This window comes from Hyla sarda, chromosome 13 (assembly GCF_029499605.1).
Source record: "Hyla sarda isolate aHylSar1 chromosome 13, aHylSar1.hap1, whole genome shotgun sequence".
NCBI lineage: Eukaryota > Metazoa > Chordata > Amphibia > Anura > Hylidae > Hyla > Hyla sarda.
The window spans coordinates 46,299,504-46,537,279 of NC_079201.1; the positions used below are offsets into that span (position 1 = coordinate 46,299,504).

Below are 237,776 nucleotides of genomic sequence, written 5' to 3' on the forward strand. Positions count from 1 at the left end.
TGGTCATTGTTTTTACAGAGAATTTCAAATTAAAAAAATTATAAATCTTCCAATTTTTTATGAAATGTTGTAATGTCCCACTATTAAAAGAAGAGTATGCCATGAAAAAAAAAATCTCAGAATCAGTATGATACGCAAAAGCATCTAAGCACATCAGTTATTAATGCATAAATTGACACAGGTAGGATTTTTTTTTTTTATTGCTGTTTTCCTAAGGCAAAAACAGGCTGTGTCCTTAAGAGTTTAAAGAATACGACACCCCCCCCACCCACCCACCGACCCCCTCCATGTATCTCTATGGGAGAGCCATAGCTATCGGCTCTCCCATAGAGATACATGAAGGGGGCATGTCGGCTGTCTCTTCATGCCGGGGTCGACACACTCCATTTCAGGGGAGAGCCGGAGTCCAATACAAGAGATCGTGGGTGGTCCCAGTGGTCAGACCCCCTCCAATCTAAAATTGATCCCCTATCCTGGATAAGGGATACGTTTCTCTGCGCGATACTTGTCACTTGTTCCAGATTATTGTTTGTTGTTGTTCCTATAATGAAGTGTGCATATTTAAATGTTTCTTCACAACATTCATTTAATAGCTTTCATATACTTATGATTGACACTATAAATATGAACTTTTCTAATATCTGTCATTTATTTTTAATGAGCACTCTATAAATTCATATCGCAGTTGGTGCAATATCAAATAGTATTCTCATAATGTGAAATGAAAGAGCCTGTTTCTCATAATGGATTTCCTCACTAATTGAACGTTATTATCCAAGGCTTTAAAAATGTATCGCTTATCCTCAGGATAGACCATCAATATTAGATCAGTGGGAGTAGGACTCCTATCACCCCCACTAAGCAACTGATTAAAGACCCTGCTGAGCTTGCGAACATGCTACAGAATCTTCAATGTGTACTTCTACTAAGGTGATTGCGAAAGGTATAGAGTACAAGAAACAGTATAGGGCTGTGGCCTACTGAATCAGCTGATCAATGGGAGTGGCTTTTATAACTTTACAAACCGTGATTGGCAAAACTTAAGTTATGGTTAAAGTGGTTATCCAACTTTAGAAAAACAGAGCTATTTTATTTAAAAAAAAACTGCTTAAGTATGCAGGGTGTGGTTTTGCAGCTCAGTTCCAGTGAATAAAGGAAAGTTGTAATACCACAAACAACCAGAGGACAGGTGTGTCGATTTTTTCCAATTGTGTCCCAGTCCCTAGATCAAAATGATTTTACAGCAAAACATGTTGAGAGGGAGCATTGATTTGGTTGTGCATAATATATTTTTTTTAATAAACTCAGTGGCGGTCAAATGTCTTCAAGGCTGTTGTCATGTCCTCTGCTATATACAGCTGCAGGGCAAGCACAGACTCCCATGTTTTAAGTTTATCAGTCATTCTTCCACTTTATTAGAGCTCTGTTTAGAGGAGACACTGTAAGACTTGAGAATAGGTAATGCCCTCAGCCACATTATTCTACTCTCTGCAGAACAGTGAACTCCACAAACTTCCCCTCTTGGAGTTTTTAAAAAGATTAGTGCAACAATTCCAGATAATATTCTCCCCAGTTCTGTCTTCACCTTCCTTCTAGCAAGTGTTGGATTAACATCTACAGTGGGGATCACAGGGATGTGGATTTCCTATCGCACAACGCCCGAGACAAGCAGTTTTGGGCGCCGGGCAGGTGAATTTGTCCGGCCCTTAGCCCAGCTTCGGGCAAGCAGGGCCGGACCTGACAAGTCGCCCGGACCTCTCCAGTCTGTATGGAGCGGGCTGCCGACTCCTGCCCGCTCCATACTCTGCAGCCCCCGGCTGTAAAAACCTGTGTCCTCCGAAGCAGAGCAGGGGAGATGAGAAGCTGTGTATTTGTCTTCTCTCCCCTGCTCTGCAGACGAGCAGGGGGAGATGAGGGGGCGGGGCTTTTTTCTTCCCGTGCAGACCTGCATCCTCTGCCTTCACTCCCCCCAGCTGTAGCTTCGGAGAGCTGAGGGGAGGAGGCACGTCTGCACGGGAGACTGCATGCGGCGCTCACAGGGGAGTATGGAGCGGGCTCCGGACTCGTGCCCGCTCCATACTCTGCAGCCCCCGGCTGTTTTCAGTAGCCGGGGGCCGCCGCTAATAGCCAGCATGCGGCAATCGCAGCGGCTGGCTCTTAACCCTTTAGATCGCCACTGTCAAAGCTGACAGCGGCGTCTAAAGGGACATGTGAATGCTCCCTGGTGGGCTAGTGGGGTGGATCGCCCCCCTGCAGCGCGATCGCGGGGGGGGCGATCCACTATGGAGGTAGCCGGAGGGCTTACCTCTATTCCCTGCTGTCCCGCTCTGTCATTGATAGAGCCTGGCTGGACTAGGCTCTATCAATGGATCACAGAGCACACAGATTTATAGAGTTCAATAGAACTCTATTCATCTGTATGAGGAATCTAATGATTCCTCATATAAGTGTAATAAAGTGTTAAAAAAAAAAAAAAGTTTTAATAAAAGTTTGAAAGACACACAGTAACCCAGTGGTCTTCAAACTTTGGCACTCCAGATGTTACAAAACTACAATCCTCAGCATGCCAGGACAGCCGTTGGCTGTCCGGGCATGCTGGGAGTTGTAGTTTTGCAACATCTGGAGGGCCACAGTTTGAAGACCGCTGCATTAACCCCTTCCATGTTAAAAGTTCAAATCACCCCCTTTTCCTATATAAAAACATGTAAACATAATAAAAATAAACATATTTGGTATCGCTTTGTGCGTAAGTGTACAACCTATTAAAATATAACATTATGAATCCCGTACGGTAAAAGCAAAATACCAAACCACAGATTTGCAATTTTTATAATATCCCAGAAAAAAAAATTAAAAAGCGATTAAAAAGTCAGATCAATACCAAAATGGTGCCGATACAAAAAACAGATTATGGCGCAAAAAATGAGCCCTCATACAGCCTGGTATGTGGAAAAAAAATAAAGCTACAGGGTTTAAAAAATGGCAATTAAAAAATTTTGAAGAAGTCCAGAATTAGTGAAACATGACGTAAACGATACAAATCTGGTATTGCTGTAATCAGGCGCCTAAAGTATAAAACTAACATGTTACCTCAACCACAAGGTAATTGGCGCAGAAAAGAAAACCACCAAATTTGCAAAATTATCTTTTACTATTTCAATATCACTTCGCTAAATATATATATATTTTTTGGTTCAGAGAATATGTTATTGAAAAATTAAAAGGTATCATTATAGTAGGTAGTTATGGCTATTATAGGGCGAGGAGGAAAAAATTAGAGTGTAAAAGCGAAAATTGGCCCGGACAAGTGGATCGTCATGAGGGACAAGTACATTTTGCTCCATTTTAGTAGTTTTTTAGTCGTTTTTTTATAAAATTTCCACACCCCTGGATCAAAAGTTTGGGCACCCCAGGTAAAAATTTATATTAATGTGCATAAAGAAGCCAAGGAAAGATGGAAAAATCTCCAAAAGGAATCAAATTACAGATTAGACATTCTTATAATATGTCACAAAAGTTTGATTTTATTTCCATCATTTACACTTTCAAAATAACAGAAAACTAAAAAGAAAATGGCATCTGCAAAAGTTTGGGCACCCTGCAGAGTTAATATCTTGTACTGCCTCTTTGGCAAGTATCACAGCTTGTAAACGCTTTTTGTAGCCAGCCAATCAATTCTTGTTTGAGGTATCTTTGCCCATTCTTCCTTACAAAAGTCTTTCAGTTCTTTGAGATTTCTGGGCTGTCTGTCATGCACTGCTCTTTTAAGGTCTATCCATAGATTTTCAATTATGTTGAGGTTAGGAGGTTGTGAAGGCCATGGCAAAACCTTCAGTTTACACCTCTTGATGTAATCCACCGTGGATTTCGAGGTGTGTTTAGGATCATTATCCATTTGTAGAAGCCATCCTCTCTTTAACTTCAGCTTTTTCACAGATGGCATCAAGTTAGCATCCAAAATTTGCTGAAATTTTATTGAATCAATTTTTCCTTCTACTCGTGAGATGTTCCCTGAGCCACTGGCTGCAATACAACCCCAAAGAATGATTGATCCACACCCATGCTTAACAGTTGGACAGAGGTTCTTTTCATTAAATTCTGTTCCCCTTCTCCAAACGTACCTTTGCTCATTCCTGCCAAAAAGTTCAATTTTAACCTCATCGGTCCACAGAACTTGTTTCCAAAATGCATCAGGCTTGTCTATATGTTCATTTGCAAAGTTCAAACACTGATTTTTGTGGTGAGGACGTAGAAGAGGTTTTCTTCTGATGACTCATCCATGAAGACCATATTTGTACAAGTATCTCTTTATAGTGGAATAGTGTACCACAACTCCAGAGGTTATCAACAACATCCCTAGCAACCAATATGCGAATATACATCTATATATTCGCGAAATATCGAATATGGCCAATGCCGTTTATCACTCCCTGTAGCATGACCTCTTAAAGGGCACAAAGCCTGCCAATTCATGTTTATGGGGCAGCTTTAGTCTATTGTTGCCCAAATCCATGGGGATTGCTGTAAAGGATATTTCTAAATGCTGTTAAAACTATTCAAGCAAGATGTTTTCCCCCATAAAATTGTACAAAAAAATTTATAAAAAAAATGACAATTTAAGATTAGAAAAAAAAGAACATGTTAGTATATGGCTCTAATAAGTGATACCTCCCCATATGGTAAAAATGAGCTTGGTCCTTAGGGGGTTAACAACAACAACAGATACAATTCACACAAAAACCTCTATACTTTCAACACCAAATATGCTGTGTCCTTGTGAGACTCCTATTTATCAAAAAATGTTTCAGAACTTCCATAAAAACAATCATTTATTCATAGTATAAGTCTCAAATATATTTTGTTAGCCCGCTGGCTGTGAATACTCCAGTGACAATGTTGAGGAGATTGATGAGCTTGACATTTCCATGTCATCACTCACATTTTCATTTTAAAATCTATCAGACAAGTGTCTAGGACCAGTGAATTGATGAATAGGAGATAATTGGAGCATTGTGTGAGGAGGTTGACGTGAACTATGCAAAAATACCCCACCGCAGAAGTCTATCAGCATTGTTTTTCAGCAATTTTGGGCTCAGAGGTTGGTTTTTCAAAACGCCCAACAAAACCTAGTTTGGCATTTTTTGCACAGAAATCGTGGACTTTTCCTCCAATAGAAGTCTATGGGAGAGCAAAAACGCCAAGAAAAACGCCATGTTGTTTTTAACTTTGGCGTTTTTGCCAGCGTTTTTTATTCTTTTTTGGACTTTAGGGTACCATTAAAAAAAAATAATCAAAAAGATACAGTAGTGATGGAAAAAAATGAATTTAACGAAAACTTTTTAAAAAAAAAATTTTTATGAATTTTTAAACAGGGATCAATTTATGTGGGTGGGCAGGGCAATAAAAATGTAGCTGACAATAATAAAAATGTAGTGTGTGGGTGTGTTTTTCACTTTCCCCCCAACATTTTTAGGTAGTACTACTACTCCCAGCATGGAACACACTGTTCAATGATGGGAGTAGTAGTACCTGTACTAATTGACAGATTGCCCAAGGTCCGTTGCGATCCTTATATATAATTTAGAGATGCGGCCGGACCCTCTACTATGGTCCCCTGCACTGCCGTATATATATATATACCTATTCATATTTCCTGCAGAGAGCTGTGATTGGCCAGATGGTTCCAGCCAATAACAACTCTGTGGGAAATATGAATAGGTGTATATATACGTCAATGCAGGGGACCATAGAAGAGCGGCCAGCTGCATCTATACATTATACAGGAGGATCACAGCGGGTGTCAGTAGTGACACCTGCTGTGATCTGTCCTTAACAGCAAGTACTACTACTCCAAACATGGAGCACACTCTGCTCCATGCTGGGAGCTGTAGTACCTGCATTAATAGCCAGATCGCAGATTGGTGTCAGAAGTTACACTCGCTTCGATCTGTCTATTAATGCAGGTACTACAGCTCCCAGCATGGAGCAGAGTGTGCTCCATGTTGGGAGTAGTAGTACCTGCAGTTAAGGACAGATCACAGCGGATGTCACTCCTGACACCCGTTGTGATCGTCCTATCTATTGCAGAGATGTGGAGCAGCTCTATACAGCGCTCGTATCTCTGCACTATACTCTGGCCAGTGATATGAATAGAACATCACTGATTCATATTTCCCGCTGAAAGCTGTGATTGGATGCAACCATCCGGCCATCACCACTCTGGGCGGAAAATATGAATGAGTGAGGTGAATATCTATTCACATCACTGGCCGGCCAGAGTACAGAGCAGAGATGCGAGCGCTGTATAGAGCAGCTACGCATCTCCGCTATATTATGGACAATCACAGCGGGCGATCTTTCTATTAGTACAGGTACTACTACCCCCATCATGGAACAGTCTTTTCCTTGCTGGGAGTAGTAGTATTACCTAAAAAATAAAATATAAGAAAAAAGTGAAAAACACACACACTATTAAAAATGAATTAGAATTTTGTTAAAAAAAATAAACATTTTGTTGAATACATTTTTCTCCATCCCTACTGCATCCTATTTTAGATTTTTTTTGGTACCCAACAAATAAAAAAAAAACGCCAAAGGGGCCAAAAAAGGCAAATTTCACACAAAGGTAAAAACGCCAAAACGCAGGGAAAAACTCAGTTTTTCTGGCGTTTTTAAGCCTGAAAAAACGCAGAGCAAAAACCTCAGTGGAATTCTAGCCTCACCCTTCTTGAAGACTACCTTATGTTTATGACTAGAGATTAGCAAACTTTTCAAAAGCTCAGTTCAGCAGGTTTGCCAAATTTTGGCAAAAAGTTCAGTTTGGATCGAATAAGATTTAGATGAATCTGGACCTCAGCAATAACCCTAAACTCATGTGTAAGACTGTCTAAGAGCCATGAATCCTGTTTAACACTGTTAGGTCGCCTAGGAGTGTAACCAAGAATTTTTTAATTGTTTTCAAAGCTAGTGTCAAAATTACTGCAACATGTACTAACCCGTAGCAGTTAATACGCACATAGAGGTTTTGGAAGAAGCTATGGCTTTTTTCAAGAGGTCCATAAATTTTCTTTTTTTCAGAGTAGCAACAGGTTTTGCACCTGGCAAGATAAGAAGCACTTGCTTTTTACAAGCCATCCAAAAATTCCCCGATTGTGGAGAGTAGCAGGATTGGCATCCTGGAAAGTGAAGAAAAGGGCTTTCTTGCAAATGAAAAGCCAAAAAATGTATAACTTTTTTGAATCATCTGGTTCTGAAGGCCTGCTACTACATCATCAGGTGGTAAAAGTTGCTGCATCAGTACTGTGTACAATAAATTATTGGACAGTGATCTCTCCTTACTTAGGTCTGGTATTATCAGGTGGCAGCAGTAGTATTTTAGTAATAGCAAGACAACAGCAGGGGTGGTGGACTGGTGGTAGTTGTAGCAGGTTGATAGCAGGGGTGGTGGACTGGTGGTAGTTGTAGTGAGTTGACAACAGGTGTAATGGTAGTACTAGTGAGTCAACAGAAGGGGCGATGGTAGTAGTAGTCAGTCAATCTGGTTCACTTAGGGGTAACACCTGCCATGCTGAATACGGTCTTCAATGCTACACTGGAGTTCAGAAAAGACAGAACTTCTATGACAAAATGAGAGAGTTGTGACGAATGCTCTAATCTGGGCCTGGGCTGATGGTGTCTGCCAGAGAAAGGGCAACGCACACATGGTTGTTCAGGTGCCGGTGTACATCAATTTGGTGATGATTTATATCAGGTTGGTGTACTGGATGTAAAAAAACTAGTTATCAGCCTAGGATCAGCGGTATTACCTTCGGGTGGTTAAGGCTAAACCACGCCCTAGCATCACGACAGAAGGGGTTAAAGGGGTACTCCGGCGCTTAGACATTTTATCCCCCTCCCATTGGCTTGCATTGAGGGGCAGAGCGTGACGTCACACGGGGGCGGAGACGTGACATCACAGGCCGCCGGCCCCGTGGTCGCCGGTAATCAGACCCAGAGCGAACATGCTCCGGGGACTGATTTTTAACTGGGGTGCTGCGTGCAAGATCACAGGGGTCCCCAGGGGCGGGACCCCCGCGATCAGGCATCTTATCCCCTATCCTTTGATCGCTTTTTTTAATTAAATTTGGGAGTTGCAGTTAGTTACTAACTACAACTCCCAGCATGACCTGATACAGCCTGTGGCTCAGCAGCTGCCCCAAACGAAAACTACAGCTCCCTCAATGTTGGACTATATAGTAGTTTATAGTATAGGTCAGTGTTTTCAAACCCGGGATGCCTCCAGCTGTTGCAAAACTACAACACCCAGCATGCCAGGACAGCCTTGGCTGTCCGGGCATGCTGGCCGTTGTAGTTTTGCAACAGCCGGAGGTGCTCTGGTTGGGAAAAACTGATATAGGTTATGGTGCAACATTCCGGGAGTTGGAGAATGGTTGGATAAATACCGGCCATTACATGGCCGGTATTTTTAATATAAAAATCGGTGGCCAAAATACCGGCTGTGATGGTAAAATGCTGGCCAGGTGGCAACCTACATACATTAGACCACCCCTATAGTACGGTGTCCATTTTAGGACATAGTCAGACGTCAGCCGTAACTCCGTCCTCGGTCAGGTGAAATGGCATCCCACCTCCTCCCTCGGGCCAATCTCCATCAGGCGTTAGCGTCAACTCCCTCCTCCCTCCTTTGTCATCCTAAAGTCTCTCATCCAAAACTCAGTCATGCCATTTAGCAGAGCCGAGTCAGTGTCGGCTCTCTACTAAACGGGTTCTGCTGTACACGCTATTCAATTTTGGCTCTGCTATACAGACTGTGTAGCACATGTAGTGTCTGTAGTACACGTGCAAGTTTCACAGTTTCGACTCTGCTATACATGCTGTGCAGCATCGCCTCTGCTATGTGGCAGGAAGTTGCGTCTGAGGGAGAATCGTCTGAAGCATGACGGAGTTTCGGATGAGGGAGGATAGAGTTGTGGCTGAAGGAGGTGATTGGTGGGAGGGAGGAGGCGGGATGCCGTTTCACATGAGAGAGGAGGGAGTTGCGGCTGACAGCGATTGGTCCGAGGGAGGAGGCGGGACGTCGTTTCACCTGAGGGAGGACAGAGTTGCGGCTGACGGCGATTGGTCAGAGGGAGGAGGCGGGACGCCGTTTCACCTGGGGGAGGACGGAGTTGCGGCTGACGACTGACGGAGATTGGTCCGAGGGAGAAGGCGGGACGCCGTTTCACCTGACGGAGGACGGAGTTATGTCTGACGACTGACGATGTCCTAGGATGGACACTGTACAAGCTGCCATCAGCTAGGACCCACCCCTAGGACCCACCCCCAATTTCTGCAAATTGCAAAGACAGTAAAAAGTGAGTCAGACCCTCATCAGTGATTTCAGTGAAGGAATTATTTTTTGACCAAAGAATATGAAGCCTGCCACCACGACAAGGTAGAGTCTTTTGAGCAGAACCCTACACTAACATTAACTACACTACCTTTCCTAACCTGCTTTAGCAATCTTCCCCTAGCACACTTAACCAAAAAACACCTTAAGGGTACGTTCACACCTGCTGGTGAAGGCCCCGGTCTATGCTGGCTGTACATGTGCCTGCTCGTAGCGGCAATACGCCGCTACCAGCAGACATAGTGCAGCGATGTGCGCGGTGTACTCGCACATCGCGGCCACTCTCCCTGCTCTATACTGCGAATCGCACATCGCAGTGTATCTGCTGGTAGCGGCGTATTGCCGCTACCAGCAGGCACATGTAAAGCCAGCATAGACTGGCCCGTCACCAGCGGATCTGCAGCGTAAAACATGCTGTAAATCCGCGCGTGTGAACGTACCCTATGGGTAGGATCACATGTAACGGATCCGCTGGTGACCCAACCCATAGTGTGCCTCCAGCTGTGACAAAAAGCTCTGCCTCCCCAGGCCTGCTCGCAGTTTCAATTTTATCAGTACCATTATCTTGATGGGACTTTGTGATCACTTTTTATACATTTTTTATGGTATACAAAAGGGGCCAAAAATATGCAATTCTGGACATTTACGCACGCAACGATAACTAATGTCTATTTATATAATTTTATTAGAAAAAGGGGATAGGAGGGTGATTCAAACTTTTATTAGGGAAGGGACTTATCACAATTATGCGCCCATGGCCCTGACTTACATAGTAACATAGTTCATAAGGTTGAAAAAAGACCAGAGTCCATCACGTTAAACCTATAACCCTAATAAGTCCCTATTGAGTTGAGTTGATCCAGAGGAAGGCAAAAACCCCTCATACTAGAGGTAAAAATTCCTTCTCGACTCCAAATATGGCAGTCAGAATAAATCCCTGGATCAACCTTCTGTCCCTATAAATCTAGTATACATAACCAGTGATGTTATTACTCTCCAAAAATGCATCCAGACCCTTTTTGAACTCTATCACAGAGTTCACCATGACCACCTCCTCCGGAAGAGAATTCCAGTCTGACTGCTCTTACAGTAAAGAACCCCCGTCTGTGCTGGTGTAGAAACCTTCTTTCCTCTAGACGTAGAGGATGCCGTCTTGTTATAGATACAGTCCTGGGTATAAATAGATCATGGGAGAGATCTCTGTACTGTCCCCTGATATATTTATACATAGTTATTAAGTCTCCCCTAAGCCTTCTTTTTTCTAAACTAAATAACCCTAATTCTGATAATCTTTCTGGGTACTGTAGTCCTCCCATTCCCCGTATTACCCTGGTTACCCGTCTTTGAACCCTCTCCAGCTCCACTATATCTTTCTTGTACACTGGTGCCCAGTACTGTACACAGTATTCTATGTGTGGTCTGACTGGTGATTTGTACAGCGGTAGAATTATTTCCTTATCGTGGGCATCTATGCCTCTATTGATGCACCCCATGATTTTATTTGCCTTGGCAGCAGCTGCCCGACACTGGTCACTACAGCTAAATTTACTGTTAACCAAGACTCCTAAGTCCTTTTCCATATCAGTCGTCCCAAGTGTTCTCCCATTTAATACATAATCTCAGCCCGGATTTTTCTTCCCCATGTGCATTACCTTACATTTATCAGTATTGAACCTCATCTGCCACTTCCCAGCCCAAACCTCCAACCTATCCAGATCCATTTGTAACAGTGCACTGTCCTCTATAGTGTTTACCGCTTTACAGAGTTTAGTGTCTTCTGCAAAGATTGCTACTTTACTATTCAACCCCTCTGTAAGGTCATTAATGAATATATAAAATAGGACAGTACCCAAGATGGACCCCTTTGGTACCCCACTAGTAGTGTTGCTCGCGAATATTCGCAATTCGAATTTTATTCGCGAATATCGCATATTCGCGAATTCGCGAATATAGCGCTATATATTCGTAATTACGAATATTAGTTTTTTTGTTTCTTTTTTTTCACAGTGCACATCACAGTGATCATCCCTCTATGCTTCCAGCTTATGTGGTGTAAGAAGGCTCTAATACTACTGTGTGAGACTGGTGTGCGAATTTTCGCATATGCGAAAATTTGCATATGCTAATTTTCGCATATGCTAATTTTCGCTTATGTTAATTTTTGTATATGCAAATTTTTGCATATGTTAATTTTCGCACAAGCGAATATTCGCATATGCGAAACTAAAACGAGAATATTACGAATATGCGAATATTCGCGAATATGACGAATATTTGTCCATATATTCGCGAATATTCGCGAATTCAAATATGGCCTATGCCGCTCAACACTACCCACTAGTAACAGTCACCCAATCAGAATAAGTACCATTAATAACCACCCTCTGTTTCCTATCATTACACACATTCCCACTTACACACATTCTCTCCCAGCTCAAACCTTCTTATTTTATGCACCAACCTTTTATGTGGAACCGTATCAAATGCTTTGGAAAAATCCAGATATACGACATCCAGCGATTGCCCCTAGTCCAGTCTGGTGCTCACCTCCTCATAAAAGCTGATCAGGTTAGTTTGACAGGATCGATCCCTCATAAATCCATGCTGATATGGGGTCATACATTTATTTTTATCAAGATATTCCAAAATAGCATCTCTTAGGAAACCCTCAAACAATTTACATACAACCAAGGTTAAACTAACACGTCTATAATTCCCAGGGTCACCTATTGAGCCCTTCTTAAATATTGGCACCACATTTGCCATGCGCCAGTCCTGGGGAACAGTCCCTGTCACTATATAGTCCCTGAATATTAAAAATAGGGGTCTGTCTATTACGTTACTTAATTCCTTTAGAACACAGGGGTGAATGCCATCTGGACCTGGTGATTTGTCTATTTTGATTTTTTGTAGGCGGCACTGTACTTCTTCCTGGGTTAGACAGGTGACCTGTACTGTGGACTTTACCTTCTCCCACTGTATTTCACCTGGCATTTCATTTTCCTCAGTGAATACAGTGGAGAAGAATTTGTTTAATATATTTGCTTTTTCCTGATCCCCGTTTATAATTTCTTCCTCATCATTTTTTAAAGGGCCGACACTATCATTTTTGATCTTTTTGCTATTTATATAGTTAAAGAACATTTTGGGGTTAGTTTTACTCTCTTTGGCAACGAGTCTTTCTGTCTCTATTTTTGCGGCTTTTATCATTTTTTTTTTTTTTTACATATTTTACATTTTTCTCTATAGCTTTTTAATGCTTCTTCACTTCTGTCCTGTTTTAGTAATTTAAATGCTTTATTTTAGTCATTTATTGCCCCCTTAACATTTTTATTCATCCATATTGGTTTTCTTTTATTTCTGACCCTTTTATTCCCATAAGGTATAAACATCTTGCAGTGAAAATTTAAGATATTTTTAAAAGTCTCCCATTTAGTGTCAGTATTGTTCTTTTTGAGGACATTATCCCATTTTATATTGTTAAGGGCTTCTCTGAGTTGATCACTTTGCCTTCTTAAAGTTCATTGTTTTTGTGGCCCCTCAAGAGATTCCCTTATTGAAGAACAAGTTATAATGTATTATATTATGATCACTATTTCCTAGGTGTCCATTTAATTGAAGATGAATTACTCTGTCAGGTCTGTTGGTTAATATTAAGTCTAGTAGGGCATCCCCTCTGGTAGGACCCTGCACCATTTGGGACAGATAATTGTCTTTAATTATAGTCAGAAACCTGTTTCCTTTATGAGATTCACAGGTCTCAGTCTCCCAGTTTATATCAGGATAGTTAAAGTCCCCCATTATTATCACATCATTTTGATTTGCTGCCTTGTTTATTTGCCTCAGTAATTGATCTGTCTCCTCCATTATTTTTGGTGGCTTATAACAAACCCCTATCAGAATTTTTTTTCTTTTTATCTCCATATTTTTATCTTCATATATTTCTACCCATAATGACTCCACATTATCGTTTCCCTCCCAAATATCCTCCAGCCTTCAAATTGGACTTTACATAAAGACAAACTCTTCTCCCTTTCCGTTTTGTCCGATCCTTCCTGAATAGACAATAACCCTGTATGTTGACCGCCCAGTCACAGCTATCGTCCAACCAAGTCTCTGTTATACCTACTATGTCATAATCCTCCTCAGAAATTTTCAACTCCAGTTCGTCAGTTTTATTGGACAGACTTATGGCACTTCAATGGTGTATGTTTTTTTTTTTCCTATGATGCCTATCCCTATTAACGATTCTAACCCCTCCCTCCGCTCCACCCCCTTATTGTTTTCAACACAGGGTGCCTCCAGCTGTTTCACTACTACAATTCCCAGCATGCCCTGACAGCCAACAGATGTCAGGGCAAGCTGGGAGTTGTAGTGGTGAAACAGCTGGAGGCACGCTGTGTAGATGAACTAAGGGTGGAAGTCGGCCCCCCCAGCAGGCATCAGTGATGTCGTGCCTGCTGGGGAAGTCTGCCTGGTAGTGAGCACTATACCAGGCAGACAAAAAAGCATTTTTAATATAGTAAAAAAAAAAAAAAATTAAAAGCAGGGAGGGGGTTAGGGATAGATGGGCAATAGGCAGGGACAGAAAAAAAAAAAAAAAAGGATGGTGGGAGCTATACTTTAAAGGAAATATGTGCAGGTGACACCGATGGCAACGGTCCTTACCGTGTCCCGTTCCATGCAGGGGATCTCCGGCCCGGCTTGGGGCATGGGCGGAGCTTAGTGACATCACCGCTGCTGTTCTCCAGCAGTGGGAGCCAGCAGAGAGCAACAGCGGCTTGGGGTATGGGCGGAACGGGACAAGGTGAGTACCGTTTTCATCAGTGTCACTTGCACTACCTGATGGTACCGACAGGTTAGTGCAGACGACACTGGTGAAGAATTTCCTTTAATCTCTTCAGGACACATGTCGTACCAGTACGTCATGGGACCCTGGTACTTAAGGACCCAAGACGAACATGTAGAGCTGGGCGGTATGACCAAATATGTGTATCACGGTATTTTTGTAACTTATGGCGTTTCCACGGTATATAACAGTATTTCTTTCACCCTCCCCCCAAAATCATGTGACCCGCCAGCCCTGTTCTGCTCCCCCCAATTAATTATCAGCCCAGCAGGGTACTACTCACATATGTCAAGCACTGCCCTCCTCCTTTTTGTTGGGGGCTGCTGGCGCTGGAACTCACTGTACGCCAGTGGTCTCCAACCTGCGGACCTCCAGATGTTGCAAAACTACAACTCCCAGCATGCCCGGACAACCAACGGCTGTCTGGGCATGCTGGGAGTTGTAGTTTTGCAACAGCTGGAGGTCTGCAGGTTTGAGACCACTGCTGTATGCTGTATCCCTATGCCCGGGCTGCAAAAGATAAATAAAATAAACTTTAATGGCCTTACGCTGGGGACTGGAACGTCGGACAGCCGTCAGCCTATCACCGGCCAATCAGCCGGCTTCTTACATCACAGTGGGCTCAGCCTATCACTGGCCAGGGCGGGACACCGCTCCGGCCGGTCATAGGCTGACGGCTGTCCGACATTCCAGTCCCCAGCGTAAGGCCGACGTAGGGAAGTTAAAGTTTATTTTCTTTATCTTTTGTAGCCCGGGCATAGGGATACAGCATACAGCAGTGGTCTCTAAACTGTATCCCTCCAGATCTTGCAGAACTACAACTCCTACCATGCCCACACAGCTGTTTGCTGTCTGGGCATGCTGGGATTTGTAGTTTTGCAACATTCGGAGGTCCACAGTTTGGAGATCACTGTTCAGTGGTCTCTAACTGTAGTTACATAGTTACATAGTTAGTAGCCTTCCAGACGTTGCAAAACTGCAAATCCCAGCATGCCCAAACAGCTGTCTCAGCATGCTGGGAGTTGTAGTTGCGTACCTCCAGCTGTTGCATAACTACATCTCCCAGCATGCCCTTCGGGGATCAGTACATGCTGAGAGTTGTAGTTTTGCAACAGCTGGAGGCACACTGGTTGGAAAATACTAACTGAAGGTTTTCCAACCAGTGTGCCTCCAGCTGTTGCAAAACTACAACTTCCAGCATGCATGTTCTGTCAGTTTTGAAACAGCTGGAGGTTTGCCCCCCCCATGTGAATGTACAGGGTACATTCACACGGGCAGGTTTACAGTAAGTTTCCTGCTTCAAGTATGAGCTGTGGCAAATTTTTCGTCGCGGCGCAAATTTCTAGCGGGAAGGTCACTGTAAACCTCCGCCAGTGCGAACATACCCTAAAAACCCTACACGAACACATAATAAAGGGTAAAACACTACATATACACCCCCTTACACTGTCCCCCCCCAATAAAAATGAAAAACTTATTGTACAGCAGTGTTTTCAAAACGGAGCCTCCAGCTGTTGCAAAACAACAACTCCCAGCATTTCCAGACAGCCACTTACTGTCCAGGCATGCTGGGAGTTTAGCAACAGCTAGAGGCACCCTGTTTAGAAATCACTGGCGTAGAATATCCTTATGTCCACAGCTATGCAATCCCTAATTTAGTCCTCAAATGGGCATGGCGCTCTCTCACTTAGGAGCCCCGTCTTATTTCAAGGAAACAGTTTAGGGCCACATATTGGGGATCTCCGTTCTCGGGAGAAATTGCACTACAAATTTCGGGGGGCTTTTTCTCCTTTTACCCCTTATGAAAAGGAAAAGTTGGGGGCTACACCAGCCTGTTAGTGTAAATTTTTTACACTAACATGCTGGTGTCGCCTCATACTTTTTATTTTCACAAGTGCTAAAAGGAAAAAAAAGACCCCCAAAATTTATAACGCAATTTCTCCTGAGTACGGAAATACCCCATATGTGGGCGCATAACAAGGTTCAGGAGTGAGAGCGCACTATGTACATTTGAGGCCTAAATTGGTGATTTGCACAGGGGTGGCTGATTTTACAGCGGTTCTGACATAAACGCAAAAAAAGAAATACACACGTGACCCCGTTTTGGAAACTACACCCCTCACAGAACGTAACAAGGGGTATAGTGCGCCTTAACACCCCACAAGTGTTTAATGAAAATTTTTCAAAGTTGGATAGATGGGGTGTAAATACTCACTGCACCCCTTATTAAATTATGTAAGGGGTGTAGTTTCCAAAATGGGGTCACATGAGGGGGGGTCCACTGTTCTGGCACCATGGGGGGCTTTGTAAATACACATGGCCCCCGACTTCTATTCCAACCAAATTCTGTCTCCAAAAGCTCAATGGCACTCCTCCTCTTCTGAGCATTGTAGTGCGCCAGCAGAGCACTTGACGTCCACACATGGGGTATTTCCATACTCAGAAGAAATGGGGTTACAAATTTTGGGGGTCATTTTCTCCTATTACCCCTTGTAAAAATGTAAAATTTGGGGGAAAAACTGCATTTTAGTGAAAACATTTTTTTTTCATTTATACATCCAACTTTGACGAAAAGTCATCAAACACCTGGAAGGTGTTAAGGCTCACTGTACCCCTTGTTACGTTCCTTGAGGGGTGTAGTTTCCAAAATAGTATGCCATGTGGGTTTTTTTTTTTTGCTGTCCTGGCACCATAGAGGCTTCCTAAATGCGACATGCCCACCAAAAACCATTTCAGCAAAATTTGCTTTTCAAAAGCCAAATGTGACTCCTTCTCTTCTGAGCATTGTAGTGCACCAGCAGAGCAGTTGACGTCCACACATGGGGTATTTTCATGCTCAGCAGAGATGGGGTAACAAATTTTGGGGGGCATTTTGTACTATTATCCCTTGTAAAAAAAAATAAAAAATTTGAGGGAAACCAGCATTTAAGTGAAAATGTGTTTTTTTTTTTTTTTTTTCTGTTCTGGCACCATAGGGGCTTCCTAAATGGGACATGCCCCCCAAAAACCATTTAAAAAAAACTCACTCTCCAAAATCCCACTGTCGCTCTTTCCCTTCTGAGCCCTCTACTGTGCCCGCTGAACACTTGACATAACACGTATTTGGTATTTCCTTACACGAGAGAAATTGGGTTACACATTTTAGGAAGATTTCTCTACTTTTACCCCTTATAAAAATTCAATAACTGGGTCTACAAGAACATGCCAGTGTAAAAAGTGAAGATTTAGAATTTTCTCCTTCAAATTGCTGCTATTCCTGTGAAACACCTAAAGGGTTAACACGCTTACTGAATGTCATTTTGGATACTTTGAGGAGTGCAGTTTTTATAATGAGGTCATTTGTGGGTTATTTCTAATATGAAAGCCCTTCAAATCCACTTCAAAACTGAACTGGTCCCTGAAAAATTTCGATTTCGAAAATTTTGTGAAAAATTGGAAAATTGCTGCTGAACTTTGAAGCCCTCTGATGTCTTTCAAAAGTAAAAACATGTCAACTTTATGATGGAAACATAAAGTAGACATATTGTGTTTGTGGATTAATGTATAATTTATTTGGAATATTCATTTTCCTTATTAGCAGAGAGCTTCAAAGTTAAAGGACATCTATAGCGCAAAATAACATCCCCTATGCGAAGGATAGGGGCTAAGTTATAGATCGCGGGGGGTCCGGTACGGGGCTGCGGCAATATACAGGAAAGGGGGCGTTCCGTTCCCGCATGACGCGGCAGCCGACACGTCCCCTCCATGAATCCCATAGAGATACACGGAGGGGGAGTGTCTGCCGTGGCTTTCTGCTGGGGACGAAACTTCACTTCTAGCAGACTGCCATGGCCCCGTCCAGGAGATCCCAGGGGGCCCCAGCACTCAGACCCCCCGCGATCTATAACTTATTCCCTATCCTTTGGATAGGGGATAATTTATTTTGCGCTGGAGTACTCCTTTAAAAAAATGCAACATTTTCAATTTTTTCATCAAATTTTTTTATTTTTCACCAAGAAATGATACAAGTATCGACAAAATTTTACCACTAACATAAAGTAGAATATGTCACGAAAAAACTCTCTCGGAATCAGAATGAAAGGTAAAAGCATTCCAGAGGTATGAATGCTTAACCCCTTAAGGACTCAGGGTTTTTCCGTTTTTGCACTTTCGTTTTTTCCTCCTTACCTTTTAAAAATCATAACCCTTTCAATTTTCCACCTAAAAATCCATATTATGACCTATTTTTTGCATCGCCAATTCTACTTTGCAGTGACATTAGTCATTTTACCCAAAAATGCACGGCGAAACGGAAAAAAAAATCATTGTGCGACAAAATCGAAGAAAAAACGCCATTTTGTAACTTTTGGGGACTTCCGTTTCTACGCAGTGCATATTTCGGTAAAAATTACACCTTATTATTCTGTAGGTCCATACGGTTAAAATGATACCCTACTTATATAGGTTTGATTTTGTCGCACTTCTGGAAAAAATCATAACTACATGCAGGAAAATTTATATGTTTAAAAATGTAATCTTCTGACCCCCTATAACTTTTTTATTTTTACACGTACAGGGCGGTATGAGGACTAATTTTTTGCGCCGTGATCTGAAGTTTTTATCGGTATGATTTTTGTTTTGATCGGACTTTTTGATCACTTTTTATTCATTTTTTAATGGTATAAAAAGTGACCAAAATATGCTTTTTTGGACTTTGGAATTTTTTTGCGCGTACGCCATTGACCGTGCGGTTTAATTAATTATATATTTTTATAGTTCGGACATTTACGCACGCGGCGATACCACATATGTTTATTTATTTAATTTTTTTACACAGTTTTATTATTTTTATGGGAAAAGGGGGGTGATTCAAACTTTTATTAGGGAAGGGGTTAAATGACCTTTATTAACACTTTTTTTTTAACATTTTTTTTGCAGTGTTATAGGTCCCATAGGGACCTATAACACTTCACACACTGATCTTTTACACAGATCACAGGCGTATATTAACACGCCTGTGATCAGTGTTATCGGCACTTGACTGCTCCTGCCTGGATCTAAGGCACGGAGCAGTCATTCGCCGATCGGACACCGAGGAGGCAGGTAAGGGCCCTCCCGGTGTCCTGTCAGCTGTTCGGGACGACTGAGCAGCCGGGTCACTTTCACTTTCACTTTAGAAGCGGCGGTCAGCTTTGACCGGCGCTTCTAAAAGGTTAATACCGCACATCGCCGCGATCGGCGATGTGTGGTATTAGCCGCAGTTCCCGGCCATTGATGAGCGCCGGGACCGACGCGATATGATGCGGGATCGCGGCGTGATCCCGCTTCATATCGCGGGAGCCGGCGCAGGACGTAAATATACGTCCTGCGTTGTTAAGGGGTTAAAGTGACAGTGGTCAGATGTGCAAAAAATGGCCGGGTCCTACAGTGAAAATTGGCTGGGTCCTTAAGAGGTTAAAGATAAATGCCGGACATCGGCCCCATCAGCAATGCCCAGCATTAGCCATGGGTCCTGGCTGTTGATAGCAGCCGATACCCAATAGGTTTGAAGCACACTCAGCTCCTGAGCGTGCTTAAAACTGTGGAAGCGGTTGCAGGGCGTACATTTGTGTCCTTCAGGGGTTATGCATTATAAGCTATATTTTAGTCACTGGTATTGTTTCATATTGTTTGGGTAGGCCCCTCTGTTAATAGTTGCCCCCATTATGGAGACAAGTATTAACAGAGGGGCCGACCCAAACTATATGGGGCCAACTATTAAAAGGGGGGCCTACCCAAACTTTATGGGGGCCCCATATAGTTTGGGTAGGTTCCCAAGTTCAAGTTACCCCCATATAGCTGTTGTAGGTCCCTCTCAAAGAAGGGGCCTATAACTATATGGGGGCAACTTTTGCCAAAAAAAAAAAAAAAGCCTACAAAAACTATATGGCGGCAACTTGCACCCATATAGTTGTTGTAGGCCCATCCCTGCTGATAATTGTTGCCCCCATATAGTTAGGGTTGCCACCTTTCCCTCAGAAAAATACCGGTCATGGGTGTGGCTATGTGGGGGGGGGAGCTACAAAAGGGGAGGGGCCAGATTGCACAGGGGCTGAGGGATCAGGGGTTTAAGAAATGGCACGGGGGATGGGAGGGGGGTTTAAGAAATGGCATAGGGGATTGGAGGGATACAATATATATGCGGGGGGAATTTTCCTATATCGCACAAAAAATTTACATTTAGAGAATACCTACCAAAACCCTATTTATGCCAGCAGTGGCGGTAGTGGTGGTGCGCGACAGCAACGCTGGCTCTCTCTGATGACGAGTGACGTCCCCCTGCGCAACGTCAGATAAACAGGCTAATCAGACAGTATCACACATGACAGATTTAGATATACAGGCTCAGCTCACAGTATCACACATGACAGGATTAGATACACAGGCTCAGCAGACAGTATCGCACATGACAGGATTAGATACACAGGCTCATCAGGCAGTATCGCACATGACAGGATTAGATACACAGGCTCATATCCCACATGACAGATTTGGATATACAGGCTCAGCAGACAGTATCACACATGACAGGATTAGATACAGAGCGCAGCAGATAGTTTCACACATTAAAACATTAAATCAGTGTTTCCCAACCAGGGTGCCTCCAGCTATTGCAAAACTACAACTCCCATCATGCCCGGACAGCCAAAGGCTGTCTGGGCATGCTGGGAGTAATAGTTTTGCAACAGCTGGAGGCACCCTGGTTGGGAAACACTGCATTAAATACACAATTTTGCAGAGAGGTCTCACCAGTCTCTTGTCTTCACTTTCTCCTTTCCCCGGGCGGCTCCAGGTTAAGGAATGTCCGGGGTTGAGGAGGAATGGGGTGGGTAATTATTTATCCCATGGGGCCACATAAGAAACTAAAAATATTGTGGAGGGCCGGGTAGTTTTTCCCCAGATTAGGCAGCATAGTTGTCCCCCAGATCAGGCAGCACAGTTGTCCCCCAAATTAGGCAGCATAGTTGTCCCCCAGATTAGGCAGCATAGATGTAACCCAGATTAGGCAGCATAGATGTAACCCAGATTAGGCAGCATACATGTCCCCCACATTAGGAGCATAGTTGTCCCCCAGATCACGAGCATAGTTGTCCCCCAGATCAGTATAGTTGTCCCCCAGATCAGTATACTGTAGTTGTCCCCCAGATCAGCATAGTTGTCCCCCAGATCAGCATAGTTGTCCCCCAGATCACTATAGTTGTCCCCCAGATCAGCATAGTTGTCCCCCAGATCAGCATAGTTGTCCCCCAGATCAGCATAGTTGTCCCCCAGATCAGCATAGTTGTCCCCCAGATTAGGCAGCTTCCCCCCCCCCCCCCCACACATATATATATATATATATATATATATATGCATAGTTGTCCCCCAGATCACGAGCATAGTTGTCCCCCAGATCACGAGCATAGTTGTCCCCCAGATCACGAGCATAGTTGTCCCCCAGATCACGAGCATAGTTGTCCCCCAGATCACGAGCATAGTTGTCCCCCAGATTACGAGCATAGTTGTCCCCCAGATTACGAGCATAGTTGTCCCCCAGATTACGAGCATAGTTGTCCCCCAGATTACGAGCATAGTTGTCCCCCAGATTACGAGCATAGTTGTCCCCCAGATTACGAGCATAGTTGTCCCCCAGATTACGAGCATAGTTGTCCCCCAGATTACGAGCATAGTTGTCCCCCAGATCACGAGCATAGTTGTCCCCCAGATCACGAGCATAGTTGTCCCCCAGATTACGAGCATAGTTGTCCCCCAGATTACGAGCATAGTTGTCCCCCAGATTACGAGCATAGTTGTCCCCCAGATTACGAGCATAGTTGTCCCCCAGATTACGAGCATAGTTGTCCCCCAGATTACGAGCATAGTTGTCCCCCAGATTACGAGCATAGTTGTCCCCCAGATTACGAGCATAGTTGTCCCCCAGATTACGAGCATAGTTGTCCCCCAGATTACGAGCATAGTTGTCCCCCAGATTACGAGCATAGTTGTCCCCCAGATCAGCATAGTTGTCCCCCAGATCAGCATAGTTGTCCCCCAGATCAGCATAGTTGTCCCCCAGATCAGCATAGTTGTCCCCCAGATCAGCATAGTTGTCCCCCAGATTACCAGCATAGTTGTCCCCCAGATTACCAGCATAGTTGTCCCCCAGATTACCAGCATAGTTGTCCCCCAGATTACCAGCATAGTTGTCCCCCAGATTACCAGCATAGTTGTCCCCCAGATTACCAGCATAGTTGTCCCCCAGATTACCAGCATAGTTGTCCCCCAGATTACCAGCATAGTTGTCCCCCAGATTACCAGCATAGTTGTCCCCCAGATTACCAGCATAGTTGTCCCCCAGATTACCAGCATAGTTGTCCCCCAGATTACCAGCATAGTTGTCCCCCAGATTACCAGCATAGTTGTCCCCCAGATTACCAGCATAGTTGTCCCCCAGATTACCAGCATAGTTGTCCCCCAGATTACCAGCATAGTTGTCCCCCAGATTACCAGCATAGTTGTCCCCCAGATCAGCATAGTTGTCCCCCAGATTACGAGCATAGTTGTCCCCTAGATAAGGCAGCTCCCCCCCCCGCACACACACACATATATACACAGACACACAGAGACACATGCACAGACACATATATACACAGACACTCACCCGCCCTGTGCTGCAGAGGGAGACAGGATACACGGCCTCTCCTCCTCTCCCCTCCCTGCTCTGCCTATGGAGGGTTGTAAGACTGCACGGCAGAGGGAAGGAGGGAGAGGGGGAGAGAGGAGACAGGAGGTGCACGCCCCCTCCCCAGCACTGTACAATCTCTTCCTGTCATCGCACAGAGCTCTCCCTGTCACAGGCTGGTGGTGTCAGAACTGGGCATTGTACGGCCCGACAGTCAGTGGGCTTTGTGTCGGGGGCTGAAACTGTAGTGCGGCAGCCTGCAGGTCACAGGCAAAATGTAGTTGCCGGTCATGAAAGAAGTGCTCTTCTGGGGATGCTGCTCAGTCCGCCCCTGTCAGGGAATGAAAAATACCGGCCATTGCATGGCCGGTATTTTTCATCCAAACTTACCGACACAGCCCAGAATGTAGATGAAAATACCGGCTGTGCCAGTAAAATACCAGCAGGGTGGCAACCCTACATATAGTTATAGGCCTCAGCCCTTGCCCCCCAGACCCCACCATAACCTCTGTGCCACCATCCGCTGTCCTCCTCAGTGCAGGCTCTTCCGTCCTTCTGCTGCTCCCCGCCGCTGGCCTCCTCATTTGGACCCGGTCACAGCACAACAATGTTCATGCGACCACTGCAGCAGTCTTAAAGTGACAGCGGCCGCCAGCCCTAAAGGTACACGCTGTGCCGCTGCAGTGACTGAATGACTGACTGACTGTTCAGAGTACAGTCAGTCAGTGTGTAATGTGTGGATCTCAGCGGTCAGTGAGTGACAGCCGGAACCTGGGAGGTCCCGGCCCCTTAGGGGTATCGGTTGTAACCCCCTCATGGCGGCCCTGAGTCGTACTACAGAATACTGTACCACTTTTCATTGCAACTTTAAATGGTCTTATCAAATAGGTTTCACTGTATCTTATATGTCTAAGCCTTAAATGCTATATGTTGTATGGCATATGACATACTGCTATACAGTGATTCCTCAACTTACAATGGCCTCAACATACAATAGTTTCAATATACAATGGTCTTTTCTGGACCATTGTAAGTTGAAACCAGACTCAACATACAATGTACAGATAGTCCAGATCTGTGAAATGTGTTAATGGCCGGAAGAATTGACCAATCAGAATGGGCAATTTACTGGTAAAACACCTGTATTACTGAAGTGCATGCACTGACTGGTGTCTGGTAGTGCCCCCTACTGTACAGGGTGGTACAACATGTTCTGTACTCTTTACCTGTGTCAGGGTTACCTGCTCCTTTGGACACCAGGTGAGGACAACTCCATGTTACTTTTTTTTCTAAGACACTGTGTGTTCTGTACAGGACCCAGAAGAAGCTCCTGTCCTCTACATAGAGCACTGTTTCCCAAGCAGGGTGCCCCCAGCTGTTGCAAAACTACAACTCCCAGCATGCCCGGACCGCCTTTGGCTGTCCGGGCATGCTGGGAGTTGTCGTTTTGCAAAAGCTGGAGGCTCCCTGCTTAGGAAACACTGACATAGACAGTGATTTACAGCTCCCAGCAGATCTTTCTTACTTTTATATGTAAGGATTTGCTTTATCTATATTAGTTATCTACTTATATTTCTTTAACTCTTACCTATTTTTGGAGGACATTTTGGTGGCTTCAGAACCAATTACCAGGTTTGCATAGAGTTATAGTTTCAACATACAATGGTTTCAACATACAATGGTCGTCCTGGAACCAATTAATATTGTAACTTGAGGGACCACTGTATACTGTTCATAAAGGCAATCAGTGATTTTACCTTCTGTGGATTTTGGCGCGATTCCAAATGAGGAGACTGTGCACGCTGGTGGTAATACCGCAGCTCTGACACTAGAGGGCGGGGCCGTGACTGACTCATTACTAGAGGACTGCTTCCAACTGTTTCCATGGTAACAGAACGCCGTGCAGTCAAAGTTCAGGACAAGGAGGAGTCTGGGCGGGGCTTCTACCCCAGTCCCTGGCTGTAGTTTACAGTGTGGCCTGGCATTCAGCATGGCTCCTCGGTGTGGTTGGATGTGGCGTCTCCGTCGCTGTCCTCTGCCAGGCAGGAATCTTCCAGTCACTAGAAGTCTTGGTGAGCGATATGACTGTGTGGAGAGCTGCAGAGCAGGGACAGTCCTGTAATGAGAGCTGTGCACAGAACTACAAGTCTCAGCATGTCCTCATACTGTGCAGGGAAGGTGAAGCAGTGCTGACCTGGTGTGCAGGGGATGTACTCATATTTTGTATGTTGTGTATTTACATATATAATACACGTTTAAGCAGTGTTTCCCAACCAGTGTGCCTCCAGCTGTTGTAAAACTACAACCCTCAGCATGCTCAGAGAGGCTGTGGCTGTCTGGGCATGTTGGGAGTTGTATTTTTGCAACAGCTGGAGGCACACTGGTTGGGAAACACTGAGTTAAAGAGTCCATAAATACTTTGAAGCGATCCAGTATATGAAAGCAGTGCAGAATATCCCTGTATCCCCTCCCCCCCATGTGTGTTATAGGAGTAGCACCTTTAGCAGTAGTATGTAGTGCCAGCATATGAATGGGCAGATGTTCTGTGGGCAGTACCAGGTGTATGACCAATGGATTCTAATGATTCTTCTGATCTTATATTAAGGCGCAGAACGAAGACTTTCTTCCAAATCCCAGGCACCCCAGATCTGCATTGTTGGCAGTGGCCCGGCCGGATTTTACACAGCTCAGCACTTGTTGAAGGTAAAAAATAAATAAATAAATGCTCGGACTCTCAATTACTTTACCTGGAGACAAGACGTCTAAGGTAAAGTAATGGAGAGTATGAACAGTTTTTTTTTTATGTGAATAAATTGTGAATTAGTATGGTATACTCGCTGTATGCGTTTTAACCCCTTAAGGGCATACCCCATTTTGACATTAAGAACAAAGCTCATTTTCATTTTTGTTCCCCTCCCCCCGCCTTTTTTTAACCCCTTAAGGACATAGCGCTTTTTTTGTTTTTGCACTTTAGTTTTTTCCTCCTCACCTTTTAAAAATCCTAACCCTTTAAATTTTGCACCTAAAAATCCATATGATGGCTTATTTTTTGCTACTTTGTAATGACGTTAGTCATTTTACCCAAAAATCTACGGTGAAACGGAAAAAAAAATCATTGTGCGACAAAATGGAAGAAAAAATGCAATTTTGTAGATTTTGGGGGCTTCTGTTTCTACGCAGTACATATTTAATTAAAAATGACACCTTATCTTTATTCTGTAGATCCATACGATTAAAATGATACCCTACTTATATAGGTTAAAATTTTTATTACTTTGGAGAAAAAAAATCATATCTACATGCAGGAAAATGTATACGTTTAAAATTGTCTTCTTCTTTTTTTTTTTTTTTTTTTTTTTTTTTATTGGGGAGGGGTTTTACATCATTTTACAGATTTTTTATTTTACACTTTTGAAGTCCCCATAGGGGACTTTTATATGCAATCATTAGATTGAATTTATTGTATAATGCTATGCCTAAGCATGTTCCATGAGAACTGTGAACTTATGGAACAGTCTACCTCAGGAACTGGTCACAGCAGGAACAATTAACAGCTTTAAAACAGGATTAGATACATTCCTGGAACAAAATAAGATTAATGCTTATGAAGAAATATAAAATCTCATCCCTTCCCCAATATCGCGCCACACCCCTACCCCTTAATTCCCTGGTTGAACTTGATGGACATATGTCTTTTTTCGACCGTACTAACTATGTAACTATGTAACTATGACACAGTATGATCAGCCATCCACTGATATAGCCTGGCTAAGCCCAGGCTACGTCATTGGATGGGTGAAAGGAGGCAGGTAAGGGGACCCTCCTCCACCATTTTTACCTGCCACTTACTGCCCTCAAGCGAGTGCAGCTCCTGTGTTCGCTTCAAATCCTTTTGAAGGGGTACTCCACTGGCCAGCGTTTGGAACATTTACGGTGTGCGAGCTGCGTCCCCTCGTGACGTCACACCACGCCTCCTCAATGCAATATTCCGAATGCTGGCAAGTGGAGTTCCCCTTTAAGGATTAAGGGGGTACAGGTACGCTATTTGGCTGACATTTATCATTGTCTTTAGACTTTTTTGTGTCTAGAAAAGGCCCTAAAAAGGTGCAAGCAGGGTTTATTTGAGCCTTTTTTACACCTTTTTGTTTACACATTTCTGCTGATCTTGAGTTGCAATCCACTGAATTTTGGCAATACACATGATATGGAATGGATTTATGAACTGCGCCTTTTTGTGAAAAGGGGCAAAAAAGGTGCAAAGCCACTGAAGTCTCTAAAACTACACCAGCCTAGACTTAGCTTAGATTTTTGGTGTATGTGAAGAGTAAAATTTCAGAAAATTTGACCTGCACTGTAGTCGCCGGGGACTGATTGCAAACGGGGTGCCTGCCGCGTGCAAGATCACGGGGGTCCCCTGCGGCGGGACTCCCGCGATCAGGCATCTTATCCCCTATCCTTTGGATAGGGGAAAAGATGTGTAAGCACCGGTGTACCCCTTTAAAACACACTTAGCTAACTGAGATATGACATAACAAGATCCAAGTCGGAAATTTCTATAAACCGGGCACTCCCATATCCCAGCTGGACCGGCGCTAAATCTCATTCATTTAAATGCACCGACTGGAGTCACATAGGGACTCTGGTCGGCTCATTTTTGCCTCTTATCCGGTCTTTTGGCCGGACTGAAAACTGTGGTATTGCTACACATTTAAATGACTGAGATTTGGCAGCCGGATCTCGGAAACGTGGTGTGAATGCACCCTAACAATCCATTGTTGGCAAACCGGCACTGAACAGAGACTAAGTATCGGCGCCTCGGCTAATGTGCATCTATGTCAATAGTAGCGGCATAACTTAGTTGGGAAAATACAAGACTTTGCAAATCGGATGATGTGCATCTAAGTAATAATCATGGGGCCTTGTCCGGCACTGACTGAAGAACTAAGTTCTTGTGCATCTGGTAGTGCGCAGGTATGTCATGATAGGCGCAACCAATAGCGTTGCGGTGGCGGTGTCCACATTTTCTATTGGTGAGTGGGATGTCATGTGCATTTTCTTATGCCGATCACCTAGTTCTATGTATACAATTGGATGTGGTCAGAATAGTTATTTCTATTCTAAGTAGTATTGCCCCTAATGATTAGGTATCTAGTAAGGTCTTATAAACCTCAGTTACATTGTTGAGTTTGATACTCAGCCCCGCTTCCTCTTGACAAAGCCACGGATCATGGTGAAACATGTTGAGGGGGGCTGTGTTTTCATTTTAATTTATATATGTGTTAGACCTTTATCATTCTGGTGTACTGCTGGCGCATGGTGTCTATTTCCAAACAAGTCAAGTGTGGCTGGCTATGGATTTATGTCATATCTCAGTTAGCTATCTAATTATTAACTAATATAGATTATTCATTTTAGTGGTCTGGGAAAATGGGGTAATTTTTATATCAGTTTATGTCTGTTTGCATCCTTTCCATCTGCAGTTTGCTTTTTGAACAGACACATTTTTATTTCGGTTTTAAAAAAAAAGAACGAAATCGAAAGTCTGTTCAAAATTTTACATTGAAGTCTATAGTGACAGGTGGAAGTGAAAGAACAGATGTGCATTTTGTGTCTTTATTCTTTATAAAAAAAATTTTTTGTAGATGGTCCCTGGGTATCACAGAGGCATGCATGGCCCAGGGCCCACTCTGCCCCAGGGCTGCAATGCATCTCTCCTCCTGTCAGTGGCGGCTCTGTGTAGACTGTCCATGCACTGTCTGTAGGTGCCATCAGCCTCACCACATGTGCGCCCAGTGGCGTCTTTAATGTGGTGCAAAAGGGGCAGCTGCCCTGGGCCCTGTCATTCCTGGGGGCCCAAAGCAGCTAACCCTTTAGCCCCACGCTAAAGCAGCTAGCCGTCGGACTTGGCACAGGCAGGGCTGGCCCTGCCGCTGCGGCTCGCTGTTCTAAAGCAGCGGCTCAGCCTTTAAAACAGTGAGCCTGCGGCCGGGACTGACTGGGGACGTCGCACAAGTGACGTTCCTCCGCAGACCCATGCAGGAGGACGTCGGCGACGTCACATGTCAGTTCCGACGGCCGCAGGAAAGAAGAAACCACAGACGGCCAGGTGAGTGTGTCTGTAGTGTATTTCTGTTAGTGTGTGTCGGTCGGTCAGGCAGGTGGGGGGGTAGTGTGCCCCTTATGTGGGGAACTATCCTGTCTACCTAATGTGGATGAGTACTGCTCTCTACCTAATGTGGGGGATCACTGCTGCATACCTAATGTGGGGGAACACTGCTGTCTACCTAATGTGGGGAATTCACTGAGCATTCTCACTTTAGTGAATAACCCTGTGGGAGTTGTATTACCATGGAGCTCTGTTCTGTGTTACACTGATATGCTGCAGATTTCTGTGATGCATTGATATGCTGCATATTACTGTTGTATTGCTGTGGATCACTGTGATATTAGCAAATAGGTACTAGGTACAGTGATTCCCCCGACATATGATAACTTCAACATACGATGGCCTCTCAGAGGCCATAGCATGTTGAAGGCAGCATCAACATACGTTGCTCTTGTATGTCAGCGCCATTGCATAAACAGGTGCCCAGTGTGCTGTGGTGATTATCACTCACCTGTCCCCGGCGCCACGGACAGTCCTCTTCAGGATCCCCTGCTAGGTCGTCGCTCTCCTTCGTCGTCATCACTTCACCGCGCATGCCGTCCCGTCATCCAATAGGAGCGGCGTGCGCAGCCACGCGATGAAGAGCGACGATCCCTGGCAGCAGTGACGGTCCGGAGCGGCGGGGACACGGTGACAATGATGGAGGGAGACATCCATGGCAGCGGTGATGGTCCGGAGCAGTGGGGAAAGGTGAGTGTAACTTCTTATACTTATCATTGCACGGATCCCTCAACATACGATGGTTTCAACTAACGATGGCTCATTTGGAACTAATTACCATCGTATGTTGAGGGATCACTGTACTATTACCGGTTAAGCTACGGATCTGTTTGTTAACCAGCTGTTTGTGTTTACATTATTAGGGTGCGTTCACACATACAGGATCCTGCGCAGATTTGATGCGCAAGATTTGTAACTGCAGATTAGAAGCTGTGCTCAGTCATTTAGTTTACATGGAAATCTGCAGCAGAAAATCCTGTGCATCAAATCCTGCACATCAAATCTGCGTAAGTGTGAACCCTTAAAGGTTTTTTCAGACAAGTCTAAGATCTGTGTGTTTTTTGTCGGGGGAGGTCGGGTATAGGTATTGAGATTGAGGCTAGGTTTCCACTTTTTTTTATTTTTTTTTATAAAAACGCCCATTCTGCCGCATGGCGTTTCTTTTTGTGAAAAAACGCTGCGGCCAGATGTTAGCTGCAAGTCAATAGTAAACTGCAAAATGCCAAATCCACTTGGCGTTTTTCAGTTTGGTGTTTTTTTAATCCTTTTGGTGTTTTTGGGCCCCTTGGAAGTTTTAAAAAAACAACCTCTTGTGGAGACTTTGGCGTTTTTTCGAGAAAATCTTGGCGTCATGTGGGTTTTAACTTTGGCGTTTTTTCAGGACTTTTTTTGGACTTAACTTTTTTTGGAGATACCTTTTTTATTGAAATTTCGTAGGGTATCATTAAAAAAGATATAGTGATGGAAAAAATTGTATTTAACGAAATGTATCTTTTTTTAGAACAAAATTTTAATACATTTTTAAACAGGGATCAATTTATGTGCGTGGGTGGGGACCTAAAAAATGTAGCCGACAATAATAAAAATGTAGGGTGTGCGTGTTTTAAACTTTTTTTTACACATTTTTTAGGTAGTACGACTACTCAGCATGGAACACACTGTTCCATGATGGGAGTAGTAGTACCTGTACTAATTGACAGATCGCCCCTTTGCGATCCTCGATGCCGCTGCTCTTCTATGGTCCCCTGCACTGCCGTATATATACACATATTCATATTTCCTGCAGAGAGCTGTGATTGGTCAGATGGTTCCAGCCAATCACAACTCTGTGGGATATATGAATATGTGTATATATAAGTCAGTGCAGGGACCATAGAAGAGCGGCCGCATCTATACATTATACAGGAGGATCACAGCGGGTGTCAGAAGTTACACTCGTTGTGATCTATTAATGCAGGTACTACTGTACCCAGCATGGAGCAGTGTGCGCTCCATGTTGGGAGTAGTAATAACTGCAGTAAGGGCCAGATCACAGGGGATGTCACTCCTCCTTACACCCTCTGCGATCATCCTGAAGTGACTGTGGGGATCAGCTGTTCTCACCGCTAGAGAGCCGGGAGATCTCAAGGCTACAGAGCCGGGAGAACAGCTGATCCTGAGCAGTAAGATAAAAATCGTGTACCTACTGCCCAGCAAGAACTTATAGTGAGCTTGCAATGTGTATACAGTATACACATTGCTGGCTCACTTAACACCTTGCTGAGCTGTGCGCTATGCGCAAGCCTGGCAAGGAAAGAGTTAACTTACACTGCTGGACAGTGTAGGTTAACCCTTTGGGTGGTATACACTATATACCGTTATCTATAGATAGCGGTATATAGTGAATACAGAAGATGGAGAAGTCCCCTTACCCCCGTCCAGTCTCCGCGGGTCCATGTAGCTCCACCCCCTAGTGATGATGTGATTAGGGGCGGAGATACAGACGGGAGTCAGGCTAGTAAAGCTCTGTGAAGCTCTGTTCACATTGTCCGTTTTGTATAATGTGAACAGACCCTTCTGGCAGTGTCTTCCCAGATAGGGAGACTCCAGCTGTATCTAAACTACAACTCCCAGGATGCCCAGACAGCCAAAGGCTGTCTGGGCATGCTGGGAGTTGTAGTTTTGCACCAATTGGAGGTTCCCTGTTTGGGAAGACATTGCATAATGGGCGCTCTCCCCTGCGAAGAGCGCAAAAAATGTCAACCCATTTTTTTGTGGGTTTTTTCTTCTCCTTTCAGATCCGTGTATGCAGAGGATTACGACAGATTCGATGGATTACAACGGATGAACTGGATTTTTTTTTCTTTTAATAAAATGGTTAACGAGGGCTGTGGGGAAGTGTTTTTTTAAAATAAAATAATTTTCCCAATGTGTTGTGTGTGTTTTATTTTTATTTTTTTTTTCTTGAATTTTCAGGCTTAGTAGTGGAAGCTGTCTTATTGATGGAATCCATTACTAAGCCACAGCTAGCACTAACCCCCAATTATTACCCCGGTACCCACTGCCACAGGGGTACCGGGAAGAGCCGGTGCCAAAAGGCCCGGAGCGTCAAAAATGGCGCTCCTGGGCCTAGACGGTAACAGGCTGGCATTATTTAGGCTGGGGAGGGCCAGTAGCAATGGTCCTCACCCACCCTGGTAATGTCAGGCTGTTGCTGTTTGGTTGGTATTGTGCTGAGAATGAAAATACGGGGGACCCTATGTGTTTTTTTAAATTAATTAATTTATTTATTTAAAAAAAAAAAACGCATAGGGTCCCCCGTATTTTCATTCTCAGCACAATACCAACCAAACGGCAACAGCCTGACGTTACCAGGGTGGGCGAGTACCATTGATACTGACCCTCCCCAGCCTAAATAACGCCAGCCTGTTACCGCCTAGGCCCAGGAGCGCCATTTTTTTGAAGCTCCGGGCTTGTTGGTACCGGCTCTTTACGGCACCCCTGTGGCGGTGGGTACCGGGGTAATAATTGGGGGTTAGCGCTAGCTGTTTTTTATGCTAACGCTAAGCCCTGGCTTGTAATGGATTCCGTCAATAGGACAGCTTCCACTACTAAGCCTGAAAATTCAATTTAAAAAAAAAAAAAAACACAACACATTGGAAAAATTATTTTATTTTAAACCCCCCCCACAGCCCTCGTTAACCATTTTATTAAAAGAAAAAAAATGTTCATCCGCCATAATCCTCTACATACACTGATCTGAAATGAGAAGGAAAAAAAAAACACAAAATATTGGTTAGTACATTTTTGTCGCTGTCTACTGGGTAGAGTGCCCATATTGCAATGTCTTCCCAAACAGCGAGCCTCCAATTGTTGCAAAACTACAACTCCCAGCATGCCCAGACACCCTATCTGGGAAGACTCTGCCAGAAGGGTCTGTTCACATTATACAAAACGGACAATGTGAACAGAGCTTCTCAGAGCCTTACTAGCCTGACTCCCGTCTGTAGCTCCGCCCCTAATGTCATCACTAAGGGGCGGGGCTACACTGACCCGACGGGGACAGGGAGCGAGGAAGGTAAGTGGACCTCCTGTTCTGTATACACTATATACAGCTATCTATAGATAGCTGTATATTCTGTATACCGCACAAAGGTGCTATAGGAGCAGGGAGTCATGTCAGTCTAGTGACAGGATTCCCGGCTCCTGTATAGTATACACGGGTATACTATGCCCCCCTGTATACTATACAGTGGTCCATCAACATACGATGGTAATTCGTTCCAAACGATCCGTCGTTTGTCGAATCCATCGTATGTTGAGGGATTCGTGCAATGTAAAAAGTGCATTTAATACTCACCTGTCCCCGCCGCTACAGACCACGTCCTCACCGCTCACGATGATGTCTCAGGGGCTCCCGATGCTGTCCCACTGCTCCGGCGTCGTCTTTGGGATCCTCCGGCTTCTTTTGCATCTTCTCCAGTGTCCGGGCCTCGCTTTTTGGTGACGTTATTACTTTGCTGCGCCGGGACGGCATGCGCAGCAACATAATAACGAAGATGAAGACGCCAGAGGATCAGGAAGTGGACCCGGAGCAATGGGGATAGGTAAGTAAACCTGTCTGGGATGCTTAAACTGCTATCCGACAGCAGCTTAAGCATTTTGCGCTGTCGGATAGCAGTTATTGCGATGGCCCCGACATATAAAAGCATCGTATGTCGATGCTGACATCGACATGTGATGGCCTCTGAGAGGCCATTGTATGTCGATTTGATCATATGTCGGGGCCATCGCATGTCGGGGGGTTACTGTATGGCTGGGGGAGGTGAGTAGTGATGCTATACATCCCTCCTCATCTCCTTACACTCTGTGGACCGGGCGCTCGGCATCCGACCCACAGAGTGGTACCCAGAAGACAGTGAGAAAACTTCCGCAGGGGACAAATTTGGCTGTTTCCACACACCAGGGAAAACGCCAGAAAAACTGCCAAAATGCAGGAAAAACCTGTGGCAGTTTTTCTGGCGTTTTTTCTGGCGTTTTTTTAGGTGTACAAAAAAAAACAAAGTGGAAACCTAGCCTGACTGTGCAATTGTGTGTGTGTGTGTGTGTGTGTGTGTGTGTGTGTGAGAGGTGTGTCACTTTATTTACGCGGTTGTAAAAAGATTTCAGTGGGTTTTTTTTGTTGGTTTTTTCGGTTTATAAATATTGTGTGCACAGACAACCACTTTCCTGTAGGCTTACATAGAGCACATTAATGTTAAAAATATAGATACAAAATTTCCACCATTTTATGAAAGCATTCGTTGCAATAAAATGTCTGACAATACACAGTGTTAACCTAGCCTATCCGTACTGCGTTGATTCAGAGGAAGTGGAAAAACATAAACCCTATGAAGCTGATGCTAATTTCCCCATAAGACTTCGTTCACATGTTGGAATTTCCACGGAGAAAACATATGCTGTGGAAATTCCAATTCCAGCCTCCACAGAAAGAATTGACATGTCAGTTCTTCATGCGAAATCCGCTTAGAAATGCATTATCGTCCACAGACAAGGTGCATTTTAGAGTGGTCTTTGCACCGACATGTTCTGTCAGCACCTGCTGTCTGCAAAATGTCTGCCTGGAACATTTGCACTGTGGGAACATACACTTACAGAGGAAAAACTCCTTCCTGGCTCCAATGTAGCAATCGGATCAAAGGTTTATCCCCCATAGATATCTGAACTCATAATGTTATATTCAAAGAGAAAAAAAAATATCAGATATCACAACATCATTTGGCAGAGTGTTCCATAGTCTCACTGCTCTTACAGTAAAGAATCTCTGTCAGTGCTGATGGGGAAACCTTCTTTCCTCTAATGTAGAGGATGCACCCTTGTCATCTTTATTGGTCTAGGTATAAAAAGATCACTAGATCACAAGTACTGTCCATTCATATTTTTGTACATTGAAGAAAAAAAGTCTTAGGGGGGATTTGATCACAAACTAAATAACCCCAAGCTTGATAACCTGTCTTGGTCCTGTAATCCTCCCATACTATCTTTTGCCCTCCTCTGCACCCTCTCCAGTTCTGCCATGTCCTTCTTATATACAGGTGCCCAAAATTGGACACAATACTCCATACGTGGTCTGACTGATTTATACAGGCAGAACTATGTTATTGCCACAAGCCTCTATTCCTCTCTTTATACATCCCATGACTTTGTTAGTCTGGGCAGCTGTTGGCTGGCATTGATCACTAAAGTTGAGTTTACAGTCCACCAGTACCCACAAGTCCTTTTCGGTAAAGGTTTTCCCAAAGTTTTAGTATTTAGCACATAATTGTACGTGTTGTTTTTACAGCCCAAGTTCATCACCTTACATTTATCCTCATTAAACTTTGTTTGCCATGTCTGTGACCAAGCCTCCAGCTTCCCCAGATCCCTCTGTAATATTATGTTGTTATACTCTGTGAAATTCTACTCTGTAATTCTGTCCCTTTACAAGGTCCTTACATATTAACATAATAGGGTACATTCAGATGAGCGGATCCACAGCGTATTTTACACTGGAGATCCGCCGCTGAAGGACCCCTACAGGGTGCCTTTGAATGTGCCTGCTCGGAGTGGCAATATGCCACTACATGCAGACACACTGCTGGGATGTGCGAGTTGCCACGCATGCATGGTGTACTCTTACACATCGCGGCTGCTCCCTGAGCTAGGCACAGAGCAGCCACGATGTGCGAGTAGACTGCGCATGTGTGCAACAACTCTCAGATCACAGTGTGTCTTCTCGTAGCGGCTTATTGCCGCTCCGAGCAGGCACAACTAAAGGCACCCTGTAGTGGTCCTCTGCAGTGTAAAATATGCTGTGGATCTTCTCGTCTGAACGTACCCTAAAAAAAGAAGTGGACCAAGTACTGATCACTGTGGTACCCCACTGAGCCAGTTGCTAACCCATTTACATAGTCCTAGTCCCAAAATCCTAATTTCATGTACCATCCTTTTTTTGTGGCACTGTATTAAACCCTTAAAGAGTACCTCTCATCTTATCTTTATAATCCTCCCAGTTCACTGTCCCCATCATGATAAACCACCCCCTGCCTTTATTTTTATTATTTGTTAGTTTTCTACCTTGATATTGATCTGTATTTTCTGATCAGTCTCTGTCAGATTCACAGACTGGGAAGGGACATTACCCAGCAGGCGTGGCTGAAGCCATACAGGGGAGAATTTCCTCCCTCACTCTGCTACACACAGCCTAGAGCAGTTCAGTGTGTGAGATGAGCTATGATTGGATAAGGCTGTACACACCCACCTCAGCATTTCCTGATTTTGGACTTCTGCCAGGCAGCATGAGTCCAAAGTCTGTGCAAAAGATGGGGGAAAATGTGTTCTGGACAAGTAGGGAGACACCTAGTGGCAGCTTTTTAAAACACAAATAAAACATAGAAAACTTCATATTTTTTTTTTTTTAACAAAGTACATTAGAAAGATTTTATATTTGCCATAAGGAGTGCAATAGCAAAAATTAGTTTTAATGAGAGTGCCCATTTAAAGGAGATGTCTAATCCTAAACCTTGCATAGATCATCCATCCTTAACAAAGGAAGGCACATTCCTTCTGAAACGCATCAGAGGTTTTGACTGGACTGAGCACCCCAATGACATCACTATTCAACATGCTCACTCTATACTCACGGTTAACACGCTGGTAGAGACGCTGCCAGCATGGGCAGTTCACCCAGCTCCGTGTACCTGAATGGGAACTTCGCAAGAGGAGATGATCACAGGCAAGCTACTCTGGACCATCACAGTACAGATTGCTACAAGGAGGTATAGTAAAGTATCATCTACTCCAGATGTTAGCATCTCAGAAATAGTGAGGATCCATCATGTTGCTTCTCATATGTAATGCTCTGATTAATACGCTGCTGCAACGGTCATATAAAAGAAGTGCTCTTTATTACTGGATACAGTATCTCGAACGACTTATATGACTGGGTGACTCTTCAGAGGATGGTCTAGAATGCCATATAGTTAATGTATATATTTCTTGGTCGCTCTTAATTAGGGAACACCTAACTGATGGGTATATGCTCTTGCCACTAGGAGGCGCTGACACTAGGAAAAAGAAAAGTCGGCTCCTCCCAGGCAGGATATACCCGCCCTCCTGCAGTGAGGTAACCAGTTTTATCCAGTGTCAGCTAGGAGGTGGACACGGTCTGGTTCTCTCCAGACCTGTTCTTTTTTTATTATTTTCTAGTAAGGGCTGTTTAGTTAGATTTCTTTACTCCCTTTTATTTCACTTTTTCAGGTGGGGCGACAGGAGCATGGCACTGCCTGTTTCCCCATATGCGGCTAAGGGGCACAGGACATTGATGGATGCACCATCAACCTCTTCCCGCCAACGGCTAGCGCCTGGAGGTTGCACCCTGGGTCTGGGTCCCCCCACTGCCTCTGCTCGCCCCGCTATCTGTAGCCTGGTATGATGCAGCGTGGCCATATGCTGGTTGAAGACGTCTGAGGGTGAGTATAAGAATGCAGGTGAGTATTTTACACCCCCTTCCCCACTCAGGGTGAAGGACGACCACCTTTAAAAAAAAAAAAAAAGGACTCTGTGTGGGGGCTGTGTTATGCTGGGACACTGCACCTGCGCTGCTGGCGGAGTGAGGGGCTCATGGTGGCGCATGGCTCCACCTTTCTTCCCCTGTGCCAGTGCGCGTTCTGGGGGTTAAATGGCGCGAGAGGTCAGGCAGCACGCTTTCCCGCGGCCTCCAGCCGCCTCTCACCTTTTCGGGAGCAGCGCCGCTCGTTCTCTGAGCTTCTCCTCTCCGGGCCGCCATGTCAGTTTTCTGGCGGAGCTTAGCTCCGCCCCTCACACATTCGGGAGCGGCGCCGCTCATTCTCTGAGCGGCGCCGTCGGCTCCCTGATCTGCGGCCCGGAGGGAGCTTCTCCTCTCCGGGCCACCATGCCAGCTTCCGGAGGAGCTTAGCTCCGCCCCTCACATTCGGGAGCGGCGCCGCTCCTTCTCTGAGTGGCGCCGTTGGCTCCCTGCACTGCGGCCCAGAGGGAGCTTCTCCTCTCCGGGCCGCCATGTCATTTTCACCTGGTGGAGCTTAGCTCCGCCCCTCACCCATTCAGGAGCGGCGCCACCGTTTCTCTCAGCTGCGCCATCGGCTCCCTGAACTGCGGCCTGGGGGGAGCTACTCTTCTCCTGGCTGTCCTTTTTCCCTAGCCTCGGAGCTAGGGGGCGGCTTAGCAGGCGCTTCTAAGCGTGCTGCTCGTTGCCGCCGCAGCTCCTGAGGCTGCCACTGTGTCTGTGAGGCTTGGGGGAACTCATGTGGAGTTCAAGTCCCCAGCAGTCTCACAGTGGCAATATTGTAAGGGAGCAGCATTTTAACTATTTACCTACACGGCAGCCAAGTTTAAAAAAACAAAAAAAAAAAACACTTTCCTTTGCGGGGTCCCTGTCCAGGGTGACTCAGGGCCTACTGGTCACTGTCTGGAATGGCTCTAAACAAGTCTTGTATTTGTTGCCCAGCTTCAGTGTACGGGATTCCGGTCCCTCTTGGAGCGCAAGGCGGCTCCTCCAGACAGCGAGGGTTGCCGCTGGAGCCTGGGGGTTTTGTCCACTCAGTCAGCGCCTTGCGCGCTTGCCAACCCCCTTTTTTTTCAGGGCTGCGGGATCAGGGTGCTTGTCGTAGGTCTGTACTTGTGTTGTCGTCTCGCCACCCCTTTTTTCCCTCCTATGGAGGGACTATTTTTTTGTTTTTTGCTGAAGTACATTCACCAGTGATTTTACTGCCTAGGCTTGTATGCTTTCTGTTCACTATCACAGCCTAGGGCTCTCCCTGGAAGGGGTGTGTCCTTCTTCCCCCTTTTGTGTCAGTTGTACTACATTGACACCACAGTCTTCTGGAATAATCCTTCCTATGCCCAGACACTGGGAGCCCAAACTGGGTTCTCATGGGTTCTCTCTCCATTCCCGTTTCTGACGGGATGTTCTTCAGGATGCTCTGGTTTACTGGGACCATTCTGGTCTATCACGGTTGGTTCCCTTGTTGGGACTCTGTCCTACGATGCTGTAGTGTGCCTTCTTTTCAGGCGGCTCTCCGGGCCTTAGTGATGGTTCAGGTCTTGGACATTTGTTGTGGCCCGGCCCCGACTCCTCCGCGATCCCGTTTGTCGGGGTGGTTATTCCTGTTCTGCACTCCTCCTCTTCTTTATGGCAGTCATTTTTCGCCTGGAGAGTTGTTCGTGTACATCTGTTTCCCCCTTGTCCTGTATTTTCTTGTCTCTCTATATGACCCGGGTGCCTTGGGTCTCTACAGAGGATGGCCTTTCCTTTTGGTCCTGGTCCATTTCCTTGGACTGGAGATCTTCCGGGGGCTCTTTTTCTGGGCCTAGAGTGTCTCTGACATGGGGGCTCGTCCGCAGGCCTTGCATGTGAGTTCCGTCTTGGGACTGTCTCTTTTTTGCTGGTGGTTGCTTTTTCCCACCCTAGGGGACTGCTTTGGTACGTCCCATCAGTTAGGTGTACCCCCAATGAAGAGCGACCGAGAAAAGGCGATTTTTTTGGTACTCACCGTAAAATCTCTTTCTCGTAGCCTTTATTGGGGGACACCGCACCCACCCATTTCTTCTTCTTTTCTGGTTCTTGGGTTCTCCGGGATTCCTTCTAAGGTCCTTCGGACATATTTCCTAGTTTGGCTTCTCCTACTGCTTTGTGACACAACTGGTTACCTCACTGCATGAGGGCGGGTATATCCTGCCAGGGAGGAGCCAACCTTTCTTTTTCCTAGTGTCAGCGCCTCCTAGTGGCAAGAGCATGTACCCATCAGTTAGGTGTCCCCCAATGAAGGCTACGAGAGAGAGAGAGAGATTTTACGGTGAGTACAAAAAAATCTCCTTTTTGTTTGATTCAGTCCTTCAGGCCCTTTTGTGGTTTTATTGGATCCCACCATATTAAACAGAAGCTACAGCACAGGCATTATCCATAGCACTGGTGGTTATCATCTTAGCATAATCCTAAACTTTACTAAAAAACTGACCGCTGGGGCCTCCCCCCAAATTCCTGTATGGGGCCCCAGCTCTCCTTGGGAGCGGCACATCACCACCCCCACCTGAAGCAGGGGCCACCTCTCTCCCTCCATATATCTTTATGGGAGATATATATATGCTTCGGATAGAGGATGTTTTTTTTTTTTTTTTTTTGTAATGTTTAGGATGAGACTTCTCCTTTTACTTTATAAACATACAATTTTCCACTTAAGACCCATATAAGGGCTTGTTTTTTGTGCCACCAATTGTACTTTGTAATAACATGATTTATTAAAATAAAAATAAAAACACAATTTTGTAAGTTTTGGGGGCTTCGGTTTCTAGGCAGTGCACTTTTCGGTAAAAATGACACAATGGGCCTCATTTACTAAGAATGTTGGGTTTTTACTAGTGTGAAATGTTGTTTCCGAGGATTCCTTTCTATTTACTATGGGGATTCCCAGATTTACAAGTCAGGAAAATTCACAAGTCGGGAAAAAACTGCTTTTTCTAGGTGAAAATTCCCAGCCATTTATTCACAGGATTATCTGTGAATAGTAAATAGGTCGGGTATTGAAACCACGCCCCTTTCCCAAAGAACCACGCCCCCTTTCCCAGCTTTTTAGAATGCTATGTCTGGTTTATTGGATTTCCTGTCGCACAGTAGCGGTTACATGTCTCAGACTCTCTGCGCCAAAATAACTTGAAAAAATATAACCTGGCAAAAACTTGTCGGTTTTAGCATTGCAAATGAGGGCCATTATATTTATTTTGTAGGCCCATACATGATAACAATACCCAATTTATAGGTTTTGTTTAGTTTTTCTACTTTAGTATGCATAAAATTGTTCTCTTCTGACCCCTCTCACGCTTTATTTTTCTGTATATGGGGCTGTATGAGGGCTCCCACTATTTCACCACCGTTGTCCCGATCAGCTCCGCTCAACTGCCAAGATTTGGTTCTCAGGGTGTGTGTGGTATTACAACTAGGCTCCATTCACTTCAATGGAACTGAGCAGCAATTGTTGGAAGAAATTAGTTCTCTATTTCTAATTCTGGATAACCCCTTTTAAATGGTGTTGTCCCATTTTTAATATTTCTTTTTTTAAATACTCCTAGGAATGATGGCACCAAAACAATAAACCTTGACTTACCTTCAGTGTGATCTTCTTCCTGTGATGTTCTGCCCAGGCTCAATACATCACAATGCCGCTTAGCCTGTGGCCGACATCGTTGTGGCTGTCAATTAGCTGAGCAGCAGTCTATAGTTTTGACCCCCAGAAGCAGGAAGATGACCAAACTTGAGGACAGGATGACGATTGAAGCCGCAATAGGGGATCGACCGTAGGTAACTCAAGGTTTATGGTTTAATGTTTAGCAATTAAAATGTTGTGAAATTTAAGTGCTTAATCAAGTTTTTATTGCACAAACAACAAGCTTAGTTTACTGATTTGTCAGACAATAATTACGTGGATCATTATCAAGAGTGCATTTACACCGCCGATTACTTGATCCGGCAGGGAAATTCCAAAACCCGCTGCTGCCATATCCCTTCCACGTTTCATTCATTTAAATGAGCCGAACGGAGTCAGATAGTGACTCTGGTCGGCTAATTTTTGCACCGCATCAGTTTTATTGCCGGACTTAAGACTGCGGCATACCACTGTTTTTAGTCCGGCAACAAGACCGGATACATTGTAAAAATGAGCTGGACTGAGTCACTATCTGACTCAGGTTGACTCATTTACATGAATAAAATGTGGCACGGTTACGGCGGGGTTATAGCAGCTGCCAGATCTTGCAGCCGTATAAAGAAATCATGGTGTGAATGTAGCCTAAGTGAGGTACAGCACAAGATCAGAAAAAGTAGGTCGGGAAATGTTATAATCTATTATAAATATTATCACATGTGATGCCATGTAGCAATATTAATTTATTTTTTTTTTTATATTTTTTTATGTTCCCAGCACAACAAACATGCAGTAGTTGATATTTATGAGAAGCTGCCAGTACCCTTTGGCTTGGTACGTTTTGGTGTGGCACCAGATCATCCTGAAGTAAAAGTAAGTGTTTTTATAAGAATGCACATTTACTGTATGAATAGTGATCCATTGTTTGCATTCACAAATACAGTGATGCCCCGACAAACGATAAGTTCAACATACGATGGTTTCAACAAATGACGGTTCATTTGGAACAAATTACCATCGTATGTTGAGGGACCACTGTACCTACGTTACTACTGCAATATAAGAACTGTTAGTTCAGGTGGTTTATATCTATTGTTACTTTTTATCACTTTTTTACTGAAAGAAACTGTTCTAGAAACATTTTCTTGGAACAGGGGGCATAAAGTTCGCTCAGTGGCCAAATCATATCACAGGAAAATGGAGATTTTCTATTGTCACCCAGTGCTATGCAACATTCCAGGCATATACCTTATGCATAACATCAGAATGGCAAGTCTGTATTGTAACTGAAGCTCCCTTTTATATTTTACAGTATAACCTTGTATTTCTCAACCAATGTACCTCCAGCTGTAGCTAAACTACAACTCCCAGCACACCTGGACAGCCAAGAAAAAGCTTGCTGCCACTAGAGTAAAAGTAGCAGAATTTGATCTTAGCTTCACAATGATGCTAGAATCATAGTTTTAGGTGCATTTTATGAAAAGCTTGACTTTTTGGTTCTGTGGGTCTGTAGAGGAACGGGATGTAGACATCTCTACCCCTATAATGACTTTATGGAGCCATCTTATGAATTGTTAACACAGTTTGATCACACTGCGCAGGGTGTGTCTGTACTGAGTTACCGTGGAACACACACGTCTATATAAAAGCTCTAAAAAAAAAAAAAAATTTTTTTTGTATATATATGTATGTATGTATGTATATATATATATATGTGTATATATATATATATGTATATGTATATATATATATGTGTATATATATGTGTATATATATATATATATATATATATATATATATATATGTGTATATGTATGTATATATAGGGCTGTGGAAATTTTATTAAAAAACTACTTGTCCACGGGACTAAAATGGAACTTGTCCCTCATGACGATCCACTTGTCCGGGCCAATTTTCACTTGTACGCTCTAATTTTTTCCTCCTCGCCCTATAATAGCCATAACTACCTACTATAATGATACCTTTTTATTTTTCAATAACAGATTCTCTGAACCAAAAAAAATATATATGTATATATTAAGGGAAGTGAAATTGAAATAGTAAAAGATAATTTTTGGTTTGGTGCATTTCTTTTCTGCGCCATTTACCTTGTGGTTGAGGTAACATGTTAGTTTTATACTTTAGGCCGCCTGATTACAGCAATACCAGATTTGTATCGTTTAAGTCATGTTTTACTAATTCTGAACTTTTTCAAATTTTTTTAATTGCCATTTTTTAACCCCTGTAGCTTTATTTTTTTTTCCGCATACCAGGCTGTGTGAGGGCTCATTTTTTGCACCATAATCTGTTTTTTTATATCGGTACCATTTTGATATTGATCTGACTTTTTAATCGCTTTTAACTTTTTTTTCTGGGATATTATAAAAATTGCAAATCTGTGGTTTGGTATATTTTTACATTTACCATACGGGATACATAATGTTATATTTTAATATGTTGTACAATTACGCACGAAGCGATACCAAATATGTTTATTTTTATTATGTTTACGTGTTTCTATATAGGCAGGGGTGTGGAAATTAAAAAAAAAACTACTTGCCCAAGGGACTAAAGTGGAACACAATCTACTTGTCCCTCAAGAAAATCCACTTGTCCTGGCAGATAAAATAATTTCCACCAAAATAGTCTGATCCCCCCCCCCCCACTAGACCACCAGGGATGGATATAAGATTCCTTTAGACACTGCTGACAGCGATGATCTAATGGTTTAATAGGTGATCGCAGCATGCCGGGATATTAGCGGTGGGAGAGCTGTAGATCCTCTTACGCCTGAGCCAAGCCCAGAAAAGTCTAGATGTAACTTTCTGATCACCTTATAAAAAATGTCTCATATGAAGTGACCAAAAATGAGCAATTCTGGACTATTATTTACATTTACACCGTTCACCGTACGGTTTAATTAACATCATATTTTAATAGTCTGGACATTTCCACATGCAGCGATACCACTTATGTTTATTTTTGTACATTATTTTTATTTAAAGAAAATTGGAAACTTTTATTAGGAAAGGGGCTTATTCACATATATACGCACTTTTTAAAATATTTTAATCACTTTTTTTCAGTCTCAATAGGGACTTATGTGTTACTGGGGGGGGGGGGTTCTGCTTCTCCAGTTTATATGGTGCATTTTGTGTCAGAAAATGCATTTAGTTACTAGATAACTACAACTCCCAGCATGCCCTGATACAGCCTATGGTTGTGTGGGTGTTGCAGCATGTTGCACCGTATAGTAGTACAGTTAAGGTTATTGTGTAACATGCTGGGAGTTGTAGTTTTGGTTTGTGTTAGCTGCAGAGCCATAGTCTGTGTCAAGGAATACTGGGAATTACAGTTAGTTACTACAACACCCAGCATGCCCTGATGCAGCCTATAGCTCTGCAGCTGACCCGAACGAAAACTACAACTCCCAGCATGTTGCACTTTATAGTTCTACAGTTTAGGTTATGGTCCAACATGCTGGGAGTTGTAGTTTTGGTTTGGGGGTGTTTGCGTGCATCCGTGGGGCTCTTGGTCGGCGGGCGAGTATGAAGGGGGCGGGATTCTGGGGGTGCAATTTAGTGCAGGGGCCACTAAAAATAAATAAAATTAGATGGCACAACTGCCCTAATGCCCGTCTGCTCCTATACAAAACATTTATGCATCCACATATCATACATGCACCAGCCACTGCCCCCATATACATACACACACACACCCGCCACTGCCCCCCCACATCATACATTACATACACACATACACTCACACCATACATATACACACATCATACATACACCTGCCGCTGCCCACCCCACATCATACATCACATACATACACATCACACTTAGACATTATACACACATCATACATTACATACACATCACACATAGACATCATACACACATTATACATTACATACACATCACACATAGACATCATACACACATTATACATTACATACACATCACACATAGACATCATACACACATCATACATTACATACACATCACACATAGACATCATACACACATCATACATTACATACACATCACACATAGACATCATACACACATTATACATTACATACACATCACACATAGACATCATACACACATTATACATTACATACACATCACACATAGACAGACATCATACACACATTATACATTACATACACATCACACATAGACATCATACACACATTATACATTACATACACATCACACATAGACATCATACACATCACACATAGACATCATACACACATACACTCACACCATACATATCCACCAGTGTTTCCCAACCAGGGTGCCTCCAGCTGTTGCAAAACTACAACTCCCAGCATGCCCAGGGCATGCTGGGAGTTGTAGTTTTGCAACAGCTGGAGGCACCCTGGTTGGGAAACACTGATATACACCATACATATGCACACATCATACATACACCTGCCGCTGCCCCCCCCCCCCCCCCATCATACATTACATACACACATACACTCACACCCTACATATACAACCACCCTTCCTGCCGCCGCCTGCATTCTTGGTCTCCTCACCTGAGCCGCCATGAGTGGACATCAGAGCTGTAGTCACCGCCGGTGTGAGGTGAGATTTCCGACCTCTCCTCTCTCCCCGAGCACCCCCCCCCCCACCCCCGCTCTGTGTTTTCCCCGTGCAAACAAGCAACCTCCCTGTGGTGGATTAGGTCCTGTCTAGACAGAGCAGGGGAGGGGGAGGGATAGAGCTGTGTGTGGGGGATGGAGCTGTGCAGAGCTGTGCACGGAGCTGTCTACATCCTCTCACCCTGCTGTGTCTTCTGAGCTCCGTCCATCCTCCAGGAGGGGAGATAAGGGGACTCTGCAGCGCGCCGGTGTGAGGCACAGACTTCCATCGGCTCCTGCGCCTCACATCGACATTAAAGAAAAATAAGGGGGAAGTCTGTCTGTCCCTGCTAGCCCGATACAGGGCTAAATCTATAAACAATTCACCTGCCCGGCGCCCAAAACTACTTGTCCCGGGCGTCGGGCTATAGGATTTCCACATCCCTGATAGGAAAAGGGGGTGATTTGAACTTTTAACATGGAATGGGTTAATGCAGCGGTCTTCAAACTGTGGCCCTCCAGATGTTGCAAAACTACAACTCCCAGCATGCTGGGAATTGTAGTTTTGTAACATCTGGAGGGGCACAGTTTGAAGACCACTGGGTTAATGTGTGTCTTTTAAACTTTTATTAAAACTTTTTTATTTATTAATTTTTTTACACTTTATTAGACTTATGAGGAATCATTAGATTCCTCATACAGATGAATAGAGATCTATTGAACTCTATTAATCTGTCTGCTCTGTGATCCATTGATAGAGCCTGATCCAGCCAGGATCTATCAATGACAGAGCAGGACAGGAGGAAGCAGAGGTAAGCCCTCCGGCTACTTCCATAGTGGATCGCCCCCCTGCGATCGCGCTGCGGGGGGGCGATCCACCCCACTAGCCCACCAGGGAGCATTCACATGTCCCTTTAGACGCCGCTGTCAGCTTTGACAGCGGCGATCTAAAGGGTTAATAGCCAGCCGCGGCAATCGCCGCATGCTGGCTATTAGCGGCGGCCCCCGGCTACTGAGAACAGCCGGGGGCTGCAGAGTATGGAGCGGGCAGGAATCCCGAGCCCGCTCCATACTCCCCTGTAAGCGCCGCAAGCATCTCCCCGTGCAGACGCGCCTCCTCCCCTCAGCTCTCCGAAGCTACAGCTGGGGGGAGTGAAGGCAGAGGACGCAGGTCTGCACGGGGAGAAATAAGCCACGCCCCTCATCTCCCCCCGCACGTCTACAGAGCAGGGGAGAGAAGACAAATACTGTACACAGCTTCTCATCTCCCCTGCTCTGCTTCGGAGGACACAGGCTGCAGAGTATGGAGCGGGCAGGAGTCGGGAACCCGCTCCATACAGACTGCAGATTGCCGCCGCACTTGTCAGGTCCGGCCCTGCTTGCCCGAAGCCGGGCTAAGGGCCGGACAAATTCCCCTGCCCGGCGCCCAAAACTGCTAGTCCCGGGCATCAGGCGATAGGAATTCCACATCCCTGAGCCCATATTTATCATACACTATACAGAGTTGCTTTGTTCTTATCTTAGGCTATGCTCACATTTAAAAATTTCTCTGTTATAAGTAAATGCAATGTTAGAGTACTTCAGAATTATCATATTATATATGAAATATTTGGATCATTCCTCTTTATAAATAGGATTGATCCAATAATACAGCAGAAGGGAAGTTGTATGATTGTGTTGTTCTTTTTATAAATGCCTTTTATTTAGAATATCAGAAAGCTGTTAAGAATAGTCATAAAGCCCATCTGTCTAATGAACTCTTCCGGTAATATGATTGTGACGTTTGCAGAAGAAGTACATTAATTTTCCAGGAAAACTAGTGCGATGCATCACCTTGAGCTGTCCAGAGATCTGTTTGATTCCTCTTGGGTATGCTTGGAGCTTATGGAGGGTTTGAAGCTGATATGAAAGGCTGCTTGTGTGAGATAAGAAGAGCCCTTGAACGGTCTTTGGAGATAGAGTGGCCTTGCAGATAAGAGACAGACCTTTTGCAAGGACTCGTGTGGGACTGAGGTGTCTCATAACAACACACAGTCCTCTCAGTCTTTTCTCTAAAGGTTGAGCAAATTTCAGGCAGAAATGTCAATGTTAAACATACAACCACTAGGATAAAAATGTTCCAATGTGCAAGATTGCAGTTTTAGTTCTTTCTCAATCTCAGTGTGTTAACCATGCACGAGAAATTGAAACCTTTTACCCAAACCAATATTTCTAATATAGGAAGTTACATACAAAACTACAATCTTTAAAGCATACCTGTTACATAACAGAAACAATAATGCTTATATATGTTACTCACTAGGTCATTCAGATGCATAACCTGTCTTTTTAGGTTTCTAGCTTCTGTATTTGGCTCACCCATCCCTCCGTTCTGCTGCTCAAATCCACTGAAATCCACTGCTAAGGAAGAGGCATGTCTGAGGCAAGCACGGTGTCCGCCCTCACTCGCCATGTATACACATCCGCAGACCACGGTTTTCAGTCTGTGTCAAAAATCTGACATGCTGAGAAAATAACCAGATCGTAGTCACTAGCAGACTATGATCGGGTCCGCAGCCCCACCATAGTTAATGGCTCCGTATCTGTCAGTACCTGTCCATGCAAAGATACAATTTCAGGCGATTTGAGCTTCCGAAATTGTATCTGTGCATGGGAAGGTCAAATAGTGGTGTGAAGCCAGCCTAAAAAGGATGCCAAAACCTTGAAACGGAGTTGCAGCATGGTGGGCAAGACCATACAGTGGTTTTACAGGACAGCTTCCACTCAGAACAGGCCTCCCCATGGTCGACTAAGGAAGCTCAGTGCACATGTCCAGTGTCATATCCAGAGATTGTCTTTGGGAAATAGATGTATGAGTGATTCTAGCATTGCTTTAGAAGTTAAAGGGGTGGGGTCAACCTACCAGTGCTCAAACCATATGCCGTGCACTGCATCAAATTGGTCGTCCCAGAAGGAAGCCGCTTTTAAAGATGATGCAAAAGAATGCTGCAAACAGTGTAATAAAGACAAGCAGACTAAGGACATGAATTACTGGAACGATGTCCTGTCATCCAATGAGATAAAGATAAACTTATTTGGTTTAGATGGTGTCAAGCGAGTGTGCGGATACCAGGTGAGAAGTGCAAAGTTGCGGATACCAGGTGAGAAGTGCAAAGTTGCGGATACCAGGTGAGAAGACCTAAACCCTATTGAGCATCTGTGGGGCATCCTCAAATAGAAGATGGGAGAATGCAAAGTCTCTAACATCCACTAGCTCTGTGATGTTGTCCTGGAGAAGTGGAAGAGGACTCTAGTGGCAGCTTATAAGGCTCTGGTAAACTTCATGCCCAAGGGGCTTAACTTGTGCTGGAAAATAATAGTGGGAACACAAAATATTGACCTTTCCACTCACTTTTGTTGCCTAGGTTAGACATTAACCCCTTAACGACTCAGGTCGTAAATGTACGTCCTGGTGAGGTGGTACTTAACGCACCAGGACGTACATTTATGTCCTATCCTTAACTGCGAGCATCGGAGCGATGCTTGGGTCATGAGCGGCATGTCTCGGCTGCTGATAGCAGCCAGGGACCTGCCGGTAATGGCGGACATCCACGATCGTGTGGATGTCCGCCATTAACCCCTCAGATGCCGTGATCAATTCAGATCGCGGCATCTGCAGAAGTGCGGCACTTAATGTGGATGATCGGATCGCCCGCAGCGCTGCCGTGGTGATCCGGTCATCTGTAATAGCGGTCTACTCACCTGCCTCCGTCCGTCTCCCGGCGTCTTCTGCTCTGGTCTGTGATCGAGCAGACCAGAGCAGAAGATAGACGATAACACTGATATATATATATATATATATATATATATATATATATATATATATATATATATAATATGTGTGTGTATGTGTGTATATATATATATATATATATATATATATATATATAACATAAACATATTTGGTATCCCCGCGTAAATATCCGAACTATTAAAATATAACGTTAATTATCCCATATGGTGAACGTAAAAAAAAAAAAAAGTCCAAAATTGCTGCTTTTTTTTTTTTTTATAACCTTTTATTCCCCCAATTTTTTTTTTTTTTTATGTATTTACAGTTTTATATATGCAAATGTGGTATCAAAACAAATTACAGATCATGGCGCAAAAAAATGAGCCCTCATACCGCCTATATGGAAAAATGAAAATTATAGGTCAGCAAAATATAGGGGTTTTACACGCACCAATTTTCGCTAAAAAGTTAGCAATTATTTTTTTTTAAGCAGTATAATAATAGAAAAGTATGTAATCATAGGTATCATTTTAATCGTATTGACCCACAGAATAAAGAAAACATGTCTATTTTACCGTAAAGTGTACAGCATGATATCGAAACCTTCCAACATTTGCTTAATTGCGGTTTTCTTATCAATTTCCCCACACAAATAGTATTTTTTTTGTTGCGCCATACATTTCATGGTAAAATGAGTGATGACCTTACAAAGGACAAATGGTTGCGCAAAAAACAAGCCCTCATACTAGTCTGTGGATGAAAATATAAAAGTTATGATTTTTTAGAAGGCAAGGAGGAAAAAATGAAAACGTAAAAATAAAATTGTCTGAGTCCTTAAGGCCCAAATGGGCTTGGTGCTTTAGGTGTTGATGTCTGTCCGGTGTTTTTTTTGAACCCAAGATTGCAGGATGTAAATATACTTCCTGTGCCTGCTTCCACAGTTTGAAGCACACTTGGGAGCTTAGTGCACTGTCTGAGGGTGCATTCACACCTCGTTTTGCACATACGGGTGCAAAACGACAGGGGGAGGGGCAAACCCGGCGCTCACACCAAACTCCAAAAATGGGCTGGCCAAAATTGAGGAAAAAGATTGTTTCAAGCATATGATGCTCATTTAAACTCACCTGGGGCAAGTAACAGCTGTGGGCAATATAAAAATCACACCTGAAAGCAGATAAAAAGGAGAGAAGTTCACTAAGTATTTGCATTGTGTATCTGTGTGTGCCACACTAAGCATGGACAACGGAAAGAGAAGAGAACTGTCTGAGGACTTGAGAACCAAAATTGTGGAAAAATATCAACAACCTCAAGGTTAAAAGTCCGTCTCCAGAGATCTAGATTTGCGCAACATTATCAAGAAGTTTGCAACCCATGGTACTGTAGCTAATCTCCCTGGGCGTGGAAGGAACAGAAAAATTGAGGAAAGGTGTCAATGCAGGATAGTCCGGATGGTGGATAAACAGCCCCAAACAAGTTCCAAAGGTAGTTCGCGCTGACACTGATGCTCCCTAAACCTGCAGGACAGCATAAATATCAATGGACATTTAAATGAAATTAAATGGTATGGCAAGAGACCCAGGAGGACCCACTGCTGACACAGAGACATAAAAAAAGCAAGACTACATTTTCGCCAAAATGAACTTAAGCCAAAACCCTTCTGGGAAAACATCTTGTGGAAAGAGGAGACCATGATAGAGCTTTTTGGTAAAGCACATCATTCTACTGTTTACTGAAAAAGGGAAGGAGGCCGACAAAGAAAAGAACACAGTACCTACAGTGAAATATGGTGGAGGTTCAATGATGTTTTGGGGTTGTTTTGCTGCCTCTGGCACTGTGTGCCTTGAATGAATGTGTGCACAGCATCATGAAATCTGAGGATTACCAAAGGATTTTGGGTCGCACTGTACAGCCCAGTGTCAGAAAGCTGGGTTTGCGTCCGAGATCTTGGGTCTTCCAGCAGGACAATGACCCCAAACATACGTCAAAAAGCACCCAGAAATGGATGGCAACAAAGTGCTGGAGAGTTCTGAAGTGGCCAACAATGAGTCCAGATCTAAATCCCATTGAACACCTGGGGAGAGATCTTAAAATTGCTGTTGGGAAAAGGCACCCTTCCAATAAGACAGACCTGGAGCAGTTTGCAAAATACTTCATTTTCTAGAAAAATTTCAGGGGTGCCAACATTTATGGCCATGACTGTATATTCTCATTGTGTGCATCTGTGTATCTGCCTTGTTAACAGCTGCCTGGCACAGCTTGCTAGAGTAAGTTTATTGTCCACTGAATCCCATGGCTCTTTCAGTGCCTGCTTTACCCAGCATGCATCTAACAAATAGTTGTAAATTTAGTTTTTTTGTCTCGTTTGCATAACGTTACATTTAATCACATTAAACTTCAGTTGCCATTTTCTGACTCTGTCTCCAAGCTTCCAGCAAGTCCCTCTGTGATATATTATGTGCTCTTATTTGATTATCCTTTCTGTGTTGAAGACTTTATAGAGTTTAGTATAATATGCTAAGATGAAAATTTACTATGCAACCTGTCCACATTCATAATTAAAGCGTACCTGTCGGATTCAACCAAAAATGTTTTTTTGTGTGTCTAGGACCAGTAGCGGGACACAAGCTGACAGTGGGATATTTCCTCCAGCTGTGAGCCCTGGGCTCACAGCTGTCAATCAAGGAAGTGTGTCCATGACATAGGTGATGACGCATGGACACAAATGGACCAGTATGTGTACAAGCAGGCAGGGGGGGCACTTGTTTGACTGGCTTTTTCAGTATGAAATACTGAAACATTTCTAATGAAAGCAATTGAAGACCAATTGGTTTTGCATGCTTTACAACATATCAAAAGTTTTTGTATCTGACAGCGCCCATTTAATCATAGGACAAGAACAGGGCCGATACGAACCTCCTGTGGTACCCCACTGCTAATGGTGACCCACTCTGCATATTTACTGTAAATAACCACCCTCTGATGGTCATAAATACTTTACTGAAAATTAGAATTAATCTCTGAATAGTTCAATAGATTTACAGTTGGCTGAATGATAGATATCAGAGAGTTTTTGTCATTCTAAGAAGAGACTTGTTACATGAGGTGACCCACAATGTTCTGGTCCTATTCTTTTTAATATGTTTATAAATTACATAGGAGAAGTATTGGTAAGTAAGGTTTGCACGTTAGATAAAAGTATAACCAGTAGAAAGGAATAATTGTGATCCTGCTGTATAGAGCTTTTGCAAAACCACATCTGGCTATGGAGACTTCACCAACAATTGAGTAAATGGGGGGATTTATTATTCCCTTCACTACCACAGAGTGGGGGAAAAAAAAACATCTTTGTAAAAAGAAAAGAAAAAAAAATGCACAAACTTGCCCTGGCACATTCATTTTGCTTTCCCCTGGACACCCATCTATTTCTAAGAAAGGTTAAACTTCAGATGATTGTGTAGCATAACACAATATATTCTTGCATCAGGGAAAAAGCCTGCATGTTTATTACTGTATAAAAAAATCCATTTATACGATCTCACTGCTTTTTATCTCTTTACAGAATGTTATTAACACTTTTACACAGACCGCCCACTCTGACCGCTGCAACTTTTTAGGAAATGTGACAGTCGGGAGAGATGTAACTGTAGAGGAACTGCAGGAAGCCTATCATGCTGTAGTATTGGTAAGTGCTGAGAGTCAATTAACCTTAAAGGGGTGCTCCAGTGGAAATATTTTTATTTTTTATTTTATTTTTTTTATCACTTGATGCCAGAAAGTTAAAAAAATTTGTAGATTACTTCTATTTAAAAATCTTAATCCTTCCACCACTAATCAGATACTGCATGCTCCACAGTAAGTTCTTTTCTGTCTTACCACAGTGTGTCTGCTTACACCTCTGCCCATGTCCGGAATTTTCCAGAGGAGGATCATTTTTCTATGGGGATTTGCTCATGCTCTGGACAGTTCCTAAAATGGACAGAGGTGTCAGCAGAGAGCACTGTGGTCAGACAGAAAGGAAATTCAAAAAGAAAAGAACTTCCTGTGGATTATACAGCAGCTAAGTACTACAAGGATTAAGGTTTATAAATAGAATTTACAAATCTGTTTAACTTTCTGGCACCAGTTGATAAAAAAAAAAAAAAAAAAAAAAAGTTTTGCAGCAGAGTACCCCTTTAAATGATGCTGGGTTTTGTCTACTGCTAGAAGACAGCATAGTACAGGTGACATATCATGTGTGTCTGTAGCCATTAGCTCCACTATATCTTTCTTGTACACTGGTGCCCAGTATTCTATGTGTCAACTCCAATACCCTTTGGAGGGACAAACCCCCCTCAGGGAAAAAGAACCCTATACTAGGGTACCACTAAAAGCTAAACTTTATTGATATGCATTAAAATAATTGTTGCAAATGCATAAACAGAAAGTGTGTGTTTAAAATTATCAGTGACTCAATGTCTTTAAGCTCTCATCTCCTTTATAATTTGAAAGGGGTGTATGTCAAGAGGTTCCTATACCAGCAGCCCTTGAGAGGTCTCTCACACCTTCTTAGGACTGTATGGGGGGATTCTATGAAGGTTGAGTGGCTATTAGGGCGTCTGCACTTATATAGGGTGTCTCTCACACACTCCTATTTTCCTAAGCCTCCTTTATTTTATTTCACCTTCTTGATAGAGGATCCTATTATGTCCTTATGTATAATTATGCATTCCAGCAGGTGTGTTTAATGCCTCCATTTCAGGCTGCTGTGTCACCACGTATGTATTACTTTTTATCTTATGTAATCATTGGTGTCCATGTCTAAAACTATCGCTAGCCCACCCGACGTTTCGCCAGTCAGACTGGCTTTGTCAAGGGTAATGCGGCTAATGGCAATATTCGCGTGCGCGCTGCTATTTATGACGTCTGACCATGGTATCATTTCCGGTGGCGTCCCTGTGTTTCCGGCCTTGCGGGTGTCTCAGGGAATGCCACGTCAGCCAGCATGTCCTAGAGTCACTAGGACCGGTCATGTAACTATTGAGGGCCGTCATGCGAGTCGGATCTTATTGCACATGCGCTCTAGATGGTGTCAGAGTCACTCTTTTTACATGTGTATGATCGCTATTGTTTACATCACGTGAGATGTACCTTCTTGCGCATGCTCTTTTTGTGCTCCTGGGACTACGCTAATACGGGTGTACGTATGTTTATTTCAATTAGTTCGCACTGCGCATTCCCTCAGTGTACGTATCTGCGCATACGTATAGATCTTGCACATATTGACGTTCTCTATCTTTTATTCTTCTCCAAAACTGAGTATATCCATACCGCATAGATGTAAGGATGCTGATGAAAAGGGGAGAGTATAATTAATGTGAATGATTTATATATATTTTTTATTTTATTATTATTATTTTTTTTACAGGGTATCTATTGATAAATAGAAGAGAATATCATTTTGAATTTATGTATTTTTATCTGGCTATTTATAGTTGAGGTGTAGAGGGTATTCTAATTATTTTGCTTTACAAGCCTTATTTCAGAAATAGTGTCCAATTCTTTTGTTTTGCAGAACTCATTTTAAATACGGTGTTTGATGATAGGGATATAGTGTCCTGATGGTAGGGATTCCAGTTACAATCCTGTTTTTTATTATTACTTTTGTGAACCATATGTTTGGTGTCCATATCCCCACATATGTATACCTATCTAAACTAACATATAGCTGTATCTAGAATATCAATTTTCGTATTCCAACTGCATTGCTGTTATTATCAATTGGTAATTGTTCATTGTAGATGTTAAATAGCTCCCATTCACATGCTTTATGACACTATCCATAGTCCTATATATATTCGACTTGTTACTCTGCATTACAATGATACCTTATGATGTTAATAGCCTAATTGTAATATTATTTCGACAGTTACCTATATCTCCTACTGAAACTCCGTCTCAGAATTCCATACTCTTCCCTATGTCGCTTCAGCTTTCCATTCGGCTGTTTCCAGGTCCTATTTCCGTTGGCTGCTGATGTTCACCACTCTTTAGACTAACTGGTAAGTATAAGGGTGCTACACACTGTCCGTTGTTATTTTTGTTTTTCCATGTATCTACTAATTTGCCTGTTATGCTATGGCAAATATTATTCCCTATCTCATTCGAGAGAGGCCGAGTAGGAGAACCCCTCATTCAAACCTGTAGGGATAGACTGTTCAGCCTGAATATCCATCTTGCTTCCTCTTTTAGGAGGGCCCTATCAATGTCTCCTTTTCTGGGGCCCAAATTCCACTGGCAAAGACCCCAAAATTGTATGCCAGCATGTCTAGAATTGACGTGATGTGCTAGTGGAGTGTCCAACTTGGTACGTATCGTACTCAAATGTTTGCTAATTCTCTTCCTGAATTGTTGAGTTGTCTTTCCGACATACAGCTTCGGGCAAGGACATCGTGCTATATATGTAATATTGTGGCTGCTGCAGTTTATGAATTGTCTGATTGTGTACGGTCTATTGTCAACTGGGTTCTCAAAGGTTTTTGGCATCACTTTACAAATAGAGCAATGTCCACATGGGTATGAGCTAGGGATCGACCGATATCTGTTTTTTAGGGCCGATACCGATAATCGGTGGAGGTTAGGGCCGATAGCTGATAACTTATACCGATATTCCGGTATAAGTTATCGGCTATTTACCCCCCCACCCCCTCCCCCCCCGACACCGCTGCAGAGCATTGATTTAAAGCGGGCGCTTTAAATCAATGCACTGCGGTTTCTTTTGCGGTGCCATAGACCGCCGCCACCACCACCCGCTTCTCTCCCCCTACCTGTCAGGGTGGTCCGGGCCATCCATCCTCCCTTCCTGTAGTGTACGGCGGCATTCCGGGTGGAGGGTGAACCGGTCCGGGCTGTCCTTCTTCTCCGGCGGTCATCTTCTCCACTCTGGGCAGGCTCCGGCCTAGTACGCTGCATAGACGCCACTACGCAGTGACGCCCGTGCGCAGCGACGCACCTGACGTCACGGCGTAGCGGCGTCTATGTAGCATACTAGGCCGGAGCCTGCCCGGAGTGGAGAAGATGACCGCCGGAGAAGGACAGCCCGGACCGGTTCACCCTCCACCCGGAATGCCCCGGACACTACAGGAAGGGAAGATTGATGGCCCGGACCACCCCCATTATGGGTAAGTTACATTTTTTTTTATTGACTTGGAGGGTGGGGGAGGGGCCCGACCGGTATAGCGGTATGGGCAAAAATCCATACCGGTATACCGCCCAGCACTACGGGGGGGGTCGCGGTGCGGCGGATTGGGGGGGGGGGGGGGGGGCGGTCGCGGTGCGGCGGATCGGGGGGGCGGTCGCAGTGCGGGCGGCGGATCGGGGGGCGGTCGCGGTGCGGTGGGGGCGGTGCGGGGGCGGTGCATTATCGGCTCATCGGCAAGGTAATTGCCGATACCGATAATGCCCAAAATCGTGATTATCGGCCGATAATATCGGCCATACCGATAATCGGTCGATCCCTAGTATGAGCCTTCTGGTGGTTTTGGGAGCCAAGTTTCTGATTTTTCTTCAGATGTAGAGAAGTGACTATGGACAAGCATGTCTCTTAAGTTTGGCCCTCTTCTGTATGTCACATTAGGTCTTTCATTTATCACTGTTTTTAAATCCTGATCTGCTGTGAGGATATTCCAATGATTGGTAAGGATCCTTAATATTTGAGAGGTATAACCATCGTAAGTTCTGTGAGTTACCTTCTCTTGCAGTTTTGTCTTGTAGTAAAATTGCTCGGTCACTTCGCCGTGCTCTGTTGAAGGCTTTACGTGTTTTTAGAAAAGATGTGATTGCGTTGATCCCCAATTCGTGGGTGATATTACTATATAGGCTTTCCACATCCAAGCTCGTGAGAATATTGTTGTAATTCACCACTAAATTTAGTGGTGAATGACAACACTATTCTCACGAGCTTGGATGTGGAAAGCCTATATAGTAATATTACCCACGAATTGGGGATCAGCGCAATCACGTCTTTTCTAAAAACATGAAGTCGACACCACACCGAGCACAATGAGTTTATGATCCCTTTACTATATTTTGTACTCACTCACAATTTTTTTCTTTTTGGAGGTACCCTTTATCGACAGATAAAGGGTACAGCTATGGGGACGGTTTGTGCACCTACATATGCCAATTAATTTTTAGGGTGGTGGGAGAGCACTATTGTTTTTGGGGAGGATTTTAGTCACTACACTAATTTTATACAGGGGTAGATACAAAGACGATATTTTATTTTTTTGGGACGGGGGGAGCACTTTATTCAATGTGTTTGTCACCGATTTAAACAAGAATGAAGTTGGGATGCAATTTACAGCAGAAATTGGAGGCCGGTCACTGAACTTCTTAGATCTGACTATATATATTGATCAGCAGAATCACATACAAACAGATATATACCGTAAACCTACGGCAACCAATAGTTTTGTACATTGGACCAGCTGGCACCCTGCATCTTTGAAACGCAGCATACCAGTTGGCCAATATTTAAGAGCCAAAAGAAACTGCTCTGAAGAAAGCAACTTTGCAAAAGAAAGTCAGAATCTAATGAGAAAGTTGAGAAGAGAAGGTAACTCACAGAACATAATAAGATGTATTGGGACTTACAATGGTTATACCTCTCAAATATTAAGGATCCTTACCAATCATTGGAATATCCTCACAGAAGATCCAGATTTAAAAACAGTGATAAATGAAAGACCCTAATGTGACATACAGAAGAGGGCCAAACTTAAGAGACATGCTCGTCCATAGTCACTTCTCTACATCTGAAGAAAAATCAGAAACTTTGCTCCCAAAACCACCAGAAGGCTCATACCCATGTGGACATTGCTCTATTGGTTAAGTGATGCCAAAAACAAAAAACTTTGAGAACCCAGTTGACAATAGACGGTAGACAATCAGACAATTCATAAACTGCAGCAGCCGCAATATAATATATATAACACAATGTCCTTGCCCAAAGCTGTATGTCGGGAAGACAACTCAACAACTCAGGAAGAGAATTAGCAAACATTTGAGTACGATACGTACCAAGGTGGACACTCCACTAGCACGTCACGTCAATTCTAGACATGCTGGCAATATAGAAGCCATACAATTTTGGGGTCTTTGCCAGTGGAATTTGGGCCCCAGAAAAGGAGACATTGATAGGGCCCTCCTAAAAGAGGAAGCAAGATGGATATTCAGGCTGAACAGTCTATCCCCTACAGGTTTGAATGAGGGGTTCAAATTAGTAGAATTAAATACATGGAAAGACAAAAATAATAGTGTGTAGCACCCTTATACTTACCAGTTAGTCTAAAGAGTGGTGAACATCAGCAGCCAACGGAAATAGGACCTGGAAACAGCCGAATGGAAAGCTGAAGCGACATAGGGAAGAGTATGGAATTCCGAGACAGAGTTTCAGTAGGAGGTATAGGTAACTGTAGAAATAATATTACAATTAGGCTATTAACATCATAAGGTATCATTGTAATGCAGAGTAACAAGTCGAATATATATAGGACTATGGATAGTGTCATAAAGCATGTGAATGGGAGCTATTTAACATCTACAATGAACAATTACCAATTGATAACAGCAATGCAGTTGGAATACGAAAATTGATATTCTAGATACAGCTATATGTTAGTCTAGATAGGTATACATATGTGGGGATATGGACACCAAACATATGGTTCACAAAAGTAATAATAAAAAACAGGATTGTAACTGGAATCCCTACCATCAGGACACTATATCCCTATCATCAGACACCGTATTTAAAATTAGTTCTGCAAAACAAAAGAATTGGACACTATATCTGAAATAAGGCTTGTAAAGCAAAATAATTAGAATACCCTCTACACCTCAACTATAAATAGACAGATAAAAATACATAAATTCAAAATGATATTCTCTTCTATTTATCAATAGATACCCTGTAAAAATATATATATATAAAAAAAATAATAATTATATATATATATATATATATATATATATATATATATATATATATATACACACACACATACACACACACACACACACACACACACACACACATATATCAAAGATACAAAGAACGTCAATATGTGCAAGATCAATAAGTATGCGCAGATATGATGCACATCTCACGTGATGTAAACAATAGTGATGTGCATGCGCAGGAAGGTACATCTCACTTGATGTAAACAATAGCGATCATACTCGTGTAAAAAGCGCGACTCCGCGACCATCAAGAGCGCATGCGCAATAAGATCCGACTCACATGACCGGTCCTAGTGACTCTAGTACACACTGGCTGACATGGCATTCCCTGAGAGGCCCCCAAGGCCGGAAACACTCAGGGACGCCACCGGAAATGACACCATGGTCAGACCTCATAAATAGTGGCGCGCACGCGAATATCGCCATTAGCCGCATTACCCTTGACAAAGCCAAGTCCGACTGGAGAAACGTCAGGTGGGCTAGCGATACTTTTTATCTTATGTAATCATTGGTGTCCATGTCTAAAACTAATACATAAGTGGTGACACAGCAGCCTGAAATGGAGGCATTGAAGGGGTACTCCGGTGAAAAACTTTTTTTTTTTTTGGTGCCAACTGGTGCCAGAAAGTTAAACAGATTTGTAAATTAACCAAAGTCTATGAAAAAGAAAAAACAGCTCACCACCATATAAGTTCTTGAGAGGAGGAGGACTTCAAGTGTGGATAGGAAGCACGGACAACATCCAACCGCATTCTTGGAGTGAAGACTTGAAATAGAGAAGAAGAGCAGGGTCCAGCTCCCAAGGAAGACGAGTAAAATCCAAAATTTTAATTCAAGCCATTGAAAATATGAGTGAACAAAAAAGAGGGGATAAAATCATAGCAGAAACGCCGACGCGTTTTGGACTATATGGTTCTTAACCCCTTAAGGACGCAGGACGTACTCAAATGGCCCCTTTTCCGAGTCCTTAAGGACTCGGGACGTTTGAGTGACCCGGTGACCCAGAATTACAGGCAGAGACGGCCCCGAACAGCCATAGCCAGGTTCACCGGCCGACCAATCAGGGCACCTGCTGCGGGTGTCACTCCCGCAACCCGCTCCGCCCCTCTTCCGGAGCACGTAAGCGGGTGCGGGACTTGGACCCCGATCCCCGGCGTCAATGTTGGGATCGGGGCCCCAGGAGCGATGGCGGCGGGACTGACCTGTGCACGGAGCAGCAGCAGCAGGAGGTGAGTGACAGCCTCCTGCTGTTGCTTAGCAACAGCTCCCAGCATGCAAAAAGGGCAAGCTGGGAGCTGTAGTTATGCATCAGCAGGAGGCAGACCACCACAACTCCCAGCATTCCCTTATGGGCATGCTGGGACTTATAGTTTTGCAACAGCTGGAGGCACATTTTTTCAATGGAAAAGTGTACCTTCAGCTGTTGTATAACTACAACTCCCAGCTTGCACAATCAGCTAAAGTGCATGCTGGGAGTTGTAGTGGTGCATCTGCTGGTTGCCTAACTACAACTCCCAGCATGCCCGTTGGCTGTCGGTGACTGCTGAGAGTTGTAGTTTTGCAACAGCTGAAGGCACACTGGTTGTGAAACAAGTAGCAAACCAGTGTGTCTCCAGCTGTTGCATAACTACAATTCCCAGCATCCCCAGCCAAAGTAGTATGCCTCCAGCTGTTGCATAACTACAAGACCCAGCATGCCCTTCCGCTGTCCGTACATGCTGGGGGTTGTAGCTTTTGCAATAGCTGAAGGCACACTGGTTGCAAAACAGTGAGTTTGTTACCAAACTCTGTGTTTCACAACCAGTGTGCCTCCAGCTGATGCAAAACTACAACTCCCAGCATGCACTGATAGACCGTACATGCTGGGAGTTGTAGTTTTGCAACAGCTGGATGTTTCTCCCCCCCCCCCCCCCAATGTGAATGTTCAGGGTACACTCACATGGGCGGAGGTTTACAGTAGGTATCCGGCTGCAAGTTTGAGCTGCGGCAAATTTTCTGCCGCAGCTCAAACTGCCAGCGAGAAACTACTGTGAACCCCCGCCCGTGCGACTGTACCCTAAAAACACTACACTAACAAAAACTAAAATAAAAAGTAAAAAAAACACTACATATACACATGCCCCTCCCCAGCCCCCCCTCCCCAATAAAAATGAAAAACGTCTGGTACGCCACGGTTTCCAAAACGGAGCCTCCAGCTGTTGCAAAATAACTACTCCCAGTATTACCAGACAGCCACTGACTGTCCAGGCATGCTGGGAGTTTTACAACAGCCGGAGGCACCCTGTTTGGGAATCACTGGCGTAGAATACCCCTATGTCCACCGCCATGCAATCCCTAATTTAGGCCTCAAATGCGCATGGTGCTCTCACTTTGGAGCCCTGTTGTATTTCAAGGCAACAGTTTAGGGTCACATATGGGGTATAGCCGTACTCGGGAGAAATTGTGTTACAAATTTTGGCGGGTATTTTCTGCTATTACCCTTTTTAAAAATATAAAACTTTGGGGAAACCAAGCATTTTAGGGGAAAAAAAATTTTTTTTTTTACATATGCAAAAGTCGTGAATCACCTGTGGGATATTAAGGTTCACTTTAACCCTTGTTATGTTCCCCGAGGGGTCTAGTTTCCAAAATGGTATGCCATGTGGTTTTTTTTTTTTTGCTGTTCTGGCACCATAGGGGCTTCCTAAAGGTGACATGCCACCCCAAAAACCATTTGTCGCTCCTTCCCTTCTGAGCCCTCTACTGGGCCCGCCGAACAATTAACATAGACATATGAGGTATGTGCTTACTCGAGAAGAATTGGGTTTCAAATACAAGTAAAAATTTTCTCCTTGTTACCCCTTGCAAAAATTCAAAAATTGGGTCTACAAGAACATGCGAGTGTAAAAAATGAAGATTGTGATTTTTCTCCTTCACTTTGCTGCTATTCCTTTGAAACACCTGAAGGGTTAAAACGCTGACTGAATGTCATTTTGAATACTATGGTGCCAGGACAGCAAAAAAAAAACACATGGCATACCATTTTGGAAACTAGACCCCTCGTGGAACGTAACAAGGGGTAATGTGAACCTTAATACCCCACAGGTGATTCACAACTTTTGCATATGTAAAAAAAAAAAAAAAAAAATTTTACCTAAAATGTTGGTTTCCCAAAAATTTTAGATTTTTAAAAAGGATAATAGCAGAAAATACCCCCCATAATTTGTAACACAATTTCTCCCGAGTACGGCGATACCCCATATGTGACCCTAAACTGTTGCCTTGAAATACGACAGGGCTCCAAAGTGAGAGCGCCATGCGCATTTGAGGCCTGAATTAGGGACTTGCATAGGGGTGGACATAGGGGTATTCTACGCCAGTGATTCCCAAATAGGGTGCCTCCAGCTGTTGTAAAAGTCCAAGCATGCCTGGACAGTCAGTGGCTGTCTGCTAATACTGGGAGTAGTTGTTTTGCAACAGCTGGAGGCTCCGTTTTGGAAACAGTGGCGTACCAGACGTTTTTCATTTTTATTGGGGAGGGGAGGGGGGCTGTGTAGGGGTATGTGTATATGTAGTGTTTTTTACTTTTTATTTTATTTTGTGTTAGTGTAGTGTTTTTAGGGTACAGTCGCATGGGGGGTTCACAGTTGTTTCTCGCTGGCAGTTTGAGCTGCAGCAGAAAATTTGCCTCAGCTCAAACTTGCAGCCGGATACTTACTGTAATCCTCCGCCCATGTGAGTGTACCCTGTACGTTCACATTGGGGGGGGGGGGGAATCCAGCTGTTGCAAAACTACAACTCCCAGCATGTAGGGTCTATAAGTGCATGCTGGGAGTTGTAGTTTTGCAACAGCTGGAGGCTCCGTTTTGGAAACGGTGGCGTACCAGACGTTTTTCATTTTTGTTGTAGGGGTATGTGTATATGTAGTGTTTTTTACTTTTTATTTTATTTTGTGTTAGTGTAGTGTAGTGTTTTTAGGGTACAGTCGCACGGGCGGGGGGTTCACAGTAGTTTCTCGCTGGCAGTTTGAGCTGCGACAGAAAATTTGCTGCAGCTCAAACTTGCAGCCGGATACTTACTGTAATCCTCCGCCCATGTGAGTGTACCCTGTACATTCACATTGGGGGGGGGAACATCCAGCTGTTGCAAAACTACAACTCCCAGCATGTACGGTCTATCAGTGCATGCTGGGAGTTGTAGTTTTGCAACAGCTGGAGACACACAGGTTGTGAAACACCGAGTTTGGCAACAAACTCAGTGTTTTGCAACCAGTGTGCCTTCAGCTGTTGCAAAAGCTACAACCCCCAGCATGTACGGACAGCGGAAGGGCATGCTGGGTGTTGTAGTTATGCAACAGCGGGAGGCATACTACTTTGGCTGGGGATGCTGGGGATTGTAGTTATGCACCAGCTGGAGACACACTGGTTTGCTACTTAACTCAGTGTGCCTTCAGCTGTTGCAAAACTACAACTCTAAGCAGTCACCGACAGCCAACGGGCATGCTGGGAGTTGTAGTTATGCAACCAGCAGATGCACCACTACAACTCCCAGCATGCACTTAAGCTGTTTGTGCAAGCTGGGAGTTGTAGTTATACAACAGCTGAAGGTACACTTTTCCATAGAAAGAATGTGCCTCCAGCTGTTGCAAAACCATAAGTCCCAGCATGCCCATAAGTGCATGCTGGGAGTTGTGGTGGTCTGCCTCCTCCTGTTGCATAACTACAGCTCCCAGCATGCCCTTTTTGCATGCTGGGAGCTGTTGCTAAGCAACAGCAGGAGGCTGTCACTCCCCCCCTGCTGCTGCTTGATCGCCGCACAGGTCAGTCCCGCCGCCGTCGTTGCTCCTGGGGCCCCGATCCCAACATTAACGCCGGGGATCGGGGTCCCCAGCACCAGGGTTGCACGTCCCGCACCCGCTCACGTCCTCCGGAAGAGGGGCGGAGCGGGTGCGGGAGTGACACCCGCAGCAGGCGCCCTGATTGGTCGGCCGGTAATCTGGCCGACGAATCAGGGCGATCGTGAGGTGGCACCAGTGCCACCTCACCCCTGCAGGCTCTGGCTGTTCGGGGCCGTCTCTGACGGCCCCGATCAGCCAGTAATTCCGGGTCACTGGAGACCCGATTGACCCGGAATCGCCGCAGATCGCTGGACTGAATTGTCCAGCGATCTGCGGCCATTGCCGACATGGGGGGGCATAATGACCCCCCTGGGCGATATGCCGCGATGCCTGCTGAACGATTTCAGCAGGCATCGGGCACCGGCTCCCCTCCGGCTAGCGGCGGGGGGCCGGGAAAAGACAGGACGTACTCCTACGTCCTCAGTCCTTAAGGACTCGGAAACGGGGGCGTAGGAGTACGTCCATTGTCCTTAAGGGGTTAAGGGGTTAATCATGGCATGTCACAGTGAGCTACATACATCCTATATATACCATGGGTAAATACCAACTGGATTAAACAGTTAGTTGGGGAATGCCTACTTTCGTTCGTTCCCCAACTAACTGTTTAATCCAGTTGGTATTTACCCATGGTATATATAGGATGTATGTAGCTCACTGTGACATGCCATGATTAAGGACGATATAGTCTGAAACGCGTCAGCGTTTCTGCTATGATTTTATCCCCTCTTTTTTGTTCACTCATATTTTTAATGGCTTGAATTAAAATTTTGGATTTTACTCGTTTTCCTTGGGAGCTGGACCCTGCTCTTCTGCTCTATTTCAAGATTTGTAAATTACTTCTATTAAAAAATCTTAATCCTTCCTGTACTTATTAGCTGCTGAATACTACAGCGGAAATTCTTTTCTTTTTGAAACACAGATCTGTCTGCTGACATCACGAGCAAAGTAGTCTCTGCTGACATCTCTGTCCATTTTATGAACTGTCCAGAACAGAATGTTTGCTATGGGGATTTCCTTTTACCCTGGACAGTTCCTAAAATGGACAGAGATGTCAGCAGACAGCTCTGTGTTTCAAACGGAAAATAATTTCCACTGTAGTATTCAGCAGCTAATAAGTACAGGAAGGATTAAGATTTTAAATAACATTAATGCTTATGAATTAATATAAAATCCCATCCCTTTCCCAATATCGCGCCACACCCCACCCTTCAATTCCCTGGTTGAACTTGATGGACATATGTCTTTTTTCGACCGTACTAACTATGTAACTATGTAATAGAAGTAATTTACAAATCTTTTTAATTTTCTGGCACCAGTTGATTTAAAAAAAAAAAAAAAAAAAGTTTTTCACCGGAGTACCCCTTTAAACACACCTGCTGGAATGCATAATTATACATAAGGAGATAATGGGATCCTATATCAAGAAGGTGAAATAAAATATAGGAGGCTTAGGAATATAGGAGTGTGTGAGAGACACCCTATATAAGTGCAGATGCCCTAATAGCCACTCAACCTTCATAGAATCCCCCCATACAGCCCTAAGAAGGTGTAAGAGACCTCTCAAGGGCTGCTGGTAAAGGAACCTCTTGACATACACCCCTTTCAAATTATAAAGGAGGGCTTTAGTTCCCCCTAAATAAACTGGTGAGAGGTGACCAATACTGCACCACTAGTATAATAAAATCCATATGAGAGCTTAAAGACATTGAGTCCCTGATAATTTTAAACACACACTTTCTGTTTATGTATTTGCAACAATTTTTTTAACGCATATCAATAAAGTTTAGTTTTTAGTGGTCCCCTAGTATAGGGTTCTTTTTCCCTGAGGGGGGATTGTCCTCCAAAGGGTATTGGAGTTGATCAATTGTACCCTAGGATCCACATAGGATATATGAGATCAGTATTCTGTGTGTGCTCTGACTAGTGATTTGTACAGTGGCAGAATTGCTACTTTACTATTCAACCCCTCTATAAGGTCATTAATGAATATATTAAATAGAACAGGACCCAAGACTGACCCCTGTGGTACCTCACTAGTAACAGTCACCCAATCAGAATAAGTACCATTAATAACCACCCTATGTTTCCTGTCACTGAGCCAGTTACTTACCCACTTACACATTCTCCCCCAGCCCCATCCTTCTCATTTTATGCACCAATCTTTTATGTGGCACCTTATCAAATGCTTTGGAAAAATCCAGATATACGACATCCAGCGACTGCCCCTGGTCCAGTCTGGAGCTCACCTCCTCATAAAAGCTGATCAGGTTAGTTTGACAGGACCGATCCCTCATAAAGCCATGCTGATATGGTGTCATACATTTTATTTTTATCAAGATACTCCAAAATAGCATCTCTTAGAAAACCCTCAAACAATTTACATACAACGGAGGTTAAGCTAACAGGTCTGTAATTCCCGGGGTCATCTTTTGTCCCCTTTTTAAATATTGGCACCACATTTGCCATGCGCCAGTCCTGGGGAACAGTCCCTGTTACTATAGAGTCCCTGAATATTAAAAATAGAGGTCTGTCTATTACAATACTGAATTCCTTTAGAACTCGGGGGTGAATGCCATCTGGACCTGGGGATTTGTATATTTAGATTTTTTTGTAGGCGGCACTGTACTTCTTCCTGAGTTAGACAGGTGACCTGTACTGGGGAGTTTACCTTATCACACTGTATTTCACCTGTCATTTCAGAAGAAGAATTTGAGAAGAATTTGTTTAGTATATTTGCTTTTTCCTGATCCCCCGTCTAGAATTTCTTCCTCATCATTTTGTAAAGGGCTAACACTTTCATTTTTGACCTTTTTGCTATTGATATGGTTAAAGAACATTTTGGGGTTAGTTTTACTCTTTGGCAATGAGTCTGTCTATCTCTATTTTTGCGGCTTTTATCTGTATTTTACATATTTTAACTTTTTCTTTAATAGCTTTTCAAATGCTTCTTCACTGCCATCCTGTTTTAGTTGTTTACATGCTTTATTTTAGTCATTTATTGCCCCCTTAACATTTTTATTCATCCATATTGGTTTTCTTTTATTTCTGACCCTTTTATTCCCATAAGGTATATACATCTTACAGTGAGAATTTAAGATATTCCTAAAAGTCTCCCATTTAGTGTCAGTATTCTTGTTTTTGAGGACATTATCCCATTTTATATTGTTAAGGGCTTCTCTGAGTTGATCGAACTTTGCTTTCCTAAAGTTCACTGTTTTTGTGGCCCCTCGAGAGATTCCCTTATTGAAGAACAAGTTATAATGTATTACATTATGATCACTATTTCCTAGGTGTCTTTCTACTTGCACATTAGTTACGCTATCAGGTCTGTTGGTTAATATTAAGTCTAGTAGGGTGCCCCCTCTGGTCGGGACCTGTACCATTTGGGACAGATAATTGTCTTTAGCTATAGTCAGAAACCTGTTTCCTTTATGAGATTTACAGGTCTCAGTCTCCCAGTTTATATCAGGATAGTTAAAGTCCCCCATTATTATCACCTCATTGTGATTTGCTTATTTGCTACCAGAATTTTTTTTTATCTCCATATATTTCTATCCACATTATCATTTCCCTCTCATATCCTCCCGCAGTGTGGCTATCCTCCCGCAGACTCTATTTCACATAAAGACAAACTCCTCCCCCTTTCAGTTTTGTCTGATCCTTCATGAATAGACTATATCCCTGTATGTTGACTTCCCAGTCACAGCTATCGTCCAACCAAGTCTCTGTTATACCCCCTATGTCATCATTTTCTTCAGACATCAACCACTTCAGTTCCTCTGTTTTATTGGACAGACTTCTGGCATAAGTCCTCATGCAATACAATGGTGTATGATATTTCTTCCTATGAAGCCTATCCCTATTAACTATTCTAACCCCTCCCTCTGCTCCGCCCCCAGGTATATTACTAAGTCCCCCCTCTCTATCTACACTATCCTTGCCCCTTCCACCTAACTTGCTCCTCTTTTACCCACCCTGGGGACTGCTTCGGTACGTCCCAAGGTCTGTGTCCCCCAATGGAGCCGATAGAGAAAAGGAGATTTTTATACTTACCGTAAAATTTCTTTCTCGGAGGATCCATTGGGGGATACAACACCCACCCATTTTTTTCTGGTGTTCCTGGTTTGGTTACCTGTCCAAGAATGTTTCAGTTAATTTTTATCCTGTTCCTCGGACAGTTTCTGGTTTTATTCTTACCTGTCGGTCGGTGCTCTGGGACTAAAACTGATTAGCTCAGGTGCGTGTGGGCGGGTATAACATGCTGGGATTGGCCGACTTTTCTTGTTGCCATAGTGTCAAGCCTCCTAGTGACAGCAGCATATACCCCAAGGTCTGTGTCCCCAATGGATCCTCTGAAAGAGATTTTATGGTAAGCATAAAATCTCCTTATCCCCTATCCAAAGGATAGGGAATAAGATGTCTAGTTGCGGAGGTCCTGCCGCTGGGGACCCCCACGATCTCCGTGCCAGTAGCGGTGGCAACATCACGCCACGCCCCTTTCATGTCAATGACAGGAGGTGTGACTGCTATGACTTAGCCGTCACGCCTTTTCCCATAGAAGTGGATGGAGGGGGCGTTGTGGCCGCATCGCAAGTCATCGGGCATGGAGCAGAGTTCACTCCGTGCGCCTAAAGAGGGGCTGCCACGCCGGAGTGAACTTTAGATAGAGTATAAGATGTTTGCTGGGGAGTACCCCTTTTAAGTTACATATGTACAGAAATCTAATTTCATGGAGAAACCAGTCAGAACCTACCAGTACCAGTAAATACACCATTTTTTTTTTTAAAGGGTAAGCTGAGATTAGAAAACAAGTCTTTCCGTTAACCCAGAAGTAGCGTCCCACCCTGTAATATTGAATAATTATATGGTTTGCTTGTTTTTGACAATCATCACAGCAATTAAAAAAGGTTGTTGAAGATAGGTTTTCTCTGCAAGAATCCATAGGGAAATCCATAAAACTAATGTGCACCAAATTGTGGGGATTTTGGGATTGATGTAAAGTTTACTGTCTATTTGCATGCATAGCTGAAAAAAATATCAATGGTTTTGAAGTACACACATGCAGAACCCCACCAAAATCCCCATGGTAAAATCACTTGTGGATTTCATTACAATTTATTTTATTTCCCTATAAGTTCAATGGACAAAATGTACTGCTCTTTATGGAACAGAAATTAACATGGTACGGAGGTGCAAATAGAAATTTTAGGTTATGGCAACATGTGAATAAGATTTGTTAAAGTCTTATCCAGTCACCAGTTTTACTGTATTCCATTGCAAATTTTTCTGACGCAAATATAGAGGGCAAATCTACAGGGACTTTGTCCCATGTAACATTTGGGAATTCAATAGACCTTCCTTAAAGGGGTACTCCCATGGAAAACTTTTTTTTTTTTTTTTTTATCCACTGGTGCCAAAAAAATGCATTTCCTCTGATGTCATGACCACAGTGCTCTCTGCTGACCTCTGCTGTTTATTTTAGGAACTGTCCAGAGCAGAAGAAAATCCCCATAGCAAACATATGCTGCTCTGGACAGTTCCTAAAATGGACAGCAGAGGTCAGCAGAGAGCACTGTGGTCATGACATCAGAGGAAATGCATTTCTTTTTTGGATTTCTCTTTAGTATACAGCCCCTAAAAAGTACTGGAAGGATTAAGATTTTTTAATAGAAGTGATTTACAAATCTGTTTAAAGGAGTACTCTGGTGCAGAGTATTCCTGCTCCTTCCTGCCCGGGCTGCAAAAAAAAATGAAAATAAACCATCACTCACCTTCCTGGGTTCCCGCGGAGCGCCACTACAGCTGATCGGTCCTCCGGTGCATCCTCTTCATACTTCCGGGTGTAACGTAGGCTGAGTGCCATGTGACGCTTTGTTACACCCGGAAGTATGAAGAAGATGGACCGGAGGACCGATCAGCTGTATTGGCGCTCCAGGGGAACCAAGGAAGGTGAGAGATGGTTTATTTTCATTTTTTTGGCAGGACGGAGCAGGAATACTCTGCACCAGAGTACTCCTTTAACTTTCTAGCACCAGTTGATTTAAAAAAACAAAAAAAACTAAATTTCCATGGGAGTACCCCTTTAAAAGGCCAATCTTAAAACAGGTACAGCATGAGAAAACTTTGTTCTACATCCCACAGAGTTACGGAGCGGAAGATAAAAGGGAATTGGGAATACCCGGAGAAAAGCTTCAAGGAGTATATTCAGCCAGGGACTTTGTGGGCTGGTACAATGGACTTCCTTACAATAGATATGTGAGTAATGAGGATGTTTAAATGTGTATTTAAATTTTCTTTTTTTGTAAAAATGTGCTGAGATGCCGATTTGACTTAATGTGCAAAATATGGGCTTCTTGTGCAAAACACAAGGGGGAAATGTATCAAAACCTGTCCAGAGGAAAAGTTGCTGAGTTGCCCATAGCAACCAATCAGATCGCTTCTTTCGTTTTTCAGTGGCCTTTTACAAAAATGAAATAACCAATCTGATTGGTTGCTATAGGCAACTCAGCAACTTTTCCTCTAGACAGGTTTTGATAAATCTTCCCCAAGAAGTGCTGTTTAGAAAGGTGGCAGCAGTGTTAACAAACAAGGTAAGTATAATGTTTCATTGTTTGTTCTTATATAATTTTATGTTTTGCACCAAAAGCACATTTGTACCAAAAAATTACAAGGGAATATAAGAAACTTCGTAATATGTTTTATTAGAGAAAAGTACTTTGTTCTTCTTTTTTGAGCCCCCACCCCTAGCAGAACTAATTCACTCAGAAAAACTGCTTAGTTCTCTGTTTTCAAGCAGCTTATTAACAAATCAGATTTCACACTGCCAATACAAGTTTACGGAGAGGAGGAGGTGAGGCTAGAAATGGGAGGAGAATGAGTTTAGAGAGGAGAGGCACAACAGGTAGATAGATACAGTTGTCTCTTTGCAATTTCTCTGTAAGTATATTTTTCCCAATGGCTTGCTTCATAGTTTAGACTGCTCAGTACTGCTCCTCTGTAATGTTCTCCATGTTCCTGCCTTTTAGTGTGTAATGTACAGTGGGGCAAAAAAGCTTTTAGTCAGCCACCAAGTTCTCACAATTAAAAAGATGAGAGGCCTGTAATTTTCATCATAGGTATACCTCAACTACGAGAGACATCATGAGAAAAAAAAAATTAGTAAAATCACTGTCTGATTTTTAAAGAATTTATTTGCAAATTATGGTGGAAAAAAGTATTTCGTCAATAACAAAAAGTTCATCTCAATACTTTGTCATTGCCAACAAAGGGTATATAACAGAGGTCAAACGTTCTCTGTAAGTCTTCATAAGGTTTTCACACACTCTTGCTGGTATTTTGTCCTATTCCTCCATGCAGATCTCCTCTAGAGCAGTGATGTTTTGGTGCTGTCGCTGGGCAACACGGACTTTCAACTCCCTCCAAAGGTTTTCTATGGGGTTTAGATCTGGAGACTGGCTAGGCCACTCCACGACCTTTTGAAATGCTTCTTACGAAGCCACTCCTTTGTTGCCCGGGCGGTGTGTTTGGGATCTTTGTCATGCTGAAAGACCCAGCCACGTTTCCCCTTCAATTCCCTTGCTGATGGAAGAAGGTTTTCACTCAAAATCTCACGGTACGTGGCCATATTAATTCTTACCTTTTACACAAATTAGTTGTCCTGGTCCCTTGGCAGAAAAACAGATCCAAACCATGATGTTTCCACCCCCATGCTTCACAGTAGGTATGGTGTTCTTTGGATTCAGCTAAGCATTCTTTCTCCTCCAAACACGACGAGTTGAGTTTTTTTACCATATGACATTCTCTCAGTCCTCTTCTGGATCATCCAAATGCTTTCTAGCAAACTTCAGACGGGCCCGGACATGTATTGGCTTAAGCAGGGGGACACGTCTGGCACTGCATGATTTGAGTCCCTGGCGGTGTAGTGTGTTACTGATGGTAGCCTTTGTTACTTTGGTCCCAGCTCTCTGCAGGTCATTCACCAGGTCCCCTTGTGTGGCTCTGGGATTTTTGCTTACCGTTCTTGTTTTGACACTACGGGGTGAGATCTTGCGTGGAGCCCCAGATCAAGGGAGATTATCAGTGGTCTTGTTGTAGGTCTTCCATTTTTCTAATTGCTCCCACAGTTGATTTCTTCACACCAATCTGCTTGCCTATTGCATATTCAGTCTTCCCAGCCTGGTGCAGATCTACAATTTTGTTTCTAGTGTCCTTCGACAGCTCTTTGGTCTTGACCATAGTGGAGTTTGGAGTGTGACTGTTTGAGGTTGTGGACAGGTGTCTTTTATCCTGATAACAAGTTCAAACAGGTGCCATTAATATAGGTAACGAGTGGAGGACAGAGTAGACTGTTAACCCCTTCCCGACCTATGACATACCTGTACGTCATGAGTGGCAAGGTGTTCCCGACCCATGACATACAGGTACGTCATGAACGTTTTTGCCGCTATTCGCGGCATCCCGCAGCGCCCGGTAAGATGGTGGCTATAACTAGCTAAAAGCAGCGTTTTGCTATGAGAATACTCAGCAGCGTGGTGTGTGAGTCCCGATCACAGGGATCGGGACACACACCGCTCTAAGTGTCCCTTACCCGTCCCCTGGCGTCACTTACCCGGCCATGCGGTGTCCCAAGCGGTCCCGGCGCAAGCTGCGTCCTCCAGGCGGTCCCGGGGGGTGGTGCGTCCCGGCGGTGAGTTTGCAGCAGCAGGGCGGCATCTTCATTGGCAGCAGTGAGATCGCCATAAAGCGATCTCACTGCTGCCTCTGGGAGTTTCAAAACTGCAACTCCCAGCATGCTCAGACAGCCTTTGGCTTTCTGTGCATGCTGGGAGTTGTAGTTTTGCAACATCTGGAGGTCCACAGTTTGGAGACCACTGTATAATGGTCTCCAATCTGTGCTCTTCCAGATGTTGCAAAACTACAAATCTCAGCATGCTCAGTCTGTCCAGGCATGCTGGGAGTTGTAGTTCTCTAACATCTGGAAGAGCACAGATTGGAGACCATTATACAGTGGTCTCCAAATTTTGGACCTCCAGATGTTGCAAAACTACAACTCCCAGCATACCAGACTGCCCAAGCATGCTGGAAGTTGTATTTCAGCAACATCTGATCCTTCAGATATTGCCGAACTACAACTTCCAGCATGCCTGGGCGGTCTGGGCATGCTGGGAGTTGTAGTTTTGCAACAACTGGAGGCACACTAGTTGGGAAACATTGTCAGTTTCCTACCTCAGTGCCTCAATTGTGCACTAACAGACCATGCATGCTGGGAGTTGTAGTTTTGCAACAGCTGGAGGCACATTGGTTTGGAAACACTAAGTAATAAACTTTCAAGTGTTTTGCAACCAGTGTGCCTTCAGCTGTTGCATAACTACAACCCCCAGCATGCACGGACAGCCAAAGGGCATGCTGGGAGTTGTAGCAGTATGCCTCTAGCTGTTGCATAACTACAAGTCCCAACATGCCCTTCTGCTGTCACTGCATGCGGAGATTTGTAGTTTTTGCAACAGCTGAAGGCACACTGGTTGAGAAACACCAGTTTGTTATCTAACTCCGTGTTTCGCAACCAGTGTGCCTCCAGCTGTTGCAAAACTACAACTCCCAGCATGCACGGACAGCCAAAGAGCATGCTCGGAGTTGTAGTTTTGCAACAGCTGGATGTTTGCCCCCCCCCCCCCCCCCCTAAAATGTGAATGTACAGGGTACACTCACATGGGCGGAGGTTTACAGTGAGTGCTGCAAGTTTGAGCAAATTTTGCGCTGCAGCTCAAACTCCCAGTGGCAAACTTGCTGTGAACCTCTGCCAGTGTGACTGTACCCTAAAAACACTACACTACACTTACACTAACCTAAAATAAAAAGTAAAAAACACTACATATACACATACCCCTAGACAGCCCCCCTCCCCAATAAAAATGAAAAACGTCTGGTACGCTACTGTTTCCAAAACGGAGCCTCCAGCTGTTGCAAAACAACAACTCCCAGTATTGCCGGACAGCCATTGACTGTCCAGGCATGCTGGGAGTTTTGCAACAGCTGGAGGCACCCTGTTAGGGGTATTCTACGCCAGTGATTCCCAATGTCAACCCCTATGCAAATCCCTAATTTAGGCCTCAAATGCGCATTGCGCTCTCTCAGGGCAACAGTTTTGGGACACATATGGGGTATCTCCGTACTATAGAGAAATTGCCTTACAAATACATTTTTTTTTTTCTCCTTTAACCCCTATGAAAAGGTGAAGATGGGGTCTACACCAGCATGTTAGTGTATAAAAATTATATTTTTTTACACTGACATGCTGGTGCTGCCGCATACTTTTCATTTTCACAAGAGTTAAAAGGGAAAAAAGACCTTCAAAATTTGTAATGCAATTTCTCCCAAGTACGGAGATACCCCATATGTGGGCACAAAGTGCTCTGGGGGCGCACAACAAAGCTCAGAAGGGAGAGTGCACCATGTACATTTGAGGTGATTTGCACAGGGGTGGCTGATTGTTACAGCAGTTCTGACATAAACGCAAAACAATAAATATCCATATGTGACCCCATTTTGTAAACTACACCCCTCATGGAATTTAATAAGGGGTGCAGTGAGCATTTACGCCCCACTGGTGTATGACAGATTTTTGGAACAGTGGTCTGTGAAAAAGAAATAAAATTTTTCATTTGCACAGTCCACTGTTTCAAATATCTTTCAAACGCCAGTGGGGTGTAAATGCTCACTGCACCCCTTATTAAATTCCATGAGGGGTGTAGTTTACAAAATGGGGTCACGTGGGGGGTCCACTGTTCTGGCACCATAGTGGCTTCCTAAATGGGACATGCCCCCCAAAAACCCTTTCATAAAAACTCACTCTCCAAAATCCCATTGTCGCTCCTTCCCTTCTGAGCCCTCTACTGCACCCCGCCGAACACTTTACATAAACATATGAGGTGTTTCTTACTTGAGAGAAATTGGGTTACAAATTGTAGGGTGATTTCTCTCCTTTAACCCCTTGTAAAAATTTAAAAATTGGGTCTACAAGAACATGTGAGTGTAAAAAATGAAGATTTAGAATTTTCTCCTTCACTTTGCTGCTATTCCTGTGAAACACCTAAAGGGTTAAAACACTTAGTGAATGTCATTTTGAATACTTTGGGGGGGGGTGCAGTTTTTATAATGGGGTCATTTATGGGCTATTTCTAATATGAAGACCCTTTAAATCCACTTCCAACCTGAATTGGTCCCTGAAAAAGTACGATTTTGAAAATCTTGAGAGAAATTGGAAAATTGCTGCTGAAATTTCAAGCCCTCTGATGTCTTCCAAAAGTAAAAACACGTCAATTTTTTGATGCAAACATAAAGTAGACATATTGTATATGTGAATAAATATGTAATTTATTTGGAATATCCATTTTTCTTACAAGCAGAGTTTCAAAGTTAGAAAAATGCAAAATTTTCCAAGTTTTCATGACATTTTTAGATTTTTTTTACCGAGAAATTATGCAAATATCAGTGACATTTTACCAATAACATAAAGTAGAATATGTCACAAAAAAACAGTCTCGGAATCAGAATGATAAGTAAAAGCATCCCAGAGTTATTAATGTTTAAAGTAACAGTGGTCAGACATTCAAAAAATGCCCAGGTCCTGAAGGTGAAAATGGGCTGGGTCATGAAGGGGTTAAAGGGGTACTACCGTGGAAATTATTATTTTTTTTAAATCAACTGGTGCCGGAAAGTGAAACAGATTTGTAAATCACTTCTATTAAAAAATCTTAATCCTTCCAGTACTTTTTAGGGGCTGTATACTAAAGAGAAATCAAAAAAGAAATGCATTTCCTGTGATGTCATGACCACCGTGCTCTCTGCTTACCTCTGCTGTCCATTTTAGGAACTGTCCAGAGAAGCATATGTTTGCTATGGGGATTTTCTCCAGTTCCTAAAATGGACAGCAGAGGTCAGCAGAGAGCACTGTGGTCAGGACATTACAGGAAATGCATTTCTTTTTTGGATTTCTCATACAGCCCCATACGCGGAAAAATAAAAAAGTTATAGGGGTCAGAAGATGACAATTTTAAACTTATTAATTTTCCTCCATGTAGTTATGATTTTTTCCAGAAGTACAACAAAATCAAACCTATACAAGTAGGGTATTATTTTAATCGTATGAACCTACAGAATAAAGATAAGGTGTAATTTTTACCGAAAAATGTACTACGTAGAAACGGAAGCCCCAAAAAGTTACAAAACTGCGTTGTTTTTTTTTCAATTTTGTCTCACAATGATTTTTTTTTTCGTTTCATCGTAGATTTTTGGGCAAAATGACTGACGTCATTACAAAGTAGAATTGGTGGCGCAAAAAATAAGCAATCAAATGGATTTTTAGGTGCAAAATTGAAAGGGTTATGATTTTTTAAAGGCAAGAGCAAAAAACGAAAGTGCAAAAACGGAAAAAACCCCGGTCCTTAAGGGGTTAAAGAAGAACTTACAGGTCTGTGAGAGCCAGAAATCTTGCTTGTTTGTAGGTGACCAAATACTAAACTAATTTTAAAAATCAGACAGTGATTTTATGGAAATTTTTTTCTTATTATGTCTCTCATAGTTGAGGTATACCAATGATGAAAATTACAGCCTCTCATCTTTTTAAGAGGGAGAACTTGCACAATTGGTGGCTGACTAAATACTTCTTTTCCCCACTGTAAATAGAAGGAAGAGTAGGAGTTCATCTTCTTCTAAAACTTATTATGAGAAGTTTCCTGAAACAGGTAAATTTTAACCTTTACTCATAGCAAAAATATAATATTAAAATTATGCTTCATATAAACCACTGCATATTTCATCAAGTGCTGATATCTTCAAGTGCTGATACAATGGAATATGCTAATAATGAGATACAGAATATGTACACATGTTTGAGTGTGTGGGAGCAAACAGCCTTACAGCAGGGACACAGATAGCACTTTAGGACAGAATATTTAGAGCAATATATATTTGCACGGAGACCAGTACAGATGAAAATTGTCAGTGGATAAATTGATTCCAGAATCTTTTTTGATGTGTTAAGCAACTTGACTGCTTTTATATGCTCTGTTAGTTTAACTTTATTTATCTTAAGGCTTCATGTAAGGTATAACCCTCTGAAATGTATGCAATCTGGAAAGAAGTACACAGACACTGATATAAGGGAATTCATGATGTTCTCTGTGTCCTAGTTGTCCCCAGACCTGAGCAGTGAGACAGCTGTCATCTTAGGACAAGGAAATGTTGCATTGGACATTGCAAGAATGTTGCTTTCCCCTTTGGAACTGTTAAAGGTGAGTAAGCATTTCACCCATTCCCGTACCCCCGACGGGCAAAATTGAAAACAAAATGGAATTGCGCAATTTGGTGTGGCAATTTTTTCTGGGTTCATGATACGGTAACACTGACAATGACATGCTGGTAATGTTTCATCTTATTATTTTAAAAAATCTTCTCATTGTCATGTTCTTACCCCCTATAACTTTTTTTTTATTTTTTCACCCATTGATCTTTTATGAGGGCGCTTTTTTTGCACCATGAGCTGTGCTTTTTAGTGGTACCACTTTTGTGTAGTTCTGACTTTTTGATTAAGTTTATTATGAGATGATTTTGCCCTTTTGAAATAATTTTTTTGCATTTACGCTATCAACATGCAGGATTAGGAATGTAAAAATGTAATTGTTCGGACAATTCTGCATGCAGCAATACCAAATACATTTTATTTTTATATTTTTAAAGTGTTTTATTTTGAAAATGGGAAAGGGTGTGAATAACATTTTTTATTAGGGGGTTTATATAAAAAAAAATTTAAAACTTTTGTTTTAACACTTTTTACCATCCCCCCCGTTTCAGATCTCAGGGGGGTCCGATCGCTGGGTCGCCCCATCAAGGGCCAAATCGTTATATTGCAATCTGCAATTATAGCAATTTGATTGCAATTGCGATATACCGTGCAGCCCGAGTAACCGACTTTCCTCACCCGCGTCATGCTTCCCCACCCATCCCATGACATACATGTACAGCATGGGCGGGGAAGAGGTTATCCAACAGTACATTTCCACAGGTTTTTTGTGGTAGTGCAACACGAAATGTAGCTAAAACATTCCATGGATACGTGTGATGTAGGGATCGACCAATTGTCTGTTTGGCCAATATTATCGGCAGATATTCACGATTTTGGACGCTATCGGCAATTACCTTGCCAATAATCCGACAATGCACCACCCCCAGCCCACCACACCGCACCCAAGACCGCCACTGCACTGCACCGCACCACCGCACCAGCCAGAGACCGCCGCTTCCCCATTCCCTCCCCCCATTGCCGGTTTTATATTTACCTGTTCCCAGGGCCCGGGGTCCGCGCTACTTCTGGCTCCTTCAGCGTCCTGTGTTACGCTGTGCAATGACGAGTGACGTCCTCAACGCGACCTCACAATCAGTGCGCACAGTGACAGCTCAGGACGCCGCCGGAGCCAGAAGTAGCGCGGAGCCCGGGCCCCGGGAACAGGTAATTATAAAACCGGGAATCGGGGAGGCAATGGGGCAGCAGCGGTGGTTGGACTGAGGACCGGCAGGGGAGAGAAGCGGGTGGCAGCGGCGGTCTCTGGCACAGCAAAAGCAGCTGCAGTTCATTGATTCAAAGCGCCCGCTTTAAATCAATGATCTGCAGCGGAGTCGCCGGGTTGTGGTGGGGGGGAGAATGTCAGGGGGGGATAAATAGCCAATAACTTATACCGGAATATCGGTATAAATTATCGGCTATCTGCCTTAACCTCCACAGATTATCGGTATCGACCCTAAAAAAATCGATATCGGTCGATCCTTAGTGTGATGTGGTTTCTGGAGGTAAGCAACCATATTTTTTAACCCCCTTTTAAGTTTATTTATTTCTTTTGCTAACACTGGCTAAATACTGTCTTTTTACAGAACACTGATGTCACACAGCCTGCTCTTGAAGCCCTTTCTCAGAGTCGTGTCAAGAAGGTCTGGTTGATTGGACGTCGCGGACCGCTGCAGGTGGCGTTTACGATAAAGGTGCATTTTAAAGTTTTAAGATATTTAGCGATTGTATAGTGACAACAAATCTGCATCTCTGTATACAATTTGGAATTATTTACTCCAGCCCAGTCGTTAATGGGGTTCACGGTCTATTTTAAGACTTCAAAACAGGCTAAGAGAAATTAGGTTACGTTTATGTAGAGTTATAGAATTGTTATTGTACCATATTGTACCCATATCCCTTTCTTTCATTCACATCTTCTCCTGTCCCTTGGTTGAACTTGATGGACATGTGTTTTTTTTTTTTTTTAACAGTAGTTTTATGTAACAATGTAAATTCCATTGGTAGGTCCATTTACTTGTAGGTCGTTACACTCTTATTTATTACTTTGGGCAAAGTAGAAGGAGATCTAAAACTATAGTGCTATAGTTATAAAAAGCTTGGCCCCAGGCAACATTGGGCATATATGCTCAGCATATGCATGGGATACTCAGGTGCTGCACCTGAGGCAGGTTCTGGCTGCTATTGGCAGCTGACAGACACCATTAAAGGGGTACTCTGCCCCCAGACATCTTATACCCTATCCAAGGTGTTGTAGAAGGAGGGGGATGAACACTAAAAGAAACAAAGATTTAACCCATTCAATGCTGTGGCCGCCGATCACAACATCTAGGTGGTTACAAAGTCCCAGACCTTAAAGGGGTACTCCGCCCCTAGACATCCTAACCCCTATCCATGGATAGGGGATAAGATGTCTGATCGCAGGGGTCTCGCCGCTGGGACCCCTGCAATCTCTCCTGCAGCCCCTTTTAGAAGGGCCTTTAGAAGGCCTGTAATATGAGCGTAGCAAATATGACAGTACACTACAATAAACTAGTCACATTGCATCCCAGAAAACATGGAATAAAAATCCCATTAACTACAGTATACTACCAATAAAAGCTACAGCTCACCACAAAAGTCCTCACACAGATCTATAGATGAAAAAATTAAAGTTATAAAAATCAGAATATGGCAATCCAAAACATATATAAAACCATTTTTTAACAATTTTTATTTTATAAAAGTAGTAAAACATTTTTTTTTTTAAATACTAGGCTTGAAGGAAAGACAGGGTAGGCACCACAGGAAATATGGTTCTCTTTACACCTGGAAAGCAATACCCACCGAAAAAAAGAATATATTGCTATAGCAGGGAGTGACAGTACTAAGGGAGAACAGCTTGAAATGTGGGTTAAATATCCAATCTTTTATTAAGAGTCCATTATAACATGCTCACTATTGGGTCACAGGAAAGGAAGATTAAAACATGGGAAGAGCTTATGGAGGGTAGGAAGGCTGGGGGTGGAACATGGTTGGAATATATGAGAATAAGAGGTATAGTAAAGGACACGATAGATAAGGGGGAAAAAGGTGGTAGTAACAGGTAGTTTTTTTTTTTTTGATAAGATGATTAATACAGAAATAAGAAAAAAGGAGCTATCACAAATATACAGAGCACTTAATAAATTCTCTATATTAAAAAGAAGTCACTATAGTAAAAAAAATATGGCAAAAAGAATTGGGTGAGATAGAAGAAGCACAGTGGGGAAAAATATATGAAAGAATTAACTTACTCCATTAAATGTGAATCAAAAGGTGATACAGTTTAATATTGTTTATAGGTTGTATTACACACCTCTCTTTCTTCACAAAATAGGCAAAAAGAGCACGAGTGCCTGTTTAAAATGCGGGCAATCTGCTGCATATGTTTTGGGCATGCCCAGAAATAAAGAAATTCTGGGGAGAAGTTACACAGCTAATAGAGAAAAGCTGGAAGATTAGAATAAAAATAACGCCAATAAATGCGCTCTTGGGAGGTGATATTGGGATAGAAATAAGTAGGAATTGGGCAAAAAAATTTTTAAGGATACTCTTTTACGCCAGACTAATGCTAGTAACGCAGTGGATATCTGTAACAGGCCCGAGTGTGTACCAGTGGAGAGAGGGGCTGAGGAGGGATTATAGAATAGAATTATAGAGAATTATATGCGCTGAGCCGCGTGGTCCGATGGGACATTGACCTTTTTTTCTTTTTTCCCCAGGAGGTGATAGGGTGGGGGATAATTGTAGAAATGGTGTATTATTTTTCTATATTGTATATTATTGTGGTAATAAAGCATCTAAAAAAAAACAAAAAAAAAACATGCTCAGGAGCAGAGAGGCAGTGGTCATCGGGAGTTGACTGGTAGATGGAGATGGCTGTTTCACGGTTACCCACTTTCTAGGGATCGACCGATATCGTTTTTTTAGGGCCGATACCGATAATCGGTGCAGGTTAGGGCCGATAGCCGATAACTTATACCGATATTTCGGTATAAGTTATCGGCTATTTAACCCCCTGCGACACGGCTGCAGATCATTGATTTAAAGCGGACGCTTTAAATCAATGATCTGCAGTGGCTTTTGCGGGGCCATAGGCCGCCGCCGCCACCACCCGCTTCTCTCCCCCTACCTGTCAGGGTGCTCCGGGCCATCCATCCATCGTTCCTGTAGTGTCCGGGGGCGTTCCGGGTGGAGGGTGGTCCGGTCCGGGCTGTCCTTCTCCTGCGGGCCTCTTCTCCACTCCGGGCAGGCTCCGGCCTAGTACGCTGCATAGACGTCGCTGCGCAGTGACACCCGTGCGCAGCGATGCACCTGACGTCACGGCGTAGCGGCGTCTATGCAGCATACTAGGCCGGAGCCTGCCCGGAGTGGAGAAGAGGCCCGCCGGAGAAGAAGGACAGCCCGGACCGGACTACCCTCCACCCGGAACGCCCCCGGACACTACATGAAGGAAGGAAGGATGGCCTGGACCACCCCCATTACGGGTAAGTTTAATTTTTTTATTCACTCGGAGGATGGGGGAGGGGCCCGACCGGTATAGCGGTATGGGAAAAATCCATACCGGTATACCGCCTAGCATCACGGTGGGGGGTGCGACGCGGTGCGGTGGGTCGGAGGTGCGGTGCGGTCGAGGGGGTGGCGGTCGCGGTGCGGTGGGGGCGGTGCGGGGGGCGGGGCATTATCGGCTTATCGGCAAGATAATTGCCGATACCGATAATGCCCAAAATCCTGATTATCGGCCATACCGATAATCTGTTGATCCCTACCACTTTCTCTAGCTGTCTTATAGTTAGATCCTCATTGTGGCCCATAACAACTAATCACAGCTCAGCTTTCATTTTATCAGAACAATATCACAAAAGAAAGCAAAGCTGAGCGCTGATTAGATGTTATGTGCAACACAAGAATCACACTATAAGGCTAAGTTTCCACATGGTTTTTTCTCTGGCAGATTTTGGATATCTGCCACTGCAGTTTTTGTGCCAATGCCAGAAGTGTATTCAAAAGGAATAGGAAATATAAAGGAAGGACTTATACGTCTCCTTCCTTATGGATCCACTTCTAACTTTGGCTCAAAAACTGCAGTGGCAGATATCCAAAAACTGCCAGAAAAAAAACGAGTGGAAACTTAGCCTAATACATCTTTATAAATCTCCATAATACTTTTTTTTTCCAGATATAAAACTCCTTTTAAAAAGAGAAGTTCAACTCCCTTTTATATAGTTTTTACTAATCCTGGTTGCTGTGAGGATAACTGCAGATAAAATTACCACATTGCCACAACCTATTTGGGTTAACACTGTATGGCCTTGGACTGTTAATTTAAAATTTTCCTATGTGAAATTCTGTATTCAACTTCAACACATTAAGGGGAGATTTATCAAAACCTGTGTAGAGGAACAGTTGCCTATAGCAACCAATCAGATTACTTCTTTCGTTTTATAAAGAGGCCTATGAAAAATTAAAGAAGCAATCTAATTGGTTGCAACGGGCTGACCAAAGAAGTTGAGTATACATCTTTGTTATATCCAGAGGCTGTCTTTGGGAAATAGACATATTGTTGAGTACTGCGTGCATTGCTGCAGCAGTTGAAGGGGGTGGGGTTCATCCTGTCAGTGCATAGACCACACACTACGTCAGATTGGTGTGCATGGCTTTCATCACAGAAAGAAGCCTCTTCTAAAGATGATGCGCCAAAAAAATCACTACTTTACAGTGTAGCAGAGTGTCATTTGTTCAGTGTTGTCACAGAGAGAACCCCTTAAGGACGCAGGGTTTTTCAGTTTTTGCATTTTCGTTTTTTCCTCCTTGCCTTTTAAAAATCATAACCCTTTCAATTTTCCACCCAAAAATCCATATGATGGCTTATTTTTTGCGTCACCAATTCTACTTTGCAGTGACATTAGTCATTTTACCCAAAAATCCACAGCGAAATGAAAAAAAATAATCATTGTGCGACAAAATCGTAGAAAAAACGCAATTTTGTAACTTTTGGGGGCTTCCGTTTCTTCGCAGTGCATATTTCGGTAAATATGACACCTTATTATTCTGTAGTTCCATACGGTTAAAATGATACCCTACTTATACAGGTTTAATTTTGTCGTACTTCTGGAAAAAATCATAACTACATGCAGGAAAATGTATACGTTTAAAAATGTCCTCTTCAGACCCCTATAAAACTTTTTAATTTTTCCATGTACTGGGTGATATGAGGGCTCATTTTTTTGTTCCGTGATCTGAAGTTTTTATCGGTATCATTTTTGTTTTGATCTGACTTTTTGATCACTTTTTATAAATTTTTTAATGGTATAAAAAGTGACCAAAAATACGCTTTTTTGGGCTTAGGATTTTTTTTACGTGTACGCCATTGACCGTGCGGCTTAATTAATTATATATTTTTATAGTTCGGACATTTACCCACGCGATGATACCACATATGTTTATTTTTATTAACACTTATTGTTTTTTACGGGAAAAGGGGAGTGATTCAAACTTTTATTAGGGAAGGGGTTAAATGATCTTTATTAACACTTTTTTTTTTCCATTTTATAGCTCCCATAGGGACCTGTAACACTGCACACACTGATCTTTTACACAGATCACTGGCGTGTATTAATACGCCTGTGATCAGTGTTATCAGCGCTGATCGGACACCGAGGAGGCAGGTAAGGTCCCTCCCGGTGTCCTGTAAGCTGTTCGGGACGCCGCGATTTCACCACGGCAGTCCCGAACAGCCCGACTGAGCAACTGGGATACTTTTCACTTTCGCTTCAGACGCGGCGGTCAGCTTTGATTGCTGCGTCTGAAGGGTTAATACAGGGCATCACCGCGATCGGTGATGTCCTGTATTAGCCGCGGCATATCGCGGGAGCCGGCGGTGGCCGTAAATATACGTCCTTAGTCGTTAAGGAGATAAAGATATAATAAGCTATATGAGGCGGCTCTATTAACTGGAGTTAAAATGGTAGACATAGAGTCTTACAGAAGGCTTTTAGTTGCCATAGTAATTGATCACCACCCCATGATCATATTCACCGTTGGCACACGCTGTTTAACCCCTTGTATAACAGTAAGAATGTTGAGTGGCACTCACCAATATCTTCTGTAGTGAAAATTTTTTTTATTGTAGATGCGGTGTATAATAATAAAACACAGGAACATGAACGCTGGTAACCCCTGCAAAGCGACATCTGTTTTGTACACAGTGGCCCTCATTTACTATTGCAAACCCGAGATGTTTTGTCTGGATGTGCGCCAGATTTGAAAAAGCCCTGGACGTGGTAACAGAAAAGGGGCGTGTGTCTGACATTTTCACAAAGACCCAACATATTTACTAGGGTTTAAAACCAAAAATAAAAGTGAGCAAATCTTAATTGCTTAGTGACAATAAATCCAGTACTTACAGAAAAATACGAAGGTCAATTTTATCATACAAGCCAAGGTTTCCTTGTGCATTAGTGTGCATGATTCATCCAGCTTTTGCATAAAGCAGAGCCCTCCTATCAATACCAGCTCTTGCTGGCACCTTTCGATACTGAAAAACTTTTTGGTCTGAAGGTCTGTGATCTTTCACAAAATGTTTGATTACGAACCATGTGTACCGGATGCATAGTGCTACCTATATAGAAGCGCCTGCATCCACACACCATACTGTAAACTACATGTAACAGTACACAAAGTCTCTCACGGTTACCTGTGTGCCTCTTATCGTTATGTTTTTTCCTGTGGAGAATTGAGGGCACCATTTACAGCTACCACGTTTGTGGTTGCCTTTAGAAACCAAAGCTCTGTGGGTAAATCCTGTTTCTCTATTGGCTCCTTTGGGGGACACAGAAACCCTGGGTATATGCTGCGGCCACTAGGAGGCTTGACACTAGGCACCAAGAAAAGTCGGCCCCTCTCAGCAGGATATACCCTTCTTTTCTCCTTTTTTTATTTTTTAGTTTTTCAGGTGGGGGGGTTAAGGATCATGGTGCTACCTGTTCCCCCATATGCGGCTAAGGGGCACGTGGGCATAAAGTATATTCACCGTTAACCCCTTCCCACCAACGGCCAGCGCCTGGGGTTGCACCTTGGGTCCAGGTCCCCCTATCTTCCCTGCTCGTCCCGCTGTCTCAGCCTGACGTGATGCAGGTGACTATAGCTGGCTGAAGATATCTTAGGCGAGTATGGCTGTTTACAGGGTGAGTATATCTCTCCCCCCCCCCCCCCCCCCCCCCTCCACTTTACCACCACCGCTTTCTATCTATTATGCCTTGGTCCTTGCTTTGGGAGCCCCTTATCCTTGGGGCCTCCTGAGGGGGAATTGTCGCCTCTTTTATCTGGATTCTCTGTCTGTGTCTGTCTCTCTCGTTCTCGCTCTCTTTCTCGCTCGCTCGCTCTCTCTCTTTCTTGCTCTCTCTTTCTCGTTCGCTCTCTCTCGTTCTCGCTCGCTCTCTTGTTCTCTCTCTCATTTTTTATTCTCTCATCTCACAATGTCCGAAACCAGACCCGACCTTTCCTTTCACTGCTCCCGTCCCTCTCCTAAGGTTTTCAGCTCTCCTGCTGAATTTGACACCTTACTGGAAACTGCATGGAAGCATCCTGACAAGTGCTTTCAAGGGACTAAGCAGGTTCAGGCACAGTTTCCTTTTGCCCAGGACCTCATTGCAAGATGGACATCTCCACCAACTGTGGTTCCTCCGGTTTCACGCCCATCAAAGACGACTACTCTGCCTTTGGCGTATGCAGCATCCTTTAACCCCTTAAGGACCAGGCCATTTTACACCTTAGGACCAGAGCGTTTTTTGCACATCTGACCACTGTCACTTTAAACATTAATAGCTCTGGAATGCTTTTAGTTATCAATCTGATTCAGAGATAGTTTTTTCGTGACCTATTCTACTTTAACATAGTGGTAAAATTTTGTGGTAACTTGCATCCTTTCTTGGTGAAAAATCCCAAAATTTGATGAAAAATTTGAAAATTTTGCATTTTTCTAACTCTCTACTTGTAAGGAAAATGGATATTCAAAATATATATATTTTTTTATTCACATTTCCAATATGTCTACTTTATGTTTTCATCATAAAATTGACGCGTTTTTACTTTTGGAAGACACCAGAGGGCTTCAAAGTTCAGCAGCAATTTTCCAATTTTTCACAAAATTTTGAACCTCGCTTTTTTTCAGAGACCAGTTCAGGTTTGAAGTGGATTTGAAGGGTCTTCCCATTAGAAATACCCCACAAATTACCCCAATATAAAAACTACACCCCCCAAAGTATTCAAAATCACAATCAGTAAGTGTTTTAACCCTTTAGGTGTTTCACAGGAATAGCAGCAAAGTGAAGGAGAAAATTCACAATCTTTATTTTTTACACTCGCATGTTCTTGTAAACCCAATTTTTGAATTTTTACAAGGGGTAAAAGGAGAAAATGTATACATATATTTGTAGCCCAATTTCTCTCGAGTCAGCAAATACCTCATATGTCTATGTAAAGTGTTCGGCGGGCGCAGTAGAGGGCTCAGAAGCGAAGGAGCGACAAGGGGATTTTGGAGAGTATGTTTTTCAGAAATGGTTTTTGGGGGCCATGTTGCATTTAGGAAGCCCCTATGGTGCCAGAACAGCAAAAATAACCCACATGGCATACCATTTTGGAAACTAGACCGCTCGAGGAACATAACAAGGAATAAAGTGAGCCTTAATACCCCACAGGTGTTTCACGACTTTTGCATATGTAAAAAAAATTTTAAAAAAATTCACTAAAATGTGTGTTTCCCCCCAAATTTCACATTTTTGCAAGGGTTAATAGCAGAAAATACCCCCCAAAATTTGTAACCCCATCTCTTCTGAGTATGGAGGCACCCCATAAGTTGGCATAAAGTGCATTACGGGCGAACTACAATGCTCCGAAGAGAAGGAGTGATATTTGACTTTATCAGAGCAAATTTTGCTCGGGGGGCATGTCGCATTTAGGAAGCCCCTATGGTGCCACAACAGCAAAAAATACCCACATGGCATACCATTTTGGAAACTAGACCTCTTGAGGAACGTAACAAGGAATAAAGTGAGCCTTAATACCCCACACAGGTTTCACGACTTTTGCATATTTATATTTCACTAAAATGTGTGTTTCCCCCCAAATTTCACATTTTTGCAAGGGTTAATAGCAGAAAATACCCCCCAAAATTTGTAACTCCATCTCTTCTGAGTATGGAGGTACCCCATAAGTGGACCTAAAGTGCACTACGGGTGAACTACAATGCTCAGAAGAGGAGGAGCACCATTGAGCTTTTGGAAAGAGAATTTGTTTGGAATGGTAGTTAGGGGCCATGTGCATTTACAAAGCCCCCCGTGGTGCCAGAACAGTGGACCCCCCCCACATGTGACCCTATTTTGGAAACTACACCCCTCACAGAATTTAATAAGTGGTGCAGTGAGCATTTACACCCCACTGGCGTTTGACAGATCTTTGGAACAGTGGGCTGTGCAAATGGAAAATTAAATTTTTCATTTTCACGGATCACTGTTCCAAAAATCTGTCAGACACCTGTGGGGCGTAAATGCTCACTGTACCCCTTATTACATTACATGAGGGGTGTAGTTTCCAAAATGGGGTCACATGTGGTCCATTGTTCTGGTACCATGGGGGCTTTGTAAACACAAGTGGCCTTCAATTCCGGACAAATTTTCTCTTCAAAATCCCAATGGCGCTCCTTCTCTTCTGAGCATTGTAGTGCACCCATAGAGCACTTTACATCCACATATGGGGTATGATCTTACTCAGAAGAAATGGGGTTACAAATTTTGGGGGGCTTTTTTTATTTTCCCTTGTGAAAATGAAAAATTTAGGGTGACACCAGCATTTTAGTGAAAAAAATTTTTTTTGGGGTTTATTTCAGAACCGCTGTAAAATCAGCCCCCCCTGTGCAAATCACCAATTTAAGCCTCAAATGTACATGGTGCTCTCTCACTCCTGAGCCTTGTTGTGCGTCCGCAGAGCATTTTACGCCCACATATGGGGTATCTCCGTACTCAGGAGAAATAGCGTTACAAATTTTGGGGGTCTTTTTTTCCTTTTACCTCCTGTGAAAATAAAAAGTAAAGGACAACACCAGCATGTTAGTGTAAAAAAAATTTTTTTTTTTTTTACACTAACAGGCTGGTGTAGACCCCAACTTTTCTTTTTCATAAGGGGTAAAAGGAAAAATACCCCCCAATATTTGTAGTGCAATTTCTCCCGAGTACGGAGATACCCCATATGTGACACTAAACTGTTTCCTTGAAATACGACAGGGCTCTGAAGTGAGAGAGCGCCATTCGCATTTGAGGACTAAATTAGGGATTGCACAGGGGTGGACATAGGGGTATTCTACGCCAGTGATTCCCAAACAGGGTGCCTCCAGCTGTTGCTAAACTCCCAGCATGCCTGGACAGTTAGTGGCTGTCCGGAAATGCTGGGAGTTGTTGTTTTGCAACAGCTGGAGGCTCTGTTTTCGAAACACTGCCGTACAATACGTTTTTTATTTTTTATTAGGGGGACAGTGTAAGGGGGTGTAAATGTAGTGTTTTACTCTTTATTATGTGTAAGTGTAGTGTTTTTAGGGTACGTTCACACTGGCTGGTTTACAGTGAATTTACCGCTAGGAGTTTGCGCTGCGGTGAAAAATTTGCCACAGCTCATACTTGAAGCAGAAAACTTACTGTAAACCCGCCAGTGTGAATGTACCCTGTACGTTCACATGGGGGGGGCAAACCTCCAGCTGTTTCAAAACTACAACTCCCAGCATGTACTGACAGACCGTGCATGCTGGGACTTGTACTTTTGCAACAGCTGGAGGCACACTGGTTGGAAAACCTTCAGTTAGGTTCTGTTACTTAACTCAGTATTTTCCAACCAGTGTGCCTCCAGCTGTTGCAAAACTTCAACTCCCAGCATGTACTGATTGCCGAAAGGCATGCTGGGAGATTTAGTTATGCAACAGCTGGAGGGATCGCAACTACAACTCCCAGCATGCAGAGACAGCTGTTTGCTGTTTAGGCTTGCTGGGAGTTGCAGTTTTGCAACATTTGGAGAGCTATAGTTTAGAGACCAGTGCACAGTGGTCTCCAAACTGTGGACCTCCAGATGTTGCAAAACTACAACTCCCAGCATGCCCAGACAGCAAACTGCTGTCTGGGCATGCTGGGAGTTGTCGTTTTGCAAGATCTGGAGGTGCACAGTATAGAGATCACTTTGCAGTGGTCTCAAACTGTAGACCTCCAGCTGTTGCAAAACTGCAACTCCCAGCAAGCCTTAACAGCTCTCTGGGCATGCTGGGAGTTGTAGTTTTGCAACATCTGGAGGGTTACAGTTTAGAGACCACTATAGTGGTCTCAGACTGTAGCCCTCCAGATGTTGCTAAGTAACTCACCGGCTTCCGTTGGATCCAGGGAGCTGCGTCGCGGTCCTGTTCTTCCGCCGATCGTCGCCCGCTGCCGCCGCTGATCGTCGCCCGCTGCCGTCGCCGTTGGGTAAGTGGATCTTCGGCGCCGGTCCCTGTCGGTTTCCCCGTCCTGCCCCGCCTATTGTGAGTGGGCAGGACGGGGAAACCGAAAGTAAACCCCTCCGCCCCCGATCTGCTATTGGTGGTCGCATCTAGACCACCAATAGCAGAGATAGGAGGGGTGGCAACCCTGCCACCTCACTCCTATCGCTACAGGGGGATCGTGGGTGTCTAGGACACTCGCGATCCCCCTTCTATTCCGGGTAACCATAGACCCGTATGACCCGGAATCGGCGCAAATCGGCGCCGATCGCAGACATGGGGGGATCTAATGACCCCCCTGGGCATTTGCGCGGGGTGCCTGCTGATAGATATCAGCAGTCACCCCGGCCCGATCCCCGCCCGGCGGGGACCGAAATTCCCACGGGCGTACAGGTACGTCCTTGGTCCTTAAGTACCAGGGAGCAAAGGCGTCCTTAAGGGGTTAAAGGGGTACTCCGGTGAAAACCTTTTTTTTTTTTTTTTTTTTTTTTTTAATCAACTGGTGCCAGAAAGTCAAACAGATTTGTAAATTACTTCTATTAAAAAATCTTAATCCTTCCTGTACTTATTAGCTGCTGAATACTACAGTGGAAATTCTTTTCCGTTTGAAACACAGAGCTGTCTGCTGACATCATGAGCACAGTGCTCTCTGCTGACATCTCTGTCCATTTTAGGAACTGTCCAGGGTAAAAGTAAATGCCCATAGCAAACATATGCTGTTCTGGACAGTTCATAAAATGGACAGAGATGTCAGCAGAGAGCACTGTGCTCGTGATGTCAGCAGACAGCTCTGTGTTTCAAACGGAAAAGAATTTCCACTGTAGTATTCAGCAGCTAATAAGTTTCTACGCAGTGCATATTTCGGTAAAAATTACACCTTATCATTATTCTGTAGGTCCATACGGTTAAAATGATACCCTACTTATATAGGTTTGATTTTGTCGCACTTCTGGAAAAAATCATAACTACATGCAGGAAAATTTATACGTTTAAAAATGTCATCTTCTGACCCCTATAACTTTTTTATTTTTCCACGTATGGGGTGGTATGAGGACTCATTTTTTGCGCCGTGATCTGAAGTTTTTATCGGTATGATTTTTGTTTTGATTGGACTTTTTGATCACTTTTTATTCATTTTTTAATGATATAAAAAGTGACCAAAATACGCTTTTTTGGACTTTGGAATTTTTTTGCGCGTACGCCATTGACCGTACGGCTTAATTAATGATATATTTTTATAGTTTGGACATTTACGCACGCGGCGATACCACATATGTTTATTTTTTATTTTTTTTACACTGTTTTATTTTTTTATGGGAAAAGGGGGGTGATTCAAACTTTTATTAGGGAAGGGGTTAAATGACCTTTATTAACACTTTTTTTTTACATTTTTTTTGCAGTGTTATAGGTCCCATAGGGACCTATAACACTGCACACACTGATCTCTAATGCTGATCACTGGCGTGCATTAACACGCCTGTGATCAGCATTATCGGCGCTTGACTGCTCCTGCCTGGATCTCAGGCACGGAGCAGTCATTCGTCGATCGGACACCGGGGAGGCAGGTAAGAGCCCTCCCGGTGTCCGATCAGCTGTTCGGGACGCCGCGATTTCACCGCGGCGGTCCCGAACAGCCCGACTGAGCAGCCGGGTCACTTTCACTTTCACTTTAGAAGCGGCGGTCAGCTTTGACCGCCGCTTCTAAAGGGTTAATACCGCACATCGCCGCGATCGGCGATGTGTGGTATTAGCCGCGGGTCCCGGCCGTTGATTAGCGCCGAGACCGACGCGATATGATGCGGGATCGCGGCGCGATCCCGCTTCATATCGCGGGAGCCGGCGCAGGACGTAAATATACGTCCTGCGTCGTTAAGGGGTTAAGGACCCAGCGCGTATCCATACGCCTTGGCGTTTTCCGGTCCCTGCCGTGCGGAGATCGGAAGCGGATGCCTGCTGAAATGCTTCAGCAGGCATCCAGGGCAAACGTCGAGGGGGACCATGTAGGCCCCCCCATGTCGGCGATCGCCGCAAATCGCAAGGGAAATCGCCCTTGCGATCTGCGCCGATACCGGGCTGATCGGGTCTCTGGGACCCGACCGCCTGGTAATTTTGCATGATCCCGGTTGTCACAGACAGCCAGGACCATGCTGGAGGCTAGGAGCGAGGTGGTAAGCCCACCTCCTGCGATCCGTCGGTTAGCTAACCGACCAATCGCAGGGGGGGGGGGGGGGGGGGTTTGGGGGGCGGTTACTTCCTCCCGCCCTGCCCGGCCCCTGGAAGTTCGGAGAGGACGGGAGGAAGACCGGAGAACACTGAGTGCTGGGGCCCGGCCCCGGTACTTACCTCGTCCCTGAAGACCCGGATCCCGGCGATGAAGACGGCGGCGGCGACAGGTGAGTTCCCCTTCAGCCTCAGTCGGGCCCTTTACAGCAATGCTGCCCAGACAGCCCTTGGCATCTGGGCATGCTGGGAGTTGTAGTTTTGCAACATCTGGAAGGGCACAGATTGAGAACCACTGTATTAGTGGTCTGCAAACTGTAGTCCTCCAGATGTTGCAAAACTACAACTCCAAGCATGCTGGGAGTTGTAGTTCGGCAACATCTGGCTCTAAAGATGTTGCCGAACTACTACTTCCAGCATGCCTGAGAATGTTTGGGAGTTGTAGTTTTGCAACAACTGGAGGCACACTGGTTGGGAAACATTGTCTGTTTCCCAACTCAGTGTTTCCCAACCCGCGTGCCTCCAGCTGTTGCAAAACTATAACTACCAGCATGCCCTGATAGACTGTGCATGCTGGGAGTTGTAGTTTTGCAATAGATGGAGGTTCCCCCCCCCCCTGTGAATGTACAGGGTACATTCACATGGGCAGGGGGCTTACAGTGAGTATCAGGCTGCAAGTTTGCGATGCAGCAAATTTTGCGCGGCAGCTCAAACTCGCAGCGGGAAACTCGCTGTAATCCCCCGCCCACGTGACTGTACCCTAAAAACACTACACTACACTACCACACAATAAAATAAAAAGTAAAAAACACTACATAAACACATACCGCTACACAGCCCCCCTCCCCTCCCCAATAAAAATGAAAAACGTCTGGTATGCCACTGTTAACAAAATGGAGCCTCCAGCTGTTGCAAAACAACAACTCCCAGTATTGCCGGACAGCCGTTGACTGTCCAAGCATGCTGCGAGTTTTGGAACAGCTGGAGGCACCCTGTTTGGGAATCACTGGCGTAGAATACTCCTATGTCCACCCCTATGCAAATCCCTAATTCAGGCCTAAAATGTGCATGGCGCTCTCTCACTTTGGAGCCCTGTCGTATTTCAAGGCAACAGTTTAGGGCCACATATCGGGTATCGCCGTACTCGGGAGAAATTGCCTAACAAATTTTGGGGGGCTTTTTTTCCTTTCACCCCTTATGAAAAGGTGAAGTTGGGGTCTACACCAGCATGTTAGTGTAAAAAAATTAATTTTTTACACTAACATGCTGGTGTTGCCCTATACTTTTCATTTTGACAAGAGGTAAAAGGGGGAAAAAAGCCCGCCAAAATTTGTAATGCAATTTCTCCCGACTACGGAGATACCCCATATGTGGGCGCAAAGTGCTCTGGGGCCGAACAACAAGGCCCAGAAGGGAGAGTGCACCTTGTACATTTGAGGTGATTTGCACAGGGGTGGTTGATTGTTACAGCGGTTTTGACAAACGCAAAAAAAACAAAACCCCACATGTGACCCCATTTCGGAAACTACACCCCTCACGGAATGTAATGAGGGGTGCAGTGAGAATTTACCCCCCACTTGTGTCTGACAGATCTTTGGAACAGTGCGCTGTGCAAATAAAAAATTTCTGACAGACACCAGTGGGGGGTAAATGCTCACTGTACCCCTTGTTACGTTCCTCAAGGGGTCTAGTTTCCAAAATGGTATGCCATGTGGGGGTTATTTTGCTGTCCTGGCACCATAGGGGCTTCCTAAATGCGACATGCCCCCCGAGCAAAATTTGCTCTCAAAAAGCCAAATATGACTCCTTCTCTTCTGAGCATTGTAGTTCGCCGTAGTGCACTTCTGGTCAACTTATGGGGTTACAAATTTTGGGGGGTATTTTCTGCTATTAACCCTTGCAAAAATGCGAAATTTGGGGGGGGAAACACACATTTTAGTGAAATGTTTTTTTACATATGCAAAAGTCGTGAAACACCTGTGGGGTATTAAGGCTCACTGTATTCCTTGTCGCTCCTTCGCTTCTGAGCCCTCTACTGCGCCCGCCGAACACTTTGCATAGACATATATTTGTAGCCCAATTTCTCTCAAGTAAGCACATACCTCATAAGTATAAATTTTCTCCTTTTACCCCTTGTAAAAAATAAAAAATGGGTCTACAAGAACATGCGAGTGTAAAAAATGAAGATTGTGAATTTTCTTCTTCACTTTGCTGCTATTCTTGTGAAACACCTAAAGAGTTAAAAGGCTGACTGAATGTCATTTTGAATACTTTGGGGGGGGGGGGGGGGTTGCAGTTTTTATAATGGGGTCATTTATGGGGTATTTCTAAGATGAAGACCCTTCAAATCCACTTCAAACCTGAACTGGTCCCTGAAAAATAGTGAGTTTGGAAATGATGTGAAAAATTGCTGCTGAACTTTGAAGCCCTCTGGTGTCTTCCAAAAGTAAAAACTTGTCAATTTTAAGATGCAAACATAAAGTGGACATATTGTATATGTGAATAAAAAAAAAATATTTGGAATATCCATTTTCCTTACAAGCAGAAAGCTTCAAAGTTAGAAAAATGCTAAATTTTCTAATTTTTCATAAAATTTTGGGATTTTTCACCAAGAAAGGATGCAAGTTACCAAAAATTTTTACCACTATGTTGAAGTAGAATATGTCAGGAAAAACCAAATCTCTGAATCAGAATGATAACTAAAAGCATTCCAGAGTCATTAATATTTAAAGTGACAGTGGTCAGATGGGCAAAAAATGGCCGGGTCCTAAGGTATAAAATGGCTGGGTCCTTAAGAGGTTAAGGACCCGGCGGTCAAGAGGATTTAAAATCTGTCAAAATTCGCCTTTGATGCAGCAGGTTCATCTTTACTTCCTACCTTCGCATCTGCTTGGGTGTCAAAAGCCCTTTCTGTCTGTGCTTCTCAACTCTGCCAGGGCATTTTGTCCAGGGCCCCTTCGGAAGATTTGGCAGATCCTGCACTTCAACTCTCCAATGCTGGAGAATTTTTGTGCTCTGCTTCTATGCAGTCGGCACGTTGTAAGGCTTTTGCCACAGGTAATCTAGTGGCACTTCGTCGTTCTATGTGGCTCAAGGCCTTTTACTGTGTCTCGAATTTTTGGGAAATCTGATAACAGTTCCGGACGTTTTTGCGGGCAAATCAAGCTTCTGTAAGCCTCCATCTGCCTGAAGGGACGCCCCCACCAGAAGATTCTTCGTTTGTCCCTTTTCCGGGACGTTTGGTCCGCCCACGTGCAGGACTCTTGGGTCCGAGATGTCGTCTCCAACGGCTATCAGATCGAGCTTATTTATTTTCCAAGGGATCACTTTTTTCGTTCCAACACCACCCCCCCCCCCCCCCCCCCCACACACACACACACACACACACACACACACACACACACACACAATTCCACTTCCTTGCCAGCAGCCTTTCGAGTCGCGTTTCGGACCGTTCTCGCTCAGGGAGTGATCGTTCCAGTTCCTCCCAAGGAGTGTTTTTCAGGCTTCTATTCAAACCTGTTTGTGGTTCCCAAGAAAGGGGGTTCCATATACCCGATCCTGGAACTGAAGCTCCTCAACTGTCACCTTCTCCTACATTATTTCTGTATGGAGTCTCTCTGTTCTGTAGTGGCATCCATGGATTTTGGGGAGTTTTCTGTCCTCGGTGGATATCTGAGACGCCTACCTCCACATCCCTATTTTTCCAGCGATATATTCGCTTCGCTGTTCCAGAGGGCCATTTTCAGTTTTTAAAAACAAAGAAAAAAGGAAAAAAGACCACACGAGGCCCCTAGTGCATTATCCCAGATGATCAGATGGACTGAACAGATGGTAATGTGCTCACCTGGAGCATAAGGTTAATGCGCATATAACCCAAAATAATGGGTAAAGATGCTCTGCAGATTTCCGGAGATGCTGCAAAGCTGTGGGGTAGTGGATGAGGGCTGAGGTCCGTCCACGAATGGTATTACAAAGAAATAGTAGAAAAAGACCCCCTCTAGGCGCAGGCTTCTCCATAAAGATCAGGCGAAAAGATACTTTATGTATGTTTTATTTTGACAACCAATGACTCATTTTGGGTATACACCCTTCCTAAGATTGGTATTGGTTTCAGGGTCTCAGCTCATTCCACTTGTTCTGTCGGGGCCTCCTGGGCTCTCCACAACAGGGCTTCGGCCTTGCAAATTTGTATGGCGGCCACCTGGTCATCCTTACACATGTTTATGAAGTTTTACCAGGTACATACCTTTGCATCTGCTGATGCTGGTCTGGGCCGCAAGGGACACTGCACCCACCAATTTGTTGGTGTTCCTGGTTTGGTTACCTGTCAATTTTTATTCTGTGGTTTCCTCAGACAGTTACAATTTTTTCTTTACCCGTCTGTCCTCTCCTACTGCTCTGGGACTAAACTGATTGGCTCAGGTGCCTGTAGGCGGGTTTATCCTGCTGGGAGGGGCCAACTTTTCTTGTTGCCTAGTGTCAAGCCTCCTAGTGGCAGCAGCATATACCCACGGTTTCTGTGTCCCCCAATGGATCCTCCGAGAGAGCATAAAAATCTACTTTTACCCACTCTGGATGAAAGCCTACTCTATGAGGGGCATTTACTAATCTTTTACTATGTAGTCTGGTTTTTACCCTGTTTTTTTCTACTTCATTTTTGACTATGTGCGACAAATTTACTAAATTGTTGCACGGCATTAATAAATTTGGCACACATAGGCAAAAGTGGGAAATTTACTTCATGTAGTAGAAAAAATAGTCTGTTCCTTTTTCCTGCTGTCTGAATAGGTTTGGCTGCTGGTTTCCTTCTGGATCTTTTGTTTTTGAGTTTTTTTTTAGCTTTTTCACCACATCTAAATAATTCAATAACTACAGTGGTCCCTCAAGTTACAATATTAATTGGTTCCAGGAAAACCATTGTAAGTTGAAACCATTGTATGTTGAGACCATAACTCTATGGAAACGTGGTAATTGGTTCTAAAGGCACCAAAATGTCATCCAAAATAGGAAAAAGTGACAAAGAAAAATAAGTAGAACTAATATAGATAAAGCAAATCCTTACATATAAAAGTAAGAAAGATCTGCTGGGAGCTGTAAATCACTGTCTATGTCAGTGTTTCCCAAGCAGGGAGCCTCCAGCTGTTGCAAAACTATAACTCCCAGCATGCCTGGACAGCCAAAGGCTGTCCGGGCATGCTGGGAGTTGTAGTTTTGCAAAAGATGGGGCCACCCTGCTTGGCAAACACTGGTCTATGTAGAGGACAGGATCTTCTTCAGGGGTCCTGTACAGTACAGGCAATGTCCCAAACAAGTAATGGAGTCGCCCTCACCTGGTGTCCAAAAGAGCAGCTAACCCTGATACAGGTAAAGTGTACAGAACATGTAATACCAGACACCAGTCAGTGCATACACTTCAGTAAAACAGGGGTTTTACCAGTGAATGCCCATTTTGATTGGTTGGTTCTTCCAGCCATTGACACGTTTTACAGATCTGGACTGTCTGTAGCATTGTATGTTGAGTCTGGTTTCAACTTACGATGGTCCAGAAAAGACCATTGTATGTTGAAACTATTGTATGTTGAGGCCATTGTAAGTTGAGGGATCACTGTAAATTGTAGTCATGGCTCAGAAGTGGTAAACGGCGTTTAGTGTGTGTGTGTGTGTTTATTACATTTTTTTAACACAGTTTTTTTCTCCCTAAATGTACTTACACTTTTTTTTTTTTTTTGGTTACTTCTTCTACAGATCTGTGTATCCTGTGGACTCCTTCGGATTCGGTGGACTACTTCGATGACCAGCGTTTTTCTTTGCTTGATGTTAATAAAATGGTTAACGAGGGCTTGTGGGGGAGTGTTTTTTGTAATAAATTTTTTTTTAAACCTGTTGTGTTTGATTTTTATTTTACTTTACTAGACAGGCTTAGCAGTGGAAGCTGTCTTATAGACTGAGTCCATTACTAAGCCGGGCTTAGCGTTAGCCACAAAAACAGCTAGCGCTAACCCCCAATTATTACCCCGGTACCCAACACCACAGGGGTGCCGGGAAGAGCCGGTACCAACAGGCCCGGAGCGTCAAAAATGGCGCTCCTGGGCCTAGGCGGTAACAGGCTGGCGTTATTTAGGTTGGGGAGGGCCAGTAACAATGGTCCTCGCCCACCCTGGTAACGTCAGGCTGTTACTGTTTGGTTGGTATTTGGTTGACAATAAAAATAGGGGGACCCTATGCGTTTTTTTAATATATTTAATTATTTATTTAAAAAAAAAAAAACGCATAGGGTCCCCCCTATTTTCATTCTCAGCCAAATACCAACCAAACAGTAACAGCCTGACGTTCCCAGGGTGGGCGAGGACCATTGTTACTGGCCCTCCCCAGCCTAAATAACGCCAGCCTGTTACCGCTTAGGCCCAGGAGCGCCATTTTTGACGCTCCAGGCCTGTTGGTACCGGCTCTTCCCGGCACCCCTGTGGCGTTGGGTACCGGGGTAATAATAGGGGGTTAGCGCTAGCTGTTTTTGTGGCTAGCGCTAAGCCCAGGTTAGTAATGGACTCTGTCTATAAGACAGCTTCCACTACTAAGCCTGTCTAGTAAAGTAAGAAAAAAACACAACAGGTTTTAAAAAATTTTTATTACAAAAAACACTCCCCCACAAGCCCTCGTTAACCATTTTATTAAAATCAAATAAAGAAAAACGCTGGTCATCGAAGTAGTCCACCGAATCCGAAGGAGTCCACAGGATACACGGATCTGAAATGAGAAGAAAACAAAAAACATGGGTTAGTACATTTATTATCACCTGCTCACACATCTCCCGCCCCGCACGACTACAACTGCCAGCATGCCCTTACAGAAGGACATGCTGGGAGTTGTAGTTGTGTGGTGCAGGAGATGTGTGGGCAAGTGACAAGCTTGTCCCCTGCCCCCAGCTGCAGGACTACAACTCCCAGCATGCCCTTACAGTAAGGTGGGGCGGAGGCCGGGCACAGTATTTCCCAACCTGGGACTTGTAGTTTTGCAACATCTGGAGGCACCCTGGTTGGGAAACACTGTTTTAGGCCAGTGTTTCCCAACCAGGGTGGCTCCAGATGTTGCAAAACTACAAGTCCCAGCATGCCTGGACAGTCAAAGGCTGTCTAGGCATGCTGGGAGTTGTAGTTTTGCAACATCTGGAGGCAACCTGGCTGGGAAACACTGGCCTAAAACAGTGTTTCCCAACCAAGGTGCCTCCAGATGTTGCAAAACTACAAGCCCCAGCATGCCTGGACAGTCAAAGGCTGTCCAGGCATGCTGGGAGTTGTAGTCTTGCAACATCTGGAGGCACCCTGGTTGGGAAACACTGGCCTAAAACAGTGTTTCCCAACCAGGGTGACTGTTTTAGGCCAGTGTTTCCCAACTGTTTTAGGCCAGTGTTTCCCAACCAGGGAGCCTCCAGCTGTTGCTAAACTACAACTCCCAGCATGCCTGGACAGCCAAAGGCTGTCCAGGCATGCTGGGAGTTGTAGTCTTGCAACAACTGGAGGCACCCTGGTTGGGAAGCCTGCGCAACTTACCGGCTTCCGTAGGATCCAGCGCTGCACGACACTGCCGCGCGACGATCTCCGACAGCGATCGTCGCTGGAGCCTCGGAAGGGTAAGTGAACTTCTTCGCCGGTCCCCTTCAGCTGTTTAGTTTTGCAACAGCTGGAGGACTACAGTTTACAGACCACAAACCAGGGGTCTGCAAACTGTGGCCCTCCAGCTGTTGCAAAACTACAACTCCCAGCATGCCTGGACAGCCAATGGCTGTCCAGGCATGCTGGGAGTTGTAGTCTTGCAACATCTGGAGGCACCCTGGTTGGGAAACACTGTTTTAGGCCAGTGTTTCCCAACAAGGGTGCCTCCAGCTGTTGCAAAACTACAACTCCCAGCATGCCCGGACAGCCAATGGCTGTCCAGGCATGCTGGGAGTTGTAGTCTTGCAACATCTGGAGGCACCCTGGTTGGGAAACACTGTTTTAGGCCAGTGTTTCCCAACAAGGGTGCCTCCAGCTGTTGCAAAACTACAACTCCCAGCATGCCCGGACAGCCAAAGGGTGTCCAGGCATGCTGGGAGTTGTAGTCTTGCAACATTTGGAGGCACCCTGGTTGGGAAGCTTGCGCAACTTACCGGCTTCCGTAGGATCCAGCGCTGCACGACACTGCCGCGCGACGATCTCCGTCAGCGATCGTCGCTGGAGCCTCGGAAGGGTAAGTGAACTTCTTCGCCGGTCCCCTTCAGCTGTTTAGTTTTGCAACAGCTGGAGGACTACAGTTTACAGACCACACACCAGTGGTCTGCAAACTGTGGCCCTCCAGCTGTTGCAAAACTACAACACCCAGCATGCCCTGACAGCCAAAGCCTATGGCTCTCAGGGCAGGAGCCCGGGCTGACATTACAGTGCAGCCGCCCGGGCTCCTCATACGGTCTCCCCGCTACCCCCCTTGTCTCCCGCCCGGGCTCCTCATACGGCCTCCCCGCTACCCCCCCCCCCCCCCTTGTCTCCCGCCCGCGCCGCTCAGCTCCCGCTGCTACAAGACTACAACTCCCAGCATGTCCTCACTGTAAGGGCATGCTGGGACTTGTAGTCTTGCAACAGCAGACAGATGGAAGTTGTGTGGTGCTGGCAGGTGAGAGGGGTGGGATGTAAATCACTGTAGTGTCCCGGTAGCGCAGTGAGGGTAGCGGGGAGAAAGTATGTCGGAGCCCGGGCGGCAGTAGCTTTTCCTGCTCCATGTTGGAGCTGGAGTAAATTTAGTCAATTTTTATGGCCGTTGCGACAGTTTATTGCGCAACTGCGACTGTCTCAGTTAATAAATTCCTGACCACTGCAAGTAAAAAGTGAAAACTTGCGTAAATTAAGCGGGAAATTTTTTTTTTACTTTCTAGCTCTTGCTAGGGAAAGTCGCACAATTTATAGGGTAGGCGCAATTGCGACAATTTTGCGCCAAAAATAGTCAGAAAAAAATGACTAAACCCCTTAGTAAATGCCTGTCTATATGTGTATATCATCCAAAATCTTTACTTGTTTAAATGCTATCAAAAGTTTCTTCTGATTAATTTCTAGCAGGGTGGGATCTTTTTGAATAAGGTATCAATTTCTCTAGATAATTTCTCTGATGGTGTTGGCCATAGGACTAAATCTGAACGTAAAGGGAAAAACAGTGGGCTATTTTGATGCTCCTTATTTATTTATTTTTTTGTGGATTTTTTAAAGAAAGTTTTTCTATCCTGTATGTAAAAACTAAGATATTGGAATGGCTCACAGGACAGTGTCACTACTCAGGGATTGAGAGAGCCAGATAAGTCCCAATACCTTCGGTACAAAAATGGAGAATAGCTCAAAAGATTATATACTGGTGCTCTGGATACCCTATGGATAAATAGATAAGTAAGCTAACAAAAATGTATTGGATAAATATCAGAAACGGAATATAGATTGTGTATCTAAATATAAATATATGTTGCGTTGTGTCCTCATCCACAGGGCCCTTGTGGATGACTTTAACCCTCACAATGTTTAGAATAAATACACTTAGAAAAAAAAAAGCTGGTATGTAAAATAATAAAATATTAAGTCCTTATGAGAAATACCATTTGGCAGTATCAGGCATACAAAAAAATGTATTTCCATTAGGGATCGACCGATCATCGGTATGGCCGATATTATCGGCCGATAATCACGATTTTGGGCATTATCGGTATCGGCAATTATCTTGCCGATAAGCAAATAATGCCCCGCACCGCCCCCACCGCACCGCGACCGCCACCCCCTCGACCCGCCGCACCTCCGACCCACCGCACCGCGTCGCACCCCCCACCGTGATGCTAGGCAGTATACCGGTATGGATTTTTTCCCATACCGCTATACCGGTCGGGCCCCTCCCCCACCCTCCGAGTGAATAAAAAAATGTAACTTACCCGTAATGGGGGTGGTCCAGGCCATCCTTCCTTCATGTAGTGTCCGGGGGCGTTCCGGGTGGAGGGTGGTCCGGTCCGGGCTGTCCTTCTCCCACGGTCTTCTTCTCCACTCCGGGCAGGCTCCGGCCTAGTACGCTGCATATACGCCGCTACGCCGTGACGTCAGGTGCGTCGCTGCGCACGGGCGTCACTGCGCAGCGACGTCTATGCAGCGTACTAGGCCGGAGCCTGCCCGGAGTGGAGAAGATGACCGCCGGAGAAGGACAGCCCGGACCGGACCACCCTCCACCCGGAACGCCCCCGGACACTACAGGAACGATGGATGGATGGTCTGGACCACCCTGGCAGGTAGGGGAGAGAAGCGGGTGGTGGCGGCGGCGGCCTATGGCCCCGCAAAAGCCACTGCAGATCATTGATTTAAAGCGCCCGCTTTAAATCAATGATCTGCAGCGGTGTCGCAGGGGGTTAAATAGCCGATAACTTATACCGGAATATCGGTATAAGTTATCGGCTATCGGCCCTAACCTGCACCGATTATCGGTATCGGCCCTAAAAAACAGATATCGGTCGATCCCTAATTTCCATATGTGGTTCAGCAAAAGGGTATGAAGTCTAGGTGGCTGCTAGAAGTCAAAATTAATCCAAGGTATGCATAGAAAAGAGTTTAGCATTGTGGCTCTAGTACCCAAATGAATCAGATGCACATTATAGGTTACACGTTAAATTCAAGGAATAAGAGGATGGTACACTGTACTGCTCATTGGGGCTGTGCGTGCGGGTCTCCGGCCTCCGGCTATCCCATGAGCGAACCGGCCGTGCGTGCAGACCTTAGTGAGGGGCAGGCAGAGGAAGTCTCTTGTTGATGCCCTGAAGTCACTCACTGTTGCCGGGAGTGTCTTGGATACCGCTTGCTTGTGGCAAGTGTCCGGTTTCAGATGGCGTCCTTGTGGTGTGAATCTGCGCCAAATTGGAAAGTATGAATGGGTACTGGTGTGGATGCACTGATACTGTGGATCATAGGCAATGGTTTCTTGTGCAAATATTGCTATAATTAGACTCCTTTCGGAATCTTCTTATGTTCCTTTTTTTGTAAAAGCAATATAGGAATAAAATTACTGACATGAGACGCATCTTATACAGTGGTCCCTCAACATACGATGGTAATCCGTTCCAAACGGACCATCGTTTGTTGAGGGATCCGTGCAATGTAAAGTATAGGACAGTGGTCTACAACCTGCGGAGCTCCAGAGGTTGCAAAACTACAACACCCAGCATGCCCGGACAGCCGTTGGCTGTCCGGGTATGCTGGGTGTTGTAGTTTTGCAACATCTGGAGGTCCGCAGGTTGTAGACCACTGTTAGAGAATGTTGTACTCACCTGTCCCCGCCGCTCTGGACCATCACCGCTGCCCGGTATGTTGCCGTCCATCCCTGTCGCTGCGTCCCCGAGGTGTCCCCGACACTCCGGCAAGGACTCTTCTTCCCCGGCATCCGCGCTCTGTCGCCGCCATCACGTCGCTACGCACGCCGCTCCTATTGGATGACGGGACGGCGTGCGCAGCAACGTGATGACGTCTATGGAGAGCGCCGACGATGCAGAGGATCCCGAAGAGGACGCGCCGGAACCCCGAGGACAGGTGAGTGACCATCACCGGAGCTTACGATAGAAGCAGTCTGCCGGATAGCCGTTTATGCGATGGCCCCGACATAAAAAAGCATCGTATGTTGATGCTGCCTTCAACATGCGATGGCCTCTGAGAGGCCATCGCATGTTGAAATTATCGTATGTCGGGGCCATCATATGTCGAGGGGTCACTGTATGTGATCTCAGATTGTTACATCAGGTACTGGCTTGCGGTTTGGGACAAAACATGGCATGAATTGCTCATATCAACTAGAACATATCTATATGACACAATGTATAGGTTCTAGAAGTCATTTGTTGGGACAATATATACCCATATATATATATTAAATTAAATATAAGGAAATCAAAAAATGTAATAATAGGAATAAAGAAAGACAGATATGTCTGCCTTCATTCGTAGTATATGTTGTTATTGCACATACACTGATGTATATGGGGTATATACTACTAATCAAGGCAAAGTAAATGTAAAAGAGCCTCTCCCATAAAAAAAAATTTAAATAGCCCCTTTCCTATTTTACCCCCAAAAGTGTAAAAAATTCTAAAATACTTAGTATTGGCATCTGCGAAAATGTCTGAACTATTAAAATAGAATGTTGATGATCCTATAAAAAAAAAGTCAAAAATGTTACCCCTTTTTTTGATAAATCACAATCCAAAACAAATAAATAAAAAGCGATTTAAAAAGTCACATATACGCAAATGTGGTACCAATAAAAACTACAGATCATGGAACAAAAAATGAGCCCCAAACAGCCCCATATACAGAAAAATAAGAAAGTTATAGGTGTTCAAAATTGGTCAATTTAAACATACTCATTTTGTAAAAGGAAACATTTTTTTTTCTTTTTTAAAGCAATGCAATAATAGAAATGCATGTAAACATGAGTATCATTTAATCGTATTGACCCACAGAATAAAGGGAAAAAAAGTAATTTTTACCATAAAGTGTACAATGTGAAAAACAAAACCCTCAAAAATATGCAAAATTGCAGTTTTCTTTTCAGTGTCCCCACAGAATTAATAATTTTTTGGTTTTGCCTTACATTTTATGGTAAAATGATTGATGTCATTAGAAAGGACAACTGATCTAGCAAAAAAAAAAACACGGATCTGTTTGGAACTGTGGATGGAAATATAAAAAACTTAGGCTTTTTAGAAGGTGAGGTGGAAAAAAAACAAAAATTCAAAAATAAAATTAGCTGTGTCCTTAACCCCTTGGGGATGGAGCCCATTATAACCCCCTAAGGACAGGAGCATTTTTTGCAATTCTGACCACTATCACTTTAAACATTAATAACGCTGGGATGCTTTTACTTTTGATTCTGAGATAGTTTTTTGTGACCTTCTACTTTATGTTACTGGTAAATTTTTGTCGATACTTGCATCATTTCTTGGTGAAGAATTAAAAAAATTTGATGAAAAAATTAAGGCAGGGTGGGGCGTTAAGGCGCACTATACCCCTTGTTACATTTTGTGAGGGGAGTAGTTTCCAAAATGGGGTCACATGTGGGTATTTATGTTTTTGCGTTTATGTCAGAACCGCTGTAAAATCAGCCACCCCTGTGCAAATCACCAATTTAGGCCTCAAATGTACATAGTGCACTCTCATTCCTGAGCCCTGTTGTGCGCCCGCAGAGCATTTTACGCCCACATATGGGGTATTTCTGTACTCAGGAGTATTTGCGTTACAAATGTTTTTATTTTTTTTTTCCTTTTACCTCTTGTGAAAATAAAAAGTATGGGGCAACACCAGCACGTTAATGTAAAATGTTATTTTTTTACACTAACAGGCTGGTGTAGACCCCAAATTTTCCTTTTCATAAGGAGTAAAAGGAGAAAAAGCCCCCTAAATTTGTAGAGCAATTTCTCCCAAGTACGGAAATACCCCATATGTGGCCCTAAACTGTTTCCTTGAAATACGACAGGGCTCGAAAGTGAGAGAGCGCCATGCGTATTTGAGGACTAAATTAGGATTGCATAGGGGTGGAAATAGGGGTATTCTATGCCAGTGATTCCCAAACAGGGTTCCTCCAGCTGTTGCTAAACTCCCAGCATGCCTGGACAGTCAGTGGCTGTCCGGAAATGCTGGGAGTTGTTGTTTGCAACAGCTGGAGGCTCCATTTTGGAAACACTGGCGTACAATAAGTTTTCATTTTTATTGGGGAGGGGGGGGGGAGACAGTGTAAGGGTGTGTATATGTAGTTTTTTTTTACCCTTTATTATGTGGTAGTGTAGTGTTTTTAGGGTACATTCGCACTGGCGGCGGTTTACGGTGAGTTTCCCGCTAGAAGTCTCTCACTTTCGAGCCCTGTCGTATTTCAAGGAAACAGTTTAGGGCCACATATGGGGTATTTCCGTACTTGGGAGAAATTGCTCTACAAATTTTGGGGGCTTTTTCTCCTTTTACCCCTTATGAAAAGGAAAATTTGCTGCAGCTCAAACTTGAAGCAGGAAACCCTCTGTAAACCCGCCCGTGTGAATGTACCCTGTACATTCACATGGGGGGGGGGCAAACCCTCCAGCTGTTACAAAACTACAACTCCCAACATGCACTGACAGACCGTGCTTGCTGGAAGTTGTACTTTTGCAACAGCTGGAGGCACACTGGTTGGAAAATACTGAGTTAGGTAACAGAACCTAACTGAAGGTTTTCCAACCAGTGTGCCTCCAGCTGTTGCAAAACTACAGCTCCCAGCATGTACTGATCACCAAAGGGCATGCTGGGAGATGTAGTTATGCAACAGCTGGAAGTATGCAACTACAACTCCCAGCATGCCGAGACAGCTGTTTGCTGTTTGGGCATGCTGGGATTTGCAGTTTTGCAACATCTGGAGGGCTACAGTTTAGAGACCACTGCACAGTGATCTCCAAACTGTGGCCCTCCAGATGTTGCAAAACTACAAATCCCAGCATGCCCAGACAGTAAACTGCTGTGTGGGCATGCTGGGAGTTGTAGATTTGCAAGATCTAGAGGGCCACAGTTTAGGTACCACTATATAGTGGTCTCAAACTGTAGCCCTCCAGATGTTGCTAGGCAATTCACCATCTTCCATAGGAACCAGGGAGCCACATCACCGTCCTCTTCTGCTGCCGATCCCTGCCACCGATCATCGCCTCCGCCGATGGGTAAATGGATCTTCGGCGCCGGTCCCCTTCGGTTTCCCCGTTCTGCCTATAGTGGGTGGGCAGAACGGGGAAACCGAAAGTTAACCCCCCCCGCCCCCGATCTGCTATTGGTCGTCTCTTCTAGACAACCAATAGCAGGGATAGGAGGGGTGGCACCCCTGCCACCTCGATCCTATCCCTTCAGGGGGATCGTGGGTGTCTTGGACAACCCCGATCCCCCTTATTTTCCGGGTCACCATAGACCCGAATGACTCGGAATAGCTGCAAATCGTTGGTGTGAATTCACCGGTGATTTGCGGCGATCGCCGACATGGGGGGGTCTCGGGACCCCCCTGGGCATTGGCACGGGATGCCTGCTGAATGATTTCAGCAGCCATCCCAGTCTGATCACCGCCCGGCGAGCGAAAGTGATCGGAAATGCGGAGGGCTTACAGGTACGCCCTCCGTCCTTAAGTGACAGGACGCGAGGGCGTATCCATACGCCCTCCGTCCCCAACGGGTTAAAGCGCAACTGTCATGAACGCTGGATGCTATAACCTACACACAGTTTTTGTACTGTGTGCAGATCGTGAGTACAGCAATGGGTTTACCTAATTTTTGCAGGCTTTCATGATCCCAAAAAATGCTTCTAATCACAGCCACAGACAGTCGGCTAGGCGTGGCGCGAGGTACGTGATGCCCTGAAGCCGCCACGCCCACCCCCTGTATGTCAGCGCTGGGACCACTGTGTGATTGACACGCAGGTCCCAGTGCATGCGCCCTTCAGGTCATCTACCGTCCGCGCTGCCGCGTTTTATCCAGGCAAGCGCTCATTCCCGCCGCCATCTGCCTTCTCAGTGCGCCTGCGCAGTGCTACATGCATAGAGAGTGCTTCCTCTCTGCCCCTAATTTCGGGAACTGAAGGGCGCATGCGCTGGGACCTGTGTGTCAATCACACAGCGGTCCCAGCGCTGACATACAGGGGGTGGGCGTGGTGGCTACGGTGCATCGTGTACCTCGCGCCACGCCTATCCGACTGTCACTGGCTATGATCAAAAGCATTTTTTGGGGTCATGAAAGCCTGCAAAAATTAAGTAAAAACATTGCTGTACACACCATCTGCACACAGTACAAAGGCGGTGTGTAGGTTATAGCACCCAGAGTTCATGATAGTTGCGCTTTAAGGCCAAAATGGGCTGTGTCCTTTAGGGGTTAATTCACCAGCAATTGTAAACACCCATCTGAATACATTGGTTACTAGAGTATTTTGCCACCACTGATGTAATCAGGTGGAATTGTCTGACAAAATACGTGCTGTGTACGATGTATTTTATTCTTCTACATGGCATCTACAATAAAGATCTTTTTAACTAGAGGAAATATTGGTGAGTGCTACCAGTCTTTCTTTCTTATACATATGTGACAGTGCTTTGTGCATTCCTTGGTGTAGAGCAACCCAAGCCTGTATGCACTTCTGTTTAGCTTAACCCGTTATAACCCTTGTGAATGCTATTGATTGTGGCATTTAAAGGAGATGTCTCATGTAAAGCGTTTTTTTTTTTTTTTTCTAAAATGCCGGGGTTGCCTGCAAATAAAAACAATAAAGAGGACTCGCCTGCCTCGATCCTTTGTGTCCCGGTATCTCGCCCTGTTCCTCTGCCACAGCTTCTTCATGGTCTGATTGTGGTCAGCAAGTTGCCAGCCGCAGCAAAGGTCTGCCTTGGCCGACGATAGGCTGAGCGGCAGTGTTATTCATTGAGCCAAGACATTGGTCGCCTAGGCTCAATGCATCACATTGCCACTCAGCCTATCGCCCCGAGGTGGCACATCGCTGCGGCTGTTGATTTACTGGACCAGGAAGAAGGCGGAGGAACAGAGCAAGATACCAGGACACTGAGTGTGCGGAGGCAGAAATCCTCCTTATTGTTTTATTTGCAGGCAGCCCGGGCATTTTGGAAACATTTTTACACGTGAGATATTTCCTTTTAAGGTTAAAAGACCAACATCAGCGTGGTCTCTGATGTCTGTCATGAACAGCGAGTTTCGGCTGTTAATAGCAGCTGGCACCCACTGTCCATAAAGTAAGCTCAGCAATTTTTAAATGGGTTCAACACTCTGATGCAATTTCTGGCGATTCTAAAACTGAGGACAGTGTTCTGCCTGTTAACAGCCAACATTAGAGAGAGGTTATGCATTTGCTGCGCACGGTTTATACATTACGTAATAAATTAGTATGCAGTAAACTCCAAGTACCCTCTAGGGCAGTGTTTTATAACCAGGGTGCCTCCAGCTGTTGCAGAACTTCAACTCCCAGCATGCCCAGACAGCCTTTGGCTGTCCAGGGATCCTGGGAGTTGTAGTTCTGCAACAGCTGGAGGCACTCTGGTTGGGAAATACTGCTCTAGAGGCTGTTGCTGGCAGCTTGAGTTCTATGTCTATGAGCTGAAACAAACCTATTTATGTTTTAAGGAATTACGAGAGATGATTAACTTGCCTGGAACTCGTCCTGTCAATAACCCTTCTGATTTCAAAGGCCTGGAGAATATATCAAAAGGTAATATTAAATCAGCAAAAACTTCTGCCAGCTACTTATATATAGATTTACAAGCATTTACAACCATACATCTAGATCAGCACATGTATGTGCTCCGCCACTCATGCCTATTATTCCAGTTAAATTTGACACTTAACAAAAGAAATACAAAATGACAGATCAATTACTTGACAGTCACCACTTATATGATAATCTTATTGACAGTCAGTTTATTAACTCTCCATTATATACTACTCCATGACGTTATGTTTATATGTGACAGATACACTGTGGATTTGGGGTCTGTACAGAAAATCTGCAGTGTTTACAGCGAGCAGCAATGTGGATGAGATATTAATAATTTCATCCATACACTGAGTAAAAATGTCTGCATATGATCTGTATGGAAATTGACCTTTAAATGCAGATATAAAAATGTACGCAATAGAAATATGACCACTGCTGCAGATAAAATGTTGTATTCTTTTTCTACCATTTATGGGACTATTCAAACATCCCCACAATAGTATTGTATTTTCTAGAATAATTATGTTCCATGTTGACCCATCTCGCCCTATAATTTTTTTTTTTTTAGACCTTCCAAGGCCAAGAAAGCGACTCACAGAACTGCTAGTAAAATCAACACTTGAGGCACCAGGAGAAAAAGAGGCTGCACGTTGGGCCCAGAGTGATAGAGAATGGGGTCTACGTTTCTTCCGCAGCCCTCTTGCTGTGCTACCTAGTGAAGATGGAAGAAGAGCAGCCGGGGTCCGGCTGTCAGTCACTCGACTTGAGGTATGAAATAGCAGATTTATTAGATGTACATCAGAAAGATGGTCATATTTGTTGTCTAGTATGAATGGAATGTAGCTATGTGATTTTTATTTTTTATTTTTTCTTAAGGGGTCTGGGGAGGGGGCAGTAGCAGTCCCTACAGGTGAAACCGAAGATATATCCTGTGGCCTTATCCTCAGCAGCATTGGGTATAGAAGTGTCCTTATCTCTCCAGGTGTGCCTTTCCTTCCAAAGCAAGGTATCATTCCAAATAGTATGGGCCGAGTGCAAAGGGTTCCAGGTCAGTGATCCTAACTAATAATCTAATTGGGGATTAATGACGTTAGCAATTTTAGCAATTTACAGTGATTTTTTTTTGTTTTTTGTCAGGACTGTACTGCAGTGGTTGGGTGAAAAGAGGTCCCACTGGTGTCATTACCACTACAATGACAGACAGTTTTGACACAGCTCAGGCTTTGTTGGAGGACATAAAATCGGGGGCATTAAACGCCTCAGATCCTCGAGCAGGAGTCTCAGCAATTAGAGAGCTTCTCCTTCTCAGAGGTGCATTTTTCATTGTGTTTATGTCTCTTGTACCATTTGTCAGCTCTGCTTGTCATGTTTTTTTCTAAAATATTTTCCTAACTAATCATTTAAGTAGATTCTTGATATTTCCTCTTGTAAGCCTTATGAAAACTTTATTTTTCAACACAGGAGTTCAAATTGTCTCATTCTCTGACTGGGAAAAGATAGATACATTGGAGAGAGCACAAGGTTTGAAAGTCGGAAAACCTCGCGAAAAGATTTTAGACACGGAAGAGATGCTCCAGTTAGTTTCTCGATGATTTTACGTGCACTAAACATTCTCCAACTTCTTGGACTTGGTAAAGAAGAAGAATAGTCATTGTTCTTTTTATCGACACAATTACCTCAAATTCCTCATTATGTATTTGTAAATATTTTTAGATATTAAAAATATAGTGGAATATTTTTATTTTTTGTCCATTTTATAAAACAAAAAAAATCCTATGAGCTTCTGTATATACTTTGTAAACCAATGGAAATTAAATTATTGTCTTCCTGAATATAGTAAGAAAGCTGCTTTTTTTTTTTTTTTTTTTTTTTTTTTTGTTAAGTAAAAGTCAATAACGAACCCTAACTTTTGAAATAACTCATGACATGTCTGAAGTTATTTTTGTTGGTGGACAGTGCCCTAAGGCCTTTAATGATCAGTCAAACATGGGGGGGGGGGCAAAAGCACTTAGCTGAGCACTTTGCAACCCTTAAGTTGTAAATGACCAGCTCTCTTTAGATATGCAAGCATAGTGGTGTATGGCCTCATGTACTTTTTATGAATTAATACACTGAGAGCCAAGCAAAATTAATCACAAACTATAAATAAAAAGGGAGAGATTTATCAAAACCTGTCCAGAGGAAAAGTTGCTGATTTGCCCATAGCATCCAATCAGATCGCTTCTTTCATTTTTGAAAAGGCCTCTGAAAAATAAAATAAGGTATCTGGTTGCTTTGGGCAACTCAGAAACTTTTCCTCTGGACAGGTTTTGATAAATCTTCCCCAAAGTATTTGTGTATTTCTAAGGTGTGTCTTATGCTATTGTTCTTCACTGTTCTTATGTTCCACATAACTTCCACGCGGCTGAAGATATTTCGATTAAACATTGTACGACTCTTTCTTGTATGTCAAAAAATAAAAGTAAAAATATAGTAACGATCTCCGCAGCCTGAGAGTAAAATGGTGGAGCCCAGACAATCCACAGCCTGAGAGGAAAAACAGCAGAGCCCGGACAGTTAAATTATACTTTATCATGACGTTGGTCAGGTGGCAGGATGTTTAAGATTACTTGGCGATCTCCGCAGCTTTAGAGTAAAGCGATCAAGAGATGTACCAAATCCCATGCAAGTCTATAGGACTTCTGCTACAACTCTTGATCATGTTTTTCTCTGGCTATGGAGATTGCCTAGGAGATTTAAACATGTTGCTACCGGACCAACATCATGCTAAAGTGTGATTTAACTGTCCAGCAGGCTGGTGCAGTGAATTGTTAGTTTGGGGGCAGGGAGAGGGAGGGGGATGAGAAGATTTTTTATTTTTTTTTGCAGGAGGACAAGCAGCCTATCACTATGGGGCATTAGGCAACTTTTAAAGCTGGGTGGCATGCAGTACGTGTACCAACCAGCTTTCCTGAAGAGTTCCAATATGGTTGCTTTACAAGACAGATATTCTCTTCAGAAGACTTCGAAAGCTGGGTGAAAAACTGTACATAATGCAGGGCTTACAGTACCCCCATTATTGTGGTGTTTATATATCATTGTTGTTTTCCTCTTTCTGCAAGGTTTAGGTAGGAAGACCAGGTAATGCCAGGTACTCAGCTAGTCACTTGAATAAGTTAAAGAATCCCAAAGTTATGCACACATAAAGTGAGACAGGTCTGGTGTGCCAAATTGAGCTGCATCTTTAGGAGGGTATAAGATTTATTCTGACTGAAGAGTTAGGAGGGAGAGAAGAGACCAGTGCGGAGGCAGGGAGAACACATCGCAGGGCTCACAGTACTCCCCCAGACCTTGCAGTCTCCTGAAGACATTATCTGTCTGGTGAAGCAGCCATATTGGATACGTAAAGAGAAGTAGCAGATGTCACTTAGCTGCTGTAGTTCATGAAATGGCATTGATTTAATTATTGACTTGCTCAATACCGGACTGTTGCCTGGTCTTCCTATCTAAACCCTGTGGAAGAGGAAAAGCAATAATAATATATAAATAATGTGTTGCTTTACCTCCCATAGGGTTCAGCTAGGAAGAGCGGACAACGCCAGGTATGAAGACAGTATATATTTATAAAAAGCAATGTTACCAATAATAGCCACATTATGCTGTTGCAATCTCACAGGAGAAGTGCATACATTTTATAAAGTAAATATCATTATATGTTATATTCCTGTGTAGAGATGACAAGAGAATGTAATATATGGTGTTAACCTAACGATCCTTGCATGGAACAGTGCACACTTCTTTGCTCCTATTGTAATATCAAAGTTCATAAAAACAACTGACTGCGCTCAGTAGTGGTCCGGTGTATGCAATCTGTATTCTAATGCAAACAATCAGTCCATGTAGTAAGTATCTATACATCTATTATGCACATTAGAAGTTGATGTTCAGTTATGCAGCAAAGGTAACAACATCTGCTGTAGGTTTTAAACTTAAAATTGTGTTTTTGTGATGCACTGCTCAGTGCTCACCCATCTGTGTAATATGTAGTTCCGGGTCTATTCCCAGCATCAGTGGAGCGGCAGGTCCGACTTAGGCTGCTTTCACACTTCAATGTATTCACCCGTTATTGTACATCCGTTATCTGTATTAACTAATGGCTGAACAAGTGCTAATGGCTGAATAACATCTGTCAAAATAACGGACATATGCATCCGTTAAGACCCGTTAGAACATCTGTCATTTACGTTATTTTATGGCCGTTTTAACACCTCTGCCTACAGACTCCCGCAGCCGGGACTACTACTACTCCCATCATGGAACAGACTTGTTTCCATAATGGGAGCAAAAGTTCCCCGGCTGCGGGAGTTCGCATTATTGATGGGAAGAATAAGGGGGCAATTTTTTTGTATTATATTTTTCATTCAGGGCTCCCGGCTGGGTTTTTAAACTACTAATGTGACCCCCAAATGTATGCCCCCCATGCATATTTATAATAATTAATTGGCCCCAGTGTGTTTATAATAATTAATGGGGGGGGCGGGGGGGGGGCTTGGCACGCTGGAGTCCGGACTCTGCCTGTGAGAACTCCTGACCGGGCCAACGTTTAACAGGCTCTAGCCTTGGTTATGGGAAGAAACAAAAAAGAAAAAGCAGCTCCAGGTACCTCAGATCCCAGTGGACCCCGCTGGCCACATTGCCCGCTTCTTCCGGACGGTTACAAAGCACCCAGCTGCTTCGGCGGATCTGCAGCCTCCTGCGCTCACTTCACCAGCGCAGCACCATGTGACAGATGCGGCCGCGAGCTCCGCTGCTCAGTCTTATAGCGCAGACTCCCCTCTGCCCGCCATTACACATAGCAGGCCTCTGAACTCCCCGGATGGGTGCCTCCTCACAGAACAGCCCCAGACTGCTGAAGACATACCACAGCCTCTGGTGAGTCTCCCTACCTCACCCCTACTGTGGAACTTCCCTGATCTGCAACCCCCCATATTACAGAGGAGCAGACTCTCCTCATCACAGCCTGCACATGATGGATCCCACTGATCCCATCTTAGATGCTCCACGGTTGTGAACGTCATTACTGCCTTTTCCTCAATAGCATTTAATGTAAATGATACAGAATGAGAAAGTTCTCTTTTTATATCAGTGAACAGGTCACATGTTGGCATCTGTCTAGGCTATCTGGAATCTCTGTGTAAAGTCCCAACGGGTGTGGACCTACTGTGCCGCCTACTGGTTCGGCTTTGGGCCAATCTTGGGAGCGGAATCTATTCCCCTGGTTTTCAACCTTTATCTCGCTCCTTGATGCAGTAGCTGGGCTTATGCTGCAGGTCTCCATCGCAAGAGTGGTCCTGGTTAGGTGGCAGTTGATCAAGCAGACAAGAGGGTCGAGTTCTGGTGATTTTGGAGTCTTGAATTTGTTCTCACAGGTGTGTAAACAAAGACAGAGAGAATTTGTTCTGAAGCCAGATGAGCTTTTCTGGTAGATACTAATACCTCACCAAAAACATGGACTTTGGGACTATAAATGTTCTGTAACGCACAAAACACCCTAAATGCAGTAACAGGCAAGCAGAAAAGTATTCAGTCCTTAAAGAATCTTATGTGTGTAGGCAAGGGACCAAAAAGTCCTCAAGTATATGTTAATGAATGCGATCAAAAAAGATTTAATGTATAAACAAATCACACCAAGGACAACATCTGCAAAAGAGATTGTATGTTCTCTCCGTGTTTATGTGGGATTCCTCCCAAAATGCAAAACATACTGATAGGTTTAGATTGTGAGCCCCAATGGGGACAGGGGCCAATATGAGTGCACAGCGCTGCAGAATCTGTGTGCTATATAAAGAATAATTATTATTAATTTGAAAAAAAATTGTGGATAGAGCTGAGCATATGTATAGAATAAAATAAAACAAAAGAAAAAATGAAGATACCTTAGGGCCAAATATGTATATTTATCATAAATTGGACCTTTTTCACTTGAGCTAAAAGTTTCTTCTCTTTGGAAGAAAATTAAGTACGCCGACATTGTGCTGGGGGATGATGTAAAGTGCACTACTAATGGATGGTATGTAATGGGAGAAGGGGTTACTGATACACTGGTTTTGCAAGATGCTGTTTAAGCAAAAATTAAACACCAGCAGCACAGCAAGAATGAGGTTACACCAACTGCTGAACTGCCGCAGAGATGAGATGGAAGCTTTAACTTATCTATTGGGGGTAGAGATAAGCGAAGTTACAGTACTTTGATTCTGCACGAACCTCGCGGCTTGGCGGTTGCTGACTTTAGCCTGCATAAATTAGTTCAGCTTTCAGATCCTCTGGTGGTCTGGAAAAGGGGGATAGTCCTAGGAGACTCTCCTAGGACTGTATCCACCTTTTCCAGCCCACCAGAACACCTGAAAGCTGAACTAATTTATGCAGGAAAAGTCATCAACTGCCGAGCAGCCAGGTTCCTGCATAATCGAAGTACTGTAACTTTGCTCATCTCTAATTGGGGGCATTGAGGATCCTCTGGAAGCTGAAGACAGCCTGGATTGTGTACACAGTGAAGCTGTTAGCTTATCATTGGCACATTGAACTTGCTATGCCCCATGCCTCTTCCTGTTCATTGCTGCTCTGTCTGTTATTAGAGATTAAGCCTAACAGCAAGCTGTGGACAGCAGACTGAATAATGATACACCTAGTGGCCAAGACTTTAGAGGTTTTTTTTCTGGGGTACTTTTAAAAACTAATTTACACTTTGTGCCTTGTACGATTGCATATGTACGTATACTTTTTTTTTTACCTATTAAAGTGTATTGGTGACGTATGGTAGACTATAGGCCTAAGTATGTATATGTTTAAAAAGTTATGTTTTTTTTTTTTATAGTTAAAACATAGTATACAGTTAAAACCTATACAAATGTGTACTACATAAAAACTTATAGCATAAAACATATGAAACAATAAGCCAAATTGGTCTTGTATTGGTACATATGTTTGTCTTATACCACAAACGTATCTGTATGTGTTACAGATATAAGGTTACCATTAACTGTGTGAGATGTTTTCTCTACTGCCTCTGACGCATGCTGAATCCAGCATAGACCTAGTTATTAAAGAGTCTTTAGAAAAAGGATGCAAAATAGCTCTCAAAAAAGCCGAATCACTATTTCCACCCATAAAGCCAGTTTCTCTTTAGAAACCCCACATACTTCGTACACTTCCTACTAGCTTTTTGTGCCAAAAATGCTGGCCACGTGGGTTGTTTTTTTTGGGGGGGGGGGAGCATTTTTTTCACCCTTTTAGTGGCATTTTTAGTCTCTGTGGCAGTTTATCAAGGCAGCATGCTCCAAATATGTTTTTTTTTCCTCCAAGATACTGTGTTTTTCCTTCCATTGACTACTATAGGTAGAAAAAAATGCCAGAAAAAAAAAGTATGTGCACATCTTTGTTGGCATTATCACCCCAATAACTTTAATGGAAATCCTTGAGTCACATGATGAAAGGATTGCATGTCTTGTAATGAGAAACATTCAGGGGGTAAAACTGTCTAAAAATGCCTATACAATAATATTTTGAGGAAAACAAAAAGATACAAAAAAATGCATTATTGATGAGAAGAATAAGGAGGCAATTGTTTTGTATTATATTTTTCAGGCCAAATAAATACCATACAAATGTTTTTGTCTATTTGTAGCCAAATTATTATTTTTTTAAAATATATTTTTATTAAACATTTTCCGAAAAGGACAGAAAAGAAATCAAACAGCATAACCGTTCAGGCGCTGTGCAGAGCGTCGTAAGGAAATGTCAATCCCCATCCATACCACAGTATCCGAGAGGCATGCCACCACTCATTATATAGTTATATCCCCCCCCCCCAGTCCATTGATTCCAGTGCTGTGGAACTAGCAGGTACATGTTAAGATAATGCGGTCACAATCTGTCCAAAACAGGTACAATAGAATAAGAACCCAATAATCCCACAAGACCCGTAAAGTACGACAGTAGGCTAATCGGGGGAGGCGTAGGGCACCCAGGGTATTCTGTAGAGATTCCAAATTGTACCATTCGGTCCAGCGGAACGGCAGACAAATTCCCTGATTTCAGATTCTGAATAGTATGTAAAGAATTTAGCAAAGAATTTCTTAGTACCTGTAGCCTTATGACATTCCGTATCTAGTCTTTCGATCCCACAATAAATTTTCAGTTGAGAAATTAAAAACAGAATGTCAGGAGGTGTAGGGGATATCCAGGAGTGAAATAGGCATCTAAGAGCTACATGTAGTATGATATGAATGATCGATGAAAGTCTGTTTTATATCCCTTCTACAAACTATCCCAGGCAAATTTAAATCTGATTTATTAATTCCTTAGTTTAGGATTCTCAATAACAATAGTAGGGCTACAAGTAGCTATAGGGCAACAGTCAGGACTGGTCGTGGAAAGTAAACCTTTTTGCAAGTAATTTACAGTTGTAGTTTTTACTCAGACGTGATGTAAAAGCCGCATAACACTAATAAGCTGTGTGAAATATGATGTAGGAGAGCAGTGGAGATTTAAAATGAGTTGTATAATGATATGCAGACACATGTATTAACTGAATCAGATGACATACCGGGCTAATGTCATGTAGAGCAGCATAATGATATACAGAGCTTCCTCATTGTAATGCAGCATTGCTCCAGCCTCAAGTTCATTACTGTGCGAATGTTACAGGGACAAGAACAGCTAAGGAAAAAGCTCACACTGTAGTGTGTTTTGTGTTCTGTCATTTTTTTTTTCGAGAGGGAGATTTATCAGTTGCTTTCCCTTTGTTTGACCTAGATCAGATTCAGTTTACAAGCCCCCCCCCCCCTACTGTGAGTCCTAGAGCCTGTCAACTGCAGACTAATCAAACCTTTTTAAGGGTATATATACATACACACATTCATAAATCAAAAAATCCAATTTTCAAATTTTTTTCAATATATGCACCTCAGAACAGTGCCATCAATAAAAATACATAGTTTATCACTTAAAACCTTAACGACCCCGGACGTAAATGTACGTCCTAGTTTGGCGGTACTTCCCGCACCAGGACGTATAGTTGCATAATTAGTACGGTCGAAAAAAGACATATGTCCATCAAGTTCAACCAGGGAATTTACGTCCTGTGTATGACCGCGAGCATCGGAGCGGTGCTCGCGTCATGCATGGCAGGTTCTGGTTGCTATCAGCAGCCAGGGACCCGTCGATAATGTACAGATCACGGCATCTGCGGCAATGCGCATAATAAAATAGATGATCGGATCGCCCGCAGCGCTGCCGCGGCAATCCGATCGTCTGTAATGTCTCCCGGCGATCCTGAGATAGAGCAGACCAGAGCAGGAGATAGCCGATAATACTGATCAGTGCTATGTCCTATACATAGCACTGAACAGTATTAGCAATCAAAAAATTGCTATAGATAGTCCCCTATGGGGATATAAAAAGTGTAAAAAAAAAAAAAAGTTGAAAAATGTAAAAATAAAAAGAAACAAAAAAAAGTGAAAAATCCCCTCCCCCAATAAAAGCAAAAATTGTCAGTTTTTCCCATTTTACCCCCAAAAAGCGTAATTTTTTTTAAAAATAAATATATTTGGTATCGTCGCGTGCATAAATGTAATGTTTGATCCCGTACTGTGAATGGCGTAAACGTAAACAAAAAGTCCATAAAAGCAGCTTTTGTCACCTTTTGTTAAAAAAAATTAAATTAAAAGTTTTATATATGCAAATGTATCGATAAAAAGTTCAGATGACGGTGCAAAAAATGAGCCCTCATACCGCCCTATATACGGAAAAATGAAGAAGTTATAGGTGGTCAAAATAGGGCGATTTTTAGATTACTGATTTTGTACAAAAAGTTTTAGATTTTTTTTTAAGTGGTACAAAAATCTAAAAGTATCCATGGGTATCATTTTAATCATTTTGACCCACAGAATAAAGAACATATCATTTTTACCGTAAATTGTACAGTGTGAAAACGAAACCCTCCAAAATGTGCAAAATTGTGGTTTTCATTTAAATTTCCTCCCTAAAAAAAATTTTTTGGGGTTCGCCGTACATTTTATGGTAAAATCAGAGGTTTCATTACAAAGTACAATTGGTCATGCAAAAAACAAGCCCTTTGTTTTCCAGTGGAGTACCCCTTTAATAGATAAAATGGAATGCTCTATTTTTAGTTCTAGATTAGAGTCTTGAATTGGACACTCAAAGGTGTATTTCCTAAGAGGCTTTTAAGTGGATGATTCGAGGAACTCTTTGAGTGTGCGTTCACACCTTCAGGTTTTTAGTTGCAATTACTTATTACAAAGCAAGGAACACATTTCCTTTACACATTTCCTAATATGTTTTTTAATCTATTTCTGACATTCATTGGGATGTTGTACAACCCAATCCAAATTTTTCCTTCCTGTAACAAGACATTTAGGATTTTATCTACTGCCTCTTCACCGTTGGAAATTTGCCACCCACAAAAACCTATGATCAGTGCAAAAAGGAATAATCAGTTGCAAGGTAATATTATTTGATGGCCCGATATCCAGCATAGGGCCAGTGACTTTTTGTTTTCCAATATTGATGTTTATTTATTTTCTATTTATTATATTTATAGCCCTGGGGAGCATATTCACTATTTTAAAAAATAGACCCAGGTCAGCATAAACACTGGGTCACTAGACCCACCTGATGACAAAGTATTGTGCTTGGTATGTATTTTTACCTTTTGCTTTTTTTTTTATGCAGTCAGCCAACTCAACAAAAATTGCCAAGCTCCATACGGCCAAGATGTAGCACCATAACATGATGTGGTCAGACTTCTAGGTTTGTTAAAGCTCTTGACAGTGACACACTAATGGTGTTATATCTTTACAAAACAGTGCATAGTGAAAGTATTCGGCCCCCTTGAACTTTTCGACCTTTTGCCACATTTCAGGCTTCAAACATAAAGATATAAAACTAGTTTATTGGGAAGAATCAACAAGTGGGACACAATCATGAAGTGGAATGAAATTTATTTCAAACTTTGTTTACAAATAAAAAACTGAAAAATTGGGCGTGCAAAATTCAGCTCCTTTACAATCAAACTCTCTCTAGAAGTTCAGTGAGGATCTCTGAATGATCCAATGTTGACCTAAATGACTAATGATAAATAGAATCCACCTGTGTGTAATCAAGTCTCTGTATAAATGCACCTGCACTGTGATAGTCTCAGAGGTCCGTTTAAAGCGCAGAGAGCATCACGAAGAACAAGGAACACACCAGGCAGGTCCGAGATAATGTTGTGGAGAAGTTTAAAGCCGGATTTGGATACAAAAAGATTTCCCAAGCTTTAAACATCCCAAGGAGCACTGTGCAAGCGATAATATTGAAATGGAAGGAGTATCGGACCACTACAAATCTACGAAGACCTGGCCGTGCCTCTAAACTTTCAGCTCATACAAGGAGAAGACTGATCAGAGATGCAGCCAAGAGGCCCATGATCACTGGATGAACTGCAGAGATCTACAGCTGAGGTGGGAGATGGTTTAGGCCTGCTTTTCTTCAGCAGGGACAGGGAAGATGGTTAAAATTGATGGGAAGATGGATGGAGCCAAATACAGGACCATTCTGAAAGAAAACCTGATGGAGTCTGCAAAAGACCTGCGACTGGGACGGAGGTTTGTCTTCGAACAAGACAATGATCCAAAACATAAAGCAAAATCTACAATGGAATGGTTCACAAATAAACATCCAGGTGTTAGAATGGCCAAGTCAAAGTCCAGACCTGAATCCAATCGAGAATCTGTGGAAAGAACTGAAAACTGCTGTTCACAAACACTCTCGATCCAACCTCACTGAGCTCGAGCTGTTTTGCAAGGAGGAATGGGCAAAAATTTCAGTCTCTCGATGTGCAAAACTGATAGAGACATACCCCAAGCGACTTACAGCTGTAATTGCAGCAAAATGTGGTGCTGCAAAGTATTAAGGGGGCTGAATAATTTTGCACGCCCAATTTTTCAGTTTTTTATTTGTTAAAAAAGTTTTAAATATCCAATAAATTACGTTCCACTTCATGATTGTGTCCCACTTGTTGATTCTTCACAAAAAATTTGTTTTATATCTTTGTTTGAAGCCTGAAATGTGGCAAAAGGTTGAAAAGTTCAAGGGGGCCGAATACTTTCACTATGCACTGTAACTCATACACGCAGGTTGTGTGAAGGACATACAAAATATGGTACGCATAGACTGCTCTGGGCTCATACTGTAATTCAGTGGACATCATACTACATGTATGATACTGTATGTGCTAACAGATGCTATAGTATATAGGTATTCTTTTGTAGAAGTTCATCACAAAGTAACCATGCAGTAGCAGTACACAGAGTGCCATCATGACCTAAGAGTGGAATGTTGATCCTTAATGCATTATCTCTTAAAGGATATTCTTATTCTGGGTTACAATAAAGATTTAGGAGCTCCAGGACAAAGAGTTTATAGGTTTGTGAGGTTAATTGTCATGATTTTAAATGGAAACTCTGAGAGAAAAAAAGCAGGAATTCTATATATGAGAATATTGGAAAATGAAAAAAAAAGAAATAGACCGTGCGCAACTCATGCAGGTAAACCCAGGATTATAGGAAAAGCAATATTGACGATAATCTCGGGCCAACAAGTTGGACCCTTACCTGGAAGAGTTATAACATCTGTGATGTCATATAGCTCAGAGTTGCAGCCTCCTGGTCCCTCCGAAATTCGTGGGAAATCCGGTGTGGAATGAATAGAAAGAAGCAGGTCAACAACCTTGAAAAGTGGGACATCAACCGGGGCGCAGACTTCTGAATGGGTTAATACAATTTTATTGTATAGATGCAATGCAACATTAAAGAGTGCGTTTCTAGCGAAGACGAAGAGCCTGGTCCGGGCTAGAAACGCTCTCTTTAATGTGGCATTGCATCTATACAATAAAATTGTATTAACCCGTTTATTAGTCTGTGCCCCGGTTGATGTCCCATTTTTCAAGGTCGTTGACTTGCTTCTTTCTATTCATATATGAGAACATGGGGCAGTATAAAAGTATAACGCCCAATGACCATATAAACGGCCTCCAAGGCTGTATAATACAGAACTTGAATGCCAATTTATTGTAGCCATTTTTCCAATAAAACTGACTACCTTATTTATTAGGTTTTGCAGCCAAAAACATACTGGTGTGAACACACCCCAACTTATTGTGCAAAACAATGCTATTCTTATTGGGAATAGCAAAAACCTGAAGACATTGTACAGTCAGGATATAGTTAAGTATATTTCTTTGCGCAGTACCTCTTACCTACTGAATGCTGACTGATTGCAATGAGAACTTCAAGTGCTACTGGAAACCTTGATGAGATTTTTTTGACTAATATTTTTGTTTGCCTTTTAAACGGTTAACCTATGCATGGCTGTCGTCATTTTCTGACATGAAAATTGGCTTGGTCATGGAAATGACACAAAGTGTAGTACAATTGACATTAATGGGCTTACACAGTGGAAGCGTTGGGTGGAGTAAAATGGATTTTCCGGTGCCACTCGATATCACTACATTTCTAACCAGGTGAGACAGGGTTCCTCCTTCCTTCATTTTATTTTCATTACTACATTACATTTTATATTTCCCTGTGTAAAAGCAATGCAGCACCTGTGAATATTACATCCATTAACATGAGCCTAAGACCAAACTAAAATAGGCCTCATATGCCTGCAAGGAAGATTTTTCACCACGTCTTAGTAAAACTGACTGCCTGTGAGGAGGTTTTCCAGAATTAGGCTAGGTTTCCACACAGTTTTTTGGGGCATTTTTTTAACCTTAATTTGTGTTTTTCACTGCGAGCGAGGTACCACTCCATGGATTAAATGCAGAGCCCCCAGCCCACGTATTGTAAGGAGGTAAGTAGTGATGCATAGCAGGTGGCTAAGTAGATGGCTGTATACAGGCTGGCATTATTTAGGCTGGTTAGGGCCAAAAATGACACTTGCCCACTTTAGGAACATCTGCTGCTGCTTGTTTTGTATCTGACTTATTCTGAAACTAGAGGGACCACAGCGCTTTAAAAAAAAAAAAAAAAGGCAATGTCCTTCCCAGCCTAAATAATGCCAGCCTGCTACCACCCTGGCACTGGAGTGCTATTTTTGATGCTCCAAGTCTGATTGCCTGATTCTTCCAGGTACCCCTGTGGCGGGGGGGGGGGGGGGGGGGGGGGTGGGGGGGTGTAATGATGGGTTAAAGCTAGCTGTTTTTCAAACAAATGCTATACCCCAACTTGGTAATGGACTCTATTTAAGAGATGGCTTCCTCTACTAAGCCTGTAAGGCATGTCAAAAAAGGAAACCCAATACGCATGTAAAAAAAAAAAAAAAAAAAATCCCCTACAGCCCATTAACCATTTTTATTAAAATAAAAAAAAAATGCAGGTCATAGTCCGATTCCAGCAAATCTGAAAAGCAAAAAATGCAAAATGAACACTTTTTGGTTAGAGGATAAGTTTTAGATTGGGGGTGTCTGAGCGCTGGGGCCCCCCGTGCTCTCCTGTCGAAGCCCCTGTGCTTTAGCACAGGAGTGTGTCTTGACCCCTGCCCGAAGCAGAGGCCACCACGCCCCCTCCATATAGTTCTATGGGAGAGCCGTTCGGCAACCTTCGGCTCTCCCATAGAGCTTTATGGAGGGATGGTGGCCTCTGCTTCGGGTGCGGGGTCGTGACGCGCTCCTGTGCTAAAGCACAGGGGCTCCGTCCCGGAGATCCTTCGGATAGAGGTTTTCTAGCATCATACTTACCCTTTAACTCTTTCCTCCTACTTAGCCCAATCTGCACCAGCAGCTATATAGCCTCTTTTGAAGTAGTAAAGTTATGGGAGTCCAGGATCCAGTACTATGTACAGTGGTGTGTTTGGCATTTCATATTTTCCTATTGGCTGCCTGCTAACATCTCCCTTCAGCGTTTTTGCCATGAAAAAACATCATGCAGTTATTGTGATTTTTTTGGGGGGAGGGCATTAATAAAAAAAAAAAAAAAACCTTATAAAGTTTCCTCTTGTCTCACCACTTGTGAAAGCATGCATCTGCATTAGAACAGTGCACCTTTGGTTAATGTGTCCTCTAGATTGACATCATGTGACTGCATTATCCAATAGCTCTGGCCCCTATTGGACAGTGCCCCTTTAAATCTTAAATTAGTTTAACCTTGTAAATAGTATCACTGCTTGCATATATGGGGCTGAAAATCTTCATTTACAAAATCGCTGCAGTCATCTGGAAAATTCTGCTTAGAGCAGGCTTCAACTAAAAGATAAATGAATGTTTTCAGTGTGTATTAGATTTAGATAGAGCCTGCATAAACAATGCGAAGAGACAATAGGCTATCAAGATATTGCCAGGACATGTCATATCGATGAGATTCTATATTTAAACAAACTAATTTACATAATTTTATATACTATAAAAAGATCCTGCGACCTTACACCAAGTGACAGAAATCAATAAAAACATAGATGGTTGGTGGAAGCTGCAAGACTGAGGAGCCGTAAGTGAAGTGATGTTAGTCCTTTCTAGTCCACAAGGAAGGCAAAAAAGCTATTGTTTTTAAATCAAATCTAATTTCTATTAAATGTGCAATGATTCTTTTTTTTTTTGTGGATATATTTTGTAGATATTACAATTTGATCCTGTATTCTTACCTTTTCAACTTTTTTTTTTTTTATACTTTTAATAAGATTTTTTTTTCCCATCTGGTCTCTGATTCTTTAGGGGCATATTATCTTGCACTATACACGGTGCCATTTTTTTCCCCATTAGACACCCATAAATAATGTAACAACTGGGAATTACTATTAGGCTAAATAAAAACACGGAGAGATGTATCAAAACCTGTCCAGAGGCAAAGTTGCTGCGTTACCCATAGCAACCAATTTTTTTTTTTTACTTCTTTCATTTTGCAGAGGCCTTGTTAAAAATTAAACAAGCAATATGATAGGTTGCTATGGGCAACTTAGCAACTTTTCCTCTGCACAGGTTTTAATAAATCTCCCCCACCAGTGTTTTTGGGGGGAAAAAATTGCCATGGTGTTTTTTTTTTTTTTTTTGCCTAAAACGCTGTTGTCAGATCTTAGCTGGGAGCTAATAGAGAAATATAAAATGTGATACACACAGTGTTTTTATAGACAAATATAATTCTGTATAAGATTCTGTATGTAAGCTCCCTGCCGTTCCCTTTCCTCTGGGGAAAGGGCTATGCATTTTTGTCTATTAACTCTAATAGAGCCAATACAAGAAGAATGTGGGCCTTCAATATGGCTGCCCAAGAAAAATGATTAAAAATAAATAAATAAGTAGTTACAACATTAAAATAGATCATTATAAACACAGTGGCCCAGAATGACAATTGCAAATGCACCTAAATTTTGTAGCAATTGTGGCAAAAAAGTGTAGCATGACTTCTGTCACATTAACTACAATTTGACCCTTATTAACATATTTCCACTGGGTTTAAACATGAGGTGTGTTCTCTATAAAAGGTGCGGATTCAAGGCATGTTTTTAAGAGCACAAAAAAAAATGTGGCATATTCTGATATTCCGGACGAAGCGGAGCGAAACGCATTGGTGTGTGAGGTTGGGGAACACCGGAGTAGGACTCGCCAGCCATATTGATTAGTAATTGCCCATATAGTGACCTCTGTCTCATGTGTGTTCATTAGGATATCTGGTATAGGCCCAGTACACTGTAATAATTGAATACTGCACATGTATGTAAATACACATATATATATATATATTTTTTTTTTTTTTTTTTTAGCAAGTGTGCTTACTGCAATATTTATTGATTAGGAGCATAGTGGCTCTCTGGGTACTGATTACAGTATATTCATTATGTAAGCACTTAGGTTTCAGAAATGTGTATGATTATTTAGCGTCACAATATTGTAGTGGTCACTATTGTTTACATCATTACATATCATTCCATCTGGTGTTCTCCCACCGTTTGCTTTTAAAGTGTCTGTGTGTTTTTATGGGGTGGGATTCCTTTGTTGTTCTTGGATTATACATTCATTTTATATCTAATAAAATTTGGTATTGCTTTCATTACTTTTTGTAATTTATAATAACCTTTGACATATGACAGTCATACTTAGGCGGAAGAGTATTGTAGCACATACCACTTCCTGGCTTTCAGCAATCTGCATCCTGCTTCAAAGGATAGACTAATAATGAAGCTGCCGATGGAGCTCCTTCTCCTGATTGTTGGGAACTGAGACCCTGACCTATCAAAACTTTTGACATGTCTTTTGAATATGTGAAAAATATTTATAAATGACAGAGCAACAAGTCACCTATGCACTGCTTCTTTGCCTATAGAGCTAAAATGAATATCTCTATTCATAACAAAAGCCTGGGCCCCATCCTGGGGATTGTAGGGGGTTCTTGCAGTCAGACCTATACAATCTGAAACTTATCCCCATCCTGTGGGTAAAGGATGTCATTTTAGATTGGACTACCCCTTTAAATAACTTACAACTGATGAAATAACCTTTTTGGGGCACATTGAAGCCTGGATATAGAAAACATTATTCTAAATAATTTTCGAGAAATGTATAAAAACTGAGAAGTGCACACTAGGATAGCCTCCTCATCTATAAAGCGGTTTCTTAGAAATTGGTGTGACAGGAACACTCGTTCCAGAGAACAGGGGACCTAGCCTTCAGTAAATGGCCATATAATGAAGTGTGTGATGTGTATACACCCCGTGCTCTGTCTCTACCATTTCTGCCTCTTCCTTTATCCCTCATGTGGACATTTCCTGCCTGGGGCACAGAAGACACATTAAATGTTCCTCTCTTTCCTTGACAGTTTGCACATCTCCTCCTCCCCTCCTCCTTTGCTGCTCAGCTCTGTGCAGTAGAGCCGACTTCATTCTGTCCACAGGCTAATACTCAGGTGTCAGTTTGTACTTTGGAACCGAGTTCAATCTTGTGTTCCCCCTATTCCTGTTATGGGAAGCATATTTAAAGCATAAATTCTACTGTGTATATTTGAAACGGAAAAATAATCCACTTCGGATTATTCTATTTTAATTGAGATATTTTATAGTTTTAGGGATAGATGAAGAACAGCGAGTTTTGTGCATAAGGACATACAGGTTAAAGAGGTGTACCAAGAATTCAGACAACCCCTACAGCACAGACATGGAAAGCCTTATATCCGATTTAAAGCACAAAGAAAACCCCATACAAAAGCTCTAGAAAGCTACACCTGGGTTGGCTCTTTCAACCTCTTGCCCCCATAGCTGCTGTTGCAGTGTCCTGGTACCTGTGATCCAGCTACAATACATTTAAAGATGTTGTGTGACTGAGAAAACAATCTGCTAGCTGCTTACATATGTGTATGGGGTACTGTGAGTTGACCTGCATAACTTTTTGTACATTACATCGCCTTAATAGCATACACTGAGGTGTAAGAGTTAAACAATTGCATATTGTATCAGATTAGTAACGGTAAATCATAGAAGTGAATCCTGCACTCACCGTGTCCATTGCTGGGTCAGTGGAAGCTCATGGAAGGAAGGGGGAGGAGGAAGGAGTAGACTGGCTCAGAGGCAACGACCAGTGGTTTTGTACTAATTAGCACTTCTTCCGGCATCACCTGGAGCCTCCGTTATCATTTGTTATGTGAACTGTGCCTCCTTCCTCTCTTTCTTACTTCAATTTGTATCAGATTAGTGATTCATTGATCACATGATTGATTCTCTAGACAGTTTTTTGTTTTGTTTTTTGCCACGAACGACACAAAAATAACTATTATCCACAGAAAATTCTGTAGAACTAGTTGAAAAACACAGACAAAGCAGGCGATGGTACGTGAAAAAAAAAAATACATTGCAACTCTTTTTTTTTTTTGCCCCATCTGCATTGCTCTGCACATATACACCTGAAAAGTAAGATAATACAGGCTGTAAAGGAATATACAAGTATTTCCACTGTTCTTGTGGCAAATCTATCTATTGCCAGGGGAAGGCAGAATAGAGGTGCTACCTATTTAGGCTTGTTTCACACTGCGGAATCTCCGGGCAGAATTTTTGCCAGAGACGGATCCAAAAGATCCACCCAGAAATGCATTACCGTCTCTAGGGGCAGCAATGCAGTCCGCTCGGTCCTAGCGCTGCTTGTGGGATCTCCTGCGGAAATTCCTCCCAGAGATTCTGCAGTGTGAACCTAGCCTTAAGGGTCTATTCACATGGCAGAATTTCCTCAAGCGGAATTCTGATCAATACACTGCTATAGGAGTCCACACTCCCATTCACACTTCTTCAGAATTTCCGCTTGGATTCCACACCAATTTTGCACAAAATCCGCAGAAGGGCGGATGAGCGAAAATTCTGCCATGTGAATAGACCCTAAGGGTGCATTCCCACCTGGCGTATTTTGCTGCATATTTGCTGCTGCATATTTTCCTACCCATTGACTTCAATGGGAAAATAAAATACGCAGCAGCAAATACGCCAGGTGGGAACGTACCCTTAGGCTAGGTTCACACTGCGGAATCTCTGGGCAGAAAATTTCCACCCGGAGATTCCGAGTGCGGACAGCGCCGACTGAATCAGTTGGCACTAGGACCGCGAGGACACTGTGGTCTCCAATAGACTGCAATGTGTTCCGCGAGTATTTCTGCCTGAAAAATGAGCAACACCATTCTTCGGGTGGAGATTTTCAAACTGATTTTCCATTCTCAAATTCCGCTTCACAAATTCCAAAGTGTGAATTTGTGAATGGAAACCCATTGACTATACTATACATTTTAGTAAGCGGAATTTCTGCTTGCAATTTCAAAGCGGAATTGCAGGCGTAAATTCCGTAGTGTGAACCTAGCCTAAGACTCTTCATCAATCTTACACAGGACAGACATAGTACAGTCTCCCACTCCAATCTATTCCTGTATAGTAGAAAAGGGCAACACATACCCTTTGGCCATTTTTTTCTCTCTTGATAGAGTTGCTGTAATTGTGAAAAAAATGTTCAAAGCATGTTAACACAGCCCAAAGACAGAGGTAAAAGGGGCAGTTTAAGGTTGGAGTTGGGGTCTCTGTTGTATGTACTCCCTTGAGAATGCCAAAAGTTTTCTCTACTGACTATGTATTATAAGAATAGAAATCTAGTCACCACATATTTATATTTGAGAAGTCATTGTTTTCCCATTGAGAGATGATATAAAAATATATATGAAAGTGATAAGATTTGTACACATTCTGCAATAACATTGATATAGGATTACACCTTCCAGCACAGTGGCCTCTGCCCATGTTACAGAGTATGCAAACAACATAGGAGTCAATATCCGAATCCAGATGGCAACTGTATAAAAAAAGTCTCTGTATCTGGAACAGCAAAAAGAAGATGGCCCCATAACCATGTCTCATAAATAGAATAAAATAATTACAATCGTCCCAAAGGGGATGCAGATGTCATAGCCTTGGAGAGCGCATATGGGATGGCTGGGACTTGTAGTTATGTTGTTCTTGGTTTCCATGACACTTGCATAAGGACTTCCATTGTCTTTACTTTTTAGGGGCACACCTTAAAAGTCAAGACAACAAAGACCCCAGCTGACTCCTATGTATGATCCAGGATGCAGCATGGAACAACCTTTGGTCTGATCAAGAAGTTGTGTAACCATAATCCACTGTCCAGCGCACCCAAAATAAAACTTCACTTTTATTGGAATTGGTCACTGTAGTTTGATGATCCATCAAGCTAAAGTGATTTAAATAATTTTTATTGGATTTTTTTTGAGAAATTTACAACAAAGGAAAGATTGGCCAAAGAAAACAACGTGGCCAAGGAACAATACATAACAAATATAACACCGTTATATAAATGTTACTAAAGCAATCACTCAGCTGTATGTAGAAATATTAATTTGCTGAATCATTTCTTTGGATGTTGCGGATATTATAGACATATCCGGTAGATCATTATAGGTCATCTTGAAAAATAAAAACGTCACAAAAGAAGTTTTAAAGTATTTTATAGTCATACCTATAAGTCATACCTCTGCAGCGAAGAATAGGATTTTTCATGACTAAATCCCGTAGTCCTCCCCTCTCTCGTCACAGAAAGACTCACCGGAAATATGTGCAATTTGTGACACACAGTAATCATAAGTAGTAATAGGTAGTTAGAGTAGTACCATTTAATAATATAGGATGAACATAATTTAATCATCAAACTAAAGTGACCAAGTGAGTATTTTATCTTCCTCTCATCAATCATTCTTTTTATTTCAAGCTTTCTATATACAGTGGGGCAAAAAAGTATTTAGTCACCAATTGTGCAAGTTCTCCCACTTAAAAAGATGAGAGAGGCCTGTAATTCTCATTAACCATGACAGGCATAATGAGAAAAAATAGCCATAAAATCGCTGTCTGATTTTTAAAGAATTTATTAGCAAATTATGGTGGGATAAAAGTATTTAGTCACTTACAAACAAGCAAGATTTCTGGCTCTCACAGACGTGTAAGTTCTTTTAACAGTCTCCTCTGTCCTCCACTCCTATACTTACCTGTATTAATGGCACCTATTTGAACTTATCAGTATAAAAGAAGAGCTGTCGAAGGACACCAGAAACAAAATTATAGACTTGCACCAGGCTGGGAAGACTAAATCTGCAATAGGTAAGAAGTTTGGTGTGAAGAAACCATCTGTGGGAGCCATTATTAGAAAATGGAAGGCATACAAGACCACTGATAATCTCCCTCGATCTGGGGCTCCACACAAGATCTCACCCCATGGTGTCAAAATGATCTCAAGAACAGTGAGCAAAATTCCCAGAACCACACGGGGGACCTAGTGAATGACCTGCAGAGAGCTGGGACCAAACTAACAAAGGCTACCATCAGTAACACACTACGCCGCCAGAGACTCAAATCATACAGTCCCAGATGTGTCCCCCTGCTTAAGTCAGTACATGTCCATGCCCATCTGAGCTCTGGGCCACTCCACCCCACAGACAAAGCATCACAGAAACAATGGCCGCCACAGAGAACCACACCAGTATGAAACCTGCCATGTGCTCACTGCTAGAGGGCTGGAGAGTGGTAGGAGGGGAAACCCTTATGCAGTTTCCCGCTAATTAAAAAATGCCTGTGCCAAATGGGTGGAGTGCAGTGCTGGCTATGGAAGGAGGGAGAGACTACAAATGTGCAACACAAAAAGAGAAACACAGCCGCACATCCACCATTTGTGTCAGGATCCGATGTGGTATGCAGGGATGACACAGGTAGTGGATCCTCTATGTCAGTGAGGTGATGGCGTGGGCTGTACCAGGGGAACGGAATCTAAGGGGTTACTGGTTTTCACCAGAGCCCGCCGCAAGGCGGGATGGACTTGCTGCGGCAGGTAACACCCAGGTTGTTCCACCCAATAGCGACTCAACCTCACTGACTGCTGAGTCAGGCACAGTACACAAGGACTAGGCAAAAGGCAAGGTTAGACGTGGCAAAAGGTAAGGTCAGACATAGCAGAAGGTCAGGGCAGGCGGCAACGGTTCGTAGTCAAGGGCATACACAGGCAATGGACACATGGGAACGCTTTCACTGGCACAAGGCAACAAGATCCGGCAAGGGCAGGAAGGGGAAGTGGATATTTATAGGTTCTGCAATGATTGGGCCAGGCACCAATTAGTGGTGCACTGGCCCTTTAAATTTCAGCAAGCCAGCGCGCGCGCCGGGAGGAAGCAGACGGAGGCGTGAGGTGAGTGACATGGGGCACGATCCGAGAGCGGGCACGTCCAAGGGAGCAGCGCTCGTGGTCAGCGGTGCTGACCGGAGCGCTGCATGCAGAGGCACGCCGTGAACGCTCCGGGGAGGCAGCGCGACCCGGAGCGCTCAGTGTGACAATTTGTAATTTGATCTACTTGCTTCTCAGCATAATTTCAAAAACAGGTGGTTAGTATACATTTTGATTAAAAAGTACAAGCCCACTCGCCACGTCTAGGCCACCTCGTTAGAGTGGGTCCCTAACCTGACACTGGCGTAGCCCCCGGTGGCGACCACTGCCTCCGAGACTCCATGCCCAATGGGGGGAGTGACCCAGTGGCCAGACAGCCCCACTACTGCCTGACCAAGCCCCTGGCTCTGGGCCACTCCACCCCACAGACAAAGCATCACAGAAACAATGGCTGCCACAGAGAACCACACCAGTATGAAACCTACCATGTGCTCACTGCCAGAGGGCTGGGAGAATGGCAGGAGGAAACCCTTATGCAGTTTCCTGCTAATTAAAAACGCCTGTGCCAAATGGGTGGAGTGGAGTGCTGACTATGGAAGGAGGGAGAGACTACAAATGTGCAACACAAAAAGAGAAACACAGCCGCACATCCACCATTTGTAATTTGATCTACTTGCTTCTCAGCATAATTTCAAAAACTAACAGGTTGCTGCTATACATTTTGATCAAAAAGTACAAGCCCACTCGCCACGTCAAGGTCACCTCGTTAGAGTGGGTCCCTAACCTGACACTGGCGGAGCCCCCGGCAGCGACCACTGCCTCCGAGACTCCATGCCCAATGGGGGGAGCGACCCAGTGGCCAGGCAGCCCCACTACTGCCCGACCAAGCCCCTGGCTCTGGGACACTCCACCCCACAGACAAAGCATCACAGAAACAATGGCCGCCACAGAGAACCACACCAGTATGAATCCTACCATGTGACGGCCATTGTTTCTGTGATGCTTTGTCTGTGTGGTGGAATGGCCCAGAGCTGGGTGCTTGGTTGTGCAGTAATGGGGCTGCCTGGCCACTGGGTTGCTCCCCCCATTGGGCATGGGGTCTCGGAGGCAGTGGTCACCGCCGGGCGCTACGCCAGTGTCAGGTTAGGGACCCACTCTAACGAGGTGGCCTTAACGTGGCGAGTGGGCTTGTACTTTTTGATCAAAATGTATACTAACAACTTGTTAGTTTTTAAATTATGCTGAGAAGCAAGTAGATCAAATTACAAATGGTGGATGTGCGGCTGTGTTTCTCTCTTTTTGTGTTGTAGTGTAGAGTTTTTAGGGTACATTCGCACTGGCGGAGGTTTACAGTGAGCTTACCACTAGGAGTTTGCGCTGCGGCGAAAAATTAGTCGCAGCTCATACTTGAAGCAGAAAACTTACTGTAAACCTGCCCATGTGAATGTACCCTGTACATTCACATGGGGGGGGGGGGGCAAACCTCCAGCTGTTTCAAAACTACAAATCCCAGCATGCACTGACAGACTGTGCATGCTGGGAGTTGTAATTTTGCAAAAGCTGGAGGCACACTGGTTGGAAAACCTTCAGTTAGGTTCTGTTACCTAACTCAGTATTTTCCAACCAGTGTGCCTCCAGATGTTGCAAAACTACAACTCCCAGCATGTACTGATTGCCGAAGTGCATGCTGGGAGATGTAGTTATGCAACAGCTGGAGGTACGCAACTACAACTCCCAGCATGGCTAGACAGCTGTTTGCTGTTTGGGCATGCTGGGATTTTCAGTTTTGCAACATCTGGAGGGCTACAGTTTAGAAACCACTGCACAGTGATCTCCAAACTGTGACCCTCCAGATGTTGCAAAACTACAAATCCCAGCATGCCCAGACAGCAAACTGCTATGTGGGCATGCTGGGAGTTGTAGTTTTGCAAGATCTAGAGGGCCACAGTTCACTGCACAGTGATCTCCAAACTGTAGCCCTCCAGCTGTTGCAAAACTACAAATCCCAGCATGACAGCTGTCTGGGCATGCTGGGAGTTGTGGTTTTGCAGCATCTGGAGGGCAACAGTGTAGAGACCACTGTATAGTGGTCTCAGACTGTAGCCCTCTAGATGTTGCTAGGCAACTTACCGACTTCCGTGGGATCCAGGGAGCCAGCCGCACGACATGCTACTCGCCGATCTCCGACACCAATCGTCGCCCGTAGCCTCACCCGCAGGGTAAGTGGACTTCGGCGCCGGTCCTCTGTCATTTCCCCGTTCTGCCCCGCCTATTGTGGGTGGGCAGAATGGGGAAAACGTTCTGACCGCCCCCGATCTGCTATTGGACGTTGCTTCTAGACGCCCAATAGCAGGGATAGGAGGGGTGGCACCGTAGATTTTTTGGCAAAATGACTGACGTCATTACAAAGTAGAATTGGTGGCGCAAAAATAAGCAATCATATGGATTTTTACGTGCAAAATTTAAAGAGTTATGATTTTTTAAAGGCAAGGAGCAAAAAACGAAAATGCAAAAACGGAAAAACCCCTGGTCCTTAAGGGGTTAAGTACCAGGGAGCAAAGGCGTACCTGTACGCCCTTGGTCCTTAACCCCTTAAGGACTCAGGGTTTTTCCATTTTTGCACTTTCGTTTTTTCCTCCTTACCTTTTAAAAATCATAACCCTTTCAATTTTCCACCTAAAAATCCATATTATGGCTTATTTTTTGCGTCACCAATTCTACTTTCCAGTGACATTAGTCATTTTACCCCAAAAATTCCCGGCGAAACGGAAAAAAAAAATAATTGTGCAACAAAATCGAAGAAAAAACGCAATTGTGTAACTTTTGGGGGCTTCCGTTTCTACGCAGTGCATATTTCGGTAAAAATGACACCTCATCTTTATTCTGTAGGTCCATACGATTAAAATTTTGTAGTACTTCTGGAAAAAATCATAACTACATGCAGGAAAATGTATACGTTTAAAATTGTAATCTTCTGACCCCTATAACTTTTTTATTATTCCCCGTACAGGGTGGTATGAGGGCTCATTTTTTGCGCCGATTTTTTATCGGTATGATTTTTTTTTGATCGGACTTTTAGATCACTTTTTATTCATTTTTTAATGGTATAAAAAGTGACCAAAATACGCTTTTTTGGACTTTGGATTTTTTTTTATGTGTACGCCATTGACCATGCGGTGTAATTAACAATATATTTTTATAGTTCAGACATTTACGCATGCGGCGATACCACATATGTTTATTTTTATTTACACTGTTTTATTTTTTTATGGGAAAAGGGGGGTGATTCAAACTTTTATTAGGGAAGTGGTTAAATGACCTTTATTAAACTTTTTTTTTTAAACTTTTTTTTTGCAGTGTTATAGCTCCCATAGGGACCTATAACACTGCACACACTGATCTATGCTGATCACTGGCGTGTATTAACACGCCTGTGATATCGGCGCTTGACTGCTCCTGCCTGGATCTCAGGCACAGAGCAGTCATTCGTCGATCGGACACCGAGGAGGCAGGTAAGGGCCCTCCTGGTGTCCTGTAAGCTGTTCGGGATGCTGCGATTTCACCGCAGCGGTCCCGAACAGCCCGACTGACTAGTCGGGATACTTTCGCTTTAGAAGCGGCGGTCAGCTTTGACCGCCGCCTCTAAAGGGGTAATACCGCACATTGCCGCGATCGGCGAAGTGTGGTATTAGCCGCGGGTCCTGGCCGTTGATGAGCGCCGGGACCAACGCGATGTGATGACCGACGCTTCATATCGCGGGAGCCGGCGCAGGACGTAAATATACGTCCTGCGTCGTTAAGGGGTTAACAGGTTTAAGGGGAACTCTGGTAGAAAACTTTTTTTTTTAAATCAACTGGTGCCAGAAAGTTAAACTGATCTGTAAATGACTTCTTTAAAAAAAAAAAAAAATCGGCTGAAACATGTGCACAGTGCTCTCTGCTGACATCTCTGTCCATTTTAAGAACTGTCCAGAGTAGGAGAAAATCCCCATATAAAACATATGCTGCTCTGGAAAGTTCCTAAAATGGACAGAGATGTCAGCAGGGAGCACTGTGTTCCAAAAAGAAAATAATTTCCTCTGTAGTATTCAACAGCTAATAAGTACTGGAAGGATTAAGATTTTTTAATAGAAGTAATTTACAAACCTCTTTAACTTTCTGGCACCAGTTGATAAAAAAAAAAAAAGTTTTCCACCGGAGAACCCCTGTAACTTTTTGAAGCCAGTTAATATATAAAAAAAAGTTTTTCCTGGATAACCCATTTAAAGATCGCTGTTTACAAGTGCAAACCATCCAACTTGAAGGAGCTGGAGCAGTTTTGCAAGGAGGAATGGGCAAAAATCACAGTGGTAAGATGTGGCAGCTCATAGAGACTTATCCAAAGCGACTTGGAGCTGTGATTTCAGCAAAAGATGGATCTACAAAGTATTGACTTTAGGGTGGTGAATAGTTGTGCACATTGGCCTTTTCTGTTATTTTGTCCTATTTGTTGTTTGCTTCACAATAAAAAAAAATAAAAAAAATAAAAAAAAATCTTCAAAGTTGTGGGTATGTTTTGTAAATTAAATGATTAAAATCCTCAAGCAATCCACGTTAAAGGGGTATTCCAGGCCAAAACTTTTTTTTATATATCAACTGGCTCCGGAAAGTTAAACAGATTTGTAAATTACTTCTATTAAAAAAATCTTAATCCTTCCAATAGTTTTTAGCTTCTGAAGTTGAGTTGTTGTTTTCAGTCTAACTGCTCTCTTATGACTCATGTCCCAGGAGCTGTGCAGCTCCTATGGGGATATTTTCCCATCATGCACAGCTCCCGGGACGTGACATCATCATTGAGCAGTTAGACAGAAAACTTCAGAAGCTAATAACTACTGGAAGGATTAAGATTTTTTAATAGAAGTAATTTACAAATCTGTTTAACTTTCCGGAGCCAGCTGATATATAAAAAAAGGGGGGGTGAATACTTTTGGAAGGCACGGTATGAGGGCTCATTTTTTGCGCCGTCATCTGTTGTTTTTGTCGGCACCATTCTGGTTTTGATCTGACTTTTCAATCGCTTTTTACTTATTTCTTTCTGGGATTTGACATGAGCAAACAATGCAGTTCTGAGGTTTAGTATTTTTTTACATTCACGCCATTTACCGTAAGGGATAAATAATGTTATATTATGATAGTTCGATTAATTATGCATGTGGCGATACTTAACATGTTCATTTTTATTCTGCTTATGTAATTTTTACATGGAAAATGGGAAAAGGGAGGTGATTTAAACTTTTAATATGGAAGGGATTCATAAGTGTTTTTTAAACTTTTATTTAACTTTTTTTTTTACACTTTATTGGTCCCTTAGGGGACTTTTAGGAGGAATCATTAGATTCCTCATACAGATCAATGTAGTTCCACAAAACTACATTGATCTATGTGCTCTGTGCTCATTTGGTAGAGCCTGGTCCAGCCAGGCTCTGTCAAATGCAGAGCCAGGAATAAAGGAGGAGAGGTAAGCCCTCCGGCTACCTCCACAGTGGAGGGGTGGTGATCCACTGTGGAGGTAGCCGGAGGGCTTACCTCTCCTTTATTCCTGGTCCTAGCTCTGCATTTGATAGAGCCTGGCTGGACCAGGCTCTACCAAATGAGCACAGAGCACATAGATCAATGTAGTTCTGTGGAACTACATTGATCTGTATGAGGAATCTAATCCACTCCACTAGCCCATCAGGGACAGAGTAAAGGTCCCTTTAGACGCCGCTGTCAGCTTAGCCGGCCACGGCAATCGTGGCATGTGGGCTATTAGCGGCAGTCCCCCAGCTACTGAAATCAGCTGGGGGCCACGGGTATAGAGCGGGCTTGAGTCAGGAGCCCACTCCATACACCCTGAGCAACACCATGACGGACCAGGTTTGTCATGTGTCGCCAAGGGCATAATAAAAAAAAAAAAAAATGTCTAGCAGTAGACCCGGGGCTATAGAAAGGACGCCCGGGGCTATATCATTAGAAATTTTTGCAACTTGACATACGAGATAAAATAATTTCAATTTGTATATTTACTGTTTCTTGTTTTTTTTTTTAGACAGATTTTTCCTCTTTTCTATGTATGCATTCCATCGTTTGGTTATACATAGACTAGTAAGTTTTAGTACACGTGCACACCTGTCATACATGTAGTCCTAGATCTGCCTTGCATGGTGTCATGCTACTTTGTGGGACGTGAATTGGAAGAGCTGTCAGCACTGGGAATGAAGAAGGAGGGGGTTTAGAGTAGGGCATCCTTTGTCTGATAAATTGCTTTTTCGTTATCAGTTCTGCAAAGACAGACAGCTCCGCTCTTTCTGACCCAGCCCGTCCTGCTCAGCTGCATTTGGTGTCAAATCTCTTTTCTTTGTCTTATCGACCTGTGTATAGATGTAACACAAACCTGTCTTAATATTATACCACCCTCCCTGCTCATTCCTTAGATTATTTCTTGATAGCTTATTCCTTCATTTTACAAATTCATTTGTTAAAGGCTACGGGGCAATTAAACAAAACAAAAACAAATGGAAGAGCCTACTTCATCTGGATACCTGCAACCTGCTGGAAGACTTGTCACCAGACTCCATCCAGGCATAGTGACAGCAACCTGCAGCTGACAATGATCACTGATGCATTTTGGCTAAAATATGAACATGAATATGCAGTAAAATGACTTCACAATATATAATGTGTATATTTCCACATATTGTTTGTGTCATAATCTCATTTCAAATGATATGATAAACTGTGTGAGATCTGCCTCAGATGTGGTATATTATTACTCTGTGCTTATCTGGAATTATGACATTATACAGTTTATATTATTTACATGGTGATAATCTCTCTTTTACTGGTGGTCTAGTTTCTCACCGTTTAGTTTAATTTAAAGTTATTGAATTTTAGCTTGACAAGCATACAGGCAATTTTAAAAACACTATCCTCACTTAGATAGTATTTTAATAGTGCCATAGCGGGGGGGGGGGGGGGGGGGGGGGGACGGGACGGGCTAGCAAAAAAAATATATATATAGGATGGTGGGAGCTACCCTTTCAGCTATGTTTTTACACATCTTATTATGCACTTCCAAAATGCAGTTTTTATGGCATTAATAGAATTTAAAAAAAATAGTGGGTTTTAGTCTTGGCAATTTTTTTTTCAGCATTTTTTTCCAGCTGTGTTTTCTCATTACAAGCCATGTGATTACTTAATCATGTGACTCAAGAATTTCTGTTAAATAAATAAGGGAAAAAATGCCAAAAAATACCAATAGTGAATCCACATTCCGTTTTTATTAGCAAATTTTCCCTTTCATAGAAGTCTTGCTGAGACTTTGACGTTTTTTTCATGCAATCTTGCATTTTTTTTAAAACTGCCACTGATCCAAAAAAATGCCAAAAGTGAAAAAACGGCAAGTTTTTATGGCATTTCATATTTTTGTGGGTTTTATATATTTAGTGGGTAACCGCCGTGGAATGTTTTTTTTTTACCTGTGAATGTACCTAAACTCCACCAGATAAGGGATAGCTAATAGTTCATATTTGGGGCTCTAAAAAAGTCTATTCAGTGTGTTTATATTTATTCATTTATTTTTTGAATCTAGGAATGTTATATTTTCTTTGTCATATAGGAGTTAAAATAAGCATTTAACACGTCACCATTTTTATCACAAAATTTATTTCCTGAAGTACTATTGACATGAAACTTTCACCAGATTTTGGTTACAACCCAAGTAAGGCTTCTTTCACACTGCCGTTGCGCCCCGTCGAGAACAGTCGTCAAACTCTCTTTTATTTTAGTTTGACAGGGCACAAAAAGCAACAGCGGGTCCGCATATGAGCATTGTAAATTCAAACCTCAAATAAGACTTCCACTATATGACATATGTGGCAATTTAGAATCAGGAAAAACAGCATTCAGGTGAGCATACAAGACAGTAAACCTACCAGATCTGCTGAGCAAACAGACTCCATTTGAGCTAGTTTCAGTTTAGAAGGTTATAAACAGTTATGGAAATAGGTAGCGAGGGTCTTCTGTGGACCTAAACAGTGTCAGATTGTTTATGCTTTTTAAAGAAATGTAAAAATAATTCAATATTAATCCCCTTTGGAGGGCAGATGGGTGCCTCAGAAGAAGCAATGGCTTATTGACAAGTGCCCAGAAAGTATCCCTTTTTGTTAAGTAGCACCGAAATTGGTGTTATTTTAAAGAAAAAAAAGACCACCTCTTTGAGAAACCCCCTTATCTAGACCAATTTCATGTGGCAAACTTTAAGCCTACCATACACTATGCATAGTGTCCATTTTCTTTGAGAAGACCACCCATGGCAGCTCAGCAATATGTGCAGGACATTCTGTGGCCACGTGTTATCTCTCATGGCACATGTGCTCACCCACACACAGCAAGGGGTTCCTAGGAATGTCAATGCCAGATTATAACACATACTTGGCCAGCCCAGTCATCAGATTTATTGTCAATGAAGCATTTATAGTGAGCCCGCTTTGGCATGCTGCAAGTATGCAAGATCTAGATGCCTGGCTGCAACATCGATGAGTGAATGAGCCTCCATACCCAACTGTATCTCATCTTGTATCCAGTCTAAAGGCAGTCCAACAGTTTTACAGTATCCACTCCAACCTCTCAGTTTTACAGTTTTCCCCAAAAATGCTCTCGCTAATATTGTGATCACTTATAGATCATTATTATATTTACACAAAAAAATCTTTTATTACTTTTTTGGTACCAGTTTGGACCTCCTTTTGCCTATAGAACTGCTTTTGTTCATCATAGCATACTTTCTTCAAGGGGCTGGAAACATTCCAGCACAGAGATTTTGGTCCATATGTACACGATGGCATCAAAGAGTTACTGCAGATTTATTGGCTGTACATCCATGATACAAATCTCGCTTTCTGCCAAATCCCAAAGGTGCTGCATTGGAATGAGATCTGGTGACTGTGAAGGCTACTGGAGAGATTTGCATACCCAACCACAACAAAAAGAACCAACCAGAGCCAGCTCAAAGACCCAGAGAGCCAGCAGAGATGGCAGCGCATCAGCTCTATAAAAAAAAGGAAATAAGTCCCTTGATGTAGAGACCCTGATCTCGGAGGTACCTCTTTATTTTTGTTCTAATTTTTATAGCCACATTTCCTTGTTTCAGCTTTTCTTTTGCATGCCCATGTGTTAGCCAAACCTGCAAGTACAATGTTGTATCATGTACACTTTGCAGACCTACCGGGTATGGTGATCGGGGGTGTAGGATACACCCCCAATAACCTCCTGTATCTATGGGGAGGTGACAATTTCGTCACCCCCCAGGATCGCTGCTATTGGCTGGACGATTGTCTGGCCAAAAGCAGCCGGCTGGGGAGGGGTTAATGTCCGCTTCTTGCCGCTCTGCCGACTCTCTGAGTTCATTCAGCGGGCAGAGCTGTAAGAAGGAGCCAGTGATCGGAGCTCCCTCAGGAAAGAAAAAGCCACATTAGAGCAGGGACAGATTACATCACAGGGACAGGTAGGAGTAAAAAAGAAAAAGTTATAAAAAGTAAAAAAATAAAATGTTTCCCCTGCGATTTGCCACCATTTTTTTTTTGGTCCGCCTCCCCCCTATATAACAGTGTGTGATTTTAAATCACACACTGTTATAGATAAAGTTATACCAAACACACAGTACATACTCCCCCCACACACTCGTGCTGCATATGGGCCTGGTCAAAAAGCCAAGTGTCAGACAGTACTGGAGCGGGGACATCCTCTACAAGACCCGCTTTACAGTATGGTCATGACACGGAAGCGATTTGAGGCCATTCGAAAATGCCTCCATTATGCAGATAATGAGGCATGTCCACTCCGAAGTGATCCCGTCTGTGACTGGCTTTAGAAAGTGAGGCCGGTCATCGATCACTTTGGGGCCAAATTTTTGGAGGCCTACGTACTGCTCAGGGAGCTCTCGGTAGATGAGTCTCTTATCAGTTTTAAGGGGAGACTCATTTATTGCCAGTATATTCCATCAAAGCGGGTGCGGTATGGCGTGAAGCTCTATAAACTTTGTGAGAGTACCTCCGGGTACACTTAGAAGTTTAGAGTGTATGAGGGATGAGATTCCCATATTAAACCCCCAGAATGTTCCCCCACTCTGGGTGTTAGCTGGAAAATTTTTGGGACCTTGTGCACCCATTGCTGGATAAGGGTTACCACGTATACGTGGACAACTTTTATACCAGCATCCCTCTGTTCACATCCCTTGCCGCCAGATCCACGTCTGCTTGTTGGACCGTGCGGAAAAACCAGAGAGGCCTCCCTCTAAATTTGATCCAGACACCTATGCCCAAGGGTGAGTCCTGTGCCCTTACCCATGAAAACCTGTTGCTGGTCAGGTATAAGGATAAGAGGGATGTCCTTATGCTGACAACAATTCACGGTAAAGGCAGCTCACCTGTCCCTGTGCGAGGTACCACAAAACCGGTCCTCAAGCCCGATTGTATTCTGGACTACAATCGGTAAATGGGGGGAGTTGATCTTTCTGATCAAGTCCTCAAGCCATATATGGCCATGCGGAAAACACGGGTATGGTACAAAAAAGTTGCGGTCTACATGGTACAGGTTGCCATAGTTACATAGTAAGGTTGAAAAAAGACATACCGTATTTATCGGCGTATAACATGCACTTTTTAGGCTAAAATTTTTAGCCTAAAGTCTATGTGGATGTTATATGCCGATACACCCCCAGGAAAGGCAGGGGGAGAGAAGCCGTCGCTGCCCGCTTCTCTCCCCCTGCCTTTCCTGGGGTCTAGAGCCCTGCTGCCGGCCCTTCTCTCCCCCTGGCTACAGCCAGGGGGAGAGAAGGGGCAGCGGCACCCATTGCCGGCGCCGCTGCCCCGTTGCCTCCCCCCATCCCCGGTGGCATAATTACCTGTTGCCGGGGTCGGGTCCGCGCTGCCTCAGGCCTCCGGCGTACGTCCCCTGCTTCGTTGCTATGCACTGCATGGCGCGGCGCACTGATGCTGCGCCATGCAGCGCATAGCAACGACGCAGGGGACGCACGCCGGAGGCCTGAAGCAGCGCGGACACGACCCCGGCAACAGGTAATTATGCCACCAGGGATGGGGGAGGCAACGGGACAGCGGCGCCGGCAATGAGTGCCGCTGCCCCTTCTCTCCCCCTGGCTGTCGGCGTCGCTTCTCTCCCCCTGGCTATCGGTGCCGGCAATGGGGCGCCGGCACCGATAGTCAGGGGGACAGAACGGGCAGTGGTGCCGATAGCCAGGGGGAGAGAAGGGCTGGCAGCAGGGCTCTAGACCCCAGGAAAGGCAGGGGGAGAGAAGCTGGCAGCGACGGCCTCTCTCCCCCTGCCTTTCCTGGGGGTGTATCGGGGTATACACGCGCACACACGCACCCTCATTTTACCATGGATTTTGGGTAAAAAACTTTTTTTACCCAAATATCCTTGGTAAAATGAGGGTGCGTGTTATAGACCGGTGCATGGTATACCCCGATAAATACGGTACGTCCATCAAGTTCAACCAGGGAATTGAAGGGTAGGGGTGTGGTGGGATATCGGGGGAAGGGATGGGATTTTATATTTCTGCATAAGCATTAATGTTATTTTGTTCCAGGAATGTATCTAACCCTGTTTTAAATGTATTAATCGTTCCTGCTGTAACTAGTTCCTGAGGTAGACTGTTCCATAAATTCACAGTTCTTATGGTAAAGAAGGCATGTCGCCCCTTGAGACTAAACCCTTTCTTCTCCAAATGGAGGGAGTGCCCCCTTGTCCTTTGAGGGGGCTTAACCTGGAACAGTTTTTCTCCATATGTTTTGTATGGGCCATTAATATATTTATATACGTTTATCATATCCCCCCTTAAACGTCTCTTCTCAAGACTAAACAATTGTAACTCCTTTAATCGCTCCTCATAGCTAAGATGTTCCATGCCCCATATTAGTTTAGTAGCACGTCTCTGCACCCTTTCCAGCTCCACAGTGTCCCTTTTATGGACTGGTGACCAAAACTGAACAGCATATTCCAGGTGAGGCGATACCAATGCTTTATAAAGGGGGAGTATTATGTCCCTGTCCCTCGAGTCCATGCCTCTTTTTATACAAGACAATATCCTGTCGGCCTTGGAAGCAGCAGCCTGACATTGCATGCTATTCTGTAGTCTGTGATCTACAAGTACACCCAGATCCTTCTCTACCAGTGACTCTGCCAGTTTATCCCCCCCTAAGACATACGATGCATGCAGGTTATTAGTACCCAGATGCATAACTTTACATTTATCCACATTGAACCTCATTTGCCAAATGGATGCCCAGACACTTAGTCTATCCAAGTCATCTTGTAACCTATACACATCCTCTATAGACTGTACTGTGCTACAAAGCTTGGTGTCATCTGCAAAGATAGAAACAGAGCTGTTAATGCCATCCTCTATATCATTGATAAATAAATTAAACCATGTACAACTCTTTTGTACTGTCCCAGTAAGCTGGCAACCCAGGGACATTCCTTCAGTTCCAAGAAGAAGTCCTAAAGGTCCTGATATTTGGTGACCGGGAAAGAGCAGGCCGGACTTCCCAAGGAACTGAAGTTATGGGTGCCAGGATCATCCCAGGCCAACACTTTCCAGGTCCCCCACACTGGAAAGAAGGGACGATCCCAGAAAAGATGCAGAGTGTGTTACAAGAGGGGGATTCGGAAGGACACCACAACTCAATGTGACACTTGCCCCAATCATCCAGGCCTCTGCATTAAAAACTGCTTCAGGGAGTATCACACTTCCATGGAGTACTACTTTTTCCTATTTTAATTTCTCATAATTTGACTAAATTGCCCAAAAAAACTCTTTTATAAAAAAAACGAAAAAAAAAAAAACTGATAAGACCTCTGGGGGTATTTTTTCCAAAAATGGGTCATGGGTCACTGAGTCACTATCATCAGGGACTTTTTATGTTGCCTCAAATGCGCAGCGCTCTCTCTCTCCACCTGAGCAGGGTGCACATTTGAGGCAACAGGTTAGGGACAGCCACACACATCACATTCCCAGAATGAGGATTTAGGTTTGGGGTGGGCAAATTTTTTAGTTTGGCTATGCTCTGTGTCGTCATTCTGGGAACATAACCTTTTTTATGATTTTCCGTCCCACTGTACCCCATTTTAGTTATTTAGTGTACCCCATGTAATGCCATTTGAGGGGTGGTCCCACTGTTCTAGCTCCATAGGCAGCAAGCTCAAAGCCCCTGAATGCGCTCCTGCTCCTCTGAGACCGGTGTGCACGTTGTTTATGCCCAGATATGAGGTATGTCCTTACTTCAAAGAAATGTATTTACAATGACATATTCGCCTGTTAACACTTGTGAAAATAAAAAATTTGGGGTAACCCCAGCATTTTAGTGTAAAAAAATAAAAAAAAATATTTTCACATCCCATTTACTGAACATTTATCAAACACCTGTGGGGTGTTAAGGCTCACTGTTCCGTGGGTTGTTAAGGCACACTGTTATGTGCCTTGAGGGGTGTAGTTTCCAAAATAGTATGTCATGTGTGTTTTTTTTTTTTTTTTTTTTGCTGTCCTGGCACCATATGGGATTCCTAAATGCAATATGTACATTTTACATTTTTACAAGGGGTAATAGGGGAAAATGACCCCAAAATTTGTAACATCTCTTCCGAGTATGGAAATACCCCAAGTGTGGACGTCAAGTGCACTGCGGGCGCACTACAATGCTCAGAAGAGAAGGAGTCACATTTGCACATTTTGCTGAAATGGGGTGGGGGGGGGGCCACCCCCACCCCATTTCAGCAAAATGTGCAAATGTGACTCCTTCTCTTCTGAGCATTGTAGTGCGCCCGCAGTGCACTTGACGTCCACACTTGGGGTATTTCCATACTCGGAAGAGATGATGTTACAAATTTCGGGGGCATTTTCCTCTATTACCCCTTTTAAAAATGTAAAATTTGGGGGAAACCAGTATTTTAGTTGAAAAAAAAAACATTTACACATCCAACTTTAACGAAAAGCCGTCAAACACCTGTAGGGTATTAAGGCTCACTGTACCCCTTGTTACGTTCCTTGAGGGGTGTAGTTTCCAAAATAGTATGCCATGTGTTTTTTTTTCTGCTGTCCTGGCACCATAGGGGCTTCCTAAATGGGACATGCCCCCCCAAAAACCATGTCAGCAAAATTTACTTTGCAAAAGCCAAATGTGACTCCTTCTCAGCATTGTGGTGCGCCCGCAGTGCACTTGATGTCCACACATGAGGTATTTCCATACTCAAAAGAGATGGGGTTACAAACTTTGGGGGCATTTTCTCCTATTACCCCTTGTTGAAATGTAAAATTTGGGGGAAAACCAGCATTTTAGTGAAAAAAATAATCATTTACACATCCAACTTTAACGAAAAGTCGTCAAACACCTGTGAGGTGTTAAGGCTCACTGTACCCCTTGTTACATTCCTTGAAGGGTGTAGTTTCCAAAATAGTATGCCATGAGTTTTTTTTTTTTTTTTTTTTGCTGTCCTGGCACCATAGGGGCTTCCTAAATGGGACATGCCCCCCAAAAACCAGTTCAGCAAAATTTGCTTTGTAAAAGCCAAATGTGACTCCCTCTCTACTGAGCATCGTAGTGTGCCCGCAGTGCACTTGACGTCCACATATGTGGTATTTCCATTCTCAGAAGATATGGGGTTACACATTTTGGGGGGAATATTCTCCTATTACCAGTTGTAAAAATGTTAAATTTGGGGGAAAACTAACATTTTAGTGAAAAAAAAATCATTTACACATCCAACTTTACCAAAAAGTCATGAAACCTGTGGGGTGTTAAGGCTCACTGGACCCCTTGTTACGTGCCTTAAGGGGTGTAGTTTCCAAAATAGTATGCTGTGTGTTTTTTTTAATGCTGTTCTGGCACCATAGGGGCTTCCTAAATGCGACATGCCCCCCAAAAATCAATTAAGAAAAACTCACTCTCCAAAATCCCACTGTCACTCCTTCCCTTCTGAGCCCTCTAGTGCACCAGCTGAACACTTGACATACACATATGAGGTAGTTCCTTACTCAAGAGAAATTGGGTTACACATATTAGGAAGTTTTCTCTCCTTTTACCCCTTGTAAAAATTCAAAAACTGGGTCTACAAGAACATGCCAGTGTAAAAAATGAAGATTTGGAATTTTCTCCTTCACCTTGCTGCTATTCCTGTGAAACGCCTATAGGATTAACCTCTTAAGGACCCAGGGCGTATGGATACGCCCTCACACCCTGGGCCTTAAGGACCCAGGGCGTATCCATACGCCCTGGCGTTTTCCGGTCTCTGCCGCGCCCCGGGCAGAGATCGGAAGCGGATGCCTGCTGAAATCCTTCAGCAGGCATCCAGGGCAAACGCCGAGGGGGGCCATGTAGGCCACCCATGTCGGCGATCGCCACAAATCGCAAGGGAAATCGCCCTTGCGATCTGCGGCGATACCGGGCTGATCGGGTCTCTGGGACCCGACCGCCCGGTAATTTCGCATGATCCCGGCTGTCACAGACAGCCAGGACCATGCTAAAGAATAAGAGCGAGGTGGCAAGCCTGCCACCTCCTCCTATACCCTGCGATCTGTCGGTTAGTTAACCGACCAATCGCAGGAGGGGGGCGGTTACTTCCTCCCGTCCTGTCCGGCCCCTGAAAGTCCGGAGAGGACGGGAGGAAGACCGGAGGACGCGGCGGGGGACGTGGGAGTGCTGGGGACCGGCCCCGGTACTTACCTCGTCCCTGAAGACCCGGATCCCGGCGAGGAAGATGGCGGCGGCGGCGACAGGTGAGTAGATCTTGAGCCGCGGTCGGGCCCTTTACAGCAATGCACGTCGCCGTAAAGCGACATGCATTGCTGTAATGGGACCCTGTAAACTACAACTCACAGCATGCCCAGACAGCCCTTGGCGTCTGGGCATGCTGGGAGTTGCAGCTTTGCAACATCTGGAGGTCCACAGTTTGGGACCACTGTGCCCTTCCAGATGTTGCAAAACTACACATCCTCAGCATGCCCTTACTGTCCAGGCATGCTGGGAGTTGTAGTTCTGTAACATCTGGCCCTTCAGATGTTGCATAACTACAACTCCCAGCATGCCTGGACAGTTTTGGCATACTGGGAGTTGTAGTTTTGCAACATCTGGAAGGGCACATATTGGGAACCACTGTATTAGTGGTCTGCAAACTGTAGTCCTCCAGATGTTGCAAAACTACAACTCCAAGCATGCTGGGAGTTGTAGTTCGGCAACATCTGTCTCTAAAGATGTTGCCGAACTACTACTCCCAGCATGCTTGAGAATGCTGAGAGTTGTGGTTTTGCAACAACAGGAGGCACACTGGTTGGGAAACATTGTCTGTTTCCTTACTCAGTGTTTCCCAACCCGTGTGCCTCCAGCTGTGGCAAAATTATAACTACCAGCATGCACTGATAGACTGTGCATGCTGGGAGTTGTAGTTTTGCAACAGCCGGAGGTCCCCCCCCCCCCCCCTGTGAATGTACAGGGTACATTCACATGGGCAGGGGCTTACAGTGAGTATCAGGCTGCAAGTTTGCGATGCAGCAAATTTTGCGCGGCAGCTCAAACTCGCTGTAACCCCCGCCCATGTGACTGTACCCTAAAAACACTACACTACACTAACACAAAATAAAATAAAAAGTAAAAAACACTACATATACACATACCCCTACACAGCCCCCCTCCCCTCCCCAATAAAAATGAAAAACGTCTGGTACGCCACTGTTTTCAAAATGGCGCCTCCAGCTGTTGCAAATCAACAACTCCCAGTATTGCTGGACAGCCGTTGACTGTCCAAGCATGCTGGGAGTTTTGCAACAGCTGGAGGCACCCTGTTTGGGAATCACTGGCGTAGAATACCCCTATGTCCACCCCTATGCAAATCCCTAATTTAGGCCTCAAATGCACATGGTGCTCTCACTTTGGAGCCCTGTCGTATTTCAAGGAAACAGTTTAGGGTCACATATGGAGTATCGCCGTACTCGGGAGAAATTGCCTTACAAATTTTGGGGGGCTTTTTCTCCTTTCACCCCTTATGAAAAGGTAAAGTTGGGGTCTACACCAGCATGTTAGTGTAAAAAAATTATTTTTTCACACTAACATGCTGCTGTTGCCCTATACTTTTCATTTTGACAAGAGGTAAAAGGGAAAAAAGCCCCCCAAAATTTGTAATGCAATTTCTCCCGACTACGGAGATACCCCATATGTGGGCGTAAAGTGCTCTGGGGGCGCACAACAAGGCCCAGAAGGGAGAGTGCACCGTGTAAATTTGAGGTGATTTGCACAGGGGTGGCTGATTGTTACAGCGGTTTTGACAAACGCAAAAAAAAACTAAACCCCACATGTGACCCCATTTCGGAAACTACACCCCTCACGGAATGTAATGAGGGTGCAGTGAGAATTTACACCCCACAGGTGTCTGACAGATCTTTGGAACAGTGGGCTGTGCAAATTAAAAATGTTGTACAGACCACTGTTCCAAAGATCTGACAGACACCAATGGGGGCAAATGCTCACTGTACCCCTTTTTACGTTCCTTAAGGGGTCTAGTTTCCAAAATGGTATGCCATGTGGGGTTATTTTGCGGTTCTGGCACCATAGGGGCTTCCTAAATGCGACATGCCCCCGAGCAAAATTTGCTCTCAAAAAGCCAAATATGACTCCTTCTCTTCTGAGCATTGTAGTTTGCTCGTAGTGCACTTCAGGTCAACTTATGGGGTACCTCCATACTCAGAAGAGATGGGGTTTCAAATTTTGGGGGGTATTTTTTGCTATTAACCCTTGCAAAAATGTGAAATTTGGGGGGGAAACACCCATTTTAATGAATTTTTTTTTTTTAACGTATGCAAAAGTCGTGAAACCCGTGTGGGGTATTAAGGCTCACTTTATTCCTTGTTACGTTCCTCAAGGGGTCTAGTTTCCAAAATGGTATGCCATGTGGGTATTTTTTGCTGTCCTGGCACCATAGGGGCTTCCTATATGGGACATGCCCCCGAGCAAAATTTGCTCTCAAAAAGCCAAATATGACTCCTTCTCTTCTGAGCATTGTAGTTCGCCCGTAGTGCACTTCAGGTCAACTTATGGGGTACCTCCATACTCAGAAGAGATGGGGTTACAAATTTTGGGGGGTATTTTCTGCTATTAACCCTTGCAAAAATGTGAAATTTGGGGGGAAACACACATTTTAGTGAAATTTTATTTTATTTTTTTACATATGCAAAAGTCGTGAAACACATGTGGGGTATTAAGGCTCACTTAATTCCTTGTTACGTTCCTCAAGGGGTCTTGTTTCCAAAATGGTATGGCATGTGTTTTTTTTTTGCTGTTCTGGCACCATAGGGGCTTCCTAAATGCAACATGCCCCCCAAAAACCATTTCAGAAAAACGTACTCTCCAAAATCCCCTTGTCACGCCTTCGGTTCTGAGCCCTCTATTGCGCCCACCGAACACTTTACATAGACATATGAGGTATGTGCTTACTCGAGAGAAATTGGGCTACAAATATAAGTATACACTTTCTCCTTTTACCCCTCGTAAAAATTCAAAAATTGGGTCTACAAGAACATGCAAGTGTAAAAAATGAACATTGTGAATTTTCTCCTTCACTTTCCTGCTATTCCTGTGACATACGTAAAGGGTTAAAATGCTGACTGAATGTTATTATGAATACTTTAGGGGGTGCAGTTTTTATAATGGGGTCATTTATGGGGTATTTCTAAGATGAAGACCCTTCAAATCCACTTCAAACCTGAACTGGTCCCTGAAAAATAGTGAGTTTGGAAATTTTGTGAAAAATTGGAAAATTGCTGCTGAACTTTGAAGCCCTCTGGTGTCTTCCAAAAGTAAAAACTTGTCAATTTTATGTTGCAGACATAAAGTAGACATATTGTATATGTGAAATTTTTTTTTTTATATTTTGAATATCCATTTTCCTTACAAACAGAGAGCTTTAAAGTTAGAAAAATGCAAAATTTTCAAATTTTTCATAACATTTTCAAATTTTTCACCAAGAAAGGATGCAAGTTACAATTTTTTTTACCACTATGTTAAAGTAGAATATGTCACGAAAAAACAGTCTCGGAATCAGAATGATAACTAAAAGCATTCCAGAGTTATTAATGTTTAAAGTGACAGTGGTCAGATGTTCAAAAAATGGCCGGGTCCTAAGGTGTAAAATGGCTGGGTCCTTAAGAGGTTAACAAACATTTTGAATGTCATTTTGAATACTCTGAGGGGTGCAGTTTTTATAATGGGGTCATTTATGGGGTATTTCTAATATGAAGGCCCTTCTAATCCACTTCAAAACAAATCTGGTACCTGAAAAATTTTGATTTAGAAAATTTTGTGAAAAATTGGAAAATTGCGGCCATACTTTGAAGCCCTCTGATGTCTTCCAAAAGTAAAAACATGTCAACTTTATAATGGAAACATAAAGCAGACATATTGTATATGTGAATCAATATATTATTTATTTGGAATATTAATTTTCCTTATAAGCAGAGAGCTTCAGAGTAAAAAAAAAAAAAGCAACATTTTCTATTTTGTTCATCAAATTTTGGAATTTTTCTCCAAGAAATGATGCAAGTATCAACAAAATTTTACCACTAACATAAAGTAGAATATGTCACGAAAAAACATTCTTGTAATCAGAATGAAAGGTAAAAGCATCCCAGAGTTATTAATGCTTAAAGTGACAGTGGTCAGATGTGCAAAAAATGGCCGGGTCCTACAGTTAAAATTGGCTGGGTCCTTATCCTCTTAAGGACGTAGGGCGTACCTGCACGCCCTACGCCCAGTCCTGGTGTTTAAAACGGGGTCACGCCGCATCACACCATCGGTCCCAGCTGCTAGTCATAGCCGGGACCCGGGGCTAATAGCGTGTGGCACCGGTCGTTGTGTCGCGCGCTACTAACCCTTCAGACACGGTGTTCAAAGTTGACCGCCGCGTCTGAAAGTGAAAGTAAACGCTTCATGGCAGCTCAGTCGGGCTGATTGGGACATCGCGATAAAATCGCGATGTTCCGATCAGCTGAGACGCGAGCGGAGGTCCCCTTACCTATCTCTGCAGCGTCCAATCGGGGTTTGATTGCTCCAAGCCTGAGTTACAGGCTTGAGCAATCAAGCCCCTATCTCGCTGATCCATGCAAAGCTATGGCTTTGCAGGGATCAGCATAAGAGATCAATGTGTGCAGTGCTATAGCTCCCATATAGCACTGCAAAAAAAGTGACAAAAAAAGTTAAAGGGGTACCCAGGTCGTCAATGTGTTTTTCCATTTTTGACTTACCCTATTAGTTTTGTTTAATTTCTATTCTTGTTGTTTAACCTACTCTAATTCCGTTCTTTGTTGTCTTTTTATCCCCCACTTGGTTTTCCTAACTTTGCTTCTATTTCCTGCTTCTTGCTGTGCTGAAAACTACAAATCCCAGCATGCCACAGGCCTTGCTGGTTTGGGGTGGCTCCTTTTTTTTTTTTTTTTTTTTGTTCCGCCCTTTACCCATCCTACTATTTTCCCGGGTCGGCCCCCTTATACACAGCACACTAATATAATCAGCCTTGGTTGGGATACACTGTCATACACACACAAAAGGGACTACAACTCCCAGCATGTGTCATTCAGGAGTCTTCAGTCTGTGGTATAACACCAGCATGCTGCCTCTGTAGTCTCCTGGGGGTTGTAGTTCACCACACCTCTGTAGGGCATACACCAGTGTTTCCCAACCAGGGTGCCTCCAGGTGTTGCAAAACTACAACTCCCAGCATGCCCTGACAGCCTTTGGGCATGCTAGGAGATGTAGTTTTGAAACAGCTGGAGGCACACTGGTTAGGAAACACTGGTGTAACATGATGTGTATGCTGAATAGGCTAGAACAGTGTTTCCTAACCAGTGTGCCTCCAGCTGTTGCAAATCTACAACTCCCAGCATGCCCAAAGTCTGTCAGGGCATGCTGGGAGTTGTAGTTTTGCAACAGCTGGAGGCACACTGGTTTGTAAACACTAGCATACACACACACACACACACACAACAGGGTCTGCAACTCCCAGCATGTGTCATTCAGGAGTCCCCCCCCCTCCCCTTCACATATAGAGATCATTCCCAGTATGAGATTTATCCCCCTGCAGTTCATACATCCCCAGCCCCTGCACCTTCTCATCCTCCCCTTCAGATAACACTTATCTTCTCTGTGAGGTCCTTCTCCTGTGCAGACCTGCGTCCTTAGAATACAGAGCAGGGGGGAGGGGAGGGGAGGAGCTGTGTACTCAGCTGGATGAGATGCAGACAGAGAAAAAAAAAAAAGCTGTGACATCTTGTCCACAACAGACTCAGAACTGTGGACAACAGTAAAAGAAAACCCTCTGAACTACAGAACTTCCTGCCCAACAAACAGGTAAGAAAAACACACACATGCTGCCAAAACATATAACACATGTATATTGCAAAAAAACAAAACTTACAAAGAAGATGCCATATAGTCAAAAAAATTAACCACCGGAGTACCCCTTTAACAAAGGTCATTTAACCCCTTCAACAAAGGTCATTTAACCCCTTCCCTAATAAAAGTTTGAATCCACCTCCCTTTTCCCATAAAAAAAAACCTGTGTAAATAAAAATAAACATATGTGGTATCGTCGCGTGCGGAAATGTATGAACTATAAAAATATATCATTCATTAAATCGCATGGTCAATGGCGTATGCGCAAAAAAAGTCCAAAATAGCGTATTTTTGGTCAGTTTTTCATGAAAAAATGAATAAAAAGCGATCAAAAAGTCCGATCAATACAAAAATGGTACCGATAAAAACTTCAGAACACGGTGCAAAAAATGAGTCTTCATACCGGCCTGTATGCGGAAAAATAAAAAAGTTATAGGGGTAAGAAGATGAGAATTTTTAACATATAAATTTTCCTGCATTTAGTTATGCTTTTTTTTCCGAAGTACGACAATATCCAACCTATATAAGTAGGGTATCATTTTAACCGTATGGACCTACAGAATAAAGATGTGTTTTTTTGACCGAAAAATACACTGCGTAGAAACGGAAGCCCCCAAAAGTTACAATCTTACATTTTTTCTTCAATTTTGGCGCACAATGAATTTTTTTTCCGTTTCACCGTGGATTTTATATAAGACAGGAGGCTCGTATCAATGCATATTCCTTCTTTATTAAGCCCAATAGCAGAAAGAAAGATGCACAAACTTCCATAGTGAAAGAAAAAACACATAGGATGCAGGTTACCAAGCAACCTAACCGCACCCCTTAATCATATCCACCAATCCCATCCAACTTGCATCATATAAAACTAACTGAAACTCCACCTTCCTCCTCTTTCTTTCTGCTCAATAGCTGGGAACACTACAGATAAGTATTCTCTATTGAAGTTCTGATAGATTGTTTTAGGTCTGTGCTACCAGTGTGGCACTAGACCTCATATTCTAAGTTGTGTTTAAGGGTACAAGATTATATAGAAGTATAGTTGTGCTGGAGTAGATACTGCATACTTCTGTTTAGTTTTCCCCCTTTTTTCGGCAGGCCTGACCTGCGCCAGGTTTGGTCTGCCTCCTTTTCTATTTCCGTTTGACTGGTACCTGGTTGCGCCCTTTCGATTCTCTCGGGTGGCGGCGCTTTCCCTGTATTCGGCGGGGAGTCCGCCATCACGAGTGACGTCTGCGGGCTTGTTGTTTCAACTCCGCCCTTCTTCTTGGCGCAGGGTGCCGCGCGCTGTGCGCTTGATTCGCGGCGCTCGTGCGATTTCGGCCGGGGCATGGCCACACCCCCTGCTGCTCTCGCTCATTTCCTCTGTTTGGCGCTGTGATCCGGCTGCTGATTAGCAGCGGGGATCGCAGCGGCAATTGGAAGGGGCTCGAAACAGGACGGTTCTTTGTTTCTTGTTCTGGGCTTAGTCATCTCTTGGCCCACAGTCATAGTTGTCCCTGCCAGTGGGCTTAGGGAATCTAGGGAGATGCAGGGGTGTTTTCTTCCACTCTCCCTATATTCCATATATTTTCCTAGTTTGTAGTATGTTAATGTAAATTGATTAAAGATATTTATTTATTTTTTCTTTTTCTTTACAGCTCTTTGTTTTTTCGCCTACTGTGTAATTCGCATAATGGCTGAGGACAAGTCTAATTTGACCCTGGGGGAAGGCCCCATGCCCACTCCTGATATGGAGTTCATTTCAGCCGATCAGATACAACAATTAGTTTGCAGGTCGGTACAATCTGCCGTTTCCTCTGCCATGGTGTCGGTGAACGAAACCATTTCTAAATCAGTTTCTTTGGCCATGCAAAATTCTCGCCCTGAGGGGACATCTCCAATCCCATGTACTGAAGGCGGGGAATTGGTGTTGGAACGAGGCTCGGGTGGACCTGGCAAGTCTGTCCGGAAGAAAAATAACATTACAGACTTAGTGACCTCTCCTGTTGTCCAAGGCATGTCAGGAGATAGTATAAATATTACGTCTCGACCACTCAAGGTGGTCGGCGCCCCGTCTGTGGGCAAAAGACCCTCCTCACGGGAGGACGTATCTCACCATAGACCTATACGGTCGGCTAAACGAAACAAACCTGACTCCTTTGTGGACGCATCTGATGTGGACTCGGAGTCGGATTCTGGGAGGTCGGATTCTGTTGCTTCCAGTAGCGATGATGAGGCAGTGGGGGAGGGTGCTGATGTATCCCAGGCCCCTCCACAAAAGGGGATCCATCTCCTGATACATTGTTGGACTCCTTAGGAGTACCTTATTTTGACCCGGAGGCTATAAAACACCCGCGGTCTGGCGAGTGGGAGCCTATTTCGGAAGTTGCTAAATTCCACGGGGCTTGGATTCGAAAAATAGAAATAAACTTTGGTCGGAATGTCCGCAGCCTTCGCTGGCCAATAGGGTGGCGGTGACGCCGGAACTAGACCCTATTCTATTGAAATACATGACCAAATCGGGTAGGAACCCGAAGAAAGGGATTGATCGGTCCTTTAAATCGGTCCAGGATGAGTTTCTGGATTTACTGGGACCGATTACCAATATTCTCAATATGGCCGAACAGGCCGTGGCTTCTGGAGAAGCAGTGAATGCAGAGGTATTGAGGGGCTGGGTCCTGAGGGCCACATGCTTACTGGGTAACGCCAACTCGGCTATTTCCGCTGAAAGGCGTAGGTCCATCCTCATGAGGTTGGACCCTCAATTATCCCATTTGGCCACGGAGGAGCCAGGCCCCTCGGCGGAAGGGCTTTTGTTTGGCGACTCTTTGATTAAAAATATTAATCGCTTTGTGGGCCTTTTCTCAAGTCTAGATAAGGCTCAGACCTCACTGCGGAAAAGTGCCGCTGGTAAGGTTTTCGATAAGGCTGGAAGGGGCAAGGGTTGCCCTTCCAGCCGGGGAACCTATTCCAGACCCTTCCATAGGCGGCCAATACAATATGTTCAAGAGCAGACACAACCTGCGATGGTCGCGGCACCCATGGCTCCTACACCTTTCTTCCCCTCTAGAGGACGGCCCTGGAGGGCTAGGGGTTCCAGAGGCTTCCCAAGAGGAAGAGCAACAGGTGGGTCCTTACAATCTAGTAATGTCACATATCCCTGTAGGGGGCAGGCTGAGATTTTTTACCCACGCCTGGAGTTTTTGGTTTTCGTAGTGGATACCCATTTGGCGACGTTGAGTCTACCGAGCAAGAAGTTTGCGTTAATTTGCAAAGAGATCAAACAATTGTTACGCAAGCAGAAAGTGTCACTGAGAGCGGTTGCCCGGATCGTGGGCTTATTGTTGGCCTCAGTGCAGGCTATTTTTCCAGCCCCGTTGCAATACAGGGCACTCCAGAGATTGAAGAACAGCCATTTGTCGGACGGGCTGTCATATGCAGCCCAGGTCCCAGTGTCAGAAGAGGCACGCGAGGAATTGTTGTGGTGGCTCTAACATGTCCAGGATTGGAATGGGAAGACGATCTTCAATTCCAAGCCGGACCTAGTTATAGAATCGGACGCCAGTTTGTCCGGCTGGGGAGCCAGGTGCAGATCGTCCGCCACCGGCGGGAGATGGTCGGTGATGGAAGCTCAGCTTCACATCAATTGTCTGGAGCTGCTAGCGGGCATGTTTGCTTTGAAGAGCTTTGCTCCCCACAGGACGGATTGTTGCATCCTGCTACGGATGGACAACATCACGGCGGTCCAATATGTCAATCGCCTAGGAGGCACGAGGTCTCGTCCACTGACGGACCTGGCAAAGGATCTCTGGTTCTTCTGCCTGGAAAGGAACATAGTGCTTCAGGCGGAGTATCTACCGGGAGTTTCCAATTCCGTTGCGGATTGGAATTCCAGACATTTGGTGGACGGCAGCGATTGGACCTTGCATCCGGCAATTTTTCAGCGGGTTCAGACCTTATGGGGGCCCCTTGGTCTGGATTTATTTGCATCACGGCTCAATCGCCAGTTGCCCCAGTTTTTCAGTTGGCGACCGGATCCAGAAGCGGTGGCTACGGATGCTTTCCTGCAGATATGGCCTCGGGAGGGGTCGTACGCATTTCCCCCTTTCGCCATGATACCCAGGGTATTATGGCAAGTGGCGATACAGAAGGTTACGGTGGTTTTGATCGCTCCGTGGTGGCCAGCTCAGGCGTGGTTTCCTCAGATTCTGGGGATGACCATAGATTCTCCGAGGATCTGTCCATTGTTCCCTTCTGTCCTACGGAATCCCACGGGAGAGTTGCACCTGATGGTGTTAACTGGTCAGTTGACGCTGTTGGCATGGCTGATATCGGGTCAGCAGGATTTGATAGATTGTTATCACACACAGCTAGGGAACTCATTGGTGAAGCATGGGCTCCGGGTACAAGATCGGCTTATCGGTCAGCCTGGAGTTCATGGGTTCGTTGGTGCTCACAACGGCAGGTGGATCCCACTTCTGCCTCTGTGACTGCTGTGCTGAATTTTTTATCAGCGGCTTTTGAGGACGGCAAGGCGTACCGGACCATCAATGTGTACAGGTCTGCTATTTCAGCCCATCATGCCCCGGTGGAAGGCAGAGCGATTGGGCAGCATCCATTGGTTTGTCGTCTCCTTAAGGGCATTAGGTTTAAGAAACCTCCTGGCCCCCGTTATCACTCCACATGGGACGTATCATTGGTGTTACATATGTTTGCCTCATGGGACGACAATGAACAGTTGTCTCTCAAGATGTTATCATACAAGTTAACCATGCTGTTGTGTTTGGTGTCCATTAAGCGGGTATATGATGTTAAGGCGCTGGATATATCGCGCAGACAATTTACACCTCATGGGGTCCAGTTTACTATTTCTAGGAGGACTAAGACTAATCTGCGTTCGGTTTTTTACCCGGGTTTTCCCTCTCACCCTGAGTTGTGTGTAGTTCGGTGCCTTAAAGCATATGAACTTAGGACAGTGGGTCTCCGTTCTTCGTCTTTTTCACAATTGATAGTTTCTTTTTGTTCACCTCATTTGCCTGTTTCTTCCCAGACTTTATCGCGTTGGGTGCGTCACTCTATGGCCTTGGCGGGAGTGGATGTGTCCATTTTTAATGCACATTCTGCCAGAGGTGCCATGGCTACCAAGGTAGCTCAGGCTGGGGGCTCGCTTTCCGACATTTTGAAGGCGGTGGACTGGTCGTCGGAAGAGACTATTTTAGGCCGGAGCATCATGTTTCTATGTCGGTATTTTGTAATTTACTGTTGTTTCTATTGCTTTGAACTTGCATTGATACGAGCCTCCTGTCTGATATAAAATTGGAGATTTTCCTATTATTATGACGGAAAATATAGATTTTATGAAGACAGGAGGCGAGTATCATCCCTCCCTTATTACCCAACCCTGTTATGGTGTATATTTTTTCTGTCTTCCAGGTTACTGAGTTTCCTACTAGAAGACGGTGGGGTGGTTAACCTGTTCATCAAAAGACGGTTTCGGTTATCCTGTTGGATCGAAGGATTGTTTCAAGTCGATGGGAGCTGGTTGCTTCGAGTTTTGGATTGGAGAAGGCGACGTGGTCAAGATATTCGTTGACTTTTTGGAGGGTTCTGAGTTTTATTGGACTGTTCGCATCCAGAAAGAGGAGGAAGGTGGAGTTTCAGTTGGTTTTATATGATGCAAGTTGGATGGGATTGGTGGATATGATTAAGGGGTGCGGTTAGGTTGCTTGGTAACCTGCATCCTATGTGTTTTTTCTTTCACTATGGAAGTTTGTGCATCTTTCTGCTATTGGGCTTAATAAAGAAGGAATATGCATTGATACTCGCCTCCTGTCTTCATAAAATCTATATTTTCCATCATAATAATAGGAAAATGTCCAATTTTTTTGTAAAATGACTAATGTCACTGCAAAGTAGAATTGGTGGCGCAAAAAATAAGCCATCATATGGAATTTTATGTGCACAATTGAAAGCGTTATGATTTTTAGAAGGTGATGAGGAAAAAATGAAAATGCAAAAACGGAAAAACCCTGCGTCCTTAAGGGGTTAAGGGGTACTTGTCATTCACGAAAACTTTTTATATAATGTAGATAATACCATTATATGTATATTTGTTATATACATTACTTTAAAAATGTGTATATTTTTGAGTGAAACAATGCAGTTCCTGCAGCTAATGCCTGCGTGTGTCTCCGTGAGGACACAAAACACAGGAAGTGAGGGCAGGACAAGCAGAGCTCTGTGCAGGCTCCTGGCTTGTCAATCATCCTGTTCTGTGAGGCGGGAGCATATCACAGAGCCTTACTGGACAGAGCCCTGCTTGTCCCCAGTCTGGAGACTGCAAATCTGCAAAAGTTTTGGCAATTTTTCAAACAGCCTTTGAGGAACCAGGCCGCGCTTCATCCGCAGCTTCCGCTCTGCTTCACCTGAGACAAGGTGACATGTCTGTGGGACAATATGCTATCCAGTTACGTACCCTGGATTCATTCCTGGAATGAGGATCCCCAGCGAGCTGTTTTCTTTGAGATGACCTGTCTGGGAGGGATCTCCCTGTCTCTTTGGATGCTCTAGTCACTCTGGCCACACTCATAGATGTGTGTTTCAAGACTGAGCAAACTAACGGCTTCATTAATGCGCATGCTAATTTTTTAAGCTTATTCACATAAAAATAAAGCAGCATTAAGTATCCTTGGTTGATGTTAGATGCCTGCCAGTGTTAAAACCCACATGGAGGTATCGGAAGATGCAGTGCCTTCTTCCAGGCGTTTCAAAAATGATCCCTTCTTTGGGAGTAGCAAGAGCTTTTTAGTCTGTTAAGCAAAGTAAATGGCACAGATTTCTTCAGCCGTTCAAAAAAATTATCCCTTTTTGGGAGTAGCTGCGGACTGTCATCAGCCAGCATACAGCAGGAGGTGGCAAACTGTTGTTGTTGGCATCAACCAGCAGACTGCAGGAGGTGGTGGATTGGTGTTACTGGCATCATCCAGCACACAGCAGAAGGTGGCGAACTGATGTTACTGGCATCCGTCAGCAGACAGCAGGAGGTGGTGGACTGGTGTTACTGGCATCAGCCAGCTTACAGCAGGAGGTGGGGACCTGTTATGACTGGCATCAGACAGCAGAAAGTGGTAGACTGGTGTTACTGGTTTCAGCCAGTATACAGCAGGAGGAGGCAAATCGGTGTTACTGGCATCAGCCAGCGAACAGCAGAAGTTAGCGGACTGGTGTTACTGGCATCAGCCAGCCTACAGCAGAAGGTGGTGAACTGTTTTTATTGGCATCAACCAGCAGACTGCAGGAGGTGGTGGATTGGTGTTACTGGCATTATCCAGCACACAGCAGGAGGTTGCAGACTGGTGTTACTGGCATCAGCCAGCTTACAGCAGGAGGTGGCTGGGGGAAGCTTAGTGATGTCAGGCCATAGAAAGGAGATGGCAAAAAAATTCCCTGTTGCATTACAGTAGCTCACATTTACAACATGTGAAGAATTCGGTTCCTTATAGTCAGATGGTTAGACTCAGAAGAGTAAATAGTAATTTTGACAGATTTTTGCAACAAGCTCATGATCTTAAAGTCCGGCTGCTTCAAAGGGGGTACCCCATGTCAGTAATAGATGCAGCCTTGAACCGAGCTATCAAACTAGATAGGAGTTCCCTACTGACCAGTAAAAGTAGAAAATGGAAGGAGTACAACAGACAAAAAAGATTCATGTTTGTATTTAGGAATACACCTCTCAATCAGATCATTAAGAATTCCATATAAAAACATTGGTACATGATTGAGAATGATACCGATCTGAATCCTGTTGCAAAATCAAAACCGGTTATCACATTCAAGAAAACAGGTACTATAGGTGATTACATTAAAGGGGTTATCCGGGGAAAAACTTTTTTTTATATATCAACTGGCTCCAGAAAGTTAAACAGATTTGTAAATTACTTTTATTAAAAAATCTTAATCCTTTCAGTACTTATGAGCTTCTGAAGTTTAGGTTGTTCTTTTCTGTCTAAGTAATCTCTGATGACACGTGTCTCGGGAACCGCCCAGTTTAGAAGAGGTTTGCTATGGGAATTTGCTTCTAAACTGGGCGTTTCCCGAGACACGTGTCATCAGAGATTACTTAAACAGAAAAGAACAACCTTAACTTCAGAAGCTCATAAGTACTGAAAGGATTAAGATTTTTTAATAGAAGTAATTTACAAATCTGTTTAACTTTCTGGAACCAGTTGATATATAAAAAAAAAAGTTTTTTCCTGGAATACCCCTTTAAGAAAGGAAGCAGACAGTTAGCTTATAACAATAAAAAATCTACAAACTGGTTACATGACACTATCCCCCAGGGCAATTTCCCTTGTAGAAGTGGTTCCTTTTGTCAGCATAATTTAGGAAAACTAAATTTCCTTGTATATTACTTGTAGAAGTACCCACATTGTTTACTGCATTCTTTGTCCATGAGGTAAATTTTATGTGGGAAAAAACAAAAGACCTTTGTTTCAACGCATTCGGGAGCACTTCCACTCTTGTTGAACAGAGAAAGGAGCCACTCGTTTTATTTCCCATATGAATGAATGTCATGACAGTAGTCCTGCCTATCTAAAATTTATGAGTCTTGAAAGAATCTTTTCCAAGATCGGGACAGATCGTGATGCTCGCTTATTACAACAGGAGGCCAAGTGGATAATCCGGCTGGATACCACTGGAGCTCTTGGACTTAATGAGCGCAGCGATCCCTCCCAATTCATGTGAAAATAAAAAGAATTTCGGTCTTCATCATTAGTTGTTGCATGTCTTGATTATGATTCATTCCCCTGTGTTTGTGGTTTGATTTTAATTACACATTAAAGTCTTAGTCATTTCTTTGTTTTATCCACAATTTTGGTTTATTTCTGTTACTAAGGGTTACTGCACTAGTGCACATGTATATAAACCCAGGGTTCTCCCCTCTGGCTGAGGCCAGATGAAGCGTCATTCATGACGTGAACCGATTCGTTGCCCTATTGCCCACACCCCTCACCTGTGTTCCACTCGCCCACTCACCTGACTTCCTGCTGCTCTGGAACGCTGCATGTATCCTGTATACTGATGTCTTGAGTTCCGAAAATAAAGCTGCTATTTGGTTTCCCTGGATTGGTGAGTGCAATTTTTTCTTCTCTCTGCATACATTCTTCAGTGTGACTTATATTCCGTACCCCAATTATCAGGACCAAGTCAGTTGCAAGTTGCCCTAGCAGACTGTGATTACTAGTTGTACCAGTGGTGCCGCCACCCCTTTTGCCTCTCTGTGTATCTGTCTATCATTATTATTTTAGATGTCTGACGCATCCCCTAAAAGGAAGAGAACCAGAAAATCAAGACACAGGCAATGCAGATATTGTTCTCAACCATTGGCGGATAACCAGGAAGTGTATTTTTGTGATGATTGCTATCCACATTCTCATCCTGTGGAAGAGGATCAAAGATTTGGGTATGAAGCAAGCTCCTTTTTTTCATGGCTTAAAAAACGTATATCAGCCTTTTTGCCTGATGATGCCACTCCACAATAAAAAGGCAAAATACATCACTGGGCACTTGCTCTTCCATTGATTCACAAGATTCTCCGGAAGATTATTATATTTTTCATAAGGATGATTTGCACAGTTTGGTAAAATCTGTTAAACATGTGCTCGAATCTGATCGCTCCACCGAAGGGAAACTTCCAAAAGAGAGTCTATACTACTTCCCAGTATCTAATGATAAGGTTTTACCCTCGCATCCATGTGTTAACAAATGGTTTAAGTCTAATTGGGAGAAACCAGAGAAACGGGTAGATGTTGGTGTCACGATGCCGGCTGGCAGGTAGTGGACCCTCTGTGCCAGAGAGGGATTGGCGTGGACCGTGCTAGTGGACCGGTTCTAAGCCACTACTGGTTTTCACCAGAGCCCGCCGCAAAGCGGGATGGTCTTGCTGCGGCGGTAGTGACCAGGTCGTATCCACTAGCAACGGCTCACCTCTCTGGCTGCTGAAGATAGGCGCGGTACAAGGGAGTAGGCAGAAGCAAGGTCGGACGTAGCAGAAGGTCGGGGCAGGCAGCAAGGATCGTAGTCAGGGGCAACGGCAGAAGGTCTGGAAACACAGGCAAGGAACACACAAGGAACGCTTTCACTGGCACTAAGGCAACAAGATCCGGCAAGGGAGTGCAAGGGAAGTGAGGTAATATAGGGAAGTGCACAGGTGAAAACCCTAATTGGAACCACTGCGCCAATCAGCGGCGCAGTGGCCCTTTAAATCGCAGAGACCCGGCGCGCGCGCGCCCTAGGGAGCGGGGCCGCGCGCGCCGGGACAGAACAGACGGGGAGCGAGTCAGGTAGGGGAGCCGGGGTGCGCATCGCGAGCGGGCGCTACCCGCATCGCGAATCGCATCCCGGCTGGCAGCAGGATCGCAGCGCCCCGGGTCAGAGGACGTGACCGGAGCGCTGCAGCGGAGGGAGTGAAGCGAGCGCTCCGGGGAGGAGCGGGGACCCGGAGCGCTCGGCGTAACAGTACCCCCCCCCTTGGGTCTCCCCCTCTTCTTGGAGCCTGAGAACCTGAGGAGCAGACTTTTGTCAAGGATGTTGTCCTCAGGTTCCCAGGATCTCTCTTCAGGACCACAACCCTCCCAGTCTACTAAAAAAAAATTTTTCCCTCTGACCTTTTTGGCAGCCAAAATTTCCTTGACCGAGAAGACGTCCGAGGAGCCGGAAACAGGAGTGGGAGGAACAGATTTGGGAGAAAAACGGTTGAGGATGAGTGGTTTGAGAAGAGAGACGTGAAAGGCATTAGGGATACGAAGAGAAGGAGGAAGAAGAAGTTTATAAGAGACAGGATTAATTTGACACAAAATTTTGAAAGGACCAAGATAGCGTGGTCCCAACTTGTAGCTAGGGACACGGAAGCGGACATATTTAGCGGAGAGCCATACCTTGTCTCCAGGGGAAAAAACGGGGGGAGCTCTTCTTTTCTTATCCGCGAACCTCTTCATGCGTGAAGAAGCCTGTAAGAGAGAATTTTGGGTCTCTCTCCATATAATGGAAAGGTCACGAGAAATTTCATCCACAGCGGGCAGACCAGAAGGCAAGGGGGTAGGGAGGGGGGGAAGAGGGTGACGGCCGTACACCACGAAAAATGGGGATTTGGAGGAAGATTCAGAGACCCTGAAGTTATACGAAAATTCGGCCCATGGAAGGAGATCTGCCCAGTCATCCTGGCGGGAGGAAACAAAATGTCGCAAATAATCACCCAGGATCTGGTTAATTCTTTCTACTTGTCCATTGGACTGGGGATGATATGCAGAGGAAAAATTTAATTTAATCTTGAGTTGTTTACAGAGAGCCCTCCAGAATTTAGACACGAATTGGACCCCTCTATCCGAGACAATCTGCGTAGGCAACCCGTGAAGACGAAAAATGTGTACAAAAAATTGTTTAGCCAACTGAGGCGCAGAAGGAAGACCAGGAAGAGGGATGAAATGTGCCATTTTGGAGAATCGATCAACGACCACCCAAATAACGGTGTTGCCACGGGAAGGGGGTAAATCAGTAATAAAATCCATACCAATCAGAGACCAAGGCTGTTCGGGGACAGGCAGAGGATGAAGAAAACCAGCGGGCTTCTGGCGAGGAGTCTTATCCCGGGCACAGATAGTGCAAGCTCGCACAAAGTCCCCAACATCCGTCTCCAGAGTCGGCCACCAATAGAAGCGGGAGATGAGTTGCACAGATTTCTTGATGCCCGCATGACCTGCGAGATGGGAGGAGTGACCCCATTTGAGGATTCCGAGGCGTTGGCGTGGAGAAACAAAGGTCTTTCCTGGAGGAGTCTGCCTGATGGAGGCAGGAGAAGTGGAGATCAGGCAGTCAGGTGGAATGATGTGTTGCGGAGGGAGATCAACTTCTGAGGCATCCGAGGAACGAGAGAGAGCATCGGCCCTAATGTTCTTATCGGCAGGACGAAAGTGAATCTCAAAATTAAATCGGGCAAAGAACAGAGACCACCGGGCCTGGCGAGGATTTAGCCGTTGGGCCGACTGGAGGTAGGAGAGGTTCTTGTGGTCGGTGTAGATAATAACAGGAAATCTTGATCCCTCCAGCAGATGCCTCCATTCCTCAAGTGCTAATTTAATGGCTAGAAGCTCTCGATCCCCGATGGAGTAGTTCCTCTCCGCTGGAGAGAAGGTCCTAGAGAAAAAACCACAAGTGACAGCATGCCCGGAAGGATTTTTTTGTAGAAGAACAGCTCCAGCTCCTACTGAGGAGGCATCAACCTCCAATAGGAAGGGTTTGGAAGGGTCAGGTCTGGAGAGCACGGGAGCCGAAGAAAAGGCAGACTTGAGTCGTTTAAAGGAGTCTTCTGCTTGAGGAGGCCAGGACTTGGGATCAGCATTTTTCTTGGTTAAAGCCACGATAGGAGCCACAATGGTAGAAAAATGTGGAATAAATTGCCTGTAATAATTGGCGAACCCCAAAAAGCGTTGGATAGCACGGAGTCCGGAGGGGCGTGGCCAATTTAAGACGGCAGAGAGTTTGTCTGGATCCATCTGTAGTCCCTGGCCAGAGACCAAATATCCTAGAAAAGGAAGAGATTGGCATTCAAACAGACATTTCTCAATTTTGGCATAGAGTTGGTTGTCACGAAGTCTCTGAAGAACCATACGGACATGCTGGCGGTGTTCTTCTAGATTGGCAGAAAAAATTAGGATATCGTCCAGATATACCACAACACAGGAGTATAACAGATCACGAAAAATTTCATTGACAAAGTCTTGGAAGACGGCAGGGGCATTGCACAGTCCAAAGGGCATGACCAGATACTCAAAGTGTCCATCTCTGGTGTTAAATGCCGTTTTCCACTCGTCCCCCTCTCTGATGCGGATGAGGTTATAGGCGCCTCTTAAGTCCAATTTAGTGAAGATGTGGGCACCTTGGAGGCGATCAAAGAGTTCAGAGATGAGGGGTAAGGGGTAGCGGTTCTTAACCGTGATTTTATTAAGACCGCGGTAGTCAATGCAAGGACGTAGGGAGCCATCTTTTTTGGACACAAAGAAAAATCCGGCTCCGGCAGGAGAGGAGGATTTACGGATAAAGCCCTTTTTTAGATTCTCCTGGACGTATTCGGACATGGCAAGAGTCTCTGGGGCAGAGAGAGGATAAATTCTGCCCCGGGGTGGAGTAGTACCCGGGAGGAGGTCGATAGGGCAATCATAAGGCCTGTGAGGAGGTAGAGTCTCAGCTTGTTTTTTGCAGAAAACATCCGCGAAGTCCATATAGGCCTTAGGGAGACCGGTTACTGGAGGAACCACAGAGTTACGGCAAGGGTTACTGGGAACCGGTTTTAGACAGTTCTTGGAACAAGAGGACCCCCAACTCTTGATCTCCCCAGTGGACCAATCCAGGGTTGGGGAATGAAGTTGAAGCCAGGGAAGTCCAAGGAGAATCTCCGAGGTGCAATTGGGGAGGACCAAAAGTTCAATCCTCTCATGATGAGATCCGATGCTCATAAGAAGGGGCTCCGTGCGGAAACGTATGGTACAGTCCAATCTTTCATTATTTACACAATTGATGTAGAGGGGTCTGGCGAGACTGGTCACTGGGATGTTGAACCTGTTGACGAGAGAGGCCAAAATAAAATTTCCTGCAGATCCAGAGTCCAAGAAGGCCACTGTAGAGAAGGAGAAGGCAGAGGCAGACATCCGCACAGGCACAGTAAGACGTGGAGAAGCAGAGTAGACATCAAGGACTGTCTCACCTTTGTGCGGAGTCAGCGTACGTTTTTCCAGGCGGGGAGGACGGATAGGACAATCCCTCAGGAAGTGTTCGGTACTAGCACAGTACAGGCAGAGGTTCTCCATACGGCGTCGTGTCCTCTCTTGAGGTGTCAGGCGAGACCGGTCGACCTGCATAGCCTCCACGGCGGGAGGCACAGGAACAGATTGCAGGGGACCAGAGGAGAGAGGAGCCGAGGAGACGAAACGCCTCGTGCGAACAGAGTCCATATCTTGGCGGAGTTCCTGACGCCTTTCAGAAAAACGCATGTCAATGCAAGTGGCTAGGTGAATAAGTTCATGTAGATTAGCAGGAATTTCTCGTGCGGCCAGAACATCTTTAATGTTGCTGGATAGGCCTTTTTTGAAGGTCGCGCAGAGGGCCTCATTATTCCAGGACAATTCTGAAGCAAGTGTACGGAATTGTACGGCATACTCGCCAACGGAAGAATTACCCTGGACCAGGTTCAACAGGGCAGTCTCAGCAGAAGAGGCTCGGGCAGGTTCCTCAAAGACACTTCGGATTTCCAAGAAGAAGGAGTGTACAGAGGCAGTGACGGGGTCATTGCGGTCCCAGAGCGGTGTGGCCCATGACAGGGCTTTTCCGGACAGGAGACTGACTACGAAAGCCACCTTAGACCTTTCAGTGGGGAACAGGTCCGACATCATCTCCAGATGCAGGGAACATTGGGAAAGAAAGCCACGGCAAAACTTAGAGTCCCCATCAAATTTATCCGGCAAGGATAAGCGTATCCCAGGAGCGGCCACTCGCTGCGGAGGAGGTGCAGGAGCTGGCGGAGGAGATGACTGCTGAAGCTGTGGTAGCAACTGTTGTAGCATAACGGTCAGTTGAGACAGCTGTTGGCCTTGTTGCGCTATCTGTTGTGACTGCTGGGCGACCACCGTGGTGAGGTCAGCGACAACTGGCAGAGGAACTTCAGCGGGATCCATGGCCGGATCTACTGTCACGATGCCGGCTGGCAGGTAGTGGACCCTCTGTGCCAGAGAGGGATTGGCGTGGACCGTGCTAGTGGACCGGTTCTAAGCCACTACTGGTTTTCACCAGAGCCCGCCGCAAAGCGGGATGGTCTTGCTGCGGCGGTAGTGACCAGGTCGTATCCACTAGCAACGGCTCACCTCTCTGGCTGCTGAAGATAGGCGCGGTACAAGGGAGTAGGCAGAAGCAAGGTCGGACGTAGCAGAAGGTCGGGGCAGGCAGCAAGGATCGTAGTCAGGGGCAACGGCAGAAGGTCTGGAAACACAGGCAAGGAACACACAAGGAACGCTTTCACTGGCACTAAGGCAACAAGATCCGGCAAGGGAGTGCAAGGGAAGTGAGGTAATATAGGGAAGTGCACAGGTGAAAACCCTAATTGGAACCACTGCGCCAATCAGCGGCGCAGTGGCCCTTTAAATCGCAGAGACCCGGCGCGCGCGCGCCCTAGGGAGCGGGGCCGCGCGCGCCGGGACAGAACAGACGGGGAGCGAGTCAGGTAGGGGAGCCGGGGTGCGCATCGCGAGCGGGCGCTACCCGCATCGCGAATCGCATCCCGGCTGGCAGCAGGATCGCAGCGCCCCGGGTCAGAGGACGTGACCGGAGCGCTGCAGCGGAGGGAGTGAAGCGAGCGCTCCGGGGAGGAGCGGGGACCCGGAGCGCTCGGCGTAACAGTTGGTTCACGCTTCAAACGCTGTATAGGCTCTCTTCGCTAGCCACCACCTCATGGTATAATCCACCTAAAGGGGATTTGCCAGTGGCAAAATTGGTGAAGAAATCCTATTTTCCTTCAGAGGATACATCCCTTCTATCCAATCCTATGGCTAAGAAGGCAGATTCTCTTTAAAAAAAAGCATACTCCACAGCCGCAGCAGTTTCCAAAATAGCCATGTCATCAGTCCCTGTGGCAAGGGCACAGAGAATTTGGCTAAACCAAATGGCCAAGGATCTTTATGAGGGGGGTACCTAGAGAGGATATCCTAAAGAAAATACCAGTCATGAAGTCGGCCTCTGAGTTTTTGTGCGATGCACCATTAGATACTCTTCGCCTATCAGCACAAAATATGGCAGAAACAAACTCCATAAGAAGAGAATTGTGGAGAAAACAGTGGATGAAAGGAGATGTGGCAGCAAAAAATCTTTTGTATTCCTTACCTTTTTCTGCCGAATTTGTTCAGCCCCAACCTTAAGGGAATTTTGAAGGATATGAATGATAAAAATGATACATTCCCTGGAACATCCAAGAAAGAGTCATTCAAGAGGTGACCAAAATGAAAAAGAATTATCAGTCTGGAAACTATACGAGATCCAGGTTCAACAAACAAAGAAGGAATGCAAATTACAATTCTTCCAGCAAGGTCAAACCCCCGGCAAAAAAGAAAGAATTATGATGCCACTTTAACATTATCCAAAGTTGGAGGAAGATTAGGAGCCTTTATTCCATTGTGGGAACAGACAACAAAGGACAAATGGGTTCTGTCCATTATAAAAAGGGGCTACATATTGGAGCTCCTAAACACTCCACCAGAAAAATTCTTCCTCAACACCCATCAGGATCGCAACTTCCTCTAGTTTTGGAGTTTTTTTTTGCCAAAGATACCATAGAGTGGGTTGCCGACTCAGGATCACTTTACAGGAATCTATTCCAGAATCTTTGCAGTCCCAAAGACCAATGGGAAATGGAGGCTAGTGATAAACCTAACCTACCTAAACAAATTCATAGAAAGGAAAGATGGAGAGCATAAGATCACTAATTCTGATCCTGAATCAAGGAGATTTCATGGCACCCCTAGATTTGGCCCATATCTCCATATACCAATATGACCACTCTTCAGGAAATACCTGAGATTTGCAATCAAAGTAGGAGACATAGTTTGGCATCTCCAATGCACCTGTTTGCCGTTAAGACTAAGTTTCTCACCAAGAGTCTTCACGAAAATGGTGGTCGTCCTTTCAGCAGCCCTTCACCTGCAGGGGGTCAGTATAGTCCCATATTTGGACAATTGGTGGATAAAGGCAGCATCAAAGGAAAAACTGTCATGTCATTTAGCCAAGACAATAAAGTTTCTCCAAAGTCACTGATTCATCATCAACATGAAAAAATCCCACCTGTCTCCATCTCAAAAGATCATCTTTCTAGGGTTCATGGTAGATTTGCTATCCATGAAAATTTCTATTTATCAAGAAAGAGAAATGAGGTTGAAGAAACAAATCAAGTTTCTCTTGAAATACAGAAGTGTGACCATTCGCCAAGCCATGAAGATCCTGAGCAGTCTTACTTCCACAATAGATGTGGTTCGGTGGGCAAAAGCCCATATTCGCAATCTTCAAACAATAGTTCTATCCTGATGGAACCGGTCACAAACAACACTGGAGAAATTAATCGGAATTCCAGCAAATCTCTGTCTGGATCTTCAATGGTGGCTTGTTCCAAACAGATTCTCGAGGGGAAAGTCGTTACTTCCAGCCCAGCAGACAATAATAATATCGACAGATGCCTCGGCTCATGGATGGGTCCAAGATCCATGGTCCCGATCAGAAAGGACTTTGTCCTCAAACATAAAGGAATTAAGGGCAGTATACCTAGCTCTTCTTCACTTCTCCCCTTACTTATCGGGCAAGGATGTTCTAGTAAAATCAGACAACCTCCCTACGGTTTTTTACTAAACAAACAAGGAGGGACGAGGTGCCCCACACTTATGAAGTAGTGTGCAAAGATCTTCCATTGGGCAGAGGACAATATCAGGGACCTAATGGCAGTCCATCTGAAGGGAATACTCAATGTGAAGGCAGATCTTCTCAGCCAAAGATCATTATATCCAGGAGAGTGTGAACTAAACCAGGAGGTTTTTCAATACCAGATGTGTTTGCAACAAAACAAAATGCCAAAATACAAAAGGTTCCCTGTCTTCACTAGACAGTCCTCTCCACATAGACGGTCTCTCAATACCTTGGGAGAAGACATTTGTGTATGCTTTTCCTCCACCAGCCCTAATCCAAAGAACCTTATGAAGGGTCAAGAAGGAAAAACCTTGAGCAATACTGATCCTACCATACTGGCCGAGGAGAGCCTGGTTCTCAATGATCAGAGATCTGTCACAGAATCAGTTCTGGCATCTGCCCGAGAGAAAGGATCTGTTGAGTCAGAGAGGAATGTACCATCAGCATTTGAGTTTCCTGAACCTGACAACATGGAAAGTAAACTAGGGTTACTGAAAACAAAAGGCCTTGCGGAAGAGATTATCTCAACCTTGGGTAGTTCCAGCAAACCAGGTACAAAGAAATGTTATTCTAGAGTTTGGAAGTTATTCAAGTCCGTTTGTCCAGATCAGGAAATCACTGTACCGGTGATTTAAAATTTTCTTCAACTAGGGTTGGACAAGGGCCTTAAACAGTTAACATTAAAGGTTCAGTCTGAAGCCATAAACTATTTTTTGTCAGGAAAATTTTCAAAAGAGCCGGTGATCAAGAGATTCTTCAAAGGGGTCAATAACCTATGCCCAAAACTTAATAAGCCTGTTCTCTCGTGGGATCTCTCCAAGGTGCTCAGATGTATAGCCGCTGGTCTTTTTGAGCCCACAGAGACTATTGACTTGAAATTTCTCATGTGGAAAACATGTTTTTTGGTCACCATTGCGTCAGCCTGACACGTGAGTGAAATCCAGGTACTGTCATGACGAAAGCCTTATCTCCAATATTTGGGAGATGCTTTAGTTCTTCGTACTTTACCAGGATTTATCCCCAAGATCCATTCTGTTAACAATTTACAACAAGAGATCATACTACCAGCTCTCTCAGAGAATGAAGAAGTGTCCAAAGTTGATGTAAGAAGAGCAGTCTTAGAATACATCTATAGGACGGAATAGTTTAGACGCTCTGCGCACCTATTTGTACAATTTGGTGTGAAATCCAGAGGTTCTAAAGTGGCAAAATCTACCATTACTAACTGGATAAAAAATACCATCAGATTCTGCTTCCAGAAAGAGGGATTAGATCCTCCGAAGGACCTTAAAGCACATTGTACGAGAGCAACCTCAACATCATGGGCAGAGGTATCTTATGTATCATTGCAAGAAATATGCAGAGCAGCTACATGGGCAACACTGACTACATTCATTCAACACTACCTTCTAGACTTTTCCAGTAGTTCAGCCCTAGGCAAAACAGTGTTGGAAGAAGTGCTTAAGAAGTAAGGCCCTCCCTTTGTTTTGTTCTTTCTGCTACTTAAGTCCCATACTGTGCTGCCGTAGGATGTCCAGGACTGTCTTAAATTTTGCTTACCTGAAAATTTCAATTCCTGGAGTCCTTAGGCAGCACAGAGTTCCCGCCCTAATAAAAGCATGCTATTAAACTACTCTGTGGTGTATTGATGTCCAGGGGTATTTATACTATGTAGGAGGTCCTTATTAATTATGCTGATATTTAATTATATGCTGATTATCTCTTATGACAAGTTCGGGGAAACAAGTTTAACCCATACTGTGCTGCCTACGGACTCCGGGAATAGAAATTTTCAGGTAAGCAAAATTTAATACATTTTTAATTTTTACAGATGACTGTTCAAAAAAATCTGTCAGACACCCGTGGAGTGTAAATGCTCACTGCACCCCTTTTTACATTCCTTGAGGGCTGTAGTTTCCAAAATGGGGTCACATGTGGTGGTGGTGGGGTCCACTGTTCTGGCACCATGGTGGCTTTAAAAAGGCACATGGCCTTCAATTCCAGACACATTAGCCCTGATTTACTAATGTCAATCCGACTCTATTTCTCGGGTTGTGCGACCAAATTTGTGACACTTTGTGCGACACAATTTCCCGACATTAGAAACATCAAACAGGCGTGGTTAGTGAAAAAAGGGGCATGTTCCTGACAAAAAAGAAAAAACCTGTGAATTTTGCTTCACCAAAACCCAACAGCTCTGAGCTGTCGGGAAATTACTAAAAACGGTTAACGTCTCAAAAAAATTAAGTATTTTCTGAATATTTGACCAAAAAAGGAGATATATTGTGACCGTCATTTCTCCAGAAGAGCCCTAAGTTCTCGGAAAAGGGGAAGGAAATTAGTAGAGTAAAGAGAGGAGTAGTGAGAGGTGATATATACCTCTAAATACTTAATAACAGTGGTAGACAATTTAAAGGAATACAAATAAAAAAGGAATGCAAAAGGGTAGACAAGGACAGAGGGAGGTTCAGAGGAAGCGCTTCAGATTTAGAAAGATTGACCTTGAAGCCAGAAACCACACCATAGGCATGAAGAGCTTTATAGAGGCTAGGGAGAGAAAGCAAAGGACGAGAGAGTGTAAGAACATCATCAGCAAATAAGCATATCTTGAATTCCCGATCATGTAAGGGAATGCCACTGATGTCCGGATCACCCCTTATCATAGCCGCCAAAGGCTCAATGCATAAGGCGAAAACCAGGGGGGACCACGGGCATCCCTGACAAGTCCCATTAAACAAGGTGGAAGGTTGGGGAAGAAGCATGAGGAAGTTTGAAAGAGGCAGTAGGAGAGGAATAGAGACCCTGCAGTGCAGTCAGAAAGTTGCCCGTGATACCGAACTTTTGCAGGCTAGCAAAAAGAAAAGGCCATCCCAGTCTATCAAAGGCCTTTTCTGCATCCAAACTGAGAATCAACGCCTGTTCGGACCTCCGATTGATTAAGTCAACCAGATCTATCCCCCTCCTGATGTTGTCACCTCCCTGGTGACAGGGGATAAACCCAACCTGATCCTTGTGAATGAGAGAAGGGAGAAACGAGCAGAGTCTGACTGCTAAAACCTTGGAAAAGAGCTTCAAGTAAGAGTTAAGGAGGGCAATAGGTCTGTAGCAATCGTGAGGATCCTTACCAGGTTTAGGTATCAGGGTGATTAAGGAATGCAAGAAGGACTGCGGGATCTCCCCCCGCCCATAAAAGAATTAAACAGAGGAACAAGTTGAGGAACAAGTGAAGAAGAGAAAGTCTTATAATACAGGTACGTGAATCCTTCTGGGCCGGGGGAGCGACCAACAGGAAGGGATTTGAGAACCTCCAGAAGTTCATTCCCAGTAATAGGTGCATAAAGGACCTCACGATCGCCCCCCTACAGAGTAGGTAAGCCACACCGTGAAAGATAGGAGTTAAGGGCAGCTGCACGCTCCACCAGATCAGACAAAAGCTGAGAGGGAAGGGAGTAAAGACCAGTGTAGTGGTCAACAAAGAGGCGAGAAATAGCAGCAGGATGATAGTGAAGAACACCAGAGGGGTCTTTTAGGGAAGAGGGAGACTGAGCAACAGCACGGTCCCGTGGGCGCTGCGCTAACATAGTATCAGTTTTATTACCTTTTTCATAAAACCGCTGTTTAGCATACATCAGCTGTCGCTAAACTCTATGGAGAGCAAGGTCTCCCAACTGAGCACGGGCAGCCATTAAGCGCCTCACGGTGGATAGGGAGGGGGAAGACAGTAAGAGAGCTTCTAAGCGTGAAGTTCCCGGGAGCGAGCGAGTCAGAGCGTCTGCTTAAGTCGTGCACCTAAGGCAATGCAATGTCTCCGTACGACTGACTTGTGAGGACAGCCTGTGAAGAGACTGAGCCCTCATTAGTAGCAAAGTAATCAGGTATACACTTCTGTATCGACTCCCGGGAAGGTAGTGATTTAAGAAGAGAATCGTTAAGCCACCAATGACAGCTCTGAAGAGAAGAGGGAGAGGAGGAAAAAGAAAGGAGAATGGCATAATGTCAGACCAGGAGATCAGTTTTAATGAGGCGGTCAAGAGCATGTGCACCATGGGGAGGTTAACCAAATAAATAGTCTATGCGAGTATGCAACTTATGGGGGTGCGAGTAAAAACTAAAAGAGTGATCTGTCGGGAGGTTTATCCACCATAAGTCGTACAATGAGGAGGTCCTAAGAATCTGTCGAAAAATGGTAGCTGAACATATCTGGGCAGGGGTAGGAGGAGCTGCAGTAAGAGAATGGTGGTCCATAGAGGGAGAAAAGATGAGGTTAAAGTCCCGTCCAAGCAGCCAGGCAGAGGAAGGGTATTTATGGGGTTTAGCAAATACTCTTCGCAAGAATGGAATTTGGGAAGAGTTAGGGGCGTAAACATTGCATAGCAGAAGTGGGACCCCCCCCCCCCTAGAATCCCCTCCACCACTACAAAGCCTCTCTGCAGGTCTAGGAAAGAGGAAGAAACTTGTAGCGGACAGGATCTAGAAACAAGGATAGCAACTCCAGCCATCTTCCTTTCGGAAACAGCAGAGTAGGCCTGTGGAAAGAGAGGCTGAAGGAATAGAAAGGATCCAGAATGGTCAAAGTGTGTCCCCTAAGAAAAACTGAATCGGCACAAAGCTCAACCAGCTCCCATTGCAAGAGGTGCCTCTTAGAGGGAGAGTCTAGGCCCTTAAATGGGCACTGTCACCAACTTTTTTTTTTGATATGTTGTAGTACTTATGTACTACAACATATCTCCAATATAGTTTCATAATTTAAAAAAAAAATTAAAATAGTTTATTTTACATTTGAAAACCGGCCACTAGGGGGTCTCCCTCCTAGTGGCCGGTTGCAGCCTGGTGTGACGCCTTAATTCGGACTGATGCCGGCCGGGCAATCGGTCCTAATTCATTCAGGCTTCACTCTCTCCCTGCCTTACAATCAGAAGGCAGGAGCAAGCTCTGAGAACAGAGGATGTGCGCATTGGCTCGCACGCCGGCCCCGCCTCCCTGCATACACGCGCCGCTGACTAAGTCCTGCACTCCACTACTGAACTTGGGTATGTCTTTTTTGGGGTGGGGTGGCTGGGGAGCGGGTTCGAGGTTGCGTGGTTCAGGGGAGCAGGTTGCGGGGTTCGGGGAAGCGGGTTGCGCAGCCATAACAATGATCTTGTCTTCAACACAGGGTGCCTCCAGTTTTTTCACCACTACAACTCCCAGCATGCCCTGATAGCCAGTAGATGTCAGGGCAAGCTGGGAGTTGTAGTGGTGAAACAACTGGAGGAACCCTGTATAGGTGAACTAAGGGCAGAAGTCGCCCCCCCCCCAGCAGGCATCAGTGACGTTGTGCCTGCTGGGGAAGTCTGCCTGGTAAGTGAGCACAATACCAAGCAGGCAAAAAGGCATTTCTAAGATTATTAAAGAAAAAAAATTTAAGGCAGAAAAGGGGTTAGGGATAGATGGGCAATAGGCAGGGACTGAAAAAAAAAGGATGGTGGGAGCTACTCTTTAACATTTAGGGAGACACACTTTAACATGGTGGATGGTGAGAGGAGGAATACAGCCAATTAAGAGACATACTCACAGGAGATTCCGGAAGAACCGCTTCTCACCAAAGGAGAGATAACTGGGGAACCAATCATAGAAGGGCAGGGGGAGGAGACCTGGAGAGAAAAAAGAACAGGGAGGGGAGGAGAACAAAAGGGTACAGAAAGACCAACAAACAGACACCAGAGAGACAAGACAGCATAAGACAAACAAAATATAATACTGAGCAAAAAAAAAGAACTGTTGACCAAAAAACCAATGTGGAGGCCAAGACCACCATAGACAATCCATTGCTACAGCCTCAGGGGGAGAAATGGAAGGCCACCACTAAAGAACGACCACCAAGGAGGCCAACATCCCACCCCAAGGCCACAGCAAAAGAAAAACAGGAAAAAGAAACCACGGGTGACTAAAAATGCAATGTTACAATAACAGTAAAAGTTAGCAAAAACAGGATAATGCAATACGTATGGAATACTCCATAGTGATCAGAAAAAGGCCAGGAAATTTGAAATGTCCAAAGCCAGAAATATCATACAGGAGACACCGGGCAGTAGTCGACATCTCAGGGAGGAGCTTGATAAGGGGCCCCAGGGCCACGAGTTGAAGGCTTCCCCTGAGCATCAGGCCGGCGGGCCAGGACTGGGTGCCACACTGGAGGCAAAGGCGGAGGGGGAGATGTCAAGCCCCAGTCCACCATCTGGGGTACCAGCAGATCCAAGGCAGTGCAGAAGGCAGGGAGATCAGAGAAGGACAGCAGAGCATCCCTCCCTACGGGCATGGAGAGCAAATGGGAAGTTCCATCTATAGGGCACTTGGGGGCGGAGGACCACCAGGAGCGGTTGGAGCATCCGTCTTTTCCTGGGTGTCAGCAAGGACAGGTCTTGAAATAGCTGAAGAGGGGCCCCTTCAAAATCTAAATTCCTCAGGGACTAGGCTTTAGCCATGATAGCCTCCTTGACTTGAAAATCGTGCACACAGCAGACAACATCTCGACGAGTGCCCGTAGTAGATTTAGGGCCCTATTAGGTCTGTCCAGTTTGATCTTATGGGAAGGGGGCTCACCCTGAATAAGGTTAAAGATGGCTTCCAAGGTGAAGAAACGATCCTTCTCGGGGGAGCCTCCGGCAGCCCTCGCACACGAATATTATTACGCCTTCCCCTGTTATCCAGGTCCTCAACATGGGCATGTAGATCACACAGAAAGTCTGTTTGAGAAGCAATTGCAGAGTGGAGCTGGGCAATATAAGCTCTGGTGGTATTATGAGCATCCTCCGGGTCCTCTACCTGGTCAGACACATGCTGTAGGTCCTGGCGCAGGGACAAAATTTTCGCCCGACAGGTATCTTTAACTTCAGCAATGAGTGAGCGGAAATCTTCTTTAGTTTGAATTTGAGAAAGAAGCATCCCCAGGTCAGGTAGAGCAGAAGAGGGCACAGATATGCCCAAGCAGGGCAGATCAGGCTCTGAGAGGGCATCCCAGGAGGAGGAAGCAGGTGCAGGTGGAGTAGGCCCCAAGGACCCAGAGGGGAGATGATGAGTCCCCTGGGAGGGCAGGCGGGAAGCATCAGCAGGCATCATGGTGGGCAGCCGGACCCTCTGAGGTTTGGGAGAGGCAGGGGGCATGTAGCATTCAGCAAGGCCCAATGAAGTTGCCGGGGGGTTAACCCCGAGTCATCTGATGCAGTTAGGTGCTTGGAGCAGGAGCACAGGCCCTGCACGGGGTCTGCTATGGCGGGCAGGCGTGCAGATGCGGAGGCCGGGGGAGCCTGGAGAAAGTAGAGAATGCCATTGGGCGGGATGGAGAGCAGCCGGGTAGTGGAGGGTGGGTTCCTGACTCTTCGGGAGGTCCCCCCCCATTGAAGTAAGATTGGTCACCAGTGATTTTTGGGCTATTTTACAACCCCTGGAGCGGGAGCTACCCTAGCATGTGGCCATCTCTGTCGGCACCAAGCCACGCACCTCCATTTAAAGTTTTTCTAATGTAGGTTAGGCCAATATCATCGCCAATAGTTCTACATGTGTAGTCGTCTTCCCATTTTATGTTCTTCAGAAGTGCAATTAAATCGTCCTAGTTTTTAAGAAAACTCGGGAAGGCCTCTACATGGTCCTGCAGAATTAAATCCAGATGTTGAGATATGTTTGATGTGTGGCTGTTAATCCAAGAAACGATAGGGCGGCCAGGTGGGTTATTGGGCTTTTTGTGTACTTTCGGAAGATAATAATAAAATGACTGTGATGGGTGAGAAATGATGAGGAACTTTTTTCTTCTTTTGTAATAGTTTTATCCTGGTATGCTTTTTCTATCAATTCTCGAATTTTCACCTGTAATTAAGGAAATGGGTCTGTCTGAACAACTCTGTAGTAATTGAATATCCTCCAGGACACCAATTACTACAGAGTGCTTCTTTAAAAAGGTAGACTAATAGTTACCTACCTTTTTCCAACGGCCATCTGAAGAAGTGGAAGATGAATATTCTGTTTAGCCAGCTATGAAGGATAAGAGAGAATTGTACAGAAACCAAAACATATAAAGAACAGGCCAAAAAAATAACAGAACGCTTTAAAGCTAAAGGGTATCCTCACGAAACTGAATCACTGCCTCAGGAAGACTGTCTAACAAAAACAAAAACAAAGAGACAAGAATTAGATACAAGCACACCATGTCTCAACTTCATTACAACATACAATTGTGCTCACAATGACATTAAAACCATTCTGCATAAACACTGGCACATTTTTCAGCAAGATCAAATAATATGCAAAAATCTGCCATCAAGACCTTGTCTTACCTTCAAACGGGCTCCAACATTGAAATCCATCTTGATTCCCAGCAGGTTGAGACAGCAGGAAAATAAAAATACAAGCAAACTGATCACACAAATCTTTGGGGTATACAAATGTGGAAGAAACCAATGTCTGTGGTGCCAAACTATCAAAACCAATATGAAAACATACAAAAGTAACAGCTCAGGTGAAGTATTTACCATTAGAGATAAGCAAACTTTTCAAATATTGGATTCGGCCGATTCGCCGAATTTTCCCGAAAAGTTCGTTTTGATCCAAATTTATTCGCGGCGAATCGATGTTAAAAAAGGCTATTTCTAGCTTACATACAGCCTCTATAGGGGTATAGAACACTTTGCTGTGTCGTAAAACGCATATGGAGTGTGCTGGGATAGTGAAATAATACTGTTATTCAGAATAGCATGCAGATTACCGGCATCGCTCTTAGAATCACTGCCGCACAGCAGCACAATGACAGAGCCTGGTGGTGGCATCAGTGTCAGGAGACCATATAGTGACTGAATGACATAGCGTGGCAAGAGGAGACCATTTAGTGGCTGAATGGCACAGCGTGGAGTTGGCTGATGCACTAGTACACCACACACCAGGGCTTCACAACCCTCCCCCAAAAAACAACACAATATATGAAATTTTTGTCAAAGATTTCTCATTGGTAGCACCCGCTATCCAAAAATTTGAAATTTCCAGAACCAGGCCCCACCCCTGTGGCATCAGTAACCCATATATTGCCTGCATGACACAGCCTGGAGTTGGCTGATGCAAGAGTACACACCAGGGCTTCACAATCCCCCCCCCCCCAAAAAAAACAACACAATATATGAAATTTTTGTCAAAGATTTTTCATTGGTAGCACCCGCTATCCAAAAATTTGAAATTTCAAGACCCAGGCCCCACCTCTGCGGCATCAGGAACCCATATATTGCCTGTAGGACACAGCCTGGAGTTGGCTGATGCACCAGTCCACACCAGGGCTTCACAATCCCCCCTCCAAAATCAACACAATGAGAAATGTTTGTCAAAGATTTCTCATTGGTAGCACCCGCTATCCAAAAATTTGAAATTTCCAGAACCAGGCCCCACCCCTGTGGCATCAGTAACCCATATATTGCCTGAAGGACACAGCCTGGAGTTGGCTGATGCACCAGTACACACCCGGGCTTCACAATCCCCTCCAAAAAACAACAAGCAAGAACAAGCACATATCCAACAGATCACAAGACTCTATAATGCAGGACGGTGGACCACCCAAAGACATTCTTCTCAAAAATAATAAACCACACAATGTTTGAAATTTTTTTACAAAAACTAATTCAATATGTGTGTAAGCGCATCTGTCTCCAAAAGATCAGATCACCAAATGACTTTTTTCGCCCAAAATGATGAAGCAAAGTTAATCCCTGTCCGTATTATTATTTTTTTTTTCATAAAAAAATCACACGCAACAAGCCTTCCGTTGTGTAACGATTAGCATTCTGGAAAATTCTATTTTATTACTGATGAAATTATCAGTAAATAAAAAAAAAACACTACCCAAGAGTGTTTAATTACCCCATACATTGCACCAGGAGCAGTCAAGAGTAGGCCTCAGCAGTACCCAAGAGGCTTTAATAACCCCCTACCTTTGCACGATCAATACCAGGTGTGTTATGCCCTTTGATTTCTGGGGCCGCAGGCGCGCTCCACTGAACTGATTAGCGTGTCTCTATCTTTCATCGACCGGTACTGGTAACCCGCTAACTCCCGGAAAGGTAAGCTGCTGTGAAGCAGGTGGTCTCCCCCGGGCACGTTTGGCTCCAGAATTTCCACTACTGCCACACCACACTGACTGCCAACCATGCTACCGCCTTGCTGACTCAAGGGCAACCTGCAACTCTCTTCTCCCGATGATGAACCCCCTTCTCCTGAGATCGAGCAATAACAGGTGTGTTATGCCCTCAGACGTCCGGGGCCACAGGCGCGCTCCACTGAACGGATTAGGGTGTGTACATCTTTTTTTGTACCACCCGCAATCCAAAAATTTTTAATTCCCAGACCCAGGCCCCACCTCTGCTGCATCAGGAACCCATTTATTGCCTTAAGGACAAAGCCTGGAGTGGGCTGATGCACCAGTACACACAGGGCTTCACAATCTGCCCCAAAATCAACAAAATTGTAAAATTTTTTAATTTTTTATTTACAACTTTGTGTAAGCACAAGCGCATATCCAACATTTCAGAAGACTCTATAAGGCAGGACGGTGGACCACCCAAAGACTTTCTTCTCAAAAATAATGAACCACATAATTGTTGAAATTTTTTTTTTTAAATTGAAATTCCTAGATCCAGGCCCCACCTCAGCTGCATCAGTAACCCATAGATTGCCTGAAAGACACAGCCTGGAGTTGGCTGATGCACGAGTACACACCCTGGCTTCACAATCCATCCCAAAAAAACGCAATTTTTTTTTAAATTGTCTGACAAAATACCTTTTTGTTAAAACAAGCGCATATACGGCAGTTCAGAAGACTCTATAATGCAGGATGGTGGACCACCCAAAGACATTCTTCTATAATATAATAAACCACACAATATGTTAAATTTTTTTAAATAATTGAAATTCCAAGACCAAGGCCCCACCTCTGCTGCATCAGTAACCCATATATTGCCTAACAGACACAGACTGGAGTTGACTTATGCACGAGTACACACTACATACCCGTCACCCGGGCTTCACAATCCATCCCAAAAAAACGCTAAATTTTATCGAAATTGTCTGACAAAATACCTTTTTTTTTTTTAAAAACAAGCGCATATACAGCAGTTCAGAAGACTCTATAATGCTGGACGGTGGACCACCCAAAGACATTCTTCTATAATATAATAAACCACACAATATGTTCAACTTTTTTTAAATAATTGAAATTCCAAGACCAAGGCCCCACCTCTGCTGCATCAGTAACCCATATATTGCCTAACGGACACAGACTGGAGTTGACTTATGCACGAGTACACACTACATACCCGTCACCCGGGCTTCACAATCCACCCCAAAAAAACGCTAAATTTTATCGAAATTGTCTGACAAAATACCTTTTTTTTTTTTTTTAAAAACAAGCGCATATACAGCAGTTCAGAAGGCTCTATAATGCAGGACGGTGGACCACCCAAAGACATTCTTCTATAATATAATAAACCACACAATATGTTCAATTTTTTTAAATAATTGAAATTCCAAGACCAAGGCCCCACCTCTGCTGCATCAGTAACCCATATATTGCCTAACGGACACAGACTGGAGTTGACTGATGCACGAGTACACACTACACACCCATCACCCGGGCTTCACAATCCACCCCAAAAAAACGCGAAATTTTATCGAAATTGTCGGACAAAATACCTTTTTAAAAAAAAAACAAGCGCATATACAGCAGTTCAGAAGACTCTATAATGCAGGATGGGGGACCACCCAAAGACATTCTTCTCAAAAGTAATAAACCACACAATGTTGGAAATTTGGTTAAAAAAATTACTACATGTGTGTAAGTGCATGTCTCCAAAAAAATCAGATGGCAAAAGGATTCTATTCGCCAAAAATGATTAAGCAGAGTTAATCCCTCTCCATCTATTTTTTTTTTTCATTAAAAAATCACACGCAACAAGCGTTCCGTTGTGTAACGGTTAGCATTCTGCAAAATTAAATTTTATTACTGATAAAATTACCAGTAAATTTTACAATAACACTACCCAAGAGTGTTTAATTACCCCATACATTGCACCAGGAGCAGTCAGGAGTAGGCCTCAGCAGTACCCAAGAGGCTTTAATAACCCCTTACCTTGCCCGATCAATTGCGAGATCGAGCAATAACAGGTGTGTTATGGCATCAGATGTCCTGGGCCGCACTAGCGCTCCACTGAACGAATTAGCGTCTCTCTATCTTTCAAGGACAGGTGAGTGTTGCACGCTGAAACCAGTTCCTGATAGGGATCTGTGATTGCAATTATTTAATCTTAAAACAAGGAATTACCAGTAAGTGAGCTGGCGTTTATTAAGTCCCTGCCCTTTATACACACCGCCCGTCGCTATAAGCGATTGGATTAGTTAGTGAGTTGGTTAGTGAGGTCCTCGGATCGGCCCAGGTGGGGTAGGAGAAGGCCCTGGCAGAGCGCAGAGAATTTAACGATCATTGTTGAAATTTGCATTAAGCATGTATTTAGCTACTGCTAAACATCCAAAAATTTAAGGCCCAAGGCCAGAGGCACCAGGGAGGCAAGTAGTTCCTGAAAGACACAGAATGAGTCTGGAGCATGCATTTGCAGTACCCAAGAGGTTTTCATAACCCTTTACATTTAAAGATCAATGTTTACATTTGCATTAAGCATGTATTTAGCTACTGATAAACTTCAAAAAATTATAGGCCCAAGGCCTGAGGCACCAGGGAGGCAAGTAGTTTGTGAAAGACACAGAATGAGTCTGAAGCAGTCATTCGCAGTACCCAAGAGGGTTTCATAACCCCTTACATTTAAAGATCAATGTTGACATTTGCATTAAGCATGTATTTAGCTACTGATAAACTTCAAAAAATTATAGGCCCAAAGCCAGAAGCTTCAGTTTTCCCCATATTAGGAGCATAGTTGTCCCCCAGATTAGGCAGCATAGATGTCCCCCAGATTAGGACCATAGTTGTCCCCCAGATTAGGCAGCATAGATGTCACCCAGATTAGGCAGCATAGTTGTCCCCCAATCAGCGCGGGCCGGTGAGAGCCAATCAAAGGGCCGTATGTGTCAAGCGGGCCGTACAATCCCCAGGTCTACCCCAGAGGGTTTCATAACCAACCACAATAGAGAAAATTTTGTTGTAGGAGCATGGTCAATCTACTCAGACCCATCTGGTGGCTGGAAATCCTGGCTGTTCCATCCCTGATTCATCTTGACAAACGTCAGTCTCCACATTTTTAGTGGACAAACGAGTTCACCTTGGGGTGACTATGGCCCCGGCCGCACTAAACACCCGTTCTGATGGCACACTACTGGCCGGGCAGGACAGTTTTTACAGGGCAAACTCCGCTAGTTGCGGCCATAAATCGAGTTTGGCTGCCCAGAAGTCCAGCGGATCTTCAACAGTTGTTGGCAGGGTCATGTCGAGGTAAGCCATCACCTGCTGGTTCAGGTCCTGCTCCATGTCCACCTGCTGCTGATGAGTAGCTTCACTATTCGGCTGAAGGAAGCTACTCATCAGCGACTGTAGACTCAGGCTGCTGCTGATTGAGCCGGTACTGCTCCTGCCACCCCTCCCCTCCCCAGCAGCCGTGGCAGTGGAAGGTGAGCGCAGAGGGCCCCCCGAGTCAGACCTGCGAGTGGATGGACCATGTGGCCGATAGGCATCGGCCAACCGACTACGTAGAAGCTCCCTGAAGTAGGTCAGTTTGTCCTCTCTCTCAGTGGGTGTAAAAAAGGCCCCCATTCTAGGCCGGTAGCGAGGGTCTAATAAGGTGGAGATCCAGAAGTCATCGCGCCAACGAATTTTGACAATTCGGGGGTCACTACACAGGCAACTCAGCATGCATCGTGCCATTTGTGACAGTGACTCACTGGGACTACCTGCCTCCATCTCCACTGCATACTGCCACGGTGTGTCTGGGTCCTCTGTCTTGCCTCCCTCGTAATAACCCTCCAGCTCCTCTGGCTGCTCCTGCTCCTCCCCTCCTGTCCAATGACCAGAAACACCGGCCATCTCATCCACCGTAAACTGTGCTCCGCTCTGCCCCTCATCATCCTTCTCCAGTTCATCCCCCACAGGACTCATGTAGCCTTGAGATGTAGGCGCAATGTCTCCATTGCCGTGACCAGCCATGGTTTCAATCATTTGTTGTAGGAAATGTAGGAGTGGAATTACGTCGTTCATAGCGTAATTCGAGCGACTAACAAAAAATGTGGCTTCCTCAAAGGGCCTCAGCAAACGGCAGGTGTCACATATGAGCTGCCACTCGTTCACATTGAAGTTACACAGGGGAGTACTCCTATCTGCTTGTATCATCAAAAAATCTGTGATGGCTTTTCTTTGTTCGTATAGTCTGTCCAACATATGGAGGGTGGAATTCCAACGTGTGGCAACGTTACAAATGAGACTATGTTGTGGGATACCGTTCTGACGCTGCAGCTCAAGCAAAGTGTGCTTGGCGGTGTACGAGTGGCTGAAGTGCATGCACAGTTTCCTTACCATTGTCAGGACGTCTTGCAAATGGGGTGAAGACTTGATGAACTTCTTGACAACCAGATTCAACACGTGTGCCATTCCCATTTCCAGATTTTGTGGAGTAAGCCATACTCGGATTTCTTCTCTAATGAACTTCAACAGTTCCTCCCCTGTGTGACTCCGTTCGCCAAGGCAAACCATGTGAAGGACGGCTTGACACCGCTGTGTCCTACACACATGGTACGATGAAGGGCCACCGAGATTTGGATGTGCAGTGGAGGCCGAGGACACGGGGGAGGAGGAGGAGGAGGCGCACACTGTAAAAGGACCAACTGCCTGGGAGCGAGAGCGTGGAGGAGGAAGCGGTGTGACCTGTCCAATTTGCTGCTGTGGCTGTGCAGGAACAACATTTACCCAGTGGGCCATAAAAGACATGTATTGTCCCTGCCCGTAGTTACAGCTGCACACATCGGCGCTGCCGTGCACTTTTGAACACACCGACAGGCTCAAGGACTGGCTCACCTTCTCTTGTACAAACTTATGCAGGGCTGGTACTGCCTTCTTCGTGAAGAAATGACGGCTTGGGACTCTCCACCTCGGCTCGCCACAAGCCATCAATTCCCTGAAAGCTGCAGAGTCCACCAGTTGGAAAGGGAGGGACTGCAACACCAGCAACTTGGACAGGAGCACATTCAACTTCTGCGCCGTTGGATGAGTGGGCGCATACTGTTGTCTCTTGGACATGGCTTGGGTTTGGAAATTTTAGTTTGTAACTGGATTGAACACTGGCTCATGGATCGTACCCAGAGAGTGGTGGTCAATGATTCGTACTCTGATTGGTCCCCGGTTATTAGTGGTGTACCCCAAGGTTCAGTACTGGGCCCGCTGTTGTTTAATTTATTCATCTTTTCTGGGATCGTCCCTTCTTTCCAGTGTGGGGGACCTGGAAAGTGTTGGCCTGGGATGATCCTGGCACCCATAACTTCAGTTCCTTGGGAAGTCCGGCCTGCTCTTTCCCGGTCACCAAATATCAGGACCTTTAGGACTTCTTCTTGGAACTGAAGGAATGTCCCTGGGTTGCCAGCATACTGGGACAGTACAAAAGAGTTGTACATGGTTTAATTTATTTATCAATGATATAGAGGATGGTATTAACAGCTCTGTTTCTATCTTTGCAGATGACACCAAGCTTTGTAGCACGGTACAGTCTATAGAGGATGTGCATAAGTTACAAGATGACTTGGATAGACTAAGTGTCTGGGCATCCACTTGGCAAATGAGGTTCAATGTGGATAAATGTAAAGTTATGCATCTGGGTACTAATAACCTGCATGCATCGTATGTCTTAAGGGGGATTAAACTGTCAGAGTCACTGGTAGAGAAGGATCTGGGTGTACTTGTAGATCACAGACTACAGAATAGCATGCAATGTCAGGCTGCTGCTTCCAAAGCCGGCAGGATATTGTCATGTATCAAAAGAGGCATGGACTCAAGGGACAGGGACATAATACTCCCCCTTTATAAAGCATTGGTACGGCCTCACCTGGAATATGCTGTTCAGTTTTGGGCACCTGTCCATAAAAGGGACACTGCGGAGTTGGAAAGGGTGCAGAGACGCGCGACTAAACTAATATGGGGCATGGATCATCTTAGCTATGAGGAGCGATTAAAGGAGTTACAATTGTTTAGCCTTGAGAAGAGACGTTTAAGGGGGGATATGATAAACGTATATAAGTATATTAATGGCCCATACAAAAAATATGGAGAAAAACTGTTCCAGGTTAAACCCCCCCAAAGGACAAGGGGGCACTCCCTCCGTCTGGAGAAGAAAAAGTTTAGTCTCAAGGGGCGACACGCCTTCTTTACCGTGAGGACTGTGAATTTATGGAACGGTCTACCTCAGGAACTGGTCACAGCAGGAACAATTAACAGCTTTAAAACAGGATTAGATACATTCCTGGAACAAAATAACATTAATGCTTATGAAGAAATATAAAATCCCATCCCTTCCCCAATATCGCGCCACACCCCTACCCCTTAATTCCCTGGTTGAACTTGATGGACATATGTCTTTTTTCAACCGTACTAACTATGTAACTATGGCTTCGCTGATCGATTGTTGGCGGAATGGCTGACAACAAGCGGAGGAAGCAGGAGCGCAAGAAGGATGGTTTGACACAATGCTCCCTTCGGCTGAGGTGGTGGAGCCTTGGCTGGATGACGGAGGGAGCGGATGGCCACTGGGTGATGCGGCAGGCTGGACCACTACCTCGGAGCCACGGTTATCCCAGGCCGCTTTATGGTGGCCAATCATGTGTTGACACAGGGCCGTGGTGCCGAGATTGGGACCCTGGCCACACTTCACTTTCTGCCCACAGATTTTGCATGTGACTACGCTAAGGTCCTCCGGATTCTTTATGAAGAATAACCACACCGCAGAGTAGCTGATTTTGCCACCCGTAGTTTGCACTATTTCACTGCTATTGGCGCCGTCTCCAGGAACCCCTGTTCCACTACCTCCTTGAATGGTAGCTTGCCGCGAAGCAGGTGGTCTCCCCCTGGCACGTTTGGCTCCTGAATTTCCACTACTGCCACCACCACGCTGATTGACAACCCTGCTACCGCCTTGCTGCCTCATAGACAAAGAGCAAATCTCTTCTCCTGATGATGATGAAGCCCCGGCTTCTGCACCCAGCTCCCAATTGCGATCGGCTTCATCATCATCAAAAGATGTGTGCACGTCACTGATGTCCTCCTCGTGTTCCACAACAGTGTCTGCCTCAGGACCCTGAGCAATTGAAACACCGCCTCCCATGTCACTCTCTGCATCACTACTTGGCCGCCTTGCGGAGCAAGGAACGCATGTCTCCTCACATTCTTGGCTGCCCATTAGATGCTGACTGTCCTCTATTACATCGTCCTTGCTAAATAGTGGAGCTGAACCCAAAGCATGAGATACTTCTTTGGGAGAGGGAACAGCATAGGACAAAGGCAATGGGATTACAGGGACTGCTCCCGGGCCATGCCAACTGAGGGTTGTGTCTGAGGAACCCACCGACTCTTGACTGGGGTTGTCAGATGTCGCTTGTGATGATGGGGATGAGTGTGCAAACCAATTGATGAGGAGAGATGGGTCGACGACACGACCGCTGGGTGTTACCGGGAGCTCAGGCCTATTGCTGCGACTCCTGCTGCCACTCGCCCCAAGTCTGCTGCCAACTCTGCCTGACGTATGTAGGCCTCTGCCCCTTCTCTGTGCATGTCCTGGCACTTCCCTGCCTGACATACTTTGTGCGTTTATGAGGGTATAGAACAGCAGCAGGCGATTACTTACGGCTGTCCTTTCAAAGTATATAGGCCCTAGACAGAATAACAGTTACTAAATAGTACACTCCTTTGTTGTATGTATGTCCTTTGCAATGATGAGCGCACTGTTAAGCGTATTTATACGCAGAAAAAAACTCTTTTTTTGTTGTATACACCAGCTAGTGTATACTAATGTGCGGAATAGCCCTGAATTTAGCACAGAGACATAAATACAGGTACTAAATAGTACACTACTTGGTTGTATGCATGCCCTTTGCAATGATGAGCGCACTGTTAAGCGTATTTGTACGCAGGAAAAACGTATTTTTTTCTTTAATACACCGGCAGGTGTATAACGTGTGGTATAACACTTAATTTAGCACAGAGACAGAAAAAAAGGTGGTATATGATACACTAATTGCTTGAATTTAGGCCCTTTGCAATGATAAGGCCACTGAAAAAGCGTATTTTTATGCAGGAAAACCTTTTTTTTTTTAATACACCGGCAGGTGTATAACGTGTGGTATAAAACAGAAATACAGGTACTAAATAGTACGCTATTTCTTGTATGTAGGCCCTTTGCAATGATAAGGCAACTGTTAAGCGTTTTTTTACGCAGGAAAACCTTTTTTTTCTTTAATACACCGGCAGGTATATAACGTGTGGTATAACACTGAATTTAGCACAGAGACAGAAAAAAAGGTGGTATATGGTACGCTATTTGCTTGTATTTAGGCCCTTTGCAATGATAAGGCCACTGTTAAGCGTATTTTTACTCAGGAGAAAATGTATTTTCTTTAATACACCGGCAGCTGTATAACGTGTGGTATAACACTGAATTTAGCACAGAGACAGAAAAAAAAGGTGGTATATGGTACGCTATTTGCTTGTATGTAGGCCCTTTGCAATGATAATGCCACTGAAAAAGCGTATTTATACTCAGGAAAAACTTTTTTTTCTTTAATACACCGGCAGGTGTATAACGTGTGGTATAACACTGAATTTAGCACAGAGACAGAAAAAAAGGTAGTATATGGTACGCTATTTGCTTGTATGTAGGCCCTTTGCAATGATAAGGCCACTGTTAAGCGTATTTTTACTCAGGAAAAGCTTTTTTTTCTTTAATACACCGGCAGGTGTATAACATGTGGTATAACACTGAATTTAGCACAGAGACAGAAAAAAGGTAGTATATGGTACGCTATTTACTTGTATTTAGGCCCTTTGCAATGATAATGCCACTGTTAAGCGTATTTTTACTCAGGAAAAAAAAAATTTTCTTTATTACACCGGCAGGTGTATAACGTGTGGTATAACACTGAATGTAGCACAGAGACAGAAAAAAAGGTGGTATATGGTACGCTATTTGCTTGTATTTAGGCCCTTTGCAATGATAATGCCACTGAAAAAGCGTATTTGTACTCAGGAAAACCTTTTTTTTCTTTAATACACCGGCAGGTGTATAACGTGTGGTATAACACTGAATTTAGCACAGAGACAGAAAAAAAGGTGGTATATGGTACGCTATTTGCTTGTATTTAGGCCCTTTGCAATGATAAGGCCACTGTTAAGCGTATTTGTACTCAGGAAAAAAAAAATTCTTTAATACACCGGCAGGTGTTTAACGTGTGGTATAACACTGAATTTAGCACAGAGACAGAATAACAGGTGAAAAATGGTAAAAAGGCACTAAAGTCCACACTAATATGACTTATTTCTGAACAGCAGCAGGGCCCAACAGTGCAGCACCACAAAAAAAAAAAAAAAAAATCCAGGGATTAAACCCTAAATTGCACTCTGTCACACAATTCTGAGCAGCAGAAGATTTGTGGAGAAAAAAAAAAACCCAATAGAGCTGAAAAATGAGGAGATAAGATGCTTCAGAAAGTTCAGGCAGCTTGGAGATCTGTATGAGGCAGCTGACAGCTATCTGCCCCTCTCTACTGCAATGCTCAATAACGTGAATAGGAAGGTTAGCTATCAATGATCCTTCTCAGAGTAACAGCACAGCACTCTGCACTCCTGTCTTTCCCCAATGCTGATGTGACTAGCAGTTGCAGTGTAACGCTGTGGTATGAGCTATTCACACACACGTAGTCCCTTTCTCTCTATCTCTGAGTACATAGATGAAATGAAGAGAGGCAAGATGGCCGCCGATTATATAGGGGCTGTGACATCACAGGGGTCAGTGAACACTGATAGGCTGCATCTCACATGTGGTTTTGGGTCAGCCCGCCTACCTTCATTCCTGCCGCTGTTTCCCGCCCTGCCATAATCCCCTGCCCCATGTACTCACATGTGGATCTGCCATCTTAGCTCTACAATAGCCTGGAACGCTGTAAAATGGAGTTTAATGAAGTGATTCGTGCGATAGAATCGCGGCAATATTCGTATTCGTTGCAAATCAAATTTTTCATGAAATTCGTAACGAATTCGGGTTCGTCAACTTCGATTCGCTCATCTCTGATCCTTACTAAACATGTCCATTATTGTCTGCCAGGTATGTATAAAAATGACCTTCTGGTGGATAACCCCTTTAATGGAATCTGTCAGCTGTATTTGCTGCTAAAAGCTGCTGAAACCATTAAATAGCTAAGGTATAAAGGCAAATTGTGCCTTTCCTGGAGCTGATGGTGGTTGCCAAACTTTTTTATTTCTCAGCCAAGTGTCAAAGAGGCAGTTTTAAACTGCTCAAGTGCCACAGCCTTGCATGCCTCCTTGCTCCCCCTCCCTTGACCTCTCACCTCCTCATTGGTTGACAGGACATAGCTTACAATCAAGGAGGACTTGGGTGGTGAGGAAGAAAGCCATTGGGGTGTTTGAGCAGTTTGTCTCCGCCTACTCGAAACTTGGCCAAAAAAGAAAAAGGTAATTTTATCATTTTGGCTGCCAGCGTCAGCTCTGGGGAAGGTTGAGTTTACTTTTGTACCCAAACAGCTATCCAACAAAATTTTCAGCTCTTAACACAAAATACAGCTGACAAACTACCTTTAATTAAACAAATCTATATGTACACAATGGTGCAGCACTCCAAAGTATTCCAAAACAAATGTGATTTATTTAACTAGACAGCAATGTTTCAATTCTTCATTAGAACCATTATCAAGAAGATAGTAACATAGTTCATGAGGTTGAAAAAAGACCAGAGTCCATCAAGTTCAACCTATATCCCTAATGAGTCCCTACTGAGTTGCTACTGAAGCTTAGTCAGTGCTGCACCATTGCATACCTATTGAAGTAGATCTTGATCAGGATCTGGGACTCTGGCACCCATCTGCGACCAATATACATACATTTTTCTGCCTAGAATGTTTCACTTAGTCATGTTCTTTATGGTACAGTAACTGTAGAAATCTTTCTGGTTCAGGCTGCTATTTTTTATATTTTTATACCTGACTTGTTACAATGTTTGACATCAGTGGCGTTGCGACCCGGGTGCGGGGGGTGCGGCCCGCACCGGGTGACACCAACCTAATGGGGTGACACCAAGACGCTCCGCAGCACCCACACCCCCTCCCCAGCTACACTGACACCCCCCCTATGTGCCCGACCGGCCTCCCATCCGTCAGCACACCCCCCTGTGCTGTGTGTGCGGTGCGCCCGTCCGTTAGCATTGCGCCCGGTGAGAAGGATCGCTGCGCTGGATGGGTGAGTGTGTGTGTCTGTCTCTATCTATGTTTGTGTGTGTGTGTGTGTGTGTGACTGTGTGTGTTTGTGTGACTCTCTGAGTGTGTGTGTGACTGTGTGTGTTTGTGTGACTGTGTGTGACTGTGTGTGACTCTGTGTGTGTCTGTGAGTGTGTGTCTCTCTGTGTGTGTGTGTCTCTCTGTGTTGTATGTGGTTTTTTTTTTGTGTGTGTGCGTGTGTGTGTGTGTGTGGGTGTGTGGGTGTGTGGGTGTGTGGGGAGACTTTGACGCATTGTGGGGAACCTGCGGCCTAATGTGGGGAGTCTATGCTACCTAATGTGGGGAGTCTATGCTAGCTAATGTGGGGAATCTGTGCTACCGAATGTGGGGAAACTGCTACCTAATGTGGGGTAACTGGTACCTACCTAATGTGGGGAAACTGGTACCAAATGTGGGGAATCTATGCTGCCTAATGTGGGGAAAAGATGCTACCTAATGTGGGGAAACTGCTACCTACCTAATGTGGGGGAACTGCTGCCTATCTAATGCTCCCCCCCCTGGCAGTAGCACCCTCATCATCCGCCAGCAACTACCCCCCCCCAGCAGCACCTCCATCAGCAGATCCTGATGGTGGATGATGGCGGTGCTCCTGCCAGGAGGATGATCCTGCCGATGGATGATGGGGGTGATACTGCCAGGGGGGATGGCCAGTAGCACCCTCATCATCCTTCAGCAACACCCCCCCCAGTAGTAGCACCCCGATCATCCACTAGCAACACCACCAATACCCCCCTCCCGTGGTAATAGCATCAGCTAACGGTTGTTGAGGGGTGTTACTGCGGTTGTGGTATTATATTCAGAGGGTGCACTGTATGGCAACGTTATATTCAGAGGGCGCAGTTTGTGGTAGTGTTATATTCAGAGGGCACAGTGGGTGGTAGTATTATATTCAGAGGGCGCAGTTTGTGATAGTATTATATTCAGAGGGTGCAGTGGGTGGTAGTATTATATTCAGAGGGCGCAGTTTGTGGTAGTATTATTAGAGATGAGCGAACTTACAGTAAATTCGATTCGTCACGAACTTGTCGGCTCAGCAGTTGATGACTTATTCTGCGTAAATTAGTTCAGCCTTCAGGTGCTCCGGTGGGCTGGAAAAGGTGGATACATTCATAGGAAAGATTCTCCTAGGACAATATCCACCTTTTCCAGCCCACGGGAGCACCTGAAAGCTGAACTAATTTATGCAGGAAAAGCCATCAACTGCTGAGCCGAGAAGTTTGTGACGAGTTGAATTTACTGTAGTTTGCTCATCTCTAAGTATTATATTCAGAGGGCGCAGTGGGTGGTAGTAATATATTCAGAGTGTACAGTATGTGTTGGTATTATATTCAGAGGGTACAGTATGTGATAGTATTATATTCAGGGGTACAGTATGTGATAGTATTATATTCAGGGGTACAGTATGTGGCAGATTTATATTCAGAGGGCACAGTATATGGTAGTATTATATTCAGAGGGTACAGTATGTGATAGTATTATATTCAGGGGTACAGTATGTGGCAGATTTATATTCAGAGTGTACAGTATGTGTTGGTATTATATTCAGAATGTACAGTGTGTGGTATTATTATATTCAGTGGGTATGGTGTATGGAAGGTTTATAATCAAAGAGTATAGTGTATAGTAGTATTATATTTAGAGGATACAGTGTCTGGCAGGTTTATAATAATAATTGTTTTCATATAGAGGATGAGAATGCGCTGACATAGTGAGGAGACGTCTGGGCGTCACATTCTACAGGCAGAAGTTTTAGCTGGACCAGGCGGTATGTACCATCTGAATTAGATAAGGGAAGACTATAGAGAAGACGTCACTGATATCATTGTGTATTCTCCTCTCTGTGTCCTATCAGAGCTGTAGTCACTTGTAAGTTCTACAGTTATGGTCAGTGAAACTACAACTCCCAGCATAACCTCACCACTGCATAAAGGGGTACTCTACTGGAAAACATTTTTTTTAATCAACTGGTGCTACAAAGTTAAACAGATTTGTAAATTACTTCTATTTAAAAATCTTAATCCTTCCAGTACTTATTAGCTGCTGTATAAGCGATTCACAGGAAGTTATTTTCTTTCTTAATTTTTTTTCTGTCTGACCACAGTGCTCTGTGCTGACACCTCTGTCCATGTCAAGAACTGTCCATAGTAGGAGCAAATCCCCATAGCAAACCTAATCCTGCTCTGGACAGTTCCTGACATGGACAGAGGTGTCAGCAAATAGCACTGTGGTCAGATTGGAAAGAACTACGCAACTTCCTGTGGAGCATACACCAGCTTATAAGTACTGTAAGTATTAAGATTTTAAATAGAAGTAATTTAAAAATCTGTTTAACTTTCTGGCACCAGTTGATATAAAAGTAAATGTTTTCCAGTGGAGTACCCCTTTAAGTAATTCTGGGAGCTGTATATTTAAATGGTGAAAACTTCTTTAACACTTTCCCATTCTGTGGCAACTGGTATGTCTGATTATTATACTGGAATTTCTCACAATGCGCTAGAACAGTGGTGTCTGTCACAACAGGCTAAAAACTTACTGGGGGGAGGGGGGAGGTATGGGGGTGACACCATTTTCTACCGCACCAGGTGACACCAACTCTAGCAACGCCACTGTTTGACATACATGTTCCCTTTAAAAAATAAAAATAAAAAATAAACACTACTTGAAATGCAATAAACTTTAAATGTTATATAATAGAGTGCTGGTCGATCATATATCTCTAATATATTGCAAGTGGCAACTTACTAACTAGCAGCTAAATATTACATTTACCAGATATAATGCATTCACTATCTTCAATCAGAAAACAGCAATGGGAACTAAAAATAGAAGTCACACCTGATTGAGAATAAATGCTTTTCATGGTTAGATGTCATCCATACATATTTCTAATAATTATCTGCAGATCCTATTTCTCTCAAGCTAATACATCAATATCCACTAATCCTGCAGTTTTAATACGTATTCTTTATTATCATTGATAGCTCAGTGTTAATGATGAATAGTAGGAGGTGTGTGTGGAGTTTAATAAATGTTAAAGGGAGAAATGGAATATCAATATTTCCTACACAGTAGGTGAGCTGAAGCAGGATCTACTGTGTTGTTACTTATTGGAAGCAGATTAAATCAGACTGGTCCAGATGACAAGACATAATTCACATTCTTCATATCACTACATGTTTTCAGACATGTGTAATGAAGTGTTAGTAGAAAACATCTGGAGCAAATCTATTTATTTTGCAGGTTGCAAATGATTTGTAGCTGTTGTGTCCTATTTTAAAGACTATCTGTAGTATGTAAAAGTGTGATTTTACTTTTAGGTCCTTGAGTCTGTGGTTCTTCCTTTACAATAATTATATGGTGGTCCCTTCGAGAATGTATGGAGCATCTGCCGACACACGGCTTCATGCACAAAGATGTAGAGAGTAGTACAAGAAAAAACTTTTTTTGGGAGCGGTGTACAGATCCTTCAGTTGGCAACACTTTTGAATGAATAAAATTCACACTTACACTTGGTGAGTGGTTACTCGAACCACTCACACACTTTAGAAAACCCGTAGATACAACCAGTGATCTCTCATATCAGTCCTTTCTCCGCATCAATCCTCCTCGGCAAGTGACTCGTCACTCCGAATAATATAATGGAGAAACAAAAAAACAAAAATAGGAGAACGAACAGGATCGATATTCATATGCAGCCAATTTCTTGCGTTAAGGGAGCAACCCTACTTACTTCGGCAAGAGGGGTTTTTACGTCCTTAAACCCCCCTCAATCCGGCCAGCCTGCGAACGAGTTCGTCTTTCACCACGCCATCCAGGTACTTGACACACCGTTATTCATTCGCTCCAAGGAGCGGTATTGGTATTTGTAGGTTGGGTGTGGTATTGTAGCTCAGTTCCATTGAGTTGAATGAAAGTTGTAATAATAGCACACACAACCTATGGACAGGTGTGGTGCTGTTTTTAAAATTAGCTGTGTTTTGCTATTGTTGGATAACTCCTTTAAGAATAAGGTCCCAGTGCATGAACAGTCAATACCTGAAATGTGGGGGTCCGAGATTATTTTCAACTATCAACTGATTGTTTTATCCTTTGATAATATTAAAATAAGAAGAAATAATAAAAAAATGTATGAGTCATTCATGACATTAATTTTAACCCCTTAAGGACCGGAGGTTTTTCCGTTTTTGCATTTTCGTTTTTTGCTCCTTGCCTTTAAAAAATCATAACTCTTTCAAATTTACACCTAAAAATCCATATGATGGCTTATTTTTTGCGCCACCAATTCTACTTTGTAATGACATCAGTCATTTTGCCCAAAAATTTATGGTGAAGCGGGAAAAAAATCATTGTGCGACAAAATTGAAAAAAAAACGCTGTTTTGTAACTTTTGGGGGCTTCCGTTTCTACGTAGTACATTTTTCGGTAAAAATGACACCTGATATGTATTCTGTAGGTCCATACGATTAAAATGATACCCTACTTATATAGGTTTGATTTTGTCGGACTTCTGGAAAAAATCATAACTACATGCAGGAAAATTAATACGTTTAAAATTGTCATCTTCTGACCCCTATAACTTTTTTATTTTTCCGTGTATAGGGCGGTATGAGGGCTCATTTTTTGCGCCGTGATCTGAAGTTTTTAACAGTACCATTTTTGCATTGATAGGATTTATTGATCACTTTTTATTCATTTTTAAATGATATAAAAAGTGACCAAAAATGCACTATTTTGGACTTTGGAATTTTTTTGCGCGCACGCCATTGACCGAGTGGTTTAATTAATGATATATTTTTATAATTCGGACATTTCCGCACGCGGTGATACCACATATGTTTATTTTTATTTACACTGTGTTTTTTTTTTTATTGGAAAAGGGGGGTGATTCAAACTTTTAATAGGGGAGGAGTTAAATGATCTTTATTCACTTTTTTTTTTCACTTTTTTTTTGCAGTGTTATAGGTCCCATAGGGACCTATAACACTGCACACACTGATCTTTATCATTGATCACTGGTTTCTCATAAGAAACCAGTGATCAACGATTCTGCCGCATGACTGCTCATGCCTGGCACTGAGCAGTCATTCGGCGATCGGACAGCGAGGAGGCAGGAAGGGGCCCTCCCGCTGTCCTGTCAGCTGTTCGGGATGCCGCGATTAGCCGCGGCTATCCCGAACAGCTCGACTGAGCTAGTCGGGAACTTTCACTTTTAGCCGCGCGGCTCAGCTCTGAGCGCGCGGCTAAAGGGTTAATAGCGCGCGGCGCCGCGATCGGCGCTGCGCGCTATTAGAGGCGGGTCCCGGCGTCACTATGACGCCGGGCCCGCCATGATATGACGCGGGGTTACTGTGTAACCCCGCGTTATATCAGAAGAGCAGGACCAAGGACGTACCGGTACGTCCTTGGTCCTTAAGGGGTTAAACTCAATGCACAAAGCTGCAAATTTCACAGAGTGACACTCTTCTTTGTAGCTGAGGCTGTGTTCACAAGGTGTGGTCCTGTGTTTTTATGTGTTTTTTGTGCGATTTTGCAAGGATTTTTGCTAATAATAGTATTCAGAAAATTGGATGGGCCAAATGTTTATATATTTCTTTTTTTTAACTGTAAATTTTTATTAGGGTTTTACATAAACAGAGTGAGGGGTACAATCAAACAGCTTGTAAGGAGACTACAGAGGGAAGGGGGGGGAGGGGAGGAAACACATAGGGGGAGACAGCAAAAGGGTAGAGATGCCTGAAAAGTAGAAGAGAGGGAGAGAAAAGAAAAGATAAGACGTCCAGTCTTAGAGAAGGAAAGAGGAGGAAGATCAAGGGGGCTGCCCGTCAGTGAATCCATCCCATGGATTCCAGAAGGAGAGAAAAAAATGAACAAATGTTTCTATATTTCTATGAAATTACAGCAAAAATTGCGCTGTTACAGCAATTTATGCAATTGTGGTAAGAAAGACCCATTTTTGCCATAATATTGCTAAAACCACAGAAAAACACAACAACACAGCATCAGAAATAACAAAACACTGCACCAGTGAACACAGCCCAAACAACAGATGCAACGGTCACGTTTAAATGACCACAATGGCATCATCTATATCTTCAGAAGGTCATAATGTAACCCTTGTAATTCACAAAATCATAACAATAATTATGGTAATTAAAATTTTCCTCTTGCGAGATTAATGTGTACTTGTAAATTATGTGCTACAAACAATGGTGTGAAAATAGTGAGTCAACCTGACACAGCTGTCTCAGGCAAAAATACGTGAGGGAAAGGAATTTGTTTAGGAAGAATACAGCCTTTCTGAGTATGAAAAAGCATCTTAAAGGGGTACTCTGTGTGACATCCTGTGCTCTGGCCGCACATCCTGGCCGCGAGTGCACTGTCCCCTCTCCTTCGCTAGCCAGCGGGGCCAGGATTCACACTGCGGGACGCGCCCGCATGTGAATCCCGGCCCGTAACTCACCGCTGTCTCCTGCTTTGCCCTCACAGCTCCAGCATGCATATCCCTGCCTCCTAGGGCGTGCGCGCGCCTGAGCTCTTAGATTTAAAGGGCCAGTGCACCCGTAATTATTGTTCACTCCTGCACATTTATTATAGGTTTCTGCACCTCCCCCCACTCTCTGCCGGCTCTTTGTTTGCCTTAGCACCTTAGAGAAAGCAGTCTATAGTGTTCCTTGCCGTGTACCAGTCCTTGCATTCCGTGAACTGACAGTGTTCCTACCCACCTGCCTATTGACCTTCTGCTTCCCTACTGACTACGCTCCTGTGCCGCCTGCCCTGACCTCTTGCTAGCCTGACTGTGTCCTGCCTATTCCTTCTGTGCCACGCTTCACCTCAGCCGCCTGTGGGGTCGAGTCGCGCCAGGGGTAGCGACCTGGGTGCCGCCTGCTGCAGCAAGTCCATCCCACTTTGCGGCAGGCTCTGGTGAAAACCAGCGGCACCTTGGACTCCGCTCCCTGGCACGGCCCGCATCATCTGCCCCACAGGACCAGCAGATCTACTACATCTCCTACTCCAGACCACTGTAGTATTACAGATCTATTACTTCCTTGGTACCAGTCGTCTGCGGTGAGTCTAACAGTAAGATCCGGCCCTGGATCCCGCTGAGGTACCTCTGCCTGAGGATTCGGATCTTCCATCCGAAGTGGTCCGTCAGTCACAACAGTTGGCCCATCAGGCGCAGCAATTAAATCAACTGTCAGCCATGGCGCAGCTACTTGTGACCATGCAACAGCAGTCTCCACCTGTTCCAGCAGTTCCTTTTGGATCAAAACTTTGTCTTCCTCTTCCCACAAAGTTTGACGGAGATCCTAAGCAGTGTAAGGGCTTTGTGACAGATCATGGCAGATCTGTTTCCTACGGAGCGTGCCTTTTTGAGAAATCCAGTCTTCCCTTTTTAGGTTATATTGTCTCTCATCAAGGTCTGCAAATGGATCCAGTAAAACTGTCTGCGGCCTTGGAATGGCCTCGCCCTACCGGTCTTCGGGCTATTCAACATTTCCTGGGATTCGCCAACTATTACCGTCAGTTCATCCCACATTTCTCTTCTGTGGTTACTCTCATTGTAGCCCTCACCAAAAAGAATGCTAATCCTAAATTGTGGCCTCCTGAGGCCCAAGAGGCTTCCTCCAGTCTAAAGTCTGCCTTTGCTTCAGCCCCTGTGCTATCAAGACCTGATCGGGGAAAACCTTTTGCCTTGGTGGTTGACTCTTCCTCCGTTGGAGCGGGTGCCATTCTTACCCAGAAAAGTGCCAAGGGTAAGACTGTGATCTGTGGATTCTTTTCTAAAACCTTCTTGCCAGCGGAGAGAAACTACTCCATCGAAGATCGTGAACTGCTTGCTATAAAACTCCTAATCCGATCAGCATCTATTCTTACCACAAGAATCTCCTGTACCTTCAGTCTGCTCAACGCTTGAACCCTCGTCAGGCAAGGTGGTCTTTGTTCTTTTCCCGATTACATTTTTTCATTCATTTCCATCCAGCTAACAAGAATATCAGAGCTGATGCCCTCTCCAGATCTTCTGACGTTGTGGGTTTGGATCCTACCCCAAGACATATTATCCCTCCTGATCGTCTGATTACTGCAGCTCCTGCCGATCTTCCACAACTACGTCCTGGTAAAACTTTCGTACCAGTCAGATTGAGACGCAAAGTCCTAAACTGGGGTAATTCTTCCTTATTGGCTGGCCATCCTGGAGTACGTAAGACCCTTCTTCTAATCTCCCGGCACTATTAGTGGCCGCGTCTGGAACACGATGTCTCTGAATTTGTGCGTTCCTGTGCCACTTGTGCTCGAGACAAGACCCCTCGACAGAGACCCGCAGGACTCCTGCAGCCATTGCCTATTCCTGAAACTCCATGGACTCACATTGCTATGGATTTTATTACCGATCTTCCACCATCACATAATAACACAGTCATCTGGGTTGTTGTTGATCGGTTTTCTAAAATGGCTCATTTTATTCCTCTTCCCGGTCTCCCATCAGCTCCACAACTGGCAAAGCACTTCATACTTCATGTCTTCTGTCTTCATGGTCTTCCAGAAAATATTGTCTCAGATCGCAGAGTTCAGTTTGTGTCCAAATTCTGGCGAGCTCTCTGTTCCGGCCTTGGCATCAGTTTGGATTTTTCCTCTGTCCACCACCCCCAGTCCAATGGCCAGGTGGAAAGGGTAAATCAAATTTTGGAGACTTATTTACGCCATTTTGTTTCAGCTCGTCAGGACGACTGGGTAGATCTTCTTCCCTGGGCTGAATTTTCCTACAATCAGAAAGACCACGAAAAAATCTCCTTTTTTTTTAATTGTTTTTGGTCATCATCCCTCTTCCTGTTCCAGCTTCTTCCAGTGTCCCAGCTGTAGACAAACATGTCTGAGATTTCTCCTCCATTTGGCGACAGACTCGGCAATCATTATCTCTGGCCTCCTCCCGCATGAAAACCCAGGCAGACAAGAAAAGAAGATCTCCTCCATCCTTATCTCCTGGTGATAAAGTGTGTTTATCTTCGAAATATATTCGTTTAAAAATCCCAAGTTACAAAATAGGTCCTCGTTTCCTGGGTCCATTCGAGGTCTTACAAAAGATTTGTGGCACAATAGAGGTTAGATGGAAAACGCACTCACCACTTGCTTGATCGGATGAAAAAGTCTTTATTGCAGCATGTAGGTCATAAAATCTTCTGACACTGGCTTCAGGTACAAACGTGGACAGGGAGCTGGAGATGGACACAGGCAGGGGGCGTGCGGGGGGTGGCAACTAGTTTTGCACACGTGGGCGCTTCCTCTGGCTCGCACTGGCACACTAGGCATCTAGAGGAGGTACTTATGGATCAAGCGAATCAAGTTGCCATGACAACACAAACAGGTGAATAGAAAATAAAACGTGTTTAAAAACATTAGCATGTGTATATATCCATAAGAGAACTCAATTTACACAGTCATAAGAAGCATAATTATGAGAGAAATGCACCAATTTCGTTTTTTTCGTTAAGCCCCAGTGGTCCAATCGCATTCAAGCGAATTATCCACCAGGCTTTTTCCTTAAGTAAAACCTGGTGCCTATCTTCTCCATTGGACGTGATATTGATTCTTTCCAATCCTGCAAATTTCACACTGGTGGGATCCGCTCCATGACAGGTGCGGATATGGGCGATAAACCACGTGGCTCCTACACCAGTGCGAATAGAGCGCAAATGTTCTTTAACACGCATCTGTAATTTTCTTATTGTCTTGCCTACATAATAGTATCCGCATGGACAAATTAAGCAGTAGACAACGTAATTCGTTTGACACGTTATCAACTGGTTAACTATTATTTGAGTGTCTCCTAATCTGAACATGGACTTAGCTAGATTTTGCCGGCAAATGTTACAATTGTGACATCTGTAATTGCCTGTAGGTGACATGTCAGTTAACCAGTTAGAGGGGTGTGATTTGTTCTTATCCTTGGTTTTGAAGGATTTTAAAAGATTACCTAGTGTTTTGTTTCTTTTGTAAGTGATTATAGGGTTTTGATCTGTTAAGTTTTTGAGTTCTTTGTCTTCTTGCAGTATATACCAATTAATTCTTATGATGGTATAAATAGTGTTATTCATGTTGGAATTTTTGAATGCAAAGGTAAATCGAGGGATTTTATCACTCTCACTAGATGGATTTAATTTATTTTGCTTAGTAGTTCCTCTCTTGTTTTAGTTTGAATTTTATAAAAAGCTTTATTAATTATTTTGTCTGGATAGCCTCGTCTCAGTAGTATCCCTGACAAGTCCTGCGCCTCTTTCTGAAATAAATCTGGTCTGTTATTAATTCATTTCAACCGAACAAACTAGCTGTATGGAATATTTTGTTTAATATGTGCAGGGTGGGAGCTATCATAATTATTAATGTATTTTCCTGGATCATGATCTTTACATCTGGGAATTCCAATTGTTGATCCCCAAATTGGGAGGTAAAAAACATGTTTTTGTCATTCACCATATAGACTAAGATAGACTAAGTGTCTGGGCATCCACTTGGCAAATGAGGTTCAATGTGGATAAATGTAAAGTTATGCATCTGGGTACTAATAACCTGCATGCATCGTATGTCTTAGGGGGGATTAAACTGTCAGAGTCACTGGTAGAGAAGGATCTGGGTGTACTTGTAGATCACAGACTACAGAATAGCATGCAATGTCAGGCTGCTGCTTCCAAAGCCGGCAGGATATTGTCATGTATCAAAAGAGGCATGGACTCAAGGGACAGGGACATAATACTCCCCCTTTATAAAGCATTGGTATGGCCTCACCTGGAATATGCTGTTCAGTTTTGGGCACCTGTCCATAAAAGGGACACTGCGGAGTTGGAAAGGGTGCAGGCAGAGACGCGCGACTAAACTAATATGGGGCATGGATCATCTTAGCTATGAGGAGCAATTAAAGGAGTTACAATTGTTTAGTCTTGAGAAGAGATGTTTAAGGGGGGATATGATAAACGTATATAAGTATATTAATGGCCCATACAAAAAATATGGAGAAAAACTGTTCCAGGTTAAACCCCCCCAAAGGACGAGGGGGCACTCCCTCCGTCTGGAGAAGAAAAAGTTTAGTCTCAAGGGGCGACACGCCTTCTTTACCGTGAGGACTGTGAATTTATGGAACGGTCTACCTCAGGAACTGGTCACAGCAGGAACAATTAACAGCTTTAAAACAGGATTAGATATTACATAGTTACATAGTTAGTACGGTCGAAAAAAGACATATGTCCATCAAGTTCAACCAGGGAATTAAGGGGTAGGGATGTGGCGCGATATTGGGGAAGGGATGAGATTTTATATTTCTTCATAAGCATTAATCTTATTTTGTTCCAGGAATGTATCTAATCCTGTTTTAAAGCTGTTAATTGTTCCTGCTGTGACCAGTTCCTGAGGTAGACCGTTCCATAAATTCACAGTCCTCACGGTAAAGAAGGCGTGTCGCCCCTTGAGACTAAACTTTTTCTTCTCCAGACGGAGGGAGTGCCCCCTCGTCCTTTGGGGGGGTTTAACCTGGAACAGTTTTTCTCCATATTTTTTGTATGGGCCATTAATATACTTATATACGTTTATCATATCCCCCCTTAAACGTCTCTTCTAAAGACTAAACAATTGTAACTCCTTTAATCGCTCCTCATAGCTAAGCTGTTCCATGCCCCATATTAGTTTAGTCGCGCGTCTCTGCACCCTTTCCAACTCCGCAGTGTCCCTTTTATGGACAGGTGACCAAAACTGAACAGCATATTCCAGGTGAGGCCGTACCAATGCTTTATAAAGGGGGAGTATTATGTCCCTGTCCCTTGAGTCCATGCCTCTTTTGATACATGACAATATCCTGCCGGCTTTGGAAGCAGCAGCCTGACATTGCATGCTATTCTGTAGTCTGTGATCTACAAGTACACCCAGATCCTTCTCTACCAGTGACTCTGCCAATTTAATCCCCCCTAAGACATACGATGCATGCAGGTTATTAGTACCCAGATGCATAACTTTACATTTATCCACATTGAACCTCATTTGCCAAGTGGATGCCCAGACACTTAGTCTATCCAAGTCATCTTGTAACTTATGCACATCCTCTATAGACTGTACCGTGCTACAAAGCTTGGTGTCATCTGCAAAGATACATTCATGGAACAAAATAACATTAATGCTTATGAAGAAATATAAAATCCCATCCCTTCCCCAATATCGCGCCACACCCTTACCCCTTAATTCCCTGGTTGAACTTGATGGACATATGTCTTTTTTCGACCGTACTAACTATGTAACTATGTAACTATGTAACCATATTGAGATAGTGAACAAAGGCATAGAATTCGTCTTCACCTCCATCTCAAATGACGAATATATCATCTACAAATCTTAGAAAGCATGCTATATGATGAACAAAGGGATTTTTGGAGGTGAAGACGAATTCTCGTTCAAACATTGCTAAAAATACATTAGCAGAAACACATAAAACAGGGGTCCCCATTTCGGTCCCCTGTTTTTGGATATACCAATCCTTATCAAATCTGAATGCGTTGTTTGAGAGCACAAATCTCAGAGCTTCACTAAAAAAGTTTATGAAGTCGGCCGACTTATTGGTAGATTGGAGGCCTTGCTCCATAGCCTGTATATCCGCATCGTGGGGGATGCGGGTATACAGGCTTTCAGCATCAATAGACGCAAGAGACAGACCCTCTCTCCACCCAAATTTCTCCAATTGGGTGATGAGGTCGCCCGTGTCTCGCAAAAAGGTAGGGAGCTCTTTAAGGATTGGTGACATTAGCCAATCCAGATATGTTGACAAAGATTCAGTCACCGAGCCGATCCCCGCTACGATCAGTCGCCCGGGTCGGCTCAGCGATTTATGGATATTTGGCAGGATATACCAATATGGAAATTTAGGAGCCGGTGGTATTAGCTTCTCTGCAATTTTTTTCTCATAGGGTACCTTTTTCTGTATGTCTGTGAAGTAGTGATCCCAATCTTTCTTTGATTTTATGAGTAGGGTTTGTATTTAGTTTTTCAAACACTGTCTGGTTATTCAATTGTTTTAGGGTTTCTGCGTCGTGGTCTGTTTGGTACCAGATGATGACAGCACCTCCTTTGTCCGCCCTTGACACCAGGATATCATTATTGTTCATGAGATATTTGAGCGCTGCATATTCACTCTTAGATAAATTAAATTGAGGTTCAGGATAGATAACCGCTTTGATATCTCTCAAGACACTTTTATGAAAAATGTTTAGAGGGCTGCCTGGTGTCAATGGTGGGTTAAAGGTGGATTTATTGCCCTTAGTAAAAGTTTTCTGGGTAACATCCTCACTGGATGTTTCATTACAGATCGTTCCTGCTAACTCAGCTAGTGTTCGGGTAATATTTACTTCCTCTTGGGTGAATTCTTTAACTATAGAGAATCCGAGTGGTCCTATCTTACATGGAGTACCACTTTCACATACTGCTGACATTTGTTTATTATCGGTACAACCTGAAAAAAAGCTAAAGCTAAAATCGAGCTTAGAACCCGATTGTCTGAAATTGAATGCAATTTATTCATACAAAATCTGGATAAAAAAATCTTACGATTACAAATCTCTCTAAGAGAAGTGAAACGCGACAAATACATGAGAGATAAAAAAAGATTTTGAGGAAAAAAACATATTTAACTGGACTAGAAAAAATGTAGGGAATGATTTTTCAACTTTCAACAAAAAACGCAATCAGAAAAAATACAATGTGAACAGGAACCAGGGCCAATCGCCTAGGAAGAAGAACGCAACTGATTTTCTGACCACAGAATCAGATTCCAGTGAGTCAGAGTGAGTCCAACGACAAGTAACACTACTACAAATACAGGAGCTCATTTTTTAGATGCAAGACCAGACGAGGAGGTCAAAAAAGGAACTTTAAAAGTACAAAAGAAACCATACAATCCACCATGGAGAGTGAAAAGAAAGAAATCGGTAACATGGAACCAATTAGAGAAGATCTGAACTCTCTCGTAGTGAATCTTACTGAGATACCGTTGTCAAGCACCTGTAAATCAGCCCTAGAAAAAGGACTAAATTTCGGACTTACTAAAAAATTTAGCTAAAAGGAGTTCGAGATTGATCTTTTTGGAGCTATTAGGAGGCTTAACCTTAAAAAAATGTTTTCAGGTTGTACCGATAATAAACCAATGTCAGCAGTATGTGAAAGTGATACTCCATGTAAGATAGGACCACTCGGATTCTCTATAGTTAAAGAATTCACCAAAGAGTAAGTAGATATTACCCGAACACTAGCTGAGTTAGGGTGGGTTCACACTACGTTTTCTCCCATACGGGAGCGCATACGGCAGGAGGGAGCTAAAAGCTCGCGCTCCCGTATGTGACCGTATGCGCTCCCGTATGCCATTCATTTCAATGAGCCGACCGGAGTGAAACGTTCGGTCTGGTCGGCTCATTTTTGCGCCGTATGCGCTTTTACAACCGGACCTAAAACCGTGGTTGACCACGGTTTTAGGTCCGGTTGTAAAAGTGCATACGGCGCAAAAATGAGCCGACCGGACCGAACGTTTCACTCCGGTCGGCTCATTGAAGTGAATGGCATACGGGAGCGCATACGGTCACATACGGGAGCGCGAGGTTTTAGCTCCCTCCTGCCGTATGCGCTCCCGTATGGGACAAAACGTAGTGTGAACCCAGCCTTAAACAAACAACAAAAAACGTGGTCTCAAATGGCTGGAGGTGCTCAACCCCAAATGCGGTTGTGCATTTATGCTGGGGGAGCAGATCCTGCCCTTGTAGTCTGCTGCTAGGGGCGATCCCCAGCATAAAAATGCATACAATGGAGGATGCCTGCAGCGGACTACAAGTGCCACAATAGAATCCTACAACAGATAGACAGTGTGGATTTGTAACAATTAGAATAATACAATACGGGAATATGGGTGCACTACTGTGCACTAATGTGAACTACTGTGCACTAATGTCATTGTATACATCTACCACAGTAGTGCCCACATATTCCAGTATTGTATTATTCGAATTGTTACACATCCACACCGTCTATCTTGTGTAGGATTCTATTGTGGCACTTTTAATCCGCTGCAGGCATCCTCCATTGTATGCATTTTTATGCTGGGGATCGCCCCTAGCAACGGACTACAAGGGCAGGATCTGCTCCCCCAGCATAAATACACAACCGCATTTGGGGTGACCTGTGTAGATGATGTGGGCCGTGCCAGGAAGCAGAGTCTAAGGTGCTGCTGGTTTTCAACAGAGCCCACGCCAAAGCGGGATGGTCTTGCTGCAGCAGGAGGCACCCAGGTCGCTTCCCCTGGCACAACTCAACCACACAGGCGGCTGAGGAGGTACAAGGCACAGGAGGAATACAGCAAGTCGTGGTCAGGATAGCAGTAGATCAAGGCTGGCGGCACAGGTGCGAGGTCAGGAATGTTGCAGGAGGCCAAAGGCAGACGGCACAGGAGCAAGGTCAGGTCACAGAACAAAAGTGTCTGGAACACGGCAAGGCAAGGACAAAACACTTTCTCTAAGGCACAAATGGCAAACAAAGATTCGGCAGGGATTAGTGGGAGGTGCTGGTACTTATAGAAAAGGTGCAGGTGTAACTAATAATTAAGGGCGCACTGGCCCTTTAAATCTTAGAGCACCGGCATGCGCGTGACCTAGGAGCTGCGCCAGCGCTGCAAGAGGACAGCAGACAAGGGAGGGGAGAGATGAGCTGAGGTTCGCATGGGCGAATCCCAGCCCCCCCCCACAGAGGTGGACAAAGGAGGGGAGGAGGGGAGCGTGTCTGGCCGGAACGCTGGATGTAACAGTACCCCCCTCCCCCTTAGATTTCCCCCTCTTTTTAGGGTTCAAAAAGTTCTGGAGTAAAGCACGGTCCAGGATATTTTTCTCCGGCTCCCAAGATCTTTCCTCTTGACCAAATCCTCTCCAGTCAACTAAAAAGTATTGTTCCCCTCTCACGGTTTTTGTGGCTAAAATTTCCTTGACTTCGTAGACATCTGAGGAACCAGAGACAGATGTGGGATCAACATTCCTTTGTGAAAAACGGTTGATGACAATTGGCTTTAGGAGAGACACATGGAAAGAATTAGGAATACTTAAAGAAGAAGGCAGAGTTTATAGGAGACCAAATTAATTATTCGCAAGACCTCAAACGGGCTGAGAAAGCGAGGTCCCAATTTGTAGAAGGGAATCTTGAAACGAATGTATCAGGAGTAGTGTTGCTCGCGAATATTCGCAATGCGAATTTTATTTGCGAATATCGCATATTCGCGAATTCGCGAATATTCGCAAATATAGCGCTATATATTCTTAATTACGAATATTCGTGTTTTTTTTTCACGGTACACATCACAGTGATCATCCCTCTCTGCTTCCAGCTTGTGTGGTGTAAAGAAGGCTCTAATACTACAGTGTGAGACTGATGTGCGAATTTTCGCATATGCGAAAATTAGCATATGCTAATTTTTGCATATGCGAATTTTGGCTTATGTTGATTTTTGTAGATGCTAATTTTCGCATATGTTAATTTCCGCATATGCGAAAATAAAACGGGAATATTACGAATATGCGAATATTTGCGAATATATGACGAATATTCGTCAATATATTCACGAATATTCGTGAATTCAAATATGGCCTATGCCGCTCAACACTAATCAGGATGACAGCCAAACCTTATCACCAGGAGAGAAGGACAGTGGAGGTCTTCTTCTCTTATTCTTATCCACCTGGGCTTTCATACGAGAGGAGGCTTGAGATAGAAAATGCCGAGTCTGTTGGAGGAGAAGTCACGAACAAGTTCATCTACAGCTGGCACACCCAAGGAGACTGGAATACGAAGAGGAGAACAAGGAGGATGACCTTGTAGACTCAGAATCCTTATGATTGTAGGAAAATTCCGCCCATGGTAAAAGGTCTACCCAATCGTCTTGTCGAGCTGAAATAAAATGACTGAGGTAACTCTCCAGGATTTGATCTACGCTCTCCACCTGACCATTGGACTGAGGATGGTAGGCAGAAGAAAAGTCCAAATTGATGTCAAGAAGGGAAAAGAGAGCACACAGAACTTAGAAACGAACTGTAACCCATGATCCAAGACAATATGATTCGGAAGGCCATGTAGGCGAAAAATGTGTTTAAGAAAGTGCTTCGCCAGCTGGTGAGCAGATGGAAGACCAGGAAGTGGAATGAAATGAACCATCTTGGAGAATCGATCAACCACTACCCAGATGACCGTGTAATTACAGGAAGGTGACAGATCAGTTATAAAGTCAATAGCTATGTGAGTCCAGGGAGTTTCTGGAATGGGCAAAGGCTGTTAAAGTCCTGCAGGTTTCAGCCAAGGAGTTTTATCACGGGCACAAGTAACACAGGAACGGACAAAATCGGTGACATTACGTTCAATGTGCGGCCACCAGTAATGCCAGGAGACAAGTTGAATAGTCTTCCGAATTCCAGGGTGACCAGCCAGCAAAGAAGAATGTCCCCAATTCTAGACTTTACATCTCAGTTTAACAGGCACAAAAAGTTTTCCCAGGGGGAACTTGCTGAAGATCAGCGGGAGCTGCAGAAACCAATCACTAGGGAGGAATAATATTGTTACGCCTAGCGCTCCGGGTCCCCGCTCCTCCCCGGAGCGCTCACGGCGTCTCTCTCCCCGCAGCGCCCCGGTCAGTCCCGCTGACCGGGAGCGCTGCACTGTCATGGCCGTCGGGGATGCGATTCGCACAGAGGGACACGCCCGCTCGCGAATCGCATCCCAGGTCACTTACCCGTCCCGGTCCCCTGCTATCATGTGCTGGCGCGCGCGGCTCCGCTCTCTAGGGCGCGCGCGCGCCAGCTCTCTGAGACTTAAAGGGCCAGTGCACCAATGATTGGTGCCTGGCCCAATTAGCTTAATTGGCTCCCACCTGCTCCCAGACTATATCTGATCACTTCCCCTGCACTCCCTCGCCGGATCTTGTTGCCTTGTGCCAGTGAAAGCGTTTAGTGTGTCCAAAGCCTGTGTTACCTGAACCCTTGCTATCCATCTTGACTACGAACCTTGCCGCCTGCCCCCGACCTTCTGCTACGTCTGACCTTGCCTCTGCCTAGTCCTTCTGTCCCACGCCTTCTCAGCAGTCAGCGAGGTTGAGCCGTTGCTAGCGGATACGACCTGGTTGCTACTGCCGCAGCAAGACCATCCCGCTTTGCGGCGGGCTCTGGTGAAAACCAGTAGCCTCTTAGAACCGGTCCACCAGCACGGTCCACGCCAATCCCTCGCTGACACAGAGGATCCACTACCTGTGAGCCGAATCGTGACAGTAGATCCGGCCATGGATCCCGCTGAGGTGCCGCTGCCAAGTCTCGCTGACCTTCCCACGGTGGTCGCTCAGCAATCGCAGCAGATTGCCCAACAAGGACAGCAGCTGTCGCAGTTGACCGCCATGTTACAGCAACTTCTGCCTCTGCTACAGCAGCAACCATCTCCTCCGCCAGCTCCTGCACCTCCTCCGCAGCGAGTGGCCGCTCATAGCCTCCGCTTGTCCCTGCCGGACAAATTTGATGGGGACTCTAAACTCTGCCGTGGATTTTTGTCTCAGTGTTCCCTGCATATGGAGATGTTGTCGGACTTGTTTCCTACAGAACGGTCTAAGGTGGCGTTCGTAGTAAGCCTTCTTTCAGAAAAGGCCTTGTCTTGGGCCACACCGCTCTGGGACCGCAATGATCCTGCCACAGCCACAGTCCAGTCCTTCTTCGCTGAAGTCCGGAGTGTCTTCGAGGAGCCAGCCCGAGCTTCTTCTGCCGAGACTGCCCTGTTGAACCTGGTCCAGGGTAATTCTTCAGTGGGCGAGTACGCCATCCAATTTCGTACTCTTGCTTCCGAGTTATCATGGAATAACGAGGCTCTCTGCGCGACCTTTAAAAAAGGCCTATCCAGTCGCATCAAGGATGTGCTGGCCGCACGAGAGATTCCTGCCAACCTGCAAGAACTCATCCATTTGGCTACCCGCATTGACATGCGTTTTTCTGAGCGACACCAAGAGCTCCGCCAGGAAAAAGACTTAGATCTCTGGGCACCTCTCCCACATCATCCTTTGCAGTCTACGCCTGGGCCTCCCGCCGAGGAGGCCATGCAAGTGGATCGGTCTCGCCTGACCCAGGAAGAGAGGAATCGCCGTAGGGAAGAAAATCTCTGTCTGTACTGTGCCAGTACCGAGCATTTCTTGGTGGATTGCCCTATCCGTCCTCCACGTCTGGGAAACGCACGCACGCACCCAGCTCACGTGGGTGTGGCGTCTCTTGGTTCTAAGTCTGCTTCTCCACGTCTCACGGTGCCCGTGCGGATTTCTCCTTCAGCCAACTCCTCCCTCTCAGCCGTGGCCTGCTTGGACTCTGGTGCCTCTGGGAATTTTATTCTGGAGTCTTTTGTGAATAAATTCCGCATCCCGGTGACCCGTCTCGTCAAGCCGCTCTACATTTCCGCGGTCAACAGAGTCAGATTGGATTGCACCGTGCGTTACCGCACAGAACCCCTCCTGATGTGTATTGGACCCCACCACGAAAGGATTGAGTTATTCGTCCTTCCCAACTGTACCTCTGAGGTCCTCCTCGGTCTGCCATGGCTCCGGCTTCATTCTCCCACCCTTGATTGGACCACCGGGGAGATCAAGAACTGGGACTCTGCCTGCCATAGGAAGTGCCTCTCCCCCCCTCCCAGTCCCGTCAGGCAAGCCTCAGTGCCTCCTGATGGCCCCCGTCCTGGTGTCACACTGCCCCGTGCCAGGCTTCGCCCTCTGCCCTCCCTCCCCATTCCCACTCCTGCTGTACTGCCTGCCGTTGAGGAAACCCTCCATTCTTTCCCGGTGTCCTCATCCCAGGGGAGGCAGTTACCGGACAAAGAAAAGGGGAGACCTAAGGGGGGGGGTACTGTTACGCCCAGCGCTCCGAGTCCTCGCTCCTCCCCGGAGCGCTCACGGCGTCTCTCTCCCCGCAGCGCCCCGGTCAGTCCCGCTGACCGGGAGCGCTGCACTGTCATGGCCGTCGGGGATGCGATTCGCACAGCGGGACGCGCCCGCTCGCGAATCGCATCCCAGGTCACTTACCCGTCCCGGTCCCCTGCTGTCATGTGCTGGCGCGCGCGGCTCCGCTCTCTAGGGCGCGCGCGTGCGCCAGCTCTCTGAGGCTTAAAGGGCCAGTGCACCAATGATTGGTGCCTGGCCCAATTAGCTTAATTGGCTCCCACCTGCTCCCAGACTATATCTGATCACTTCCCCTGCACTCCCTCGCCGGATCTTGTTGCCTTGTGCCAGTGAAAGCGTTTAGTGTGTCCAAAGCCTGTGTTACCTGAACCCTTGCTATCCATCTTGACTACGAACCTTGCCGCCTGCCCCCGACCTTCTGCTACGTCTGACCTTGCCTCTGCCTAGTCCTTCTGTCCCACGCCTTCTCAGCAGTCAGCGAGGTTGAGCCGTTGCTAGTGGATACGACCTGGTTGCTACTGCCACAGCAAGACCATCCCGCTTTGCGGCGGGCTCTGGTGAAAACCAGTAGCCTCTTAGAACCGGTCCACCAGCACGGTCCACGCCAATCCCTCGCTGACACAGAGGATCCACTACCTGTGAGCCGAATCGTGACAAATATGCCTTGGCATGGGGTCCAATCCTACGATATTGGAGGACCTGGAAAGAGCATCGGCTCTGATGTTTTTGTTATCAGGGCGGAAATGAACGAAGAAATGAAATCTGGAAACAATAGAGACCATCTAGCCTGGAGAGACTGGAGATATAGGAGACTCTTATGGTCTGAATAGATGCTGATCAGATGAGAAGAACCTTCTAATAAGTGTCGCCACTCTTCCAAGGCAAGCTTAATAGCAAGGAGTTCTCGATCTCCAATAGAGTAGTTCCTCCCTGCAGGCGAGAAACCACAGGTTACAATCTTGCCCTTGGAGTTTTTCTGGGTAAGAACGGCACCAGCTCCTACAGAAGAAACATCTACCTCCAAAGCAAAGGGTTTCTCTGGATCAGGTCTAGAAAGCATGGAAGCTGAGGCAAATGCTGTCTTTAAGCGAGTGAAAATCTTGGGGTTAGAGTTCTTCTTAGTGAGAGCCACAATTGGAGCAACCAAGGTAGAGAAATGTGGGATGAACTGATGATAATAACTGGCAAATCCAAAAAAGTGTTGAATAGCCCGTAAACCAGTAGGACGAGGCCAATCCAATACCGCAGTCAGTTTGTCAGGATTCATCTGTAGGTCTTGATGAGAAACAATGTAACCAAGGAACGGAAGACAAGATCTCTCGAATAGGCATTTCTCCAGTTTGACGTAAAGATGATTCTCCCAGAGGCGCTGAAGAACTTGACAGACATGTGAGCGATGCTCCTCCAAGTTTGGTGAGAAGATCAAGACGTCATCAAGATATATGACAACACAGATCTCAGAAGATATCATTGACAAATTGTTGAAAGACAGCTGGGGCATTACAGAGACCGAACGGCATCACAAAATACTCAAAATGTCCCTCTTGGGTATTAAAGGAAGTCTTCCATTCGTCTTCCTCCCAGATACGAATAAGATTATATGCTCCCCGCAAATCCATCTTGGAGAAGACCTTGGTACCCCATAGACGATCAAAATGTCCAGAGATCACAAAGCCTCTACACAATTTAGGATCTCCTTCATAATTCATGGGCAAGGATAAACAAAGTTTGGATCCAGAAGGGACAGCAGGTGCAGATGGCTAAACAGCAGCAGATTGCAGCTGCTGATGCTGTTGTTGCTGCTGGGTGGCAAGAAACTGTTGCATCATGTTGATTCAGTTGTTGCACCTGACGAGTTAGCTGCTGAGACTGTTGAGCCACGACGGTAGAAAGATCCAAAACAGCAGGCAGAGGCACCCCAGTGGGATCCATGGCTGGATCTTATTTAAGACTCATGGCAGTAGGCTGTAACACATACGGTAGTAGTGGATCCACTGGACCTGTGTGGTATATGACGTGGGCCGAACCTGAGGAGGTACGAGGCACAGGAGGAATACAGCAAGTTGTGGTCAGGATAACAGTAGGTCAGGGCTGGCGGCACAAGTGTGAGGTCAAGAACGTGGCAGGAGGTCAAAGGCAGGTGGCAAAGGAGCAAGGTCAGGTCATGGAACAAAAGGGTCTGGAAAATGGCCACACAAGGACAAAACGCTTTCTCTTAGGCACAAATGGCAAACAAAGATCCGGCAGAGATTAGTTATATTAGGTTTTGTTATATTGGGTTTTGTGGTCATACAGTATTAGTTCAAAGTAAATGCTTCGGGCACCCGGGACATTAAACTTGTAAATCTAATCAAAATCTTCAATTAAAATTTAAAAAAATCTCTTCAATCTGTTCAATTTTGAAGCCCTATGGTCGTCGTCATATATTACCTCTGGAATTACCACAAGAATCCAATGAAACAGGTTGGAGCAATAACAATGAACCATAACTGTTTAAATAAAACATTCTCAGTTTCACAGTCGGGGGCGCTGAGAGGCCGGAGTTGGGACAGGTGGTAGCTTGCCTGGCGGAGGACTGCCAGCTCGATTTTTAGATACAAGTACAAGCTTTTTCACTGCAGCAACTTATAGCAGTATGCGTCCAAATGCGCAGAAGCTGAATGTGCTCCTATCCAAGTTGTTGGTGGTGTAGTCCCTCCCTTTCGAAGTGGACACTCAGTTCTGAGCATGGGGGTGCGCTGAGAGGCAGAGGCTGGGACAGGCGGCAGCTGGCCTCACGGCGGACCGCCAGCTTGATTTTAAGATACAAGTAATTATACACTATTGGAGCTGGAATTACCACAGCTGCTTGCACCAGATTTGCCCTCCAATGGGTCCTCAATAGAGATGAGCAAATCAAATTTTTTTAAACTTCACTCCTCTCTAGTCGTCGTCATATATTACCTCTGGAATTACCACAAGAATCCAATGAAACAGGTTAGAGCGATAACAATGAACCATAACGGATTAAATGAAACATTCACAGTTTCACAGTCGGGGGGGGGGGGGGATTTGGTGGATGGATGGGCGCTGAGAGGCAGGATCTGGAACAGGTGGTACCTCACCACATGGCGGACCGCCAGCTCGATTCTCACCAGAATGGGTCCTCAAAAAAGGATTTAAAAAAATTGTATTAAATAGAAATGAAACTAGGTAATCACTTCAATTGTGACCCTGCCGCCACATCCAGACGCTCTGCGGTAGTGATTCTAATAGCAATGCCTGTAATCTGCATGTCATACTGTATAACAGTATTATTTCACTGACCTTATTATGAGAGGGGCTTGTTCACATTTATTAACTGTTAATTTTTAACACTAATTTAACTCCTTGGGGACGGAGCCCATTATAACCCTAAGGACGGGAGCATTTTTAGCAATTCTGACCACTGTCACTTTAAGCATTAATAACTTTGGGATGCTTTTACTTTTCATTCTGATTCTGAGATAGTTTTTTCGTGACATATTCTACTTTATGTTAGTGGCAAATTTTTGCCGATACTTGCATCATTTCTTGGTGAAAAATTCCAAAATTTGATGAAAAAATTGAAAATTTAGCATTTTTCTAACTTTGAAGCTCTCTGCTTGTAAGGAAAATAAACATTCTAAATAAATAATATTTTGATTCACATATACAATATGTCTACTTTATGTTTGCATCATAAAGTTGACATGTTTTCCTGTGAGTTTTCAGCAGATATATCCAAATACTGAACCATATTCTCCTATCAGGATACATAGTTACATAGTTAGTACGGTCGAAAAAAGACATATGTTCATCAAGTTCAACCAGGGAATTAAGGGGTAGGGGTGTGGCGCGATATTGGGGAAGGGATGGGATTTTATATTTCTTCATAAGCATTAATTAATGTTATTTTGTTCCATAAATGTATCTAATCCTGTTTTAAAGCTGTTAATTGTTCCTGCTGTGACCAGTTCCTGAGGTAGACCGTTCCATAAATTCACAGTCCTCACGGTAAAGAAGGCGTGTCGCCCCTTGAGACTAAACTTTTTCTTCTCCAGACGGAGGGAGTGCCCCCTCGTCCTTTGGGGGGGTTTAACCTGGAACAGTTTTTCTCCATATTTTTTGTATGGGCCATTAATATACTTATATACGTTTATCCTATCCCCCCTTAAACGTCTCTTCTCAAGACTAAACAATTGTAACTCCATTAATCGCTCCTCATAGCTAAGATGTTCCATGCCCCATATTAGTTTAGTCGCGCGTCTCTGCACCCTTTCCAACTCCGCAGTGTCCCTTTTATGGACAGGTGCCCAAAACTGAACAGCATATTCCAGGTGAGGCCGTACCAATGCTTTATAAAGGGGGAGTATTATGTCCCTGTCCCTTGAGCCCATGCCTCTTTTGATACATGACAATATCCTGCCGGCTTTGGAAGCAGCAGCCTGACATTGCATGCTATTCTGTAGTCTGTGATCTACAAGTACACCCAGATCCTTCTCTACCAGTGACTCTGACAGTTTAATCCCCCCTAAGACATACGATGCATGCAGGTTATTAGTACCCAGATGCATAACTTTACATTTATCCACATTGAACCTCATTTGCCAAGTGGATGCCCAGACACTTAGTCTATCCAAGTCATCTTGTAACTTATGCACATCCTCTATAGACTGTACCGTGCTACAAAGCTTGGTGTCATCTGCAAAGATAGAAACAGAGCTGTTAATACCATCCTCTATATCATTGATAAATAAATTAAACAACAGCGGGCCCAGTACTGAACCTTGGGGTACACCACTAATTACCGGGGACCAATCAGAGTACGAATCATTGACCACCACTCTCTGGGTACGATCCATGAGCCAGTGTTCAATCCAGTTACAAACTAAAGTTTCCAAACCCAAAGACCTTAACTTACCTGTCAGACGTCTATGAGGGACAGTAGCAAACGCTTTAGCAAAATCCAGAAACACTATATCCACAGCCATTCCTCTGTCAAGGCTTCTACTCACCTCTTCATAAAAGCAAATTAGATTGGTTTGACAACTTCTATCCTTAGTAAACCCATGCTGGCTATCACTTATAATACAATTATCCCCTATGTACTCCTGTATGTAATCCCTTATAAGTCCTTCAAACAATTTACCCACAATGCACGTTAAACTTACCGGTCTATAGTTTCCTGGGGAAGACCTAGAGCCCTTTTTGAAGATTGGCACCACATTCGCCTTGCGCCAGTCCCTTGGCACAATACCAGACACCAGAGAATCTCTAAATATCATGAACAGGGGTACAGATATTACTGAACTTACCTCTCTAAGAACTCTTGGGTGTAGTCCATCCGGCCCTGGGGATTTGCTTACATTTATATCACTTAACTTACCTTGTACCATCTCTACATTAAGCCAGTTCAGTACATTACATGATGTGTTACCAGCACTGACCTGGCCAATGTCAGCTCCTTTTTCCCCAGTATATACAGAACTAAAGAACCCATTCAGTAGCTCCGCCTTCTCTTGATCGCCCGTGACAACCTCCCCATTATCATTATTAAGGGGTCCTACATGCTCTGTCCTTGGTTTTTTTTGCATTTATATATCTAAAAAAATATTTAGGATTAGTTTTGCTTTCTTTGGCCACCTGTCTCTCGTTTTGAATTTTTGCTGTTTTTATTACATTTTTACAGATTTTATTAAGCTCTTTGTACTGTTTAAATGTTATCGCTGACCCATCAGATTTGTATTTTTTGAAGGCTATTTTTTTGTTGTTTATTGCTCTTTTAACATCATGTGTCAGCCATGTAGGATTTAGTTTTAATCGTTTATATTTGTTCCCCTTTGGTATATATTTAGATGTATAGTTATTTAGAGTTGATTTAAAGATGTCCCATTTACCTTCTGTATCAGTATTTGACAACACCTCCCCCCAGTCTATGTCCTGTAGTGCAGCCCTCAGCCCAGGGAAGTTTGCCTTTTTAAAGTTATATGTTTTTGCCTTCCCCGCCTGTCTTTGTTTTCTACATTTTAAGTCAAAAGTAACTATATTGTGGTCGCTATTACCAAGGTTTTCCCGCACAGTTACATTACCAACCAGCTCTGCGTTGTTGGAAATGATCAGATCCAACAAGGCATCACTTCTTGTTGGGTCCTCCACAAACTGGCCCATAAAATTATCCTGCAATAAATTTAGGAATTGTCGCCCCTTTGTAGTTTTAGCCAACCCTGGACCCCAATCTATACTACAGCGCAATAAGCCACAAACCTACTAAATCCAACTACTTTATATGTCTCTTTCCTTTAGAGACAAATTCTTTTATGATAAAGTTTGTTTTATGTAAATTATCTAGATCACTAAGTTGATACGTGTGCTTTTTACTACGGCTGGTCTAGTTACTAGCGTTCCTGAATAGCCTAATTGATTTGACCTTTGAATAGTTGCGTATCCATGCCTATTTAAGTTGCTGCCATTTTTATGTTTGTACATGCACATTTGCCTGAGGAAGTGCCCGATCCGGGCAAGAAACGCATTGCCATTGTGTGCTCAATAAATATCTTTATATGAATGATGGATGACCATTGAAATCTCCTTCACTGCTGTTTATTGCGCCTATTGAGGATCATTTTTCCCTTTCCTGTTCCTGATGTTTTTACTTTTGGAAAACATCAGAGGGCTTAAAAGTTCAGAAGCTATTTTCCAATTTTTCACAAAACTTTCTAAATCAGAATTTTTTAGGGGCCAGTTCAGTTTTGAAGTGGATTTGAAGGGCCTTCATATTAGAAATACCCCATAAATTACCCCATTATAAAAACTGCACCCCTCAAAGTATTCAAAATGACATTCAGTACGTTTGTTAACCCTTTAGGTGTTTCACAGGAATAGCAGCAAAGTGAAGGAGAAAATTCAAAATCTTAATTTTTTACACTCGCATGTTCTTGTAGACCCAGTTTTTTAAATGTTACAAGGGGTAAAAGGAGAAAAAGCCCACCAAAATTTGTAACCCAATTTCTCTCGAGTATGGAAATACCTGGTATGTGTATGTCAAGTGTTCGGCGGGCGCAGTAGAGGGCTCAGAAGGGAAGGAGCGACAATGGGATTTTGGAGAGTGAGTTTTGCTGAAATGGTTTTTGGGGTCATGTCGCATTTAGGAAGCCCCTATGGTGCCAGAACAGCAAAAAAAAAAAAAACACATGGCATACTATTTTGGAAACTACACCCCTCAAGGCACGTAACAAGGGGTCCGGTGAGCCTTAACACCCCACAGGTGTTTGACGACTTTTCGTTAAATTCGGATGTGTAAATAAAAAATAAAAATAAAATCACTAAAGTGCAGGTTTTTTCCCCAAATTTACCATTTCTACAAAGGGTAATGGGAGAAAAATCCCCCCAAAATTTGTAACGCAATTTCTTCTGAATACGAAGATACCCCATATGTGGCCCTAAACTGTTGCCTTGAAATACGACAGGGCTCTGAAGTGAGAGAGCGCCATGCACATTTGAGGCCTGAATAAGGAATATGCAGTAGGGGTGGAGCCGGTTACAAGGATGGGGCTTGTCTCCACCAAAACCCTACAGCAGTGTTTCCCAAATAGGGTGCCTCCAGCTGTTGCAAGACTCCCAGCCTGCCAGAACAGTCTATGGCTGTCCGGCAACACTGGGAGTTGTGGTTTTGCCACAGCTGGATACGCCGTTTAGGAAACACTGACGTATGAGACGTTTTTCATTTTTATTGGGGGGGGGGGGGGGGGGGGGCGACGTGTAAGGAGGTATATGTGTAGTGTTTTACTTTTTATTATTTGTTAGTGTAGTGTAGTGTTTTTAGGGTACATTCACAGAGGCAGGGGTTCACAGTAAGTTTCCTTGAAGGAAACCCACTGTAAACCCGCCCGTGTGAATGTACCCTGTACATTCACATGGGGGGGCCCAAGGGGGGGGGGGGGCACCCCAAACCTTCAGCTGTGGCAAAATGACAACTCCCAGAATGCACTGGACAGTCTGGGCATGCTAGGAGTTGTAGTTATGCAACAACTGGGGAAGAACAGTAGCCTCCAAACTGTAGCCCTCCAGATGTTGCAAAACTACAACTCCAAGCATGCCCAGACTGTCCAGGCATGCTGGGAGTTGTAGCTCTGCAACATCTGAAGGGCCAGATATTGCAGAACTACACGCCCAGCATCCCTGCCTGTCTGGGCATGCTGGAAGTTGTAGTTTTGCAACATCTGGAGGGCTACAGTTTGGAGACCACCATATAGTGGTCTCCAAACTGTGCCACTTCAGATGTTGCAAAACTACAACTCCCAGCATGCCCAGACAGTCAGTGCATGCTGGGAGTTGTAGTTTTGCAACATCTGGAGGACCACAGTTTAGAGACCAGTACACAGTGGTCTCCAAACTGTGACCCTCCAGATGTTGCAAAACTACAACTCCCAGCATGCCCAGACAGCCTTTGGCTCTGTGGGCATGCTGGGAGTTGTAGTTTTGCAGCTTTTAGAAGGCCACAGTGAAGATCACTTATCGCGATCTTCACTGCAGCCTTCTAAGCTGCACTTTTCGGCCGCCGCTCTTCCTCCTGCCGCCGCTGCTCTGGGATGCCGCCGCCTCCACCGCCACAGGTGCGGGTAAGCCGGGCCATGTGTCCCCCCCTTGCCGCCCATATTCCCCCCGCTCTGTACCGACTTCGATTGGTGCGAAGAGCGGGGGGAAATGAACTCTAACCCCCCCGCCCCACTCCTGCCATTGGTGGTCAGCCTGACCGACCAATGGCAGGGGATAGGAGGGGGTGGCAACACTGCCACCTCGCTCCTATCCGTTAGTCTTATTTTCCGGGAGATCGGGTCACCAGTGACCCGATTTTCCCGGATCACGGCAAATCGCAGGTCTGAATTGACCTGCGATTTGCTGCGATCGCCGATATGGGGGGGGTCTCAGGACCCCCCTAGGCATTGCCACAGGATGCCTGCTGATAGATATCAGAAGGCATCCCGGTCCGATCACTGCCCGGCGAGCGGCAGTGATCGGAAATGCCGAGGGCGTATGGATACGCCCTCCGTCCGTAAGTGACGGAACGCGAGGGCGTATGCATACGCCCTTCGTCCCCAAGGAGTTAACACTAAATTTTTGATTGCACATAGAGTGCAGTGCTATGCCATAGCATAGCATTGATCAGTGTTATTGGTGCTCTGCTGCTCCAGCCTACATGGCAGGCTTGGAGCAATAGAACACCAATCGGATGGCAAGGAGGCTGAGCTGCTGGGATGCTTTCAGTTTCATTTTAGACGCCGCAATCATTTTTGTTCATGGCATTTAAAGGGTTAATGCCGGTCACTGGCCAGATCGGTGATGCCCCGCATGAGTCCTGGCTGCTGATAGCAGTCAGGACACACGGTGTTTAAAGCGTTCTCTGCTCATGAGAACGCTTTAAATGCCATAAAAGGACCAGGGCGCACAGGTACAGGTTAAACAGGTAATGATATGTTGTTTAATTAAGAAAACTATTAGTTTTAGTTTCCTTCTTGTTGGCACACTTAGGGCATGTTCACATGGCGGATTTTCTATGCAAAATTCTGCAAGGATATTTTGCACAGACATTCCGCTGTAGCAGAGTCCCACTGATTTCAATTAGATTCTGCTGCAGTTACATGAGCACTACTTGGGACCGTACCATAATATAACAAACATTTTCTATTATTTCATGCTTGACAACAGTATTGATCTTGCTAAAACAATCCTATATATTCCACATCAAGACTGGGTAGTCTTGACGGCATGTCCTCATTTTGTCTTTCACAATGTTCATAACTATGCTATTCCCTCTGTTCTGCTCTTATTTTTCCACAGCAGTTTAACAAATACTGAGCACTGATTGATCGCTATGGGAAACTATCAGAGCTTTTATAAGTGAGACCCACTATGTACACTATTAACTCTACATATGTTTTGAATACTTAAAGAAATTGCTAAATTAAAATGAAGACTAGAGAAGAATATTTTAATATTCGTTTTTTTATAGCTTTAACCTTGCGAAGCTCATTGAACCTATTAATATGTCTGAGGACCGACATTCATAATTCTGTGCTGCAGTTCCTTTGTTAGGGTACATTTACATGTACAGGATCTGCTACAAATGTTAAGTTGCAGATATCTGCTGCATCAAATCTGCAGCAGGCTGTGTACGTGTATGTATTCACCTCCATGGATTCTTTTGCCCATATTGATACTGTTACAAACTGGAATTTAAATAGACTTATAGGGGACATTTATCATGGTATTTTTTTGCTTACTTAGGGAACACATAAAAGTGCGCCTAAGCATCTTTTTTTTTTTGCTACTTTTGCAAATTTATGATGTGCAAATGTTGCCGCCATGTCGCCGCCATCTTTGCCTGCTCTGCCCGGACTTCCAGAGCGGGCAGAGCGGGGATCTCAACTTTGAGCCACCGCCCGCCCCTGCCCTGTGATTCGCTGCTGATCGCCAATCGCAGCGGATAGGAGGAAGTTAATGGCATGAACATTTAAAAAAAAGTCCAAATTTGCTGCTTTTTTTTATAACATTTTATTCCCCAAAAATTAATAAAAAAATTTATTAAAATTTTTATATATGCAAATATGGTATCATTAAAAAGTACAGATTACAGCGCAAAAAATGAGCACTCATACCTCCGCTTTTACGGAAAAATGAAAAAGTTATAGGTCTTCAAAATAGAGGGATTTTAAACGTACTAATTTGGTTAAAAAGTTAGCGATTTTTTTTAAGCCCAACAGTAATAGAAGGGTATGTAATCATGGGCATCATTTTAATCATATTGACCCCATGAATGAAGAACACATTTAATTTTTACCGTAAATTGTACGGCGTGAAAACAAAGCCTTCCAAAATTTGCTAAATTGCGGTTTTCTTTTTAATTTCCCCACATAAATAGTATTTCTTTGATTGCGCCATATATTTTATGGTAAAGTGAGTGATGGCATTACAACGGACAACTGGTTGCGCAAAAAACAAGCCCTCATACTAGTCTGTGGATGAAAATATAAAAGAGTTAGGATTTAAAATAAACATAAAAATAAAATACAGAGGAAATGTTTTATCTTTTTGGATTTCTCTTATGTCACCCCACGGTGCTCTCTGCTGACCTCTGCTATCCATTTTAGGAACTGTCCAGAGCAGCATATATTTTCTATGGGGATTTTCTCCTGCTCTGTACAGTTCCTAAAATGAACAACAGAGGTGAGCAGAGAGCACGGTGGTCGTGACATGAGAAATCCAAAAAGATAAACATTTCCTCTGTAGTATACAGTACTGGAAGGATTAAGATTTTTTAATAGAAGTAATTTACAAATCTGGAAAAAATAAATGGGGCTCAAGGGTCAAAGATATCTGGTTTAAGTTGATTGGTATTTATTAATATAAAATACAAAAAGAACTAAATAGGGATGTACAGGGCCCTTGTACCTCCCTAATTAATTAAATAATACAAAATAAAATATGATAATCCCAATATAAAAACTAAAAATAACTATAAAATTAATAACAACTATAAAATGCAATTTGAGCCTGTATATCAATATGTAGATCTTCTGATCTTAAGGAACAGCACAGTATAAAAGTTCATTCCACAACTCTTGTTTCCAAAGATCTTCAATAAAAAAGATAAAATGTATCCGCTACAAATAATCAATTGATGCGGTAGTGCTGTATCCATCCAAACCTTGGCAACTAGATCTCACCAACACAGTGATACAATGTGGCACTTTGTGAGCAGTGAACAGTCACTCAGAATCACTCTTTAAGCATTTCTGCGTATGTCATACATCATAGAAGCCAGTTTGCAATATTTTTCATATAATGCTCACCACTCCGAGATATCACGGATCTCCCTTCAGTATAATTGTGGGGGCCGGCTGTATGACGTCTTGTGGCCGGTGCCTTGCCTCTGTCAGGGATCGTGCTGCTGGAGTCTCGGCCAACTCCTATAATCGCGGCACTTGGTGGTGGGCACCGTTTGGGGGACTGCAGCGCTGTCAAGCGGAGCCCCTTGGTCTGACCAACTTAGAATGATGGTGGTCTGGAGACCTCAAGTCTTTGTTGCAGATGGCCCGATTGGCTTCTCGCTAGTGGTTGTTGCATGCGATAGGCAGAGTGAGTAAATCGGCGGCGTTCCTCGTGCAAAGGTCGCGCGCTCGGAAGATGGTTCACTGTGATGGATGCCTTAGATCTGGCAAATGATTATTATTCTCTCAGAAGAATGTTCTTTAATGACAGGCTCAATATCGCAATGTCTAAATCGCTGGACGCGTTTCAAAACCTTCCTCGGTTTTTTCTTCAGCAGCGGAACGTGTGAATTATATCAAACTGATGGTTTATATATCTTAAATCACGCCCCTTCATAATGACCTAACCTATGACCTCACATCCTGAACAAAAAATCTATTGATTACCATTGTGGATACTAACAAAATATAAAAAGAAGAAATAAATAAATAAACACCATTTTAAGCTTATCTGTTCACATATCAACACTTTTATACACACTATATAACATGATAAACCATATATGATTCATATATAATTATAAGACATAAAGGAAAAACACATAAACCCCTGCTAGGACTGTTGGTACTAATCAATGTCAGTAAGCCAACGCTGAAATAGCATAATATCTAATTGTAATAAGGTAAATAGCATATGAAAAATAATATATACACAATATATATAAACGAATACATATAAAAAATGTAATAATTAGTGAAACATAAATAAATATAAATATATATATATATATTCATATATATACACGGAAAAAATATAATAATAATAAAAATAAAAATAAAAATAAAAATAAAATAAAATAAAAAATAAAATAAAAAATAAAAATAAAAGTAAAAATAAAAATAATAATAATAATAATAAAAGATAAAAAATATATAAAAATAAAAATAAAAATAAAAATACAAATAAAAATAATAATAATATTAAAAATAAAAATAAAAATAAAAATAAAAGGTTTTTGTAGTAGAAATAAAAATAAAATTAGAATTGTGAATGTTGAAAATAAATTTCATGGACTATCGGGCATCTCTAAATAGTAATATGTAAATATGACAGCAAAACGGAACATATACAGACTCAAAAGTGTATATTATTTGTACATGCAGATTTAAGGCTACTAACTTTCCTCTATAGTAGCGCTGGGAAGGGCCCGACGAAGGGTCTGTCGGAGTACTGGGAAACAGTCAAACGCCGACAGACCGTCCAAAGGGCCCAACCCCACTTTCAGTCCAAAAAACCAAAAATTTCTAGATCGCTGTTCAGACCTCTAGGAGCCAAGGTGCCGAATTCGAAGATTTTCCTCGACTCGGCTCTTGACATTTTGTTAATAAAATTGCCCCCCCTCCAGTCATGTTGAATTTGTTGTATGGCCATATATTTAAGATTATTTGGGTTCCCTTGATGATACTGTTTGAAATGTGCAGAAAGGGGGTGTTTCTCATTTTGTTTCTTAATATTGTAACGGTGTTCTAATATTCGGGTTTTGAGTGCCCGTGACGTGCGTCCCACGTATTGTTTCTGGCACGGACACTCAATTATGTAGATAACTCCCTTACTTGCACAATTCAAAAATTCATTGATTCTTTTTTATTGAAGATCTTTTTTATTGAAGATCTTTGGAAACAAGAGTTGTGGAATGAACTTTTATACTGTGCTGTTCCTTAAGATCAGAAGATCTACATATTGATATACAGGCTCAAATTGCATTTTATAGTTGTTATTAATTTTATAGTTATTTTTAGTTTTTATATTGGGATTATCATATTTTATTTTGTATTATTTAATTAATTAGGGAGGTACAAGGGCCCTGTACATCCCTATTTAGTTCTTTTTGTATTTTATATTAATAAATACCAATCAACTTAAACCAGATATCTTTGACCCTTGAGCCCCATTTATTTTTTCCATATTGATCCTATTTTTATACACCGTGGGTATAGGTGTGTGTTGGGTTGCTCGGGTCCTTGGTGATTGTCAGATAGACAGGAGCCTCTCCATTTTGTTTATAATAATTTACAAATCTGTTTAACTTTCTGGCACCAGTTGATAAAAAAAAAAAAAAAATAAGGCATTTAATAAACGTACAGTGTCTTTATAAGGCTGATGCGTTTTACTTACGCACATTTTTAAATCTGCTACTATGCTGGTTTAGAGCGCTTTGCATAGGTATTACTAGCAGACAAGTCTGCCACAAAACAGCTGTATAGTACTTTTTTTTCTATGATTCTTTACAAAGGCTTGCTGGGCTTTGTAGTCAGCAATTAGACTTGTGTAGGAATGCACAGGAGGTCTTTCTATGATCAGCCCACACACAGAGGCAAGGAAGGATCACTTTTTTGCTGTGGATGCTTGTAGAGCCCCAATAGGATTTGTGCATTGTGGATTTTAGTGTTAGGATCAGGCTTCTGGATTGTGGCTTAAAGGAGTTCCTAGTGAAATGTAACTTATCCCCTGTCCAAAGGATAGGAGATAAGTTATAGATCACGGGGGTCCAACCACTGGGACCCCCACGATTGTCTGAACGTTGAATGAAAGGGGGCATGACGAGCCCCGCATGGAGTGGCGTCCGACACACCCCCTCCATGTATCCCATGGCTTCCTGTGGGGGTTGGAACGGCCACTTCCGTCAGACTGGCGGAGCCCAGTCTAGGAGATCGCAGTCGGACCCCCTCGATGTATAACTTATCCCCTATCCTTTGGATAGGGGATAAGTTATATTTCACTGCGTTACTCCTTTAAGGATTGTGCCTCCTGTTTACACACAGTGTCTATCCGCCTCTCTCTCTCGCCCTGTTTGTGTAAGGTGACCTGCTCACAGTGAACGCTCCAAATGGCTTGTTAGGACTATAGTGTAAAAATTCCCTCCCCCCTTGCTCACTCCTTGGCCTTTGAGCTGATTGACAGATAAAGCAGCAAATCATTTGATAACCTGGGTTATCATGTGATATGCTGTCACCCTGACGTCAAGCCACTGCCCCTACTCCTCCATCTCCCTCTGGGGGCCAAAATGCCATGTTTTTAACATGTTTTCATGCTTTTACCAGTTCATGCGAACCGAACCAGTAAAAGTTCAACAGCTCGACGAGTGAAATCCAAAGTTCGGGTCAAATCTGGGTTCGCCAGGCTCGGCTCGCTCAACACTATTTACAAGTTTTGGATACTAGATTTATGACGATAAAAGGTTGATCCAGAGATTTATTTTGAATGCCATATTGGAGTCGGGAAGGACTTTTCCTCTGTTATGACATCAAAAATATTCAGTCAGCATTTAGGACTTCTAATGCAGCCTAAATATCCATTCAGCCTCTTTGCTTGAAAGGTTAAAAGAAAACGGTCATCAGTGACACCACACTAACCTGCTGTTAAAAGCAGGTAGTGTGGGCTACACAGATGACAACTATACTCACGTGTCCGCCATCCGTGCTCCCGTTGTCTCGATATCTTCATCTGTTCCCTCCATTTGGCCAGCAGGCTTGGGGCATGGGCAGGGCATTGTGATGTCACAGCTGCTGCCTATCTGCTGGGCCCTGCTGCAAGCAGGCCTAGGTAAACTGCAGTGGTGAAGCCACAAAGCATCGCCCATGCCCCAAGCCTGCTGGCCGAACAAAGGGAACAGATGAAAATAAAAAAATACAATCATGAATTACCATGAGAAAATAAAAACAGAAAAAAAAGAACATGTTGAAAGAAAATGACAACTAATATTACTATTACTAGGTTTACTTCCAACCAGAATCATGCCAAATTTTGGCTATTTTACACCACACTCCTTTTACAAAGGTCACACCCATTTTGTAAAGAAAAGTCTACAAAACTCATAATAAATGTGGAGAAGGCGGTTTTACATTGCAAGTTGCACCAGAATTCTGTCTCAATTGCAATAGTATATCTGGGCTAGACATGTGCAATTCGGTTCGGCACGAATGTCTAAATTAACGAATTTTACCGTTTTCGTGCATTCGGACCGATCCGAATGCACGAAAACATATTTTGAACATTCCCGAATAGCCACGATAATACGAATAGCAAAGTAACGAATACATTCGTTATTTCCCGACCATAATGCTGTAAATAACGAATGCATTCGTTATCTGTAAACGAACGTGAAGAATTCATTCTGATAACAAATATAATAAAAAGGATATAGATAGTTTGATTTTTCGGATACATTCGGTATTCGGGTACATTCGGTAAATCTTTTTATTCTTTTTTTGGACTTTAGCGATCCTAAAAAATTATGGAGATACCTTTTTTATAAAAATTTCGTAGGGTATCATAAAAAAATCATAATAAAAAAGATACAGTGGTGATGGAAAAAATTGTATCTAATGAAATGTATCATTTTTATTATGAAATGTTTATTCATTTTTAAACAGGGATCAATTTATGTGAGCGGGTAAAGCACAAAAAATGTAGCCGACAATAATGAAAATGTAGTGTGTGCGTGTTTTTCACTTTTTTTAAAAACATTTTTTAGGTAGTACTACTACTCCCAGCATGGAACACACTCTTCCATGATGGGAGTAGTAGTTACCTGTACTAATTGACAGATCGCAGGAGTCCCTTGCGATCATCTTGTATAATGTATAGATGCGCCGGCTGCTCTTCTATGGTCCCCTGCACTCACGTATATTTACACATATTCATATTTCCCGCAGAGCTGTGATTGGCCAGATGGTTACAGCCAATCACAGCTCTCTTTGAGAAATAGGAATATGTGTATATATACGGCCGTGCAGGGGACCATAGGAGAGCGGCCGCCGCATTCATACATTATACTGGAGGATCGCAGCGGGTGTCAGGAGTGATACCCGCAGTGATCTCCCCTTTACTACAAGTACTACCACTCCCAACATGGAGTACACTCTGCTCCATGCTGGGAACTGTAGTACCTGCATTAATAGACAGATCGCAGCGGGTGTCAGAAGTTACACTCGCTGCCATATGTCTATTAATGCAGGTACTACAGCTCCCAGCATGGAGCAGAGTGTGCTCCATGTTGGGAGTATTAGTACCTGCAGTAAGGGACAGATCCCAGGGATGTCACTCCTCCTGACACCGCTGCGATCGTCCTTATGTGAATGTCGGGATCAGCTGTTCTCAGGGCTACAGAGCCGGGAGAACAGCTGACGCTGAGCAGTAGGTATACATCGTATATCTACTGCCCAGCAAGAACTTACAGTGAGCTTGCAATGTGTATACAGTATACACATTGCTGGCTCACTTAACCCCTTGCTGAGCTGTGTGCTATGCGCAAGCCCAGCAAGGGAAGAGTTAACTTACACTGCTGGACAGTGTAGGTTAACCCTTTGGGCGGTATACACTATATACAGCTATCTATAGATAGCTGTATACAGTGTATACAGAAGACGAAGTCCAGCTTACTTCCCTCGAGTCCCGGGCGGGGTTCGTGTAGCTCCGCCCCCTAGTGATGACGTCATTAGGGGGCGGAGCTACAGAAGGGAACAAGGCTAATTAATCTGAAGCTCTGTTCACATTGTACGTTATGTATAATGTGAACAGACCCTTCTGGCAGTGTCTACCCAGACAGGGAGACTCCAGCTGTTGCTAAACTACAACTCCCAGCATGCCCAGACAGCCAAAGGCTGTCTGGGCATGCTGGGAGTTGTAGTTTTGCACCAATTGGTGGCTCCCTGTTTGGGTAGACATTGCATCATGGGTGCTCTCCCCAGCGGACAGCGCCAAAAATGTCATAACCAATTTTTTGTGTTTTTTTCTTCTCGTTTCAGATCCGTGTATGCAGAGGATTACTGCGGATTCGATGGATTACGGCGGATTATTTATTTTTTCCTTTAATAAAATGGTTAACGAGGGCTGTGGGGGAGTGTTTTTTTAAATAAAATAATTTTTCCAATGTGTTGTGTTTTTTTTTTTTTATTGAATTTTAAAGGTTAGTAGTGGACGCTGTCTTATTGACGGAATCCATTACTAGGCCAGGGCTTAGTGCTAGCCCCAAAAACAGCTAGCGCTAACCCCCAATTATTACCCCGGTACCCACCGCCACAGGGGTGCCGGGAAGAGCCGGTACCAACAGGCCCGGAGCGTCAAAATGGACCTAGGCGGTAACAGGCTGGCGTTATTTAGGCTGGGGAGGGCCAGTAACAATGGTCCTCGCCCACCCTGGTAACGTCAGGCTGTTGCTGTTTGGTTGGTATCTGGCTGAGAATGAAAATACGGGGAACCCTATGCGTTTTTTTTTAAAAATTTTTTATTTAAATAAAAAAAAAAAACGCATAGGGTTCCCCGTATTTTCATTCTCAGCACAATACCAACCAAACAGCAACAGCCTGACGTTACCAGGGTGGGCGAGGACCATTGTTACTGGCCCTCCCCAGCCTAAATAACGCCAGCCTGTTACCGCCTAGGTCCAGGAGCGCCATTTTTGACGCTCCGGGCCTGTTGGTACCGGCTCTTCCCGGCACCCCTGTGGCGGTGGGTACCGGGGTAATAATTGGGGGTTAGCGCTAGCTGTTTTTGGGGCTAGCACTAAGCCCTGGCCTAGTAATGGATTCCGTCAATAAGACAGCTTCCGCTACTAACCCTGAAAATTCAATAAAAATAAAAAAAAACACAACACATTGGAAAAATTATTTTATTTAAAAAAACACTCCCCCACAGCCCTCGTTAACCATTTTATTAAAGGGAAAAAAAATAATCCGCCGTAATCCATCGAATCCGCAGTAATCCTCTGCATACACGGATCTGAAACGAGAAGAAAAAAAAACACAAAAAATTGGTTATGACATTTTTGGCGCTGTCCGCTGGGGAGAGCACCCATGATGCAATGTCTACCCAAACAGGGAGCCACCAATTGGTGCAAAACTACAACTCCCAGCATGCCCAGACAGCCAAAGGCTGTCTGGGCATGCTGGGAGTTGTAGTTTAGCAACAGCTGGAGTCTCCCTGTCTGGGTAGACACTGCCAGAAGGGTCTGTTCACATTATACAAAACGGACAATGTGAACAGAGCTTCAGATAAACTAGCCTTGTTCCCTTCTGTAGCTCCGCCCCCTAATGACGTCACCACTAGGGGGCGGAGCTACACGAACCCGGCCCGGGACTCGAGGGAAGTAAGCTGGACTTCGTCTTCTGTATACACTGTATACAGCTATCTATAGATAGCTGTATATAGTGTATACCGCCCAAAGGGTTAACCTACACTGTCCAGCAGTGTAAGTTAACTCTTCCCTTGCTGGGCTTGCGCATAGCGCACAGCTCAGCAAGGGGTTAAGTGAGCCAGCAATGTGTATACTGTATATACACATTGCAGGCTCACTGTAAGTTCTTGCTGGGCAGTAGATATACGATGTATACCTACGGCTCAGCGTCAGCTGTTCTCCTGGCTCTGTAGCCCTGAGAACAGCTGATCCCGACATTCACATAAGGCCGATCGCAGCGGTGTCAGGAGAAGTGACATCCCTGGGATCTGTCCCTTACTGCAGGTACTAATACTCCCAACATGGAGCACACTCTGCTCCATGCTGGGAGCTGTAGTACCTGCATTAATAGACATATGGCAGCAGTGTAACTTCTGACACCCGCTGCGATCTGTCTATTAATGCAGGTACTACAGCTCCCAGCATGGAGCAGAGTGTACTCCATGTTGGGAGTGGTAATACTTGTAGTAAAGGAAAGATCACTGCAGGTATCACTCCTGACAGCCGCTGCGATCCTCCTGTATAATGTATGAATGCGGCGGCCACTCTTCTATGGTCCCCTGCACGGCCGTATATATACACATATTCCTATTTCTCACAGAGAGCTGTGATTGGCTGGAACCATCTGGCCAATCACAGCTCTGCGGGAAATATGAATATGTGTACATATACGTGAGTGCAGGGGACCATAGAAGAGCAGCCGGCGCATCTATACATTATACAAGAGGATTGCAAGGGACCCCTGCAATCTGTCAATTAGTACAGGTAACTACTACTCCCATCATGGAAGAGTGTGTTCCATGCTGGGAGTAGTAGTACTACCTAAAAAATGTTTTAAAAAAAAGTGAAAAACACGCACACACTACATTTTCATTATTGTCGGCTACATTTTTTGTGCTTTACCCGCTCACATAAATTGATCCCTGTTTAAAAATGAATAAACATTTCATAATAAAAAAGATACATTTCGTTAGATACAATTTTTTTCATCACCACTGTATCTTTTTTATTATGATTTTTTTACGATACCCTGCGAAATTTTTATAAAAAAGGTATCTCCATTATTTATTAGGATCGCTAAAGTCCAAAAAAAGACTAAAAAGATTTACCGAATGTACCCGAATACCGAATGTATCCGAAAAAAACAACACGAATACCCGAATACCGAATGTATCCGAAAAATCTAAACCGAAAATATTGCCGAACCGAAATTTTTTTCCAAAACGAAAAAACGAAACGAAATTAAACGAAAATTTTTCTAGTGCACAAGTCTAATCTGGGCCACTATGGGACAAAAAAATTTTTACATTTTAAGAGCATATTTTATATTTTCTCATGACTTTTATAAAGAGATGAAAGGGCATGAAATGGCATATGCGAACCTGTACCAAAATTTATTTCATGGGTCCCTTGTGCTGAGATTGATGCAAACTGCCAGGAGTGGAGAAACCTCAGTTCCTAGTGGTTTAACCCCTTAGGGACACAGCCCATTTTAGCGTTGAGGACACAGGAAATTTTTGTTTCATGTTTTTGGTTTTTCCTCCTCGCCATAACACTTTTTTTTTTCAGCTACAGACCCGTATTAGGGCTTGTTATTTTTTGGGCCACCAATTGTACTTTGTAATTACACCTTTTATTTAACCATAAAATCTACGGCACAACCAAAAAAAATATTGTTTGTGGTGAGAAATTGATAAGAAACTTGCAATTTTACAACATTTATTTTTTAGTACACATCATGACATGTTTTCTTTATTCTTTGGGTTTATACAACTAACAAAATTTGTATATTTAAAATTGTCCTCTTCTAATCCCTACAACTTTTTTTTATTATTTTGTTTATATGAGGCTGTATGTGGGCTCATTTTTTGTGCCATGATCTGTAGCTTTCATCAGTACCACTTTTGCCTACATATGACTTTTTGATAACTTATAATAGTTTATTATAATTTATAATTTTTTTTCTGGGATGTGATGTGATTTCAAATCAACAATTTTGGACTTTATGCCGTTTACCATATGGGATCATTAACATAATATTTTAATAGAGCAAGACATTTTTGTATGCAACAATTCCAAATACGTTGATTTATTTATATTTTTTACTTTTTTTATGGGAAAATAGGGGAATTTAATTTTTTATTGTGGGAGGGGCTTATTCACTTTTATTATAACTTTTTTAACACTTTTTTTGTCCCCACAGAAGAATACTTTTTGCATTTTTAGATTGCAGATACTGATTGGTGCTATGCATAGCACTGATCAGTGTTATCTGTGATCTACTTCTCTGGTCTGCTTAACCCCTTAAGGACCAGCACAAGTAAACCTGTACGCCCCTGAAAGACCAGGCCTGTTTTTTCAAATCGGGGATGTCTGTCTTTATTAGAGAATAACTCTGGTAACGTTTTGCCAATCACGATAATTCTGACATTGTTTTTTGTCAGAAGTTGTCCTTCATGTACATAGTAAAAGTAAGCCGATATCATTTGTAGTTTTTTTTTACAATGCAAAAAATCATGAAATTTTTTAAGAAATTACGATTTTTTGCTATTTTAACACTAATAGGTTGCATATATTTATACTTACTGACCAAATAGTTTATGAAACTTATACTTTGAGATGTCTACTTTATTTTGACAGCATTTTTTTGGTTTTTAATTCACATTTTAAATTAATTAGAAGCCTAACAATTTAACTTGAAATTTAGAAAATTTAGAAAATTTGAAAAGTACATTTATTTTATGTGCTATGCAAGGTTTGCAGAAATTTGAAGGTGGTAGAACATAGGAACACCCCTCACATGACCCCATTTTAAAAACTAGACCCTTCAATGTATTCGCTAGGGGATACAGTGAGTATTTTAACACCATAGTTTTTTGGCAGGAATTATTACAAAGTCAGTATTAAAAATTCGAAATTTGCATTTTTTCACAAATGCATCATTTGTGGGACATATTTTTTGTACATCACTTCTGATATTGCAAGAAATGCATCCTATATTTTATTAAGCTGCTCGGCCAGTGTTTGGAAATATCCCCGCTTAGGCCATATTTGGTTCCTTGGCCACGTGGTAGGACCCAGAAGGAGAGGAGCGCCATTTGACTTTCAGGGCATCATTTTAGGCCGAATGGATTATAGGCCGCACTTCATGCCTGCAAAGGGTTTTAGCTGCCAGAACCATACAGAACCCCCACAAGTGACCCCATTTTGGAAACTACACCCCTAAAGTATTCATCTAGACCAAAAATGAGTACTTTAGTACTTTGAGTCCTTTTTGTGTTGCTGGAATGGATACAAAGTCAGTGGAAACATTTAAAATTTCTTTTTTTTTGAGGGACGTATTTTTTGTACATTGCATCTGAAAAGTAGAAAATGCGCCCCATATTTTATTACGCTGTTCGTCCCATGTTCGGTAATACCCCCGCTTAGACCATACTTGGTTGCATGGCCACATGGTGGGACCCAAAAGGAGAGGAGCACCATTTGGCTTTCAGGATATCATTGTGGGCCACACTTAAACTTGCAAAGCAATCTAGCTGTCAGAACAATACCGCACCCCCAGAAGTGACCCCATTTTCGAAACTACACTCCCTAAAGTATTCCCCTAGGACAAAAGTGAGCACATTGAGCCATTATTGTGTGGCTAGAATTATTTCAAAGTCATTGGAAAAAATAGAAATTAGCTTTTTTTCCCACAAATTCTTTATTTGTGGAACATCATTTTGGTAAGTCGCTTTTGAAATGGAGGAAATGCACCCATATTTTATCACGCTGTTTGTCCCGGGCTGGGCAGTACCCCTACTTAGGCCATATCTGGTTGTCTGACCGCCTGGTAGGACTAAGAAGGAGAGGAGCCCCCTTTGGCTTTCAGGGCATCATTATATGAATAGTCCCCATTCATACTGCGTTTCTGCGGTATAGGTGTCCGTTGTCATGTCAAAAAAGGGATCCAATGTATACTGTAGCCGTCTCATTCAGAAATAAATGAAGCTGCTACAGTATACGTCAGCATCACTCTTTTTGACGTGATGCTGGCAGATACCTCTAACACTGCAGAAATGAAGTATGAACGGGATGCAGTGTAGGGACATGTAAGCACATCCGCGGCTTATTTCACTCCGTGGATGCCCTGCCAGCAGTCACAAGGGGCGAAATCACTGCTGTGGCTGGGTAGCTCAGTGTATCCGCTCATGACTGCCGGCGGGAAATTCGCCGCTATGAGTGGACACACAAAGCTACCTAGCCACAGCAGGGAGCTCATTATTGTGACTGTTGGTGGGCATCCGCATCATGTAATATGCTGCGGATGTGCGCCGTGTGATCCTACACATTATTCATTTTTATTTTTGATTATATTTATTTAATAAATGTATTTTTGTAATTTTTTTTACACTTTTTAAAAAAAAATTCATTTTTTTACACTTTTTTTTACATTGTCTTTACACTTTCTTTTTTACACTTTTATTTATTTTATATTTTTTTTTACACTTTTTTTTAATGCTTTGGAATACTTAGTATTCCAAAGCATTGCAGTAATATGCTGTCTGCCAGTTTTACACTAGCAGGCAGCATATCAGGACGTGCCTCAGGCACGTCCTGTCAGGCAATAACCGGGGCAGACGTGGGGGTCCTAGTAAAGACCCCGGCTGACCAGGTAAGCAGCAGCACCCCACGATAGTTGCGGGGTGCTACAGGAGAGAGACAGAGGGAGCCCCCTCGCTCTGTGAAAACTCCTTACAGCTCGCAGTGGCTTCCGACCGAGGCTGTAAGGGTTAAACTGCCGGGACCGAAGTTTTCATCTGTCCCAGCAGTAACGCAGGTCCCCGCCCCACGGGATTACACACAGCACCACGCGATCACGCTGCGGGGTGCTGCAGGGGTGACAGAGGGAGCTCCCTCCCTCTGTCATAACACTTACAGCTTGCGGTCACTTCCGACCGCGGCTGTAAGGGTTAAAATCCCAAGACTGAAGTTTACTTCAGTCCCGGAATTGCAGCAGGGTTCCGGCTGTGTGTTACAGCCGAGCCCCTGCCGCGATCTCGTGGGTGCACTGGGCAGCACCCACGAGAACCATGGACGAGTATACACGTCCTAATGGCTGAACGTGCATTCAGTCCTTAAGGTATACACGTCCATGGTCCTTAAGGTGTTAAAGACAGACTAGAGAAGAAGACTCCCTAATGACGGCCAGAGGCAGATTAGGACACCTCCGTCACCATCTTCGCTGATCTGATCCCGTGCAATCTCTAAAGTCTGCCAATACCAGTGTGTCCCTGGCTGCTGATAGCAGTGGGACTAGTTAAAAGGTAAACAAAAAAATAATAATTGGCATAAATCCTTACACCCTCAAAAAAGTAAAATGCATTAATTGTATAATATAAATTAATAATAATATAAAAAACCTATACATAATTGATATAGGCATATCCATTATGAAAGAAAAAAAAATAGCAGTATTTGGTCAATCCACCTTCCATAATAACGGAAAACATAGCAATTAAAAAGTCACCTGAAAGTGATACCAATTACAGCTATAACTCTTTGTGGAAAAAAACAACAACACAAGAATAGTG

At 44.0% G+C, this 237,776-nt stretch overlaps 1 protein-coding gene and 1 long non-coding RNA gene across 2 annotated transcripts; one reads left to right on the plus strand and one right to left on the minus strand.

The window, feature by feature from the left end:
• Window positions 1-434: 434 nt before the first annotated feature.
• LOC130297353 (uncharacterized) lies at window positions 435-24,720 on the minus strand. Its single transcript, XR_008849495.1, has 3 exons — window positions 24,506-24,720; window positions 20,451-20,534; window positions 435-541 (listed from the first exon to the last, which is right to left on the minus strand). It is a non-coding gene; the product is annotated as an uncharacterized LOC130297353 (long non-coding RNA).
• A 99-nt stretch (window positions 24,721-24,819) lies between these two features.
• Window positions 24,820-111,717, plus strand: FDXR (ferredoxin reductase). Its single transcript, XM_056549740.1, has 12 exons — window positions 24,820-24,989; window positions 25,523-25,620; window positions 42,055-42,150; window positions 53,209-53,331; window positions 70,666-70,779; window positions 77,715-77,816; window positions 79,450-79,557; window positions 109,777-109,861; window positions 110,436-110,635; window positions 110,744-110,915; window positions 111,005-111,178; window positions 111,329-111,717. The coding sequence occupies exons 1-12, from the start codon at window positions 24,908-24,910 to the stop codon at window positions 111,457-111,459; spliced, it is 1,485 nt and encodes a 494-aa protein (XP_056405715.1). The 5' UTR covers window positions 24,820-24,907; the 3' UTR covers window positions 111,460-111,717.
• Window positions 111,718-237,776: the final 126,059 nt, after the last annotated feature.

What these genes read in the sequence shown, in the direction of transcription:
- FDXR (XM_056549740.1), top strand. Translation starts at nt 24,908, where the DNA reads ATGGCTCCTCGGTGTGGTTGGATGTGGCGTCTCCGTCGCTGTCCTCTG. An exon ending in AGGTGGCGTTTACGATAAAG is followed by an intron (nt 79,558 to 109,776) that starts GTGCATTTTAAA and finishes TTATGTTTTAAG; the next exon opens with GAATTACGAGAGATGATTAA. An exon ending in CCGAGTGCAAAGGGTTCCAG is followed by an intron (nt 110,916 to 111,004) that starts GTCAGTGATCCT and finishes GTTTTTTGTCAG; the next exon opens with GACTGTACTGCAGTGGTTGG.